The sequence below is a fragment of the Hyperolius riggenbachi genome, chromosome 3 (genome assembly GCF_040937935.1).
Source record: "Hyperolius riggenbachi isolate aHypRig1 chromosome 3, aHypRig1.pri, whole genome shotgun sequence".
NCBI classification, from domain to species: Eukaryota; Metazoa; Chordata; class Amphibia; order Anura; family Hyperoliidae; genus Hyperolius; species Hyperolius riggenbachi.
The window spans coordinates 194,148,078-194,405,393 of NC_090648.1; the positions used below are offsets into that span (position 1 = coordinate 194,148,078).

A 257,316-nucleotide genomic window follows, 5' to 3' on the forward strand; every position below is an offset into this window, starting at 1 on the left:
ACCCCTACCGGTAACCTAATTTATTCCTCTGGTGTTTTCAGCGAACTTGCCCCCAGCGCCGCTATAGCCATAATAACATGACAGTTTATGGCAGTGCCTAAAGCAACGCAACAAGGCACAAGCAGGAGCCAAGAAGACCTGACACGCACTTGGTGGCGCAGGTATTAAGAAGACCTGTCTCGTGGCCAGGCATGGTGCAGCACTCCACCAATGATTTCTGCTGGCCAGAAGAGGAGGCAGTAAGTATTCTTCACCCCATCCTCCATAAATAGCAGCCACACAGCTGCTACCGTACCCGCCCAGAGCACCCAATTGCCTTGCAGCACTCAACCATCTTGCAACGCTTACCCATCCTGCAGACCTACCCACCCAGCCACCCTGTTGTTCTCAGACATACCATTCCCGCCTGCAGCACTCAGCCACCCAGCAGTTCACTCTCACCTGCAGCACCACGTCACCATGCATCTCCCAACCACTTTGTGTCAACAGGCCACACTGTAACACCTACTGATGGTGGGGCATACGACCCACCTACCCATTGTAGCACCTACTGACTGTGGGGCACCCTGCAGCTTCCACCCACCCAGAGCACCTAGCCACCCTGCTGCTCCCACCCATGCACAATGCCTAGCACACAGCTTGCAGCTCTAGCTCACCCAGAGCACCCACCCTGCAAATCCCATACAGCCACCCTGCAGCTTCCACTTACCCAACAACAGCACTCAGCCACCTTTCAGCTCCCACCCACTGCGGAGCACCCAGGCACCATGCAGCATCCAAGTAATCTGCATCTCCAAGCCAACCAGTAGCACCCTCCCACCCAGAGCATCCAGCCACCTTGCAGCTCCCTACCTACCTGGAGCACCCAGCCACCCTGAAGTTCCGAACCATCATTCAGCTCCCACCCAGGGCATTCAGCTACCCTTCAGCTCCCACCCACCCATAACATCCAGCCCTGCAGCTCCTACCAAGAGTATCCTGCCACTGTGCAGCTCCAACCCACAGCCCCAGCCACCTTGCAGCTCCCACACTCCCATAGCCCCCAGCCACTCACATGCTCCTATCCACCAAAAGCCCCCAGTCATCCGGCAATCAGCCAGCAGCTCATACCCATCCAGAGCATGGAGCCTACAGACCCAATTTACCTACGCACCCAGAGCATCCAAGCTAATTTCTCCCACCCGTGTAACAGCTTTATAGAGTATGCAGTACTGCAACTGCCCCTTAGTGGAGCTCACAATTGAATCATGATCATAAGCAATAATACCTTCTATAATGTCAGTGACTCACAAACTTATCCCCACCATAGATATAGTGTTATATTCGACCATTTTATTATTATGTGTGTATATATATATATATATATATATATATATATATATATATATATATATATCTGATGTCTTTTGCAGCACTTTACTGAGTACATAACCATGTCACTAACTGTCCAAGAATTATAGAATTATCATTTAATTAATTCTATAGTCTAATATCCTACTAGATTATGCAGGTGACTCTGACAGCCACTACGGAGCTAGCAGTGGTGCAGTTGATATTAGTGATTCACCAGATAAATGATCACTATAAGTTAGATATTGCTCAATTTTCTTAAAGTGTATGCCTTGCTTAATAGTCTAAGCCAGGGCTTTTCAACCTTTTCACTAATTGTACCACTTTTGTTGCCTGAAAAATGTAAAGTACCACCAGTGTGCCTCCTATGTAGATCTGACCCGATCAGGCTCGGCTGTTTGCGCCAGAGCCCGAGTGGAGAGCCGCTACTGCACATGCAGTGCACTGACGAGGAAGGGGTAAGCCTCTTTAGGATCCAGAGGCTTCCCCCTCCCAATGTTAGTACCCCCAGGCCCGGCAGGGGCTCATTTTTTCTTACAGGTACACGTTAAGAAAAGGGGAGGGGGGGGGGGGAATGTGGCAGCTGGCAGGGGAATAGCAGGAGGCATTGGTAGGAAAAAGGATTAAAATTAGATTGCTAGCCTACAGACTGCCAATATTGGCAATCTGTAGGTAGATTGCCAATATAGGTAGCCTTTCCAGCCCCTACCTCCCCTGCTTCAATATAGGTAGCGGTGCAGGCAGTGACTCATCACAAAGTTGAACCAAACTTTGTCTGGCTGTTTCGTTACTGTGGCACTTCAGCACATCGAGGAATGAGCAAGGGGGAACCACCCCTTGCTCATTCCTCGATGTGCTGGAGTGCCACAGTAACGAGACAGCCAGGCAAAAGGTGCACATTGATGGCATGTATACTTCAAATACAGAGAGAAAGCAGTGATGTCACTTCCTGTATTTGAAGCATACCTGTCATCACTGTGCACCATTAGCCTGGCTGTCTTTTCAGCACTGATCTGAGGTCTGAATTATGCCACGGGGCAGCACAGGGGGGAGCAAGTGAACTGTGTGGAGGCAGAACGAGACCAGGACAAGAGGCAGGCGGGCAAGTAAGTGGAAGGCAAACTTGGAGTGTACCACCTGGCCAACAGCAAAGTACCACCAGTGGTACACGTACCACAGGTTGAAAAGCCCTGGTCTAAGCCACTTTACAGGGAACCACTCAAGTTACTAGTATGTCTTTGAGTTGTGGTGGGAAACTTGCATGCTCAAGTGTAAGAAGTGCACTCTTAATATTATTCTATAAAAATCATAGACTTATCTATTAGTTTTTCTTCTGAGTTGTGACAAGAGTAGCTTCCATTAGACAATTATTTTGCTTGAATGGTATCTTCATTAACACATGCATATAGGTAAGACTTTAATTAAAATGGTAAATGCCTACTACAGGTGATAAAATAGAAGCTACCTATTATTTTGAAAAGTGCCAATATGGTAGTTTCTATAGTGGGATCCTGATTATTATAGAAACAATGAAGATTACTGGATACTGTTTGGCACAAGGGTGCTTGAGGCAAGAAATATAGCACCTTTCTTTTACGCCAGAGACAGCAAACAAGCTTGGAGTGCCTTAATGGCCTATAGCAGGTTCCAGGCAGATAACACTAGCAGAGATATGTAATTGGCGAGAAGGCACTGAAACAGAAAAGCTTTCAACAAAATCTTCTGGTCTGGCCTTCAAAACAATAGGAAGCAGAGTAAAACATGGCTATCATCACTGCTAACCAACTTGTCTACAAATAGGAAAAAAATAATCCATACTTATTCAGCAAGATTGCAGAGTGCAATAACAATGTGCAAAAGTTAGTTTACAAAAAAAAAAAAAGATCAGCAAACCATAAAAGTCTTCATTAAGCACCATGGGTTATTGCAGTATGTAGACCACCAGCACACTTCCCACTGCCTAAGTATTTTTGGTGTGAATCCTTTTAGACATGGACTTCAATGTACTTTTCAGCTTTGGTTCATTTACGGCTACTAACCATAATGTTCTTTACCTAACTTCAACTGTCCTTGAAAGCACCCAACCCTGATTTTCACTTTACCCCAGCCCTCTTTCTCCTAATACTGGGAATACACCATACAATTTTCCATCAGATAGATGGGTCGATAGATAATGTCTGACAGGTCCGATCTGATTTCCGATTTTTGTTTATCAATATCGTTTTTTTAAATGGATTTGTATAGAAGTGATCAGAAAAGCAATCAGAAAAACAATCAAAATCAGATTGGATCTGTCGGAAATACCTATCGACCCATCTGATGGGAAATTGCAGGGCGTATTACCTAATCCTACCTAATCCTAACCCTCCTTTACAGTAGGAAACCATTATTGTCGAATAACTCTTCTTATTATCACCTAAGTTTTAAATCCTCATTTTCAGCATCTTACGCTAATATAAAAATTCTTGCTGTACACACTTCCCATACACCATCCACTAAATCTCCTAAAGGTAGCCACACATACAATGTTTTACATTTCTTTTCAATTCAAGGATTAAATCACGTTTTGACTGATTGTAACTTTTGAAAAATGTACATCAATGTAAGCCAATGGAATGATCACTGGATCAGGAGCCGATTGCCATCTGCTATCATACCGACAGCAGGGCGAGTGACCTGCGCGAGGGCAGAACGGTGATCGGCGGGAGCGATGGGACTGCATGGCGGCAATGTTGAAATTGACATCCTGTCAGAAACAAGCAGCCAAAAACAGGATGTAGATTTTAACTAGCGTGGTCCAGAAATGGTTAAACCTACAGAACATAAACAGGCCTTTCCCCATAACTTAAATTGCTCTTCACTTGATAATTTTAATTGTTTTTTAACAATAATGTAACATGTAAAAATAAAAAATTATGGACCCTGTGCCAAAATAATGTTTTGTGTCAAAAGTGTGCCAAAGCCTGCGCCAAAAAGACCTGCTTCATCTCAAACAGAATAGCATTGTGTTTCAAGACATCAATAATCCGAAAAAATGAGTGGAAACAGACAAATCAAAAGCCTAATTGACTTACTTTACCAATCCATAAATATATATTATTGTTTCTCTTTCCCTCTGTCTGGCATAGTTACCATTCATAAACCAGTCAGGACACTTTTATTTAAGAAAACTTTTATTTGAACTGTGCAATTCACTGATATTTTGACTGTTATCACAGGAGAAACATAAACATTTGGCGTTTCAATAACTATACTTTTTGGCAAGACTTATGGAGCATTTGATTACTCCTATAAAATGAAAACATAATAAAAAAAATCTCAATAAACTAAAACCATTCTCTATATAAAAAGTAAAAGAAAAAAAAACACAATATTTATACCATATTACTTGAAAGCAAGAAATCTTGAGTTACATTCATAATTCAAGGAGAGCAAGTGCAGCACAACAGATTGACAAAGCTGATCCCCTGAGTAGTACAGTAGAAAACTAAATCAGCCTTATCCTCTACAGTAATACCACTGCCTCCTTTACATGAAAAGAAAGGAATAAAGAAGAAAATAATTACACTCACTTTCACCCTCTACAGAGGAGAATAAATGCGGTGCAGAATATAGACATTCATACTGAGGACACATTCCAAGTTATGCATGATTCTAAATGATTTGCAGCTTGTATATAATGTATATAAACAATGTCACATTATTTCTACATGCAAATGTTGCCGTTTAATGTACTAATGCATCTGATGGCTTGAGAGGTTTCAAACTGTTAAAACTGATTTTAAGATTTGTTTTATGGTGACTATACAATAATTCTGAGATGATCATTGTGAGAAGTTCTGCTTGTTCTAGTGTAGCAGAGAAATGCACACCTCTGCCAGTTAGAGGCAATGTACTCTCTCCTTTAGCACAAGCTTTTAGCCAACAGGCAATTAGCATATTTTTAAATGGACATAGGCCTCAATTCACTAAGGTTCACTCCTGTCTTTAATAACTCTTCAGAGCTGTTTTATGCTGGATACACACGGTGCGTTCGCGCACTCGATTTTCCCGTCGATTCGTTTATTTCCAACATGTCCGATTTGGATTTCGATGGATCGTTAGGTCGATTCGGCATACTTTGCATGCGAATCGACCTAACGATCCATCGAAATCTAAATCGGACATGTTGGAAATAAACGAATCGACGGGAATCGACGGGAAAATCGAGTGCGCGAACGCACCGTGTGTATCCAGCATTACAGTTATCACAATTATATCACCATGGTGATAACTGTAAAACAGCTCAGAAGAGTTATTAAAGACAGGAGTTCACCTTAGTGAATTGAGGCCATAGTCTCATATAAACTGCCTCTTTTATGATTATCACCTACAGAGAAGCCAGCTGATGGGATTTTAACAGGTAACATTCAGGCAAAGCTGGTCAAATTGCCACTTTTTGCTAAGATAAGTAATGATCATTATCAATGACCTTAAGCTCAGGCTGGGCACTAGGGACTTGATCTCATATACATGGACTGTATATGTTTATTTTTACCTACATTGGGCATGATTCACAAAGGTTTTTCACCTTATCTATGTTACTTTTGTAAGCCGCCAAGGAGCAAAAATATAATATAATTAAGGTAAGAAAAGTAATATTGAAATGAAGTTAATCAGGAACAACTTACTTTGAGTGATTATTTTGATGGTAAATGTGTTGAAATGTTATTTTTATGAAATAGGTGATAAGTCAATTAAGAGAAGTTTTGTGAATAGAGCCCATTGACTTAATTTAATTGCAGCGTTACAGACAGAAGTAACTGGTGAGAAAGTCCTAGTATGTTTGTAATCTACTACTTTACACACTAAGCATGGGGAGAGGTTCCCTAATCCTATCACCAATATTGTGTGATTGAGTGACTAGATTAGTGGCAAGCAGTCTAGTGGCACTTGGACTATAGGAGTAGCTTGGTGAGGAAATAAGTGTTGGGCACAATTCAACTCAGACTAGAGTCTCTGTCCATGAACAGGTGGACACAGTTTCACTTTTACATGCTGGTATAACACTGCTTTAAAGTGAATCTCTATGTATGTTGTACAACATATATATTGACATGTGCATAACGTCATTTAGCAGGTGGGGCAAACAGCGGCACGAAGGAATCGGCCATCGCTCGGTCAGGTTGATTTGCCTGGCAGATCGTTTGCAGGGTGGTGGTCAGGGGCTACTGTACACACATTTGGTCATTATCAGCCACCTCTGGTGACTTAAATCAAGTGTGTACTGGGTCACTATTTGCACAGGTTTTAGGCACCTACATGATAATACCTGGAGCTTCCAATTGGTTGCGCTGCTCTGTGATGTGAGTGTAGGTGTGTGGCTAAGCTCTCATATCAGAAGGAATTTGCAATAATTCAGGTTGGAGTGAACATATGATGTCTCGAATGAATCATCACTGCTGAATATTCAAATTATCCCTTGCTCTCTCTGTAAGCTAACCACACCTCCAGAACCACTGGAATGCAATGATTTGTCAGCTTGTTAATTGTACAGAGCCACAACAATCCAACATGCATACAGAATGTTTCGGATTGGTTGATCATCGGTGCATGGCCTGGATTGATGTGGCTCTATGGAGTAGGACTTGAAACACCCAGAGTTACAGACTACCCACCATGAGCTTGCTGGGTAGTCTGTAACATAACTTAAGTTAAGTTATGTTACAGACTACCCAGTAAGCTCATGGTGGGTAGTCTGTAACTGGAAGCAAAATAACCCTCAAGCTTGTGGCACATGGCCATACTTTGCCCAGGAACATTAGCAATAACTCTGACCAATGCCAACATAATGCATAAAGTACAGTAAACAGGATGTAAAACATTATCATCGCAAATTTCCCTTCTCTATGGCACAAATTCAATATGTCCATAAGCATTTGAGAAACATTACTTGTGCACTTAGGCCTACAAAATTACAGTTATGTACATTTTTCACAAATCCTTCTACAGACATGTATACTGAATTCAGGAAAATACAACAGTTATAAAAATATCTGTACAAGTATTACGCACATGTACAAACTTAATACTTTATGTTTATTAACAGACATTGCTTAACTATAAATTCAGCCTTAGTGACAAGTAGAATGCTCTATGTGACAGTAAGGAACTTTAAATGTAATCTGCATTTGGTCCAAAGATTTATAATTCCATAAAAACGTACAATAAATGAAAGTGTGTGAAACTGGCAGTCCTTCTTGTGGAACGCAGTGAAGGCCTGGTAACAATTCACAAGAGCTTCAAGGACTGGGCGAGGTTATATATAAACAGAAAATGAAGGCTTGATTGACTTTGTTAAGAGGATATATTTGTGACTGAACTGGAATTTCATAAAGATCTAGTTTCTTACTGGTTTTAGGTGAGAAGAATCTAGACATGAGGTGTTTAGATAACAATTTCGGTACATTTCTCTGTAGACACTGAGAAAGCCATGTAATGTAACATTACATGTAATCAATATACATTCTTTTGGGGGTCCTTGTATGTTTGGTAGTACCACTTAATGGCAAGGTTGCCTGTGAAAGCATAATATTATACATACATCAGGTGGTACAACATACAAGTAGTGCAGTATCTTTGCTCTGAATAACTACTTTCATTTGGGCCAGGTAGACTTGAGTCAACATAGACATAAGTGACCAACACATGAATCAAAACAAAGATGGAATTCCAGAATAACGGAGTGTTATATGCAAGAATAATCCTTTATATCTCATGAAGTACCTGTTCAAGGTATGGTGCAATGTCAATATTATCTGACCTTTCCAGCCTCTAGAGGTCAATGGCATGTGATAGCTTGTGTACATCCAGCCACTGAATACAGTTAGCTGGCTAAGGACCTGAGCCCACTGACGCAGTTGTATCCGCTTCTGTCCGCATTTCAGCATCTCTAACATTGATGTGTAACTGAAAAGCGGACACAACTGCATCAGTGGGCTCAGGCCCTAAAGGTGTGTACATTTTACTGAAGTAAGTTTATTTGTATGTACAAACTATTTATGCATTGGCCTTGACGTATCAGAGTACAAGACACACTACATGGAAAATGAATACTTTCCTAAGACCTACACCTTCATACGATGCACAGTACTGTAGCTTTATATGATACCACTGTAATAAGGCATCATGCTACGAGCAATGAGCAAAGATGGCCATTTGCACTTTGCCCACATTTTGTATTTCTAATTGATGAAGATGTTAATGAAAGCATATTGCATTTCTGTGTAAAAGTGTTAATGTCCATGGTCAGGAACTGAACGTTTGCAAAAAATGGCTATTAGTAAGACAATATGTTGTACAAGGTATAAGGAACTACTGCCAACCTATACGCAGCATAATTACCATTTTGTGAAGTCAGTTTAAGCACTGCCAGCGTAATGTTACCAGACCTTTTTTACGTTCCTCGGTTACAAAAGATAAATGGCTTCTGTTTAAAGGAGACCTTTGTGAAATGTCACTGAATTACATACTGATAGGAAATTGTTATCTATAAGCTGAGCTGTCCAGCTACTACTATCTGCATTAGTATTTCTACAGAAACAAAAGGATTGAATAACAGCGGCAAAGAAAACAGCATCATCTTTAAGTTAAGTAGTTTCTGCCAGAAAATGCCCAGCCATTATGTCATTTTTGGCGCTGTTCATCAATCACACTCTCTTCTCACTTAAATAACATTGGACTGTTTGGGCCTGAGCACACTGCACTTTTCTCAGCAATGCCGGTGGCCTGTGTCATACACAAACACCTGGTACCTGTGTTGCTCTCCACTGAAGCGCTGCCTGGTTGGGACAGCTCTGCATTGTACTCAAATCGCATGCAAGCAGTGCATTGTCAGAACACACAGCTAAGCACAGCATCAGCGTGCCTATCAGACAGTGCGGTGTATTGCATGCTCAGCCACGTTGCTGAATTCTGATCAGCAATGCAGCAGTATGCTCAGGCCCTTAGCTGGGAACAGAGAGTTTGAGAAATAAAACCTTTACTGCTTTTTGCAGAAATACATTCTTTGAAAAAGTAAAAATGACAAACTTATTTTTATAATTCAGTGCAAATTCCAAGGGCTTTACTTTAAAGAGATGCAGAGACTTTGAGCACTGATATATATATATATATATATATATATATATATATATATATATATATCACACTACATATTTTAGGAAGCATGAGTACTTGTGTGTTTAACTAGCCAATCCAGCTGTGGCATCATTTCACTACGGCCCCAAGTCCCGCAGTGACTAGACTAGTGACACAACTTTCCCAAGCAGAAAGGAGAACATTCACTAATGGGGGTAAACTACTAATGCCATAGACAAGGACAGTTTCTGGTAACAGAGATTGAAGGAATACTAGAAATAACAGTGCTCATTACATATATACATCTATAAAACAAGCTTATTGTTGTTTACATCTAACATTCAGGAAAAACAATGCACAGCAGTAAATCTAATGCCATATGGACAAGGCATATACACAATACTTGGTTTACACTGTAGTGTTAGAAGCTATAGCAGTGCTGTACAATATATACCTGCACTTTGCCCACTACTTGCAAGCTTACTTAATAAGAAAGTGCAAAGAGAAATAATTACATGCAAGTAAAACCAACCAGCTTCCAGTAAACACTAATCATTTCATTCATGTGCAGTACATGGAACACTGCGCAGTACTGTGTTGAGTGAAGCATTGATATGGAATACATTTCTGGCCATTTAAACAGTAAAGTTGCTTACTCCCTGCTGCTTTCACAATTCCTCAAGGGCCCTCCACAGCCCGTTACTCCTCCAGCAAGCCCCTCAGTGTGATGTCATACATGCGGGATGCTAGGCTGTAAGATTGTGGGCAGTTCTGTTAGTAGGGAAGGGTTGGAGTGAAATCATGTGGAGGGGATGGGATGGACTAGGAGTGTTACCATGTAGTCAGATGGAGCAGGGCTAATGCAGTACTTGAGCTTGCCTGAAATGATTACTCATGATCATTTCAGATGACTATGTAGCATACAAAGGGGGTCTACCAACACTGACGGTCTCCTCTCTTGGAAGTTGCCATCTTGGCAAATTCCTGGCTGGCTGATACTGTGTTTGCTGCTACAGATTACAAATGGACTTCCCCTGCTCTTCCTTCCTCCAACCTCTCTATGGGGCAGGACTGCAGATACTAGAGAGTCAAGCAGTATGTTTGTACAGGAATCATGAGTAAAAATGTCACCTGAAACAACCAGGAATGGTTATTTTGGCCAACAAAGATTTTAAAATGTGTACATAGCTTTACTGACTCAGTAATCTAAAGAAACTGTCAGTCACAAAAGTCATTTGTTATCAGTTCTTTGCAGAAGATAGCTTAGAGAACATTCTTTGAGAACAGGTTGGAACTACTGTAAATAGAAAATACTTATAACTGCTGGTTAGCTATTCACTTCTGCATATGTATTCACTCTATTGTCTTGATTTGTTTCACAGAGAGGTTTTTACAACCATAATGCAAAACATAACAGCCATGCAAATGAGCAAATAGATTTTATCCAGTTCTTGTATTTGGCTGGAATTTACATAACAGCCAAATACAGGGAAAGGCATGCTAAGTAAATTGACTGATTCTTGGTTGATATACTGACTTTAATAAAATTGCACTTCCTTATTAAATAAAGAGGAAACAGACATCCAAACATCTAAGCACAGCTTGCTATAAGAAGTAACACAACAATGCAGTACTACTGTATAACAGCATTGACTACTCAATATATAGCTTCTCATTGCTTAGAATTGTGGTTTTTTTTAAAGCTTAAAGCAAACTTGTCACTAGGATTAAAAGGAACCTGCAGTAAGAATACGGAGTTCGTCATATTGCTATCACATTTTTAAATTGTCATTGTCCTGGCTGCAATGTCATCTTTTGGCTCCTGGCTATTCTGAGTTACACACTTGCAACAAGTAGGCAGTGATTAGAGGCAGTTAGACAACCTGTTCTACATTCTTGTTTTGGATCTGTGATTCAGAAGGTATTAGAAGCAAGGAATTGGCACAGCAGTCAGGCAAATAGCAAAAATAATGCAGCAATGACACCATGCACCTATCCTTTAAACTAGTAGAAAGGCTGTAAAAGTTAAAATACATAGAAAGCTTCCTTAGCCACTATTATAAACTAAAAGGGTACCTGAAGTGATATGTGAAATGGAGATATATTACCTAAATATTGGTAAAGTTTATGTGTGTTACATACGTTACGTAGTTTTCCTAAGTCACAATTATACACACAACAGGTATGTTACTTATGTAACACGCGTTATGCAAACAGCGTAATGTGCATTATACAAGTGGCATTCCCACCGTGTGTATTACACAGGCTATGCAAACTGTGCAACGTACATTATAAACTAGTTAAATGTGGGCATCAGGTAGGATGAAAAGTGTGGCAACCTTTTTAACTTTTACAGCCCTGTCACTAGTTTAAAGTATCTTAAACTAGTGACAGGCATTATTTAAACACTGAAAAGACACATCTGTGCTAAAAATCAAAACTGCTGCGAACACACAAAGGAAAAACAGGAAAAAGAGCATTTCAATTAAATGGTCGGATGCAAAAATAAACAGTACATTTGGACAAAACATCAACAAGAAAAACATTATTTTTAAAGTCTTATCAACTATTTAATATGCCAGGGCAACTATAAATATCTTTGGTATGAATTGCTAGCCAAGATAAGGAAGATTTGGGTCACGTTTAAATGAAGGGATCGGTAGTTATATCTTACCTATACTCACAAATAACATTACAAGTACATCCAGGTCATGGGGAAGCTGGATGAGGATATAACTATAAATGGACCAAATAGAAAAGGACAGACAGCTACAGAGAGGCCATATGTCTCACTCAAGTATTGGTCAACAGCTACTGACTGCCAGCAACATGAACAACCTTCCTACTACTGCCGTATGCTCTGTTTAGGGACTTTACATTGGACTGATCGACTGCTAACGTTGAGTTGGTATAAATCATTGAACCAATAGCGCTTAAACTTTCCATATGATATCCCAGGAGTAGACTTTCTACAGTACAACATAGGTATCCATTTTTTAACATTTTCTGGAAAAGGCTTATAAATAAGTCTTTTTTTAAAGGTCAAGGAATGATAAAATGCAAAACACATTTATAACCGTCTCATTTGAACCTTTTAGGGACATAAATAGCTCACTACTTGACTGTACCTGATTACACAGCACTAAAAATTCAGAATTCATAGCAAAAACATACCATGCTAGAGTTTGTACAAACAGTGCCCCATATATTCATATCTAGAGCTGGACTGCCAACAGAACATATTACCTTTCAATGTAACCCAGCCATAAACATTAGATGACTAAAAATGTCCATGCTGAATAACAAATTCTCAGCTCCAGCAGACAACACTGGCCACTCTGGGGAAGGGCAGCTGGACAACTAAGACCGTATGACATTACTACCTTCTATAAACAAAGTGTTAAAGAGACTCTGTAACAAAAATTTCATCCTGTTTTCTACCATTCTACAAGTTCCAAAACCTATCCTAATATGCTCTGGCTTACTGCAGCACTTTCTACTATCACCATCTCTGTAATAAATCAGCTTATCTTTCCCCTGTCGGACTTGTCACCCTGTGTCTGGAAGGCTGCCAAGTTCTTCAGTGTTGTCGTTCTGTGATGCATCTCCCCCCTCCTGGCCCCTCTATGCACACTGCCTGTGTGTTATTTAAATTAGGGCAGCTTCTCTCTGCTCTCTTATCTTTTACAAGCTGGATAAATCATCCTCTGAGCTGGCTGGGCTTTCACATACTGAGGAATTACATACAGGCACAGCTGTCTGCACTCTGCAGGAAGAAACAGCCTGTCACTTCAGTGGATGAAAGCTGCAGGGGGAAAGAAACACACAAATGATCTCTTGAGATTCAAAAAGAAGGCTGTATACAGCCTGATTGTGTATGGATGTATTTTCTATGTGTGGACATACTGTACATCAACCTACTTCCTGTTTTGGTGGCCATTTTGTTTGTTTATAAACAAACTTTCGAAAACTGTTTTTAACCACTTTTAATGTGGCGGGGAGCAGCGAAATTGTGACAGAGGGTAATAGGAGATGTCCCCTAACACACTGGTATGTTTACTTTTGTGCGATTTTAACAATACAGATTCTCTTTAAGAGATGTCCTCCCTAGACTCTGGTCTCATTTCCTAACGTGAGCAGCGGCTGAACTCAAACTGTCCAGCTATTTGTGTAGAAAGTAGACAGTTGTTGCCTGATTCACTTTTTTTATGGCTGGAACAGGCAATGGTTATATGTATGTATGGGCATCACCAACCCTTCAGAACTGGCACTGCTCAGAAGCAAGGATTGGATTTTGTCAGCTGAACCCTACAAGTAGGAAGTTTCCTACTGCTGTTCCTCTTCCCTCCTCCATAGGAAATGATGTACTCAGCTTGGCAAAAGCATGTACTAAACATTCAGAAAGATTGGATTGAGATCATGCCTTGAATGGTCATTATAACCTATCTTTACCACAATTCTTTTCAGTACTGATCCTCAGACACCAATCAAAACATAAAGCTCTAAGCAAAAATTAGAGCCGAGCATGAAAATTCTTATTCAAGCATGCTGACAGGAGAAAAAATGAAAACCTTTTGCAAAAGGAAAATAACATGGTTTTGTTTAGTAAAGGAAGGACAGTTGTACACAGCTGTAAATGTGACATGATGAAGGCATGCTGTGCTTACAGGTCAGATGCATTTTATACACATTTCAGCTTGTAACTTCCTTTATCCTTTGAAAGGGCACTAGAAAAAAAAAATCCGAGCCCAACCCAGGATTTATAACCTAATGTGTACATACATCCCATTAACATTCCTATCTGAAAGGATAACAAAGTAAGGTTTTAGTTGCACTGGCATATTAATTGCTTAGCATGAAAACACGTTCATACAAGAACTGAACCATAAAAAACTCACTTAAACAATTAGCAAGACAAGACTAAAAAATAAATCTTTGGTTAAATTTTTCTTCCGTAGCATATAAAGCAATTTGTTCAAAAATAGGTAATCTAATACTGCTATAATAAAGAGCTAAACACTAAAATTGTAACTTGGAAGTTTCTGGACACGACTACTTAAAGTCAAAGGTAGTTTGAAATGCAGATTGTATCATCCTTACTGATCTAGAACTCACTATTACCACTAATCAGCAGTTAAGAAGGAAACAAAATAGTACAATCATTCTTCTTTTGGAAAAATATGTCACCCCTTACAATGTAAAGGACAATCTTTGGTATGATAATTTAAATATCTGAAATCGGTGTTAAAAAAGTAACTGTGTCACATTTTAGTGGAAGCAGCCATCAGCGGGGACCTGCTGTTCACTATCGCATCACTGCTAATTCAATCTAGACTGGCATACATAGCTTAAGCACAGTCTCAACACAAAAAAATGGCTGTTTATGTGACAAGTACTCTTTAATAATGTGTCTAATCAACGCATTGACCTACTTGATCTTTTTTGAAATCTAATAAAAAATGAGCATGATACCCTGTCACATTTGCCCCATATATTAATGAGGTACAGACACACAAAACACTATTCCCTGAGTCCAGGAAATACACATGAACAACAATTTAAAAAAGAGGTAGTATCAATCAGGAATTGTAAATGCAACACACAGCATTCGCCATTGGGAAAACAGCTTTGCTAAGGCTCTTTTGACATTCAACCTGCACTGAATACGTTGGCTGACTGGCATGTAAACTCACTCTTAATCCCTGAGAGCAGTTCAGTGTGCATGTGACAAAGTACAACCGGCAGTATCATATATAGTGCAGAATTCAATAGAAGAAGCACCGGTACCAGCAGCAATGTAGTCTGCTAACATCTACATCTGTGCTCCGTATATATTCTGCAAATGGCATGGCAGTTACAATGTGATGTGGATACTATAAGAGCAGTGGGCTTACCATAGCTTTTGTTCTGAAGGAATCCAACATGTTACTTCTGTTACTAGACAGAAACATAAGTAGGTAGGTAAGTAATGCTCTCTGTTGATGTCTTGGGGTTTAAGGCCTCTCTTTTTATACTCCTGAGTAATGACCTGATTACCATATAAGCAAGGCAGTTCTGAAATAGTGGAAGGCACAGCTGTCTTAAGATAGAAACAGTAACTAAATGCCTAAGGAAAACAGAAACCATAGGTTGGTTGTAGAGGTAGTAGTTCATTCAGGTAGGGGGTCATGCCATCATCAGCCATGTTACAGAGTTCAGGCTATTTTTTCTTAAAGCAAACCTGGGCAATATAGAGAACATTCAGTTAGCGTATGATAAAAATTGCACAATCAGAGATTACTTCAACTGAAAACTGCATGTCACAGTGGTCAGTGAAACAAGATGCCCAACAACCAAGCGAAACTTAGTTATCAGTTGTTTCTGATTGGTCTGTAGCAGCATTCACTTCCGATTCGCAGACAATCCAATAAATGAACCTGATCTCTGTTTGGATGGGAAGTGAATATCGGCTTATGTGTATTTGGCTTAAAGCAGATATAAGAATCCACAACATTCCTAGACGTAGTTTGTCTGATCTTTGCTCAAAGCCATGCAATGGAAATTGTGAGTCATAGAAAATTATATTTAGATTTGTTTACGTTATCTTTTTTATGCCGTATTTACCTTAGAAAAATAAAGGAAACAGCTGTAGAAAAAACAGTTACAGTGATAGTTTCCAGTCACTTGTACAGACTATGGCACTGATGCACAAAACTTTTTCTATGATGTCACCATATTTATAAAATAACTGTTAGGCACCTAGCATGTAAAAAAGGCACTCAAAAGAAGTTATTCGTGACGAACTTAAAGAGGAACTACAGTGAAAATAATGTAATAAAAAAGTGCTTCATTTTTACAATAATTATGTATAAATGATTTAGTCAGTGTAAAATATTTTAAATCCCTGATTTATATTCTGACATTTATCACATGGTGACATTTTTACTGCTGGCAAGTGATGTAGCTGCTGCTTGCTGTTTTGGCAGTTGGAAACAGCTGTAAACAGCCATTTCCCACAATGCAACAGGGATCACAGACAGGAAACTGCCAAGAGTACGTACTCAGAATTTCTTTGTGGGAGGGGTTTTACCACAATATCAGCCATACAGTGCCCCCTGATGGTCTGTTTGTGAAATGGAATAGATTTCTCATGTAAAAGGGGGTATCAGCTACTGATTGGGATAAAGTTCAATTCTTGGTCGGAGTTTCTCTTTAAGCTCAAAATAACTTTTCTCATTTAATGTTAGTATTTTTTGCTTGCTAGGTGGTGAACTGATGTTATATAGATACTGTAAGTAAAGGTAACCCAGGAGATAGGTTCAATGCATCAGGCCCTATATGTGTGCAAAATGCTTTCCTATTAGCTATTAGGGGTTTAACCATTAGTGCTGCTATATTTCTTCATGTTGGGCACCAATTTCTGCTTTGTAACTTTTGATCATGTTTTTTTTTTAGGAAAATATGCTCAGGTCTATTTGCCTAGGTTTGCTTTAAATAATCAGAGCTTAACAAAGACTGTTTACCTGTTTTGCTCTTACAACTCCTTAAGTAAAACATTCATCTCACAACAAAATAAAAAATAAAAAAATAATAATAGGAAGTATTTCTCATGAAGGGTAGGGGGAGACATACAAACATCAATATAGGTAAAGCAGCGAAATGGAGTTCATCATGTGACCAGCTGAGGTAGACATAAATCAAAGGGACTGCTTGACCTCCCTTTAAAACAAAGATAAATGGAATAAAACAGAAAAGTTTATAATCTGTTCTGTTTCCAGCGAGCCAACCTTCACAGTCAATAGAACATCTCCATGGAACATCCTGCAGGAGAATTGTGAATTATGGGGATGAGGGAAACCAGATTCCACATTCATTTGTTTTGGCTCCGTTCATTGTCCTTCGAACAGACACTAATGTCGGACGCATCTGGTCTTAAAGGAATCGTTTCTTGAAAATGTTATGGGATGTGGTCAGGTACCAGAAAAGAATGTTCCTGAGCAGAAGACGCTGAGTCGGCTTCAGTGTTTGCTTAAGGCTTGCTCCTTCTCACCTTCTTGACTGCTAAATAAGTCAGATGTGGGAGGAGTGGTGCTGACAACAGAGTACAGATTAATCTCATCATTGGATTCGTGAGAGTAGCGCCCAGAATCATTGGTCTCGTGGCTTTCCTCGCTGTTTCCAGAATGCTCAGTGTCTGCTGCTATGCTTCTTCTCATCTGGAATGTGCCCGGGTGACCTGGGGAGGTGGGAGAAGTGCCTTCTCCCAGCAGGACAGTAGTACCAGGTTGATATAAACAGGTAGCCTTTACAATTCTTCTTTTGGACTGTGGAGAAAACAAATTGGATAACTAAGTTGTGTAAATTATACAGAGAATGGGCTGTGCGACCCACAGAATAATATGTAATAACACATCTCTGGAAAACTCTCTAGCATGATTGATGTTAATATTATGAAACGGAGTTGCTACCAACTACTTCACACCAGCAGCTAATTAATACTCCTTAAAGCTGGATTGTTACCGTAAAAATCAAATTTCAACAGCAGTATTAAGTGGTAAAGATGCTAATCCTGCATTCAAAACTTTCAAAACTTTTTCTGCTGTTATGGTTTGGAATTATCACATACCTTAGGAGCACTGGCCCTTTAATAGTCATTGCCAAACAGTTGCATGCTGGGGGTTCTTTTTATCTACAATATATTCCCCCTCTTCCCTTTATTTCCCTGCCTAGCTGCCTAGCTGAAACATGATCCTCTGCTCACGTGTGTTTACAAGCAAGGCGGAGGTGACTCAGCGATTGGAGGAGAAAAGAAAAAAAAGTTAAGGGAAGAAATGACATCAGTATTTAGCCTCAAACTGTGGGCAAAAGACATGGTTCCCACCAGGAACAGAATTCTCTTCATTTACTAGATAAAATTCACTGAAATCAAAACGTGGACAGTACAATACATGTGTTCTGTAAGTAGATCAAGTATTTATCTAATTATATATGTTTTTTTCCCTGGCATAGTATGGCTAATCATCCTACCCATGCACTTATCGATTTTCATGGTCAATTCTCCCTAAATAACTGATTGACATTTAATAGATTTTGACCAATAATCAATCGAAAGTATCCACTGGACAGGACTGCGGTACATTGACAGCCCATAGGGTTGCACTGCATTGAACGGTAGGAATCGATTCCTCTCTGATTGATTCAGCTCAGAGAGGAATCGATTGTTTTGCCACATCAGGTGGCAATCTATAAGTGTATGGCCAGCTTTAGCCCTCCAATGTAAATGCAGTAATGTACTTTTTTTTATTAAAGGACCCCTATCGCGAACATCATACAATTTAACATATATGTAAACACATACAAAGAAGAAGTATGCTTCTACCAGTATGGAGTAAGTATGGAGTAAGAAAAATAATTATGCCCCTCCAATCTATATTTTGTTCAAGCAAACTGCACATTTCCCCAACATTCCTCTTACTACAAAAAAAACCCGTTACAAATATGGGACTAAAATGGAGGGAAAAGAAAATATATATATATATATATATTATTATTTTTTTTCATTTACAGTACTGTATTCATAAGATCTTTCTTTAAAAATGACAGTCCATAAGTCGTGAAATGGAAAAAATGCTTTCATTGTAAAGTGAATGACTATTATAATGCCAACAGATTCATACATATAAAAATAGGTGTCCAATACGTAAGGCAAACACCGCTTTGTTTCTTATTTGAGTTCTGCAACAGCAATATATCTTTTGTAAAAAGTACAGATGTGGAATTTACAAAACTTTTTGCATTGCTATTTAAAGTAAACCTGAGACAAAAGTGTTGAAAACCAGGGTTGCTCTCACGAGTAATAACGAGTGATTACCCGTGATTAAAATGAGGCTTAATTGGCGCAGGTGTGGAGCGGGGATACAAGGGGTTATTTACACATATTACCGCCTTTAGCCCTGCGTTCCAAACAGCTTGCGCACGTCCTGTTCTTTCAAGCCAGAAGAAGGAAGTGTGCCAGAGTGAGGCTTGCAACGCGGCCAATAGGACACATGCGAGCTGTTTTGAACGCAGGGCAGATGATGGAATTATGGGTAAATAACTCCTTGTATCTCAGCTGCACACCTGCGCCAATTAAAGCGGAATATAACCCTGCATTTCAACTTTGCTCTAAAACATTATTTACAGCATATTATATGCAAAAAGCATTTTTTTTTTACTAGACCAGCATTGGAAGGGTTAAACACAGAGGTTTTAAGTTCCGTGCAGACATTTAGATGGTTACATTCTATTTAGTTAGTGTGTAACTGTTTATCAATAGATACATCTCTTTGGCTGTCCTCCAAGCTCCTTCTCAGTGAGAGAGATGAGTCATAATAAACACATATTTGTAAACAAAAAGTATCTAACTCAAGTTCGGATTCGGTTGCAGAAATCTCTAGGGACTTTAAAGCCCTGTGTAACCCTTCCAATGCTGGTCTAGTAAAAAAAAAAATGCTGGTTGCATATAATATACTGTAAATAATGTTTTAGAGCAAAGTTGAAATGCAGGGTTATATTCCGCTTTAAGCCTCATTTTTTTTAACAAGAGAAAATTACGCCTCATTTTAATCACGGGTAATCACTCGTGATTACTCGTGAGAGCAACCCTGTTGAAAAGTTTTATTTATACATACCTGGGACTTCCTCCAGCCCCCACCACACAGATCTCTGCTTCGCCGACGTCCTCTGCCTCCTGGATGCTCCGGTAGATGCCTCGTTATTGTTGGCCAGTCGGGCGTACTGCACATGCGTGGCCTTGCTGCACTCCTGTCGTCGTTAGCATTCGGCGCCTGCGCAATACTCCTGCACAGGCGCAAAACACTCCCAGCCGCAGGAGCGCGACTGAGGAGCGCATGCGGGCGGACTTTGCCTGCTCCCACTGGCCCTGACTGGCCGAAGAGAACGTGGCATCTACTGGAGCATCCAGGAGGTGGAGGACGGCAGCGAGGGAAAAATCTGCATGGAGGGGTTGGAGGAAGCCCCAGGTATGTATAAAACTTTTCAACCCTTTTATCTCAGGTTTACTTTAATGCACATTTGCTATTATATTCATACATACAAAAACAGGAGGCTGACCTAGCATTTTAAGATAACAGCGTGCATCATCAGGGAATGCCTTCATCAGGCAGGTCTTAAAATAGTCTGTAAGTCATTCATGAGAGACGCTCTGTCAGCAGCTGAAAAGGTGTTGTGAATTTTTAATATTATTTAGCATTTATATTTGAATCATTTGATAATGCAAAATGAGACAATTTAGGTGTGGTTAGCTCATAAGTGTTAATTTATGCACATAATTAGGCACAACATGAAAACAAAGCTTTTCTTATAAATGTGTTTCATGTTAGTAAATCATGAGACAAAGTGAAGTTAGCAAAATGGTAAAATGTGAGATAAAGCAGGTACCTGTTTTGAGTTGTCTGTTTTATTGTTCTTGAAAAAGGACCATTTCTTCTCTGTTTTTTCCTTCCCAACTGGCCCATAGCCATTAATGATGAGATCTGAGCCACCCTGAAGTAAAAACAAAATAAAATTTTAGCTCTCAATATTTAAAGAGCCAAATATAGGAGAAATCTCAAAGTGATAGTGTCAAAGGCATTTAAAATCGAAATGAAAGGTTTTTTCTTTAAAAAAAATTGTTTATAACTCACACGCAAAACTTGCATAAGAAAAAATATATTGCTGTAGTTACTGAGTGATGCAACATGACTTTAAGCTTCCAAGTTATTTATTATAAAAAAAATTCACAGTGGCGAGTTGCTGATATAATGAGTAACTTACTTATATGATATGACCATTCTCAACTTGAAACCAGTTTTCTGGTTAAAATTGTTAAAGGATCTCAAGAACATTCATTAACATGAATGCTGTAATTCCTGTAAACACAGGGCTCAAAAACACATTTCTGGTTACCAACTTGGCATTGTGATCAAGTGTATCATTTAGACCCACCGCATATCACAGAGTGCATGGTATGCAAGAACAGCCGTCACTGCAGCAAATACAATGGGGCAGATTTATCAAAACCTATGCAAGGAAAAGTGGACCAAAACAAATACAAAAATAAACTTGACATCCAGATCAAGATTCTGACTAAGCAGCTGCTCCACCTTTCCACCATTTTTGCCTTGGATCTGCCCATTGCCTGACATTTCCACTAATGTACTTCATCACTGCACTGCTTTATTAACCACTTCACTTCCAAGGTTTTTTCCCCTTAGGCACCAGAGCAATAGCGCTCCTTCCATTAATTCGCCTATAACTTTATTACTACTTATCACAACAAAACAATCTATATCTTGTTTTTTCGCCTTTTTTAGCCTTTCTTTGGGGGGTACTTTTTGCTAAGAATTACCGTATTTTAACAGGAAAAATAAGAAAAAATTGAAAAAATTCATTATTTCTCAGTTTTTGTCCATTATAGTTTTAAAATAATACATACTACCGTAATTAAAACCCACACATTGTATTTGCCCATTTGTCCCGGTTATTGTAACGTTTACATTTTTTCCCTAGTACAATGTATGGCGCCAATATTTTGTTTGGAAATAAAGGTGCATTTTTTCAGTGTTGCGCCCATCAATATTTACATGCCCATAGTTGAAAAATTAAGAGTAATATACTCTCTTGACATAGATATTAAAAAAAGTGGACGTAGATATTTGTGCTGGGGAGGTGAAGTGGTTAATAAATGCTGCTAGTACTGCACAGGATAGAACTCAGTGGTGGTACAAGGAGCACATGGCCACTTGTTCTGCAAAGTAGGGTAGGCCTAAGACATACAATTATTTTCTATCACAAATCTACTCAGAATAATGATCCCCAAAACAACTCATGGTCCTTTCAGTCAGATGTAAATTGCATGTATGTGTGTGATGGGACAATGAACTTCTGCACTGAGTTCCAGCAAGTCTGTGTAAAGACTCCTCCTTGGAATACTGGATTTATGCTGCCTAGGAATCCTGCACTGGCACACCTAGGTGCGCAGTTCTCTTCCATATACAAAACAACTTAAAGAGAACCTGTACTGAGTAAAAATATTTAAAATAAACATTGCATAGTTATCTTGCCATCAGTTCCTTTCAGAAGCTCACCATTTTCTTCTGATAATAATCCCTTCCAGTTCTGACAATATTTTGTCAGATCTGAAATATATCAGTTGCTGTCAGTAAAATATCAGTTGCTGTCAGTTACAGCTGAGAGGAAAACTGATGTACCAGGTAATGTCCATATTTCCCTATGGCTCAAGTGGGCGATGTTCCAGTTTAACTGTGTGCTGACCAGAAAGCGGTTATGGGTAATGGCCATTTTCAAAATGGAGGACGGAAAATTCCCTTGATCACAGTGAACAAACAGGATGCGGGACAGGAGAAAGACACTGAGAAGTAGACTACATGGAAGGTAAGTATGACTTGTGTATGCTTATTTTGACTTTTAATGTTCAGTTCAGGTTTTCTTTAAGCCCAAGCTACATGATATGATTCTTTATGCGATTCGATTACGATTCTATTTACGATCCGATTAAATCCAACATGTCCGATCGGGATTCGATTCGATTCAATTCGGCATTGCAAAACAATGGCAAATCGAACTGGATCGAATCCTGATCGGACATGTCGGATTTAATCGAATTGTAAATAGAATCGTAATCGAATCGCATAAAGAATCGTATCGTGTAGATTGGGCTTTAGAGACAGCAGCTGAGCTTGGAAATTTTGATGCCCAGCTATATTTTGGCTCTCGTTTACATTGTACTCTCCTCCTTCTCTCTTCTGCTTTCCTTTGTTCTTTCTTTATTCCCATGTTAGGTTGTAAGATATAGGAAGAAAATAGCAGACTGCTAATATATACAGAAACTATGAAGTTAACATTTTGTGTATATAGATAACATAATAGGTCTCACAGAATTGTATATAATGTAGTGGATTTGGCTGAGAAATACTACTGTAAATATCGCTTGGTTATGCTGTATTTTTTAGTGCATATTTTACAGTTTGTATAGACATGCATGCATTTGTGAATATCCATCTGCAAAACAACATCTGTCTTACTTTTGCATCAATGAAGTGATCCACTGCAACAGAAGTGATTAAGGGATCTTCATTGCCTTGACTTTTCCTCTGCTGGCTATCATGAGAAATAAATGCCGCTGATTGAGGTATTCTGTTATTTTCTTGTTGAGCGATTTTTGCAACTGATGCTCTCCTCCTGCACATAGAAAGAATATCATTATATTATTAGTTATATTAGATTTATATGTTTCACTCTATACAGTAAGGAAATTGCATATGCAATTTACAGCATATAATAGGTCTGCTAAAATAAGATGGCTATAGTAAATATCATTGCTCCGGTTCTACCATGTTCTTGAGGCCTATGCTACATGGGTGTTTCTTCACTAGACAGCAATCACATGAGCATTCCATAAGCCTGCATCAGCAACACAGCAATGAGCTGCTGCTGCTTCTTCATCTCCAGCAGCTGAATGTCACCAGCATTACAACTAGAAACAAAGCAACACATCACACTGCTGCTTGGCTAAAGCCAAATAACTAGGCTTTATCAGCATTTCACAATTAGTGGCCTCTTTTCTCTGATAAATACTCAATTACACATACCATAAAAAAGGATTTTTGTGCACCCACCACTTATTCTGTTCAGTTCAACATACAGCATTACCACTGGGGTACAGCTCTGGCATAGGAGGTTGGCCCCTTACAGGACTACACCTGTGCTATACCCCTCTTGACTCAGGCACTAAGCTCCAGTGTGTAGTAAGTAGTGTCTGCTTGTACAAAGCGGTAGCGTCAGTAACAACATAACATCTATCTCATTTTCACTTTGAAAGTACCCTATGTAGTTACTTGACTAGACTATGAGTATTGTTGAAAGTGCTAGAACACTTCACTTCAACCAGGCTATGAATTAGAATAACTACCAAAAAAGCACTGGAAATGAAATCAGAAGTTACCAAACAGAACTTCTACATCCTATTGTAGGAAAGAGCAATACAGATAGATACAACTCTACAGGTGGCTTCCTGCCAGATCTACTAAAGTGTGATGCCATTAATTAAACAACTGTTGCGACCAGGGCTGGTTTTAGGTAAAAGGGGGCTTTAGGCAAAAATGAATTTGGAGCCCCTTTCATTTTCATACAGTACTGTGGCCTCTACTGTCCTCAACTTCTGGGGACCCAAGGAACTTCGGGCCTAGGGCAATTGCTCAGTTTTATCCTATAGAAGAATGCAATACAATACATGCAGTGCATTACGCTGTACTCATCGTGTGGTAAGACTTTACTCATGTAATGCTGCAGCTATTGCATACACCCCATAGTTACTTATGTAAAGCTTCTTACTTGCTCATATATAGCCTCAGCTCCAACATAAGCTGTAAAATTCTGCAAGAGGAACAGAAGCTTGTGTTGCTATACACAGCAGAGGAACCAGCACAAGCTCTACAAATGTAATTATATGACCATGAATGGTTACCAATCTCTTAAAGGCCTCACCACAAACCTGGATGTGACACCACATTGTCCTAAAGGCCACCTCTGATCTTTCCTGGGTACAATACAATAACTGTAGGGATTGCTATCCAGGTAAGCTATCAAAGGTTGTCACAAACATCACTTTTTGCAAAACGGACCACATACCACCTTAACAGTGTTCTACCACAGCCATTTAACACTAGCAGTATTAAAATAGATTTTTCATAATTTGATACATGTGAATGATGAACCATAGTATACATGCAGGCTTTGATTTAGCTAGCACAACGTAAGAAACATCAGAGCATCATGTTCAAAACACATTATCCAACATGCACAGTTCAATAAAACGTTACATCCATCTGTGATACCTACCTGGCTCTGCTGCGATAAATCAAAATAAGCACACAAATTAAGATACAAGTTAGCGCAATACACACTCCAACGACAATGCCAGTCATTGACTTCTGATCCAGATGGTAAAAGCTGGAATAATCTGCAATAAAGAAACTATTTTTGAAAATGTGGCAATGGCAATGCTAAATAATTGATCCTTCTTTTAGGGAGAAAAAAAAAAGCAAACAATAAGTAAGTAAATAGTTTAATCGATGTAACCAACATCCTGATATGGAATGAGTTCATGTCATCTCTGGGCATAGGCATTGAATGTCAGTCCTGTAACTTAGCCATATACATAACATCAGATACCACCTAGTTGTACATTTCCTAGTGAGAAGATACTGCACAGACATGTCTGATTACTATTTTTTACCTAAAAGGCATTTACCAGAAGGTGTCTGATCATACTTCTTTCTTATCCTGACATACAATGATATAGGATCAATCATGATATAGGATCAATCATGATGAGTGAATGTGGTCATGGAGGATCTTCAGAGTAAATAAATCATCCCCTTGACTTATATGCCTTGGTGTAGAAAAAAAGATCTATTTTAGACTCACAGTGGTAATGGCGTTGCAGTTTCTAGAGAAAGTTCATGGTTGACAGGTGCACAAGATTTAATAATGGTCATTTTAAGAGCTAGTTCAAAGTGCTTAGCTATTGCAGAATAATTCTGCATGTCAGCTCACTGCCTATACAATTCTATGGGGCTGTTCACAATACTGCATTGTAACGTATTGTGTTATCCTAATTCGCTGCATGCAGGCTTTGCATAAAAAGTCTATGTCCAGTCTCCATTGCAGTTAAACTAGTTATAATGTGTACATTATGCAAATGACCACAGTGAACCCAGCATAAACGGTAATAGTGGGTGAAATTTAAGTGCAGTAATTTAACACAGATGGAACATATAGAACAGTTTTATTAAAATAAAGTAGCAAGTTTTGCATGTTGGAGAAGTGATAGAGGTAAGAATTAAAGCTGTCAAGGGGTACTTGAAGTACTTTCGGCTATGGAGACCCTGAAGTTTACGTTGTATAGAAGACCCTCAGAAGGTTCTAAAGTTTACTCTGTATGGATCCCAAAAAATCCTAATGGCTTCTGATGGTGGCTCTGATAACAAGACCATTCATCTGAGCAACTTCTAAAATCTATTGGACCTGTTATTTATTGCAATAAAAATATTTAGATTTTTCATCTTCCAACGGGAGTGGTAGAAATGATAGATTAGCTGCACAATAGTGAGTCATAGTAGAAAATGCATATTTATTCTCTACTACATTGATGCCTGTTTGGTAGTCGCATTATTAATAGGATGCAACCGTCATGCTGATTGTCTAGAAAACCCATACTTGTTTTAGTAGTTACGACAACTTCTGTTATACTAGAAACAGTGTAGAGATGAGTGGAAACAGTTTTCTGCTTCAAGTCTGTAGTAAGACTGGCGGTCTGAGAAGTGTTATAGTTTCTGATGACGACTGGAGAGCAGAGAGCAGAATGGTGTGATAAGAGTCTGTGAGGATCAGAGGAGTCTAGGAGAGCTTGCAGGAAGTGTGCACTGACCAGGGTCCCCTCATTACCTATTCCATGCAGCTCTCTTCATATGACAGAAGTATTTGTTTTATAGTTAGTAAGGACAAGGATATTCCACGAAATTAAAATGTACAGTAGAATAACAGTATAAAGCGATACAGAATTTGCTATTGCTGATTTGGAGCTTTTTCCTAAGAACTGCACCGGACTGCATTTTCCATGATTTATGATTTGGAAACACACTTTATGTAATGATGTATGGTAATAAACCACTGTCATGCGTGTGTTTACTTTACATTCATTACAGTCTCACTGTATCAACCTCATATAGTTATTCACACCTGTAAATATTTATGCATGTTACAGGGTCATTTGTTTCCGAAGTGCAAACTTCTGCAGGTTGCAGCCAAAAGCAGATCTGGAAAGAGGGTGTTTTACAAAAAATGACATTCTTTTATTTTGTTTACTGTACTTCTAAACTGACCTTGACCATTGTCAGAAATGAAATGCTTTGACTTCACACCATTGAGAAATGTCTCCTTGAGATGAACAACTAACTCCACTGGATCAGAGAAAGGTCCCTCTCCGACTTCATTGGAAGCTGCAATCTTGACTAAGTAGACATTTCCAGGTAGCAGGTTTTCCAGTAAAGCCATTGTTATTGCCCCTGTAATTCAAAACTCATGGTAAAGCACAACTGTGTCAACAAGACAAATATCCCGTACATCAAAAGCTTACTGATTTAAATGCAAAATTAGGACTGATTTACCATACTAAGGTTGTAGAATATTGTCAAACAGTGGAGATTGTAAAACACAAGTGATGCTGCCATCTTGGCATAGATTTATTAAAACAGTCTGCTTTAAGTGTGTAAATCGGGGAAAGGTGGGCCCAGGACAGCATGTATGAAGGATTACACAGAGTATTGTAATTCATTCTGTTCATTATGTTGTGTTGAGCCAAATGTGAGTTTTGATGTTCAGGTTTTGCATATTATTTGCTGATAGAAGCAGTAATCCTAATACCATCACAAATGGCAATAGTGGGGATGCAGCTCTTACCCTGGCTCTTAGACAGTTCTATTCAGTTATGAGTTTAATTGAGATTGAATTAACAGTGTTATATTTGGGAGTTAGACACTAATTAATTAGCTTCTTAGAAAGCAGAAGACATCTGACAAAAGTCAGTTATTAGCATGCCCTCAGGCCTTTTCCTGATTTGGAAATGTTATGTTTGCTTAATCATGAGAATGTAGAATTATATTATTTTACAGGGCAGAGACTTCAAACTGCCGTTCATAAAATGTCTGTACTTATGTAAATATTTGAAGAAGCTTATTAATTGTCAGCACTCATAACAGATTGTACGCACCTCAGAGGTGAATCTCCAGCATGAAGGGACAGGTAAAATAAAGTATACGTATTAAAGCTTTATTTGACAAAAAAAAAATATTACAGGGAGCTTGGTTTTGATATCTTGTGCCTTGGATTCACTAGAAAAAGGTCTACAGCTACAACTGCATAGCCACTACAGGTAGACCCCGACTTACGAAAGCCCGATGTACGAACGACCTGCCGATACGAACGGCATAGATACTGTGTTTCCATGGGAACAAGTAAAAAAAAAAACTTTTCAAATTGAACTTGTAGTTTTTGAGAAAATCAATAAAAAAAAAATCTAAGAAAATATGGCTCTTAAACTTGTATAAACAGGTACAAAGGGCAAAAGAGGGAAGAATTCCGCTACACCAAGGCTGGGTAAAAGCTTTTTCTTCAACTTTATTGAAGAAATAGCTATGGCTATGATTAATCAGCCTTCCAGAGCTCCGATACGCGTCAGCCTTATATGTGCTTACTGATGTGTCAATAAAGTTGAAGAAAAAGCTTTTACCCAGCCTTGGTGTAGCGGAATTCTTCCCTCTTTTGCCTATGTTCCTGGAGACCCATGATTCCTGCTCCCATGGTTTAATGGCGATGGTTGAAGCGGTCCTTTTCCCTGCTACCAGGTACAAAGGGCAGAGGCAGAGGTGACACAGAGGGGGTCACTGGAGGCACAGGGGGGCACATAGGAGGTACAGGGGACACCGATGGCACAATGTTCTAACTTAAGAACAGATTCAGGTTAAGAACGAACCTACAGCCCCTATCTCATTAGTTAACCGGAGACTACCTGTACTCTACTAAGCTTTTAGCAACACACACACAGGAATATATAGGAGGGAGGTTAGTGAGGCATATATGGGGGAAGGCTAGTGTTAGCAGTAGGTGGGGGGAGGTTAGTGTTAGGCATATATAGACGGAAGGCTAGAGTTAGGAGTAGGTGGTGGGAGGTTAGTATTAAGATTATATACGCGAAAGGTTAGTGTTAAGCATTTAAAGGGGGAAGGTTAGAGTTCGGAGTAGGTGGGGAAGGTTAGTATTAGGCATATATAGGATAAAGGTTAGTGTTAGGCATTTAAAGGGCGAACGTTAATGTTAGGAGGAGGTGGGGGGAAGTTAGTGTTAGGCATATATAGGAGGAAGGTTATTGTTCAATACATAGAGGGAAGGTTAGTGTTAGAAGTAAGTGAGGGGAGGTTAGTGTTAGGAGTATTTGGGGGGAGGTTAGTGTAAGGAGTAAATAGGAGAGGGTTTATGTGAGAATTAGGGTACAGCAAAGGATAGTAGAATATCAGTATAAATACCCTTATTCTACTATCAGGGATCGGAGATAATAGAATATTGGTAAAATTACTATGGCTTATTTAATGGCATTTCCTGGTGCCCATTTTTCTAGCTGCAAATTAAAATACCGGGTATTTCCAGCACGCTTTTTACCAATTGATATTTTTTACACATAAGCACGTCAAATATCCAGTCCTTTGCACCTTTGAGGCACAGACTAACCAGCAAGCTCATGGTGACCCTCTCGGATTTACAAGCCCTACTCCATAGAGCCAAATTAATCCATGCCATGCACTGATGAGGATCAAACAATCCGAAACAGTCTGTATGCATGTTGGATTATTATGGCTCTGTACAATTTAACAAGCTGACACATCATTGCAATCCAGCGGTTCTGGAGGTGTGTTTAGCTTCTAAGGGTACAACGGTTAATTTGCATATATTCAGCAGTGTTGCACTGGGAGACATCTCAAGCTCACTCCAACCTGAATTATCGCAAATTCTTTCTGTTTTAGGAAAGCAAACTTTTGTTTTTCTTTGCACCTTTGAAGAGGAGATTTTTTTTTTTGGGGGGGGGGGGGGGGGGAGTATTTAGTTGTTTTGGGTTTTTTCACCCTTAATAAGCACAGCAAATTGTCACTTATCCTCCGTGCAGATGGTCTACAGTAACCATACCCCATAGTCTACCACATTCTCTTCAAGCGCTTATGACGGAAGGTAGTGGGGAAAGGAGTCTTTGTTGCAAAGCAGAGCCAATCAACACTGTGTCTTTGACCTTCCTATGCTCATATCGATGAAGTGCATCATATTTTCTGCCTTTATAACGTCTTTATTATATTAGAGAACAAATGCAGTATACAACACGAAGCTCTCGGCTTAGAATTCTGAGATTTTTCAAATTATATGAAGCAATCTTACAATTCAATAGCCTTATTCAACAGGTACAATACACAGGCTTTTAAACTGCGACCTGTAAAGTCACTCTTTTGTGCATCAGAACAATAAAAGAAACTTTTTCGAGTGGGAACTTTGTGGAATGGGAACTATGCAGAGTACTGGTCAGATTATGTTATGAAGTGTTAGGTGAATGCAGCACTCCCAGCAGCAGCTGTGTCTTGTCCTTTGTGACACAATCTTCTGCTATAAAGTGCCTGAGCATTATAAAGCTGTCATGGGGTCTGGATACTTCACAGACCTAAGCATATAAAACACTGATCAAACTGCCAGCATAGTGACTGCAAGTCTGAATGACTTCCAGGGGGAAGTCAGATCTATGGCATAACTCTAATTTAAAAATAAACATATGCTTAAGCCCCCAGGGTGATTCAATCACCACTAGTCCATTAATTCATTTATAAATTCAACCCTCCAACATAATGGCTTGTAGCTGGATTATTTCTCAGTGATTTAATGAAGGTGAATGAGGTTCAAATATAAAAAGGTCTAAATATTTATCAATCTGTGGCTTAAAATTTCTTTGTAATGGGACATCTTGGGAACTCAGTAATTATTAATATAAAAACAATGAAAAAAAGAAAAGCACAAATGACACACTTTTTGTACTGCTTCTGCACTGAACTTCTTGGATAAAACCATTTTCAAAAAAGATATTTGCTAAAGTTTTTTACTCTCCTAAAACATGTATTTGAGTTTTGTAGCACAGAAACATTGGCAAGAATGGAAAATGTCAAACAAACACAAATACCACATAACAGTATAAAATCATTTGAAAAATATTATGTAAACAAGTGCACTGCGGCAAAAGTCACAATCTTGTGGTTAATCAGAAGTGGATTGGTCTGCTACACAGAATATGCATATTTGCAGTGCGTTATATATACATTGGATAGTGCCTGACTTTGTATAAAGTTACATGCATGCTTGGTTTTTCTTTCTTTGAGGTATGAAGGAGGTTGGGGGTGTTCAAAGTATGACATTTGCAACACTGTTTATTGCTTACACATTACAACAGGGATTTAGGGCCTGTACACACTGCTGCGCTTTTAAAATCGCATGCATTTTTTAATAGCAAAGTCTTTAGAAAACTCATGAAAATCATGAAGACCTGTACACACTGGTGTTATGCGTTTTTTTCTATTTTCTTGAAGGCTTTGCGATTTTAAAAGCACAGCAGTGTGTACAGGCCCTTATTTGTTATGCACAATAGAAACTTCTATTTTATATATTACTCTAGTGTGAGAAACCATTTCTAATTTTACTAATTATAACTGATCATATTGGAAAGTTTTAATCCTGTTGATTATGCATTTGTAGTTAGTTATACATACACGGTGAAAACACAGATTTTGTTACTAATTTACTTCCAAAACATCTCTTAAAATCTATACACTTTGGATAACAGCTTTGAAAACAACTACTGGTAACAAGCTAAAAAGTCAAATTTTGCCAAAAGACATAAAAAACAAGAATGTTTGTAAATTACCATCCCGATGCATAGTGTGCCAGTCACCAGTGGTGCAGTCTTTCTTTGTGTATAATATTGTGTATCGGGTGACAGTTGAATCCATATCCTCTGGGGTTTTCCAGGAGACCAAAGCTGTGGTTTCTTCAATCAAGGTCACCTTGACACCTGTTGGTGGACCATCAGGAGCTGCATGAAAATAGTAAATGAGAGAAATTAGAGACAGCAGTAAGAATTTTACAGATTTCCTCTTAACCATTCTATAGGAACAAAGTTATATTTAGGGGGGCACTAAAGCGAAAAATTGTAAAATGTACAATATGTGCAAACAGACAAATACGTAGTATTTTTTTTCCAGAGTAAAATGAGACATAAATTACTTTTTTCCTACGTTGCTGTCAATTAGGTAAGTAGTAGAAATCTGACAGAAGCAACATGTTTTGGACTAGCCCATCTCTTCACAGGGGATTCTCAGCAAGGATTTTATTCTTTATAAAGATATTCCCTAAAAAGCATTTAAACAATGATGCTGGCCAGCTTCCCTGTCCGCTACACAGTTTTTTGGCAGTTGGACAGAGCAACTGCCATTCACTAAGTGCTTTTGAAAAAAAATAAATCCCTGAGAATCCCCCGTGAAGAGATGGACTAGTTCAAAACCTGTCACTTCTGTCAGATTTCTACTACTTACTGTAAGTGACAGCAACATAGGAGAAAAGTAATTTATGGCTCATTTTACTCTGGAAAAAAACGTACTTCTTATTTGTTTATGTTTGCACATATTTTACATTTTAAAATGTTTCGCCATAGTACTCCTTTTATGCTGGTTCTATCCAAAGAGATTTACCCACTTCCCGTCAGGATGTGGCATGAAGTAAAGTCTCCTGGATGGGAAGACAGCCATAAAACCTAAACAACTGTTCTAAACCTCTTCCATGCTACCTAAAACTAAAGTAGAAATACATTCTAGAGTTTGAATTTTAAGAATAAAGCATTGAAAGGCTGTGGTCTACTTGCAGAATGTATCACTATCACTATTACTGTATCACTAAGCCTTAGTTATATTAGGGGAGAAAATGGCAAATTGACATGGTTTGTGCCATTTAAAATCTGCACATTCTTTTTACCACAGTTGAAGATTAACCTTTATTTAAACAATGGCAAAGCTGATGAAAAGCTGTAATAGTAGAGAGGATCTGTAAAATGTGTTTTTATCGCTTTTGCGGGTTTTTTTTCTTCCAGTTTTTCAATGGTTTTCAACTGAGCCTTTTTATTCCATTTCAGAGTATTTATGGTAGTTCTCTTTTCCACTTATCCAACCTGTCGCCACATTTAAAAATAACTGCAGCATCCCATGGTCTGCCCACCACTTAACTCATCCCTACTGCCTCTTTACTCATTAGGGCACATGAGTGAGACAGGATGGAGCCGCACAGGTGAGGAGTGGGGCAAGACAGAGCAGTTAAGCAGCGGGCGGACAGAGGGATGCTGCAGAAATTCAGACCAGCTGACTACACATGATCAGTACAATACTGTCTTTCATCTTACACGAATTGAACCTATACGTAACTATGGTGATATGGTGCTTGACCCATAAGTGTTACAAAAACAAAAACAACACCACAAATTGTTATTCTCCACATATAAATGTGCTCATGAACTGTGTGGCAGTGTACTATCCGTACTAGGCCGCAATAAGCATTGATCAGTAACAGCACTGCCATACCTGTACACTGTAACAGACAATTCAAGATAGCTTGTAGGAGAACTCAAGCTATAAGCGGCTGCTGATGAACCAGCATAATAGTCAGAGCAGGATGACCGCTTTGAACTGTAGTGTGCCGTCAGCTGTTGGGAGGAGAAATTGGACCACTTGGTCCAATGTGTTATAAGAATTCAAAAATAAGATTGCTGAAATATTTCATTTCCACACTGCAACAAGAGTTCAGCTGCAGGAGATTGTGTGTGGTCTGTTACAACCTACAGGGTTCACCAATATTGTTAGCCAATATGGATAGAACATTAACATACAGTTCTGAATTTTATTTACCTCTGATGAATAACATTTTTTATTGCTGTCTTCTCTTTCATCTGTTTAAAGGTGCAATCATCAAATGCATTTGCCACTGTATTAACTGCAGCATTCATAATCAGGCATGTCTGCTTGCCTGTATATAACTGGATCACTACAGATCCACAGACCAGGTTATTATACTTAAATGTCTTATGTTATAATCTTTAGCATTATGTAAACTTATTTTATTTGTTATGCAAATCATTTTTCACATTTTTTGGTTCCTTTTGGCCTGTACAGATATCCTATTGGTTCTAGTCAATAAGCTGTAAAAGAATAAGGCTTTGATAATTCTTACCTTCGGGGAGGGTAGAATGGTAAACAACAGGGCTCCAAGGACTTGACAATTGGTCTACATGCAGCCGTACAGCAATTTCATATTTTGTATTCTTTTCAAGGTCCTGAATGAAGATATGAGGTTCTGTCCTGCAGTGATGGACAAAACAAAATGTGGATTTTATTATGAGGAATTGCAATATTACCATAATAATGTCAGCCTGAGTGAACTTAGACATAACATAGCATTGCAACTACTGACAATAAGTCATTATTCACAGGGTAGGATATAGACTACAGAGGACCTCTATGCATTACAACACATTCAGTTGCACTTTAATTTCTCTCTCTTACACACTATCCTGATACAATACATTAGATATAAAAGAAGCAAGGTAAGCTGATGAAGCATTTATGCTAGTGTTTTAGTGCGTCCTTTGGACAGCTCCCTATTTTTTTTTTATGCTGTCTTCATAATCCCATCCACTGCCAATTTTCCACCAAAAAGGAGGAAGAGCCATTCTGGATCAGACTCTGATAGTGAACATGCTGACATAAGCCTTTGATATCCTGGCTTTACCTCATGCACCAGCGCCATCTTGTGTCTCTGTTTTGTTACAGCACACTTTCTCTGCCACATCCTGCAGTTTTCGGTACTATATCTGGTCATTGCAATGGCAGTGCTGGAATGCCTACTTCCTCTGGTATCAGATGAGCAACAGTATCTCTAGACTGGAGGCCCTTTCATTTTAAGGATTATGCTTTAGGAACTCATGACCACGGTGTCTTTACAACCCTGTAGCTTGCACATGCTCCACGCCCTTTATCTAATGAACAGTCCAGAATAATATAAGGGGTAGTCAATTTATGTGTGTTTCATTTGTGTCTTTGAAAGAACGTCATGGTCCAAATAGGCTGCTTGTATGATTTATATTCAGCTTCAGAAAAGAACACTGATTCCCCAGAACGCAATTACAAATGACTAATGTTTAATTCATATGCAATTTGATTAACTCCGTTCCTTCTTAGAATTCAATAAAACTAAAAAGTCCTCAATGGCTGGTGTTTTACAAATAAATATTGATAACAATAGTTATACTGGAACATGCAACTCACTGTATCTCAGAGATACGTTTATTTTGCAACAAATAACGAATAAATAAGGACATCGTTTTGATTAGTATGTAAAACAAACACCCGACACCTATTCTGCTAACTGTAGCACTGGATCATATTCCTAGTGGGTTGCTAGATACACACTCTAGCATATGTAGCACTTGTCTTTCCTGCCGGCTTTCCATATTGAGCACTTGCCAATCACATGATGTCTAATTGTGGACTCCACTTCCATGTACCAATTCCAATTTTAGATGTTTCAACTGACTAGTGTAAAAAGATTTATACTCCTCAGTTTAAATACGATGCAGGGTCTGTAATAGACATATACATATAAAACTAGATACAATTTGCCCTCTTATTCAAATTCCCCACAAAAACATAAGGTTTATTTACAGGAGCAATTTTTAGTAGCTTATGCTTAATACCATCCAAACTGATCAAAATTATTAAGATCAAAAAGGAGGAGGAAAAAGATATGTACAGTAATATGGTTCTTGCAAGTAAATAACTTGAATGTCAGATAAAATTGGGGTTTACATAGGGTCCAGTTACAAATGGTGCAGGGTGAAAAATGGTGCCCTATAATAAATGCATCATAAAACGCTATGTACTGTTTTAATGTACGTACATTAAAGCAGTAAATAGCATTTTATGATACATTTATCGGCGGAACGGTGCGCCATTAAAAAAATGCAGGGGGGGTAGTGTTAGGCAGTGGGGGTGGGGGGAGAGGCAGTTGGATAGGCAGCGGGGTGGAGGGAGTAGGATTAGGTGGAGGGGTGCATAGGCATACATTACCTTGTCCCGGTCGGCGATCGCGCCTTCACTCCAATCACCATGCGGGGACTGAAGCCACACATCCTTCCTCCACCGAATCCTATTCCCTCCACCCCGCTATTTAGCGTTATAAGTGTAAGGCACCCTGCATGCGCCATTTTTTAACGCTTATAACACTAAATAGTGTTATATAATTTAAGTATATGTGGCATCATTTCCAATCCCCCGATGCTGTGCGCCATTTTTATCTGTCCCGTTTACATGTCTGAGGGAGAATTTGCAACATGGCTATATACCCTATTAATACTGTAATATGTCACAAAACATTGAAATAATCAATAGAACTGAAAAGAAGCATGCAAGTTCCTGTAAGGTGTAAGAACATATCCAAACTCTGGTGGTGGTAATGGACTGATGTAGTTAAATAGCTCAGGGAGCCTGCCCAATTTTTTTCCCTATTCTTCCTTTTTGTTCGGGCTGAATACTGTACTTACGTTTGGAGGTAGAGTACTAAGGATGCATTTTGTAGGCCCACAGGATTGCAGCGCACGGTGTAGTTAATGACCTGCCCAGAAGAGAATGCTGGCCGTCCCCAGTAAAGGTAAATAGAAGAAGAACTATTGGCTTTAGCATAGAGATGGTGAGGTGGTGGGGGTGGAGGCACTATGTGATCAGGGACAGCTGTATTAAAACAAAAGAGAATATTTATTTCCATTTTTTACCTTGTTTTGTTTTTAAAACCTTCGCTAAGGCTTTCATACTTTATAACAACATAAATAATCAATCACTTTTATATGCAGGTTCACATATAAATCATTATGGACTAAAAGTTTGGGTTAAAACAAATTGTCGCTCCATATAGTAAGACACAGGTCGACAGTCACTGGTATCTGATTGGACATATAAATAACATGAGACCGATCTTGCTAACTACCGCCCAGTGTCACTTCTCCCATTTGCATCTAAATTACTTGAACGCCACATTCATGCTGAACTAAGTCAGTATTTATCTACAAATTCCTTGCTTGATCAGTTCCACTTTGGCTTCCGAGCAAACCACTCCACAGAAACAGCCCTCACCAAAGTAGCCAACGATCTCCTCACAGCTAAATCCAAAGGCTATTATTCCATACTCATCCTTCTAGATCGGTCATCAGCATTTGACACGGTCGACCACATTCTACTCCTACAAATCCTTTCTTCTATAGGAATAAAGGACCTCGCTCTCTCCTGAATATCTTCCTACCTCTCTAGAAGGTCTTTCACTGTCTCTTATTCAGATCAGGCCTCCTCTTCACATCCTCTGTCTGTAGGGGTACCTCAAGGCTCTGTCCTCGGTCCCCTTCTCTTTTCCATCTACATGCACGGTCTTGGTAACTTGATCAACTCATTTGGTTTTCAATACCACCTATATGCTGATGATACACAACTGTACCTCTCGGCCCCAGACCTTAACTCCCTCCTCACACGGGTTCCTGACTGCCTGTCCGCCATATCCTCTTTCATGTCCTCTCGCTTCTTAAAACTTAATATGAATACAACTGAACTAATAGTCTTTTCCACCCTCCCTGTCTACCTCTTTGCCTGATATTACAATAAATGTTAACAACATGTCTATAACATCAGTTCCCAAAGCACGGTGCTTGGGGGTAATATTTGATTCTTCTCTCTCATTTATTCCTCACATTAACTCCCTAACCAGCTCCTGCCATCTCCAACTCAAAAACATAGCACGCATCCGACCTTTTCTCTCTCATGACACAACCAAAATGTTAGTACATGCTCTTATTAGATCTCGAGTGGACTATTGCAATATACTGCTTGGTGGACTTCCAACTAAGCGACTAGCACCGCTCAATTCTGTACTGAACTCTGCTGCTCGACTCATTCATCTCTCCTCTCGCTCTTCCTCTGCTGACCCTCTCTGTCAAGCTCTTCACTGGCTACCAATTAACCAGAGGATTCAGTTCAAACTCCTAACCCTAACCTACAAAGCTCTCCACAATCGCTCTCCCCTGTAAATCTCCTCACAAGTCTCCAGATATTAACCCAACCGCAATCTCAGATCTGCACACGAGCTTTTATCCTCTTCTACAATTACTTCCTCACATTCACGTGTACAAGACTTCTCACGTGCCTCACCCCTCCTATGGAATGCCCTTCCACAGCACATCCGCCACTCTCCCACCTTTGAAATCTTTAAACGCTCCCTCAAAACCCACCTTTTACGACACGCATACTCTCTAGCTTAGGCCATGCAACCACTAAATAACCTAATTACGCACTGCCTGTACATATACTGTATAGTTCCTGCACCTCTTGTTTTCACCTCATTCCTTTAGATTGTAAGCTCGCAAGGGCAGGGCTCTTACCCATTTGTGTCATGGAATGTTATTAATTTAATTGCTTGCACTCTGTTAGACATTTATACATTTTAGTCATCATGGCAAATTTGCTGTTGTAATCAGCAGTTCTGTATTTTGTATCAGTGTGCATATCTGATGTATATCATTGTCTGTATCATTATGTATCCCTTGTTTGTTTTCTTACATTGTACAGCGCCACGGAATATGTTGGCGCTTTATAAATAATAATAATAATAATAATAATAATAGACTACTTGAATTAATGTGGCAGGCGTATAGACTTTGAAGATGTTTACATATCTGCAGGATTTAAGACATACGACCTATATGCAATTAAGTTTTTTCTCCTGAGTTTTCTCCTAGAAGATGATACTGTATTTTCACACCTTGTCCTAAAATGCTTTTTAAACCAACAGCAAGCAAGAAAATACTCAAAGTAATATTGAAAGAACTTTTTCACCAACTTTAACCTTCTGGGGACCACTGATAGTAAATCCTACACCGCACTTGTGGCTGTCTAAGCTTGATGCGGCGTAGGATTTACGATACCTGCTACTTCTGCTCCCGATGCAGTTGTGCACAACCAAGAGGGCAGATTAATCTGTCATATGACAACTGACATTTCCCCTCAGTGATCAGGAGTCATCGGGATTGGCTCCTGATCACTACGATCAACGGCTGATCTTAGTGATCACTATTGTGCAGCGGTGGTAGAAGAGGAAGGAGAAGACGAGACTCGCCTTCCTAACATTCCCCCAGGGGTCGTCACATGTCTCCACTCTGCCCGGCATCTCTGCTGACTCTGACTTAAGGGTCGGGTCCCAGCTTGATGACGTCATCAAGTCGCGACCCGGAACTTAGAGTCAGCACAAGAAGGGATGCCATCCAGAGCGGAAGGGGCTAGAGCTGCTCATCGCAGGACCCAGGAAGGTGAGTAAAGGCTGCTGGCAATACTGGGGACACCTTACTATACTAGGGACACTAATGCTTAGCTAACTATACTGTGTATCCGGCTGCCTGACCCCCCCAAACGCGGCCCCCCACAGGTAAAATGCACTGGTCCATAAGGGGGATTAGGCAGACGGTCCCCGGAAGGTTAAGGTATTTTTTTCAATTGTAAAATGCTTAAAAGTTATTTTAAAGAGAACATGAAAATTAACTCCTAGTAGAAAACTCAGGAGAAAATGTTTATTGCATATAGGCCCTAGTCAATAAAATGTCTTTATTATACTACTAGCAATCAAGAAAATACTCAAAATAATTTTGATAATACTTTTTCATCAACTTTTTGGTCCTTTTTTGTTGCTATATATATATATATATATATATATATATATATATGTATATATATATATATATATATATATATATATATTTTAAAAAAAAAAGTTGAAAAACTATCTCCTAGGACAAGGGTGTCTAAACTTCTTAGTCTGCTAGCGATATCCCCATTCTTGTGGGTGCTACAGGGACAAACTACTGAAATTAAACATAATGCTTGCCGACTGCAGTGAAAATTTGTCAAGTAAAACATTCCCACAGAAAATAACCCATAAACTATGTGCAGATGGCACGATGGCAGGCTGGCAGCTGCTAATCAGTTGCCGTCACTGCTGCTGACATAGTCTCAGTTGCTAATCAGTGGCTGCTACCATGCCCAGATTTACATCACAAGAGCCTTTAGGCACAGATGTCCTGACACCCTAGATTTTGCCCTCCATGAACCTACAAACACCTGCAAATCCACATCACAAGTGTGCTGGCTGTCCCAGCTGTCACTTCTCCCTTACTTCCCCTGTTCATCATAGATAGCTACAGGTGCCCCTTAGTATTAGGTAGCCAGAGGTACCCTCGGTATTAAGTTGTCCCGACTGAAAGGAGATATGGTCAGTGGAATGCCGAGACCCGGGTGAGTAACCTCTCATTTACCTTCTGCTTAGGACTCTGGATAGAAAAAGACGAGAGGGAGGCACTTGGGGAGGGAAGCGAGCCGCCTTTCTACCATCAGGCGTCTGTAGGTACATGCATACAGTGCCTTATGGTAAATCCAGCCCTGGCTGCTACTGATACAGTGGTGGCTGATAACCTACAGGTGAGCAAAGGGGGAGGCAAAGCGTCAACAGAAGGTGGACCCTACATGCATCTCTGCAGCTACAGCCTGCGCACCACATAGAATTAACAACTGTAGAGAGCTTAGGGGGCCACCAGAATAGGCTAGGCAGTCTGTATTTAGGCCCCCAGACCAGAATTTAGACATGCTTGTCCTAGGTGAAAACTCAGGTGAAAAGGTTATTTGAATAAGGACCACTGACTACTGTATAATCATCCCACCTACTGGCAGATTACTAGAAAGTAGCTACCTGTAGTATTTCCACCAATAGTGTCTAGGCTAAAGGTTGTTTCTCAATCCAGTTTAATGGATCAAATTACAAAATGATTGTATACCTGTGGACACCCTCTTGAAGGTAAGTGTGTCCTCTTACTTTCTAATCTCCTCATCCATATGTATAAAACACATATGATTGAAGGTTAAAGAATTGATTGACAAAGCACTACAGAGGTCCATTAGTGTAATGTTCATATAGTAAATCTTTTGGCTAAAGAAGCAAATAGACAAGTACTGTTGTTAATCTTTTTTGTTGTAGCTTCACTTATGACACTGTAACAAGTTTTCCCTGACAATAATTTGAGCTGTTTGTCATATGATTTTTATGTTTTTCAAATTGAGTCAATAAAAAGATTTGTAAAAACCAAAAACACATATGATTGGCAAATCTGAGCATGCATGTACAAACATATCTTTTGTGAAAACATCTCCCTGCAACTGTGCCTGCATAGTAGTGACACAAAATAGTATCTACAGTATATGAATTTCATTTTTGCTAAGGTAAAGACTAACCAGCACTCTCATGGTGAACCAGAACGCTAATTCTGATTCTTTATATTAAACCAGCGTATTAAAACTGCGTACTCATGCAATATCAGAAACCTACTGAACTGATAGGCAATAAATCTCTATGTGAACTTGTTCTTAAAGGAAATCTGAAGTGAAAATAAACTTAAGATATAATGATTTGTATGTGTAGTACAGCTAAGAAATAAAACTCTATCAGCAGAGATATTCAGCGCTGCGTAATATGTTGGCGCTTTATAAATACAATAAATAAATAAAGATATGAGTCTAATATTGTTTCCAGTACAGGAAGAGTTAAGAAACTCCAGTTATCTATGCAAAAAAGCTTCACTGATCTCTCCAGTCGCAGAGAGCTCTGTCTTCTGAAGCTTATTATCTTAAGTGTCTGTCTCCGTATTTTGTTTTTTCTGCAGAGGAAAGTTCAAAAGGTCATTAGCCTGCTCTGTGAAATCATTTAGAATGCTGAGTGTAGTGTGTAAACAGCAAATATTAGAGAATGATGCAATGTTGTAAAAAAAAAAAGCTAGATAACGGAATATAAAAATATGAGACTGTTTCTTTGCTATTAATGCTCTATTAATTATCCATACTACACAACCAATACATTATATATATATATATATATATATATATATATTTGCTTCAGTGTTACTTTAAATTAGATTTAAATACAACATCCAAAATGCATGATTAAAGCAAATACAGAGACAACCATATGTACGAAAATGAATCATATCTAATACTATAGCGCAACTGTTACTTACAGACACAGACAGGAGTGCTAACTGTTTGGTCAGCTTGATAGCCTTCATCCAAATTGTTATAAGCAAGCAATCTCACTTGGTACTTTCTTCTGGGGTCTGGCAAAAGAACAAACCATAAACGCAGATGAATGAAGAGGTGATACAGGGATGCACAATACTTTACCATGCTGAAGCAGCAGGATAAGCTAGAGAATGACTTGTACAAAGAAACTGTAAAACTGTAAAAAAGTTCCATGAAATTGTCAAGGTCAAACCATTATCACAATTAACCAGCATACATCCACTCATGTCTATTCAAAACAACTTGACTTTCAATTTTCAATTGCATTTTCATCTTAAAACGCTTTATGATTACCTCCCTGGTCCTTTATTTATTTATTATTTTCTCAAATCTATACACAAATCACCTCAAGTCCCCAGTTCTCAGTATAATCAGTGTGTCACAGTCATAAATGCACACAGCATGGGCACGTTGTTCAGAGCCACTTGACCAACCAGCTGCAGGTGGAAACTGAGAGCACCAACAGGAAATGCACATAGACTCAATGGAGTTGATATTCCTGTTGGGCGCTAAGTACTCATATGTACATGTGGCAGAGGACACCCAACATTACTGATTGATTTCATGTCTATGGATGCTGTGCAGACACTGCTGGAATAACAATGCCGGAGGTTTGAGAAGGCTATTGAGTCATGCATTTCTCCTATGAATAAGCCTTCACAGTGGTAAGCTCTCAAGGCACTCCATTTCTGCAATACTCGCCATTCTAGGAGTCTAGAATATTCTAAAAATAAAAGGATTTTAGTATATACTATATTACCTGGAAAGTACTAGAGGCCTATCTGCACTTACTGTAGCAGCTGACATTTTGTATGCTATTTTTGCCAAGCTCTCCAGCTGCTCCTTCTGGCTGTCAGGAGTTCTTGAAAATGATTTTGTATACATGAAGCCAGAGGCGTAGCAATAGCGGGTGCAGAGGTAGCGACCGCACCGGGGCCCTCCTTCATCCATCTTATTAGCTTTTCATTGGTGCTATGCTGGCAACTAACACCTCCATACATACATTGCACAGTGCTAAACCTTAACACACTGTTTTCTTATTCTAAATACATGTCTCTGACACTATAGCTGTCCTTGGTGGGTTTTGAGGCTCCAAATCAATAGAGTGCATGGGGCCCCATGTAAAACTCACACCGGGGGCCACAAGCTACTTACTTATGCCACTCCATGATTCAGGTGGATCCACTGCCCTGCCATAACATTTTGCCTTAGGTGTATATGTATAAGATTCACGTATTTTTTTAAAGTAGGGTTAGGGTAGGCATAAGTGTTTGGTTAGGCACTGAGAATGTTCATAGTTATGCATCAAGAGAATTGTTAGGCATTAGGATTAGGAATTGAAGAGATAGTTAGGCTTAGGGCCCATACACACGTCAGATTTTTTTAAATGACGGGTCGTTTGGACGTCCCGTCGTTCAGTCGTCCGGACGTCAAATCGGGCGTGTGTACAGTCCGTCGTTCAGGTGATAAGACTGGTCTTGAGCGATCCACCAGTCTTATCACCTGAACGACGGACTGTACACACGCCCGATTTGACGTCCGGACGATTGAACGACGGGACGTCCAAAAAAAATCTGACGTGTGTATGGGCCTTTAGACATGAAGGAAAAGATCTTATGCAGCAAAGTGGAAGGTTAAGCATTCAGGGAGACAATTAACATTTGAGATGGAGAGGCCATTCATGTTAGGTCCAGGTTGGATGGCAGTTAGGTATAGAAGTAGCTTGGTGTTCAGGCATGGTGTCAGGGTAACGTGAGGGAAGACATTTTAAAGCCTGGGCTCTGCACTGCCCAAGCCTGCCAACTGGCCGTTCAGAAATGAACAGAGCAGGGCTGTCAGTACTGACATAACACCTATGCTATGCACGCTATCTATTCATCCTAATGATAATGCTGCAGGAAAAGTTGCTAGAGCACTTGTAAACAAAGCACAGTAAAGGCCTCATGTCCTTGGAGGAACATCTGCTAAGCTGCTGCCAAATGATGGGAAACATTACAAGGGGGTGAGGCACAGTAGCTGATACAGGGCAGTTCAAGGCTAGTGTCAGAAAAGGCTAAACTCTGCACACTGCTCTAATTCTTAAATCTATGCATCTGACACCACTGCTCTATGTATGGTTCTATCTCATCTGTGTTAATGCCTTTATTCAATATAGTGCTGTTGGCAGGCTGTCACATTATCTGATCGTACGGTATGCAGTATCTTTTTTCTGTTACTTGCCAATATGTGTGTACATATACCGGTATATATTATAAAGCATACTTAGATAATATCTTCTGTACAAGCCACTTGTGACAAATAATAACAATAATCTGCATGATAAATTAAAATACAAGTACAATTAAAAGATAATGACATACCAGTCTTTTTCTATAAAGTATGTCAGTCATTATTTGGTGAAAATGCTGACATGAAAAATAAAAAATACATGACACTAAAATCAGTTCCTGTATTTTTTATGGTGCTTTTGTTATCCAATAAAAAGGGAAAAAAAACCTTAGTAACATGCATGTGTCATGGACTTCCTGTAAATGATGATGATTTGACATGGCTGTTGGTTTGCTATGTTTCTGTGACCACAAGGTATATTCAGTGGAAGAACAGAGAGTCCAGGAACCTGAAAATATTAGATGTGCACAAAACAATGCAGTGTTAGATAGGTAGTTCTGCTCCAACGTCTACACCATGTTGCACATTAATAGACCTTGGTGCTCTCTCACAGAGCAGAGAGAGTAATTCCTTGCTGAGAGTTCCAGTTGAGCGGACCATCATTACTAGAGGTTTAGTCATGCCATCTCTGAGACGTAGCAATAACGAGGGTCCTACTAATCTGAAGCCCTCTGCTTATACATCATTGATAGAAAGCTGGAAATGGTTCACTGCATCATTTCTGGACTCTACTCTCAACAACAGCTTACGTCAAATTGAAGATGACAGCTGAAGATAATTAGACAGAATACCAAATGTCACAATTTTTGTTTTGCAATTCCCTTGGGTGAGTAACAGTCACAATAGTCAGAGCAGGGCAGAAATGAACCACCATGATTACTATTTCCAATGCTCCAGCTTAAAATGCCTCATTATGCTCTATTCAAGTGTATAAACTCTGCAAAAGACAACTTCAAGACACAACATCATAAAAATAACAAACTATAATACATGAAACATAGTAATACAGCCATGCACTGAAACGACCGCTATCTTTCATTGTGCATTTTCCAGTTTATTAACAGCAAATGCATAAGTGGGTCAGTGTGCAGATGCCTAAGGGCCTGTACTCACAACCCTGCAATTCTGCCAGAAGTCATTACAATGCACTTTCATGCCACAGTTTGTAAAGCTTTCCAACACAGAAGATGTTTTTTTCCGGTGAAGAAGTGACTGGCATTGTTAACATAAAGTAAGTACACAACTTAGATTTTCTTTGCATGAAACAATCATTCCTGATCATACTGAGTTAAAATCTAGTGTTTTCACTTACATCATCAGTGATTTGTTATCCTGGGTCATCAAAATGCTATTGCTCTTCCCTTGTTGTACTTGCAGTAGGTGCCTCTGGCTTGCCTTCGCCTACCCCCACTCAATGGAACAGAACAGACTGCTTGTCAGAGAGATACAGCCCAGCCTCTGTTGCTATCCCAAACCCCCCTAAGGTCTCCCTGCACTCTGCAATCCCTCATAAATCACAGCCACGCTGCTGACAAACATCTTGTCAGAGCTGGCTGTGTTTATCTCTATAGTGTCAGTCTGCTGCTCACCCGCCTCCTGCAGAACTCCAGTCTCCGCCTGCATCCCCTCCCTTCCTGCTGATTGGAGGGAAAGGACAAGGGCAGGGACCGGAGCTATGCAGGAGGCGGGGGAGCAGCTGAGACTGACACTACAGATGTAAACACAGCCTCACAGCACGGCTGTGATTTATGAGGGATTGCAGAGTGCAGGGGGACCTTAGTGGGGTTTGGGATAGCAACAGAGGCTGGGCTGTATAGGCAGATCCAGCCTCTGTATGCAGATAACATTCTTTAAACACACCTCGGGTTCTCTTTAAGAATACCACATGTACTACACCAGCAATTCAGTTAAAGTCACACAGTTTTCTGTGCCTTCATCTAGTCAAGAGGAGTTCTGAATGTGCTACATCACCGTTCACACTAAGCCACCGCCCACAGGTGCGTGTGTGCATGCTTAAGTATGTACAGACACACCTGCAGCTGTGTGCACAAACCACAACCCTCTCGCTAAGGCACCGTTCAGACTCAGCAGCCACACTAAGGGGTCGCTCACAGTAAGTTACCGCCCACACTAAGCTAGGATGCTGACTGGCCCAAGTTGAATGGATCTCAGACTAAGAGAGCTTTCTTTTTTATAACTATTATTATTAATGATGATTTATATAGCTTTTTTCTGGTACATTCGTCAGACTAAGCAAACAAATATATACCAGTGCGGGAGACCAGTGATAATAGCAATAAAGACATCCAACAGGTTGTGGAGTTTTTTTCCAACAACTAATTCATCTCAACTGAGAAGTTATAAATGAAGATAACCAAAGGCGGCCATACATAAGGCGACTTGGCGTGGGTGCAGGTGACTTCATGGGGCGAGTGTATAGGAGGAAGAGTGTGGAGATGCAGCCAGTGGTGGACACCGACAGTCACTAGTCACACAAAATGTAATCCTTAAAGGGATACTTAAGCCTTCAATAAAAAAAAATCAGTCTTACTCACCTGGGGCTTCTACCAGCCCCTGCAGCCATCCCATGCCCTCGCAGTCACTCGAGGATCCTCCTGTCCCAAGCCACCAGCTAGTTTCGTTTTCAGCCGACAGGCTCATTGCACCTGCACAGGCCTGGCCACGCGTCTCCTTCTCTACGTTCTTGTCTTCAATAGCGCCCTGCGCAGGCGGAAAAACGCAACTAGCTGGCGGTTGGGACAGTAGGATCTGCGAATCACTGCGAGGGCACAGGACAGCTGCAGGGGGCTGGCAGAAGCCCCAGGTGAGTAAAATCAATTTTTTATTGAAGGCTTAAGTATCCCTTTAAATCGATCAGGAATCAGCCTGAGGTGTACAGGAAGCTGACAAATCTCTTGAATCTGTCCATCATCGCTAGATGTATGGCTACCTTAAGTGTAAAGACTTCAATACAGAATCATCCAAGTGTCTAATCATATATGAGACCAGGCGAAACTTTGGAACTAGACTTAAATTGCAGTTGTTACATTTAACCAGCAGAGGGGGTGGAGAGGAATAACAGAAACTAATGGGAAGTGTGACTAAATATTTGAAAGGTAAATCTTTTTTTTTTTATTTGTTGTAGGTCTATAGTCCTTGTAGCCCCCATTTCCAATTATGTAGGACAGATATAACTTTACTAATAAAGTAAAACATTCTTTTTTTTCTTTCAGATGCACAAATGATGCTATTTTGAAGCCTCTCTGGCTTGCACAGCATTTCTAGCTCAAGCCATTTTATGCTGTAAAGAACCTGACGTAATTATTATCAGGATTCTTTGTAAAAAGTGAAATCTCCCACTATGAAGGAAATACATGGAAGTTTGTGTTGTGCTGTGTTTCCTTCTGTATCTCCAAAGGAAGAGTTTCCCCTTCCCTTCAAAGAGCTGGTTATCAGACGGTATTCCAGCAAGGCACAGCAGAAAGAATAGAAGGAAACCAGCACATAATCTTAAACACCCTCAGGCAAGTCCCTGCCACCAGATGTCACTGCTCACTAGCAGTTCAAACAGCCTCTGAATCTTATGCCTTCCACAGTATTTGATAACGAGTGAAGTCTAATAATTAATAACAGGAAAGAGGCACTTAACCTTGTAGAAACTAGAAGATAATCTCAATACAGTATGCCAATAAATCTTTCATATTAAGGTATTGAGTGTATTTTGATAAGACATGTATTTCGAGCCAGCCTTTTGTAACACAGCAATAGAATGCAGTTATTAGTGTTTATAGTGTTTATACCATATAGCCCAGCAATTTGTAGCACTGTGGCTCTCTGCTGCTTCATCTTGGGAAAAGCAAGAGGTTGCTCTATCTGGACATTGGCAGCCTTTGATTAGACCTAGATCATTTTTCATTTACAAAGCAAGGAGCTTTCAAACAGGGAAGGAATGTAAACACTTAATATGGCTTTACTGTTCTAAAACCTACAGAGCCTTGGGATAAATGAGTGCAGATTCATAAATAATTATACAGCCTATCCATAATTCATACTTTTCTTTACAGCCTTCCATGTTCCTCGGAAAAGGCAGAATCTTTAAAGGAACAATCCATAGCAAGATACATTTCCAACCAGATTGATATCACTGCAGTTTTTCTTTTATCCCCCTACACATGGTTTGGGTCACCCCGAGCTGCTTGGTTACTCTCTTTTACTGAGAAAATTCAATATACTGTACATATATAAAAAACAAGAAAGCATACAATAAAGCAGGTTATGAAATGGTCTGGTAATGAATCTCCCTTCAGCCGAGCTTCTTTGCCTTGAAATCTAAGCTAGTCTATGAGCAAGCATTTTCTATCAACTTCCCACATAGCTGCTAAAGCTATTATTTTGCCTGGAGCGTAGAAGGAATTGGGCATGTTATAAGGAGTTGCTTACAGCTGTTAACACAAATGGAAACAGGGTCACTGATCTCGATGATAAGCAGTGAATGTGAAGAAGTGCACAAAATAATGCCACTTGCTATAGCCACTTTGCAATAGCAAGTCATGCAGATCGAGATATTAGCAGACATAATATACACCAAATACAACTTTAACTCTTTCTTCCAACACACCACTGTGAAATCATTATTAACTAACAAGCACTGAACCAATAGAGGGGGTTTCCAAAAAGGTTTTTCTAACATTCCACAGAGGGGGGGGGGGGGGGGGGAATATAGTCAGTCTGTAAAAGAAATACAAAGTAATGCGCATACACTGAGTACTAAAAAGTGACCTCTACTCTTTCCAGTAAAACCAGAGTTGAAGAGTTGAATTGAGGTGTGAAGGTTTAACGTATGGTGTGGTCAAATGGACATTTTTTACAAGCTCTTTTGTGTTGCGAGGTTTTGTATACCCTACTAAACTATTGTTCTGCAAGAGTCCGGCTGGGAAGCTCATTGGTCCCGATTTCTAGGGTGAGTGCACTGCCCTCAAGACCAACCCCTCAGCACAATACAGTCTGCATCATCATTCAAGCAAAGGGCCAGCGGTATGGACCAAAGTGACATCTGGGTCAAGACCTTTGCCATAAAATCTGAGGTTGACCAAAGTGTGCTTAAAACAGTTGATGTGTGGGGGAAGTGGTCAGGGGGGAAGGGTGGGAAAAATAATGCACACAAGAAAAATCTCTGCTTCAAAATGTAAATTATATTAAAAAAGACTGTAACAGGACTTAACCTGGAAAGTTAGATGAAGAAAAGGCTTATTGAAATAGAACAACCATTTTAAAAAAGAAGTAAGATCATGGCCCCTTTTCTCTTCTCTGTTTTGTTACTGCTTTGAGCTTTTGACTTTATAACTTGTACTACAACAATTTCTACTACTATTGCTAATAATAATAATCATATGAATCTTGCTGCATGTTCTATACCATGTACTAATACTGCATAAAATGAGCTGGAAGTCCTAGAAATGTATATAAAATAACATTTGCTTGCACATTGGAAAAAGCTACAGTAACAAATTGTGCTCTGGTCAGGAATAATCAAATTGATTCAAATCGAATCGAATCCCGATCGGACACGTTGGATTTAATCTGATCGTAAATAGAATCGTAATCGAAACGCACAAAGAATCGTATCCTGTAGATTGGGCTTAGACTCCTTTAAAACTACATGCAGCCATAAAGATAATCCTTTCATTCCAGTACCTGTCGATCATTTGCAGAGCAGGCAATTATCACATTTTTCATTGCTATTGATGAAAGATCTTCTTGAGAGTGACCTGGGTGCAAGTACAAAGCTCAATATAACTATTCTGTGGTTTCAGCAAGGGTCAGTAATCGCACCTCCCTCTCCCACATTTAACCTCTCTAGTGCCAGAGGGGTAAAGCAACACATGACAGATCAATATACTCCTAGGCTCCCTCTTGCAAGAAGAAAGTGTTGTGTCCTTAGAGGCTGATCTAATAAATTGTGGATGCCTCAAGCACTATAAAGAACAAATACAAAGAACCTCAATGTGTTGTTTCCCTGATTTAGTGACATAATCCAGCTCCCTGTTCACAATCAATTCACTACCAACATTTCTGTGAGGTCAAATGGTGGATAAAGAACTGTGTGTGTGTTTTTTAAACCACACTAATATGCCATGTTTTTAACCCTGTCATAGATTTGTTCTAAACATTTCAGCCCACACAAAATAAGTAACATAAAAACTGGATTGTAAAACTGCTTGATTAAACATGAAATATTTCTATCTACTTGAGATTTTACTTTACAGAATATTGCATTATCCCTGTATCTTATCAAACTATAAGGGCTGGTGCACACCAGAGCGGTTCGTGAGCGTTTTTAAAAACACTAGCGGTTTGGAAACTGCTTGGGTAATGTATTTCAATGGGCTGGTGCACACCAGAGCGGTTAGTTTTTTCCAGAAACGCAAACTCGGGGGCTGCAGCATTTTTTAGATTTCCAAGGCGTTTCTGCCTCAATGTTAAAGTATAGGAAAGTGGAAAACCACTCTGAAAAACGCTAGATCAGAGCGGTTTTTTGTCACAGAAGCTGTTCAGTAACAGCTTTACTGTAACAATATATGAAATGCTAGGCATGTTTAGAAAATCTCTCTAAACATGCCTAGAATTGCTCTGAAAATCTGCTTCAAAAACCTCTAGCGTTTTGTGGATCTGCTAGAGGTTTTTGGTGTGCACTGGCCCTTTCAGAGCGATTCCAGCCATGTTTAGAGAAATTTTCTAAACATGCCTAGAGTTTTTTGGAGCGTTTTTGCGTAGCAGATTTCATATATTGTTAAAACGCTCCAGAACTGCTCTGGTGTGCACCAGCCCGAAATCTGCTTCAAAAACCTCTAACGTTATGCGTATCTGCTAGGGGTTTTTGATGTGCACTGGCCCTAATGCATACTTTAATGAACGTTGCTGCATATTATGTTAGTGCTTTATATATTCATAATAATAATAATTATTGATTTATATAGTGCTAGCATCCTCCGTGGCGCTGTACAACAGCATACAGGGTAAAACGATACAAAATAAACAATACAACAGTTAATACAAGACAAGGGAAGGGTGGATTACCTCTGATTCAGTGAAGAAATCAACTACATATTTTTACACAGGGATGGGAAGTATGCAAACACATTACACAGCATTGTGAGGCAAAAGGGAAAGAGAGCCCTACCCAAAAGGCCTTGCTACAGGCTAATAATAAATACAGTGGTACACAAATGTTTGGTAAACTGTGGCCACATATTCTATTGATTTTCTAAGTGAAAAGAAGTAAAGCAGTGTGTTACAAATAATATTTGCAAAAGCTAATACACAGTTTTCACTTCATGAAGTTTAAAACATAAGAACAAATCAAATAGTAAAAGTAACATTTGTAAAATCGTCTACTTAAAACCCTAATTACTTTATTAGGCTTTAGTGGTGTTTTTTTCACAGAAAATGTTTTCTCAGCTTATTTACACAATATATCTTCCTTCCCCTAGGGCTCTTTCACATCTGCGCAAACTTTGAGCGTTTTGACGCAACGCTAAAGTTTGCGTTAACTAAGGTAAAATAAAAGTCTATAGACTTTCATTTTACCTTTCACACCCGACGCTGCGTTTCGGTACGTTGCGGTTCTGACGCACCCGGGCGCAGTTTTTCGTCCGACGCACCCGGGAGCCGGCGTTTTCCGTCGGGTTCATTAATAGCTACCGCCGCTGATTGCGTCACACCGCAAATACCCGACGACACGCCGCAGGCTATCAACGCGTGCAGGAGAACGGCTCCTGCACGCGTTGTCTGATGTGAAGGAGCCCTTAGCAAGTGAAAATGTACTAAACAGTAGTTAAGAAGGGTAGTACTACACTAAATTACATTTGAGACTACAGGCCATATGCAATTCACTTTTTCTCCTGAGTTTTCTCCTAGGTGATAATTTTAAATGTATCAATAAAATGCCTTTTAAACCACCAACAAGCAAGAAAATACTCAATATAATATTTATTGCATTTGTTCACCTACTTTTTGGTACTTTTTCAATTGCAAAATGATGGGAAGTTATTTTAAATGGAAGATACAAAATTATCTCCTAGGAGAAAACTCATGAGAAAAAGTTAATTGCATACGGGCCAACCTGTTTTGGGGATATTGGCCCTGATGTGCTAAATTGCAGTAAGATTACCATGCTCTAAGGCTTACCATGCTCTAAGGCTAGAGTCTAAGAAGTCAGCTAAGAAGCTGAAAAGTGGATGGCAACAAAAAATAATCTGCAACATACTACAAACTCCCTCCTAAACTACTTGAAGAAAAGCAAAGTGAGGGTTTTGGATTCACCCTCACAGCCCCTCACTAAAACACCACTGAAATTCTATGGGCTTATTTTAAACAATCTGTGCCTACATAATGGTCCATAAAAATGTCAGAGTTAAAATGATCTCTGAGGAAGAGTGGCCAAAAGTTCCTGAGACTCAAAGCTGGAGACAGAAAATATTTACAAGCTGGAATATATACCAAATGATTTGATACTAATTACGGAGTTCCCAAGGTGTCAAAAAGTTGGTACATGCAACAACTGCTTCTTGCTAACTGCTGCTTTGTTTTAAGCCACACCTTAAAATGTACCAGAGATCAAAAAGTATAAATAATCAATACTTACCCGGGGCTTCCTCCCGCCCCATAAACACGAAAGTCCCTCGCCGTCCTACTGCGGTCTGCCGTTCAGCCGCGATCAGCCCTGGTAACTCACTCAGTTGCGTCCAGTCTGGGTCTGACGTCACAGAGAAAGTTACCAGGGCTGATTGCGGCTGAACAGCAGACCGCGGGAGGACGGCATAGACTCACATGTTTATGGTGCAGGAGGAATCCCCGGGTAAGTATTGATTCTTTACTTTAGTTGATCTCTGGTTTCCTTTGAGAGGAATATGGAGGCTGACCTATTTATTTCCTTTTAAACAATGCATATTGCCTGGTTGTCCTGCTGATCCTCTGCCTCTCATACTTTAAGCCACAGACCCCGAACCAGCATGCAGATCAGATGTTCTGACCCAAGTAGCTGTAAGCTGTATGCTTGTTTTCAGGTGTATGATTTAGCCACTACTGCATTCAAAGGGATCAACAGGATGCCAGGCAACAGGTATTGTTTAAAAGGAAATACCTTTAACAGCCACCATACACTTTTCACTTCAGGTTAGTTAAGTTTACTGAACACAAAATAAAAGGCACAATGCAACTGTGCATTAATGATTGCAAATACATTTTAATATACTGCTCCATGGAGTATTTTCTACTTTTCAATAAAGAAAATTAGCTAAGAATTGAATATGGTAACAGGTGTCCAAACATTTTTTTTCTTACTATAGGAAAGTTAGGCTCCTTGTTTATATTAACCTATTATTTGGGCCAGGACTAGCAATACCAAGGCAATTCAGTAGTTAGATCTGTCGGTTTGCAGCCATGAGCTAAGCAAGGGCCAAACAATATTCTATCCTTGCTTTTTTTGGGTCTGTTTTTGTCAATTTACAATCAAAGAAGATACTCTTTTGTATACTCTTAACTGACTTCTGACCACTGTGAGCATGCAGCATGCAACTCCATAACTGTAACTGAATTTTTTTGTGTAATCTCTTGAGCAAATAATTTTTCTATGCTGTGTATGTGTGTAGAGATCAGATCTCAGTTTTAGATAATAACAGGAGATAAATGTGCGCAGGCATGAAGAGGTAGCACGGAACCTGCTCAACTACCGCCTCCAGACCATCAGCATCACCACCCGCGCCGATCCCACCATGGCACCGCAGCTCGTGCTCCAAGACTGCTCCCAGCAGAGAGGCCCCCGACCTCCACACATTCCAGCCACAAAGGACGAAACCATGCAGGCCTCCAACCACCCTGCGGGTCCAGGGCGCCCGGTTTCACATACTGGCTGCGGGCCGACAGCTGATCAGCTGTTCGGGTCCTCGTGCTCACGGCACCTTCATCACTGCCTGACTCTTGCCTCGAACCAGCCCCTCTAACCACCGCACAAGGGGAGCCATCTCCATCGCTGCTGGCTGCCACATCGCCTTTAGACCGCCACAATAGGAGGGACAGAGACCAGCAGGATCCCACGTGGTGCAGCCACAACTCTGCTGCCGGGGCAACCAGACGCCGCCTAGGAAATGCAGCTGTTCTGCGATGATCCGAAGACCCGGAGACTGCCTGCCCCACACTGCTGCAGCTACAACACCACTGCCAGGGTAAAAAAGACGTCGCCAGGGACATGTGGCTGCCAGGACACGATCTGAGGCCACTGTAACAAGCCAGGCCCTGCTCCCCACCACCAAGCCTTGCAGTCACCAGTAGCACAGTGCAGCTCTGGAGTCTCCTCTGCTCTCAACCACCAGGCCACTCAGACCAGCCTACACAGCAGCCCTGGATCCCTGTAAGCTCTGGAAGGCCTAGTTTTCCCCCACCAGACCTGGCTTTGTGTACTTTTGCTCCCAGGAGCACCGGGTCCCCTCTGCCTTCAACCACCATTAATGGATTCTGGTCCTGACCAACTCAGATTGGGCAGCAATCCAGGGCTTTGCTTAAGCGTGGTTTCGGACTGATTGTCGGACTGTACCCAGGGGTGTTTCAATCTGCAGCCCTAAAGGGACTCTCTGCCTCGGTCTCTCTCCTCTTGCTTTGGTTCTCTCTCTTTCTTTCCTCATTCTCTCTTTAGCTATCCCTTCTCTATCTCTCTCTCTCTCTCTATCCAGGACACACTGCGGGGGATCTGGAACCGCTGCAGAGCAGAGCGAGCGCCGCCGGTAGATGTGACTGCTCCCCTCATATAGCACTCCAGACTTCCCCATGCGTCCTTCCCTATAGTTATGTGCCATATGTATATATAGGTATATACACAGCACCACTGCAGACCATATGTATCAATCAAAAAATATATTTTTATTACAAGCTTTGCAAACACATATCAATGATACACAAACATTTAAAAACATCTAAAAACAGCATAATATTGTATTTCCAGCCATATTCAACATAATGGGCCTGCTAGATATAATAATCTATTATGTTCAGTCTCAGTAGATGTATAACCTGTAACCACTGGGGGCTCAGAGAATGAGCCCCCTCGTGGATGAACCCGGGTTCAGTAAGAATTATAAAGTGCAAAAAATTGGAACCATGAAAGTGCATATAGTGCTACACAAAAACAATCATTCAACATATGCAATAACTGTGCAACCTATCAGACTAAAAGTGCAGTTTAAATACAGTCAGAGTCACTAATGACCAAGTGGAAGCAGCCTATTAGGATCTGCAAAGAAGTGAATAAGTAAAAGATACTTAGCCGGGTATGAAAAGAAAGGCAGGCAGACTGGCATGGAAAGACGGAAGTATCCCCTCAGGACATAGCCCACATGCTCCGCGGTCGTCACTCCGCTTTGAAAGGTGAGGTAGATAGTCACGGCTATCTACCTCACCTTTCAAAGCGGAGTGACGACCGCGGAGCATGTGGGCTATGTCCTGAGGGGATACTTCCGTCTTTCCATGCCAGTCTGCCTGCCTTTCTTTTCATACCCGGCTAAGTATCTTTTACTTATTCACTTCTTTGCAGATCCTAATAGGCTGCTTCCACTTGGTCATTAGTGACTCTGACTGTATTTAAACTGCACTTTTAGTCTGATAGGTTGCACAGTTATTGCATATGTTGAATGATTGTTTTTGTGTAGCACTATATGCACTTTCATGGTTCCAATTTTTTGCACTTTATAATTCTTACTGAACCCGGGTTCATCCACGAGGGGGCTCATTCTCTGAGCCCCCAGTGGTTACAGGTTATACATCTACTGAGACTGAACATAATAGATTATTATATCTAGCAGGCCCATTATGTTGAATATGGCTGGAAATACAATATTATGCTGTTTTTAGATGTTTTTAAATGTTTGTGTATCATTGATATGTGTTTGCAAAGCTTGTAATAAAAATATATTTTTTTTGATTGATACATATGGTCTGCAGTGGTGCTGTGTATAGGGGGATCTTTTCTCTTTAGTACTATGTATACATGCTCTACCCCAGCACACGCAGTCATTATTACTTGGGGTGCTGACAAACTCTTTTGTGTATATATAGGTATATGCTTGCTTTGTACTATACTGTATCTGATTGTATGTGTTGAACGATCGCATGTATGTGTTTGTACCATCACTGACCCTGTATGAGCCAAAAACAATTCCGGGTACAACTCCCGTTGTACTTGGCGAAATAAAGGATTCTGATTCTGAAATTATGCACTGATAGGATACATCAATTTGTCTATTAATATTGCTGATGTTACATGATATATAATGGCTGACAAGCTCTACCCAAAGCTAGTCCAGAGAATAACTAGGCTTGAGATATGTTGTGGGGTTGATAGGCAGTATGTTCCCTTGATAATGTGGTCTGCAAAAATCACTGTGGATTTGACTGTGACATAAAGTGAATTAAAGAATGATACTACCAATGCCCACTGACAATCATAGATGCACTACTAGTACATTGAGCAGAGCTTTTATGTAATAAATGTAACTGAACTATAGTATACATGCACAGAACAATCTTATTAATAAATGCAATACATGTACATAATGTAGTTAGGATGCCTTTTCACAGTCCAGCAGCTGCAAGCAATAAGAGATATGAGCCTTGCTTGTAATAAAAGGAATGGACCATTTACTGTTAATGAGCCCTTCTGAGCAGTGTAAGTGCTTGTTATCACACGCACACTGTCATTTACTAAAGGAGATCTGCAGGGAAAAATAAAGATTCACTGTCAACAACTTAAACATCCAATCATGTACTGAACAAATGTTGTGAGTTTTAAAAATTCCTCTGCATAAGACTGGATACATTGATATTAATAAGTTGAAATTTTATTGGAGACTCTCTTAGCAAATCACCCCTACAGATTTTCTTGAAGTGGATCCGAGGTGAACTTTTACTCATTGCATAATTGTGTTCCTTTCCTATTGTTTATAGGGCATTCCTCAAGCCAAATACTTTTTTGTTTTTGTTTTAATACTCTAATACCCTATAAACTAAATAAACCACGCCCACAGGTTTTCAGAGAGCATTGACAGTAGCAAGGGCTCATGGGAGCTCAGTCTGGGCCGGAGGAGGAGGAGGTGTTACTAGGCATTGATTTCAGAGGCAGAGGGGAGGAGGGAGGAGAAGGGGGGATTAGGTTTTTTTCACAGGCTTAGTGATCAAGATACAGATAAGCCTGCCTCTGTGTAATGTTTACAAACAACATGGCTGCTGTCATTGTATCACAGGAAGACAATCATTTTCTATTAAAGCTGTTTGCAGCTAGATTTGCTGTGTGAATTATCTAAACTTTAGATAAGATATATAGACAAGGTACTTGTTATAGTTAGTTTTTCATCTCGGATCTGCTTTATGGAGAAAGGGTAGTAAACACAGCTACTACACATTATTAGATACTGGAGAAAACTTAACAGCTCCTAATAAGACAGGCCATGCTCCACAATAGCTAGCTCTTCAGACAGCTATGGTTAACCTCAGGAAGCATAGTAACATCTCCAGATAATCTCTAATTGATGTTAATTGTGTATTGTCCTAAATACCAGACCTGTGAGCAGCCTTTGAAGTCTAGTTCTGTATTGCAGGTCTGCACTGCCAATCTCCTAGCAGGACACCAATAAATGTGTCTACAGAATTCCACACAATTAGAAAACAGATCATTGCTTTACTGATATGCAGTATACAGACCTTGAGATTATATCATAATAAATGTGTCACAAGTAAATTCACAAAGAGGAAGAATGCATATTGAGCTAAGAAAGCACATTTTTATTTTGGACAGACTAAATTGCCAATTTAATAATGGCTGTAATTACACGTATGTGGGTACTATTTGTCCCTTCTATTTCACTAAAACAGTTGATCGGTAACTTTATTTCCTAGGAAAATAGCAATCTTTCACTGCTCTTTACATTTTTATTTAGTAAATTGACATCCTGCTTGTGGACTGGGGGGCAGTATGCTTTAACAGAGTTACAAGTAAATAGTAATATACTGTATCTGTGTTACAATGTGCTCAACATACTTTTACAATGAACATATAAACCTAGCTACCAGCTTATGTGAAAGCTCCACATCCTCTTGCAATGTATTATAAATAAAGAGTGTAGTCTGACATATTGACAAAGGAAATGCATTTTTTTTAAATTGTGTTTATTTTAACACAAATATCGTATGGAAAAAAAAACTTTTTTTTTCTATTAAGCTAGGAAAGACCCCTGATGACTTGGGCATATGCTGTCCAGAGTTCTATAGACCCCTTTACTATTTAAACTGATTGTTTGACAATAAATCCCCTTGTGGAGCTTATGTAGTGCCCCATAAGTCATGCAAATAAGATATTGTTGAATATGGACTTCAAAGCTTTTATTTATTTTAGTGCTCTGGGATAACCGCAATTGTGGAAATAAAAGGCTCGACAGCCCTGGGATTTCGATTTGTTTCCATTCTCATCACTTCCTGTTTTTTTTTTTCACATTGTAATTCTCTGGTTGCAAAATAAACCAGCCTGAATGTCTACAAACAACTGTTGAGCAGATCTCACAGAAGTAGAGGTACTGGGTTTTGGCAAACCAGTGAAAATGTATAATAATTCCGTGATTTTCTGTGGTTTCTTAAAACAAGAGCCTTTTTCTTTGAGGGCATGACATTACGGAGACAAATGCCACAGCAATTAGTTAATATTATAATTCTACAGCAGCCTAAGTACATTCTCATCATCATTATGTTAATCTCCAGTTTGTTCTCCATCGTTCCCATGTAACTCAAAGAATCGGGTCTTCTAAGACTCTTTTTCAGAATATGTTTTTCTTTCTAGCATCTCAATGGAGAGGCAGATGCTGCCATTACAGCAGCTTACACAGGTACAATCAGCAGCTGCCACTGCATTTTTAATGAACTGACCTTCCTGTGAGTATGTGGGAGAGCAATTGATCTCTCATCCCTTAGTGGTACACGCTGACGTGTGAAGCAATTGTCCTCCTCTGCTTTAAGTGTGTCAATATTTTGTGTGTTATAATAAAGCCACATATGGACAAGATTTGGTAACAGTCAGGACTCTGTGGCTCAGTTCAAATTAAACTGATATATGTAGACAGAATGTGTAGAATCAAGCTATCTGTTAATAATAAATTTTAATCTGTATAATGCACAAGACTCTGCATAGTTCACCTATAATAGTGTTCTTATACGTATGATAGGATGCACTTTTACAACTCATCTGCAGACTTGTTCCTTATATATTTTTTTTTACCTTTGAAGATGACGACAATTTCTTGCCAACCATCTAAAGATCGCCACACGTTCTTAGCAGGATAAATTAATTTTGTAAATAATTTAATGAAATTATTAATCCTGCAAAAAGCTAATTAATCTATTTTCCTGACAAAGTACTCTAATTAATAATAAGCCATCGGGAAAATTTCTACCAAATTAAGAGGGAGCAATGATTTTGCGTCACAAATGGCAAAAAATGATTGCAAGTAAATAAACGTGTAGATTATTCATGTTACAGTAAAACCACCACACCTAAAATGTGATCTTTCCATCACATCAGTGTTTACTTAGTTGATCAATAATTCCAACATACAGAACTTAATCAAGACATCTTAAATAGGCTGTAAGTTTACATTACTTATATTTGTGCTCTGCCTGTGGATACTGAGATAGCTTGAAACTGTAACGTTCTAGAAAAAAAAGATTAGATGCAAATAACATGCAAATGAACCCAAATCCTCTTTACTCCCAACTTGCTATCCTCCAGACAGTGGATACTTTTCACACGGACTTCTCTGCACCTGTGTGATCTAGCTTCACATCCACACCAAATTTAAATGGTAAATCCATCAGAAAGACAAACATGGAATCATGAGAAAATAGAGGATCAAGCAACAAAGTACTGCTTTACATTCAGCCACCGTGTCAGTGCTCAGAAATGTAAGCTCTGGAGCCGCTTACTGCCAAATCTGATGTGTGATTTATTAGGTACAAACATGGTGTTAATGGCTGGGGGTTATGGTTGTGGACAGAGTTGTGAGCACATTTTAAAAAATGCCAGGCCAAATATTAAAACATCCTTAGTCTTGCTTTACTGAGTCCTCCATAGACTTTGCGTACAAACGTTACATTGTAGTACCTGTCCTAATGCAAGAAACACCTCAGAATAGATATTTGCATTACATATTGGTTAAACACAGCTTGTCTTTAGCTCTTAAAGGCCCCCTGAGTAAAGCATGTGGGTATGCATTTAAACATACCCACAAATACTTGGTAATAATCTTTCACTTTCCGGCCTGTTTTCTAAAGACTTCTCCCCCCGGTCTGACTTGTGTAAATTGCATTGGGCCGGCGACTCCCAGCAAAGTTGCGCTGTGTTCCCGGAAGCTCCTCTCATGCACAGAGCACAATGACATGCTGCTCGTGCACAGATAGGCTGAGAGGAGGATGACGGGAGAATAGTCTTCCGCTTCCTGGGTCACAGCGAGGACTTTGCTGAGCGTCGGCGGCCCAATGCAATTTATACCAGCCGGACCGGGGGGAGAAAGCTTTATAAAACAGGCTGATAAGTGAGAGATTATTACCAAGCATTCATGGGTATGCTTAAATGCATTCCCACATGCTCTGCTTGGGGTCCCTTTAACCCCCTGGCCATCTGATTCTTTCCAGATTTTAGGGTCTAAAAGTGGTGCAAATTTTTGCAGACCCTAAAACTGGAAAAAAATGACACCGCAGAGAGATCTGCAGCAGCCCCAGCACTCACTCACCTCCTTGGGATCCAGCGATGCAGTTCTCCCTCCGTCCTCCGGGTGGCGTTGTAACCCTGCAGTGAGTTTGCTGTATGTTGTCATGACGTCAAACGGGGATCTCACTCGTGGAATGCAGAGCCTCTGAGGACAGGAAGAAGAATGGCTGCTGGCGTTTGGGTCCCCTGGGAGGTTAGTTAAAACGTCCGCTGCGCGCTGTGCTCTGCACAGTTCTGCTGATGGCTACCACGAGTCACACTCGGGGTTACCGCTCCTGGCTTGTTTTTCTACCCCGAGCCTGACTCATGATAACCCGCCAAGGAGGTTAATGTGGGATATGATTCAAAACATACATTTTCTATGGGAAAGAAAGATTTTTACCACTTTCTTTGCTCCTACTGAAAAGAATGCCCTCAATCCCTGTGCAAAGCCTTTCCTAAAATATAAAAAATATATATTTCCTTTACATAATAGCATAAAAAAAGATTAACTGTTTGTTGTTTATGTTTGTCTAAGACAGTTCTCATCACTTCTGTTACATTACAACATTAGAACTAAAATGTGAACTGAATTTTACTTCTATATGCTACATATTTCTGTTGGTAAATGTATTTATATAAAGGGTACACAATAGGTACAGAAAAAGCAAGAGCAAAAGTGTTGCAGTTGTCCAGAGCAACTAGTCAAATCCATACTTCATGTGTACCTAACCTGAACTGACTTGAGAAATAATGAGATAAACATGGGTACATATAGTGCTAAGACTATTTAGAACTTACCCGTGTTTTCACTTTGTCATTGCAAGAGTTAATAGACCAGACATATTTGGGAAAGCAGTGCCCGGTCATTTGGCTGCTGGAGAACTATACAGAGAACTATTGCCAATAGTTAGAATATTGGTGATGTAACCAATCTTCTATTGGCTTCCCTAGTTTAGGTTTACTTTAAAGTGGACCTAAACTCTTGCACAAGAGACAAGGAAAATGCAGAGAAATCCACCCTGTGTGTGTTTACAGAGAACAGCCTGTCTAAGACTCAGTTTCCATCCGCCTTCGGACCACGGACAGCCAGCGGGAGTGTAGTGTCCGCTCCAATGTTCTGCTGTGGTCCAGCTGGAGCCTGGGGCAGATGCATTACCTCCAAAGGCTATATGGGGAGCGCATCCGCCTACCTGGGATTATTGTGGATGGTGCGGCTCGCTTAGGGAACGTTTCCATTACACGCAGTGCGATGCGGTCTACATAGACGCATTGCACCACAACTGTAATGTAACCAATGCACAGCAATGGAACAGTTTCCATTGCGTGCTGATTTTGCGGAGCGGTGCGATCCAAGAATCTACAGCATGCTGCAGATTCTTGCATGCCCACATTCGCTCGTCTCCTCAAATACACTTCCACATTGGGAGATACGGAAGTGATGCGAATGGGAGCGGAAGTGATGCATAGCCACATCGGCTCAGATTCGCAAGTGGAAACGGGACCTTGTTGCAACGGATGTAATTAAAACCGTTGCAGGCTGACAAGTGTGAATGGCTCCGATATATAAAATAGGAGCTGTTCACTGTCAGTTTTGTGGTGAGTGGAGAACAGACAAAAGATGTTCATTCTCTGCTCAAGTGGGGACACAGCCTTATTCTCACTTATCTGCAAGTAATAAGCAAGTGTAAATCAAGGCTCTCAACTCTGTTTCAACTGTACTGACTGTGCCAAAGTTCTGTGCTAATATGTAAACACAGGAGGTTAACCTTTTCTGTGGTTCCAGGAAACCAGGAGGTAAACACTGCTGGATCTCTGTTGGTGTTCTATAAATTGTAACAAAGAATTGTTTTTATTCAAAGATTGTTGTGCTGTTGCTTATCTTTTAGAGCAGCAAGGAAGTTCTGAGTTTAGATCCTCTAAGTTTGAATGACTGTTCTGGGCAGCTGCTCCAATGTGTTGGGCGTTTGACGCAAATTTTTTTTTGCTATTCCTGACGCTTGGGTTGGCGGTGCGTTTTTGTTAAAAGTGCTTTTCTAAGCACTTTTCCAGAGCGTTTTTTTTTAATTCACTTCCTGACGCCAGTCAGGAAGTGAACTCTTTGACCCGTAAAAGAATAAATACAATGTATTTATTCTTAAAAACGCGAACGCAATTTCTGCACAAAGTGATTTTGTGAGCGTTTTACGTTTTTCCTTTACCTTCCATTGAGGTGGAATCGCCTCAAAAAAGGTACAGGCATTGCTTTGCTGAGCGGATCAGAAACAAACCGCTCAGATGTGAACTCTCTCGTAGGGAGATTCAGGTGATTTTCAAAATTGCCCTAAAAACGCTTGTGCAATGGCACAAGTGTTTTTAGGGCGATTTTGAAAATCGTCTGCGCTTGAAGAAAGGGCAAAAACACCCTAGGTGTGAACGAGCCCTTAGTGCTGGTAGTGGAGAAGCAGAGCTCACCTAGTAGTTTAGTCATTAGATGGCCAGATCTGTTCATCACAACCTCATCAATTAAAAACAGTTGCATTAATAATGACTGTTTTAAAGTAGGGCTGCCACCTAAATCCATAGTTTCAACATTCCCTTGTCAAAAATAAGTATGACATGACTATATACTCTGTTTTGTGCAGCAGAAGATGTCAAGCGCTATAAAAATACTAAATAAATAATGATATTTCACTAGCAAAAAGCTTCCCGAAAACAGTGGTACCTAGACAAAAATATTAAGGTTGGCATTGCACAAGTGGCATGTAAATTAGGCATGCAAGTGCTAGTCTAAATCATACCAGAAACAATTACAGTATATGGCTGCTGCTGTTAAGGAGGAGACATGGAATTCATCAGTTTATGATTTTAGTTTATTGTTTTTTGCAGGTTTCTTCAAGTGTTATTTTATCTTTAATTTGAACCTGAACCCCCTCCCCCCCAAACACACGCACACACATACCTCTGATTGGAAGCAATGGGAGACGTGGTAAATGGCACACAGACCATGCGTCCTACCAGGCCAGACTGCTGGGATGACATGGAAAACTGCCTCCAGGAGCCAAAAGGAATGGAAGCTTCATTGTGACATCATAGCTTGAGCTTTGCGGACCTTGCGGGATACGGGGGGAGGGGGGGAGGGGGGCTGGCGGAAGCCCCAGGTAAGTTCAGATTTAATTCTTATAGTCTGATCAGTGTCCCTTTAAAACAGAAGGTATTTGCAAATATTCAGGTTGGAGTGAGCATACAGAGTCATACTAATAGGATTAGTATGGCTCTGTATAGTTAACAAGCTGACTCATCATTTCATTCCAGCAGTTCTGTAGGTGTGTTTAGCTTTCAGGGACAATAAAGGGATGATTTGCATATTCAGCAATGATGCATTGTGGGACAATTCATATGGTTACTCAGGCCTGAATAATCGCAAATACCTTCTGTTTTAAGGAGGAAAGCGTATGTTTTAAGTAGCTAACTGACAAAATGTCTCTCATCACTCCATTAAAACTCATCTCAAGTGGACAACACTGTCAGCACTCAGTGGAAGATATCTGATTGGTGGTTTTACTAGATTAGGAATACAATTTTTTTTCTCAAGCTTTTCTGCTGTCCACTCTCCCTTCTTTCATGTGATAATAGTTGTGTTTTTTCAGGTCCTACCCTTTGACATTTCATGACCTAATAAAGGCCCCACACATCTAAATGACAGCTTCCATTCACAGTGAACAATTGATTAAGGGCCAAGGTCTGGCATGCAGTATGATTAATGGTGAATGGTGATTTCAATTTCTGCTGGGAAGTTTTGTTTAAATACCTTAGCAGCAATGTCTAGAGTTGCAATTCATTTTTCTCAGGTTTTCACAACCCATGTTGCAGAAAAGTGAAGATATGGTTACTGAAATTTGGAGAGCTGTGTGTCTGTGTGCGCGCGCTGTGTGTGTGTGTGTGTGTGTGTGTGTGTGTGTGTGTGTGTGTGTGTGTGTGTGTGTGTGTGCGGTGTGCGTGCGTGTGTGTGTGTGTGTGTGTGCGTGCATGATATGTGTGTGCGTGCATGATATGTGTGTGTGCGTGTATGATATGTGTGTGTGCGTGTATGATATATGTGTGTGGTGTGTGTGTGTGGTGTGTGTGTTTGTGTCTGTGTGCGTGTGCGTGAGCGGCCTAGTTTCATTCCTAGCCCCTACATGTGTAAGAAGTTATTCTATCTCCTTCTAAATGCATATTTGAAGCTAAAAGGAGCAGCAGTTTAGTGAGCTGATATTACAATTAAGTACAAAGTTGTGTAAACGCAGAAATGAATTGCTGCAGAAGTTTATTTTACTGCAATACTAGTAAATTACTGAATAATAATCTGAATTCATTTTAAAGCAAATAAAAACAGAAAAAATTCTGGAGTTTTCGAAAACATTTTAAATCTGTTTATACACCTAAACACATACAGTACATAAAGATGCAGGCTTATGGCGTTAAAAGGAAACAATCAACCCCATCTATTTATCCTACATCAATGGATTTAAAAACCTGTAAGAATCACCTACATTTCACTTTCTACCTTGCTATGATGCACTGCACTAAGATACTGTATGTTACAGCCCCTTCCACCTACTTGGCTATCAGCAGTCTGCAGCTTGTCTCTAAGGTGATGGAGAAGAGCAATAACCTGAACATGCACTAATTAAAATCATAACAAGTTTATTAAGTAAAACAGCAAATTAAAATGTGCACTGTACAGCAACTCATGGTAATTTAGGCAAGTTTTGGGGGAGTCAATTAACCTATCTGTACGTTTTTGAGATGCTGGAGGAAACACACACAAACAGGGGGAGAACATATACACTCTGTGCAGATAGTGTCTTGGCCCAGATTTGAACTCGGAATCCTGGTGCTGCAAGGCAAGAGGGCCATCCACTATACCACCGTGCTTCATATATTTGATACTCAGTAATGTGCCCTGTTTAGGTTTTATTTAATTCATTTTATTTAAGTATTTATATAGCGCCAACATATTATGCAGAGTATATTATCTTGTCACTAACTGTCCCTCAGAGGAGCTCACAATCTAGTCTCTACCATAGTCATATGTCTATGTATGTATCGTGTAGGGCATATATCATTATCTAGGGCCAATTTAGGGGGAAGCTAATTAACGTATCTGTATGTTTTTCGGATGTGGGAGGAAACTGGAGTGTCCGGAGGAAACCCATGCAGACACAGGGAGAACATACAAACTCCTTGCAGATGTTGCCCTGGCTGGGATTCAAACCAGGGACCCAGCGCTGCAAGGCAAGAGCGCTAACCACTACGCGACCGCGCTGCTCTTCACCATCCTGCTTAGGTGCATTGATTGAATTTGAATCACTCAATTCAATTGAATTGAATTGAGTGATGTTGCTGAAGTTGATACTGGCATAATAAATCTGAGTGGCTATTCGATCCAATAAGCCAGGAAACACTAACATTTGTTACGATGACATTGTACACCAGACTTATTCCTTCACTGAAAATGAGAAAAATAGATTCACAAAGCTAATTTACAGTAATACATGCAACAGGAATACACTCATTCAATTTCACTGACTTATGATGCTCAGGTCAGGTTGAAGGATAGCAACATAATGAATGTCAAGTATTCAAACTACCGCAAGGCAAGACACTCCATATTATGCCACAGAAATCATGACCTTGCATTTCATTCCAAGAAGCCTGGAGCGATACTCAATTTTTTTTTATTAGAAATGTTTGTCATGTTTTATCACGTGCAACTTGCTAATCAATAAAAATACAGATATGTTGCCTGTGGAAATGCTGGGGTGCTTGAGATTGTTAAGCCCACTAAACCTTATTATCTGCATTACCAGGTTATTGGAAAGATCCAGTGTTGTAATTTAAAAATTGAGCAAGCTCCTACACTCTGATTAATCCTATCCATTAAGTAAGCGTTAAATTTAAGCAATGCTAACTTTACAGAAATTTTATATTTTGTTCACCATTCTAATATCTTATGCTATAACTGCTGCTGAATTACCATTCAAGACAAGATTTTATTCTAAGAAAATTAAAATATCAAATGTGCTTTGTTTCTTCTTTGCATAATGAGTTTAATCAAATATGGAGATCAATTGGATGTTTGATGACTTGCAGAGATTGAACAGTGACCTTTTTAGCTGTCATATATAGATGCTAAACTGTTACAGATTGCAAAGCAGAAACAATAAGGTAAAGGAAAAATATGATTATAGGTACTGTATATACTCGAGTATAAGTCTAGAAATGTAGGTCTGATTCTCTTCATAAAAGGATAGAAGTCGACTTATATGTGAGCCATGGGCAGCAATGTGCACACTGAGTTATGTGTGTACTAATAGTGACATTGCCATTTGCAGGAATTTACCCAGTGCTAAGTGAAACTTTGAGGAAAGGAAATGCCAAGAAAGCACAGGTCTGAAAGTCCTGATCACAAAAATTAACAAGGAAAAGGGTAGAGGGGAAATACCGGGCTGGAGAAAGTGGGGTGAATAATTGCTGCACTTGGGGGCCTGGAGGAGTTATTGGCTGCACTTAAATGACAGGAGGGGTTAAATGGCTGCAATACTGTATGCAGTGCAGTCATCAACCTTCTGAGCCTCAAGTGCGCCCATTAATCACTTCAGGATTCGGCGTACGCTTAACTACGCCCCTGAATCCTGAAGTGGATTGCATGGAAACGGCAGCTCGTATGAGCGGCCGTTCCATGTCAGTTCACGGAGGGTGTCTCCGTGAACACCCTGCGAGCCGCCGATCGTGGCTCGCAGGGTAAATGTAAACACACGGGGAAGATCTTCCCCGGTGTTTACATGTATACGGCGCTGCTGCGCAGCAGCGCCGTGGCAGAGATCGGCGATCCCCGGCCTCTGATTGGCCGGGGACCGCCGGCACCTGATAGGCTGAAGCCTATCCTATCCGGCGCAGGACGGAATTCCGTCCTGCGCCGCTCACAGGGGGAGGGAGAGGGAGGGAAGGGGAAGGAGGCCAGGAAGCGCTGCGGAGGGGGGCTTTGAAGAGAGCCCCCCCGCAAGCGCAAGCAGCCGGCGGCGATCAGACCCCCCCAGCAGGACATCCCCCTAGTGGGGAAAAAAGGGGGGGAAGTCTGATCGCCCTGGCTGCCAGCTGATCGGTCCTGCGGGCTGGAGAGCCCACGCAGCACCGATCAGCAAAATACCCCCCTGGCACAGAAGTGGTTAAGATTGCTGGGTAGACTTATACTTGAGTCAATAAAAAATTCCAGCTTAAAGTGGATCCGAGATGAACTTTTACTCATTGCATAATTGTGTTTCTTTCCTACTGTTAATAGGGCATTCCTCAAGCCAAATACTTTTTTGTTTTTGTCTTAATACTCTAATTCCCTATAAACTACACAAGCCTCGCCCACAGGTTTTCAGAGAGCCAAGACACTTTGACAGTAGCAAGGGCTCATGGGAGCTCAGTCTGGGCAGGAGCAAGGGGAGGTATTACTAGCCAGAGATTTCAGAGGCAGAGGGGAGGAGGGAGGAGGAGGGGGGATTAGGTTTTTTTGATCAAGATGCAGATAAGCCTGCCTCTAATGTTTACAAACAACATGGCTGCTGTCATCGTATCACAGCAATAATCAATAATATTCTATTAAAGCTGTTTGCAGCTAGATTTGCTGTGTAAACTATCTAAACTTTAGATAAGATATATAGACAAGTTACTTGTTATAGTTAGTTTTTCATCTCGGATCCGCTTTAAGAGGGTTGAATATTGGAGTCGACTTATACACGAGGACGACTTGTATTTGAGTATATAGGGTATGTCTACATGCAGGAAACAAAAGTAAATAAAGGGGTAACAAAGATTCCCATATAAACAAAGATCATACACAGGTTGATCAATAGAAGTTTGTCTTCTTAAAACAGAAGGTATTTGCGATTATTCAGGTTGGAGTGAGCTCTGAGGTGCCACACAGTGCATCATTGCTGAATATGCAAATCATATCTTTGTGAGATAAAGCAAACTTCTGTTTTTCATAGCATAGGAAGATTTTTGGTCTCTTTCAGCCCCTTACACACTCCTAGAAGTTCTGGTTCATCATGAGCTTGCTGGGCAACCTGTAACTCAGGTTGATCAATGTGTCAGTTAAGTCATTTAAACTTTAAAGATAACTTTCAGACAGAAGTACAATTATCCTGATGTCCCCAGCGTTCTCTTTAATTCTAAATGTAAAATCTCACCCCATTCCCTTTATATACAGAATGGTCTGGAGCGACTTAGTTTTACACAGCTTCTTTTGTAAACTGGGAGTGACACCATTGATTATACGACAGTAGAGTGCTGCTGTGTGACATATGGCCATTCACATATAACAGGAACATGGAGAACAGCAGCCTTTGAAATTGATTCGAGCTCCATGGGATGCCAGCAAAACTGTACTTATGCTTGTAGGAATAGATATCATTTAAATGGCTTGTAAAAATAAATAAACAACCAGTGGGGTTCCATGACATTATCCACATGTCAAGTATCCTTTCCAGCATCCAAACCATTGCTGCAGGGGTACCCAACACACTTTTAGCATCAGATCATGGTGCTCAAGTGATATCTGACTATATGTCTGTCTTGGCAGTCGGGACGTTTAACCAAGGTGACCAACTTTCCATTTGAGCAGCTGTAATAGGTCACCCAACAGGCCAATTACATGTTTCAGCACCTAACCATCTAAAACAGGGCAGCAAATTCACTTAACATCCATTCCAATAATCTATATTCACACCTTTTCCAGAGACCAGAATAAACAAAATATATATTTACATATTCATTGAGGGGTCCAGCTGTTTTCCAGTTTATCACTGATGGCTGCAATGCAATCATCCTAGCAGCAGATGGAGGTAAGTGATCAACTGTTCTAGTTTTACTTGTCCTATAACACTACCTATAGTAATGCAAAGGCTACTGTGCATGCAGCATGACCTGTCTATCTTTGTGGCATGTTGTTTGTTAGAATCTCCACAATGAGACATGTTCGGTTTGACTGAGCACTCTTGTTTGTGTTATGCAGGTGGGCGGGGCAGCTAAGGGACCATAAACAGAACTTGCAAGTATTGATTACTGGGGGAACCCTGATATGATCAGGCAAAGTTTACCAACCTCACAATCTCTTTTCACCAACTGCGCTCAGCAGGTGAAGTCTACAGGTAGAGTACAGATAAGGATTGTTATTCAACCCAGCAGTGAATATAATTTCATATCTGACTAACTACCTTTAGGCTGGTCAGTGTGGAGCCGATTTTTTACAGTTATGATGGCTTAGGAGACTCGTACAGATGACACACTAGCTATTACCGTATCCTTATAAAGTTAGGAGTGTGCAGAAATGTCTCCACAAGTAATTATGATCATTATTCATTCTGGTGCGGCCCAGTAGTCACAAGCCATGCTTGAATTGGTTACACCGCTTGCTTTAATAAGGTCACATATGGTTACTCTAGGGGGGCAAAGACAACCCCCACAACTGATCAATATCCAATGGAATTTGCAAGGAGCTAGGTAACAGATGTGCTTCCACAATGGCTGCATCTGTCAGTGTATGCAAAGATCAGATGATAGCTTCTACTACTTAGATGTTAGAGAGGTTTTCTAAAAAATGTTCAGATTTATCAATTCAATAAGTCCACAGTCGTAGTCTGGTTAATATATATGTTCTATCAAATCATCACCTGAAATTGAAACCCTTTCTATGCTTTGATTGCAACCAATGCACAAAGCTTTATCTGAGGCATACCCTTCATTAAAGGTAACAGAAATTTCTCCGTTAATTTGGCAACATACAATAGGTTCACAAGCTGCTACTCTTGTACCCTAAGGACTACTTCTGACAGGCTCAGTGAATATTTCTGCTTGTTAAAATGAATTCTGCATAAAAGTATAGGGATTTGGAGAACTATAAATCATACATAAAAAGATCAAAGTATGTAATTGTAGTTCTTTTAAGCACAGCTGAATATGTTAACACATTTAGACATATATGAGGGTGATTCGTATTAACTAAACATATGTTAAGGGGCACTTGATATATGAGGTCTCTCAATAAGGGGTGCTTTTTAAGCAGTGGTTTTCTAATGAAGTACATAGCTTAAAGTGTAAATGTCGGGCATAAAATCAAAAATCAATTCTTTATTTGTATCTGGTAAACAAGTAATAAGGATGCTAACCAGGCAATCCAAAAGTTAAAAATCACTATTACTTTTCTTGTTGATAAATGATCATTCCCCAGTTTACCTGACCATTATTTGGTAAATTGCAGGGCATGCTGAGTTGTCTTTTTTGCTTCTTTACTTTCCCTCAGACTTAACAAATGCAGCCTGATTGTCTGAAGCCTATGTTCCTCCTGTTTTCCCCGCCCACACCTCTGTTTCTCTTTGATTGGCCAATATTGCTCATGCTGAGACAATGCACTTTCTATTGCAGAGCTGGGTGGGGGTGCCTGAAGACTGGGAGGAGGGCGGGCAATGCATAAACAATCAGGCAGAGGAGAAGAAGGGAGGAAATGACATCAGGATTGGCTTCAAGATAGACACAGTTAAAATGGTTAAAATGGAGAATCCTAAGAAGTATTTTCTCTTTTTTTACTATAGTAAAATCACTAAAATCAAAACGTGGACAGTGCAATACATACGTTATGTAAGTAGACCAAATATTTAGCTACTTCTATATGTGGTTTTTTTTCCTAAGATAGTATGGCTGACAGCTTCTCTTTAACCTCCTTGCCGGTCTAATTCTCGCCGGCAAGGAGGCAGCGCAGCACTTTTTTTTTTTTTTTTAAATCATGTAGGCAGGGCTCGCTACATGATAGCCGCTGAGCGGCGGCATCCCCCCGCCCACTCCGATCGCCTTCGGCGATCAGAGTAAGCAGGAAATCCCGTTCAGAACAGGATCTCCTGCAGGGCTTCCCTGGTCGCCATGGCGACCGGGCGGGATGACGTCACCGACGTCATGGACGTCGTGACGTCAGAGGGAATCCCGACTCGCCCCTCAGCGCTGCCTCCTGGCACTGATTGGCCAGGCTGCGCAGGGGTCTGGGGCGGGGGGCTCGGCGAATCGGCGGCGATCGCGTACTACACGCAGCTAGCAAAGTGCTAGCTGCGTGTAGGAAAAAAAATTATGCAAATCGGCCCAGCGGGGCCTGAGAAATCCTCCTGCGCAGGTTACCCCGAACTGAGTTCGGGATAACCGGCAAGGAGGTTAATAATGCCAAAAAGCAAGGTTCTAAATTTGTATGGCTACCATACACAGAACAGTTTGACTTAACACACATGTGAAATGAAGTTCACACCAGTGGCGTAGCTAAGGAGCTATGGGCCCCGATGCAAGTTTTACAATGGGGCCCCCCCCAAGCACTCTACACATAACAATTGATACGGCGCACCAAAACCTGCCAATGGCAGCTACAGTGTCAGAGGTGCAAGAAACGGATGGGGAACAGCTTGTTAATGATCACCACTATTCAAAGTATCTATAGAAGTGATTATTATGAGCACAGGACCCATAGAGAGCTAATACCGTAATTGAGGCAGGGCTCTTCGGGGCCCCTCTGGCCCAAGGGCCCCGATGCGGTCGCTACCTCTGCAACCCCTATTGCTACGCCCCTGGTTCACACATATTCACAATGAGACGGATTAATGAAGACTAATGCAAAAAAAAAACCCATCAAAAAACAGAACAAAAGTGGACCCTTGTCCAGAGCAAATGGATATCAGGTGTTACATGACATGGAAATTCTGATTGGTGGCCCTGAGCAACAGTCGGCCCAAGTTTTCTTTACATACTATTGAGCTATCACAAGACTGCATGCAGGCACTCACTTAATACGTTTTGCCAGAATAGCAGCTAAGACTTTAAAAAATACTTTGGTAAACAAGGTCATGAGTTTTCTTACGGACTTGAAAATGAATCCAGTCTTCCACTACACCAGATTAAAACATTGATGAGACACTGCTTTATTGTGATTAATCTATAACACATGAAAGTGCAAAATGTCACACTCCATGTTGAAGCCGAGAGATTAATTCAATCATTACTCTCTTTTGAGTTCCCTAAATGTCAAACAGTCCCACACTACTGGTTCAGGAAAATATACAACTCAGATCTGTACTTTTACTGTTGAGACATGTTTCATGTATGATTGCTTTCAAGTTTTCTTTCGATATATATATATATATATATATATATATATATATATATATATATATAATTTTTTTTTTTTTTAATGGACTTAAAAGCCAAAGAGAAAAGATTAAGCTAACTACTCAAACATTACAAGAAATAAAATCTTGGGATGTTAAACTCAAGACATGTCTGCACAGTGCTATCTCCCGGTAGGATCTCCCTTATCATTGTGGGAGTATGGTTTTCTCAGCAGCAAATATCGTCACTCATTCAGAGATCAGGAGGTCACCCAGAGAGATGATAAAAAGCACACTTTTAAACAAATCAATCTTCATCTGGGGAATGTGCATGCAGGAAGAAAGGAGAAAAACGAAAAGTTCTTTTCTGCAGGTTACTTAGTCCCCCATCCCACCCAGTTATACTAACTACATGTGATACATACATAAGAGGACTGTCACCCACAGCGATCAGGACTCAATCCCCCTCATAGTTCAGGGCAATGTGCTGTACAGACACTTCACTGTCCTGCAACCTAGTGATGCAATTGTTCTTGTGGTGGGACAACAGCACAGCACAGAGTAGAAGGAGTACAATGGTCTCCTCCTGTGCTCGAATGAGATGATCCAGCAGCCCAGATCTCTCAGCAACATTTCAGTAGGGATGGCCCTGATTAGGAGAACTAATGCTGGGAATACACGGTTCGTTTCTGCCATGCGTTTCTGCTCTCGAGCGTTTTAGGCGCTCGATTTCAGCTCTCGGATTCAGCTCTCGATTCTTATCTTCCTCTCGTTTTCCTTATCTTTTTACATTCAGTTCTTTCAGAAATCGAGCAGCAAAAAAATCCTGCATCCCTTCTGTCCAAGCTGCCTACAAAAGTGGAATTTCTTATGGACTGATATTGTAGCTTCACCTGGAACTTGCTTTCTGCTGCTTCATCAATTGGCTTCAGCCTAGTTAAAGCTGGCAATGTACAATAGTTTTACACAAATTAGATATTAGATTCAATAAAAAGATTGAATCTAATTTGATAAAAGTATCAACTGAATATTGAAGTGTTCATTCTTTAAGGTGTGTACACACGTGATGGATGTTGCCCGTTGGGGATCGGGACCTGATCCCTTGGGCGACATCGCTGGGCCAGGCTCAAAAGAATCGAAGTGTCAGCTCTATAGCTGACGACACGTTCTACTGCTATGCGGGGAGGCGGAAGGACGATGGAGCAGCATGTGTGGGTGGGGGAGCACCGCGAACAAAAGAATCCACCGGATCCCTTGTAGGTCAGCGGTCTGGGGCTTCTGTACACACACCTGATTATTGGCCGAGCTGGTCATTATCGGTGGCCTCGGTCAACTTTAATCAAGCATGTATACAAGGCTTTAGAACTGAGAAGTAGCCAGGGGTGTGTGTGTGTAGTGAACCTAAGTGAATCCACTTTGAGCAGTTTAAATGTTGTTTCCCATTGGCAGAGTTTGTGTTTGACCATCAATTTCAATAGAAATCCCACCATGGATCACCTCCAGGACAAAAAAATATTTTGAACTAGTAGTGAAAGGATTGTAACCTCGGATGGTTATTGCTGGTGGCCTTCCCATCTATGGGAGATTCATTCACTTCCTAAACTAACAGTAATTGAGCATATCTCTCCAACAGGGCCAGAGACAGCAAAAATGACATGTAAGTAGCGTGGGAATACGGTAAGTTAGGGTCCCCATCAAATAGTTATCATTGCCCCCCCTTTCCTGTCAAACTACATTTATCAATAAACAGACATTTTATGAAGAGTCTGCTCGAGCACTGAATGTTAATGACATGTCTCCACTAATATATTTCACAGTAAAGAGTAACATATGGCTGTGGTAGGTCCCCTCATAAATGCAATAAAGGAAAACCAAGGCAGAATATTTAGTTAGATGGAATCTAAGCAGGCATGGCTTAGATGGCAAAGGCATGTGAAAGGTGACATTGCTGCTTGTGCTTTGTATAAAATCTTTGTATCTTTATTTTACACTCATAGCATTGTTATATGTCATTGTTGTAAACAAAGGCCCATAAGCTTTGCTTGCAACTGAAAAGGCATTTATTTTCTGCTCTGCTCTTCTCTTCAGCACAATCACTTTCCGGTGCAAGGCTAAAGGGCAGAAGTCGGTCTTGAAAATGCAAATGTGCTATGGGAGACAAGCAAGACAATACTATGCAGTTAACAGGTAACTAGGAGACTAATGGGTAATCCACATAATGCTTGAAGGGGGTTAGAATATATTTGCATAATGACAATCATAAATGATAACTGCTGAGCTATTACTGTATATCTGCCCAGATTGAATGGAAGTCATGCGGCTATTGTGCTGTCATCTCACTGGCAGACAGTGAAAATGACCAGGCTGCATCTACTAAACACATACAAATTTCACAGATTTGGTAACTATGCAAAGATATTTTCACGACTGCTAACTCAGACACATCTCAGAAAGGCCAAGGACTCTAGGCTTCACATTCTGTATAGCAGAGATTGTCTGCCATTATCTAAGGGTCAATAAGCTTTTGAATTCCAGCTGTCTACCTATAAATCATTCTCTTGGGATGTGTTTTGTCTTTTAGGGTTTTCCTTTTCCTGCAGTGCCAAAACACCCTTTATCTGTCTGGATTCTGCTACTTTCAAGAACGGTTCTGAATGCAATTGTGCAAAAGTTCAGATAATATGCCCAAAATTTCGTAAGAGAAACGTATGGGACCTTTGTGTCCATGAATGGAATGATGTTCTTCCGCCTAAATGGACACTGGAGTTTACTGAACATTTTAAATATTAATGAAAAAGTGCTCAGCTTACTGTAAATAATCTTTTCAGCATGTATATTATTCTTTAGAAGCTTCCCTTTTATGTGCTGTTTGTAATTAAATGCATACATATGATCAGCCTATTTCCTCCTTGGTATGCAATGGCTGTGCATTATTGTCCATCTCTCTCAGTGCATTTCCGACATACATATATATACTGTATATGGTACACATATGTGAGGATTGACACCAAGCAGGGGACTCAATTACTCAGGTGACAGTTCAGGGCTAAGTTCAGTACAGATGTGACAGTAGCTTGCAGGCTAGCAACGCATTCTGTTACTATGGAGGAGAGAGAGAGGGTCGGTGGGCACACAACAGTGCAACATGGAGTGGACGAGGTGAGTAGGAGAATAATGCCCTCAGCCAAGACTATCCACCATGCTAATTGCTTGAAGATGCACCAAGGGAGATCTGTGGGAGTGGTACACATGCTACATAATCAGCAGAGCCAGCCCCAACCGTACACCTTGACTGTACACCATCTAGCTTGTGTACAAGGCTTTACTTTACAATCCATGCACTCTATGGGGTTGATGCATGAGGCAGCAGTAATAATGCTCTGCGCAGATAGCACACAGCAATTTTACAGTTACTGCCGCCAGGAGTGCACGAGATGCACTATTAGCGCGACCCGCAGTACTTGAGTAATGTGAGCATCGTTACTAATGAGCTATATCGCATCAATGCTGTGAGGTTGACCTGAAGAAGTGGTTAGGACCTCTTGAAATGTGTTATATTTAGCGCTTGAACAATATTTTTTTTCCAGTAAACGCTGGACTGAAATGTAGTTCTTCAGGAGAAGTAAGACCTGTACTACCTCTCCTTTTTAACCTCTAAAACTATTTTAATATATATTATACACAGGCGCCCCTATAAGTTCTTTGTTGTTTAAACTATACATACCTTAGTGAGAGGTTGTATTCTTTTTAGCTGACCCTACAGAGACCTGTAAGGAGTGTGACCATCCAGTTTCTGTCCTAAAGTACCTGAAAACACCAAGTAGGGGAGGTCTTCTCCCTGCAGGCTCTGACGGTAGTTGCAAGTATTTGTAACCCACCTTTAGGAGTATAATATTTATAGAATCACTATATACTATTGTCTAGAGATACTGCATTTGGCTCCTGGTCTTCTGTTTTAAAGGGTCCTGTGATTCTTGGAATACCAGGAAACCCTTTACTCAATTTGTAAAGGTAAGTACGGCTTTTATAACCTATGTACCTCCACAATCACAAAAATGAGAAAACCAATATGTTAACGACTTAGCTCGGACTGTCCTTTTTATTAAAGAGATCCCCTCCCAGTAGTCTGGCATTCAAATTTTAACTTTGAAAAATCTCCCTAAATACCTAAATTCTAATTCAGAAGCACTGGTAAGGTGACTGCTTCATTATTTTGCTGGGGCTCTCCTTGGCAGACTTGAACAACTACCCTGTCCACAGCACATCCCTTCCCGCTGACATCATCATCCCCTTCACTGATTTTACGGTAGGGTTGTTGAATGACAGGGTTACCAAGCCAAGCCCTCTCGTGACCTCATATGTAGGGGTTGTGAGTGGCTGCTCAATTCATGCCTCCCCTCCACCAAAATTGAGAAAAGAAAACATGTACTATTCTAGATGCAACCCTAAACAAATGTGTGTTTCTGTTAATTTTCTCATGTCTCAAAAACCCAAGACATGTTCTGACCCCATCTTTCTTTCACCCTACCTTTTTCCTCCGCATTCTCCTTGTGCCACTACACGTTTTTTTTCACCTAATTCACCTAATTTTTTTTTTTTTTTTTTTTTTTATCATGTAGCTAGCCTAGCGCTAGCTACATGATTCCCCCCTCCCTGCTCCCTCCCTCCCACCCTTCCAATCGCCGCCTGCGATCAAACCCATCAGGAAATCCCATTCTGAACGGGATTTCCTGTAGGGCTTCCCCCGTCGCCATGGCGACGAACGGAATGACGTCATCGACGTTGTGACTTCAGAGGGAGTCCCTATCCACCCCATAGGGCAGCCTGGCGGTGATTGGCCAGGCTCCGCAAGGGGTCTGCGGGGGGGCTCTTTCGCGGCGGGTAGCGGCGGATCGGCGGCGATCGGGTAAGACATGCAGCTAGCAAAGTGCTAGCTGCGTGTTTAAAATAATTATTCAAATCGGCCCACCAGGGCCTGAGCAATCCAGCGCAGCGTTACTGGACGAGCTGAGCTCGTTCGTAACGCCCAGGAGGTTAACCTGATATCATTACACAATAATATTAGCTTTAAATATTGTCAGCTGGGTAGGAACACTTTTCTAAAAGACATTATTTCTTATGGATGTATTTTAAATGTTGCAATAAAGAAAATGTTTTAGGTAAAAGTGAGTAGAGTGAGGCAAACTGAGGCCTCGAACACGCGTATGAGAACTAACATTTGGGGGATCATAACTCGATCCCCCAGGCATCATTATGGAGCTGATGCTGTACAAATGTGTCACTAGCCTCCAGGCTCCCAACATGTTCTGCTGCTATGTGGGTGGGAAGGAGGGCCAATGGGGCAGTGCCTGCGCAGTACAGTCCGGATGAAGTCAGAGCGACTACGTGGGCAGCATGTTGGAGCGCACGTAGGCCTCTTTTACCGGAGGGGACCCTGGATCACTGGCGAGGAGCAGAGCTGCGGCGAGGGCACAGGACGGCTGCAAGAGGCTGGAGGAAGCCCCAGGTAAGTAAAAAAATTTTTTATTCTTCTAGGACGTTTCCTTTAAGGTGCGTGCTTGAACCTAAGGATCTTGCATCATTTAATGATATAGAAAAGTAGGTGGTTGGCACTGTAGATATAAGATTCAAAAAACTTTGTATCTTTGTATGAAGCTGCACAATTCTGAATATCTGGGATTACAAATGTGCAGCTTGAAATAAAGGTTTTTTTGAACCTTGCATCTGGAGTACCCTGTGCCTACTTTTCTTGCAGAAATTAAGTGTGTGTGTATGTTTGAAAGTAGCTGGATTGTTGGCCAAAAGCCATGGCCAGGGAATTGTCAAATCAACCACTCTACTTAAACTAAAGAGTAAGGGTCTAATTCTACTAGAACAAATTTTAATACAATCATTACATGGGAAACTGATGCGCGGTGCAGAAATCTGAAGCATGCAATCCATATTTTTTCTGAATAGTAATGCATGCAAACATTCACATTCCATGCATTGGTTTCATTTTAATGCAAAAATTTGCATTGTGAATCTGTACATAGTGGAAATGGGTCCTAAAGACATACAAGCTATTTATGTATAAGATATTATATGGCATATAAACTAAACTGTGCTTTTAAGAAAATGTGCATGCTCTCTAAATGATGTTGTTTGAGATTGTAATCTGTGACAGAGGAAAGACTGAGTTAAACCTGATCACTTCCAGCCCAGGAAGAAAAATGACACTTTTTGTGCTGCCTCTCTATCACCTTTCACCTACTGGCCTCTTCAATCCCAAGAGATTCTATCCTTCTTTAAAGAAAATGTCATTAAACTATGTGCTGAATATTTGGTCCTGCCCTGAAGGACTGGGGAGGGGAGACTTTTTAGACCCCTTTGTAAAAGCAAGAGCACAGCAGCGTGAGAGCCATACCACCATACTTGTATGAATCGTCCAGGGCAAAAACAGGATTATACCCCACTGCTAATAGCAACTTCATTATTCTTTTTAGTTTTCAACACCACCATATAAATAGGTAAAACATTTCATATCATGAGCAGGAAGAAGGAGAATTGTTGATTTAATTGCATCCAAGTTTTCTTTGGTCTACTAAATAAACATATATGGGCTAACTAATCTAATGTCATCTGTTGAATGCAAATAAATCCGGGAGTCTTCTCGTATGTGCATAATTAAGGCAGGCAGATACTATATAATAATAATAATTAAAAAAAAAACATTTTCAAAGCCCCTCCAGAGAAAAAAAAAAAGGTACAAAAGACTAAAAAAGTCCTTGCCCACTACATGCGATTTCAATTTTTGTATACGGTCTGATTTTTTTATTCCAATTAAAAAAAGTACTGCAAGCTGCTACATTTTTTTAATTGGAATAAAAAATCAGATCGTATAAAAAAATCGGAATCGCATGTAGTGTGCGAGAGGGCTTAGTATGTCGCACACCAAGCACTGTGCACCTGTATGCTATGTAAATGCTTATTACAGGCTAAAGATCAGGCACCTTAACCACTAGACTAGAGGACCACAGTGGTAAACCCCCCTAAAGACCAGGCACATTTTAACTAAAATGACCACTGCAGCTTTAAGGCCAAGCTGCAGGGCCGCACAACACTGCACACGAGTGATCCCTCTCCCCCATTTCCCCCCACCAACAGAGCTCTCTGTTAGTGGGGTCTGATCGCCCCCCAAGTTGTTTATTTTTTTTAAAATAAATATTTATATCTTTATTTTTAGATTACTTTTTAACTACTTTTTTTTTTTTTTTTCAAATTCCTCCTTTCCCCCAGCCGGTCAATCCTGGCGATCGGCTGTCATAGGCTTCTGCCTATGAGAGCCGATCGCTCTCCAGAGCCCCAGGGGGACAGCCGTGTCACACGGCTGTCCCCAGTACAGCGCTGTGCTAACAGAAAAGACGGCGGTTTCGCGGTCTAACAGTCTCCCAAGTGAGACTGAAGGCGGAGCAGAGCTCCGCCCCCCCAAGCAGGAGATGCGTGTGCAGCCTGCGCGCGATCTCCTGCAGTAGCCGGGCTCCAGGAACTGACGCCAATTGGCGTTAGGCGGTCCTGGGGCTGGCGCCACGTTCACGCCCATTGGCGTGATGCGGTCGTTAGGTAGTTAAAGAGACTCTAAAGTGGATAAAATTTTTTATTTTTACCTGGTAGTTAACTTCAGGAGTATGAGAAGAGTTAAACCCCCGCATCAACGCGGCAAAATAAGGGGTTTATACCCCCCAAATCCCGGGGCAAACATCCACGACTTTCAAAGTGGATTTTGCTGCCCGGGGAGGCAGAGCTTAGCACTGTAGCTCTGCCTCTAATGAAGACAATCTCCGTGCAGATCGCTGCCTCTCCCCCGCCCCTCTCTGTAAAGGAAGACTGAGCGGGGCAGGAAAAGGCGGTGATCAGTGGCAATTGACTTCAGTAGAGGCAGAGCTACAGCAGAAAGCTCTGCCTCTTTCAGGAAGTGCGCTCAGGATTTTCCCCCGGGGATTTGGGGGGGTCTAAAGCCCTCGTTTTGCCGCGGGGATGCAGCGGTTTCACTCTCCTCATACTCCTGAAGCTAACTAACAGGTAAAAATAACATTTTTTATTCGCTTCAGTCTCTCTTTAAAGGATACCTGAAGTGCCATAGGGGTCTATTCACAAAACATTGTACAATTTATGTGCACACAGAGTGCATATAAAGTTTACTGAGCTTTATGCAATATACTTTATGTGTTCTCTGTGCGCACAGGAGTTTGGTATTGTATTGTGAATATACTCCATGCTAAAACAAACATTTGTATGCATCATTCCAATCCTACCTAGAACTGTCATGAGTTTATTTTTTTTCGCTATTATGGTGCATAGTCACGCTATACTAAACTTGACCAAGGTAACCATCCAAGACCCCCTCAAACGAGAAACTCATGTGTACAAGTGAAACCTGTACTTGTTTAAATGTGAGATAGATTTAAATAATCTTTGGTTGTAGGGATCAAATACTTTTTTTTACTAAGGATATGTAGTGTTCTCCCCAGGCTCTTTTAGCCCTGTGTTCCACCCGGCTAGTTTTGGTGAGCACCCGGCTGTTATCATCTCACCTCCTCTTCTGCTTCAAGCAGAGTTGTGCAGAAAACCACCGGCCCTGCATTCTCTCATCTCACCCCACCCGACTACTTTTTCAAGCCACCCGGCTACTTTTTCCTGCCACCCGGTTGGAAAAAAATTCTAGGGGACGGCTTAGTGTGGGTGGTGCAGTTGTGGGCAGTGGCTTAGTATGTGCAGTTGCTTAGTGAGGCGGTTGTGGTATACGCACACAGCTGCAGGTGCGTTTGTGCACACTTAAGTATGCACAGACTCACCTCTTGGCGGTGACTTAGTGTGGGTGGCGGCTTAGCGTGGGGCGACTTTGTTGGGGTGGCGGCTTAGTACGGTGGTTGTAGTGCACGCGCGGTATGTGATTCTTTTGACAATCAGAGGTTTCCTGGTGCGTCAGAAGCAGGAAAAGCTGGCAAGTGCAGGGATCTGAGCAGTTTTCTCAAGGGTCATATTATGGGGGTTAGAATAGGTCAGAGCATCTCCAGAACAGCAGGGCTTGTGGGGCACTTCTGGTATGCAGCAGTTAATGCCTACCAGACGAAAGTGGTCTGAGGAAGGACAAATGCTGAATTGACGATAGGGCCATGGACAATCGAGGTTTACGGAAGTGTGGGGAGCAAAGCTAACCCATCTGATTTGCTCCTACTGCCGAAGCACATACTGCTGATAAAGCATAATGCCTGCCGTAAGAAACAAGCACAAAGAGCATCACCGTTTTGGAACGATGGAGCAACGCAAGAAGGTGGACTGGTCTGATGTAGATGCACATGGAAAATTTGCTGTGCATAGGCAGCACACAGCAATTTTACCGATATTAACGTAAAGTGTGCAGCGCCTGTTACACTTTTAGCACCATGCACGTTGCTATGGTAATGTGAGTGTTGCTATGCGAATGGGCTCAGGCTCTTTAACACTTACTGCCTACCTAAAGATTACTGCATAAAATGTATATAATTCCTGGCAACAGTATTCCTTGATGGAAGAAGACTAAGATGTAGATAGATACGAACGATAGATAGATAGATAGATAGATAGATAGATAGATAGATAGATAGATAGATAGATAGATAGATAGAGAGAAACACACACGGGGCATTATAAAGATTTCAAGTAATGCAGGAACTAAGAGGTTCTTCAAAATTTTAATCAGTGGAAAAAGGGAGGGTTTTTTCCCTTGCTAATCCTTGTCAAGTGGCACTTGAAATACAATGCATTTTTAAAAGGCAATTCCCTGTGATTCATTATTAGTGCAGACCTTCTCTGGTCACCGGCTCCCCCTCTTTCCTCTGCCTTCTTTTAGTTGTGCCCCATGACCTCTATGTTCAGAATCCCACCTGACACTGAGAGGTTTGCATAAATTCTCTGACAACAAAAGCTCTCCTGAACGCCATGTAAATGGCCACATAATTCATTTTCCTCCAAAGCATTTAATGAAATCCGGACAACTTGATCTTCAAAGTGCTGGCCACAAAGAAACCCATTAAAACGCTGACACATTCAAATTAAAATGGGAGAATGAGAAACACAACTTCCGAAATGATCGGAATGGGTCTTTGGTTTCCCAAACAGACACTTCACATCACACCTTCCACCAAGAAGTTTGTGTTTGTAGTGCTGTCTTAGTCACCACCATCCATCTGCTTCATATCAGGCCCAGTAGGACTCACTGGATATTCAGCCCATACAGAATACATTAGGTGTTTTGGTATCTGGGTATATAAATATGGAGAACTGTAAACTTAAGAGACATTACTAACAATTAAAGATTAAATCATCAGAATATAATGGCAGATGTTCAGGTCCATATATTAGAACATAATACATAGCAGTGTGTGTGTACTTGTGTTTAAGATAATTCAGGTTGGAGTGAGCTCGAGATGTCTCCCAGGCACCACTGCTGAATATATGCAAATTAACCATTGTACAATGGTTAATTTGCATATATTCAGCAGTGGTGCCTGGGAGACATCTCGAGCTCACTCCAACCTGAATTATCGCAAATTCTTTCTGTTTTAGGAAAGCAAACTTTTGTTTTTCTTAACATCTTAGTAAGGGGGCTTTTAGGACCATTGTAGTCCCTTACACACCCCAATGAGTTCTGGGTCACCATGAGCTTGCTGGTTAGTCTGTGCCTCTCGGATTTACAAGCCCTTCTCCATAGAGCCAAATTAATCCATGCCATGCACTGATGAGGATCAAACAATCCGAAACAGTCTGTATGCATGTTGGATTATTATGGCTCTGTACAAATTAACAAGCTGACACATCATTGCATTCCAGCGGTTCTGGAGGTGTGTTTAGCTTCAATGGTTAATTTGCATATATTCAGCAGTGGTGCCTGGGAGACATCTCGAGCTCACTCCAACCTGAATTATCGCAAATTCTTTCTGTTTTAGGAAAGCAAACTTTTGTTTTACTTGTGTTTAAGGAAGAAACAAAAGCACATACTGTATACAGGTAATGTATACAGTACATTCATAAAAGTACTATAATTGTGTCAGTTGCTATAAAAGATTGGAAACTATCTGGTATACATGACAGTGAAGGCTTCAAGCTCAGCTGTAGGCTCCATCAATGTCCTGCTAACTATTGGATGGATGTTCAATATTGCTGGGAAAAGTTATTCCTATTATAAAATATCTGCATTGAGCAGACACATGTCCAGTAACAGTTCACATGGAAAATGTAACAATTAACACCACTAACTATCCCTTTGCAGCAGGGGATTAACTAGAGAGTAAGAGCCCCTGCGATCACAGGGGGGCCCAGATCTGTGGGTGGCCCCCAAATGCTAACCTTCCCTTCCTCCGAAACAGGGGACTATACTTCAGATCAGGTGTTTTTGAGGCTACACTTGTTGTGGGTGTGAAGATCATGATGGCCACACTTATTTTCTGACCCTTGCGATATGGGCCCGGAGGCCTTGATGGGCACCAAGGGGAGGCAAGGGAAGGGGTGCGGACATGGGGGGAGGACATTAAAGTTTTGCTGGAGGGGGGCCCATGAATTGTAGTTATGCCACTGCTTTGCAGAAGATCAAAATCTATTTATTGCCCCACTACATTCTACTACCGAGTATTTAACAGAAGTCGGTTGACCTACCTGTTTCTGGGATGTGGGAAGAACTCAGAGGACACCCATGCAAACATGGACAGAACATATAAACATACAAACTCCATGCATGTAAATGTTCTGACCAGGTTCCAATCTTAGAATGCTAGCACTGTAGAACATGAGTGCCAATCACTTAGCTACTGTGTCACCCCAAGTTTTATGTTTTTATCACCATTTGTGTCAACAAAAGGGAGGTTTTTCATTTCCTAAACCCACTAGAAAGAATTTTACTGCTGTCTATATTCATGATGGTTAGATATACCGCTCCTGTTCGGGTAAATCTAACTGAAGTTAAAATATGTCAGCAACAAGGACACAGACAACAATGAACAAATCTTGCAGAGAGTCTCCTTTATATCCAGAACTTATACTCGGCGTGTAAAACATGTTTTCAAAGGGATACAAAAGAAAACAGAACCTGTTTCACCTTTATGGGATAATGGATTTGTGTCAGAAATATAATAGCAGCAAATATCAAGTATAATCCAAGCCATAATAAGTGGAAATAAGGTCACAACTGTGCAGTCACCACATTACAGACAGTCATAGGAGGAGAGGGGACTTAGGGCTGATAAGAGAGGAACATGGAGCTGAATGGTACTGTAGACCTTCAGAATAATTGCTGAAATACAGCGCCAAGTGAACATACCCCCTGGTGGTGCCTAACCTTTCAACCTCCCTGAAGATTGCTAACCTTAACCACTCTGAGACCGCCTAAAGCAGGATGGCGGCTGAAGAGTGGCTCTCTTGTTCCTCAGCCATGCCATATGGCGTGATCTCGCGAGGAGTGAAATTAGACGGGAGCTTGTGCTCGCACAGGCTCCCGTAATTATAAAAAAACGGCAGCAGCGATTACCAGCTTGCCAGCGGCTGCTTAGCTCTGACAGGCTGTGTTTTCAGTTTATTCATTTTACAAATATTTATATAGCTCTGAAATCTTGTGCAGCGCTACACAGAGTATATTGTCTTGTCACTAACTGTCCCACTGATGGGCTCACAATCTAATCTCTGCCAGAGCCATTGTAAGTATCGAGTGTAGGGCCAATTTAGCGGGGAAGGGGAAAATAATAATAATAATAATCCGAACATTTGTATAGCGCTTTTCTCCTGTCGGACTCAAAGCGCTCAAGAGCTGCAGCCACTGGGACGCGCTCAAGAGGCCACCCTGCAGTGTTAGGGAGTCTTGCCTTGAACTCCTTACTGAATTTTGAGTACTTGACCTAGCCAGGATTCGAACCCTGGTCTCCCATGTCAAAGGCAGAGCCCTTAACCAGTACTCTATTCAGCCACTGCAATAAAAACTTGTAAAAATTTTAATTGTTTTTAATTAATTAAAAAAAAAAAAAAAAAAAAAATCGCACTAGCTTTCATATACCACCAAAAAAACCTCCATTAGTGGGAAGAAAAGGAGGTCAGATTCATTTGGGTGCCAAGCTATTTTACAGAGCAATAAATCATTAAAGTTGTGAAGTGCGGAATTGTAAAAAATGGCCTGGTCACTGGGGGGTATAAACCTCTGGTCCTCAAGTGGTTAAGGAACCACTTCCCCGCACTGTAATACTGAAAATACACAATGGGCTCGATTTACAAAACGGTGCTAACTTTAGCACTGGCCCTTAGCACGTCTAAACTCAGTTTAAATGTGAGAAGTAGTAATCTTGCGCAAAGTACCGCGCGCAAAGTTTTGCGCGCGCACTGCACAGAGCGCAGGGCGCTCCGCGCGAAGTGCCACTTAAGCCTATGGGACTTAGCACGCGCATAGGACTTTGCGTGCGCAAAACTTTGCGCGCGGTTCTTAGTGCGCGATCTGATTGAGAAAACCGGTGCTAACCTACTTAGCACCCTGGTTAGCACGCCTAAAGACTTTAGACGTGCTAAGTAGGTTAGCACCACATAGTAAATCAAGCCCAATGTGTTTTGTTGGCAGATTTACTTTCTGATCGCTTGTCCAATCGTTTTTGCAATCGTTTTTCTGATCGATTTCCATTCACTTCTATAAGAAAAACGATCAGAAAAACTACTGAAATCAGATCGGACCCGTTGGAAATTATCTATTGAGTCATCTATCTGCCAAAAAAACTCATGGTGTATTCCCAGCATAACCCTAAAACCCCCCTGGTGGTACCTAACTCTTAAACTCCACTGGTGGTGCCTAACCCTAAGGAGCCCCCTGCCTAAGCCTAAAGACCTTCCCCATTGCCCATCTGATATTTCCGGGGCTGCCATAGGCAGCAATGTTAATAGCCACAATTAGTGCCCACACCCGATTTTTATAGCTTTGCGCCTGCTATTTATAGCTGCAATTTGCATGGCAGGTGACCCTGGCATCGGCTATTTGATTGTGTGCCCCCAGCACTCGAATTACAGGTAATACCCTCTAATTGCAGCTATTAGCATTGGCGCCTATTTTGGAGCCATTTTTAACTTTTTACCTGCTTCATTTCTCTGCACCCTTTCCAATTCCAGAAAATATTTTTTTGTTAATAAGTGCCCAAAACTGAACTACCTATTTAAAGTATGGTCTTATTAGTGATTTGCAAAAGGAGAACATCATACCACTCTTCCTTATATCTACAGTATGTCTGTATAATCCAAAGAAGAATGTGACACTTCATATTGCTGTTGGGTCTACAACATGTGGACACCCAGACCATTTTGTAAGTTCTGTTCATACTATATGCTTCCTGGGGTCCCCTTTCAGCCACATGATCTTATTTATGGAGAGCGGGTATGGACCAGCAAGGAAAAAATACCATCTGGCTGCATTTTGACACAATGAACAAGCAACCCCCATTCACTCATATGAGGTGAGTCTGCATTGCTCCATTTTCCACTATAGCTAACAGCAGATTCCCCTGATGTATAGACAGCATGAAAAATATACGTTTATTAGTTTTTTAAGTTTTTAATACATTTGCCTTCTCCTTGTCCCGAGTAACCAACTTAGCTTTGACATTTTGTGGGCATGTACGCCAACCTTTTTGCTGTTACTATTTAAAATATCTCCAGCAGCTGTTCTTTTAAGGCTGTCAACCTGATTTCCCTTTTACCTACTAAAAATAAAGCTTGCTACTTGTTGATGTGTCCTAAATTCCAATAAATATGTGTATATGTTGTGCTTATTCAAAAATTGTTTATCTCCACATGTGTGTTACATTTCTACATGATCCCCTCTCCTACCACTCATTACATATAGTCAGTTCAATCGCAATATGCAAATGAGATTTACATTATTAATATGGAAAAGATGGGGAAATGCCTTTGATGATACCATGTCAGCTGGCTATTCATATACAGCACAGTCAATAAAACATGGGCTTCATGGGCTTTGAACTAGAGCAATTATGGAGGATTGACAGAACCACCTGCATCTTAAAGGGATATGACGTCTACTTTGTATAATATAAATCTATGCAACATTCCTCAAAAGAGGCAGAATTCTGACACATCACTCCCACAGAAAACATAGATTGAAAAAAAAACCAAATACATTTAGATACTTTAACAGTGTAATTCTGTACATCATTCCAAATGTTTCACTGTTATTTAAAGGACAACTGTAACAAGAAGAATATGGAGGCTGCCATATTTATTTCTTTTTAAACAATACCAGCTACCTGGCTGTCCTTCTAATCCTCTGAATCTAATACTTTTAGCCATAGACCCCGAACAAGCATGAAGCAGATAAGGTGTTTCTGCATGCTTGTTTCTGGTGTGTTTCAGACACTACTGCAGCCAAACAGACCAGCAGGGCTGCCAGGCAATGGGCATTGTATAAATACGGTAGCCTCCATATACCTCTAACTTCAGTTGTCCTTTAAATCCATAATCATTGGAGATGGTTTCCATGATTTGTAGCATCCAGAGACTTCCTTCTTTAGTGGTAAGTATCTATTTTTTTTTGTACACTACAGGTTTGCTTTAAGCCTCTTACAAACATATGAGGTCTGTCATCTACAGGGATCAGGCCTTGATTCCTCAGGTGAGTTTAGGGATGAGTTCTATACAAATGTTGTGTTGTTATGGAGAGGGGAGGAGGGCTGATGGAGCGTCACAGAGCTGCCGTGGTGAGCAGGAGACTGATAGGGTCAGCCTTCCTCAGCTGGGAGGAGCCTCAGCCGAGAACCAACTAGCCTGGGTACAAGGCTTGGGTAGTAAGTTGAAATGCAAGATAATATCATTGCATGTCAATTTACAAGTGGTAATATCACAAGCAAGATGGCAGCTTTCATACACAAAACAGACTGTAGATGTAATCTATGCCATACACACTTGTGGAAGCATAACTGTTCTAAGCATGTCTGTACAGATGTACATAGTAATGCAGCTGTTAGAAGCCAGGAATATTTTAAGTTCTGGTTTACTTTAGTGATGTAAATGCCACTATAGTAACAAATGTGATGTGTCCAATGGCCTAACATGTCATATGGCCAAGCATTTAATAAGCTAAAAGGGATTTTTCTTTTTTCAAATAAAACATGTTGAGGGACTTGCGGCTCTAAAAATGAACTACACACTCCTCCATTTAATGAAGTTTGGATAGTAAACTCTGAGGCAGCTGTAGGGGAGCCTTGCTGATTAATCACCTTCACAGAGATTCTGTGATCGTAATTCATCAAGCTCTACACTGTGTTAACTCAGCCATTTTACCCCTAATTTCCATTGACTGGGCTGGCAACAGCCCCATTAGCCTTAAATAGGGATTTGTGATTGGTGCTCTCTCTGTCTCATTACTCAGGAGAATTTTTCTTCACAGCTCTGGTCTGCAGTTATGAAACTACTAAGCACGGCTAAATATTTTATATGAATGGGGATGTGGCAATTAAGTGCTCAATCTATTGGGAATGATTACAGGAAACTTTTTACTATCCTCCGGTGCAATTACCTATCTCGGTAAAATTAGCTATTTGAAAATGTCCAAGCTTGGGTTGTGGCACTGATTATAGTAATTCTACAATAATGCAGAATAGTATACCATACATGAATGAGTGGTAAAAGACACATAAATAGACCAATGTTATTTCCACAAATAACCTATAGTATCTTCCTGGAATGATTATACGTCTTCCGGCTTCACTTATGTCTTTGCTTTATTTAATGGAATTATGACTGACAAAATAAACAATTTTAACAAGTCATGGCACCAATGAATATGTATACCGTGGAAGCAAAAATCATAATGTATTGCCTCTTATGTAATCCTTTGCACAAGCAAGGATAAATTATCAAGCAGCAGATAACCTAAGGCTGGATGACTGCCCTCTCCCAATTTCCGTGCCATTCACATCTCTTCCTAGATTGCATTGTCTGGTTGTGGCCTCCCTGTTATCAGTAATACTTCACTGCAAAGTACAGTATTGCCATCTAGTCCAAAAAGCAGCAATCATGGTAAATCACTTGAGAGCAGTGAAACACAGGCAAAGCTATGCATATTATTCTTTTATGCAAGGATGCATTTTGTAAACTAGGCATACTTTATAGTGCATGGATAGCCAATTAAAGTGGACCTGAACTCAGAACTTCCTCTCTGCTCTAAAAAAAAAACCACAACAGCATAATACCCTTTAAAGAAAAACATTTCTTTGTTACAGCTGTTACAAGTTCTGCAATAAATCTGCATTGTATCTACTTCCTGCTTTCATGGAAGCAGACATATTGTTAACATCCTATGTTTACCAATTAGCTTCTCTGTCGTGGCAGTCAGCTGACACAGGTGAGAGATCAAAATACAAATTGTAATTATAACTATATACTGTAAAACATAATTTTATTGGAAACAGTATATCCATAATTGAAAACTTGTAAGCAATTGTATTATCAGATTATCTCCTACCTGTAACCTAAAAACTGATCTTTTCTTTTCAATAAAAACATATGAAACTAAAATACAATTTGTGATTAGTCACAGTCTGAGGTGGGATCAGACAGGCTAAAATATCTAAATACATACAGGGTACATTGCTTTGTTATCCTTCAGCCCTGTGCAAGAGTTCAGGTCCACTTTCATTTTATAGAGCCATATAATCCAACTTGCAGACATCTATACCGGACTTCAATGCAATATATGGAATAGATATGGCTCCACGCATAGGGTTTGTGAGAGTAGGCATAAAGTGACCTAAAATCCCTGTATTAAAAACAACACTGCAAAGGATAGTATCAACTTCCTAAAAAGGAAAGTACTATCACTTCCATGTCAGTAAATGAGCTGGCCCAAAGTCTTATGCTGGATACACACGTTGCGTTTCCACGTTCGATGCGGCGTTCGATTCACGTCGATTCGATTTTTTCCGAGCATTTCCGAGCGCATTTCGATTATTTTTAGGTCGAATGCCATGTAAAGTATGGCAAATCGACCTAACGATCCATCGACCTGCGAATCGGACATGTTGGAAATAATCGAATCGACGCGAATCAAACGCCGCATCGACGCGGAAACGCAACGTGTGTATCCAGCATTACTTAAAGGTGTGGGATACTGTGTTAGCAATAACTTTAGGACCTCTGTTAAGAAAACACAAAGAATGCAACCATATTTTAATAAACGTATGTATACTGTACTACCCAACCTCTTTAGCATGCTGACACTAATAACACTGTAAAAAAAGAAGATCATTGCACTCTCATAAACAATAGTGACACGATGGCCGAATCATCTCAAGGAGATGGTATTTGTTGGTCTTTTTCTTGTCAACAAGGTAAGCCAGTTCACATGAGTTTGTCAAAAAGTTAAACCAGTTCACATGAGCTTGTCAAAAAGTTAGACAAGTTCACATGAGCTTGATGCATTACTGCACATTTATTCTACAGCATGTTTGTTGTGTCAAGTTCTAGGATGCTTTATGATATAATGGTATAAGAATTAGCGTGGCACTCACCTAGTCCTCCTATGTTGTAATCAAAATCTTTGACATCCAGCAAGATAGGTCCACTCTCCTTCTGCCCTTCCTCCTTATAGTACAGCTTGTACCCCTGTATAGTGGCGGTATCCTCTGGATCCTGCTGCCATCTCACTGCTATTGTTGTGCAATTTAAGGGATCCAGGCGCAACTCTGGTGATCTTGGTGCTAAACATAGTAAACATATATTATTAAACAATTTATGTCAATAAATTATCGTTATTAATGGCCAACTTCCATTTCAGTATATTTCCTTTGGCCCTTACTTGTAAAGTTTGCTTATCCTATTGCAATTTGATAATTACAATTTAGGGATGGACAATGAGGTGCAAATTATACAGAGCTGATGCAGAATTAATCATTTTTTAAAAATCTATGCAGCTTGAAAATGGCCTATTAAATCCCCACCTCGGCTTGATTTGAATGGAGCATAATTCTGTATCAACTCTGAACTATTTGCGTCCCATTGATCATCCCTTGTAACATTTTTAGAATATTAAAGTAGAAATATTAAGGCAAGCTTCTGTTTTTTTTCCAAACTACTAACCTTACTAGTTAGTATCAACTGTGTCAATTCTATACAGTATACAACACTTCTCGCTTAAACTAAAAAAAAAAAAAAAAGCATGAAGAGCCAATTGATTTTTGAAATTTGTAATTTATAGCTTCCCCTTTTCTAGTATTTTAGGGCTTGTCAGCTGTAAAAGTTGCTAAAAATGTAATTGTGTTGTCAGCTTTTGGACCAGGGTTACAAGAATTAGACTGGCTTCTTAAGGTGTTTGATTAGCTCTGAACAAAATATATAATAATAATAATAATAATAATAATAGTAATAATAATAATAGTGATAAGATCCATCCACAAAATGTGCTTGTGGTCTTCACCACAGGTAGGAGGCAGAGAGGAGAAGGTTGCACTGCATGATGCAGGTCGGTTGGGCACCGCGCAGCATGGTAATTTTGGGCGCCGACAAACTGCAATTTAAGTGGCAACCAGTGTGTACTTTGGGTGCCAGACTTATAGTGAGTAGCAGATTATGTTAAAGAAGGGATAGGTAGTTTAGGTGTAGGGAAGCAGGAGGATTTGTTTTAGGAGTAGCTAGGGGAATGGTTAGTGTTAGGAGTAGGTACAGGAAGGCCTTGTTTGAGAGGTAGGTATTGAAAAGCGTATTGCCGATATTCTACTAGGTGCTTCACCTGGCGCCAACATTTCCCAGAGGCCTTTTCCCATGTTTGCTGCACTACAGAACACTGAGAAACTAGAAAACAAGGAAAGCATGAAACAAAAGAATAAAAGACTGTGTTAATGAGGTTTATAGGAAGGCTATAAGCAATGGGAAGAATGTATTACAAATATTGTTGCAATAACTGATTTTCCTCTGAAGACCCTCGAGTCTTTCACTGAGAGACTTTTCAGCAGCCATAAGTGGCAAAGCTGCTTAGATCTCTAAACATATGTCTGGACATATAACTTAACTAAACATAACTAAAATGGACATATACACAGTTCAATCAATAAATATTTGGACAGTAACACAAATTCTGTAATTTTGTAAGATGCCACCCTGGATTTTAAATGATCAAAAATAATTTAAAATTAGCATGTGGAATGCATGTCAGATTGGACTGTAGTCATGTGACTGACTAACCACTGCAAAAATATTGGACTTCAAATCTCTCAAGTTGTTTTCACAGTATTCTCTGGATCATTTGTGTGGTAAAGAATCATCCTACCGGTATTACAGCATCTGACTGAATCTGAACAGATGGCATAGCCCTGTATTCTTCAGAATTGATCCTGTTGCTTCTGTCATCAGTAATGTCATCAATAAACACCACTGACCCAGTTCCTCTTACAGCCATATTTGCCTCTCTCAGTTGCATTTTTCTCTTCATATAACCCTAAACAGACTCAATGATGTTGAGATCAGGGCTCTATGTGGGCACTACTATTTGCTCCAGGATTACTTGTGAAGCATGTTGGCAATAAAAGGTGGCCACACACCATACAATTTTTAAAATATCTTTTCAATTCAAGAATTGCAGTTCATTTTTCTGACTGTAACATTTAAAAAATCTGATCAATGTACTACACACCTGTGTTCAAATTTCACCCAATTATTATTATTATTATTGATTTATAAAGCGCCAACATTTTCCGTGGCGCTGTACAACGTAAGAAACGAACATGGGGTACATAATAGAAATAAGTGTACACCAATATACAAGATACATAATTAGAGACAAAATACAAAAATTAAACAAACATTATGAAAAAGATGATTGAAAATGCTTCAGAAAATTGCATGGAAGTATATACAGTATAAGGAAACTGACAATCTACTCTACACCATTTAATTTTCATAAAACATAAAAATACAGCACTCCCGATAGACTTTTATCGAATAAAAACTGGAAATCTGATCAGAATTCTTGCTTGAATGAAAAAAAAAAAAAAAAAAGCTTTCGATGTTTTGGAAAATCCGATTGTTTTTATCAAATTCCCGTAAAATCAGATAATTTTATTGTATCGTGTGTGGCCAACTATAGTGTGATGCAGAGCAAGGCCAGATGACACATCTCCAGGCTAGAGGTGCATTCTGTTGCTATGTGGGGAGAGGTGGGCTGATGGAGCAGTGCTGAAGAGTGTCATACAGCGGGCGTGGTGAATGAGAAGAACAATGCTTTTGGCATTCGATGGGCTGATCACTGGTCGAGACAAGAATTGCTGTTCTTTCGCTAAATTCTCAGCAGAGGCAGTCATTATCAGCCACCTATGCTGATTTTAATCTAGCATGTGTACAAGAATTTCGTTTTTTATTATTAGGTATTTTCCCAAAAAATGTTACTTTTTCTGAAATTCCATTGGGCTTATAATACCAGATAAACGATGATTAAATCGCAAGATGTGTTTTGAATAAACTGGTTTGTTGAGTTCAGCCATTGCTAGGCTCCTCTGTTGACCCAGAACAAGAAATACACAAGAACAGTGAATGCCTGTCATGTTTGTCTCTGTCTGTCACAAAAGAGTGGCCTCTGTGACCCTTACATAGCTTTCAGGTTACCTGACTTAAATCTTATTTATAAGTCAGCGCTGTGGAAGACCTTTTTTCACTGAAAGCTGTGTAGCCCTATCAGCTAGATCTTACTCCTCCAATGGAATTCCACAACACAATTGTATTCACATGAAAGTAAAGGACCTAATTTTGTACCAGCACTGGAATGTAAGTTAATTAAACTGTTGGGAGAATACACCTTCGCAAGAAAAGAAAAAAAAATCCTTGATTTCTCAGAGGTTAAATTATTGGAAGAATTAAAAAACGTTTTTTTTTTTAAATTCGACTACGATCCAATTTATAGGTACAACTAATGTTATGTAAAAACAAATGTCTTATACCTTCACTAAAGTTTCATACCAGTCTGAAGATTTTGTTTGCAAATTGAGCCAACAAATGATCAGTTTGTGCGACATCTCCGCACATCGTTTAGTGAAAATGTGTTAAATGATGGCAAAAGACATCCAACTTCCCATGACGATCGTTCTTAATGAACAGCTGTCATGTTGGATCACTGAATGAGCAATCGTTCAGATGCCCATTGACTTCCATGGTAGTGTTCCAGATTGTTTGAACGCTCATTTGTGCCGATCGTTAGTTTTCGCATTGTGCCGATGTCTACAGACGGATGGGGGGGAACGATCGTTCGGCGCTGTACATCACCGCTTCTCCCTGATTCATCTGAGCATAAGAACCTAGCTTTACAGATGCAGCACAACAATGTGCAGCTAATTATTCCAGGCCAGGTACTCAAACACTATCAGATGCAGATAAATGCACCACATAGAGAAACCTATGCATGACAGAGGTGATCGTGCTAAGTGCTATATTAGTAACAATTACTGTGGCGCAGAAGGTTCACGCTTAGGTTTCCCCTTAGACTACAGTACAGATGTAGAGAGTATGAGGCTGGTTCTAAAGTAATGTAGGACCCATGCAATCAGTGGACACAAAATAACCATGTAACTTAACTAAATGGAAGTCTACAACATACTGGATGAGCACAACTGCAACAGTAACATTGTGTTAAAAGCAATGGTAAGTGCTATTAATTACATTATCACTGGAGCTGGGTAGTGTAGTGGTTAAGGACTCTGCTTCTGACACAGGAGACCAGGGTTTGAATCTTGGCTCTTCCTGTTCAGTAAGCCAGCACCTATTCAGTGAGGAGCTTGAGCAAGACTCCCTAACGCTACTGCCTATTGAGCACACCTAGTGGCTGCAGCTCAAGCGATTTGAGTCCACCAGGAGAAAAGCAAAATATAAATGTAATGTGTCTTGTCTTGTCTTGTCTGGAGCTGAGCTCTCAGTGTAGCTAAAAAAGAAATGCCTGCTACTTTGGGACTCAACCAACCTTTATCTTCAGTGTAAGCTAATGTGTCACAAATGGTAAAAATAATATACAAAAATATCTATGAAATTATAGTAAAACTAAAAAATTAAGATTTTAGCTATGGTGCAGCTTGGTAGCTCACTTACCTCTTATACTGGTAGCTTTGGGTGTCTGGTGGGATGTCCAGGCAGATGATTCTCCCCATCCCACCCTTGTTGCTGCTGCTATACGAACAAGGTAGACATTGTCTGGCTTCAGCCCCTCCAAGAAATAATCATGAGTGGTCCCAGGGAGCTCCAGAACTTGGACAGAGCTTTCAGTGCTCATTCGAAACAATAGCCTGTAAAGTATGATCTTCCCCCTACAAAATTTTGGTGGAATGGGGAGCCATGAGATCAGAACATCTGTAGGGCTGCGGCTTGTCAGACTGAGTTCTGGAGCTCTTAGTGGAACTGCAATATAAAATCACACTGTAAGGTATCTTAAAATTAATGCAGTGGTCTTTTAGCACTTTGAAGCGGTCACCAAGCATATGGCTTGTATCAGAATCAGAATCAGAATCAACTTTATTCGCCAAGTGCGACAGGAGCCGCACCTGGAATTTTTTGTGGACACAACGGCAATTGGCTTAACAACAACTTGGTGAAAAGAAGATAAACAGATGATATCTACATACACACTACAACAGTTTGACGATCAATAGCAGCAGTTGGCAAACAGCACATGGTACAGATCTTAGCTACAGAGACACCCTGACGTCAATTTAACAGGCAGCAGCAGTTCATAGATCAGATGGGCAGGACTATCTTATGTACAACATACAACATACATTTGTACGGTGGCATGTGGTGCAGCGTGGCCAGCTGGAGATAGTTCCTTCCGTGCTCGTATTCCGCACGGGGGTGGCAGAGGGAGATTAGGGGATGTCGGTTGGGAGAGTGCATGAATTAAGTAGGGCAACCGCTTGGGGAAAGAAGGTGTTTTTATGCCTCGTGGTTTTAGTGAGGATGGACCTATAACGGCGACCTAGAGGAAGGGGGTCGAAGAAGCAACTGCCCGGGTGGGAGGGGTCTTGAGTGATCTTGTTTGCCCTGGACCTCATTCTTGATGATTGAAGGATGTCCAGGGGTGGCAGGGGTGACCCGATGATCCTCTCAGCAGCACTGATTACCCTTTGGAGTTTGTGCTTGTCCCTTGCATTAGCCCCGGAGTACCAGACAATGATGGAGGAGCAAAGGACAGACTCGATGGTGGCAGAGTAGAAGCTGATCATTAGCTCCTGTGACATCCCGAACTTCTTCAGCTGCCTGAGAAAGAACAGTCTCTGCTGGGCTTTCCTTTGAATTACGGAGGTGTTTACATCCCACTTCAGATTGTCCGTGATGGTGGTACCAAGGAACCGAGCGCTGTGTACTCTCGAGACCTCGGTACCATCAATGGAGACCGGATTGGGAGCCGGAGCGTTTCTTCTGAAGTCTACAATTAGTTCCACAGTTTTTGCTGTATTTAATACGAGTTTGTTTTCCTTACACCACCCGAGGATTCGCTCAATCTCCTTGCGATAATCGTGCTCACCGTTTTCATCTATGAGGCCTATTATGGTGGTGTCATCCGCAAACTTGATGACCTTGACAGAGTCAGCGGATGAGGTACAGCTGTTTGTGTACAGTGAAAAGAGAATCGGGGACAGCACACATCCTTGCGGGGCACCGGTGTTGGTGATTCTGGCACTGGAAGAGCAGCCGCCGATCCTGACTAACTGTGACCTGTTCGTAAGGAAATCCTTGATCCAGGCGCACAGATTAGGGTCAACGCCAAGTCGTGCTAGGTTGTCATACAGGATGGTCGGACAGATGGTGTTAAAAGCAGAGCTGAAATCCAGAAGCAGGATCCTGGCGTAGGAGTTGGGTTTATCCAGATGTTTCATGACGTGTGCTAGACTGATGTTGATGGCGTCCTCCACGGACCGGTTTGGCCTGTATGCAAATTGCAGGGGATCTGTTTTGGTGGCGGTGTACCCCTTCAGATAGGGGAGGACCAGTCTTTCAAAGGTTTTCATGATGATCGGAGTTAAGGCAACCGGTCTGTAATTGTTTAGATCCGTAACACCTGGCTTCTTGGGGACCGGAATGATATTCGCTTTCTTGAAGCAGGAAGGGACCTCGCTCACTGTCAGGGATCTGCTGAAGATAGAGGTTAGGATCGGGGCCAGCTGGCTTGCACAGATTTTCAGGCAGGTTGGGGATATGCCGTCCGGGCCTGGAGCCTTCCTGGTGTTGAGCTTCTGTAGGTACATTAGTACGTCAGCCTCCTGGACAATTACCGGTGCTTGGAGGTCAGTGGCAGCTTGGGGGGGTGTGTCAGGAGGCTCCTCGGGAGGGGATGAGATTGCTAGGTCCTCGGAGTGGGTGGGTAGGTGCTCGAACCTGCAGTAGAATTTGTTGAGCTCCTCGGCTAGCGCAGTGCTAGGAAGTGTGTGTTGGGGAGGGGGCTTGAAGTTTGTTGCTGCCCTGAGGCCTTTCCAAACTTCCCGTGTGTTGTTGGACTGAAGGTCCTGTCTTAGTTTGTTTGAGTAGTCCCGCTTGGCCACCTTCAGTTCTCGGTTCAAGGAGTTCCTGGCTTCCCTAAACTCCTCTGGGGTGCCGGTTTTGTGTGCTTCCTCTTTGATTTTCCGTAGGTGGCGTAACCTGCCATTGAACCAAGGTTTATTGTTTGGGAAGACTTTGATGTTTGTTGTTGGGATGCATGCCTCCTCGCAGAAGCGGATATAGGAGGTGACATTCTCCGTCCATTCATCTAGGCAGGGAGCCTCCAGGACCGACCAGTCCGTGCTGTCGAAGCAGGCTTGTAGTTGACCCTTGGCTTCCTCAGTCCACTTTTTAACAGTCCTGACCGTCGGCTTGGTAGTTTGAAGAAGCCTTCTGTAGGTGGGGATCAGGTGGATTAGGCAGTGGTCGGAGTTGCCTAGGGCAGCCCGGCGAGTAGCCTTGTACGCATCTTTAAGGACCGTGTAGCAGTGGTCCAAGGTGTTTTGGTTCCTGGTGGGGCAGGTGATGTGTTGCTTGTACCGAGGCAGCTCCTGGCGAAGGTTTGCTCTGTTAAAGTCTCCTAGGATGATGAAGAGGGAGTCCGGGAGGGAGGTCTCCCAAGCTGATATGGTGTCGCTGAGTGTACGCAGGGCGATCTTGGTGTCCGCATCCGGGGGGATGTAGACGCCTGCCAGGACATAGGAGGTGAACTCTCTTGGTGAATACTGGGGCCTGCAGTTGATAAGAAGGATCTCTGCATCTGGAGAGCAGCTTCTGTGCAGGATGGTTGTGTTTGAGCACCAAGCGCCGTTGATGTAAAAGCAGATTCCGCCACCCTTACTTTTCCCTGAGAGAGCGGGGACACGGTCTGCTCGGAAGAGATTGAAGCCCGGTAGGTCGAGGCAGTTGTCTGGGATCATGTCGCTTAGCCAGGTCTCTGTGAAGCAGAGAACCGGGGAGTTGCCTTCGATCGAGGGTTTGCTTCCAAGTAATAGGAGCAGTTCGTCCAGCTTATTCTGGAGGGAGCGGACATTAGCTAATAGAATGGCAGGGATGGGGGACCGCAGGCCCTTCCTTTTTAGTCTGACCTGAGCACCCGCCCTCCTACCCCTAGGCCTAAATCTGCTGGTCTTGAACCATTTGTCGATCTGGGACCGACAATATACCCACTAACCCACTAACAAATGTCTTACCATCTTCAAGTGTGCTTTGTGTGATATGCTCTGACATCTGGCTGGCACCCATTGGCATATATGCAACAATGTAAAATGTGTAGTTGCTTGCAGGATCCAAGTCATCAATGATATGATGATCTGTGTCATTTCCAATAACCACTTGGTATTCCTCATTGTTCAACCCTAAATAATATCAATAGTAAAAATATGACACCATTTCACAAATTCCAGTAAACACACACACTTAAATATTAATGTAGTATGATTGTAAATCAAACATTATAAGAACCAAGCAAAACACATCAGCTATACACCTATTGATGTATACGAACAAAACTCGTCTTTATGTCTTTTAAGTACCTAAGTAAAGGTGAAGTATTAGGCATACATTTTCCTGGACATCCAGGATATAGGTTTTGAGTAATGCTGGGTAAACTCTCATCTCACTAATCAGCAGATGTAAGCGTTGACTGGCTCATGTTCTTTCTCTTCCTTGGTCAGTTGAAATTTGCATGTTTGGAGCATTTTTTGCACATCACTAATATATTTACTTATAATTGCAAAAGAGGGAGAAGTAAGGATATTATAGTCCCCTTCTATTTACGCAATCCATTCTCATTTACACTGAAAAGGGACTTTTATCTATACTTGGGACTTTACTCATTTCATATCAATTCTTAATATTTTAATAATTAAGAATTGTTCTCACCAATATAGTACTGCAAAAACAAATTGTAATCAAGCAACGTTATCCTTAAAAGAAAAGGATGTAATTGAGTATTTTTTTAAATAAACTTTTCCTTTAAACCCTCCTATCTAATCAGGATGAAATAAAGTCTAATATGAATGTTCAGTTAGGAATAACATGGTTGAAGAACTTTGATCAAACACAAGTGAAAATGACAATATATTTCACTATGTTTTTGTTTTGTTTTCTAAAGCGTTTGTTTCAATGTATTTATCAGTTTCTGTTATGCTGGCTATTGGGAGCCTTGCTCAAAAAGGAACAGCAATTAGGATACTGCTGTGTGTGTCAGTGTATTGTGTTGTCCTGTATGAAATCTATTATTATAATAAACACTGGAGCTCATTAAAAGTCACAATCAACACGTGTTCCACAATCACTCAAAACAAGTTTTGGTAAACTGCTTCAATGAAAAAAACAAACAAACCTGTTAATGGATTTACTATTTAACCACTTAGAATTCCTTATCTTAAATCCATGTCATTAGGTGTTAGGGAAAAACAAACTCCGTTTTATAAGTCGTAACGTTCAACAACAAGCCGTTTTACTAGAAACAACAACTGCACAAAAAGCTATATAGTAAAAGAAGTGATTATATAGTTGAAATCTATTACAGCTGTTGGGACAGATAAAAGAGGGGTCAAAGAAAGACAATGTGCTCTAAAAATGTGTTGTGTCTTAATGAGCTTAGGAAAATTTCGGCAATTCACACTGAAATATGCAAAGGGTTGCATTACTGTGGTGGCCTTTGTTGTTCCCTAATGCCTATACACAGGAACTGGTAGGCGGAATAAGGTTGTTGAAGGCTGTTGTGGTTCAAGACCATTTCACACCAAAATGCATGTCAACTTAATCAAAACTCCCCCACCACCCATTGCCATTAAATTCATAAACAAAACCCTGGACCAAATTCCACTATTGAGCTTTCCCACATATCTGAATCGACTAAAAAGCATTTTAATTAGACAAGATTACGGGCATCTCACAACAGAGCCGTTGATGGTTTGTTAATTAGGAATGTCGTGGCACGATTTTTGACCTGCTAAACAAGATCCTTAAGCTCAAATTAAAAGGCCTTGTTCTTGGAGTGAATGCGCCACTGGGCCTCATGCGGAGGTCTGATAAAATGGTCATAATAGGGGGTGAGACCAGCCTACAAACAGAATCACTACACCCTTTGTAGAGCTTCCAAATTGCTAACAAGGAATTAATACACTCATGTACTCTCATCAGACCTTTTCGCTTGCCTAGCACACTAACCCGCTCATTTAAATGCAAGTTCAGTCCCTTTTTAAAGAACACCTGTTGGCTTTCATTGAACAGCATCGCTTTTATATCACACGCTAACTTTTATATGTGTTGAGTAAAGAAAATATAATTATGACTAATAGTGATTTATTTGAAGTATAAGAACATGAATGAAGAAAAACGACCTTCAAAAAATGTGTATGAGTAAGTTGTTAACACTTGCGCAATAAACAAAAATAGTAAAATTGTAACAGTAGAAAGTACTTTCCAAATGTAATACAAAATGATAGCTAAACAGTATGCATGCTTTGTGACGCTTATTTACGTTTTAATATGGATTTAACTGCAATAATTGTAACTGTAAGTTGTTTAATTCAACACTTAGTGTATACGAAGCAAAAGATAAATGCATGACTCAGTTACAATGAGCCATTTGATGTTGTAACAGAATTTGTAGATGCTCATTGAATATTCTTGAATCAAAACTGGGGTAGCCACGGGAAGGGGAATCCTATAAAAGGGACAAAGGCTCCTGCAGCTGTCAGAAATCTATAGGCTTTTTTCTAAACACACATTGCAATTGACTTAATCTTACCTTCCGCCTTCATGTAATGCACAGAATAAGCAATGACTTTTTCCGAGTTGTACAGCGGCCTTTCCCACGACAGTATAATGGCTGAACTGGACATTGTCTCAGCTCGAAGGTGGCGAGGAGCACTGGGTCTGTCTTCAGGCATCACCACTGTAAGTCTTGCCCGGGAAAGGATAGAACCACAACTGTTCTCTGCCATACATTGATACACTGCATCATCTTCAGGACTAATCTGAGTAATGCTAAGTTTTCTAAGGTAAAGAACAGACAAATAGGATTCTTATAAACTGAAGTATTTTCTTTGAGGAAAATGAATATTTACAATGTATAGCATTTAATTAAAATATTTTTCTAATCACAGATACTAGTCAAAACACCATTTTCATACCCATTGTTTATTTTGGTTCTCCCATAAGAATAGATCTTTATTCCATTTTTTAGCCAGGATATCTTTGGAGTTGGTATTCCTTCCACTTGACATACAAAACGCGCTGTTCCTGCACGAGGTCTTGTTAAACTCTCCGGTCGTTCCACAAACGCAGGGGGTGCTACATTAATATATAAGGAAAACATATCAATCCTGTTAGATTCATCAGTATAAAGTAAGTTCAGTGCTTTCGCATCTACCACATATCAGAGCAAAAACTAGCATAAGACATCAATCATTTCATATTCTACCCAAAATTACTTTAACCTGATTGCCCGATCCAATTCACTTACCTCCTAAGTTTTCTCCTAGGTGATATTTTTAACTTATTAAAATGCCTCTTGATCCACTAGCAAGAAAGAAAATACTCAGAATAGTTTTGACAGTACTTTTTCAGTTTCAAAATGCTGAAAAGTTATTTTATGCAGTAGGTGAAAAATGATTAGGCCCTAAGGTCCTTATTCAAATCACTGGCCCATGTGCAATTAACTTTTTCTTCTGAGTTTTCTTCTAGGAGATAATTTTTTAATCTTCTCTTTAGATAACTTTTCACAATTTCACAAATGTAAAAAAAGTATCAGAATTATTTTGAGTATTTCTTGGTTGCTGGTGGTTTAAAGAGACTCTGAAGCGAGAATAAATCTCGCTTCAGAGCTCATAGTTAGCAGGGGCACGTGTGCCCCTGCTAAACCGCCGCTATCCCGCGGCTAAACGGGGGTCCCTTCACCCCCAAACCCAACCCTGCAAAACTTAGTCGTAAACTTGGTCGTAGATTTCTTTCTTCCTGGAGGCAGGGCTAACGGCTGCAGCCCTATCGCCGCCTCTCCCCCGCCCCTCTCAGTAAAGGAAGACTGAGAGGGGCGGGGGAGAGGCGAAGGTTCGGGTCTGATAGACGCGAATGAGGCAGGGCTGCGGCGGTTAGCCCTGCCCCAATGCGAAAGCGCTCCCCGGCTGCACGGAGGGGATTTGAGGGTGAAGGGACCCCCGTTAAGCCGCGTGATAGCAGCGTTTTAGCAGGGGCACGCATGCCCCTGCTAACTATGAGGTCTGAAGCGAGATTTATTCTCGCTTCAGACTCTCTTTAAAAGGAATTTTATTGACAAAATATGAACATATCACCTAGGAGAAAACTTAGGAAAAAAAGTGAATTGCATATGGACCACATGCCCTTATTCAATTCCCCTTTTCCCCTTCATTTTCTCTTAAGATAAGATAATAAGATAATTATTCATTTTCTGTTTAAAGTAACTTTAAACAGAGGATTTCAGGAAAACCAAGTGTAAAGGTATTTAGCTTGTTTTTTTTTTACTTAAATTAGTCTATAAAGTAGCAACAAAGTAGAACTGAAATTCTTGCCCAGTTCATATTGCAGTACTACAAAGGTTTCTAAACCGTTTCATCACTAATTCACTCCCACCTTTAGCAACACTCACTAATATCTGATATAACCCAGGAAAAACAGCAAATATTTGACATCTAATAGACAATTTTTAATCTATCCAGGACATGACTGCAGTGTGTATTTCTAGTAGCAATGGAACGATCTATTATTGAACACATATTTTACTTTTCTGGAATAGACCTCTAAAACAATTTAAAGCAAATGTTTAGCGAAAAGAAACATATGAGATAATGAATTGTATGTTTAGTACAGATAATAAATAGAACATTAGTAGCAAAGAAAATAGTCTAATATGTTTACTTTCAGTTTTACAGTATATATAGCTTTATTTATAACACTGTATTAGACTTTCACAGATGCAGTTTAGAATCCACACTCAGTATTTTAAACTCTAAAACAGAGCAGAGCTAATGGCCATTTGAACTTTCCTCCAGTAAAACCTTATTTAAAGCTGTCTCTCACCGCTTCTTGGCAGTTTAAGCTCTTCAGAAAACATGACTGAGTTTGACCAAGTTAGGCTACGTTTCCACTGCGCTGGCATGCATTTGCAAGAAGCGATGCCAACTCTTGCTGAGATGCGAGATCGCATCCGAATCCCTCTAGTCTTGCCATGCACAGTTTTGGTACTCGGATATGTGACGCAATATTATGCTGCAGTGGAAAGTTAACGTAGCCTAAGTGGACTAGTTCAGAGAAGCTTTTTAACTGGAAAACAATATAAGACTCTTTTCTTTGCTACTAATGCTCTATTTATTATCTGTACTACACATACAATTCATTACCTCATAAGTTTGTCACTTCAGATTGGCTTTAAAGGCAGATTACACATCTCTAAAACATAGCATTAAAGAGTAACTGTTAGCCCCCAAATTGAAATTTAAATCTGTATTGCAATGTTTTATTTAGTATTTCAGTGAACCAAAAAGCCAATGCAGAACTTTAAAATCAATCTAATTTTTTTACAATGTAACCTTTTTCCCCGCTCCGGACGCAAAGCCGCATATCTGATACTGCTTAGCATGCAGAGCATGCCTATGTCTGCCCGACCCCCCTCTCCCCACCAGGACCAGGTGCCAATATATTCTCCCCACCAAACAGCTGACCGCTCTGACACGGAGAGAGAGCGGCAGCACTTCCAGCGCCGTCACCGCAGAGCAGCCGCCGCCGTGCATCTCTCACATGTGATTCTCTCACATGTGACTCGGCGGCGGCTGCTCTGTGGTGACGGCGCTGGAGGTGCTGCCGCTCTCTCTCCGTGTCAGAGCGGTCAGCTGTTTGGTGGGGAGAATATATTGGCACCTGGTCCTGGTGGGGAGAGGGGGGTCGGGCAGACATAGGCATGCTCTGCATGCTAAGCAGTATCAGATATGCGGCTTTGCGTCCGGAGCGGGGAAAAAGGTTACATTGTAAAAAAATTAGATTGATTTTAAAGTTCTGCATTGGCTTTTTGGTTCACTGAAATACTAAATAAAACATTGCAATACAGATTTAAATTTCAATTTGGGGGCTAACAGTTACTCTTTAAAACAATAACAATAAACAGGACTTTGTGTTTCACCTCTAAATGGATATGTGGGCACAATCTGAATGGATCTAAGCTTAGCCTAGATCTGTTGACATGCCTGTTTGTCTACTATCCTCAATTCCCTGAATGTGATAATTTTAGATCGCAGTGTGAACTCAACCTTAGTTTAAAATATACAGTACAAACCAAAAGTTTGGACACACCTTCTCATTCAAAGAGTTTTCTTTATGTGCATGACTATGAACATTGTAGATTCACACTGAAGGCATCCACACTATGAATTAACACATGTGGAAGTATAGTACATAACCAAAAAGTGGTTATCCTCCAGGCTGTGTAAGGGCTATTTGACCAGGAAGGAGAGTGATGAGGTGATGCGCCAGATTACCTGGCCTCCACAGTCACCAGGCCTGAACCCAATCGAGATGGTTTGGGGTGAGCTGGACCGCAGAGTGAAGGCAAAAGGGCCAACAAGTGCTAAGCATCTCTGGGATCTCCTTCAAGACTGTTGGAAGACCATTTCAGGTGACTACCTCTTGAAGCTCATCAAGAGAATGCCAAGAGTGTGCAAAGCAGCAATCAAAGCAAAAGGTGGCTACTTTGAAGAACCTAGAATATGACATATTTTCAGTTGTTTCACCATTTTTGGTTATGTACTATACTACCACATGTGTTAATTCATAGTTTGGATACCTTCAGTGTAAATCTACAATGTTCATAGTCATGAAAATAAAGAAAACTCTTTGAATGAGAAGGTGTGTCCAAACTTTTGGTCTGTACTGTATATATGTGTATATATATATATATATACTATATATATATATATACTATATATATATATATACATATATATATATATATATATATATATATATATATATATATACTATAACTAATTAGTCCAAAATATAATTATGCTTTTGTGAGAATCCGCTTAGCTGCCTGTGCAGGCAGGCAGCCTTTTGACCATTGTTTGGGTTTGCATGCTGCAGGACTCTGGAAAGAAGAGCTTCTGTCAGTTTTGCAGCTTGTGCTTGCAGAGGAATTTGCATACGTTGTCATGCAATTTGCCTGGCCACATTCATTGGAGGCGTGTACTATAAGTACTATGTCTTTCCCACAATGCTTGGCAGGTCATAAGGAGTCTTCCTGTGAAACACTCTGGAGAGTGTCAGCCATGCTCTTTGTTTGAAGATCAGCTTAGAGTAATTCCTGGAAACTGTGCTAGGCAGATTCCCTAATGCAGTTAGGATTGTTTATCTGTTTGTTTGTTCTGTTGCTGTTGTCCTGTCTCAGCGGTGGTCGACAGGAAATGGTTCTGATCTCTGTTCTTGGAGTATAGCTGGTGCAACAGTTGCTACCAGCTATCTCTTCTGTTCTGTCTCCTGGGATCGCGCTAGCCACTTTTCGCTAGCGCTGTGGATCCTTCTGTTCTGTCTCCTGGGATCGCGCTAGCCACTTTTCGCTAGCGCTGTGGATCCTTCTGTTCTCTCTCCTGGGATCGCGCTAGCCACTTTTCGCTAGCGCTGTGGATCCTTCTGTTCTGTCTCCTGGGATCGCGCTAGCCACTTTTCGCTAGTGCTGTGGATCCTTCTGTTCTGCTACTCTGTACCTGGATCGCGCTAGCCACTTTCGCTAGTGCTGTGGATACTATCTCTCGCTTGTCCCTGTTTTCGTGTGTCTGTCTTGTCTGCTACGGATGCTTGCTGGAGGCTCGGTGAGGTAACCATTAAGCAAGCGCTCGCGTCCTCTGTTACATGTTTGTCTTGTTTTGGTTAGTTAGGCGTGCTTGTCTCTATTGTGCTTATCACGTGGAGACCGCGCACGAACGCGTGCACTGTTGCGAATGAGTGCGGTGTTCGCGTTCAGTTAACGTTTGTTATTTTCCTTGTTATTCTCATTGTATTATTTGCTGTGCCTTTGCTAACCTCGTATTCTGTTCTGATCTGCCTTGTGTCACTTCTGGTGATCGCACCTCTCGCGTTCCTATTTCATATCTGCTGTTGTGTGTGCACTGTTGCGGGGTGGCGACTAGGTTGGCGCACACACATACAACCTGTCCCTTTGCTCGTTCTCATTCGCAATTGCCTCTCTTGCGATTGCGTTCTGCGCTTCGTACAATTCCTGTCTGGCATTTGTGGAGGTACAGAGGATTGGTTCCTTTGCACTCCCCAGCGCCATCTGCCGACAGGAATTTCCCTCTACAGGTGCGTAGCATCTTTTGCTGGGTGCCTGCAAATATACGCGTGTGGAGGATTTCCGCCATGTCAGCGCACGCTTTGTGCGCTGATTATGGAGAAAGTTCCACAATCGTTACAGTATGAACAGCCCAACCCAAAACCCCAGTGTAGACGGAATTTCCGATTTGTACGATTTTGTCGAATATGGCTCTTGTACCTTTAAGAGATTTAAAAATCTTGAACCTGAATCAGCAGACGAGTTTTTGTCTGAGTGCACTAAACTGTTAGCGAACCCTGAATTCCAATGCACCCCAGTGTCTACCTGGGACTCCCAAATGGTCTACATTCTGTTGGGGGGCGAAATGTCAATGTGGGCTTATGATGTGTTAGATCATACCACCCTGAGTCAAAGACCGGTGGAATTCTTGGCCTTTTTAATTCACAATTGGCTGAGGTTACCTCAATTACCATACCCCCTTAATGAGTTGTTGTCAGCAGCTCAATCAGCTGTTCCATCTACTCTTTCATCCAAAAAGCAGCCATCCAGAGCTGCTAAGTCTAAACGTAAAAGATCTAGGAAGACTTCCCAGCGGAAAAATCCGTTGCCCATAGCAACTACAAATAAATTAGTTCTGTAAACTCTGAAGTAGGGGAAGCACTTGAATGTGATGATTTCAGAGAGACTTCTCAGTCTCAGGTTTCGTTGCCCCAATCCAAAGCTTATGTGGATCCTATTATAGGTAGGATCGCACACTATATTAAAGCAGTTAAAAAATCTGTTCTTGTTCCTGAACTCCACCCCTATGGAGATTATCTGGATACTGGCCTGTTTGAACCCCCATTTGCTTCCTGGGATGTTGGGGCCTTGCTGGAAGAATTCGATTTTGATTGGAAAGCCTTTTGCGATTTTTACATCGCAAAAAGCGAAAATGTCTTCAATGCTTGTCTCGATTCAATGTACCTTCTGATTGATTTCGATGAATGTGACAAGGATGATGTGGATCTGGTGATTTATGTGTGGCAGACGATTTTGGATGAGTTGCACACACACCAACCAATTGATTCCAATAAAGAGACATCGTTGTCGGATGATTGTTCCTGCCTTTCTGGGGAAAAGCATGTGAGTCTTGACTTTGTGCAATCTGAAATGAATGAGTGTGCCGCTGTGGTTGATTCCTGTGCGAATCCTGAAGGATTCGCTCCTGACAGTGTGCAGTTTTAATCTGTGCGATCTGATGCCTGTTTCTCGGATGTTCCTGCAGATTGTGATCGGCATGAGTCTGCCGGTTTCCTCAAGGATGTGTGGGATCCTTTTTCATTTAGAAACAGATCTTTGAGATCTTCCGTCTGTGACCCTGCTATGGGGAAAATTTCTCGACTATGCAGCGTCAAAATGTAAAATTAATATGCTTAATAAAGTTTATCCTGTTGATGTCACTATTTCTTCTGCAAATGAGTCTCTGTCTCACCCTGTTCACACCTGTAAGGACCCATTGCCTGATGACAGTTACCCCAGTGTTTCGGTCCTAGATGCCTTGCAGTCTGCTCCGCAGATCGCGGAGGTTTGCGCTATGGAAGCATCAGTTTCACAACCTAAAGTGAATTTTGATTCGCAGGTTTTGCGTTCTGATTCCTCGGATTCGACATTGTTAGCCGAATCTAAGAGTGAGACAGCGCTTCGGTTTTGCGAATCTGATGTTAAACCTTCTTTGCCTTATTCAGAGACTTTTTCTCTGAACCTGCCCTGTACCATGAATGAAAACATGTTTTCCTTTCACACTGACGTTTGTGAGCCCCTTTCTTGCTTTGAGGGAAGTGCTGATTCTGCACCCTGTACTCTGGATGAGTCAATGTGGCCTTGTTTAGAATCCCCTGCAGTGTTTCTAGAGGCTCGTCTAGGTATTGCCACTATACTCACCTGTTTTTCTGCAGTTTTGGAGTTACAAGCTAGTTTGACTGCCACACAGGATTCTGGGTACAGTGAGAATGAAGTTAGGGAGTCAGTGTGTGTTCCAGTAAATATTCCTGTACATCCCGCCAATTATGATGAAGTTCAGTCTGACTCCCTAACTTCATTCTTACTGTGGATCCTTCTGTTCTGCTACTCTGTACCTGGATCGCGCTAGCCACTTTCGCTAGTGCTGTGGATCCTATCTCTCGCTTGTCCCTGTTTTCGTGTGTCTGTCTTGTCTGCTACGGACGCTTGCTGGAGGCTCGGTGAGGTAACCATTAAGCAAGCGCTCGCGTCCTCTGTTACATGTTTGTCTTGTTTTGGTTAGTTAGGCGTGCTTGTCTCTATTGTGCTTATCACGTGGAGACCGCGCACGAACGCGTGCACTGTTGCGAATGAGTGCGGTGTTCGCGTTCAGTTAACGTTTGTTATTTTCCTTGTTATTCTCATTGTATTATTTGCTGTGCCTTTGCTAACCTCGTATTCTGTTCTGATCTGCCTTGTGTCACTTCTGGCGATCGCACCTCTCGCGATCGCGTTCCTATTTCATATCTGCTGTTGTGGGTGCACTGTCGCGGGGTGGCGACTAGGTTGGCGCACACACATACAACCTGTCCCTTTGCTCGTTCTCAATCGCAATCGCCTCTCTTGCGATTGCGTTCTGCGCTCTGTACAATTCCTGTCTGGCATTTGTGGAGGTACAGAGGATTGGTTCCTCTGCACTCCCCAGCGCCATCTGCCGACAGGAATTTCCCTCTACAGGTGCGTAGCATCTTTTGCTGGGTGCCTGCAAATATACGCTTGTGGAGGATTTCCGCCGTGTCAGCGCACGCGTTGTGCGCTGATCACGGAGAAAGTTCCACAATCGTTACAGCTTTATAACAAAGTAATAACAGTAATAATAATAATAATAAAAATACACAACAAATCAATACAACCATAATCTTACCCAGAACAACAAGGTTAGCCATTGCCACTGTGAAGTTCCGTGTTCCTGGTGTTGTTGCTCGACAGTTATATACACCCGCATGTTGTACCTTCACATTGGATATAACAAGGTTGCCATTTCCCAAAACTCTTGTGTTGAAGACATCAATAGGTTTTTGGTCTGGAAAATAATCCGTTTTTATATTTATGCCTTTATAAAACTGCATAAATTAACACATTCTACTGTGTGCAGAAAATAAAGTCCTTACCAAGCCTACTCCATGACACTATAGGTTTGGGGTTTCCTGTAGCCACACACTCCAATGTAACGGTCTGGTGCATGGAGACTGTCGTGTTGTGAGGTGGGGCTATGATAACTGGCCGCTGGAAGGACTGTGCCAGTGCTGCTAAGGAAGAAAAACAACTGCTGATTTACCAAGCATTTTCCATACTGCTATATTTAATAGACTGATTACTGGTACTTCAGAGAAAAAAAATGAAACAAAAATAAAATAAAATAAACCAACAACTGTAAAGCCGGAGCAATGTCATTTTCTCCTGTCCATCATGTTTTCCTACCGCGTCATCATGTTTCTGTGGTGTGCATGCGCAGTTCTATTTAAAGCCAAATGCACAGGTATCAACAGCCTCCATCACACAGCGCTGCGGAATATGTTGGCACTTTATAAATACAATAAATAAATAAAATCACCCCCTAGGTGTCCAAACTGCACATGCTTCATATTGTGTTTCTGCTGTTTCTCCGTCCACAGTATTTAGTACACCCTCATGCCCACATAGCCTGTGTCTCTGCCCTCATAGCCTCTGTCTCTGCCTTTACTCTGCCTCCACTGCTATCGGGCATATTCAAATGGACTGAATGCACAACAAAAACTTGAAGCATAGTAAGTGGGCAGGTTAAAGACTGCTGTGGGCAGAGTAACTATTTATGTCTTCCCCAAAAAGCAGCACAAAGTGACTAGAAGAAGCCGTGTATGCCCACCCTCATTATGGGAACATCTTTACATTTATGGCACAGCACTGCTCTATTACCTAGGGCAGCAGTAAAGCAGAAAATATGACATTGCACCTCCAATAGAATATTCAAATCAACTGAAGTCTTTCCTGACAAATGTTTCAACAGGCGATGTGTCCTCCCTGTTGAGGAATTTCGTTTGCATGGTTTCTGTGAGGTACATACCAGGTACAACTGTCAGCATGGCTTCAGCACTCTTTCTCCTGGTTGATATAGAGGTAGCTACACATCTGTAATTTCCAGCATCCTTCTTTGTGACGCCGTAGATCTGAAGAACTCCTTTTGATAGGACCGTTATTCTTAAAATGAACACAAACAGTATTATTTCTACTACACAGTAAATAAAGACTTTTTTTCAGCACAGGAAACCAATAAACCGATACATATACATTATTTAAAAAGACAATATAACGTAATATGGAGGCCGTCATTGCCCACTCTTCTAAAAAAAATAAATGAAATAAAAAAGCTTTACTTTTTGAGGCAGGGATCTAGAACAAGCATTCAGAATGGAATCCGACCCTGATTTGTGTAGTTGCTCCAGGTCACTGACCCAGATAGGATTAGCGTAACTACTAAGCAACTAGCATTTTCAGATGGAGGTCTCCCATGGCAGTCTGCATGCTGCTTATAGCACAGACTTCACTTACAGAGAATGTGCAGTTTTTTTTTCTCAACTTACTTGAAATTATTGTAAACATTTTGCACAAGATTCTCCTATTGAATGTTGCTAGTTTTAATACTATTATATTATTATATTAATATATTTGTATTTTTTTTTTACAGAATAGAACCTCTTATCAATGACAACCATTATGCCCACATACTATTTAGGCTGAATGAAAAAGGAACTTTTCTGCTAGGTTCGGGGAGTTCTCAGTTCAGCCCAGGGTTCTGCTGTACAAACATCCATACAAATAAAACGTAATAATTTAAACAACGTATTCCCACTGAAATGAATGGAAGTGTCTGTAGTCATGTTCCACAAGCAAGTGAATAATGAGACCTGCTTGTGTCTAATATTAGGCATACACTATTACATTAGTTGAAGCTGAGGTATTATCTACTATCTTGCAGAATTAGATATAAGAAGAGATTTTAGCAGATATCTTGTCTACATCAATACACCGCCGCAGTCACTAACTTTGTACTACCAGATGAATTACAAAGCTATACAAACATCACTCGTTCACTGCTGCCACCTATACCCCCACCACCACCAGAATTGATCGGGTAAACAATAGGCATGTCTAATTAGCATTTGATCAATAAATTGCATCATAATATCAATCATTAGGCCATATTTGTAATAGTTTAGCTGTTAGCTTCTATGTAAAAACACTAAACCAATCATCTAACAAGTAATCTTTAAAAAAAGATGTTTATGCATATTAACACTAAATTATTTTCACCCTTGTATTTGCTATCTATTCGACGTCCAACCAAACTTTCTATGATCCCCAACATTAAGGCTGCTTTCACAGTGGGACGTTACAGGCGCACGTTAGAGCAGCCTGTAAAGCAGCCCAACTCACAGTAATGAAAAATCCATGGGCTGTTCACAGTGCCCACGTTGCGTTACATTGTAACGCTGCGCGTTCTAAAGTGCAGCATGCTGTACGTTATACGCGGTTTTAGCCGCGTTAGACTGTTTTCACATGCTCAGTAATGTTTTTATTGTTTTTTGTGTGCAGGAGAGGAGGAGGGGAGAGTCCGTTATTTTACCTAGCCACATGGCTAATTAATATTCACTGCACTGCAATGCCAGTTCTATTCCTGCTAGCAATGCTTCATATGAATCATTCTCGGTTCTCTGCCTGCTAACAATAATTCATATGAATCATTGCCGGTTCTATTGAACGAAAACGGAGCACCAAGAGCCGCATAACGCGGCTTGATGTAGCGTCCACCTTTAGCACCACCATGCGTTGCATTAGGGGAACGTTATGCGACCTTAACGTCCCCTGCAACCCAACGTCCCACTGTGTAAGAGCCCTAACTGTTTACTGCTATGGGCCCACTTTCTTGGGGACATGTCATAGAGCAACTGAGACCTGGTTGAGCAGGGTTGCTGATGGATAATGTGCAGAGATCCAGTAGGACAATGCTGAATCCCATTGGTTCATGTCAGCCTGTATTTGTGCTAGCCATTATGTGACAAGGGAAGCGAATCTCTGTGGCTAGTTCCTGTTCTCAGCCCAACACAGGAAATGTGACCATTCAAACCAGCAAGCAATGTGCCAGAAAGAAACAATGTAATATTTTGTATTTTCCTCATTTAAATTACTGTAGCATGTTAAAACATCTAAATTATGGTACTAAATATTATAGAAAAACAAAAACAGGAAGGCATTACAAAAAAAAAAAAATCACATTTAAGGTAAAGTAAATGGGAATTGCTACAAAAAAAAAATAAAAAATGAAGCAGATACTTACCTAAGGAGAGGGAAGGCTCTTGTTCCATTAAGGCTCCATTAAGTGCTCACTTCCCTTTGAATCCCCCACCGCAGGGGACTTTGGAAGTCTTTGGGAGCAGAGTCCTCCCAAAAACAGGCAGCTCCATACCTCACATGCGCAAGTGCACGAGAGAGGGTGCTCAAGCGGGCACAGTATGGAGCTCTCAGGGCCCCCAAAGACTTTCAAGCCTCCTCTGGCTGCAGCGAGAGCAGTATTTGACCAAATTGGTTGAATACTGCTACTGGGAAGACACCGCTGGACGGGGACTGAGAGAGGAGCAGAAAGGCTCTATAGGACCCAGAGCCTTCCCTCTCCTTAGGTAAGTATCAGCTTAATTTTTTTTAGCAGTTCCCCTTGACTTAAAGGACACTGAGATCCACTTATTTCCTTAGAGTTTATCTGTTTTGAGTTCTGTGTTATTATCAGAGCAACTCCTAGCTAACATTGATTACCTTTTTGGTATGACAGCTGCCATGTTGTAATACATTATGGTTACTCTCAAAACTGCACACTTACCTGTCCAGGGCAAGAGGAAGAGCAGTACGATTTACTTCCCATGTAATAACAGCTGGAGGATTTGCAGTTATCTTACAAGAAAATCGAGCCACCCCTCCTTCTCGGACTCGTATTGAAGCTGGTTGCTCTTCAAAGGCAGACATACCTATTATAGAAAATTACAGCTTATTTATAATACACTTATTTATTAAAATAATAATTTTATTGTCTTATTATGCACTTGATATCAATATATATTGTACAATTATATAGCATAATACAGGGTGGTGCAAAAAAGTGTGTACGGCTGCCTAATCATGGGTATCCAGATTGTCTCTGTGCGCCGCCATTTTGGATTAATTGACCGCTGCACCTGCATTTTCTGCTGTAAGGCTCAAATAACTGTAAATGCAGATAGGCTCACGGGGAGTGGCCGACCAGCGCCAGCCCCTACACTCGTGCTTGTGGCAGGAAGCTGGGACGGTCTTTTGGGCACCACCGAGTAACAATAGACCTAATTTACTTTGAAATCAATCAAGCTAGCTTTTCTGCCCTTCAGTTATGAAATGTTCATGTGCATGTTCAGTTATAAACAGTGCAAAATATGATTACGGGATAGCCATGTCACACGATTCCATTTATACAGTGGGCCCCGACTTTCACCATTTAAGTGTAATTTTCCTCACTTAGAGGTAGCTTATGCTTTCAACTGGACAGAAGAAGGCCTTTAGCAAAAATATAATCTTGAATCAAAAACAAACTGAGCGTGTCAAATTAAGAAACCACAGACTTTATATAATTTATTTGGAAGTAGAATGCTAAAAACAAAAACAAAAAAACTGTTGGATACCCGTCCCTCATCTGACCATTTAAAAAAAACAGGTCCTTTCAAGTTTGAGCGAAAGTCAAGGGAGACACATTACAGTCTTGCACACAAAACTCATGGCCAGTAAAAAACAGGGTAATATGTACACCTGAAGCCAGCCTAATGTGAGAAATAAGTAATAATAATGCAGCAAGAGATTTAATACAAATCTGTCTGTTCAAAGAGTCCATGTATAATGCATTGTTTCTTGTATGATTGAAATGTGCCTTCAAGCAATTCATATGGTAATTGCCATGTGTCCTTTATACTTGCTTTCTAAGCATAACATATCAGATAATTATCAGGCGGATAATTACTGCATGCTGATTAATACAAGCTGATATAGTTAAAATGTAGAATATTGTGGCAATCCTTTTTGAAATTAGTGTCTTTCTTCTTTCAGATGTTTTAGCTTCCGAGCTCATTGTACTGAGTGGTGTACTTAGTGAAAATGTAATCTGAAGAATAACTGTATCTTTTGTCACAGAACAATCTGCTACGCCACCTTCTGAGTCAGTGCTGACATTAATGTAAAACCCAGACTGTAAAAGCAATGTTATGATGAGGAGAGCAAACTATAAAAAGGCCTAGATCAAAGTCATTCACTGTGTTATGTTGTTCCTGAAAACAATCCCCTTCACAACACCATAAATGTAATTGCTTTTTTATTAGGAGTTTAACCCTTACTTTTAGTACGGAGGTAGTTCTCGAGTTTACAACCTGGAGAAAACAACACCAGCTATTGTGTTGAATGTCCCACCCCAAGGCTTCTGAAACCACATTCATGCCACCTGTGCTTCCTACATGCCTTACAGATGTGTACAGATTAGCTAGTATTGCAAGTGGAAATGGGCAAACAAGATGTGCTTGAAGATGGCATCAGGATTCTGTGTTCCAATTACTTTATGCCTGACCAAATGATATACAGTATAATGTCAATGATAAAACGTACAGGGAATGAAAAAGAGACAAGCCACTCATCAATTTTACTTTCAATTATGCAAAGTCAGATTTACAACAGCTTAAGTGCAACACCTCCTGCACTTTTTTTTTTACTATGGTTTTACGAGAGAGAGAAAAGCGTACTAACAGTTTCCCAGTTTTCTCTATCTCTGTTCCCCTCTTTATATTATAGAGTAAACATGATAAATGTGACAGTATAAAATGGTACAAGATAGCACAAGCAGAATATCTGCAAATTTACAGAATTTGTACTACGTCATTCATACAGAAAAATATCGGTAATATTTACAGATATTTTACTCTGACCTAACTTCTCCCTATTCTCACACAGAACCCTTCCATGGTGGGCACCTAACCTTAACCCTCCTGCTGGTGGGTGCCTAACCTTAACCCAACCTGGTGGGCAACTAACCTTAACCCACCTCCTAGTAAGTGCCTAACCTTAACCCTTCCTGGTGGGCAACTAACCTTAACCCCCTGCTGGTGGATGCCTAACCTTAACCCCCCTGGTGAGCAACTAACCTTAATCCCCCCTTCCCCAGCAGGCAACTAACCTTTACCCTACCCTGCACCTAACCATAACACCCCCCTTACCCCCCATGGGCACCTAACCTTAACCCCTGGCATTAAGACGTATCCTGTTTTATGCAAACTGTGGCTACAAATAGCGGGCACTAATATTTATAGCCGCAGTTCTGACAGCGGGGGACCCTGGCACCCTCTATTATAGTGGTCACATTTTTAAGCAGGACACACCTTGCACCCTTTTAAACTGCTCCTTATAAATAGCGCTCACAAGATAAAGGTTATAAATACTATTTCTTGTCACTTAAAATAACCATTTCATAATGCCTCCAAAACTCAGTACAGCTCAATTAAACTGCAACTGGAAGTTTTTGAATTCTCTCCAAAACCCCACACCAATTTACAAAGCCCTATTGTAAAATTGTAATATACTGAAGAGTTATGATTTTTTTTCTGCTACTGAAGTGTTTCCCCCTTTCTTGTTGGTCTCTCTTCATTCCTTACCATTACTATGCAGATCTTTTCAGCACTTCAGAAAACACTGAATACAAAGGAAGAACTTGTCAAGAGCCCATTCTAATAGCAATTTCCATAAGGTTGACCATCTTGCATCTTACAGCAAGCCTTAAATCAATAATGGAAGAATACAGTATAGAATTTCTAATCAGGGACTCATTTTAATTAAAGAGGATCTGTACTGTCCGATTTGTACAATAAAAAAACATACCAATCGAGTCACTCCGATCTCCTGGGTCCCTCTTTGCCTTTTACGCCGCTCCCCGCCACGATCCTGGCTTTTAGGCAGTGTTTACAAACAAAAAACATTACAGCTAACCAGGAAGTGATGTATGCGTAAATATATAGATATACAGACACACACACACACGTAAACTAGTGTGTGTGTGTGTGTATATATGTGTATGTGTATGTGTATGTATGTATGTATGTATGTATGTATGCATGTATGTATGTATGTATGTATGTATGTATGTGTATATATATATATATATATATATATATATATATATATATATATACATATATATATATATATATATATATATATATATATATATATATATATATATCTCATGTTACAGTATACTACCAGTTTATGCACTTCAGTCTGGGATTAGTAACAGTTTCTCAGCATGTGACAGGCAGCTCCCTTCCCCCTCAGCCTCACAAACTGCATCACAGACAAGGTGAAACTGAGAGCAGGGACGCTGTATGTGAGGAATAAACAAAGCACACAGAGCCTGGAGGGGGCGGGCATAACTTGTCCCTATTACAACAGAGACAGCCCATTCCTCCCTGGGTCGACAAAGCTTGACAAAGAAAAGAAGATTAGTTATATTAAAAGGCTGCAGTAATCCAGACCACATTAGAACATGTATAGGAACTTATAGGATAGAAGAAATAAGGCTGAAAATTTTGTTACAGAGTCTCTTTATTGTTTACAAACTTACCATGCAGGTGAATATTGATCGGTCTTGCACATGTAACAACAACCATATGCGACTTAATACTAAGTTCTAACTTACAAATGGCAAGTAGATAATGGTATATTTTAACATTAGGGTAACCCTCCTTCCATCAACATGCTAATCCACTTTGTAGTTTACAAATCAAAACAGCTTAAACGCAGTTGTTACTTCCCAAATCTGTCAGACTGTATTACTTGCCAATGCATTCCAAAGTTGTTGTTTTCTCATCCATTACTGCTTGCAAGGCCTTGGGGAATGAGTCCAACAAGAAAGCATATCAGATTTCACATTCAACTTGAGTGAGTCTGATAATGGATACTCACTTCCAACTCAGTGCAGGAAACAGATTAATCCTATGCCTGCATAATGATGGTCATACTGCCCAGAGCAAAAGTGGCATACGGAAACTGCCAAGACCCACCACAATCCATTATATAACTTAAACAACACTGTGAAACTAGCTTGTGCAGGTAAAGTATACCTATAGTAACAAACAATAGACAAACTATCTCCAGAGCAAACATTTACTCTTTTCTCCCTTTTGTTTGTGATTCCAATTCTAGTTACATGAGTGATACTTAGGTTATGGGGGACAGAGTTAACCCTGTAAAAAAATATATAATTACATGCTGCCACTGGGGCAAAAAGAGAGGGCAAATCTTATGAACTGTAACAGCAAAAACAGAAAACCTGCCAGAGGTTTTAACCCTTCCCCACCCTGTACAAAAGTAAAAGTAATTTTGTTTTTACTTTAAAGCAGGATTGTCACTATAAAAATCAAATTTCAACAGCAACTGGTCTGAGTGTATTAACTGCTTGCCGACCGCGTCCCGCCGATGGGCGTGGCCGCAGTAGTAGCCCCAGGATCGCCTAACGCCGATTGACGTAAAGTCCTGGGGCAGCAGTTTGCAGGAGATCGCGCGCAGATCTCCTGCTTCAGTCTCCAAGCGAGACTGTTAGACGGCATAACCACCGTCTATTTACATGTACAGCACTGCGATCTACAGCAGCACTGTGCTGGGGACAGCCGTGTGACACGGCTGTTCCTTTGTGTCCCGATCGCTGTGATAGGCTGGCCAGGGGAGAGAGGGTGGGTGGTAAAAAAAATAAAAAATACGTATATTTATTAATTAAAAAAAACAATAAATATTTATTTTAAAAAATAAAACAAACCTGGGGGATCATATGGTTTGGAGTTATCACATGCCTTAGGAGCACTGGCCCTTTAATTGCCATTACCAACCAATTGCATGCTCTGGGTTCTTTTTATCTATAAAATATTCCTCCTCTTCCCTTTATTTCCCTGCATAGCTGCCTAGCTGAAACATGATCCTCTGCTGACTTGTGTTTACAAGCAAGGCTGAGGTAACTTAACGATTGGAGGAGAAAAGAAAAAAAAAAGTTAAGGGAAGAAATGACATCAGTATTTAGCCTCAAACTGTGAGCAAAAGACATGGTTCCTACCAGGAACAGAATTTTCTTAATTTACTATATAAATTCACTGAATTCAAAACGTGGATAGTACAATACATGTGTTATGTAAGTAGATCAAGTATTTATCTACTTATAGATGTGTTTTTCCCCCCTGGCATAGTACGGCTAATCCTACCACTTTAACAATTCCTTCTCTTCTCTGTAAGGCCCAGTTCACACGGGCGTTAAATGCGCAGTTGCTTAAATGGTCAGCGCATTTTAAATGTTGGTACTGTCTTTTCCTGTCATTTCCGCGATTTATGGGAACCAAAAAAGGACCGACCAAATGAAGGGAACCGAAGCCAAATGCTTCTCTGCTCACTCGCAGAGAAGTGTTTAGCATCAGCTAAAAACAAAGCCGCAGAGAGCCTACCTGGACCGGACCTAAAGAAAGGGGAATGATATGTTTTTGCTAAACAAAACTAGACAATAACTAGTGCTTTCAAAGGTCTAAAAGTTCTCAGTGATAATTGTCCATTGACCCCCTTAAAAAATGTCAGTGGTTTTGACTGTCTATCACTCCATTGAATACCGGTAATAAACTAAAAGTATTGTGTGAAAATGCACTTAAAAAACACAATACAGCAAAACTGTATTATGAAAATATGCAAAATGAGCTAAATTTTGACAGTATATACAAGAGGGCTTGATGTGGTAACGACTGAAAGCATTCAATGAATCCCCCATATAAACCATATAAACACCTCTACTTAGTCTAGATGAGAGCAGTATGAGTGCATGCAGCAAATGTCAAGATGCTCACAGGCAATCAGGAACAATCATGCTGGAGTGAGCATCAGAATCTGATCACCCACTGTAACATATCTATTTCACACCAGCAGCAGCAATTCCTCACACTTCAGTTTAATTCTCTAGCCAGCAAAACTGAAGACTAGATGGAATGTCGTCAGTGCATAGTTACATAGTTATTTTGGTTGAAAAAAGACATACGTCCATCGAGTTCAACCAGTATAAAAGTACAACACCAGCCTGCTCCCTCACATATCCCTGTTGATCCAGAGGAAGGTGAAAAAACCCTTATAAGGTACGGTCCAATTAGCCCCAAAAGGGAAAAAATTCCTTCCCGACTCCAGATGGCAATCAGATAAAATCCCTGGATCAACATCATTAGGCATAACCTAGTAATTGTAGCCATGGATGTCTTTCAACGCACGGAAAGCATCTAAGCCCCTTTTAAATGCAGGTATAGAGTTTGCCATAACGACTTCCTGTGGCAATGCATTCCACATCTTAATCACTCTTACTGTAAAGAACCCTTTCCTAAATAAATGGCTAAAACGTTTTTCCTCCATGCGCAGATCATGTCCTCTAGTCCTTTGAGAAGGCCTAGGGACAAAAAGCTCATCCGCCAAGCTATTATATTGCCCTCTGACGTATTTATGCATGTTAATTAGATCCCCTCTAAGGCGTCTTTTCTTTAGACTAAATAAACCCAGTTTATCTAACCTTTCTTGGTAAGTGAAACCTTCCATCCCACGTATCAATTTTGTTGCTCGTCTCTGCACTTGCTCTAAAACTGCAATATCTTTTTTGTAATGTGGTGCACAGAACGGAATTCCATATTCCAGATTTGGCCTTACTAGAGAGTTAAACAGGGGCAATATTATGCTAGCATCTCGAGTTTTTATTTCCCTTTTAATGCATCCGAAAATTTTGTTAGCTTTAGCTGCAGCGGCTTGGCATTGAGTATGATTATTTAACTTATTGTCGATGAGTACACCTAAGTCCTTCAAGTTTGATGTCCCCAACTGTATCCCATTTATTTTGTATGATGCTAGACCATTGGTACGAACAAAATGCATGACTTTACATTTTTCAATGTATTTTTGTATTTTTCAATATGCCATGTATGTGCCCATATAGCCATCCTATCTAGATCCTGTTGCAATATGACACTATCTTCCTGAGAGTTGATGATTCTGCACAATTTTGTATCATCTGCAAAAATAGCAACATTGCTCACTACTGCATCTACTAGGTCATTAATAAATAAATTGAAGAGCACTGGACCCAGAACAGACCCCTGTGGTACCCCACTGCTAACAATCTCCCATTTTGAGTATGATCCATTGACCACAACTCTTTGTTTTCTGTCCATTAGCCAGTTCCCTATCCATGCACACAGACTCTTCCCCAGTCCTTGCATCCTCAACTTTTGCACCAGACTTTTGTGGGGAACAGTGTCGAAGGCCTTTGCAGAGTCCAAGTATATCACATCTACAGCATTCCCAATATCCATATTAGCATTCTCTACCTCATAAAAGCTGAGCATGTTAGTCAAACAGGACCTGTCTTTAGTAAACCCATGTTGATGCTGAGAAATAAGATTATTTTCTACTATGAAGTCATGTATAGTATCTCTTAGTAACCCCTCAAATAGTTTGCATACAACTGATGTTAAGCTTACAGGTCTACAATTTCCTGGATCTGATTTTTTGCCCTTCCTAAATAATGGGAAAACGTGGGCTGTACGCCAATCCACTGGGACTCTGCCAGTTGAAAGAGAGTCACAAAAGATAAGATAAATTTGCAATTGCTACTGAGCTGGATGAGTTACATTTGACAAACTGCTTACAGTAACTCTACATGTCACTACAGCCATTAAACTAATAAGCAAATACTTGTTAACATTTAACAGGCATAATGAACTTGTATTGCGCTGAACTCTGCATATTTCATTCAAGGACAAGTCATTCGATAATGGATGCCAAGAAACACAAACATAACAATGACAAAGAAAAATAGCACATAAAGTGTAAGAATATGATGATACCTGGACTAGCACCATACTTAATGAATATACTGTGTATCAGAAGTTGTAAACACTTTCAAAGTTCAGATATATTCTGGTGACATATTCTACACGTTCCATATTGGTTTTACATAAATTAAGGGGGGGGGGGGGGAGTATTTAATCCCCTGCTGATTTTACTCGGTTGCCCTCTGACCAATAAATGAGAATCAGTCTATAATAGTAATGGTAGGTTTATTGCAGCTGTGAGAGACAAAAGAACCCTCAAAAGCCCAGTGCACCAAAGTCAGAGCTTGATGTGCATTTTGATGTGTGAAATAAATATTTGATCCCCTATTAACCAGCAAGATTACAGGTTCCCGGGTGTCTTCACTGTATGCAGGTAATGAGCTGAGATAAGGTAGTATATATATATATATATATATATATATATATATATATATATATATATATATTTATATATATATATTATACTTATGATCTGTCAGTCATCTACTCTTACTGTGCCCAGGGCCAGGCTAGTTTTCATGGGAAGACCCATCCAAGAGCTTTGTGTTCTGCTCTGAGGCTGGGCTCATTTTTTAGGAAGATCCTCTTCCAAGGCCTTCTCCTTACAACTATGAAGAAAATCACCTCTTTGCCCACTGCCAATGTTGTAATACGCTTTTTGGAGAGAACAAACCAATGTATGACTAATACATTTTACTAAACCAATACCATATATATTGGGAGACAAAAGCCTTAACGTGACTGAGATCAGACATGTGGTGGGCTTTACATACCATTTTGCTACATTTGTCTGCTGTAGTTTTCTTCCACAGGCCAGAACACACTACTAGATATTTGTTTTCTCATGGACTTCAGTAGTAATTTGATCTGTTTGCCTGGCCTATTCTCTATCCCCATGACGGGGCATTTGTGAACAACATTACCCATAAACTAATAGCACTGGTCAACTAACAGAGCCAACACAAGTAAGTGTAGATTAGTATTGGTGCCTTTTCTGATAGGACCAGCCGAGCATATCCATGTTAATTGGTTGTTGGTGTTTGCATTCACTTAACTTTAGAGAGCTATAATAAAGCCCCTACTGCCAGATGAATTGGGGAACGCTCAGTGACGTGGCCTGACGAATGAGTGTTCCCCGATCCATCTTCGTACCCATGGAAACACCAGATGGCATGTGATGGGCGTGAACAAGAGTTCAGAGGATCCCGGCACTTTGCGCAGGAGTTGCAGGGGATCTTAAAGACCCGATCTGCCATGATAGTAGTTCTTGCCACGTGTCTCAAAGCCTGGGCGTGGCCTCAGGCGGAACAGCAGTGGAGACGCAGATGTGCTGAGAGCGGAGGAGGACGTCCTATATTGATATGCGCATAAACTTTCTACAATTGTGAGTGCACTTTTATATGTTTTAATCTTTTAATAAACGGGATTATGCTATGGAACCTTTCTCTCTGAGTTCTTAAGGATACAGCTGGTCCAACCTCAGATCCTTTGACACGGGAGACTACAAACGCATTTGCTGGTCTGTAGCCGGTCAGCCAACCTATCCGGTGAGCGTTTTATGTACTAGTGGTGTGGGGTGCATGGTGATTGCACACACACGGAAGGTGCTGAAGTTGAGCTAAAACCTCACTGGTGGTGGGAGCTGTTTGGAAGTTGCTTTGAAGCAGGATCACGCTATGTCTTTTCCCTTGTTTGTGTAGGACATTTACAGGGGGAAGTTGCTGAGGACCTATGCTGAGTGAATTGTAATGAAACGTGTCTGCTGATATCTATATATGTCAGCCCTTGGACATTGGTGAGAGTATAATATTGTACACCAACCATGCTTATGTTGATGGAAGTAGAGTGAAGTGCTGACACCACTGATAGGTCATTTTTTGGACTGTATAGAAGAAATCTGTGTACTATAGTCCATCTAAGGAGGACATTGAAATTTAGGACATTTTATTATACATGGTATCAGGAGGGAACGCCTACCTGCTACAGTTTATACATTATATCAGGTCTGTGCCGCATAGTGGGAGCGCTGTACGCATACAATAAAGTTATCCAATTAGGGAGGTGATACCCCCAGCGTACATAGCGATCCACTAGGGCGGAGTGGTGATAATCATTTGTGTAAAACCTCAGAGTCAGTCAGGTAAGAGGAGCGCCCATATCACAAAAGTAACAAATTGTAGACCTACTCACACACCCTTGTTTCGAGATCACAGAAATGATCGATTGTTGCACAAAATGTTTTAAAAAAAAATAGCTTAAGAGTCCTGACTGTGTAATAACTTCAGTAAATACAGTATGTTAAATGTATAGTTTGACATAAGAATAGGACAGTATGGACTACAGGCACCAGAACATACTTTACAGAATATTTAAAGCACAACCGAGGTGACATGTGACATGATGAGATAGACATGTGTATGTACAGTGCCAAGCACACAAATAACTAGGCTGGTTTCCTTTTTGTCTTTCTCTGCCTGAAAGTGTTAAACATCAGGTATGCAAGTGACAGTTTCTGCCCGGGTTGGGACTGGGTTGGACTGGGTAAGACTATAGCATAGCCCTCAATTATAAGTAGGTACAGCCATAAAACCCTTTCCTGTCAGTAAATGGCTTCTGAGAGCAGGAAAGAGATAAAAAGGGTCAATAATTCATAGATTTGAGCTCTGGAATACTTCAATGAAGGTGTCATTAAGCAGAGACAGTGAAACAGTAAAAACTTAAAAGCTAGACTTAAATATAAAATAAAACTGCAGGATATCTAAAAAAAAAGTCATTTTTAGGAGAAGGAGGACAGATAATTGTTTTTCTCATCAGTTTATTTTCACCTCGGGTGTCCATTAACTAAGATACAAAACTGATTGCATATTGTACATAAAAAAAATCAGCTGAATATCCCAGTACATGCTATGATGGTAAACTCCACATTGATGCAGGACTGTCAACAATCATGATATACTCACCATATACCATCTTTCTGTTTACTAAATACATTTCCTTTCCAAGCTTCAATGACCTCAATTTTCAGGATCAGTTATGCATTGCCCATCAAGTGTTCAATGCAAATAAAAGCACACTTCTCTTGCAAATTATGAAAGCTCAGATATAAGACTCCTGATGTTCAAATACCGGGGTCTTGAGTTTCATTAATAATAAATGCTATGTGCATAAGATGTGTGTTTTCTCTAAAATTAAATGGACGTCCTCTAGAAGCTCACACGGTAAGCATTCAAATAACCTCTGACAAGCTTAACCTTAATTAAAGGGTTTATACTTCCATGCCTGTGGCAGAACTGTTAGATCTGAAACCCTTTGAGACCTGGAATTAATAGAAAAATGAATAAACAAGCAAATAGATAAAAATCACCTGCCCTTTAATAGCTGTGAAATTGCAATGTATTATTTTATTGCATAAATGTGAGTGGCGGAAGGTTTTAAATAAAGAACACTGACTGCTGAAGCTAACATACTCTAGAGACAGGAACAAGGATAACGTGTACCTGAGCCTTTGAAAAGTCTATAATCAGCATGTTTTAGGGGCCTGCATTAGGATATGCTGTTTCAAAGCATTATTTCTGTCAGCCTTATACGCATTTGGTGTGTCAGTCACCAAACTCTTTTTAAGTCCAGGAAGTTGGGAAAAACCCGCCAGCCACTACAAGAGAAAAACATTTCAAATGATCATCTTAGCACCCCTGTCCACATGGCAATAATTAAAAGGTCAAAGAGCAAAGAGGAAAACGTTGAGAAAAATATTAACTGAAAACAAGCAGCTAATAACTCCCCAGCTCTATACAGCACTACAAAACTTTTATGTAGCTTGCATCACTTTTCTAAGCAGCACAAAAAATGGCATATTGTGGATTTTATTTACAAGAGAAATGTTGTCCCAACTAGGCAAGGGGCGTGCTTACAAATGCAGTATTCAGTTCCTTTTTTTTTTCTTTAAACAAAAAGAATATTTGGCAAAACAAGACTTGTCCAATCTCTAAAAATGTCTCCTTCAGAATTGTTGCTTGAAATATGGATCATAGCAGTAACAGCCTTCTGCCTTATTTTAAGTCAAAAAGCTTCATATCCGGGAATCAGAAGCTTAGCCAAGAATAGAGCTGAGAGTGTGCTGTTAAAACTGCATCATTTCCTCTCAAAAGCCTGATTGCTAAAATTGTGCAAGAAAATGATGATGTCATCAGGACATTCCAAACTATTCGTGTCTGCAGTATTTCAAGCCTCATATAGACACTTATTTAATGTGGCCCTTGGTGACCACTGATCAATCAGAAGGGCAACAATAGGAAGAATGAACACTGTACAGACACACTGCTTGGCTATAGCTGAGCAGCATGTACTGTTCAATGGAGAGAGGAGCAGAGCCAACAGTTGGCAAATGAGCAAGGGGTATCCTGAGGCATAGGGAACAAAAGAACAGAATGGCCTCAATTCACAAAGCATTATCGCATGCAGTAAAGCTAAAAACAACTGATTTGATCAAACATTTCATTAAATGTCAATTAGCAAAGGTTCATGTTAAACTCCAGTATAATGACAGATTTTTGAGGTAACTAATCAACTCACAAGGTAAATACTTCAATAAATGTTAATTCACAAAGAATAGAACACGCTGTAAGACAAGTGAGATGTTTGCCTGGAGCTGTCCGTAAGATAACAAATAGCCATTTGGAAGTTACAGAAGGACGGAAACGGTGCAGAGAAAAGATGAAAACTAATTGAATTTTTTAGGAAAATACAGTTATTGAAAATATCTTTTCATATTTTACTTGTATTGTAAAACACAACTCCATAATGTAATTGAGTACAATAGTAATTAAAATAAGTTAATAAGATGCTAGTAGTTTTGAGGCAATACACATTTAATGCAGCTTGGAATTCACTTTAATTCACTTTACTTGGCAGTAAAATCTGTATCTGGCTTCCATTTTCCATGCACTGCAATAATCCATTAAACTCTGAATGAAAAGTCACAAAAAATCTTTGAGAATGGTCGTGCAGTTTTTTGGTAATTTACTGAACGGTTACCACGTGTAACTGAACTGTTACCACATATTTATTCACCATATCTTCCTGAATAATAAAATGTTACTGCATAAGGTAAATTACCGAACATGAAATTTTGACTGAACAGATCTTAGTGAATTGATTCATTCATTATGTATCCATCCACTGTAATTCATCAATAAATGACGCCATGGGGCAGCAGTAGGGACGCCAGACCAGAGCTACCATCTTGGCTGAGTTTTCTCTACAGTGTATTTGGCTTTAAAAGTTTAAAGGGGATCTCAGGCAAATGTAATGATGTTGTATAGGGAGACAGATTAATGGTGAAGTAAACAAAGATCAGCAATTGTATTCATATAAAACTAATCATCTAAAACCATCAGGTAAAATGTACTGGGGAAAAGTTTATGTAATATAAATTATAGTAACTCTGTCACTTGCTGAATTAAGTTAAAAAAGTGACAGAGACACGTTAAAGCGGACCTGAACTCAGAACTTCCTCTCTGCTCTGAAAGATAAGCAACAGCATAATACTCTTTAGAGAAAAAAACATTTCTTTGTTACAGCTTACAGGACTCCTGCAAAAATTCTGCAGATTGTCTACTTCCTGCTTTCGTGAAAGCAGGCAAAAGAATAATATCCTGTGTTTACATATTAGCTGTGTCTGCCGAGGAATACCAAATGTATGTGCTGACACAGCTGAGAGATCAAATTACACTTGTGTTTACTTACAGATGAGGGGGAATTAGATAGGCTCTTCTCTCTAAAAACACACACGTGCATTTCTCTCTGTTTTCCTTGTGTCCTGTGCAAGAGTTCAAGTCCACTTTAACCTCCTGAGCGATAATCCCGAGCTAAGCTCGGGGTATATCGCGCAGGAGGATTTCCTGAGGCACTGGTGGGCCGATTTGCATAATTATTTTTTTTTGTTACACGCAGCTAGCACTTTGCTAGCTGCGTGTAACTTCCGATCGCCGCCGGTCGCCGTGCCGCGCAGCCCCCCCCCCTCCCCGACCCCTTGCGCAGCCTGGCCAATCAGTGCCAGGCAGCGCTGAGGGGTGGATCGGGACTCCCTCTGACGTCACGACGTCCATGGCGTCGGTGACGTCATCCCGCCCCGTCGCCATGGCGACCGGGGAAGCCCAGCAGGAAATCCCGTTCTGAACGGGATTTCCTGCTTACTCTGATCGCCGAAGGCGATCGGAGTGGGTGGGGGGATGCCACTGCGCTGCGGCTATCATGTAGCGAGCCCTGGGCTCGCTACATGATTTAAAAAATAAAAAATTTTAAAAAAATAGTGCTGCGCCACCTCCTGGGCGATATAATTGTATCGCCCAGAGGGTTAACTACTGTATTACAACACACAATGAGAGCTAGGTATTTAGGCTAATTTCACACCAGGACGTTGCGTTAGAGGGGGCGTTAAGGTCGCATAACGTCCCCCTAACGGAACGCCTGGTGGTGCTGGATCTGGACGTCAGAGTGAGCCGCGTTGTGCAGCTCACTCTGGCGTCAGTGATGCCGTGATGCGCACTCTTGTGCGCATGCGGCATCACGTGGTCTTGCCGGCCAATCGCCGCAGAGAGCGGCTGCTCCAGGAAGTAAACACTGCACGTCATAACGTGCAGTGCATATTAATTAGCCATGTGCCTGGCCGCTCTCCCCCAACATTACTGAGCATGTGCAAGCAGTCTAACGCGGCTCAGCCGCGTCCAAAGTACTGCATGCAGTACGTTGCCTTGTGACGCAGCGTTACAATGTAACGCAACGTCCGCACTGTGAACAGCCCCATTGATTTTTCATTACTGTGCGGTGGGCTGCGTTACAGGCTGCTCTAACGTGCGCCTGTAACGTCCCACTGTGAAACCAGCCTAAATGATAATTATGATTTCAGGAGGCCTTTCAAAATAAATAAATTAATAGCATGTACAAGATCATAATAAGGCGATTTGAAATTGTGTTTGCAGTTCAACACTTGCTTTCTGCTCACACAAGGTGGACATAATAAAGATGAATGCTATCATGCCATAGTTGCTTGCGTTGACTTGGAAAAGTCATTATTCCTTGAAAAATGTGCCTTCCGAGGTATTACATGATATTCATTTAGTTTGGTTCATGTGCCAGCTGCCGCTTCACTGTAAGTGTGATTCCCACTGTAATTTGTTTGCATCAGGTTATACACGGCCTCATGAGTATGTGTTTAATCTATATGGTCAAGTGAGACATTACTGTGTAATGACCTACCAAATAGACTTTCTTCACAGTTGGTGTTCAGTATTGCTTTCTCTAAAAGAAATAGGGTGTATTAACAGCACCAGCAGGAGACGAGCACGTGCAATTATTGAAATAAGCCAACACGGCCAATTATGGTGTTTAATGTGGGAACAGAACTAATCTCTATTCTGAGATTCGTATTTAGTATTCTGAAACTCAGATTTAATACCATCAAAATACCTGGTGGACCCTGAAATGGCTTATACCACCATCAACAGCATGCTTTATTACTAAGTTTCCATAAAACTCAGCAGTTACTGAGAAGCCCTAATAAAATAATGAAGGAGAAATACGTTACTTAGAATGCACCTACAGGAGGAAGTAGATTAAAACAACTACTACTAATGTTTATAATTTTCTTACAATAATTCTAAAGGCCCTGTCTTCACTAAGTTGCATTTATTTGCCAAGGTGTGCCACTTGGGCATAGGTGGAATATCATGAAACTGAGCAGACAGTTTATGAGAAGTGAGAGAAAAGATTAGGGGTAAAGACAAGTAAGAGCTAGAGAGACAGCTGGCAATGGGAAAGGACATGAGAGACAGAGTGGAGAAACAGAATTGCTGGGTGGAGACAGAATTCATGATTGCGGTAAAATTTAGAAGATCAGAATTTTACAGAAGACCGTATATCTAAAACAAAACTGAAAGAAGAGTTCCTCCAAAGAGTGTCATGACCTTATATGCAAATATAAAGTGCTGCTGAGAATATCTGTTTATTACTGATTATCTCTATTAATTGTTAACATGTTATAGAGATATAGAGGATGGCCACAATAAAGCAATAGTATTTGTGTCATTATGTTTGAAATTTAATCTTAAAGAGAACCTGTGCTCTAAAATTCTTACAATAAAAAGCATATCATTCTATTCATTATGTTCTCCTGTGCCCCTCTGTGCTGTTTCTGCCACTCCCTGCTGCAATCCGGGCTTGTAATTGCCAGTTTTAGGCAGTGTTTACAAACAAAAGACATGGCTGCTAACCAGCTTGTGATAGGCTGAGAGGAGCTCAGTCTGTGACCCACACAGAGCCTGCAGGGGGCCTGGAGAGGGTGTGTATAGCTTCTATCACAAGCAAAGCAGCACATTCCAGCCTGAGTGCCTGAGCCCGACAAAGCCATCAGAGGAAAGAAGATTAGATTATATAACAGAGATAATACAGCTACTGTGCAACTAGGAAAGGCTGCAGTAAGACAGACCACATTAGAACAGGTATAGGAACTTATAGGATAGAAGAAATAAGGCTGAAAATGTTGTTACAGAGTCTCTTTAAGTGTTCAACAAAATCAATATACTGTATTTCTAGGTGTAATTAAACATGATATTGTATTGTTGAGGTCTGTCAATTCAGTCAAATAATGCTAAAAATAAAACCGTGTTGTGGTACAGAAAAAAATAGTTGGTGGTTGGAAAGAGTTACAGAGTTGAGTGAGAGAGAAGGCAGGAGGGGAAGAGAAAATAGGAGGAGCACCTTGCAACCTTTCCATCACAGCAATGCTCCCCACTGTCATTAATGGGGCTTTACCTGAGCTCCTGCAAATCCCTAAAGTCAGCATATGACTGCTAAGGGTGGAAGGGGGCATGACTTGCCAAGACATCCAACCATGGTCAAGATAGTCGTTGGGGTTGAAGAAAATCCTGTCAGTGACAGTACTTATGTGGTAACAGAACAGCGCCAGTTTGATTTACAGCGATTCCCCTAAAAGAGCATTTTAATGCACCATGGAGTTTCTCCTGAATGGCCAAGGGTTTGCACACCAGCCAAGCTAGCAGCAAAAAATGGCATGTTCTCTATTCCTCTTAATGGCATTTTCTACATTTTTTAAGTGGCAATGTGACCAACAAAGTATCTTCTGTGTGACTTGTAAACACATGGAGAAAAATAATGTATAGCCTATAATATTTTGCCCTCTTTATGTTGATTACAGCTATATTGTAACTAACTGTTTATCTGTTAATGTGAACCTACATTACTAACATTACAAATTTGTTTGTAGAAATATTCTTTTATATTACATAACAGGCTAACAATATTCTGTTGTGAAGAAAAAGAAAACCGGTCCTCAGGCCTCCCCAACAGTTCATGTCATGTTTTATAGAGCTCCACACAAGAATTATGGGAAATCTACTTAAACCTCCCTGGCGTTAAGCCCAAGTAGCTTGGGCTAGCCGCCGGGAACTCTATGCAGAGTATAGTGCGCAGCGGGCATTTTTACTCACCTCCTGGGGGATCCAGACATCGGTAGCTGTTCTTCCTGTCCTCTGAGGCTCTGAATCACTCTGGTTAGCTCGCTGTCAGCGATCTCACTACAGACTTGCAGCACCACCCGGAGGACGGAGGAAAAATTGCAGCGCTGGAGCCTAGGGAGTGCTTGGGTTGCTGCTGGCTTTCTGGCAGCATGATTTTTTCCTGATTTTAGGGTCTGAAACATGCTGAAAAGACCCTAAAATCCTGAAATAATCATACCGCCAGGGAGCTTAATTAGTAATTTCAGTGATTAAGTCACATGTATGCTGGAGAGGAAATGCCTGCTCTAGGCAACCTATACTTTAAACTGAACTCACTTTTCTCCATTGCACTTCAAAATGTGTGTGAGTGAAACATGAAAAAAGGGTGCAGGAACCCATACGGAAAAGGGCACCGCCATAGGCGCCCATTGTAAAAGCCGTGATTTGCTGCAATGCAGGGAACTTTGGGTGCACAGAGGCGCCCAATCATAGGCACCAAGGCATGCCGATATGGAAATTGTGGCATTACATAACAGGTGTGCTATGCAATGCTGCAATTTTCAAATTCGAATTCCTCGGCACCTGCAATTTTATCGGGTGCCTCCGCAAGCATAAGTTTACTTCCTTTGCCGCAAATTCCGGCTTTGCAGCGGTACATCTAGGCGCCCAAATTTACATTCTTTGCTGCGGATGTAGAGGCATGCCGATATGCAAATTGCAGCATTACCTAGCAGGCACCCAGAGGCTTTGCAGCAGCGCCTTCGGGCACCCCAAATGGGGCTACATTAGGAGGGAGGTTAAGTATTAGGCACCAAGGGGGGGGGGGGTTAAAGTGTTAGGCGCCATCTGGTTGGCTAAACATAGGTAGAGAGAGGTCTTAGAGTTAGGCATTGGTAGAGGGAGATCTTAGGGTTAGGCATTGGTAGAGGGAGGTCTTAGGGTTAGGCATTGGTAGAGGGTGGTCTTAGGGTTAGGCATAGGAAGAGGGTTGTCTTAGGGTTAGGCATAGGAAGAGGGAGGTCTTAGGGTTAGGTATTGGTAGAGAGAAGTCTTAGGGCTAGGCATCAGTAGAGGGAGGTCTTAGGGTTGAGGGATCAGTATGGGAGGTCTCAGAGTTAGACATCGATAGAGGGAGATCTTAAGGTAAGGCATCAGTAGAGGGAGGTCTTAGGGTTAGGCATTTGTAAAGGGAGGGTTCTGTGTGAGAGTAGGAATAGGTTAAGACTTACTAAAATATCAGTAAAGATTACAGATATTTTACTATTGGAAGTAAGTAGTAGACTATCAGTAATTTTTTTTAAAAGATATTCTACTAGCAGCAATCCCCGGCGCCTTCTTTTTACATGAATGTGTGTAGGGGGTTGTGCATTTGGGTCAATGAAAGATTTGTAATTTCTGCAGCAGAATGATGAGATCATCACCTCTACTGCATCACCGAAGGAGCTTACAGGAGGCTAAGGGACTGTTTCCACAGGCAAAGGGGATTCAAAGGGATGTGATGTGGCTACGCATTACTGTACTTCCGCTCCCATTCGCATTGGGAGAAGCAGCCGCCCATCCGAAGAGCCGGGACGCGGATGTGGCTGTGCGATTCTCAGATTGCTCCGCATAACCGTAATGGAAACTGTTCAATTGCCGTGCATTGGTTTTCATTTTGTTGCGGTTCAATGCGGTGTGGTAGCTGCATTGCTCCGCACGGCCCTAATACAAACCAAGGTCTATAGTAACGGCACTTAAAATATATTAATACATATACTACAAGCCACCTAGTGTTAGTCTACGGCAGCTAAGACCAGCAGTAGTAAAAGCAGTGATGTGGTCCTGAGCACCAGAAATTATGTGCTGCACAAGGGTGTGTTCCGCTCACCACAACAGAGACAGCAGATTAATTCACGAATGACATGTATGAAGAGATCCTATCCTTCGTAAAAGATCCATCAACATGGACATTGATCTGCTACTCTATGCAGCGGTAATTGAACGCAGTGTGAACCAGGCCTTGATCCCTGCAGTTTCTGTTCTACATACGTAGGTAGAAGGAGAATTAAACGTATCCTCTGCTGCAATACTGGTATAAGTGCATATGAAATCATATGAAACCGTTAAATGTTCAGTGCGTACAAAACATTTTTGGATCTACATTGTACATGGTGTACAAGCTGCAAGGCTGACTTCTTACAAAAATAAAGCAAATAAACAGGTGCTGTTGATCATGGCAACTGTTTATTAATTTTCTTCAGAATGCAAATTACAGATTGAATGGCAAAAATGGATTGGCTGCCGTAGCCAACTGTAATTTATCAACACTGCTTAATTTACTTTACCCTTCTCTATCCCCTGCACACAACCACAGATAGTGTTTGAGCTAAGAGGGATGCCCATAAATAACACATATATCCATATATGTTACAAGCGGTATATTACATTACATTAATAAGTTAATGCTGACAGGTAAAGGGTTAAATTTCAGCTCTAATTAACAATCCACTGAAAGTAAATGTCTTAAGAGAACCCAAGCATCATGTATCCTATCACTTATTTCAAGTACTGTTGACAGAATGTATTTGATTTGGCTAGCTTAGCTTGTGTGATTTGATCTTCTCACTTTTAAAGCATCCCAGATGGGTTTCCCCTTCTCGGATTAACTGTCATCCCCGTAGCAATGTGTGGCTAAAGAAATGCACAATAAATGCTAATGCACTTATCAAGTAGCTACTCCTGGCCCCTTCCAGCCTTCAGCAAAGTAGGAAGTAGAACAGGGAAGACAAGCAGCAAGGCACATTAAACAGCTTCAAAGCTGTTCATCTTGTGTGGCCACCATGCATTTAGAGGCTAAAGGGCACAAAGATTCCCCTTTGCCAGGGGTGCTTTTTTTTGAGAACTTTGCCAAGTGATTGGCCTCTTACATTGACACTTAAACCTACATACCTTTTCCCATGACTTGCTACCATTCCATACAGAATTAACTCAAGTAAGAAGCTAAACAGTCACATGAAAACTCACACAGAATTCTTCAGTTCTAAGTACACTTCACAAGCAATTAAACTGCCAGTCATTAGGGAAATGAATAAAGTATGCAAAATTAATTTCTTTCTCCCAGATAACCGTAATCGGCTTATAAGTGACAAGTGGGAAAAAGAAAGATAACCTTGAAGGGTTCTGTTTCCCTCTGTTTCTGCAAATAACAGAAATGTTTCTAACCAATTAATGCTGTTTATTTTATACTGTATAACTACTGGTTAAAGCTATTTAAACGTGGAGGTCACAATGCGTGGACCCAATTTCAAAACAAAGTCTCTAGCTACAGCTTTATCATAAGTCAGTATTTCAGAAAGAAAGAAGGAGAAAAATGATCTATCTTTTACATTTCTTGAAGAATGAGTCCCCCCCCCCCCCCTTTTTTATATATTATTTTGCACACCCAGCATTCCTACAGGTATTTCTTCCTTGTCACATGAAATGTAATTACTAAAGCGCTGCATACTTAATTTCAAAATCTTGATCAGTTGGTAAATCTAAGTCATATTATCACCATCCATTCTGTCTTCTAAAGTTGTACGATGGCCCTAGCATGTTATAAGGATTCAGCTTAAAAGTAGAAAAAAAATGTTATTTTCTGGCATAAATAATATTTATCTTAAATACCGCCCTTTCACTGAGACTATTAATGTTCAATTCAATCAAAGAGGGGAAGTAGAGGAACTTTTTGTGAGCTCCATACATTTTGATGTAAAATGTGGTCATGGTAAGTAGGAGAGCTATCCTTTAGAGATAGAGATTTATTGATTCTGCATTTTAGATGAATAACTTGGACACACAGACACAAACCCTGGGAAGAGCCTGGGGATGTCTCATTTATGTAACATATGCTAAGGTTTCTAACATCTAAAACCATACAGAGAATTTCTAGAAATCAGTATGGCTCTGAACCCATACAGAGAATTTCTAGAAATCAGTATGGCTCTGAACCCATACAGAGAATTTCTAGAAATCAGTATGGCTCTGAACCAATACAGAGAATTTCTAGAAATCAGTATGGCTCTGAACCCATACAGAGAATTTCTAGAAATCAGTATGGCTCTGAACCCATACAGAGAATTTCTAGAAATCAGTATGGCTCTGAACCAATACAGAGAATTTCTAGAAATCAGTATGGCTCTGAACCCATACGGAGAATTTCTATAAATCAGTATGGCTCTGAACCCATACAGAGAATTTCTAGAAATCAGTATGGCTCTGAACCCATACGGAGAATTTCTAGAAATCAGTATGGCTCTGAACCCATACGGAGAATTTCTAGAAATCAGTAGGGCTCTCTTCATGTGAAAGAGAGAGCAAAAAAGGCAGAAATTATTTTTAATATGTATTATGGATAATGTTTCCCCACAAATGAAAAATGTGCACATCGACTCTAGATTTGCTTTAAGTATGGGATAAAATTTGGGTGGATTTGGGATTTGCAAAACCTAATCCAACAGCCATGACATTAGCTCACATCAAGCATATGCAACTTAGCTTGGCCTAGTGTGCCTGCTCATCTATGTGGAGAGGAGAAGGAGTCAGACGACTGACAAGGTAGTACACAAATCTATCAATGGAGAAAGTCCAACTTTTTATTTCCTAAAAACAGGGTCAGTCCAAAATGACACCAGAAGTTCATACAGACATAGTACCATTAGCCAATCTCACATTTAATAGTCAGATAAAGCAACAATTGTTTCGTAGCTTTAGGGTTACAGCCAAACACCACACATTTCTAAGCATTCTTTACAGATCAACACTTGAAATCTTATAACTGGATTTTAATGTGTGTGCGCACTTTAAACGTTATCAAGTGGCACAGCCCCAGACTAGAAATGAAACCTTAAACTCTACATACTTCAAAGGGCCATGTCTATGTTTTTCTTTCAGCTGAGTCTAGCAGAGAGAGCAGAGAGTCTTGTCATGAATCAGGACTTCCTGACACATGTCCAGACAAAACTTTTCCCAACAAGAGTTCATCAAGGTGACATTCATGTAGACCTCTGCACACTCACCATGTGGATGATGGCAACGAAGGAATGCTGCTGCTAAATCATTTAACAGACAATCCTTGGCACTGAAAAATCAAATGAACATATGGCCTTATTTAATACCTGGTGGAACAATGGTGTGCAGTAAGTAACCACCCTACAGAAAGCCAGGAACATTTCCTCCAAAGAAATCAAGCAGAATCCACTTCTTCTGTGATATAGATATACTTTATAATAAGCGTTGCATATGCTAACACCACAAATACATTTTATCATGTGCTCGTCTTAAAATAAAGTGTCTATATCAGGGAAGTGCAGATTCTGGCTTAAAGGAATCATCTGCCCCCTGTGAGCTGCTGAAAGAAATTCTGACTAGCATGGGTTACTAGGTTAACTTTTTCACCCTCTTCGGGCCATGTCTCTATTACTGATACTGTAATGGGACTATAACAGCTACAAAGCTCTCCTGTTATATAGTATTAGCAAGCTTCACACAAGAAAATAAGCACCCATAATGCACCACTTCATGACAGTTATGGCTATTTGTATTGGCTATTTGTAAGTGGAGAAGGCAATGGGCCAGTAAAAGTTTTGTCTGTTAGGTGCGTTTACAGAAGATGACTAAGAAAAGCTTAATTCATCAGCTACATCATTTGTCCAACATCGGCATCTTAAACCTCACAAGATAAAACACATAGCGTCAAAAAATATAACTGGTATCAGAGAAAAACATATTATGGCAGCTTAGATTCTGTCATTTTCTAATACAATCATGGATACATGAATAAATAAACACCAGCTGATGAAGGCCAGTTATACTCTTAAATAATAAATTACACAGTGACTAAACCCATGTTTACACAATATTCTTTGCTAAGTCTGTATACACATGTAATACTGAACTCATCTGAAGAGGCTGTTCCTAGCCACCCCAGCCAAGAATTGAGCATGTGTACAGGTGTTTCCCCAAACTCGTTTACGTATCTGGACTGCTGGGTCTTTAACCACGTCACCACTGAGGGGTTTTACCTATTGAACACCAGAGCAATTTTCACCTTTCAGCGCTCCTTCCATTTATTCGTCTATAACTTTATTATTACTTATCACAATAAAATGAACTATATCTTGTTTTTTTCGCCACGAATTAGGCTTTCTTTAGGTGGGACATTATGCCAAGAATTATTTTATTCTAAATGTGTTTTAATGGGAAAATAGGAAAAAAAATGTAGGAAAAAATTATTATTTTTCAGTTTTCGGCCATTATAGTTTTTAAATAATGCATGCTACTGTAACTAAAACCCATGAAATGTATTTGCCCATTTGTCCCGGTTATAAAACCGTTTGAATTATGTCCCTATCACAATGTTTGGCGCCAATATTTTATTTGGAAAAAAAGGTGCATTTTTTTCAGTTTTGCATCCATCCCTAATTACAAACCCGTAGTTTATAATGTAACAGTGTTATACCCTCTTGACATAAATATTTAAAAAGTTCAGTCCCTAAGGTAACTATTTATGTTTTTTTTTATTGTATTTTTTTTTTTAATTACAAAAAAAAAAATTGGGGAGTGTGGGAGGTAATGAGTTAATTTATTGTGTAAAACTAATGTATTTGTATATGTAAAATGCTTTAGGGTGTAGTTTTACTATTTGGCCACAAGATGCTGGGAAAATCACGATCGTGCTGTTTCTAATAGAAGTAGCAGATCGTTGCGGGGGCTTAGATCAACGATTGGGAATAGTTTTTCCATTCATCGATCTCCGGGCGAGCGGGCGGAGGCGTGCACGAGCGGCGGGAGCGCGCGCACAAGTGGCGGGAGTGCGGACAGCGGCGGTAGCGCGGAAGGTACAGATTTCTCCGTCCCTTGGTTTTTTAGGGGGGGGGGGGGGAAAGAGAAAAAAAGGGACTGAGAAATTCATACCGCGGGGGGGGGGGGGGGGGTAAAGTGGTTAATCAACAGTGACTCTCGAGAGGATTATTTTCCTCCTTGCTCTTCTGCCCGAAAGCCACTCTGTAGTGCACTGTGCTATTGTCCCGCCTCTCTTTCCTATAGAAACAGTACAGAGTGAGGCAACTCTACAGCACTTGGCTCCAAGCATCAAATTCAAAAATCATTGTGTGTGTGTACGGCGCACCTTAAAGCTGGCCATACATGGGACACTTATGGGCCAATATGCCAAACTGACCGATTTCTATCAAATTTGAATTTCGTTCTTATAGTGATCGATTCCTAATCTGCATTGTGGGTAACCACAAATGTTCACTTATAGCTGAATTATTGCAAGATTCCTTCTGGTTTAAGAAGGCAAATCACACCAAGCATTACACAGAGAATATCTAAACTAATGTGTATTAGTAGAAGGTGGTAGAAAGCAAAAACCACTAAACAGGTGTACATGTTTCAACACCTTTGTTACTACCTGGGTTAAACAAATATGGTTGCTTCCATTCTGATTTTGCCCTAGTTTCATGAGGAGTGTAAGGTCTGTAGTATTCCGACGCCATCAGGGCGCCGAGACTCGACCTGCAGCCTGAACTTCCGGGTTTTGGTGAATCCAGAAGGTGAGGCAAAAAGTGGCTCTGAGGCTCTATTGGATAAGCGGAGGACGCGTTCCCAATACGTGCTCTGCAGATGTAAACAGTAGTGCACGTGTAACTGCGTGTCAGCTGATATGCTGACATGCTGGATGATTATTGGTTGCTTTCAAGTCTGCTTTGTTTTGATTGGTTAGTCCATGTATTTAAACCCAGTGAGCGCCCTCAGTCATCGCCCGTGATAGCATTAGCTGTGGCTTGTTGCTGGGTATGCGCTCTCTTCCTGATTGATTCCTGTTGCCGATTACTGCTTGTATCCTGACGTTGACAACCTGTAATTGATTCCTGTTGCCGACTCCTGCTTTGTATCCTGACCACGCTACCTCTGATTGATTCCCTGTTGCCGACTACTGCCTGATACTTGATTACGCTTGAACGCTGCCTGGACCGACTTTGGCTTACCTCACCTACGATATCTCTAGAAAGTATATCTGGCCCTGTCATACTGGGACTCTGTCTCTACAGTCACCTGGTTCATTCATCTGGACTGAATCATCTTCTAGGCCGCTGGTGACTATATATATCTATATCTATATGTCTCTATGTGTCTATCTATCTATCTATCTATCTATCTATCTATCTATCTATCTATATATATATACTTGTGAATACTGTGCCCATTGCATTTCTAGTTTACAGGTTCTGTCGGTGGATTACTATCAGTCAGTCTGTATACTACATCTACCTGCAGGGTGTATTGTGATATTGTGTTAGGTAGGAGTTTTCGCAGTTGTTACCGGCTGGGCTATAAGTCAGTCAAATGGGCATACAGCCTGACCTATAGTCATTGACCAGACAAGCCTGACAATGAGTGTGATTGAAACGATGGGCCTAATGTAGTAAACTACAGTAAAGTTGCCATTCGCATGGCAATTTTACTGTTACCATCATCGGGGGAGCATGGCCTGTTAATTCTTAGAGCCACATGTTTTACCGGGTTTAAGCGCGCACTGCTATGGTAACACGCAGATCTGCCTCAATCAGTTCAAGGCAGAATCACCCGTCATCGATTTTTAAAAATCACCAGAGAAATGTTGGACAGATTGAATGTTGGTGGATGGGAAAAGATGCATCAAGCTGCACCAGATTGGGACTTCTAAAGTTTACATACAGTATCATTAAAAAGATCTCAAAGTTTTGACTGGCAACATTTTTTGAACAAATACAGTGGCAGACATTTTATAGGCAAATCCTTTCAAGTGTGCAACACGTGATTATAAATGCAGCAACTGTTATAAAGACTTTATTCAACAATAGGAAGAAAAGTGGATCCAGATGTTGGTGACTTTTTTGATAAAGGAGTAAATGTGGGGGCAAATACGGTAATGATAGTGACTATGCTTGGCAAATACGGCATTCAAGCTCTACATGTGTACAAACACAATAAATTGTAAATGCTGTACTTCTGATGAAAGGCAGTTTGGTACTCATGTTGCCAAGTACCAGCTATATACTAATAAAGTTCCCATAGCAAGAAATGTGGCAAGATTCCAGCATATCAACAAAATTCAGTGCTGCCACTATGGGAAGGTCAAGAGCAGGGGCGCCTCTAGCCATTTTGTCACTCCAGGCGAGATAATCTGTTGCGCCCCCCACCCCCCTCCCACCCCCATGGCGCCCTTCCATAAAAATAACCGTAGTGCAGCAGTGTTTCACCAGGAAATAATCATAATGCGGCAGCAGGTTTTATCAGAAAATTCGCAATGCGTGCAGTGTTTCGCCAGAAAATACACGTAATCCAAGGCTGCAGAAGTGAGCTTAAGGGCTGCAGGCCAGTGGGGACACATCTGGTGGGGGGGGGGAGGTGTGACCACTGTCCCCCCTGCACAGCACTCATGACCGTCTGGTCGGCCTGGCACCCTCTACAATGGGTCAGAAGGAGGCACAAAGGGAGACAGAAGGAGTCACAGGGGGACTAAAGGAGGCACACGGGGACAGAAGGAGGCACAGGGGGACAGAGGAAGGCGCAGGGGACAGAGGTGGCACAGGGGGACTGAGGAGGCACATGGAGACAGGAGGCACAAAGGGATAAAGAAGGAGGCACAGGAGGACAGGAGGAGGCAGAGTGGGGCTAAAGGAGGAACAGGAGGGCAGAGGTAGCACAAGGGGACAAATAAAGGCAAAGCAGACATAAGAAGGCACAGGGGGACAGAAGGAGGCACAAAGGGCACAGAAGGAGGCAGAGATGGCACAAAGGATCAAAAAAGGATGCACAAGGCACAGAAGTGTCAGCTGCCTGCAACTTACGCTATGTAGATTCAGCAGAAGCAAGTAATAGAACACCCACAGGGGTGTGGCTTAATTTGGGGGTGGGGCTTAATACAGCAACATGGCGCCCCTCAGGACCAATGGCACTCCAGGCAATGGCCTGTACTGCCTATGCCTAGAGGCGCCCCTGGTCAAGAGGCCGGGATAGCATTATCCTCCCTTATTCCTCACAATCATACACATGTATAGAAAAGCATCCTATTCTTTCATATTGGAAAGATTAATCTATTTTAACAGCTTCAGATAAGCTTTTACTGCAGGGAAGTTCAAAGGGTCATTGGCTCTGCTCTGTTTCATAGTGTAAAATACAGAATGTGGTTGGTAATTGCAAATATGCTAGAGTGATGCAATGTTATAAAAAAAAAAGCTTTGCAACTGAAAATTAAAATGCAAGGCTTGTTTTTTTGCTACTAATGTTCTATCAACCATCCGTACTACACGTGCAATTTATTATATCATTCTTTTTTTTTTCAGTGCCCCTTAAAAGCTGGAATATATAAAGTATTTCAGCAGTAGAAGCAAATGCAGGGAAAGCCTTCCTGTATGAGTGAGACCTAAGCGTAATCTTACTCCAAATGCTTTTCCCCAGCCAATCTGAGCTCTAACCTAAAATAATATTCACTAGGAGTTGAGCTGTTTTTCCACAAGCCACAAATTGTCTTTCTCTATTAGTACACCCGGGTACTCATTATGGTCACTGAACTGGAAGTGTATCCAAGAAAAAGCAGTAAGTCTGGCTCAGTCACACATAAGAACCAAACTGTGACTTTCTGGCTCAAAGCCAGCTGGAAATCCACCATAATTCTTTGAATAAGCCATATCAAAACAATTCATGGTTTATACGAGTGGAGTAAAAAAAATGTAGGTCACATTTCATCTCTTGGAAGGCTGACACGCACGCTCTAACACTAGCAGGAGGTTAATTTGAAGGATCTGCAGTGTAAAGAATATTATTTCTAGCACAGAGCGTCTACCGTCTCTCAACACTGCATAATGACCACTCAATATCAAGTATGAATTAAAACACTGTACATGCGTCTTTTCAAAGATAAGTTTAATTGAAAACAAGCAGTCATCAAATATTCACCAGTCATAGCAAGAACAGCGTTACTTAATCTTTGTGTGAATGTTGTTTGAGCCAAGAAGCAAGGTGAGTGGAGTTAGGAAAAATAAAACAAAAATGAATAATAATTAGAATCATAATTCTAGAAATGTGTAACTAAAATACACATTTTAAACCAAAATAAAAAATGACATGCAACAATCAATATCAATCAATCAAAAACTATCTTCCAACAGTTTATTTATTTATTTTAGTATTTATATAGCGCCGACATTTTACGTAGGGCTGTACAGAGTATATTGTCTTGTCACTAACTGTCCCTCAGAGGGGCTCACAATCTAGTCCCCACCATAGTCATATGTCTATGTATGTATTTGTTTCGTGTATATATTATAGTCTAGTGCCAATTTAGGGGGAAGCCAATTATCTTGTCTGTATGTTTTGGGGATGTGGGAGGAAACCGGAGTACCCGGAGGAATCCCATGCAGACATGGGGAGAACATTGCAGATGCTGAACTGGCTGGGATTCGAACTGGGGACCCAGCGCTGCAAGGCGAGAGTGCTAACCACTACGCCTCCGTGCTGCCCAGTTCAGTGTAAACAATGACAACCGATTTCTGATTGGCTGCATTTATGTTTACTCAAGTTTTATTGAAATTTCAAAATAAACAGACATTGAATAACAAATCACATAACGTTCATAATAAAACTAATAAAGCAAGATCTATAAAAAATACATACCAAAATGACCAGTAAGTCAAAAGAGTGCAGAAAGGACAAATGACACATCAAGAAGGCAAAAATACTGCTTAATTACTAAATAATAACTTGGGTAATACAACTAAAAACTAAACTAAACTTAAACAAAAATACTACTACTGCGGAGTCATCTAGTTAGCGAGAAACGAAATACCAACCCGAGGGGCTCATACCCCAATCCTCCCTCCATGCACTTAAGTAGATAAGGAAGCTAGATGGGCAAGGTTAAACTGGCCATACACTGGCCCGATTTGCCGCCGATTCGACAGCAGATTCGATCACTGGGATCGAATCTGCTGCCAATCGTTCGCGCTAAACGTACCCGCCGATCCAATTTCCCCCCGAAATCGGATCGGTCCGTCGATCGCGCCGTGCGGGTTACTTCCGTCGATCGCCCGCGGGTAGGGAGCGCGTCGCTAGCGGCGGTCGATCCGATAAAGTTATACATTACCTGACGCTGGTTCCGGGGCATTTTCTCCGTGTCTTCTCCGCATCTTCTCCGCGCTGCACCGCTCTTGCTTCCATCCCAGCGTACATTAACTTCCTGTGTCACTCCAGTGACCAGGAAGTTCAAATAGAGGGCGCTCTATTTGAACTTCCTGGTCACGGAGTGACACAGTGTACGCTGGGATGCGGTGCGGGGTGCAGCGCGGAGAAGAGGACCCGGAGCCAGCTTCAGGTAATGTATACGGGGAGGGGGGGGGGGGGGGGGGACAGGCGGCAGCGGCGGCTCCACAGATTGTGATCGCTTTCAGGCTGAAATCGATTCACAATCTGTTTGCAGTAAAGGCAGCCATACGATCCCTCTCTGATCAGATTCGATCAGATAGGGATCTGTCAGCTGGTCGATCTAATGGCAAATCGACCAGTGTATGGCTACCTTTAATTTCCCCACTACGGTATACCAGCCACACTTCCTGTTTGTTGAAAAAGAGAGAATTGCCTTGCAATATAAAGGCTAATTTAATTGATTGCATTTATTTGCAGCAAACTGAGGGACCTATTTCTGTCTTGTGGGCCAGCAGAGCAATCAGAGTCACCAGCACCCACACCAGCAATTGTCTGTTTTAAAAATCATGCACTTCATTCATGAGCTAAACATGCATACATGTAGTATTAATTCTACTTCAAACCTAAGTAGACAGTGTGCTATGAAATAAGTGCAGAAAGCCCCATTGAGAATTATTTGATCTTTTATATGCATGCATGTTACTATGTCATTTGTTAAGGGATGCACTTAGAACTTGCCTGTGTTCCATTTTCTTCTGTCAAGGCCTGCAAACCCTTGCAACTTAGGTTGCCCACGCCCAAGCCTTCCAAGGTTGTATAGGAGTATTTGGACACCTGACCATTCTAAATCATGATGATAAACTGTGCTCCATCACTGCTGTTACTGTATATTAAACTAAAGGTGTTGACAGCTCCCTTCTTCTTGTCCTCCCAATTCCCCTCTTCACAGAACACAACACACTTCAGCATGTCTCTATGGTTGGAGGCCTTCTGAACATTTCAGCTGAGCTTTCTTGCATTTGTATACGAATCTTAAGGGTTATGACGTGTCACAAAAATTGTGTGTGGATGAGACAAAATGTTCAATAGGTTATCATTACTCTGTATGAGAACCAAACAGAAATAACATGCTGCAGCTGATAGAAGCAAGACAGATCAACCTTCACAGTTAAAGCTACATACACTTTCAGATTTTCTTCAGCTGAAATGATTGTTTCTGATCATTTAAAGTGTAAACAGGAATACCCTGACAATGTTCGCCTCTTCTTCAGGGACTTTGCAAGACAAATTGCTGTCCCCTGACCGATATTGTTCCCACAGGAACTTCCTGTGTAGTTCCCCCAGCAGGGTGGTGCCTGCTTGTCCTCCCCCTTCACTCTCCATAGTGTCTGTGCAGCACAAACTCAAAATGATCAGAAACAATCATTTCATGTGACAAATCATCAAAGCCTGAATAAAGCTTTAGAAAAAGGAACTTTTGCTACATTACACTTTAATATCCTAATATCTATAATAAAATTGTAAGCTAGAAAAAAGCATGGTGTTATGGAAAAAAAATGTGGTAAAAAAACTGGACTACTATCTAAGCCAAGTATTATTTTGTTACGTTGAAAAACATAAGATTTGATTGGTTGCTCTTAAAAACACTTTAAGCATCCTGCTGCTTTGCTGTTGTTACACAGAAGATATATTTTGCCAAAATATTTTACCATCTTCAGCACTACCTACAATTATTGTATGAGCATTAAGATACACTAGCTGAAATTAAAAATAAACACATAAAACTGAAGTAGCTGGGGAAATAATCAAGCGCTGAGCCTTTAACTATTAACATAATATTACATGACCTCAAAAAGGCAGTAGAATGACCGCAGATGTGGTGTGGAATGGATAGAAGCAGAGGAATCCTCCTAAAGTTACTGTGTGTTTGGGTTTACTACATTAGGTCCTGAGGGAGCTAAACTGCCTTTGTTTTGCCTAGTTTTTGGGGGGTTTTTTTCGTGATGTCTAATGTGGAAATAAGTTACATTTTAGCACAGTACACATTTATGCAGACACAGAGATTACTGTAATTTAAAAAAATTAAAGTGTTATCACTACTGCATAGATGTTTTGTAAGGAAACACTTCTAAAGGGGCCCATACACCTAACGATTTTCCCGCCAATATACAGCCAATCCGATCACAGTGATCGAATCGGCTGTGAAATCGCCGCGCACACCGCTGACAGAACGATCGATTTCCGTCCAAAATCGATAGTTCCTGTCGATTCCCGTTGATCCGTCCGTGAGGAAGATTTTTCTCAATCGCCGGCGGGTCGGGAGTGCGACGATAGCGGCGTTCAAATGCCCGATGACCGACAATACAGCAGGTGTACATTACCTGCTCCGGCCGGTGCGAGTCCCCTGGACCGGTCCTGCAGCTACACAGAACTTCCTGTCCCGGCAGGAAGTTTAAACAGTAGAGCGCCCTCACCTGTTTAAACTTTGCCTGGACAGGAAGTTCAGTAGCTGCAGGAACAGACTGGAGCGGAGAAGAAGACAGCGGACCAGGGGACTCGCGCCGGCCGGAGCAGGTAATGTATGCAGGGGGGCATGCTTGTGTATGCATGTATTTTCTATGTGTGGACATACTGTACATCAACCTACTTCCGGTTTTGGTGGCCATTTTGTTTGTTTATAAACAAACTTTTAAAAACAGTTTTTGACTACTTTTAATGCGCCAGGGAGCAGCGAAATTGTGACAGAGGGGAATAGGAGATGTCCCCTAACGCACTGCTATGTTTACTTTTGTGCGATTTTAAGGCCCATACTCACACTAGAATAAAGTCGGCTATTGACTAAGAAATCTTGTACTGCAAACTTGAATAGATCAGATATGTGTTGCTTTATGACGAATGTAAAAAATTCCTGGATAATTCCTTTATATCCCTGGTTCACCCTTCTAGGTTTTTCATTGTAAGTAAGGCTAGGTTCACAATAGGACATTGCGGTGCTGCATTATAAAGTCTTTTAAGGCAGCTTACCGCACTGCAATAAGAAGTCTATGCGACGTTCACAGCGCAACAGTACCATCACATTGTAACGTGTTGCGTTACGGTAACACGCTGCTGCAGTACGTTACCTCTAAACGCACAAGTTACCAGGTACAGGAAAGCATACTTTTCATTGCCTGTATGCTTCACTGTGCTTATAAAAGTGTACCAGAGCTGAAAAATTAAAAAGATTTTATACATACCTGGGGCTTCCTCCAGCCCCGTCCGCTCCGATCGCTCCCACACCGCCGTCCTCTGCTGCCTCCAGCTACGGGAACCAGATCCCCGCACTTCCGTCAGTTGGAGCCAGTCTAACGTAAGAGAAGTGCGCTGTTTGCGTATCTCTTTAGCAGCCGCTGGAGAGATACGTAGAGGACGCACTTCTCCTGCGTAGCTGGCTGCAACTGACATCAGTGACAGGACCCGGTTCCCGAAGCTATGGGCAGCGGAAAACGGCGGCGTGGGAGCGATCAGAGCAGATGGGGCTGGAGTAAGCCCCAAGTATGTATAAAAGCTTTTTAATTTTTCAGCTCTGAGTCCCTTTAATGTGATGGTAATGCATCGATAATGTGAACATTTTTTTGTTGCATTGCAGTGTACCGTTATGTTGCATTGCGACTTTAAAGAGACTCTGTAACAATATTTTGTGCCTTATTTCTTCTGTCCTATAAGTTCCTATACCGGTTCTAATGTGGTCTGTCTTACTGCAGCCTTTCCTACTTGCACTGTCTCTGTAATAAATCTTATCTCCTTTCCTCTGTCTTGTCTGTCCGGCTAAGGCTGGAATGTGTGGAATGTGCAGCACTGCTTGTCATTGGCAGAAGCTTTACACACACCCCTCCAAGCTCTGCATGAGTCACACCAGATAGTTGTTCACAGCCTATGATACTGTGGTTAGCAGCCATGTCATTTGTTTGTAAACACTTCCTAAAACTGTTAATTACAAACCAGGATTGCAGCAGGGAGTGGCAGAAAAAGCACAGAGGGGCACAGGAGAAAATAAGGAATAGAATGGTATGCTTTTTATTGTAAGAATATTAGAGTACAGATTCTCTTTAACGTTGCATCACTCGGCAAGTATCTCTATTCACTGCAGTAGGTGAAACCTTTAATATTGAAAACTGAGTCACCCTACATATTATTTAGAGCTATTTCAAAAAGAAGAAAACTACAAACTTATATATGTTACGGCCAAAACCAGAAATCGGCCAATTCTAGAATTGGCCGGCCGTTTCTAGAACTGGATGATTTGACGCCGGCCAAAGCCCAAAATGTTGGGAATTTCTGACATTGGCCGGCCAGTTCTAGAAACGGCCAAAGTCAGTCGGCCAAAGTCCAAAACGCACAAATCCCAGAACATCCCGGGTCCTGTCCAGCACCATGAATTGCACTCGGAACTTCCTCTCTGCTCTGAAAGATACACAATAGCATTTTGTCACAGCTAATACACAATCCTGCAACAAATCAGCAGCATGTCTACTTCCTGATTTCACGGAAGCAGACACGTGTTTACATCCTGCACTTTAAAGTTAGCTGCTCTACCGTGGCAGTCGAGTGACACAGGGGAGAGAACAAATTACAGTGGTGATTAGTCACAGATTAGGGGGGATGCATGGCTAGGGGCGCTTCTCTGGACGCTTTGCATGGCTCAGGGGCTTTTCTGGGTGGTTTGCATGGCTGGGGGGGGGGGGGGCGCTTCGCTGGGCACTTTGCATTGCTGGGTTGCTTCGCTGGGCGCTTTGCATGGCTGCGGGGAGGGGGGCTTCGCTAGCCACTTTGCATTGCTGGGTTGCTTCGCCGGGTGCTTTGCATGGCTGGGGGGGGGGGGGGGAGCTGCACACTTTGCATGGCTGGGGTGCTTCACTAGGCGCTTTGCATAGCTGGGGGGGTTTCGTTGGGCACTTTGCATTGCTGGGGGTGCTTTGCATGGCTGGGGAGGAGGGGGGGGCTTTTCTGTGTGCTTTACATGGCTGGGTAGGTTCTTTCCTGTGGCCGGGGTGGGGGGGGGGAGGGGGGTTGCCTGCGCTACTCACAGACCTCAGATCAGGGCGACCGAAGAGGCGGGGAGAAGCGGAGAGAGGCAGAGCAGCGCGCACGCTACCCGCCCGGACCTGTACACTTCACATGTGGAAGTGCCAAATGACTGGCGCTTCCGCACTGAAGTGTTCACGTCCTGCGGGTCACTTGTGCGCTTTGCCTCTCTCCGCCTCTCCAAGTCCGGTCACCTTGATCTGAGGTTTGAGTAGCGCAGTGCAGGCGGGGGAGAGCAGAGGGAGCGCAGACTTCGGGACTTGGCCGGCCGCATACAGTCACAGCGCGTTCTGGCCGGCCAAAGTCCGAAATGATACCACATTTCTCACACTGGCCGCATCAGCCGGCCACTTCTCGTTTTGACCGGCCAGAACCCGAAGTGGCCAGACTTCGGGTTCTGGCCGTAACATATAAAAAACCAAAAAGAGCTGCTAAGATTCTGAGGTCTCACAGAGGATAGCTCTATTTGCCATACTTCTCTCTGGCCTCAATAGTCACATTTTACGCCTTTAGTGTCAGTTGTTCACAGTAAGCTCAACTTGGTAAGGAAAATCCCCTGGGTCTGTGGGAAGGGAGAAATAAATGTTTATCCACTACAAGAGGAGCTCACCATCAGCTTACTGCCTACAAATGGTTGTGCTAAGTAGTTCTAACAGATGCATGTGTGTATCCTCAAAAATAGAAATAAAACCACCGTACATCTCCTGAGGTGTGTATTTACAAGGTCACTTTTCTTGAATACAACAATTTACATTTTCAATATCTGCCAAAATAAAACGCATTGTGCACAGGAGGGTATAACTGACAACACTGCCAAAGAATCCCCCACAAACACATTCCACCACCAGGACATAGTTTCATATGCCAACAAAATCCCTAGTAGTCTGCTTTATAATTGCTGGATCACTCATACCAAAACCACGCACATAGCAATATTCAGGGTGGCGTGTGATATATTCCTGATCACAATTTAGATAAACAAACTAATGTCAATGAAAACTACCGAATGGCTAGCTGCTTCAGCTGATAACAGTATAATCCCCCTTTCATGGATTGCAGCATTCCAGACAATATTTCCATAAATGGCTTCATGAAATCTTGTGATGGATACCAGGGCTGTGGAGTCGGTACAAAAATCCACCGAGTCTGACTCCTCAGGTTAGGATTCCACCAACTCCGACTCCTCTAATTTGCATACTACAATTTTTTTTGATTGAATGTAACTTGAAATGCATCTCTAAACTGCCAACGCTTAGGAATTTTAAAATACAACTGATTGTAAGCCTTTGGGCAGGGCCCTCCTCCTTTTGCGTCCTACCTGATCATGCACCTCCATTACTGTGCACCCATGCTTTGCATTTGAGTGAACCAAACTTGTCTAATCTCCATGCTCCATCCAGTGACTGACTAAGCATTACCTTGTACTCATAGGGTTCGATTCACAAAGCGGTGCTAACCCAGTTAGAGACTTTAGGCGTGATAACCATTGCACCACGCTGGTGAAAAGCCAGTTTAGGCATGCTAAGTTTAGGCATGATAAGTTTAGGCGTGATAAGTTTAGGCATGATAAGTTTAGGCATGATAAGTTTAGGCATGATAAGTTTAGATAAGTTTAGATCGCGCGTGAAGTCCCACACGCAAAGCAGCGCCATTAAACTCTATGCGAAGTGCACCAGACTTTGCTAGCGCAAAACTTTTGATCAGCTGTGCACTGCGGTGCTAACCCAGTTGGTGATTAAACTTATCACGCCTAAACTTATCACACTTAAACTTATCATGCCTAAACTTATCACACCTAAACTTATCACACCTAAACTTATCACACCTAAACTTATCATGCCTAAACTGAGTTTAGGCGTGATAAAGGGCTTTTCACCAGCATGCTAACTGTTAGCGCCACTTTGTGAATCAGGCCCATACTGTGCTGTGTGATCTGGTTTTTCTTATATTCCTGTATTGTCATATTGCTGTATGTCACCCCTAAATATTGTCTGTAACCAACTAATGTCCAGCGCTGCGTAATATGTTGGCGCTTTATAAATACAATAAATAAATAAATAAAATACAACTGACCTGAGAGGGATATGGAGGCTGCCATATTTATTCCCTTTTAAACAATACTAGTTACCTGGCTAGCCGACTGATCTCCTGCCTCTAATTCTTTTAGTCATAGACTAAAACTAGTCCTTGGTAAGAGTACTTGTAGAAAGACAGGAACAAAGAACATCTATCAGGCCCTAGACAATGTGACTGTGGGTACATGTAAGAATGATGTGCAGGTACTCTGCAGGAGAATGAGGCGATTCTTCCTCTATTACACATTTTTCATGCACAATCTGAACCAAGTTTATGGGTGATAGACAACACCTCTGTGTTCAATGTGCACAACATTCTCAGTGGATTCCCTGCAGCTCTGTGGGGAGAGCATATGTAGAGTATAGTACTACTGTGTAACAAAGTAAACCTGAGAGATGAAATTAAAGTTTTATACATACATGGGGCTTCCTCCAGCCCCCTTCAGGCTAATCAGTCCCTCGTTGTCCTCCTCCACCACATGGATCTTGTGCTATGGGTCCAGGTACTTGAGCCAGTCAGGTTTAGTGCGCAGGCACACACTCCGCCACTGGGAGTGTACTACACCTGCGCAGCACTATTGCGCAGGTGCAAAATGTTCCTGGCTGTGGGAGCGGCACTCAGCCGGACTGCGCTGACTGGCTGAATTACCGAGACCGGACTGCGCTGACTGGCTGAAATACCGGGACTCATAGCAGAAGATCCAGGTGGAGGAGGAGGGCAGCGACTGGATTAGCCTGAAGGGGGTTGGAAGAAGCCCCAGGTATATGTAAAACTCTTCTTTTCATCCATCTCAGGTACCCTTTAATTCGTAGTCACCAAACCAAATTTTAACAACATATCAAGTTATTTGCTTTCATGAGCAAAGGGAGTGCATACATTTGCATAAACCAGCATCAGCGCAGAATTATTTCCATCTCATTGACCATCTCTATTATTGACACAGCTACCCATCAGGCTTTATTCTTACAGCATAGATGTTATTTATATATATATATATATATAAAAAATATTCCTGTGTACACATATATACTGTACAGTCACAATCAGATATGTATGTCTGACTTTAAAAATACGGGGACTATTTATTGAAGCAGCACAAGTAACAATTTTTTTATTGGTTTATTTCATTTTTGTGGCCTAAGCACAGCTATTACTATATATATATATATATATATATATATATATATATATATATACATACACATATACACACATACTATTTATGATGACTTATCTGACAAATACAACATTTTCTATTTTAATTACGGAGTCGGTGCATTTTCTCCCTACTCCGACTCCAGGTACCCAAAAATTGCCCCGACTCCGACTCTGACTTCACAGCCCTGCTTCATACTCCTGGACAAGTTCCTGCCACTATAGGTAATCTGCTATTTGTCTCAGCCCGATTGGGATGTGTCATGATCAACAGTGGCACATTTGTGGCTGGTCAAGCACACCACGATGAATGTGGGATTGGACTGCACCAATGCATTTTGCTACTTTCTGGCGAGCTTCATCAAGCTGTGAACATCTCTCTTCATACACGTCATACCTATAGGAACAGTTGCTAAGCAACATGACACTATTCAGTGTCACAGCATCCAAACAACTCAAGAGTCCATTGCAATGATCCAGAAATGACAGGTACAGAGATATCAGGCTGAATGTATTCATCATAACGCCGGCTCCCAGGTATCAACAGGGCAGGCTCCATCCTAAATATCAACATCTTAATGGACATTTAACATTTTAATTTGCTATGTAGGTCAAAAGGATATAACGCTAATATTATATAATCTAAAGATCTACCAGCTTGCCTTCTGTATTTAAAGATATCGGAATCCGCTCTTCCTCGGAAAAATACTGGATAAGTAGATTTATGGAGAGTTATATTAGTACCAGATCTGAAATGTGTAGGGAAAAAAGAACCTGAATTTGAGGCAATGCTAAAATGTTGCTACATATAGATCACATTTCAGGTTTCAAATCAAATTGTACTACAGTCAATGTTCTGCAGTAGACTGTAAAAAAAAAAAAAATCACAAGCTTTGCAGCAGAAAAGTCAACATATTGCATCACTGCAAGCTAAAAAAAAAAAAAAAAGAAAAAAGTTAGATTGGGGGGAACAAAAAAGAACATTTTAAAGTGTAATAGAAGCCCAGAGATCACTTGAGAATGATGAAAGTGATGACACAAGCAATGTAAGTGCTGCATGTATAAGTTATGCAATTTGTGTAACACTACGTAAATCCCAGCAACCGTAACTGTCTGCACACATTAAATGTACCCTGTGAATATAGACCTTTGCCCTTTGCCCAGAATAGCCTGCTCTAACTCTAGGGTCTGTGGGCAAGAGAAGCTGCCCAGTGCTAAACTGTCTCCACAGACTCATGTGCATCCACACTGTTCATTGCAGTGTGGATGCCATACATTTAATCAAATGGCAACGCATCCACTGTCCAAAAAATCTGCACATAACAGTGCATTGAGTATTAAAAGCACCCACGTCGCGACTTTTTGCTCGATTTTTCCGATGACTGCCTATTTTTTGCATGATGAGCAATCGTTTGTCATGAAGTAGGTACACATGCACGATTATCCAAATGGTGTTTTGTAATTTGCAGCGATTATGACCATCAAGGCTGGTCATGTATTGCCGCGTGACATTGCGTGTTCCCGATAGTAAGAAGATGGATCAGGAAACGATCATTCGTCAGGAGGCGTCGCTGTGAGGGTCCCCGGACCCTGATCCATCTTCAGGTGAGTATTCAAATTAAAACTGTGAATGTAAGAACGACTCCATTTAAAACAATGGTAATGTTCTACCCAGAGCCGGGACAAGGTCCTCCAGCACCCAAGGCTGTGACACCAAAGTGCACCCCCCCCCATCCCTCCCACCCCAGCCGTCACACACTGATTGCTATTAGACTAAGAGGTGCCCCAGGGCCCCCAACCCTCCTAACAATTAATCTCTAGTTATCTGGCTTGCAGTCACTACCATGTATCCCCTTTTCTTATTTCTCTCTGCTTCAAACAGAATAGGGGAATGATAGCTGAGTGAGTTGTGCGCCCCCTCCTGCACTGCGCCCTCAGGCTGGAGCCTCTCCCGCCTCTGCCTCGGCCCGGCCCTGGTTCTACCCTATCCTCTGGTATGGACAACATGATGAATAGCACACTTCAATAGATACAGTGCATCTATCAGTATAGATACCATACCTCTTTGGCATTGTATGAGCCCAACCTGACGCTTTCCCACTCTAATGAAAAGTGTTCTTGCTGTCATGTTGGGAAGCTCTCCATGTACTTTCTGTTTTGAATACAACTGCAGCTTGAAATGAATAACTGTGACTGTTCTACAGTCAGAAATAAAACAGAGACAAACACTCAACACAGGACCTTATCTTTCCCTATACTGTCTAAATGTTTTAAGGTTTTAATTGGAGTTTCACTTTAAGTGTTTCCTGTGAGATCAACATGATCAGTGTACTCAAGAATACGTTGCAAAAAAGTATAACTTGCAATTCTGTGCATAAAATGATATTCTATATATGTGCTATGTGAGTCTCACTGGATGTACCACATGATGTAACCATACACATGTTAGAGGCTTCCTATAGTAATACACAGAGGATAATTTTCAGCGCCAAAAAAATTGTCTTTCTTCTATTCTTGTGTTCAAATCTGCCTGTATTACCTTAATGATTTAATAGCTAATGGAATGTCTGTAAAGTATGACCAGGATGTAATGCTTTTTGCAGCATTTGCCCATATTAGAAATAAACCACACCATTGCTGCCTTTTGCTGACTGCCTCATTTTGGCCCTAGACTAGACAGTGAGCTATAAAGTAAGTCATTGTCCTAAGATAGAGCTACAATCCCTTCTTGGACAAACATTTTTTAGTTTTTGGATAAATCCCTCTTTGATGACTAGCCAAATTGAAACACATATTCTCCTGACCCAAAAGTAATCCACTCAATCATTTAGAGCATCTCACCCATTTTAAGGAAATGAATGGCTTTCCATAGAGCCGGTTTTGTCCCTTGACAAGCTCTTGTCAGAAGAATGTGAAACTGGATGGTTACACAAATCGATCTCCAGCTGCTAGTCTGTGACCTAGATGGTTAGCAGAAATGCCTGTCAAGGTTCACTGACCAGTGGTCAGGCCCTTGCAAAGCTGGAGCTCTTCTGAATAGCCCAGTTCTGTCACCCTGGGGTCAATGAAGATGCCCCTACAAAGGTCTTCACATTCACCCTTCTCAGATGTTCTCCAGCCTGGACTATAGAGGGGGTTCCCTGCATTTCCTTCTTTTGTCCTAGTACTTACACGGTCCCAAACAAACCTTAATTACTTCACAGGAAAGAATGTAGCTTGAGCTTTCAAAAAGCATTAATGGATCTAAATCCTTCATAAACAGGATGGATACAAACAATGGCGGAACCAGGTAATTAGTTGTAGCCTTCATTAATTAGCTAATCGTGCTAAAATGCCTGCAAACAACCTAACAGAATCATTGCAGATGAAATAGTCCAGTGCATGTACTAAGATCACAAAACTAGCTTGCAAGTAAAAATATTTCTGACAATTAGAAGGCCACTAAGGCCATTTACTAATGTTTCTCCTGAGCTAAAGACCTCTGGACAGCATCACTAATTCTGCAAACGTGGCTAATATTTATTAAGTATTATTAATCAAAAGGACCCAAATGTTTGCAAACCCAGGTCATATCAAAGCACAACTGGGATTGTAGAAAAATGTGCGCATTAGTGTTTGCTTTTCAAATTAAATTCAAGCATGTAACTATCGGTGTAACACAGAGAGGGTCTGATTACCGGTGATCTGCAGTATCACCGAGAATGCAGAATATACCCGATTATTGATGATCTGCAGTATCACCGATAATCAGATATATCTCTAACCTCTGGACACCAGAAAAGCTGAGAGTGTTTGGTGTAACAGTAATACTTTGAGGACTGAACCTCAGGAATAGGTACAGAAGCAGTAGGGAATACTGCACAGGAGGATGTTCCTTCCATTAGCCTAGATTCTCCCGGGGGAGGAGCTAGGCAGGATGTGGGAAGGACAGAGCGTGAGTGACACCAGAGAGAAGGTGTCACTAACAGGTCTGGGAACTGCCTCTAACAGTAAAGCTGGCCATACACTGGCCCGATTTGCCGCCGTTTCGACAGCAGATTCGATCACTGGAATCGAATCTGCTGCCAATCGTTCACGCTACACGCCGAATTTCGATCCATTCCTTCCGATCCCGTCGATCGCGACGTGCGGAAAATAACCGTCGATCGCCCGCGGGTAAAGAGCGCATCGCTAGCGGCGTTCGAGTGCCCGACGACCGACGCAATAGAGCCGCATACATTACCTGCTCCGCCGGCGCGACTCCCGTGTCTCCGCTCTTCTTCTCCGTCTCCGCTCATGGTCTGGTCTCCGGCATGCTTCCTTTCTTCCTGTCCCGGCAGGAAGTTTAAACAGTAGAGGGCGCTCTACTGTTTAAACTTCCCCCAGACAGGAAGAAGGGAAGCATGCCGGAGACCAGAGCAGACCAGAGCGGAGAAGAAGAGCGGAGACCCGGGAGTCGTGCCGGCGGAGCAGGTAATGTATGCGGGATGGGGGGGGAAGCGGCGGCAGCACCACCACCACAACAGATTGTGAACGGTTTCAGGCTGAAATCGGTTCACAATCTGTTTGCAGTAAAGGTAGCCATACGATCCCTCTCTGATCAGATTCGATCAGATAGGGATCTGTCTGTTGGTCGAATCTGATGGCAAATCAACCAGTGTATGGCTACCTTTAGGGCTGTTCTCGAGGTCGGGCAAGCCAGGTCGTAACCACACAGACAGATAAGGTACAGATTCAGAAGACAGATGCAGAGTCCAGGAACGAGCAGAATTTGGCAACAGGATATCAGAAATAGCAAGGTACAGAATCAGAGTTCAGAGGAATAGTCAGGCAGGCAGAAGGTCATAACAAATAATACAGTTCAATTCCTAATGCTAAGGTGTGAGCTCCGTGATCATCAACACCTTAGGAAACTACGCTAGAACACAGATACTGACAAGGTCTGAGTGCTACCACGTAGTGATCGCAACGCCAGACACCAGAGTATATATACTACAGCGCTCTCAGCGCCACCCCTAAGTGCTGGACCAATGGAAGGTGGTGAAAATGTCAGCTGACCAGCTTGGTCAGCTGACTCTTCTCTGGCTGTCATATAAGCTCTGCCTCTCAACGCGTGCGCACGTCCTTCTGAACCTGTGTGGACTAGCAGTCCCAGCCACACCAGACATGTTTTGCAATGTGTCCGCTGATTCTAGCGTGGGAGCCGCCGCACCGCTCTCCAAGCAAGCGGCGGCTTCCCCGCGTCCAACCACAGAGTCAGTAGTATTGCTATGCGCGCAATCCGCCGCATCCAACGCGGACTCCGCCGCTCTGCCCATGCGGCGGTTTCTTCGCGTTGTGCCGCCATGTTGGACGCGGAAACAGCCGCCTCACTCTGAGCACTTGCGGCGGCTTTTCCGCGTTTCTTCACAAAGCAGTATAAATATACTCATTGCGCATTTGCATAGGACTAAAATATTTTGCAACGCATTTACATAGTGTACAGTCAAGTCATCTCTGATGACATTGGTCACTGTGTGACCAATGTGACGTCACCTTTCATTTCCTGCTCTCATTGCTGCAGCTAACCATTCAGCCTCTGACCCCGAGGGAATCCTGAATGCATTCAGCACTGCAGGCAAAGTAACCTTTTGGACTGGTTGGTCCACAGTCAAGTCACTAACTGTTCCTCAGTCAATCATTGCCTGTTATATTCTATGGCATTTTTTTTTGGGGGGGGGGGGGGGCAATTTACCTCCCTGAATGTTTGGGGGATGTGGGAGTACACAGAGGACAACCACACAAACCGTCAATTTGAACCAGGAATCTCAGCCCTGAGAGTGCTATCCACTGTGTGACCATTGTAGCACAAACATTTAGAAACTACACTTTTAGCAAACCTTTGCCATTGTGCAATAAGTTCTAGGGGAAGATTTGCTGAATATATCCAGGCAATATTTGTGGGATCACTTATTTTCCAGTATTCTCTTTTTTTCCAGCTGACACGAAACTCAGTAAATCAGACTTTGGTGGCAAGTTTGGTTCGCTTACACAGCACACAGCATTTTTTCAAGACCACAAAAAAGGCAGCCAACCACTTCTACAGTAAGTAACCCCTGACTTTCCAAAAACATCTTTAAAGCCAGAGTTCAGGATAAAATGTTTTAACTAACCCCTCCATCCCCCATCAAACCACCACTGTACCAGCCCCCAATACTCAGGTATGGGAGTCTTCAACTGCAAAGTCACATGCTCTCACTGTGCAACTGTAAAAGCCACTGTCCCTAGAGCAACTACAACTTCATTGACTCTATCCTCTCTGTCAGTTCTATGCTCTACATACCAGAAGCCCTTGAGCCATTCCCACATAAACACCTCCCCTCCCCATTGACACATGCTGGTGACCCACCCAAATCACCCAATGCCCTGGGGAGAAAGAGATCCTTACTTCTAGTTGGGGACTTGGTGACTTTGTAAGACTAATGCCTCTCCACTAGGCGACAATGTGTTTGTTCACCAATAAACAACCGCAAGGGCTAGTTGTACAAATGCTGTACAAATTCTTGATTGAAATGAACAATGGTATTGGCCCAAAGATCATCTAGTGTGTGTATATGACATAAGGCAAGGCACATGTACAGAAATCTCACCATGTACAGCAGCGACTGAGTATCTTTACCAATAAAAAAACTACTGAATATCTTTAGGCATCTTTATAAATGGATAATATGTGTGAGAACAGAAAGCCACATAACTCTAAGAATGCCAGGGATGCCATGTTTTATATTATTGCTCTATCAGAAACTCGCTGGAATAGCCTGTCTCAATATTCACAGATTGGAAGCATATCAGAATGTTTCATGCAATTGTCAGTATGCATGCCATGTATTTAACTGACCTGGATATGATCAGTTCATTTTTTTTTTTCAATAAAGCTGGAGTTTCACTTCTAAGCATTTGCAGTAAAAGCACAAAATGGATTTTTTTTATTAGGTGTCGGATTATGAAACTCACATAGGAAGGAGAGAGGGAAAAGAAAAAAAGAACATTTCATGTTAGAGAAATCCAATCATTTACACTGGCTTGCATGGCATTTATTTACATTTCCATGACATACAATGATTGGGAAAAGTAAATATCACTGGCTATTGAGTAGCTTTAGGCAGATTACCATGAAATGAATGAAGATAAAAGTCACCATATGTCCCAGGCACAAAGAAGATGCCCATTCCCTATTCCATGTGAATCCGTGCCTGTGACTCTGTAGTATGATGCATGCAGCAATGCAATTTGCCTTCGGTCTCAGGAGCAATGAAGCTGAACACAAACCATGGGAACCTAGTGACTGTAACCCGAAAGCTGGTCCTCAAATAAAATATTTAATATATGAATTGATTCTTCCTTCCCATCTCACAAAGATATGTAAAATGATCAGTCTTTCAAATTCTGCTGGCCACAGCGAATTCACATATTGAGCTAATAGAATTAAATGTTGTCAAACACATAACAGGACACTGATAGGCAATGTGGCTAAACATGCCACAGTCTACCTTCTGTAACATGTATATATGGCTTTATTGGGACTTATGCCTGGTACACACGATGAGATTTTCTGGCAGATTATTTCCAACATGTCTGATATGATTTGCAATCAAATTTCTGATCAATTTTCCATAGAAGTAATCAGAAATCAGATCGGGCGTGTTGGAAATAATCGATCTGGCAGTAAATCTGCCAGAAAATCTCATTGTGTATACCAGGAATTAGTCTATGTAAGTTTAGGATTTGGTGGTTGATTTATAGTATAAACATTTTTTTCAAGTATACTCTCCCCGCCCTTCCCTAACAGACTCCAACACGAACTAAATATGTCTATGTCCAATATGAGGGTGAGGTTCGGGATAGATTAGATAGACAGTCTAGGAAAGGGATGATGATCTCAAAGGACCCCAAAGACTAAGAATCAGCAGAAATCTCTAATGCCAATACCCAGCAACAAATTAATGTTCTTGAGACATTTTTCCTTTACTTCTTGTTACATAACAGGAAACATGAGGAAATCTCCACATAGGAAAGTGAAGCAACGCTAGGCAGATATGTTTTGGCAGTAGCTGTCCCCACTGAAATTTTGTACTCAAAGCCAGTTTCATGGCCAACAACTAGAGATCATCAGTGCTAATGCTAAAAATTCAAGTGTGCATACAAATTTAATGGAAATTGTAAGCAGACTGGAATTGGGCTAAAATTGGCAAGAATTGCATTTGATTTGATTCCAAGCTGTCTTCTATTTGCATGAAATGTGCATTCACAATAGAATAATTTGCATCTAATTAACCATCTCAACCAACTCCAGCTTATTCTCTATCTCCTAGGTTCTCAATGTGTGGTACGCGTACCCCAGGGGGTTCTTCTGATGGTTCCAGGGGGTACTCGGGCTTGATATACTTAACCAAGAATAACAAATTTAGAGATTTAGAAAATGATCAATCTTATTTAAACAACACCAAGTTAACATTCTAGCTAGTTAAAAGCAATAGTAAATGCTTGGAAATTGTTTAGAACCAATTATCATGTACTACAATCAAATATATATTTGTCAAGGGGTACGTGTGATAATTTTTACTATGCTAGGGGGTACTTGGTGATTACTGGGTTTTAAAAAGGGTACATACCAAGAAAATGTTGAGAAACACTGCTCTATCTCACTGCCAGCCGTCGCAGAGACATGTAGAGATAAAACTTTTATTTTACTTAGTCTCTAAACCGGGGTGTGTTGCCACTCTCTAACCACCCACTGTAAAGCTATGGGCCTGTACACAGATTAGGAGGCAGGGGGTTGAGAGTGGTTAAAAAGCCACATGTTGCAGAGTTTCAGTTGTGGCAATAGCCCTCAACCACATATAGGTTTTTGTTGAAAATGCTGTATACAATATTTCTAACAGCTAATAAAGCTTTGTAAACACTGATCCTCTGTGATGATCTGCTCGGCTGCCTGTGCAGGCAGGCAGCTTTTTGACCATTGTTTGGGTTTGCATGCTGCAGGACTCTGGAAAGAAGAGCTTCTGTCAGTTTTGCAGCTTGTGCTTGCAGAGGAATTTGCATACGTTGTCATGCAAATTGCCTGGCCACATTCATTGGAGGCGTGTACTATAAGTACTATGTCTTTCCCACAATGCTTCGCTGGTCATAAGGATTTCGTCCTATGTAACACTCCTGGTGGGGTGTCAGCCTGACTCTCTGTTTGAAGATCAGCTTAGAGTAATTCCTGAATCTGCGCTAGGCAGGTTTTCCCTAGTGCAGTCAGGATTGTTTATCTGTTTGTTTGTTCTGTTGCCATTGTCCTGTCCCAACGGTGGTCAACAGGAAATGGTTCTGATCTCTGTTCTTGGAGTATAGCTGGTGCAGCGGTTGCTACCAGCTATCTCTTCTGTTCTGTCTCCTGGGATCGCGCTAGCCACTTTCCGCTAGCGCTGTGGATCCTTCTGTTCTGTCTCCTTGGTTCGCGCTAGCCACTTTTCGCTAGCGCTGTGGATCCTTCTGTTATGTCTCCTGGGATCGCGCTAGCCACTTTCCGCTAGTGCTGTGGATCCTTCTGTTCTGCTACTCTGTACCTGGATCGCGCTAGCCACTTTCGCTAGTGCTGTGGATCCTATCTCTCGCTTGTCCCTGTTTTCGTGTGTCTGTCTTGTCTGCTACGCTTGCTGGAGGCTCGCGTCCTCTGTTTCAGGTTTGTCTGTTAATGGTTAGTTAGGCGTGCTTGTCTCTATTGTGCTTATCACGTCGAGACCGCACATAACCGCGTGCACTGTTGCGAATGAGTGCGGTGTTCGCGGTTAGCTAGCGTTTGTTGTTTTCCGTATCTCCTCATTGTGTTATTTGCTGTGCCTTTGCTAACCTCATATTCTGTCCTGATCTGCCTTGTGTCACGTCTGGCGATCGCACCTCTCGCGATCGCGTTCCTGTTTCATATCTGCTGTTGTGTGTGCACTGTCGCGGGGTGGTGACTAGGTTGGCGCACACACATACAACCTGTCCCTCGTCTCATTCGCAATCGCCTCTCTTGCGATTGCGTTCTGCGCTTCGTACAATTCCTGTCTGGCATTTGTGGAGGTACAGAGGATTGGTTCCTCTGCACTCCCCAGGGCCATCTGCCGACAGGAATTTTCCCTCTACGGGTGCGTAGCACCTTTTGCTGGGTGCCTGCAAATATACGCTTGTGGAGGATTTCCGCCGTGTCAGCGCACGCGTTGTGCGCTGATCACGGAGAAAGTTCCGCAATCGTTACATCCTCCCATTCAGATTTGATTTGCCCACAATGGTGTGTACGGGCTTGTAAAGCCTCCTACAGACACTAAACTGAACTCGGCAAAGGTATCATTTCAGGCCATCTCTTCTGGGAATTTAGTGTGCATCAAGCTTACCCAAATATTGATAGATCTGGCCCATGAGTATTAAAACGACAGAGACTAACAATGTTTTTTCCCCTCCTTAAGCCAGCTTTGTACTATACTGGCACCACGATTGACCTGTGATCAACTGCCATCACCAAGAGGGGTGCCAATAGAAAACACAATTTTTGTCCAATTAGACATTTTTTGTCTAATTAGACTTTTTTTGTCTAATCAAATCTAATAAAAACTCCTCCTTCAGGAAGCTGCTCCATCATGCACTATGCAATTTTCTTTCCTACCCTCCTTGCACAGCAACAGTATGTGTCGCTTGCCTCTAGTCTATAAGTGCTTCTGCACAGCACTTGATCCCAAACTGTCGCCTAAAAGATTGAGCTCCATTGCCTATGGGCATCATTCATTTTCCATGCGTACACACCTTAAGACACCGAACAGATAAAAATTTACATTAAGGCCAAGTTCACAGTGGCCGTTGCGTTGCATTCCTTCTTTCACAGGGAATGCAACAGATGGGGATAGTGGTGTTGGCCATATTGTGTATACTCACATTGCGTCACAGTACAGTGAAGCATACAATCATTGAAAAGTATGCTTCATCACTACTGTTAACACGCGCATTAAAGGGAAGGTCCAAGCAAAATAAAAAAATGAGTTTAACTTACCTGGGGCTTCTACCAGCCCCATGCAGCCATCCTGCGCCCTCGTAGTCACTCACTGCTGCTCCAGTCCCCCGCTGGCAGCTTGCTGACCTCTGAGGTCGGCGGGCCGCATTGCGTACATTTTTACGCATTCCCGCTAGTGCAGGAACATTAACATATACATTTTTACGCGTTAGTGGTTCAATGCGTAAAAATATACGCATTGAACCACTAACGCGTAAAAATGTATGTGTTAATGTTCCTGCACTATCGGGAATGCGTAAAAATGTACGCAATGCGGCCCGCCGACCTCCGAGGTCGGCAAGCTGCCAGTGAGGGACTGGAGCAGCAGTAAGTGACTACGAGGGCGCAGGATGGCTGCATGGGGCTGGTAGAAGCCCCAGGTAAGTGAAACTCATTTTTTTATTTTGCTTGGACCTTCCCTTTAACCAGTAACAGTGCGGTGTGTTACCATACTGCAACCCGTTATAGGTGCAACACCTATGTTCACAGCACGGCAGGTGCAGTATAACGGGTTGTACTGCACCTACCGCGCTGTGAACGTAGGTGATGCATTCCAGTGCTGTAAACCGTGTTACAAAGTGGCTGTTACACTGCTCCATTGTGAATGTGGCCTTATAGGAATATTATTATGAGGATATTATTGATTGTGGTTACTTATAATATTCTTAAGAATCCTATACAATAAAACCTAACTGTCCCTGCATGATCCACTTTCCCTGTCTGTCCGTCTGTGGTTTTTATTGCACTGCACATGTGCTCAGTACAGACAGCCGTTGGGACGGGAGGTCGGGCCAGGGAGCAGGGCTGGCGGGTGCACGCTTGCAGCGGGCGCGTGCGCGCACACTGACTGCCGGCGGTAATTTCACTACCTAGAGCCCGTTTTTAAACGGCTTAGGTAGACTAGTTTTACATACATGTAACTGTCAGGTTAGCTGCTCCCAGCCCCTCCTCCTGAGTTTCCTGTTTGCATGATAAGTAGTAGCAGATTTGCATATGATTTGCATCTGAGTTGAATGCGAAGTGTGCAGAAAATGTATTTAGGTGCTGCACACTGAGCTGGTGGTCATTTCAGATGCAGCCTTAGTGGTATGCGCTGGCGTTCTCCTCGCTAGTTTTACATATCACCTATGCAGTAAACACATTACATAGATCTGTACAACCTGCTTTTGAGAAGCTTGTGTTTTTGTCACTTGATTTAGTGGTTATGTGATTACTAAATTGTTACAGGTCACCTTTTCTGATAGGAGAAAATCGCCTACTGTCTGTTTAAAAATGAAGCGAGAGCTCCAGGGTCAAACAAGAAGAGTCAGATATGTGCTCATGGTTATTATTAGATGAATGTATACTGCGAGATTCTTGTTCTGGCAGGTGCTTTTCAGTTGGAGTGTACCATTCTGTGCTCTGACCCTGTACAAATAGGTGCAGTGAAGAAACTGAAAATACTGTTGTTCTCCCTCTGAAACACTGTTGTTAAATACATGTGCTCTACATAAACAATGAAAATATGTACCGTAAAACACACACACACATACACACTTGTTGCTATTTTGATTAAGTGATGTACTGTAAAGTACAGTACTGCCTTTTTTTGAACCGGAGGTAATTCCATGTGGTCACTTCACCTTGTCCTCAATGCATCACTTTAAGACAGTGGGCAGAAGGAAACTTTTTAGCAAGATCAAAAGTGTGCATCTCAGCACTAGATCATATTTATCTACACCTTTCAAGGTATAGGCATAGGTGTAACTACTAAGGAAGCAGCTCCCACAGCCGCAGGTGGCCTGGCATGTGGTGGGGCTCACTGCTCCCTGACTGCTTCACTCCCTACCTCTACTAGGGCCCCTCCTGTGCTTCCCTATAGCTGCCTTTTTAATCATTGCCCTCCCCCCAACGTGTGGTGAAGTGCAATGGTGCTGCTAGATTTTTAGCTACTCCAGTTTGCTTTCGCCGCAGTCACTCGCTTTAAACCTCTGACTTGGTCTTCTGCATGAATGTTATGCGAGGTCACATGACATAATGGAAGACTCGGGACCAGGATGGAGAGAGTGAGTAGAATGACTGCAGTGAAGGAGAACAGACTTTTTCATCAGGACTGTTGTACTTGACTTTAATTTGTGTACATTGTAATTAAAAGTAATTGTAATACTATTGCATGGCCGTTTAACTACCTGCGGACCGCCGCAGTACAAATCTACGGCGGGCAGGGGGCGCTGCGGTTCTGACCGGACGTAAACTCTACGTCCCATTGACCGCGCGCCCCCACCCGTCCCCTCCGCAATGTGGTGCCCTGCCGCCTCTATGACGGCAGAGCACTGTGAGCGGGGCAGGAGCCGTTTTCATGGGCTCCTGGCCCTGTCAATCATGTAAGCCGTTCCCATTGGCTTACATGGAGTGACAGGGTCAGGAGCCAATGAAAACTGCTCCTGACCGGCACACAGCGCTCTGCCGTCATAGCGACGGCAGAGAGAGCAGCCTGCGGCGGGGACAGAGCGACGTGACCGTCGGGAGCGGCGGATTTTAGCGGCGGTTTACTGGACCAGCACCCTCTGGTCCTTAAGAGGGCAGAGGGTGCTGGTCCTCAAGTGGTTAAACCATCACCTTCTGTTTTGTTTCTTCTTTAAATATACTGCTTAGTTGAAGGGGTGGCCAACAGATACTGTCAGCTTGCTATACATAATATGATTCCTCTGCATTGCAATTGACTTGCATTAAATGTGAACAGGGGTGGACTGACCATTCGGGCATGGACCGAGGGCCTGTGGTCAGTTGGGGCCCGCCCTGTGTTGCCAGCCTATTGGGCATGTGAGCAGGAGGGGTGGCAGCGCAGTGAAGGGGGAGCAGCGGGCACAGCAGCGGGGAAGGGGGGCATCTCCCCCCCCTTCCCTCACTTTTGGGCTCCCCCTTCCTCGCTCCAACCTCCAGAATTTAGTATTGTGGACGGTTGGTAGCGGGTGGGGACTTCCCTCTTTCTTGTTCCAGGCACGGGAGGGAGCTCTGCGTGCCGCTAGTCTGGACCAGACTAGCAGCACGCAGAGCTCCCTACCGCGCCTGGAAGAGAAGAGGTAAGTCCCTGTCCACTGCCAGCCGCCCACAATACTAAATTCTGGAGGGGGAGCAAGGGAGGGGTAACCCCAAGGTGAGGGAAGGGTTGGGAGATGGCCCCCTTCCCCGCCTCTGTGCCCGCTGCTCCCCCTTCACTGTGCTGCTACCACTCCTGCTGGAGACACCTATAGACCTAGCTAGCTATTCTGGGGAAACCTATAGATCTTGCTACCTATTCTGGGGACACCTACATACCTGGCTACCTATTGTGAGGACACCTATAGACCTGGCTATCTAAACTGGGGACACCTATAGACCTGGCTACTTATACTGAGGACACCTATAGCCTGGCTACCTATTCTGGGGACACCTATAGACCTGGCTACTTATACTGGGGACACCTATAGACCTGGCTATCTAAACTGGGAACACCTATAGACCTGGATACTTATACTGGGGACACCTATAGACTTGGCTATCTAAACCGGGGACACCTATAGACCTGGCTACTTATACTGGGGACACCTATAGACCTGGCTACCCATTCTGGGGACACCTATAGACTGGGCTACTTATTCTGGGGACACCTATAGACCTGGCTACTTATACTGGGGACACCTATAGACCTGGTTACTTCCACTGGGGATATCTATAGACCTGGTTACCTATACTGGGGGTACCTATTTTGGGGGGAAACTGCTGCCAAATTAACTGTATTTTTGGGGAACCGCAGCTGCCAGATTAAGTGTATTTTGGGGAGCAGCTGCCAGATTATGCGTATGCTGGGGAACCACAGTTCGCAACTGCTGCCAGATTGTGTATGTTGGGGGAACCACTGCTTCCAGATTATGTGTATTTTGGGGAAAATACTGCTGCCAGATTACATGTATTTTGGGTGATACATGTAGTTTGGGTGATCCACTGCCAGATTATGTGTATGTTGGGGGAACCATTGCTGCCAGATTATGTTTATTTTTGGGGAACACTGCCATATTATCTGTATTTTGGAGAAACCTATGCCAAATTAGGTGTATTTTTGGTGAAATGCTGTCAGATTACAAGTATTTTGGGGGGAAACACTATGGCAGAGTTCAAACTTCCCCAGCTGACCTTTTACACCACTGCTAAGGTCATGTATATTTGGCCCCACCCATGACCACACCCACATTCTGTTGCAAGACCATACCCGGTTTTGTCAGTAAATTTGTATCTTTGTCAGTAAAAAAATAATGTGAAAGGTTGGCAACACTGGTACGGGGCCCCATAATCTCCTATTGCCCGGGGGCCCCATGAGTTGTCAGTCCGCCCCTGAACATGAATCACTTATCACACACAAAACAAAGCAGACCTAAAGCACAATTGTAAAATGCAGAAAAATCTCAAGATCCACAAAAAAAGAAAAACACATAAAAATGCTAGGACATCGAAATACATTAGATGTGCAATGAATGTGAACTCACACATGATTCCTACACGTGACTTCTAATAAGCATCAACAGAGCCTTAATGTTATTATACTACAATGTTGTCACACTACGTGTAAGTGAAGAGAGACACTCTCGGGATATGTAAGCTGTACATTTTGCTTTCAGCAGGTGCGAGTTCTTCAAAAGTTTTGCTCCTCAGGCAAAATGTCATGTACAGACTCCCCTAAAATATTCTCATCATTAATTTGCCGGATGTCAAGGACAAGGTTTCTGAAGCCATGATAAATATCTGTCAGGAGCTGCACAAAGCATATGTACTACAGTAATGGAGGCATATACACAGCATGATTTAGTATGACTCCAGGCAGCTAGGATAGTAATTAAGGTACTTCTAGAAAGATGACTTCACAAAATGGAACAATTTAACAATTTATATTTTATTTGGACATTCCAAAGGAAACACACTTCAGAACAAATGTAAGATGTATAAGCCTACATACAAACAATGCCAATAATAACCATAGACGGTTAGTATTGAAACTAAATTCAATCCCTAAACCATATTCATTAAGAAGGGTAACATACTTGTATGTCTTTCCACAATCACTGTTCATAGATTATATATATGTGTGTGTGTGTGTGTGTGTGTGTGTGTGTGTGTGTGTGTGTGTGTGTGTGTGTGTGTGTGTGTGTGTGTGTGTGTGTGTGTGTGTGTGTGTGTGTGTGTGTGTGTGTGTGTGTGTGTGTGTGTGTGTGTGTGTGTGTGTGTGTGTGTGTGTGTGTGTGTGTGTGTGTATATATATATACATACACACACATACATACATATATATACACGCACACATATATATATATGTCACACGCAGTGAAAGGTAAAGAGAGTTGGCACTGGATGCTGGACTCAGCAGTTGCCTGGGGAAAGGTGGTGACTCACTCTGCCTCTGGACCAAACATCATAACTTGACCAACCAGAGAGAAGAAAGTTTTCGGGCACCAGATGAGTTGCAAACAGCATAACACTATTTTATTTCTTCCCAGGACAAAATAATGATATAGACAAAGTGATTGCCAGTCTGACAGCCGTTTTTCAAGTGCTGGTCTCTGAGGAAGCGAGCAGCTTCCTAGGAAGAAATAAAATGGTGTTATTCTGATTGCAACTCATCTGGTGCCCGGAAACTTTCTTCCCTCTGATTGTTTTCCTATGTATAACTGGAAAACGTGACATTTGCATTTGGCCACCCAGGACAATGGACACAGTTGAATTATTCTAAGGGTACCCATACATTACTTGATATTGAGACCCAATTGACCTTCCAAGTGTGCTAAAGCTAGGTATACAGTACATTATGGGAAGCTAATCGATTCTTCCTCAGTGTGCATTTGATTGGTTAGTGATCAATTTCTAAACCACAGGGCAAATTCAATTTTGACAAATTTCAGCCCTGATCCATCAAGCATCAACAGCGTTCTACTACGTTCTCTTTGTCGGGCTTAAACAGTAGTGACATAAATAAGCTTGCATGCTAATGATTTCCTCATAGTGGCCTCAATGACATCATCCTTTGAGTCTCTTTATTAGATTAAATTACTTAAGATTAATTTGGACATGTGTAGTAAAATAAAGTAAAAGAAGTGAAAATTGAACAAGACATTAAACACTGGCAGTTGGTGCCATTGCTTCTTGGATCTTCTAAACGCTGCAATACTAAACCTACCTAATTCAATACAGCTTATCTTGACTCATATTCTTCTGTAGATGGTTCCAAGACTGAAGGATCATTGACTTGCCCTCTGCTGTCACATTTAAATCCTTGGATAAAGAAGCACTCTTGTCTCTTTGAGTCACTTCTATTGCGTTTGGCAACAAAATGTCAGCATTCTTTTTTAGAAGAGAAAGGCAAATCAAACCACTTGTAAAAGAAAATCACAGGTTCTCAAGACAAAGCTTAAAGCAATGATAAAGCTATTCATGTCATTCAAGCCTTTGTGCTCCTCAGTCATGGCACCATGAGAATTACCATTTCCTGAACTCAACCTATTCAATATAGTGAAAATGTAAATGTACGCCATGAAATATAAAACAGGACCTAAGTATACATAGTAACGCTAACCTTCATGTCAAGTCACATCATAAAAGAGTAAAAAATATTAAACTTGAAGGAAACAAGCCACAAATAGAAGTATACAAGACACCGAATATTCGCTGTGAACTGATAAATCATCATTACTAACTGCAGGCTTATTCATAAAAATATTTTAATTTATGTTAATGAATGGTACTTATGTGCTCCTAAACTACGTACACACTTTGGATTTACAGATATTGGAAATCTATAGTGTGTACAAGGGCCCTCTGCTCTGACGTAGCTGGCCCTTCTAGTAGTGATCTGTTAGGTTGTATCACTGATCACTGTCCCAATGCCTCATAATGCCTGCAGGAATTTCAGATGAAGATGCTGCAGGGCGAAGCTCCTCACATATCTCCCTAGGACCGGTGCCTCCATATGGTCAAACTGGGCAACTGCCCATCCCACGTTCCTTAGGGGCCCCACAAGTTAAGGACTGTAAAAGTCATGTTTACTATGAGTACAGTATGGAAATTAAATTGGCCTTAAATAAATGTTTGTCCAGGACCCCCTCTGTCTGTCTGTCTGTCTGTCTCCCTCTGTCCTCTTTATTGAGCAGTGTATGCTGTAGAGCTTGTTTGTACAGCAATCAGTCCCAAACATCTGCCCAAAACAATGTCTAATGCCTAGTGTTCACCATGCAATTTCCCATCAGATAGAAGGGTCGATAGATAATTTCCGACAGATTCAATTGTTTTTCTGATCGATTTTCTGATCCCTTCTATGCAAATCGAACAGAAAAAACGATCGGAAATCAGATTGGAACTTTTGAAAATTATCTATTTGACCCATCTATCTGATGAGAAATTGCATGGTGTGTACCAGGATCGTTTCTGTAGACAGATTGTTAATGTGTGTACTTCTCTATCCTCATGATGCTGACAACTGCAGTAAGACAAGTGTTGAGCTGTCAATGGTCTGAATTCTTCTCGCTACAATAAAAATTTATTCAGGAAAGGGCTACAGTGATAGCCAGAAAGTGACTGGAGAGTTTTTATTAAACAGGGGGTATGTTTATTAAACCTTTCTGCAGGGTCAAATAAATAGTATATTGGTATGTATTAATTGTCTCTCTAGTAAGTAGTGTGTCTACCACAAGGAAGGTAGTCAGATCTCCTGACTGATAAGTGACAGCTTCAAAACAGCAGATTCAGTAGGTATATTCTCTGCTTGAACAGAAAGGGAACACAATAGAATACCGTAAGTATGTTCTGCCTTGAAGAAATTGCTTATCGCTGTTGATAAAGTTGTGGGAGATATATAAGCCTGCTATAAGCCATGCATTTACATGCATGCCATGACTGTGTCTGCAAAGGAAGAAGTTGTTTTACACCCCATTCACAATGCATTATGAGCGACTGCATGATGTCCTGCAACACGTTGCCAAATGCTTTGCTATTAATTGTGAACCTGGCCTCAATCAATTATATTGAAAAAGGCAGTGTGCCACATTACAACAAACAGCACTAATATGGCCATCAAACACTGCTTTTGATTCAAAGTCCAATATCCTTGCGTACTGCACACTATGTGCTTTGCCTTGCAACGTGTGACAATGGGCCCTTAGCAATCTTGCTAAGAAAATGATGAAGGGTGATAGAGGTAATTAATGACTAAACGCAAACACGGATATATCTTGAATGGCATTTTCATATAATACATGATGAGACTGTGCTGGGAGCAAATGAAATAAGGGAAAATCACTATAAGCTCCGAACTGCTGAGACACAAAGTTCAGCTTCAAATGTAAGGTACAAGGTTCTGTCATTACACTCTCCTATGCTCAGGAGACGAGAAACAGTAGACCTGATCCAACTCACTTTGGGCCATATGCAATTCACCTCATCTCCTGGAAGATCATTTTCATACTCTCTTTAAAATAACTTGTGAGTATTTTACAATTGAAAAAGCAAACCAAAAGTTAGCAAAAAATGAGAATTAAAATTACTTTGAGCATTTTCTTGCATGTCAGTGGTTTAGAAGCCATTTAATTGACAAGCTGTGATATATACTGTATATATCTCCTAGGAGAAAACGCGGGAGAAAAAGTGAATTGCATAAGGCCCCTTATCTCCCAAGTTTTCTCCTGGGAGATTATTTTTTATCTTTTCTCCTAGGAGATAATTTTTGTTTAAAATTATTTTTCAGCGCTCTGCAATTAAAAAAAAAAAAGTACAAAAAGCAGATAAAAAAAAGTAGTGTCAAAATTATTCTGAGTATTATATTGCTTGCTGGTAGCTTAGAAGGCATTTTACTGATAAAATGTGGAAAGATCACCTGGGAGAAAACTTGAATTGGATTGGGTCCAGCATCTCTTAAAAAAAAAAAAAAAAAAAAGTTCAGTCAGCAATAATGGCAGCATTGCCAGCTGTGTGGAATTCACAGGGGACTCTTCTTGAAAGTAATCAAAGCTAAATTGGGTTTTTTTTGGGGGGGGAGGGGGGGCTGGGTAAGAGAGCACAGTTATAACCATTTAACAAACAAATAACATTTACCGGTAAGTCATGTATAACCTTACTGGTTCTCTTTTGTGGAAGTAACCTATTCAGAGAAGCATTTACATTGTGCAGAACAGTGATTCAGCACTATTATTCACTACAGTCACTCAGCATTCTACATACCTGATATCTTCAACGTAATGTATTTATTTATATCCTTCTATGACATTCAAAGATAGCATAGTATTCAGTATTAACAAAAACGTCAGAATATTCAGTAACATCATTGACGTTGGCTGAAATGCAATAAATATTTCTGCCAAAGTGGTTCATTACAATGGGAATACAGAGAAAATTAAAGGGAAAAAAGGTATGCATTCAATGGAAAGCACCACACTCATGGCTATAAATTATTCTGCTTTCAGAACAATAGACACAGCTGCTGAATAGGAGGATATGACAATAGACTTCTGGCCAAGCAATTGTTTAGAGCTAGAAACCATTCTTCAACAAAATCAGTGGGGGCTGGAAAACGAAACCAGCAAAATACTTCAATCAGCAAATTATTGTCAGCCAAAGGAAATGGCCTACTCAGTATTGCCAAACAGATAGAGGGATCCAGTACACATCTGTACAGTGTGATAACTTCTACTGGTATGCAGAAAACTGCAAATTACATGTACAGTATATACATAGCACCTTTATATTTAGTAGGCCCTTAGCAAAAATATCTGAGCCCTTTGCACAAATATTAAGTGGCTTATAGCTTTTCCCAGCCACATACTCTATGTAAACAGACACAAAATGCCAGTAATACAATTTTACCTTCTTAAAACAGAAAGCATTTCTGGTAATTCAGCTTTTAAGGGTACCTGTAATAAGGGCCGGTTCAAGTAACAATTGGGCCCTAGGGCAAAATTAGCCTGGGGGCCCCCCAACAGACCCCCCCCCCCCCCCCGACCAAAAAGTGTCAGAGGCCCTTTGTTGCAACTAAATTTCCCTTCTGGGCCCCTGAGCTGACCCTCCCCTATTCACCTCCCAATTTAACAGACTCTGCAGAGTCCCTGGGGAGCAACAGTTAAGATGGGGGAGGGACAACTTGGGGGACCCTACAGGTTCGGGGGCCCTGGGACAATTGCCCATTTTTTCCTATGGTAGCTCCGGCCCTGCCTGTAATCAGGATAGGGAAAAAAGTTAGATATGTACTTACCTCAGTATGGGAAAGCCTCTGGATGGTTACAAGGTGTCCTTTGTCTTCCTTAGCCTCTTTTATGATCGGACCCCCTAAAGAATCCTCGACTTTAAAGTCGAGTACTGCTCGTAGCCATGCTCCCCTCAGTGCAGCTGCAATACGCAGACCTATGAACTGCGAAACCAGCACAGACCTGCAAGGGCACAGCCATCCATGCACCTGCGTAGTGTGGCAGCACTCGTACACATGGGGAGCACGGACGTGAAGAGGAAGAGGATCTTGGCCAGCAGCGGAGGGATTGTGGACATCTGCAAAGCCTCTGGAGCATCCTTATGAGGTAAGTATCTAACGTTTTCTTTTAAAGTGAACCCGAGGTAAAAATAAACTGATAAGATAAACAATTATATTTATCCTCCAAGTGCTAAAAATGACTAAGTATTTCAGTTTTTTTTTTTTTTATTTAACTACTTTAAGACCATGTCACACCAAGTGGCGTGATCGCAGCGGCAGCCCCAGCACCGCCTAACACCAATTAGTGTAAAGTCCTGGGGCCGGCTTTTGCAGGAGTCATCTTCGTTGGTAGGCGGAGCAGAGCCTTCAGTCTCCCATCGGCAATCGCCGCTCTGAGACTGTTAGACAGCGATACCGCCGTCTAATTTCCCTGTACAGCGCTGAAGCCTGACAGCCGATCACAGTGATTGGCTGGCAATAATAAACACTGGGGGGGGGATCATCAGACCCCCCCCTTTTCTCCCCACCAACAGATCTTTCTGTTGGTGGGGAGAAGGGGGAATACTTGTGTGCTGAGTTGTGAAGGCCCTGCAGCGAGGCCTTAAAGCTGCAGTGGCCTTTTTCAAGAAAAATGGCCTGGTCTTTAGAGTGGTTTAACACTGCGGTCCTCAAGTGGTTACACATTTAAAAAGTAGGTTGAATGTTTTACTGTGTATAATCAGTGGCAGCCTACTAAAGGTGCCCATACACTCGTCAGATTGGCAGCAGATAGATAAGAAATGCATCTGATGATCTATCTGATGCGTTTTTAGAACATTTTTTACCAGGATAGAATTCCAAGAGATTTCAGTTTGCCATCAGATTTCCATTAAGGCCAATGCAAACTGATAAGCAATCTCATCAGATCGACCTAAATTTTCCACCCTGCCAGTTCGATGGAAATCCATCGAAATCGGCCATCGATCGGTCGATTGGCCAACCGATTTGCAAACGATCAATCGATCGATCGGGATCGATCGGTCGGCCAGAAACTCGGCGGAGTGTATGGGCCCCTTTAGTGGCCCAGCATTAGAAAAAGGTCAATCGTTCATGTATTTTATCTCTCCCTGCCTTCAGAAGTTGTATTAAGCCAGGAAAACTTTTATTGCTGTAATTAGCTTATCAGTGATGTTTACTATATTCCCAAACAGGTACTGACAAGACAGAAGCTGTCACTTCCATGCTTAGACAATAACTCTCAGGCAGCATAATAAATCAAGTAAAACAGCCTGGTTATTAATATATTTTGTACTGTACATACACATGTTTATCTCATCATGTCACATGTCGCCTCGGGTACACTTTAACCTAACAGGTGTACTTTAAGTGAGTAACTTTCATTTCCCATGATGCATCCCTTCTGAATATGCAAATCATTCCTTTATGCCCCAAAAGCCATGCACATAACCAAAACAACCTCATCTCAGAAATCAAACTGATATTATTATTTTGTATTTATATTATATAGCACTGACATCTTGCACAGCGCATCACACAGTATAAAGTTATGTCACTACCTCTTCCTCAGAAGTACTCACAATCTAATTACCATAGTCATGTGTCCACCATAATCTAGGGCCGATTTAGGGGAAGTCAATTAACTTACAGTATCTGAATGTTTTTAGGATAGGGAGGAAACTGGAGTGCCTGGGGGGAAACCCACACAGACACAGGGAAAACATACGAACTCCTTGCAGATAGGGACTACACTACACCACCGTGCTGCCCATATATCCAGTATCCCGATATGTCCAGTATCAGTAAAATGCAGCTGTAAACAGATTTTGGCATTTATCTCTCCATGACTTCCTTGGAGTAGTGTGTTACAGCCTGGGTTAATACTGCATGACTGCACACATTAGCTTCAGCACAGACTGGGAGGAATCTTGGCCTCTGTGGACCTTCTGGGAGCAGGAGATAAGGTTCTAAGGCAGGGTCAGGACAGCATAGAAAAAAAAATATAAAGGTCTGCTCACTTTTCAATCTGCATTCCTAAAGAACAAACCCTGGCAATCACTCTTTGCAAAGGAGAGACATGAAAGATTTGGTCAAAGAATCAGGGTCATCTGCTCTTTATCACAGGGGTAAGCCTCGCCCAGGCCAATTTCTAACCTTTTAACCCTATGAAGACTTCATTTGCACTGGGATAATGACATTCCTGGGTGGAGTGCAACCTTCAGCTTCCACTTCTTAAACTTCAGAAAGGTAGCCTCCAACTTCTTGTGTGTTCATTCTCTAACACCAGGGCCTAAGCTAAAGCTGAGCCCATCTCCAATAGCAAAACTCTGCGTTGTGACCCTAAAGCTAATGGTAATCTCACTTGTCAAAGCTCTGGCCAGCCACAGAAAAAAGAACATCCTTGCCCCCCTGCTGCTGCCAATGACTGAGATAGCAATTGCTCTTTTACTAGAAAGAATGCCTATTTAATGCCGAATCTCCACAAGATTAATATGTATAGGTCCCTTTAGCTATACTAGTAAGTGATCTGGGCTTCCAGGGATAGAAATAAAAACAAAACAAGCAAGCTGAGGCTAAATCTTTGTATTCTTTTCTAAATATCTGAACCCTGTCTACACCATTAATTCTATTGCACAATGTTTGCAGAAAAAAGCGAGTTCTTTAGGAATTAGCGCTTTTGGTTTAACTTCCCTGGTTACAGTGGAACAGGCGAATCTGCATACATTAACCTAATACAGCTTTGTCCCAGGCACCGATTCACCATGCAAAAATTAAGCTGGTAAGTAGATGAATTTCAGTAAAAAAAAGACACATGCTGATAAAGCAATCACTGCCATTTGCCCATTTTTTTATACGCTTTTGTGCCAGGACAAATCTGACCTCCCAACACTGATTTCCATAGTCGTGTGTATTTATCCTGAAGATGTTCATTTAAGACATTCAACTCTTTTGCCGTTGTCTCTAAGAGACTCGGAAGAAAGGTTTACATGGGGCAAACAAAATGAAAAATGCCTTAAGGCTGAGTACACATGGCCCCTTTTCTCCTATTTACCATTTCATCCCATGTGAAAAAGGCTTTAGGATATTCTCAGAGCTACCCACTGATGTCTCTATTAGAGGAAGTGATTAAGCATGGATTTGATATTCAAAGTAGTGTGCCATTTCCATACAGGGCACTCTTATCGTCCTTAATGCTAATTTATTGATCTACGTGCCCACACAGTGCCACGTTATACCCTGCACTGAACATACATTGTGTGACTGGCTGGCATCATAAAGCCATCAGATTTGTCTGAAAATGAAGACACTGTTTTCTTGGATTGGTTAATATCTCACTGTTTTACCTGCTTCAAGTAACATTTATACTGACAGTGTTTAAAGGGATACTGTAGGGGGGTCGGGGGAAAATGAGCTGAACTTACCCGGGGCTTCTAATGGTCCCCCGCAGACATCCTGTGTTGGCGCAGACACTCCCCAGTGCTCCGGCCCCGCCTCCGGTTCACTTCTGGAATTTCTGACTTTAAAGTCAGAAAACCACTGCGCCTGCGTTGCCGTGTCCTCGCTCCCGCTGATGTCACCAGGAGTGTACTGCGCAGACACAGACCATACTGGGCCTGCGCTGTGCGCTCTTGATGACATCAGCGGGATCGAGGACACTGCAACGCAGGCGCAGTGGTTTTCTGACTTTAAAGTCAGAAATTCCAGAAGTGAACCGGAGGCGGGGCCGGAGCATCGGTGAGCGGCTGCGCGGGCACAGGATGTCTGCGGGGGACTATTAGAAGCCCCGGGTAAGTTCAGCTCATTTTCCCCCGACCCCCCCTACAGTATCCCTTTAAGTAAAATGTATACATTGTAAGGAGCAATGGCAAATAGTATTCCAACAAGCCTATTTTGTTTTTATGTATATCTAACACACATTGCTGACAGAAATGGGGAGATGGGAATGTCAAGGTTTGCTGCCCCAGTGGTGAAAATGAGTGACAAAACAACTTTGTCCTCTGTGGCTAATTATTCCTGTAACAAGGGGGGAGTTTTTGAACAGATTCAAATGAAAAAAATATTTGTAATAACATCAAAATCCCAAAAAGCATGCAGATATATTTAAGATAATTTTATGACTGCAGACTTTCCCTTTAAAGACACTCCCAGGATTTGCTCAGTAGAGTGAATCTGATCGGGCTTGGCTATTTCCACCGCAGCCCAATGGGGAAGATGGTACTGCACCTGCGCTGGATCAAATGGTACATATCATTGTCTGCTGCTGTCCGGGGCCCCAGCACTGGATTCATGCAGTCTCATTAGGATCCAGAGGCTCTCCCTCCCGAGGTAAGTATCCCCCAGGGGCTCTTTAGGTGACTTTCTGGTGCTTTATTACACACGGTAGCTTCTCACCCAAGGCGGTCCATATCAGCCACTGCAGCCAAGTTAAATCTAGTGCATGTACATAGCTTTAAGCCTCGTACACACATATGAGGCATGTCGCCCAGCGGGGACAGGGACCTGATTCCTCATGAAACATTGCAGTGCCGGTGCTGTACAGTGCCTTCTGTTGCTATGCAGGGGGTGGAGGACCGATGGAGTGGTGCGCTAGTGATGTCAAGCTGCAACCAGGGTGAGTGGGGAGAACAATGTTCTCGGCCAAATCAATCCACCAGCCGGTCACTGGACCAGGTGTCCGAGGGCATCGGTGGGCCTCTGCACTCATGGATTCTCGGCAGAAGCGGTCGTTATTAGCTTCTTCAACCGATTTTCATTTAGCATGTGTATGAGGCTTCAGAGGGAGCCAGGCTGTAGAAGCCAACATGACACAGACTTTTTACCTTACAAACACAGTTAGCCCCATACCAGGCCTGCCAATTCATCCTTTCAGTGACTGGTATATGACACACAAGCACCATGACTATTTGTAGTCAGTGCTTTACCTGTACTTAATCAGTCAGAGAACCTGCAGTTTCCCAGCAGAATTCATCATCAAAGGAATGCATTACCATTTCAGTGGCTTTAAAGTAAACGGAGTGTCATAATGCAGAGTATGCACAATAGCTGCCCATATCTCAGTTAGGAACAATAAAAGGCTAGGGATATTAGGGACTCTTTATTGTTGATCCAGCACAGACAGAGGTCTACAAGCAGAGAACATTGACTGAAGAAAATATTTTAAAAGACAGATCTTAAAAAATAAAAAGTGTATATGAGCCAAGCATGTCTTTTCATAATGCGGCCGGCCAAAGCAATGTCTGAGGCAGGGAACACACTTGACTGTTTTCATACGTGTTTTCTGCACAGAAAAACTGAGAGCTCATGCTAATCAATGGACTAGTTCACACTTAATGTGTTTTGCGCGCGCAGAAAAAAAGCCTGACATTCTGCATCACGGTTCTGCACACTTTGTCAGTTTTCTGTGTCAATTCCATCAGCTGCTGTGAAAAAATGCGCGCATTTTTCTGCATAGAAACACACTTGGTGTGCAGAAAACGTATGCAGAAAATTGCACACAGAAAACTGAAAGTCAAGTGTGTTTCCTGCCTCAAAGATGCCTGCATGCCAGACTGTCCTCTGCTGTCTATAAGCAGCTGAATCCATAGGTGTCAATATTAACAGGATAAGCTGGTATTCCTCACCTGCCAGCAGATTGATAAGATTTTCTGCTGAGATCATTGGTGGAACCACAATTAAGGTGGCCATATACTTAGAGGTTGCGATGATTCTGTGCTTTGCTCATTGTCAAACTCCAATAAGTGTGGCGCAATAGCTGACTCTCAGAGACTAATGCAGTAACTAAGGCATACTGTATAACATGCTTTTTTCAAATGATGATGCAGAAGAAGAGGTACTATGCAGACATACATTTCAAAAATGGTGCAGGTAAATTTGGGCGCAGGGTGAACCCGAGAGATGGCTCACTCTGATCTAGCTATTCTACTGCCTATTTACAAATCTATTCCCCTACTAACTACCCAATTATTCATCTGGCCATATAAGTCGGGCTCCGGCTATTGCCGGCCACCGAAATTAACCCCACTTTTATCGTAATTTGGGCTTTCGCTACTGCTGGTGCAGTAGTCAGTGAGCGCTGCTATTGTCATGATTCACATTACGGCCTATGGCGGTGCCCAAATCCCAGCCACTGTGCTGCGCTGAATGAGCTATTTTGCTATTCAGACCATAACAATTTACATACTGGGCCACTAGTTGCAAAACATAAATACCGTAATGAAAATCAGAATAAAAACAAGACGCAGCAGAACAATAGCGTATTGCAAGTTTTAGGATTCCAAATCGTCAAGGTCATGCGACGCCCCTGAACTACAGTAGTGTATTGTAGAACAGTAACTCACATGTTGTGATTTCGCTCCTTTTGTGTAAGTGGAAGTGGGAGTTGCCCAATGCTCATCTGAACAGCCAATCACTGAGTCTGGCCGAGCCATAGAGTAATGCGTCTCATCAGAATGAAAACTGCAGCTGCTTTCCTTACCAGGAAGACAGCAACTATTTACTAACTATGAAGACATGAAGTTCCTGTATGACTTGAGTGTATGTTTCAGGTATCCACCTCCAAGCAGTTATTGTTTTTATAGTAAAACCCCGACCTACATCTCTGATCTGGTCCACAGGCACATACCAGCCCGCCCCCTCCGATCCTCCAATGACCTGCGCCTAGTCGCACCACGCATAACTCAGTCACATGCACGATTGCAGGACTTCCCTAGGGCTGCCCCTACTCTCTGGAACTCGCTCCCACCAGCCCCCACCTTTAATACCTTCAAACAAGCTCTCAAGACTCACCTCTTCATGCTCGCATACCCCCCTACACCAGCACCATGTTCTGTTAGACACCCTCTCAAAAGTTGCACCTATTGTCTCCACCCCCACCCTTAGATTGTAAGCCTCTGGCAGGGCCCTCCTCCCTAGTGTTTCCAGCTTGATTATGCAATCTTACTGACAATCACCCCTCTTGTTGACTAGAACAGTCTCTATTTTGACCTATGACACTGTATTGTTATCAAATCATTTGCATGATCTTGTTTTGTTGTGAGTTTCCGTATGTTCTACGTTGTATGTTAACCCATTTATTTATTGTGCAGTGCTGCGTAATATGTTGGCGCTTTATAAATACAATAAATAATAATAAAACTGTGGGCAGCTCAATGGCTAAGTGGCTTGCATTCTCTTTGTAATATCTTACAAATACTGCACAACCAGATTGTAAAGTGTGTCAGACTAGGATTTGTTGTGTCAAGCCTGACATCTCTGGGTGATTAAAGCCTTTGTCTACTCTCAGGTATTTTTTTATTACTTAAAAAGGTGATTAGGGTTCTGTTCCATTACTTGCACAATTTTCATATTTGATGCAGCAGTTTCGGACAATGTCCATTGCACCAGTCAGGCACACAAGTAAAGGATCTGTGCACAAGAGCCATCACATGACTTTGCCCACCTCCTCCCTCTGCTCCCACCTGCTGAACACATGGATAAGTCGGTTGTGGACAGCTCTGTGTTTACAGGAAAATGCTGGATGTTGCCCCTCCCACTTCCTCTGAGTAGTTTTGGGATAGGGAAATCATTTTGGACAGAACACAGACTGCTGTTCAGTATAGTCAAGCAGAATATAACATTAAGACAGGACACTGAAAACTCAGCAAGCCAGATAATTAAAAAAAAAGCAAAACATTGTGCATTGTGAATTAATACAATATGTATTAAAAAAAAAATCAGCTTGAACTAGGCCTTTAACCAGAAGCCCTGAAGATGAGCCTGAATAATACAACCATCCGTATTAGCTAGTACTTGTATAAAAAATAAACAGGCAATCTATAGGTGATTATACACGCTGGATACAAAATACAATGTAAGGCAATAAACTATTGCATGGGAACGGCTAGCCTTCGATTTTGAAATCACACCTTCTGTTTATAGCCAACAATAATAGTGAACGTGGAAAGAGAGATGTTATCAAGAGCAAATATGAAATAGTAGGAAGCAAGCTTGCTTTTGAAACAGGGGCTAATGGAAAAATCAATCAGTTCAGAGCCTTGCTTTTACAGCTGCAGATAAATGTGTAATCCTTAAGGGTACTCTATACACAACATGTCATATGGGAGAAACCCATTACACTTCAGAAAACTGAATGAAAGGGAATCCATGTGGCAGATCACACAAGTTCTGGACTCTAAGGTCAGGCAATCAAAGATAGCAGTATTTAGAACACAATATAACAATCAATATGGCTCTTCTGCCATTTTAACATATCTGTCCGGCGTGCTTTGATATACGTAATACAGCGGAAGAGAGGGCGTAGATCAGAACGTGACAAACAAGGCCCTGGCACATCACAGTCATGTGATCGAACTGAGCTGTGTTATGTGAAGGTATCTGCAGTCACGTCTCTACCCTGTGGACCTGACGTTAATGTAGCCAACGTGCTCTGTTCCTGACTGACAGAGTCTCCATTTAACAGTCAATTGATGGACTCAAGTGTAAAATAAATAAATATATAAAATGTGTCGGTGACTGCTGTGTGTGCTCACACATGTCATTAAACAGTCATCTCTTCCCCTGATGAAATTGAAAAAACTGTTTTGCACACCTGACCTACATCTAATATATTAAAAATGCATTTGCTGTGTCGTTTAATTTTCTCATCCTTGGTTTCAACCGTCATATGCTTTCAATGAGTGGATTTAAAAATGTCCGCCATGATCAAAGGCTTAGGATGACTGTTGCCCTGGTAACATGCTCTCCTGCAGTTTGATTTATTAATTTACAACACACTTGTAAATATTCTGGAGCCAGCATAAGCCCAATAAGGCGGCTTAGGGAATTTGGTATCAGGCTGTCATAGTTTGTCAAAAATAAATCTACTCCCTATTCACAATTAAGCCTTTCAAGAGAAATTGTTCAGTAATAAGATGGGTAATAAACAAAGATATATGAAGAATAGAGGAAATCATAAGTAACCCAGTAAAGCAGGGCTCGCATTTTTTTAAGTGTCCACTGTCAGGTGTCACAAGTGTATAACCCTCACCTGAGTCATATCAGAACAAAGGGAAGCTGTTGAACAGAGTTTATGTGACTGCGGTTATCAAGATAGATTTTTATTTTTTAATAAACCCAGGCTATCCTGGATAGTTTAAAATGAAGACATTGCTGTGGGTGCAAAAATGTGACTGCACTATCCATGATACACTAACCTTTGAGTGTCCCACACTATATTCTAATATGTCCTAGGCCTAGGCGAAGGTTGTAAACTTATCCCACAGAAACTTCTAGGCCAGGGTTGTTGTCTCTCTTATGTTGCGTGCAGTGCTCTCCACTGTTCATCAGCCTCAGTAAAGCAAGCCCTTGGACTAAAAGCAAATACTGAAACTTACTTGCTAATGAAAGGTGAGCCCTTTGACTTAAGACGGCACCACATTTGTTCATCACCAAGCATTGGTAATATCCTTCATCAGACTGCTCTCCTTTCCTTCCTTCCACCTCTTGGATGTACAAGGAACCATTCTGCAAAGTCAAGATCCGTTGGCTCTCTACAATGTTCACACCATTTTTCATCCATGTCACAGAGATTGGCGGTTCCCCCTGAGCGTGACAGTCTAACATCACCGAATCTTTTCGTGACACCACTGTATCCGAAGGCTCCTTCACAAACAACAGATCGCTGAAACACGAAGAGCCTGTGTAGAGGAAACAACAACACAAAATTACACACACACAAAAGCAAGCAAATGAAAAGGATCATAGCTGAAAATCTTCTCCACTTATAAATGATTCATCCATTAGTAAAGCCCAATTCTAGCAGAAAGAAAAATGTCTTTGGCCTCAATTCACTAAGCTTCTCTCCTGTCTTTAATAACTCTTCTAGAGTTGTTACCATGGTGATAAGGCATGTAGTATTCAGGAAACATTTTACCTCAGGCAAACCTAAAGTTAACTCTTCTGTCTTTAAGTTAACTCTTTAATCCTTAAAATAACTCCAGAGTTAAAGACAGGCTGTTCATTAACTGTGTGTGAAAATAACTAGAGGAGGTAAATTAACTACAGAAGAGGTAACGTAAGGAATGAAGAGATAAGATAACTCTCTTACTGTGTGGAGGTAAGTTTTATCTTGCCTTATTATCTCCAGCATGATCTTAGTGAATTGAGGCCATTGGCCTCAATTCACTAAACTTATCTCCTGTCTTTAATAACTCTTCTAGAGTTGTTACCATGGTGATAAAGCATGTAGTATTCAGGAAACATTTTACCTCAGGCAAACCTAAAGTTAACTCTTCTGTCTTTAAGTTAACTCTTCAATCCTTAAAATAACTCCAGAGTTAAAGACAGGCTGTTTATTAACTGCATGTGAAAATAACTACAGAGGAGGTAAATTAACTACAGAGGAGGTAAAATAACTACAGAGGAGGTAACTTAAGGAATGAAGAGATAAGATAACTTTCTCTTATGTGGAGGTAAGTTTTCTCTTGCTTTATTATCTCCAGCATGATCTTAGTGAATTGAGGCCATTGTGTTTTAAATAGTGTGATAAGGGGAAGAGCCCTTAGTTTTAACTTCTGTTCTGTATCCAGGCAGGACACAGAAAATCTCTTCAAGAAACAAAAAAAAATAAAATGTTTTTCTTTTGTTTAAATGCTAACAAACACAAGAGGCCCAAACATAATAAAGCTGACAGCACTCAAGTACGCTCTATCTAACTCAGGGGTCTCAAACTCAATTTATCTGGGGGCCGCAGGAGGCAAAGTCAGGATGAGGCTGGGTCGCATAAGGAATTTCACAATCGCGGCGCATCGCCGCCTCTGCCCGCCCCTCTCACTCTTTCTTCACAGAGAGGGGCGGGGAGAGGCGGCGATCCGTGCGGCGGTTGACATCAGGAGGGGCAGAGCTGAAGCTGAAAGCTCTGCCCCTTCCAGGAAATGCCGGCGGATTGCCCCCCGGGCGATTTGGGGGCTCTGCAGCCCTCGTTTAGCGGCGGGGATGCAGTGGATTACTTGGGAGCACTGAAGCGAACTATAAGGAAGCTTTTGCCAGTGAGGGCCACAAAATATTGTATCGAGGGCCGCAAATGGCCCGCGAGTTTGAGACCCCTGATCTAACTACTTATAGATTGATCAATTCTTCCAGAATAAATAATCCTGCAATAATAATTCACAAACAAATGACTCATTTATTAGGTAATTGAGGAGTACTTTTTTGACTGGCTGGGCACATGATCATGTTCAGCCAATCTGAGAAGTACAAATTGGTCATATGATAAATCAGTGATGTGCTTCTCCATAAATTTCACTTGCAGGAGAAATTCTGCCAGGAGACGTGATTATCTCTATCAGCGTATGGTAATGTTTACATTGGTGGTTACATATCTGTATCTCTATGAGTGGCTGATTATTTCATGGTAAAGTCACCAATGCTGTATAACTTGCAACATGTGTCACGGTATTATTTTGCAAGTAAAGAGAATGAACAGTGAGTGTTTTCTTTTTGTTCATTTATAAAAATTTACTAGCCGACCCGCGGCGTAGCATACGCCGCATAAGAGGGCAGGAAGGGGGTATTGGGCACAGCGGCGGGGAGGGGGGTTGGAACCACCCCTCACCTGGGTCCCCCATGTGCGCTCCCCCTCCTGCTTAAGCTCAGCAGGAACCCCCCCCCTGGGTCCCCCATGTGCGCTCCCCCTCCTGCTTAAGCACAGTAGCAGCCGCCACTATTAGTAAGAGGCAGCGGGCGGGGATGACTCACCTCTTCCGTGTTCCATCGTGCGTTCCACTGTCGTCACTTCCTGCAATGCCGCACACTGTATTGGTGTAATTTGCCTTTTTAAAACAGAAGGAAATCTGCAATAATTCAGCTATAAGTGAACATTTGTGGTTACCCACAATGCACGGCTACTAAATATGCAAATTACCCCTTTTCCCCCTTGGTAAGCCAAGCAAGCATCCAGAGCCGCTGGTGTATAGGAAGCATATAGCTTTAAATGTTACACAGTTATATCAAATCCACATGTAGACAGCCTGTTTCAGACTTTTGGTCCTCATCAGTACATGGCAGGGATTGATAGGGCTGTATGAGATAGGGTTTGGACAAGCACAACAGAGTAACCAAGCAGCTCAGGGTGACCCAAACCACTCGGAATGTATAGGGGGATAAAAGAGACCAAAAAGACCTACTAAAAAAAGCAAAGCTTGGTGTAATTTGCCTTCCTAAAACAGAAGGAAATATGCAATAATTCAGCTATAAGTGAACATCTGTGGTTACCCACAATGTACTGCTACTAAATATGCAAATAATTCCTTTTCACCCTTAGTAAGCCAAGCAAACATCCAGAACCACTGGTGTATAGCAAGCATATAGCTTTAAATTTTACACAGCCATATCAAACCCACATGTGACAGCCTGTTTCAGACTTTTAGTCCTCATCTGTACATGGCAAGGATTGATATGGCTGTATGAGATAGGACTTGGACCAGTACAACAGAGTAACCAAGCAGCTCAGGGTGACCCAAACCACTCGGAATGTATAGGTGGATAAAAGGGACCAAAAAGACCTTCTACTAAAAAAAAATCAAAGCTTGGTGTAATTTGCCTTCTTATGCTGGGAATACACGGTTCGTTTTTGCCTTCGTTTAAACCTTCGTTTTGATTGTGCCTTTTGTCCTTTTCGATCCCGAAATAATCGGTCATACGGTTAATATCACCACCCACGGTTTCGTTTTTTTTTTCGATTCTGATGGTTTCGTTTTTCCAATGATCGAAGGCTGCAAAGAAACGAAACGAAAATCCCTTTTTACAGGGACGGACTAACATAAACGAATATATAATCGATCTGAACAGCCATCAAGCCTACCAATGGCTCGATTAGATGGATAAAGAGAGATAATATCAAACATGTTCGATCACTAGTCGTTCGTTTTTGGGGTCTATTAATCGAAACTATAATGAGATTATGACTATTTTCACATACGTTTTCAACACTCGATTCGTTTACCGAACGAATCGAAGGTTTAAACGAAGGCCAAAACGAACCGTGTATTCCCAGCATTAAACCAGGGCTGTGGAGTCGGTACAAAAATCCACCGACTCCGACTCCTCAGTTTAGGATTCCACCGACTCTGACTCCTCTAATTTGCATATTACAATCTTGTTGATTGAAAGAATGTAACATGAAATTTGTCTCTTAACTACCAACGCTTACAAATTTTAAGACAACTGAAGTGAGAAGGATATGGAGACTGCCTTATTTATTCCCTTTAGTCATAGACTAAAACTAGTACTTGGTAAGAGCACTTGTAAAAGGTACAGGCCAGAACAAAGAACATCTATCAGGCCCTGGGCAATGTAACAGTGGGTACATGTAAGAGTGATGTGCAGGTACTCTGCAGGGGAATAAGGAAATTCTTCCTCTATTACACATTCTTCATGCACAATCTGAACCAGGTTTATGGGTGATAGACAACACCTCTGTGTTCAATGTGCACAACATTCTCAGTGGATTCTCTGCAGCTCTGTGGGGAGAGCATATGTAGAGTATAGTACTACTGTGTAACAAAGTAAACCTGAGACAGATGAAATTAAAGTTTTATACATACCTGGGGCTTCCTCCAGCCCCCTTCCGGCTAATCAGTCCCTCGCTGTCCTCCTACGCCACCTGGATCTTCTGCTATGAGTCCAGGTACTTGAGCCAGTCTGGCGTAGTGCGCAAGCACACACTCCGCCGCCAGGAGCGTACTACACCTGCGCAGCACTGTTGTGCAGGTGCAGAATGCTCCTGGTTGTGAAAGTGGCATGCGGCCGGACTGCTCTGACTGGCTGAATTACCAGGACTCATAGCAGAAAATCCAGGCGGCGGCGGAGGACAGCGAGGGACTGATTGGCCTGAAGGGGGCTGGAAGAAGCCTCAGGTATGTATAAAACTTTTCTTTTCATCCTCCTCAGGTACCATTTAATTCGTAGTCACCAAACCAAATTTTAACAACATATCAAATTATTTGATTTCATGAGCAAAGAGTGCATACATTTGCATAAATCAGAATCAACACAGAATTATTTCCATCTCATTGACCATCTCTATTAGTGACACAGCTACACATCAGGCTTTATACTTACAGCATAGATGTTTAGTATATATAAGAGATTCCTGTGTACGCATCATATATACAGTCACAATCAGATGTGTATATCTGACTTTAAAAATACGGGGACTGCTTTATTGAAGCAGCTCAAGTAACTAATTTTGATTGGTTTATTTTATTTTTGTGAACTAAGTATAGCTGTTACTGTATGTATAAATTATTTATGATGACTATTATCTGAGAAATAGAAAATTTTATCATATTTTCTATTTTAATTACAGTTTAAATTCATTAGGAGTCGGAGTCAGTGCATTTTTTCCCGACTCCGACTCCAGGCACCCAAAATTGCCCTGACTCTGACTCCACGACTCCGACTCCACAGCCCTGCTTAAAACAGAAGAAAATCTGCACTAATTCAGCTATAAGTGAACATTCGTGATTACCCACAATGCACCGCTACAAAATATGCAAATTATTCCTTTTCACCATTGGCAAGTCAAGCAAGCCTATAGCTTTAAGTTTTACACAGTCATATCAAACCCACATGTGACAGCCTATTTCAGACATTTGGTCCTCATCAGTACACATAGCAGGGATTGATAAAGCTGTATGAGATAGGGCTGTAATATGTACGAACAGAGGCGCTAAGCAGAGTAAATCAATGTTCTAAAAATGATAAAAAGAGGGAAGTCGAGGTGGACTTACCTCCCTCTGGTAGTGGACATATACTCAAATGCAGAGTAAAAATATATATACAATTTATTCACCACTCCATAAAATCGCAACGCGTTTCGCGGTCAACAGTCCCGCTTCATCAGGCAGTATAGGAGCATAAAAAACTGGTTCAGGTCCATAAAGCGTGTGAGGCGCTCGACTTCCCTCTTTTTATCATTTTTAGAACATTGTTTTACTCTGCTTGGCGCCTCTGTTCGTACATATTACAGCACTATTAAGTCCACCCCTGGTGGAGGGGTTCTTTCCCCATTTTTCTATCTACAGAGAGCGACTTTTATACCTGAGTGGGGTCAGGTACTAATACTCCCCACCTGCCTGTCAAGTGGTTGCCTGATGGTAACCCACCTTTGTGAGTATAAGAACCTTTGACATTATTTTATATATTAAGCTTACCAGACAATATTGCACTATTGGGCTCTCGGTGTCCTCTGTTTTGTTTTTACAAACTGTATGAGATAGGGCTTGGACCAGTACAACAGAGTAACCAAGCAGCTCAGGGTGACCCAAACTACTAAGAATGTATAGTAGGATAAAATAGACCAAAAAGCCCTCCTACTAAAAAAAAGCAAAGCTTGGTGTCATTTTCCTTCTTAAAACAGAAGCAAATCTGCAATAATTCAGCTATAAGTGAACATTTGTGGTTACCCACAATGCACTGCTACTGAATATGCAAATTATCCCTCTTTGCCCTTGGTTTGATATGACACTACTTCTTCTTCTTGCTTGGACCAGCCCCTTCTTCTTGCTTGGACCGGCCCTGGGGGCAGGGCGCTACTTCTTCTTGCTTGAGGCTTCTTGCACACAGGGACGTTACAGGCGCGCGTTAGTGCAGCCTGTAATGCTCCCCCAACGCACAGCAATGTAACACAAGTGGGCTGTTCACACTGCCCACGTTGCGTTACATTGTAGCGCAGCAAAGTGCTGCATGCTGTGCGTTCTACAAGGCTAAGCCGCGTTAGACTGTTTGCACGTGCTAAGTCATGTTGGGGAGGAGGGGAGAGCGGCCGAGCACATGGCTAATTAATATTCACTGCACTCAGTAACGTGCAGTGTTTACTTCCTGGAGCGGCCGCTCTGTGCGGCAATTGGCCGGGCGGGACCACGTGATGCCGCATGCGTCCAAGAGTATGCATCACGGACGCCAAAGTGAGCTGCACAACGCGGCTCACTCCGACGTCCACATCAGAGAGCACCAGGCGTTGCGTTAGGTGCACGTTATGTCCCCTAAACGCAACGTCCTGGTGTGTAATTAGCCTGAAGGTTGAGGCACTTACTCTATTATATACAGTGGGTTGCAAAAGTATTCGGCCCCCTTGAAGTTTTCCACATTTTGTCATATTACTGCCACAAACATGAATCAATTTTATTGGAATTCCACATGAAAGACCAACACAAAGTGGTGTACACATGAGAAGTGGAACGAAAATCATACATGATTCCAAACATTTTTTACAAATAAATAACTGCAAAGTGGTGTGTGCATAATTATTGGGCCCCCTTTGATCTGAGTGCAGTCAGTTGCCTATAGACATTGCCTGATGAGTACTAATGACTAAATAGAGTGCACCTGTGTGTAATCTAATGTCAGTACAAATACAGCTGCTCTGTGAGGGCCTCAGAGGTTGTCTAAGAGAATATTGGGAGCAACAACACCGTGAAGTCCAAAGAACACACAGGACAGGTCAGGGATCAAGTTATTGAGACATCTACAGCAGGCTTAGGCTACAAAAAGATTTCCAAAGCCTTGAACATCCCACGGAGCACTGTTCAAGCGATCATTCAGAAATGGAAGGAGTATGGCACAACTGTAAACCTACCAAGACAAGGCCATCCACCTAAACTCACAGGCCGAACAAGGAGAGCGCTGATCAGAAATGCAGTCAAGAGGCCCATGGTGACTCTGGACGAGCTGCAGAGATCTACAGCTCAGGTGGGAGACTCTGTCCATAGGACAGCTATTAGTTATGCACTGTACAAAGTTGGCCTTTATGGAGGAGTGGCAAGAAGAAAGGCATTGTTAACAGAAAGCATAAGAAGTCCCGTTTGCATTTTGCCACAAGCCATGTTGGGGACACAGCAACCATGTGATAGAAGGTGCTCTGGTCAGATGAGACCAAAATGGAACTTTTTGGCCAAAATACAAAACGCTATGTGTGGCGGAAAACTAACACTGCACATCACTCTGAACACACCCTCCCCACTGTCAAATATGGTGGTGGCAGCATCATGCTCGGGGATGCATCTCTTCAGCAGGGACAGGGAAGGTGGTCAGAGTTGATGGGAAGATGGATGGAGCCAAATACAGGGCAAACTTGGAAGAAAACCTCTTGGAGACTGCAAAAGACTTGAGACTGTGGCGGGGGCTCGCCTTCCAGCAGGACAATGACCCTAAACATAAAGCCATGGCAACAATGGAATGGTTTAAAACAAAACATATCTATGTGTTAGAATGGTCCAGTCAAAGTCCAGATCTAAATCCATTCGAGAATCTGTGGCAAGATCTGAAAACTGCTGTTCACAAACGCTGTCCATCTAATCTGACTGAGCTGGAGCTGTTTTGCAAAGAAGAATGGGCAAGGATTTCAGTCTCTAGATGTACAAAGCTGGTAGAGACATACCCTAAAAGATTGGCAGCTGTAATTGCAGCAAAAGGTGGTTCTACAAAGTATTGACTCAGGGGGCCGAATAATTATGCACACCCCACTTTGCAGTTATTGATTTGTAAAAATGTTTGGAATCATGTACAGTTTTCGTTCCACTTCTCACATGTACACCACTTTGTATTGGTCTTTCACGTGGAATTCCAATAAAATTGATGCATGTTTGTGGCAGTAATGTGACAAAATGTGGAAAACTTCAAGGGGGCCGAATACTTTTGCAACCCACTGTATATAGATTCTAAAAAGACTTCTAAAAATATGTTTTTTTCACCAGGAAAACATAAATGCAAATGTGATCTTTGGCTGAGTATAGACTATATAAATGAGGTAACTGATCAATATTGCCCAGATGTTGATCATTTACCACCATGATGCACTGATACACTACACATAACATATCTCAATATCCCTCTCGAACCACAGCTGCAGACTTTGTACTAAGCTTTGGAGTCATGCATGATTGGCTGTAGTGGAACCACATGACTTGGCTGTTAAAGTGGACCTGAACTCAGAACTCCTCTCTGCTCTAAAAGATACACAACAGCATAATAACCTTTAAACAAAAAAACCATGTATTTGTTATAGCTGATACAAATCCTAAAATAAGTTTGCACAGTTTCTACTTCCTGATTCATGGAAGCATGAAGTAGACATATTGTCACATTTCAAATGGGCTTATCTGCTTATCTGCCATAGGCAGTCATGTGACACAGGGGAGGATCAAATTACAACTTTTGATTAGACACAAATGAGGGGGGATTAAACAGGCTAAACTATCTAAATACATTCAGGGTGCATTTCTCTATGTTTTCCCTCTGTCCTGTGCAAGAGTTCAGGTCCACATTAAAGTGGACCTGAACTCTTGCACAGGACAGAAGGAAAACAGAGAGATCCACCCTGTATGTATTTAGAGAGTTTAGCTGTCTAGTTCCCCCTCATCTGTGACAAATCATGTGTAATTTGATCTCTCAGCTGCATCAGCTGAGGAATCTCTGCAACCTTGGCAAAGTAGCTAATTTGTTAACACAGGGTGTTAACCCTATGCCTGCTTCCATGAAAGCAGGAAGTAGACACACTGCAGATTTATTGCAGGATATCTATCAGCTGCAATAAATAATTTTTTTCTTTAAAAGTTATTATGCTGTTGCTTATATTTTAGAGCAGAGTGGAAATTTTGAGTTCAGGTCCTCTTTAGGCAACCAGTAAGTAAGAAAATACTCAGAGTGATTTTGGCAGTGCATTTTTACCTACTTTTTGGTACATTTTCAATTGCAGAGTTCTGAAAAGTTATATTAAACAGAAAATAAAACACACATATCTGATGGGAGGACAGGAACATTCAGAGGAGGGTCAGAAAGAATTAGGTGTTGGAGGGGTTGGAGAGGTCCCTAGGTGAACTAATTAACATATCAGGTTATGTAAATGTGGTTCTCTAAACCAGTTTTTCTCAGTAAAGGATATATGCATTCTAGGGGGGGCCCTTCAACCTAGTCATAAGTTCACTGTACAGAGTGATATTATGCAGGAGAACAGAGGCGCCAAGAGGATAAAAAGGAAGCTAAATGAGCTTAAAAACCAAATTCTTGGTAAATAGAGGAAGTAGTGGTGGACTTACCTCTTTCAAGTAGACACACAACGACTGTAGTAAAGACAGTCAATATATTTTATTTATTAACTCTTTACTACAGTTGTTGTGTGTCTACTTGGAGGAGGTAAGTCCACCACTACCTCCTCTATTTACCAAGAATTTGGTTTTTAAGCTCATTTAGCTTCCTTTTATTCTCTCTTCTCCTGCATAATATTGAGTCCACCCTGGGTGGAGGGTTGAACCCCCTTTTTCTCATCTACAGAGAGCGACTTCTTATTCCTGAGTGGGGTCAGGAAAATCTCCCCACCTGCCTTTACAGTGGTTGCCTAATGGTAACCCTGGTTTGTGAGTATTAATATTTACTCTATCTAGTAAGCAGGGCTGTGGAGTCGGTCCAAAAATCCACCGACTCCGACTCCTCAGTTTAGGATTCCACCGACTCCGACTCCTCTAATTTGCATATTACAATTTTGTTGATTAAAAGTATGTAACATGAAATTCGTCTCTTAACTGCCAACGCTTAGGAATTTTACAAGACAACTAAAGTGAGAAGGATATGTAGACTACTATATTTATTCCCTTTAGACTAAAACTAGTCCTTGGTAAGAGTACTTGTAAAAGGTACAAACCGGAACAAAGAACATCTATTAGGCCCTAGGCAATGTAAGTGTGGGTACATGTAAGAATGATGTGCAGGTACTCTGCAGGGGAATGAGGAGATTCTTCCTCTATTACACATTCTTCATGCACAATCTGTACGTGGATCAGGCCCGAGGCAATGTAAGTGTGGGTACATGTAAGAGTGGTGTGCAGGTACTCTGCAGGGGAATGAGGAGATTGTAAACAGACAACACCTCTGTGTTCAATGTGCACAGCATTCTCAGTAGATTCCCTGCAGCTCTGTGGAGAGTGCATATGTAGAGTATAGTACTACTGTGTAACAAAGTAAACCTGAGACAGATAAAATTAAAGTTTTATACATACCTGGGGCTTCCTCCAGCCGCCTTCAGGATAATCAGTCCCTCGTTGTCCTCCTCCACCACCTGGATCTGCTGCTATGAGTCCAGGTACTTGAGCCAGTCAGGCGTAGTGCGCATGCACACACTCCGTCGCCAGGAGCATACTACACCTGTGCAGCACTATTGCGCAGGTGCAGAATGTTCCTGGCTGTGGGAGCGGCATGTGGCCGGACAGCGCTGACTGGCTGAATTACCAGGACTCATAGCAGAAGATCCGGGTGGTGGAAGACAGTGAGGGACTGATTAGCCTGAAGAAGGCTGGAGGAAGCCCCAGGTATGTATAAAACTTTACTTTTCATCCGTCTCAGTTTCTCTTTAATTTGTAGTCACCAAACCAAATTTTAATAACATATCAAATTATTTGATTTCATCAGCAAAGGGAGTGCATACATTTGCATAAATCAGCATCAATGCAGAATTATTTCCATCTCGTTGACCATCTCTATTAGTGACATGGCTACACATCAGGCTTTATACTTACAGCATAGATGTTATTTAGTGTATATAAGAGATTTCTGTGTACACATCATATATACAGTCACAATCAGATATGTATATCTGACCTTAAAAATACGAGGACTGCTTTATTAAAGCAGCACAAGTAACTAATTTTGATTGGTTTATTTCATTTTTGTAGACTAAGCACAGCTATTACTGTATATATACTGTATATATACACATTATTTTTAATGACTTTTATCTGAGAAATAGAACATTTTATCATATTTTCTATTTTAATTACAGTTACAAATTCATTAGGAGTCGGAGTCGGTGCATTTTTTCCCGACTCCGACTCCAGGCACCAAAAATTGCCCGACTCCACGACTCCGACTCCACAGCCCTGCTAGTAAGTAGTTGGTGTTCCTTGTATTTAACTGTACAGAGTGAGACATTTTATAGGAAATGTCAGCCAAATAATGCTGCCCCGTGATCTACTTTCCTGGGGCTTCCTTCAGCCCCTTGCAGCCGACATATCCCACCCCACAGCTCTACTCCCAGCCGCCGGCCCAGGGTCCCCGCCGGTGCAGAGGCCAACCTCAAGGTCGTCCTCTACGGTGCCTGCTCGAGCACCGCTGTCAAGCAAGTCCACGTTGTCTGGAGTGTACTACGCAGGCGTGGACAACGAACAACGTGGACTTAATTGACAGCGGCGCTCGTACAGGCACAGTAGAGGACGACATTGAGGTCAGCCTCAGCACTGGCGGGGACCCAGGGCTGGCGGCCAGAAGCGGAGTTGCGACGTGGGACATGTCGGCTGCCCCGGGTAAGTAGATCATGGGGTAGCATTATTTGGCTGACATTTCCTTTAAGTAAGACATTATTTATAAATATGTTAAAGTGATCTGTGTAAACTCATTTGAGCTGCTTATAATATGTAGGATTAGCTGCAAAACAAGTATTTACCTTTAGGGCAGGCATGTCAAACTGGTGTTCTCTGGTCCACATACAGCCTTTAATACCTTTAATATGGCCCTCTGCCAGTTCAACAGTTTATACTGAATTAGTCCCTAGACTGGTTTACTAGTCAGTAAGACATTTGCTCATGTACTTTTAAACTTTAAGAGTACTGTACTCACAATGTAATGTCCTCAACATATTGTAAGGCAATGTTTTGATTGAAACTCAAACTATTGGGTTGCAGGGAAAATCACACTGCCTAGAGGAAATCACTGGAAGAACAGACAAACTTCATGCAAATAACAACAATAAGAATAAGAATTCTATAGCGCTTTTCTCGCAAAGGACTCAAAGCGCTTAGGCACTCTCAGATTCAGTAGTTCCTTGTCTGGGATTGGAACCTGAAACTCTTATCCTGCTCAAATGAAGGTTTGTAAACATGTCAGCTGGAAGTTGCTCAGAGCGTACGATGAACTACAGAAGACCGAGTCGTGAGCTACGCGTCTTCAGCAATGGCACCCATACAAACAACATTGTAAACTACCGATGAATGCTCAGATAATTTGCTCTCAAAACTAAAAATTGCACTCTTCTTTCTTTTCACGCAGCCAAACTATGCAAGTGCTTTATTTATCATCTACCGATTCCTGATTTACACTTTAGTAGGAACGATTGTTGGCCAAAACGATCCACTAGGCAGAATGGCTGAAGGGACAGAGAACAGTCATTTATTGTTGTCTTGTTCAGTTGTTAGTTTAAATTTTATATAATCAGTCGATCATTTGTTCCTTTTGAACAACTTCCATCTGACACATGTACAAAGCTTGAGTCTTCTCTTAGGAGTTTGTATGCCTGCATTGGGGGAGGTACCAAGGAGAACTTACACTACCCTGTAAGGGTAATTGGTAATCAGAAACGCTGCTTTTTTGGTTAACATAAATATTACACACAATACACTACTACTTGTAAAGCCTTTTTGTGGCTGAGGGAATCTCACAAAATGTTACTTTGATACAACTAAAGTAACAGAGTACAAAATAAACACAAGTCACATGTTATCAGTCTCCTAAACTTGCTGTCAAATTGTTGGGATTGTTTCTCAAAGTAGCACCTGTAGAGGTAAGATAAAGTTTCTTATTTTCCTACAAACACACAAGGTTATAGCTGTTTACCTAACACTAGTAAAAGTGGCACAGTAAAAAAAAAGATGAGAACTCACAACATGAGGTTTCGCTATCATTAACAGGGAAACAAGGGCAAAAGCTGTTTGCTAATTTTACAAGCTCGTCACCGAGATCCTAAACAAGGAAAGTCATAAAAGGTTTGATTTTACAAGAAATCATTAACATCCCTTCCTCTTTATAAACAGGCAGGTTTTCTAACCTTGGGGAAATATTTTTCTCCCTTACACACCCATCTCCTTTAGCCTAGAAATCATCTCACTGACAAGTGTACATTTAAATAGGTTGTAGTACCTTTTTATGGGTACTTCTGTGCTATGGTTAACAAGCACATAAATATTAGATTGATTAGCTCTCTGTACAATCACTTCCCCAATGCTCATTGGAAACGGTTTTAGTTTGTCTTTCTCTATGCTGTCTGTTAATGGTTCAAGACTTTCTTATGTATCTATTCTTCTTCAGTGCAGCTTTCACTGATGTCACTAAACTTCTCAATTTACTTAATTCTTGCACATTAACAGATAATGTTAAATTTTAACAGATTTAGGGACAAAGCAACTTCCTAACATTTGTGACTCTTGCTGCTGGATCTCAGCAGGAGAGGGATTAAAGAACCTTTATTTCTAGGTTTGTGTATTGCCAACTGTTACAGAAATGCGGAACTAATTGGCTGCTTACTGTCTGATGCAGTGGGGATTACTTAATTACCCAATACACATTTTCTAACCTACAGATCTCTCAAAGAGGTAACATCTTTTTTTTTTTAACCTAAACACAACAGTCCTGGTTTCTTCATCCATCACAGCCTGAGATAAAAAGAAATCAGGTAATTCAAACAGCCCAAGCCTTAGGACAGTCTCTGTTGCCATGCTCTTTATCACTACTCTTCATCTTTGTTTTTTTTTTTTCAGGGTATTAAGGTTTAAGGTGACATATATAAATAGGTTTGGGCTCCCCATCAACTATTGATTTTTTCAGATGAAGATCAATAGTTCAACTCCTGAGAAAGCACTATGTAATCTGAGATATTTTACCCAAGATTCTATACTTTTAAGGTAAACACGTCTTGAGCTCTTCACTGCTAGCTGCAGAAGTGTGAAATCCCTCACAAACAAGCTTTATCTGATCCCTGGGTCTTAATGGCAGCTTCAATCTCATCTGGCTTTTCTCTCTGTATTTTAGCACTTTCTACAGTGGCATGAGTGTTAATTGGTATAATGCAAAACTAATGTGGCAGTCATGGACCAATGACCAAGCTATAAAGGTGTAATCTAGTAAAAAAGAAAAACCATCAGTGATACATAATCTGTGTCATTAATAATATCTATGGCCCAATCTGTGAAATTTGATTTGTAGAGCTGACCAAGTGTGAAGCTTACTAACTCAAATAACTCAAATAAGATGTTAAGGGGTGGTCTGATAGCATGTCTTGTAAACCAGCCCTGACATTCTGAAAAGGTATAACCAGTAAATAACCTCAAAATACATTAGGTAATACTATTAGCAACCAGGAGGTATTCATGTTAGGTCTCCTCCATAAAAACAAAAGGAAATTAATATTCTAACACACTTGCTGACCTGGTAAACAGACCCAAACACTCACAAATATGGGAAACTCTTTAAGTACAATTATGCCTTCCTAAAACAGAAAGCATTTGCATGCATTCTGCTTCCATGCACAAGCAATTATCCCCATAATGCATCACTTTGAGTGAATGTGTAAATCATTCTTGTTCAATCTCTACAAACATCCTGGCAGTTCTGGCTCTCCTTGAATGAACCGAGTCCTCTAACACTGTGTATCTACTATTAAACTGTATTAATTCTCCGCTATTAATGCTTAGTCAGGAATATTCATTTTCAAGCTGGAGAAAGTGAATTTCAAAATAGAAGACACATCATAGGAATACATTACACAAATCCTTATACCTATATAATAAAACAATACAAACACGTCCAGCCTTATAATACCTATTGAAATGAAACTTTGCAATGGCAACACACCATTGGCTACTAGCTCCATGAATAATTTAGTCACAGTAGCTGCTGTAATAAAACTAATATTGACAGTCATACTTATGCCATCTAGCTCATTATGCATGTTTCTGCAAAGCAGGGATTACTAAGGGCAATCAAGCAAAACAAACTGTCACTACAGCAGGCTAAAACATACATAAATGCATCTCAATGATGTATACAGCAGCCCAGCACCAATATATAACAGCCATTCTGTTTGCATGGGATCCACAACAATACACCAAGAAGGACAAAGCCACAAAACAGAAATACAACTGCTAGTACATCTGATTTATTTTAATTAAATCTATTCAAAATGTATTTGATTTGAGACATCAATGGGCAATCAAGCTGCAATACAAACAATATAAAATTATAGAGGTACGAGGGCTATAAAAATCATTATGACTAAAAATGCACATTTAAAACAATTTAATAAGAAAACATCAGCAATGACTCTAGTCGTGGGTTCACCTTAGCATACATGCAGGGGAATACATCAAATGATGCAATGTGCCTGGTATGTAATGTATGATAAGCCAGCAGTGACCATTCCTAGACAGTGTGATGCTATGGGCTGATTGCAGGACTCCCCCTGTGCCACTAGGGAGAGGTTATCTCACCGCAGCGGACAGGCATAGGAAGGCGACATGGCTCACTTTCACCGGCAATACTCCAAAGCAAAACTTTTCCTGCAGAAACCCCCCCTTTGCTCTCACCTGGAAGGCTGAGCATGGCTGCCCAGCACAGCAGCCCCAGGGCCATTCTCCTGCTGCACGCTGCCATTCACCGGGACTCGGCTGACATGCTACAGTCCTCCTCGCACTACTCGCAGCTTTCAGGCTCTCTATGGCTCGCTATAGGCGCCTCGCAGCCCTTCGGGACTTTTTTTTCCTAGAGCTCCTGCGCAGGCACACGAGGCAGAAGGAGGCGGAGGGAGTAGTGCATAGAGGTGGGGGGCGCTGGACAGAGGGACAGGGAAACCTTGTTGGAGTGGCTATAGGACTACATAGTGCATCCTCTTCAGAGAGAGGGGGAGGGGACAGAGCTGAAGGCATGTGCTGTGTATGTGTGTCGCTGGCAGCAGGGCACAAGGTCACGGGACTGGGGTAGCATTCTGTGCCTGGAGCTCTCACTCTCCTCCCCCCACAGAGGACATCAATGAACGCTCCTGGGATGCCCTCAGATGCCCCCTTTGTATGTGAATAGGACTGTCACTGACTGATTATGTGAAAGTCCTGCCTGGATAAGGGTTAACCAGGAACTTTGCAGAAGAGGCACGGGCGCAAGATGGGTCCATCCTGGGGACACGCAGAGCTGCTACTGACACACCTCACGTATGGTGAGCTGTACGGTCCCCTTCTTCAGTCCTAATTAATAATCGATTCATTGCGATCATTGGGGACTCCTGTGCAACACAAATGTAAGCTGTCTAGCAGGATGTGCCTGTTACTTGTAATGCACCCTTCCATAGGATGAATTGTCTGAAGTGGATCATTCTGAACATTTCAATCTGAATTCAGATGAGCACTTGTTTGTTCTTCCTTTTTAAATATGATTGCCACTTTTAATGTGCCCTATTTATAAAAGGATGATCATTGGTCACTGGCTATTTGTTTTTGAAGGCAGGTATTTTTATTAATGAAGGAACTTGACTATATTGTGAGCCCCTCTGAGGGACAGTTAGTGACAAGACAATATACTCTGTATAGCGCTATGTAATATGTCGGCGCTATATAAATACTTTAATAATTAAAACTTGCAATCTGCAGTTCCATTCACTTGAATAGAGATAGGTTACCATTTGAGCAGGACCTCAAACGGCCTGCAGGAGCAAGCAATGTAGTGTCCGCTCCGATGGTCTGCTGCAGTCTGGTTGGTGTCTGAGGCAGATGTGTTTCAACCACAGGCGTAACAATAGGGCCTGCAGCCCCTGCTCCCGCGGGGGGCCCAGGCCCGCTCGGGGCCGTTTTGTGGGGGCTGGAGGGGTGGCAGCATGAGAGGAAAGCCTTGGCCACCGTCGGCGGGGAGAGGGGAAGTTCCTCTCCCTCACCTCGGGGCTCTCCCCTCCAGCTTAAGTTACAGTGTGGGCAGCAGCGGGCAGATACATACCTTCCGTGCGTTCCACCGCATACTCCTCGCTCTAGTGTCTGTTGTCACTTCTGGAAGTGACGTCAGACGCTAGAGCGAGGAATATGCGGTGGAACGCACGGAAGGTATGTATCTGTCCGCCGCTGCCCACACTGTAACTTAAAGCGGAATATAACCCTGCATTTCAACTTTGCTCTAAAACATTATTTACAGTATATTATATGCAACCAGCATTTTTTTTTTTACTAGACCAGCATTGGAAGGGTTACACAGGGCTTTAAAGTCCCTAGAGATTTCTGCAACCGAATCCGAACTTGAGTTAGATACTTTTTGTTTACAAATATGTGTTTATTATGACTCATCTCTCTCACTGAGAAGGAGCTTGGAGGACAGCCAAAGAGATGTATCTATTGATAAACAGTTACACACTAACTAAATAGAATGTAACCATCTGAATGTCTGCACGGAACTTAAAACCTCTGTGTTTAACCCTTCCAATGCTGGTCTAGTAAAAAAAAAATGCTTTTTGCATATAATATGCTGTAAATAATGTTTTAGAGCAAAGTTGAAATGCAGGGTTATATTCCGCTTTAAGCTGGAGGGGAGCGCAGATGGGAGAGCCCCGAGGTAATGGAGAGGGGGGGAACCTCCCCTCCCCCTGCCGACTGTGGCCAAGACTTTCCCCTCATGCTGCCACCCCTCCAGCCCCCACAAAACGGTTCCGAGCGGGCCTCGAGGAGGGGGCACTCTGAAATTCTGCAGGGGGGCCCGGTGGGGCCTAGTTACGCCCCTGGTTTCAACCATAGGCTATATGGGAAAAGCATCCACTCTCCGGGAAAAAATCACAGACTGCACAAGTGCGGTCAACTTACCCCAATGAATCCAGACTGTCAAGTGTGAACAGATCCTATTTATAAGATCCTTTTACTGTCAGTTTTCCGATACAAAAAACATTAAAAACAAGTGAGAACACAACCCAATAAGCCAGAACTGTTACTTCTTGCCAGAAGTAGTAGACAAGACAAGACACACAACATTTATTTTGCATTTTTCTCCTGGCGGACTCAAAGCACAAGAGCTGCAGCGACTAGGGTGTGTTCTATAGGCAGTGGCAGTGTTAGGGAGTCTTGCCCAAGGTCTCCTATTGAATAAGTGCAGGCTTACTGAACAGGAAGAGCCAAGATTCCAACCCCAAACTCCTGGGGTTGGAGCCTTTAACCAGTACGCTATCCATTTTCCAGAGTGGAGACAAGCAGGAAAAAAAGACATGTCAACAGATGCCATGTTATCCATAGGATCTGTTCAGACACATCCCTTTTCGACTTATCAGTAGCAGTAGCAGAATTCTGCAAGTCCTAATTGTTCTGGACTCTACATATGCTGATAAACACAATGAAAGTCTATAGAGATGGACTACATACAATCTCAGTAGTGCTTTCAACAGAAAACTAATATCCACCATCAGACCCCTTGCTGTCTATTGTCAAAACACATGCTACAGATACAGATATGCATGCGTGAACAGATATATGATATGTGATAGGGATCCATGAGATGGTGTCAGCATTACAGTGCCACCTGGTGGTGGAAGAGGAGTGATGGAAGAGTCTCTTCTGTGCTTCCATCATCCCTCTCCCACCACCAGGTGGCGCTGTAACACTAACACAGTCTCCTGGATCCCCATCACATTTCATATCATGTGATCGGGACCCAAAAGATCTGTCGGAAGTTCAGAGCCATGGGTTTAGGAAGAGAAGAAGTTGTCTGGAGCAGGTAACTTCTCTCTGCCGCCCAAGGCAGCCAAATGAGATTTGCCGGCAGAGGTTATGAGTGCACCGCAGTTTACAAACAAAATATTAATTTGAAGCTGCTAATGGGTTAAAGCTACAGCTTTGCTTTAACCATTTCCGGACCAGCAGTCTCTGCCCCCTTAAAGACCAGAGACTACTAGTATGGCAAAGCGGCGGAAAACGACGCTTACCGACGAATCTTCACGCAGTCCTGCCGCTCTCGCCGGTCACCCTGCTCGCTCCCCGCCGCAGGCACTTATCTCTGCCGTCGCTATGACGGCAGAGCACTGTGTGCCAGTCAGGAGCCACTTTCATTGGCCCTTGACCCTGTCAATCAATGTAAGCCAATGGGATTGGCCTACAGTAATGACAGGGCCAGCATAGGCAAACGCAGGGGGGAATTACAGCTGCCCAGAATCCCCCCTTTAGACCAGGGCAGTGCAGTGTCTGGGGACAGGCACAAGGTGAGACACCAGAATATCTGCAGCTCACAGCACTGCCCCCTTTCTTTCCCTGCTACAGTTGACTTGGAGGAGCAGCGTGTGTACTGAGCATGGAGCAGCTCTGGGGAACTTAGAGTCATGTATGAGCACAGCCGTGTGCTCTGCTGAGCGAATGCTTCACTTTCCCATTCATTACAGATGTCGGCTGTCCTCAATATTATCTGCATCCAAACTGCTCCTGATCGATCCCGTTGTCGATCGGGAACTGACGGAACATTTAGGAAATGATCGTCATATCCAGTCAGTCGGACGGGAAATTGCATTATGTGTATCCAGCATGATGTCATACCATATTATTATACTGTATTGTACGTGGCTGAGGGAGACCTTTCAGGAATCCCCCACTTGAAAATCCTGGGTTTGCCCCTGGCCAGGAGCCAATGAAAACGGCTCCTCACCGGCACACAAAGCTCTGCCATCATATAGACGGCAGAGCGAGTGATCTGCGCCAAGGAGAAAGAGGCGGGAGCGGCGAAACCGTGTGACGACGGGTTTTGTAAGTTACATCCTGTCAGATCCGCACTGCCACCTGCAGGACGTAACTTTCAACCGTGTCGGTCCTGTAGTGGTTAAGCTCTGGCAGTTCACCACTTATCTTCGTACCATTTCAAGTTATTAATTTGGACTTGAACTACTTGAATATCAATAAACAATTGGAGTGTTTGAAAACTTTTTTTTTTTGGCTGAGCCTCCGTAGCAAAAAAAAAAAAAAAAAAAAGTCCAAGGTACTTCTTCAGTGCTTTAGAACAACATATAGATCAAAAAACACTTTGGATTGGCACCACCATAAATAAAAAAGTTCTTTTATTTGTGGATTAATTAACCACCCTGGCGTTCTATTAAGATCGCCAGGGCGGCTGCGGGAGGGTTTTTTTTAAATTAAAAAAAAACTATTTCATGCAGCCAACTGAAAGTTGGCTGCATGAAAGCCCACTAGATGGCGCTCCGGAGGCGTTCTTCTGATCGCCTCCGGCGGCCAAAAGTAACACGGAAGGCCGCAATGAGCGGCCTTCCGTGTTTAGCTTACTTCGTCGCCATGGCGACGAGCGGAGTGACGTCATGGACATCAGCCGACGTCCTGACGTCAGCCGCCTCCGATCCAGCCCTTAGCGCTGGCCGGAACTATTTGTTCCGGCTGCGCAGGGCTCAGGCGGCTGGGGGGACTCTCTTTCGCCACTGCTCGCGGCGATCAGGCAGCACACGCGGCTGGCAAAGTGCCGGCTGCGTGTGCTGCACTTTATTTGATCAAAATCGGCCCAGCAGGGCCTGAGCGGCACCCTCTGGCGGTAATGGACGAGCTGAGCTCATCCATACCGCTAAGGTGGTTAAAATGTCATCACAGTAGCAGTTTTGAGCTGCAAGTTTTGTAGCAGTTTTGAGCTGCGAGCTCTTTATCAAGCTGGGTAGCTGGTCATGACTGGTTTCCTTATTTGGAATTACTGATTTCCCTTTGGAAGATGTAAGCCATGCTAAACCTTATATAACTTTATACAAACTGCTATAAGATTTGAGTAATTCAGATACAACTGTGCAGTAGTTTCACCAAATTCGGACATAAACCATCTACTACTACCAGCTATTGGTATAACTATAGGATTGTAAAATCAAGGAATGAATTCCATTCTCTGCTTATTGAGCAGAGATAGACAAGCCGCATGGGTATTCCTGTATGGGAATAATATCTAACAAGTGGCAGCCAGTGACTGTACACATCAGATAAAGAAATTCTTATTTTGCCTGTGATGTATCTATAGATAACTTTAACTATCAATAGCTATCATTTGGGCATCAAAACATGCATCTGTGTTTTAAAATGTAAAATCTGCCAGCTTCAGCACGCCCAGCTCCTCAGTCCATTGATAGGTGCATTTTTCATATACATTTACCCAATAGATACTTGAAATGTTCCTGGAAATACTCCTGCCAACATAGTGGTACATTTCCCTACAGATATGCCAGGAAATGTGATATTCAAAGCTCTGGTGAACGTAATTACCGTATTTTCACCATATAAAAAGCACTTTTTATCCCCCAAAAAGGGGAGAAAAAGTAAAGGCAGGGAATCCCCGACTGACGAACGATGTGAACCGTCGACCCGCCGCTTCGTTGGGGATTTCCAGTGTTGTCCTACCTTATGTCTCCTGTGTGCCCGCTCTGTCCTATACCTCCTTTTCTCTCTCCCATGTCCCCATTACACTTCCCTGTGTCCCCACTAACCTCCCCCGTGTCCTTGCGCCTCAGCTTCCCTCCCTCGTGTCCTCGCTTCCCTCCCCTGTGTCCCCGTTGTGTCTTACCTCTTCAGCAGTACCCGCGGGGATAGCCAACCTCTTCGCCTCCAAACTTCTCCCTCTAGTGAACGTAACGTATGGGGGGGACAGGAGGATACCAATTGGGGGAGAACATCTACAAGACACTCCTGGAACATGGATGCTCCAGGTTTAGTATATATTTTGTGGGAACAGCGAGGAGAACGCCAGCGCATACCACTAAGGCTTGAATAGTTAATCGCTTAGGCATACACTGCCTCTATTAGACTGAAAAATGCATGCCCTGCATCCAAAACAATGCTAACATTTATTACACTAGGAGGAACTTTAGCTTCCAATATGGTTTGCATGCAAAGTATAAAGTACTAGACACTTGTGCCACGGTGAGGCAAACCTCCGGGCAAGTGACCTAACCTAAATTTAAAACCTTGGGAGCAGCTAAGCAAAAAAAAAGTGTAACTTACATTTTGTGGGAACAGCAAGAACGCCAGCGCATACCACTAAGGCTGCATCTGAAATGACAACCAGCTCATGTGTGCAGCACCTAAATAGGCTTTCTGCACACTTCGCATTCAATTCAGATGCAAATCTGCTACTACTTATCATGAAAACAGGAAACTCAGGAGGAGGGGCTGGGAGCAGCTAACCTGATAGTTATATACTTGCAGAGTTATGAAAAAAGTGGGGGGAAGGCTGCGCATCACTAAACACATGTTGCAATTGAATGGTTAATCGCTTAGGCATACACCGCCTCTATTAGACTGAAAAATGCATGCCCTGCATCCAAAACAATGCTAACATTTATTACACTAGGAGGAACTTTAGCTTCCAATATGGTTTGCATGCAATGGATGCAGGGCATGCATTTTTTCAGTCTAATAGAGGCGGTGTATGCCTATGCAATTAACCATTCAATTGTAACATGTGTTTAGGAATTGGGCTGCAATGGAGGCGTAACCTATTCTGGAGGAAGTCCTCATGCCATTGTATGCAGGTAAGAGCTATACTTACTACCAAGAGCTATAGTTACATTCTGGGAGTCCGGATGTCATGGCTATTTTTATTCACTCTTTTTTGTGAATAAATATTCTGCTTTTTAAGAATTGGCAAGTGCTGGTCATCTTTACTTTTTTGCTTGCATCAAGTCTGTATCAGCCACACAGGCTAGACCTGGCACAGCCGTTGAAGCAAGATAGGTGTGCTGTCCAAGAAGTACGAAACGTGTTTAGGGATGCGCAGCCTTCCCCCCACTTTTTTCTTAACTCTGCAAGTATATAACTATCAGGTTAGCTGCTCCCAGCCCCTCCTCCTGAGTTTCCTGTTTGCATGATAAGTAGTAGCAGATTTGCATATGATTTGCATCTGAATTGAATGCAAAGTGTGCAGAAAGCCTATTTAGGTGCTGCACACATGAGCTGGTTGTCATTTCAGATGCAGCCTTAGTGGTATGCGCTGGCGTTCTCCTCACTGTTCCCACAAAATGTAAGTTACACTTTTTTTTTGCTTAGCTGCTCCCAAGGTTTTAAATTTAGGTTAGGTCACTTGCCCAGAGGTTTGCCTCACCGTGGCGCAAGTGTCTAGTACTTTATACTTTGCATGCACACCATATTGGAAGCTAAAGTTCCTCCGAGTTTAATAAATGTTAACATTGTTTTGGATGCAGGGCATGCATTTTTCAGTCTAATAGAGGTGGTGTATGCCTAAGCGATTAACAATTTATTTGCAACATGTGTTTAGGGATGCGCAGCCTTCCCCACACTTTTTTCTTAGTATATTTTTTGTTTCCCCTGGTTCTTGCCCTCTAAACCTAGGTGCTTCTTCCGGTGCATCTTATATGGCGGAAAATATGGTAATGTGTACAAAAAAAAGTCATAGTAGCATTTTTTGGGGAGGCACCAATGCACATCTGATTACAAGTGCCTATCTGCCCATGAAATTGCATAAATACGTACACCAATAATGTACAGAATGTGCAAGCCACAGGATCAACTACATGTAATCAAAACTAATCAATGGACAATAAATCCTGGCAAAAGAGGCTGCACCACCAATGATAATCAATCTCTTTCAATTAATCAAATGCTGCATAAAATCAATAAAAAAAATGTGTGCAAGACATCAAAATAGACTCCCCCATGCATCAACAATACAGGGGGAGAACAAACAAATGCTGCCTCACCGACCCACTAGTGTGGTTCTATGATAGGAGTGGCCATAGTCAGAGGCGTAGCTAGGATTTTCAGCGCCAGTTTTTGCACCCCCTTTGGACAAAATGGGCGTGGTCACACATCAGAATGTGGTCATGGGTGGAGTCAAAAGTTATTTGGATAGCTAAATGAGCCCCCTCACCCCATTCAGATAGCCAGATATGCCCCCTTTTAAATAGCCAAATGTGTGCCCCTTTAGTTAGCCAGATGTGCCCTCCTTCACCCTGTTTAGAAAGCCTTAGATAGCCTTATTCTGCTGCTGTGAATGCTTCTGCAGAGGGAGGGAGAGAAGCAGGGGCATGTCAGGCAGCCAGTGAGCCACCTCTCATGCACGTGGAAGTGCAATGGCCGTGCTCAGCGCCCTCACAGACATATGTCCCCCTTTGCCCACTACTCCTCTGGCCATAGTGCAAGGTATGTGTTAAGAAATTAAGTGCATGCTCATATGCTCATGAACCAACAAGGAACGTTTCAGTGATTGGCAATACATACAGTGGACAAGGTAATGCACAGAGGAAAATTTGTTAAACATACCCCAGGACAAGATTATAAGAGTCAGACTCGACTGCAGTGGCAGATGAGGAAAGAGGGAGGCAAACATGGGTGGGGCCAAATGTGCATGAACTCACTAGTGATGCCAGGCCAGCCCAGCAAAACATTGGATAAATCTCCTCTCCTTTAATAAAAAGTAATGCCCTAGTTACAATTCAAACAGCCATATGAGATGTAATAAAATAGACATTTAACATCCACTTCTCTGAATATAATTAAGCAGGTAAGTCCCCCACATAATAATTGGGCAGCCTGTTTCCCCAAAACAGAGAATTCAGCAGTGTGTGCACCAATTATCACATTTGGCCACTTGTCTCCCATAAAACATAATTAGGTAGAGTTTCAGCTCCAATTAACATAATAAGGGCATGGACACACTATTGCATTGCTCTGTAACATAGGTGGCCATGCATTTTACACAAATGCATGGCACCTACGTTGCTCTCTGTTGCAGAACTGAACCCCTTGTCCTTGTCATACATCATTCAGGATACCCAATTTTACATTACAGTACTGTAATAATCCTGGTTTCAGCATCAGAAACCCTTACTATATCTACATATTGCTGTATATTGGTATGTAACCCCCTACCAATTTAGTTATGCAGCCTTTTCCTCCCAGTGCACTGTCGGAGACCAGGGCCCATATGCATTTAACTTTTTTTCCTGAGTTTTCTCCTAAGTGATATTTCCAAACTTGTCAATACAATATCCTTTAAACCACCAGCAAGCAAAAAAATACTCAAAATAATTTTGATAGTACTTTTTTCACTGGCTTTTTCTATTGCAAAATGCTGAAAAGTTATTCTAAATCGAAGTTGAAAAATTATCTCCTAGGACTAAACTCATGAGAAGAAGTTAATTGCATATGGCCCCAGGTGTTGTTTCTGCTCTCTTCGGAACATACAACAAACATTGTGCAGTGATGCACCTTGCAAGCAGTAAAGATGTTGGAATCTGTAATGCATTTAAGAAATAAGAGAGAGGAAAGATTTTAGAATGGGCAAACATTGACTAAGTTATGTTAAAATGAATAATGTAAGATATAAGCAATTTTAATCATTAGGTTACATTTAGTAAAGTTTATTTTTTAACGTGAATGGGAACCGCATTTAACAAAAATGAAGTAAATACTTACCTAAGGAGAGGGAAGGCTCTGGGTTGTATAGAGCCTTCCGTCTCCTCTCTCAGTGCTCTCTGTCCTGTGCTGGCTCCCCCCCCCCCGTTTCAATCCCCCGCCGAAAAGGTATTTGGAAGTCTTCGGGAGCCGTGTCCTCCCAAAGTCGTGCGGCTCCATACTACACAGGCCTGAGCGTGCAAGAGAGCATGCTTGCGCAGGCGCAGTACAGGGCCGCCCTTCTTCAGGAGCACTCAGGCTCCCTGAAGACTTCTGAAGGAGGGGGCTGCCCTAATGGGTGGAGGTACGGAGTTCCATAGTGTTAGAGCAGCTGTTGAGAAGTCCTGGAGGCGTGCATGGGACTGGGTGATGCGGGGGACAGTCAGGCGAAGTTAATTTGAGGAGCAGAGTGAGCAGCTAGGTGTGTACCTTTGAGTAAGATCGGAAATGTAGGTTGGACAGGTTTTGTGGACAGATTTGTAGGTCAGACACAGTTTCTTGAATCTGATTCTGGACTAGAAAGGAAGCCAGTGGAGGGATTCACAGAGGGGAGCCGCCATGGTGGAGCGATGGGAGGAGTGGATAATTCTGGTTGCTCCATTCATGATGGACTGCAGTGGGGCTATTCGGGTCATAGGGAGACCAGACAGAAGGGCATTGCAGTAGTCAAGGCGAGAAATTATGAGGGCATGGATGAGGAGTTTGGTGGTGGCAGAGGTCAGGAAAGGGCGGATCTTGCAGATGTTACGAAGGTGGAAGTTGCAGGACTTTGTGAGGTTTTGGATGTGGGGAGTGAAGGAGAGTGCGGAGTCCAGGGTGACACCCAGACAGCGGGCTTGAGAGGTAGGGCGAATGGTAGTGTGGTTAACAGTGACATGCACATCTGGGAGGTTCAGGGATGGCCGGGGTGGGAAAATCATAAAATCCATTTTGTCTAGATTTAGTTTCAGGAACCTAGCAGACATCCAGGAGGAGATGGCTGATAGGCAGGAGCAGACCTTGTCCATGGTAGTGGGGGATGTGTCAGGGGTGTGGAGGTAGATCTGGGTGTCATCAGCATACAGATGATATTTGAAACCCATGGAGGAGATAACCTTGCCAATGGAGGATGTGTATAGGTAGAACAGTAGGGGACCAAGGACCGAGCCTCGGGGGACTCCCACCGAGAGGTGGTTGGGGGTGGATGAGGACTCATTGAAGGAGGTTGTGAAGGAGTGGTTGGAGAGGTAGGATGAAAGCCAGGTCAGGGTGAGGTCATGAATGCCCATGGACTGGAGGGACTGGAGGAGTAGGGTATGATCTACTGTGTCAAAAGCTGCTGAAAGTTCAAGGAGGAGGAGAATGGAGTATTTACCTTCAGCTTTATCTAAGGCAAGGTCATTGACCACTTTGGTGAGAGCTGTTTTGGTTGAGTGGGCAGGCCGAAATCCAGATTGCAGTGGGTCTAGCAGTGAGTTGGCATTGAGGTACTGGGTCAGGCGTTTGTGAACCAGACGCTTAAAGGACTTACGAGGCCAAAACCTGTAAAAAAGAACCTGCAGGTACTTTACTTTTTTACAAGTTTTGGGCTCGTAAGTCCTTCAAGGAGTTTTAAGGCAAAAGGGAGGAGGGAGATAGGGCGGTAGTTGGAGGGTGGTGAGGGGTCGAGGGAGGGTTTCTTGAGCAGGAGTAGTACAGTGGCCTGCTTGAAGTCTGAGAGGAAGATGCCTGTGGATAGGGAGAGGTTAAACAGGGTAGTGAGGACTGGGGCCAAATCTGTGAAGTGAGGCTAGAGTAAATCAGAAGGGATGGGATCAAGGGGGGAGGTAGTGATATGGGAAGTCTGTAGTAGGTGGTTGACTTTCTCAGTGGTAGTAGGAGTGAAGGAGGGGAGGATAGGGTGGAGGAGGAGCTGGTTGGGGGTAGGTGGGAGGTTGAAGATTGAATATTTCCTGACGGATGGAGACAATTTTGTTGGTGAAGTGGGTGGATAAATCTGTGGCAGAGAGGGAGGAAAAAGAGGGTGGGGGGGTTAAGCTGGGAGTTGAAAGTGGCAAAAAGACGCCGGGGGTTGGAAGCTTGTGCTCTGATGAGCTTGGTAAATTATTCTTGCTTCGCATCAGCAAGGGCAGTGTGGAACTGCAGCAGGTTAGTCTTGTACTGTAGGAAATTCTCGTTAAGTTGAGTTTTCTTCTATTTCCGATCATAAGGTGGAATTTGCAGTGGAGCTGTGCTTACAGCATTAGGTTAGTCAAGGTAGGAGGGAAGCTATTTCTGGAATTAGGGCTGAAAATTAAGATAACATGCAGCCTCACTATCCACTCTGCCGCATTTGTTTAGAAGAACATAGGTGCAGGAAGGCCTGAAAACTCTTGCATCTGAGTTTCCAGCAATGGTGTAACTGTTGCCACGCTTCCTGGCAATCTGACAATATTACAGTCTCTGTGCTGTGCTGTGCCTGTTTCTAGTCAGGTGGGTGAGTGAGCCTCAGCTACATAGGCCCACATGTCTTACTCAGCCTTTGTCCCAATGTAAAGTCTTGCATTAGGTGGAAAATATTGATGTATGGATGGTTACTTTGGTTGGACATCACTAAACGGAAGCCCAGACCCAGCAGTACCTATCAGGGCTCTCTGTACCCATGATTCTCAAGTTAAGTGCTGCACAGTGTCAGTGAAGTAGTAAGGCTGCATAGCTTGCATTGTTCAAACATAAGCAGCATCAATTTAAAGAATCTAGAGATGGTAGTACGGTCATTTGCTTTGTTAGGTTTTATTATATCTATATAGGCGCCTTCAGATCTAGGCAGATACTGAAGAATGTTAATTTGTAGACAGAAATTAATTAGCCAGTGTTGGCCACTTGCTGCTATCTTAACATAAGTTTGATATTGAGAGTTTTCTGCTCAGATGTACAATGTCCATTTATCAATGACTGAAAACCAAAAAATTGGGGTTTTTTGTCAGTTGAACTATGAAACATCATCCACCCTACATTTCATCATCACATTTGAGTCTGTAAGTAAGAGATGCCCAGAACAGTTTACATTATACTACAAATACTATCTCTTTTCCAAGGAAAAAACACTCAACCCACCTGTGAGGTGCATAAAATTGTCTTTATTTTCAAAAACAGGACATCACAAAAGCTGATTGTTGGGCAACAATCAGCCCTTGGTCATAGATCAAGTTACAATCAATGGGTTTGTGCTTTTAGAGCTGTGTGATGTACGTCCTCCAGGCGTGCCAAATGAACACCTAAAGTGGGACACCACCTCCCATTAAACTGAACAATGTCAGTAAAGTGCAGCAATGCTTTAAGAACACTAAAAACCAGGAAGTTCATCTCAGAAAAAACAGCAAAAAAAGAAGGAACACGATTATAAATCATAAAATAAATTAAGAGCCCCTTTGGTATTCATACCATCATGGGAATGGATTTAGCAACAGAGGAGATGCAACAATGGCAGGCACTATGGCAATGTGCAATAACAAACAGATCCAATCTTACCAATCAGATTCCTTGGGTATAACACTGGACATATTATAGTGTTCTTCAGACTAGAAAATGTAGATCAGCATCCAATAATCCATATGAAAAACGTAAAGTCTGGCACTGCAATCACTTTCCATAAAATGAGCTTTATTGTGTTCGGCTCATGATAGTACAAATGTATCATATAAAGTTGTCTAAAAAAAGGTGCACATACCCATTTGGAGAGTGGGTCAGGTTGTGGGGCATAGTGGTGGCTGCCGACCGCCTAACGGCTGTTTCGCTAGGTTTAGCGTCTTCAGAGGCGTGTGCGGCCGCACATGCCTCTGAAGACGCTAAATCTAGCGAAACAGCCGTTAGGCGGGTGGCAGCCACCACTATGCCCCACAACCTGACCCACTCTCCAAATGGGTATGTGCACCTTTTCTAGAGAACTTTATATGATGAATTTTGTACTATCATGAGCCGAACACATTAAAGCTCATTTTATGGAAAGTGATTGCAGTGCCAGACTTTTCGTTTTTCATATGGATTAAGGGAATGGGTTTCCATTTGGAATTTTCAAAATTATCAGCACCCTGAACAGAGCACTTAAAGAGACTCTGTAACAAATTGTTTATCTTTATTTCTTCTATGCTATAAGTTCCTATGCCTTTTCTAATGTGGTCTGGCTTACTGCAGCTTTTCCTAATTGCACAGTAGCTGTGTTATCTCTGTTATATGATCTAATCTTCTCTCTATAGTCGGCACAGTCAGGCTGAGGCAGTCAGACTGGAATGTGCAGGGCTGCTTGTGATTAGCTAGAAGCTGTACACACCCCCTGCAGGCTCTGTGTGACTAACACACTCTGCTTAGCTGAGCCTATTAGAAGCTGGTTAGTTTGTTTGTAAACACTGCCTAAAACTGGCAATTACAAGCCAGGTTTGCAGCAGAGAATGGCAGAAACAGCACAGAGGGGACCAGGAGCACATAATGAATAGAATGGTATGCTTTTTATTGTAAGAATTTCAGAGTACAGATTCTCTTTAAGGCATTCTACTCCCTGGAAGGTAAACTGTGCGCTGGCTCAGGGCCGTTTCTAGCCTTTTTGTGGCCTCTACTGCCTATGCCTAAAAACGCCCCTGCGCTGGCTGCTAAGACCTGTCTCCCTTCCTGTGTCAATACAGTGGTTGAGCGGTTTATCCTTCTACTTACAAATACTATCTCACTACAGCACTGTGAAAATAAAAATCCAAGCAACTCATGTCACATTTTCTTTATGTGGTAAACATGTGACAAGAAATCATCATATGAGACAGAATTTAATGTAGTACTTGAAGTTCTTTTAGTACTGCTAGATTGTTGCCCCTAACGCTGTAATGTGACAAGGAAGCTTTACTGAAATTAAGAATGTCTTTGTCAAAACAAATTATTTCAGCAGGGCATTTCATCATTTTAAATGTCATGTCATAAAGAAAATGTACAGCATGCTAAGCACTCAAAGTATGTTCATAAGCATTCATTATATTTAATCTATAAACACGGAAAGCACTTCTCTCAGCACAAGTATAAAGGCTTTTTTTATCCCATTCCTTATGCAATTAAATCTTACCCCAATCACCCCAATAAACCATCTCCTAAGTTGCACTGCACATGCTGATAAATTCAATCAATTATTAAATTAAATCCATTCAGCATTCATGACAGTTGGACAGTGCATTCAGTGATGTATAATACATGAAGGTGGAAAATATGTAACAGGTAACACAACAGTAATAACACTAGGGAAAGGAGTATTGGCACAGGGCGATCCAAATGACGGCTCTCCCTGCTGCCGCTAAACTCCCTAGCAGCGTTATATACTATTCCCCCTCCGAGTTTTTGCAACTCAGAGGGAGATGTTATTCGTGGTCTGGCAATCACCAGAGCCCCAAATTACCGTTACGCGGAGTGCTCAGTTCCGGCACTCAGCGCCACACGCCGAAATAACCTACTTCGAAGGAAAGAACCCTGCCCAAGTGGGCTTACAGTATAAGGCACGAGTGGGCAAACGTTTTCAGTTTCGGCCCGCATTCACTACATTCCTCTCCTCCATTCCCTCACTCCCTGCAGAGTTGGAAGTCGTGCAAAAATTACAGGTTATTCACCTAATTTTATTCACCTAATTGCAGCTTCCAGGGTCGATCACTAAGTGACACACTGGCACGTACTGATGGTTCACATGATGCCACTGTGGCCATGAAGATCCCGGCTAGAAGCGGTGATTGGGTTAGACATACTTATCATTCATGAGTGACCCTAAACAGTAACCATTGACCAGTACACTGGGAGGAGGGTCATTGTCTGTAAAGGCCACACCTTCCCTACAATCAGTGACAAAGGCTGGGGGTGTTTGAGGTACTCGGGTGTGTGGTGTGAGTACCACACCCCTTCCAGCCCGGCAATGTCAAAAGGAGGATGGGTCATAGTCATGATGGGAAAGCCCATTTCTTAACGGTACCAGCAGACACCCATCCAGAAACCTATAACAACATCATCACAGGGACTGCAGGTGACCAGATGAGTAAAATGGCATTTGGTGAAAGAGAAGGGTTGTCTAGCTTAGCGTTAGGTTTGAGACACCAAACAGAAAGCGAGAGCATTCTTTTCACCTACAAAAGTTGGTAAGAAACATCTTATTCTGGCAACCATTTTTGTTATAACCATCGGAGGTAAGAACTTGCTATGGGTAGATTTCTCCCCAAATTCCTGAGATAGAAAAAGAAGGAAACCTTTCAGTCTATGCCAAGTATAGCAATAAAAGTATGGCAAATGTCATGTTTGTTCAGGGTATTAGAGGCAGAGGAGCAGGACTGACAGGCAATGTGCATTGTTTAAAAATAAATAAATATGTCTGGCCCGTATGTCTCTCACCTTAGTTTCTCACCTTAGTTACCCTAAGTACAGAAGGTATGTTTTTTTATTTACTCACCCCAATTATTAAACGGGGGGATTTTTTTTAGAAAATAAACTGAATACATTGTTAAATCTATTAATACCTAGTTGATCTTGAAAATAAGGTCTTAGATAAGAGGTATGCTGTGAGTTTAGGTAGAGTTTAAGATTCTGGTGGGGAGAAATTCAATACTTACCAGCCAAGCTGTAAATCAAGTACTAAAACTATGCTATGTTAAATATCCTTATATGATGACAAAATAAGAAATATCATTACAGTATTAGTGCTCAGTTGTGTATGGTATCTCCCGTAACATACAAGTAACATGAAAACAGGATTACAGTTATTTGGATAAATCTATAAGACCTGTAATGCCATCTTATTCTGTCCAATGGTAATAACATTAGTCTCCCATGAGTATTCTGTAGAAAGAGAGCAATGTCTTGTGATCAATTACAAGCGTGCTCAGAGATCTAGTGCTGCTACTCTACTCTATGGACAGGCATCAATCAATATTTATAATAAATACAATGGTGTACGCAAAATACTCTGGTCATAGAAAAGAAAGTTACCTTGGTTGACAAAGAATGGAAGATTTCTCTGCCACTCGATTGTGTATTTTTATGGTAATGCACTGTACTTGGTTGTACTGTACTTGTGGTTGTTCTGTCGTTTATCCTTGTTGACTGTACAATGAAAAAAGGAACTTTCTCCTTCCGTATTATATGTTGTTTTCTTTAAACAGTGCTTTGTCAAAATTTGTTTTGACAAATTTGATCATGTCATTAGCTCCAGAAGTTTTGAAGGGGGTGGAAAAAGCAATTGTTTTAGGGTCATACATGCGAATATGTGAGGCTCTTAAATGATTAGGTCTAATGACCACTGAACTTGGTAGCTGCTGTCTGGGCTGGCCATACATATAATAATTGGCTATCATTGTAGCTAACCCAATCTGCTGAAGAACAAATTACTTACTGACAGAGGTGTAACCACATAATATAGGACCCCCATGCAAACCATAAACCTTTATGAGATCTCCTCAACTTTCAACCCTACTCCTACCCCCAATTGTAACTACCAGTCTGGGCACTCATTTTCCATGGGTCATATAACAGGTTTGCCTACCATGATTCCTCCCATCCTCCCCCACTATGACTCCCTCACCCCAAAACAAGTGTGGCCAAAAAAAAGTATAGTTGTCCTATTGATAAAAATAAAAGTGGAGAACAAAACAATTGCCATTTTTCATGTTGATCACCAGTACTGTAATTCATTTAAAAGGTTTATTCACAGCTCCACTGACTTGAATAGAGTAACAGATTCTCACCTGCAACTGCTACTTTTTTTTGTAGAAAAGGTAGCAACAAGTGGCCTATTACCTTTTACTACCATATTTTTCGGACTATAGGACACATTTTTTTCTCCACCAATAGTGAGGGGGGACAGTCAGTGCTTCTTATAGTTTGAATGTTCAACCCAATTGCAGAGTCCACAGTGGAAGGTAACTTATCCTGATGCGCGAATACCCATCCGTGATCATATTGCAGTACTGCACTCCATCTGCCTACTTCCGACTGCGTGACTTGGTTGTACATGTTCGCCGGGGTCACGCACGACTTGGCTGCGAGTGAGGCCAACCATCCCAGTAGCAGAGAGCTGGTGACCAAGGCAGGGCAGAGAGAGTCCCTGTCTTCAGCCATGATTGTATTGCTTCCGTGTACTCCATCTTTCTTGTGTCCTCCTGACAGGCAGAAATGATGGTTCACGTGCCAGGATGCGCTACGACGTTCACAAAGGCAAGAGGTAGGGAGAGACGCACCTTCCCGTATTATTCGGGTGCGTAACCATGGATACCAAGCAACATCCAAAAAACAGTCCAATGATAGAAGAGATTGGTTAGCACTCCAGCTTCTCAATAAGCAAGAATTCTCTCTTCTACCATTAGTATGCGCTACAAAAGAAGTTCCCTTAGCCGCGTGGACTTCCGGATGCACTGAGCAGGCGAGATCTGCATGAGGCACAACAGCTCCGACTCCCCACCTGGACTGCATATCTCACTGGCAGGGTTTTGTTAAAATAGGCAGTTATATAAAATGGTGATAGGACTGAAAAGTGACCAAACAAACAAAAAAAAAAGTGACAGCTATAATCAACCTGCCAGGACTTAAAAAGGGTGCTGAGTGATGTGGTCAATTAACATATATCAATCCTCTGAACTCCAAACGCATACAACAACCTGGAACAAGGATAGCAATAAAAACAACTGAGTTGTTGAAATAGAGGACCTTAATCCCCCCCCCACACACACACACACACAAAAGATGGCAATTTCTTTTGTACTCAGCCAGCCATTCTTGGTTCCTTCTATACAATCAGTCCCTACTCTAACTACCCCAGTCAGGGCACATGCAAACTGTGAGAAAATGCGGAAAAGCCGCCGCAAGGGCTCAGAGTAAGGTGGCTGTTTCCGCGTCTAACATGGCGGCACAATGCGAAGAAACCGCCGCATGCCGCATGGGCAGAGCGGTGGAGTTCGCGTTGGAGGCGGCGGATTGTACGCATGACATAGCAGCTGACATTGCGGCTGGACGCAGGGAAACCGCCGCTCGTGTAGAGAGCGGGGCGGCGGTTTCCACACTTGACTCAGAGGTCACAGTACAAGACATGTCTGGTGTGGCTGGGACTGCTAGTCCACACAGGTTCAGAAGGACGCGCGCGCTGAGAGGCAGAGCTTATATGACAGCCAGAAAAGGGTCAGCTGACCAGGCGGGTCAGCTGACATTTTCACCACCTGCCATTGGTCCAGCACTTAGGGGAGGCGCTGGGGAGCGCTTTCCTATATGTACTGGGTGCTGGTTATTCTCTGGTTGTCTGCTGTTGCGATCACTACGTGGTAGCACTCAGACCTTGTCTGTATCTGTGTTCTAGCATAGTTTCCAAAGGTGTTGACATCAAGGCGTTCACACCTTAGCAATAGGAATATTGAACTGTATTATTTGTTATGACCTTCTGCCTGTCCGACCACTCCTCTGAACTCTGATTCTGTACCTTGCTATTTCTGTTACCCTGTTGCCAATCTCTGCTTGTTCCTGGACTCTGTATTGGCCTTCTGAATCTGTACCTTATCTGTCTGTGTGTTAACGACCTGGCTTGCCCGACCTCGAGAACTGGCCTTACTGTTAGAGGCAGTTCCCAGACCTGTTAGTGTCACCCCTTCTCTGGGTGTCACTCACGCTCTGTCCTTCCTCCCCTCAGCCTAGCTCCTCCCTCCTGGAGAGTCTAGGCTAGAGGAAGGAACCTACTTCTGGAGAAGTACTCAAAGTATAATGTTGCATCTAAACACTCACTTGTTAACTTGGTGTCCAGAGGTTAGTAGATATATCTGATTATCGGTGATACTGCAGATCACCAATAATCGGGTATATTCTGTATTCTCGGTGATACTGCAGTTCACCGGTAATCAGACCCTCTCTGTGTTACACCGATCGTTATACAAACATTTTATGCTTCAGAACCTGTGTTTGAAGCGGAGTAAATTTTGATCATTTACCTTTAAATAAAGAGTACCAGTGCATGATGCACATAAGTCAGTCTCTTTTTCCAGGAATACAGACTAACCAGCAAGCTTGTGGTGAACAAGAAATCAAAAGGGCTACAATGGTCCAAAAAGCTCCCTTACTAAAATGCAGTGGAAAACAAAAGTTTGCTCTCTGATGATGATCAATCAACCCGAAACAGTCTGTATGCATGTTGGATTATTATTGCCCTTTACAAAAAAACAAATTGACACATCGTTGCATTCCAGCAGATCCGGGGGTGTGTTTAGCTTCCACCGACAACAATAGATAATTTGCATATTTCAGCAGTGATGTACTAGGACACATCTCAGAGCTCACTCCAACCTGAATTATTGCAAATACTTTTTGTTTTAAGAAAGCAAACTTTTGTTTTCTCCAGGAAGTGGCATACTGTACCACTTACTCCATTAAGGACTGCGCTGGCACGGGAGCAAACCAGACCACAATGGCTGCTAAGACATATACCCAAACAAGGGTAGCTATGCTCAACCTGTTGGGACTATATATGTGCAAACATCTGTTTCCTCTCATTAATGTTAAGAACAAGAATTACCTCAAGCTTGAAACTCAGGTTCTGAATCGTGAAGTGCTCACTTGAGTGCTGACTGACATAGGTAGAGTATGGATCAGTTCTAAGAAGAGAACCATAAAGGGGTAAACTTGGCAGTCAGTGTTCCGGCTTGTTAAAGGGCCCGTTTCCACTAGTGTGGAAATCGGGCCAAATCTGCAGAGTTTCCCCGCAGGCAAACTGTGCGGGGAAACTCTGCCATAGGGAATAATGCTGCCACCGTCCGAATCGCTTGCCATATCGATTTGGCCGACACTGCAGTCAGTTTTCGTGCAAGTGGCATCCCATAGCTGTGCATGGCACGGCTTCCAGGATTCGGCTGCGTACTCGCAGAAGAGGAAGTGCCACCTAGCATCTCGTAGGACACACGGCGGCTAGTGGACACGGGGGCGGGGGTTTTGGGGGCTAATGCGTTTTGAATGCAGAGGGTTAATGATTGTTCACTTTTACAAATATGTCGATATGAAAAGTGGTTATTATTGTGATTATTTTATTATTAGTCTCTGATTATTTATTTGAAAGATGGTAGAGATTTCTTGTGGGAAAGCTCCTTTTTAACCTTGTGTGTGAATGGGATTTGCGTGTAGCTTCTGCTGTATTTTGCAAGGGCCTTAGGAGTGTTGTTTTATTTTTCAATGGCATACTATGGCCAATATTAGCTTCCACTTATTGTTGCTTTGGCAAAACAGCACCTTGAGTTTTTGTAGCTAGCATAAAATGTCTTATTCTGCTGTTCAGTCATATCATAGCAGTTTTGCTTCCTTGTAATGAAACTGATAATTCCTGAACGTGTCTCTTAAGCTCAACACACACCATACAATCTTGGTTGTACAGATTTACCAAATCTATGTAGTATAAGGGCCAACAGATTGAAAATACCTTGGATGATTGATTGTATAAGCTTTTATACTACATGAAAGTGGTAAGATTGAACAACCTAGATTGTATAGTGTGTGTGTTGAGCCAAATGGTGGCCATACATGGTACAATTTTTTCATCCAATCTTACCATTTCTATGTAATATAAGGGAACTGCACAAATTATCATTTCAGTATATTCACTTAATTTACCCTTATGCTACATAGAAATGGTAAGATTGTATGAAAAAATTGTACCATGTATGGCCACCATTAGTCTGACATTCATGTACTCTTATCCTAAATGATAAACTGACCTCAATACATTATTTTTCTGTTCATCCAAATAGGAGAAAATAAACACAGATAAATATTCAATAAATATTTGAGAAAACAGTGTTATTACCGTATTCTTTAATCTCCATTTTTCAGTTCTTATGATACGTCGGGTGGCCATATTTAGATTTACACATTACAAAGATTATTATCACAGAGGTTCATGAAAACCTTAGTAAGCCCCCGAAGGGATCCGCTGTCATGTAGAGATACATAACATACGCGGCATATGCAATTAATTCATGCTCCATTGTTAGGGTCGCAGCACATTTCTTGGTATCACACACACATCACAGGCTGCGCAGTCCTCATATCTAACTAATGCACCACAAATGTCAGGTGACATCCATTCAAATCGCTTCACTGGGCGATTCTGAAAGACATGTTTACTACGAAAAGCCTGTGTGGAAATGATAATGTGCTGAGATAACAGGGCAGCTACAGGCCACTCTCAGGTGGTCGCCTGGATCTTGTTGCTCTGAGAAAGATCTTTTTGTTTTTCCGGATATTTTGAATTCCTTCTTGATGGAACAGAAAGTCCTTGAGGAGGCTGGAAGAAAGCCAAGTTCAATCATACCTGTAGAAACGGCATTTACCAAATAGTAAGTCCATTCCAGATTTGCAGAAATAGCTGTTTCTCTGCTTCTCAGCCACAGGCAATTCGTAATCAGTTTGCCTGTGGTGAAGTGAACATTAGCTACATGTATTCATTCTGTTATTGACACTTAGGGAAGCGGCTGTCGCTTTACCAACATGAGGCAAGAATAATACGCAGCAAATACATCACATGCTCCACAAATATATCATAGTCTTTTCATCTATTACCTGCTGCTGGGACATTTTTGGTCTGCCCATGCAGAGAATGACTATCACCATTTTTCTGAAGTCTTTTACATTTTAGGGATTCTTTTTCATTGCAGGTTTCTTCTCATATTCATTTATCTTGAAAACGGCAGTATGATGGACAATCGTATGACATACCACATTATAATGGACAGGAATGCCATATGCCATCAGCAGCACCTCTTGAGTTGTTTAAGTTGTGTGATGATCTCAATTATCATTGGAATGTGTGACAATATCATGTTTCTCCCCAGAGGCCTTTGTCAATTTCACCACGTCCCTCAAGCCACGTTACTCTATTCAAGAACAAATAGGAAAGAAATGCATTTATATGGTGTGCTGTGCTTTGTAAGATTTAATTTCATCCAGTTGCAGCATGTGGTTTAGACACACAACTTACTCTGATACTTTGTGGAATCATCTATTTTGTGGAGACAATAATAATGAGACAGTAGAATTAATGTGGGTTGTCAGCTCCAGAGGCCGTCACAATCAATATGCCCAGAATAAGACATACCAGCTGGGCAACCATGAGACAAAAATCTCCTTGTAATGACGATGCGAAGAAAAAATCAACATCAAAAGAACATAAATCGAGAAAACACATCTATTTGGGGGAGCACTACATACAGGAAGTTGTGTTTTTGTGCATTTATCTCTCTTATGCACAGCACCTGGCACAAGTTAATTGCAAGCAAGCAAGGCTGGCTCTAGACTTTCTGCTGCCTGAGGATAACTTGTGAGGATGCTTCAACCCCCCCCCCCCCCGCTCCCCCCCAAAAAAATTGTAATGATCGCACAGCACCGACAATTTGCACTGTACATTATAGCTGTGGTGAGCCCCCCAAAAAACACCCTCAGTATATAGGTAGGTAGCCAGGTATAGGTGCCTCCAGTGTGGATAGCTAGCTAGGTACAGTTGCCCCCAGTATAGGTTGGCCAGGCACTCTCTTCACTTCCTGTTTGTGCCTGGTGGCGCAGCCCCCAGACTATGCCGCCTGAGGAAGTAGCCTCACTTGGCATCATGGGCGGACCAGGTCTGCAAGGAAGGGGGTACTAGACATTTGGTAGTTTGATACTTCAAGAGGAACTGTAGTGAAAATAACATAATGAATTAAATAATTTTTACAGCATTCATTTTTAGATTATTTAGTCAGTTTTTGCCCATTGTAATATATTTCCTCTCCCTAATTTACATTCTGAAATGCATATCTGGTTGTGACATATTTAGTTCTGCCATGTGATCTGCATGGAATGTTCGTTACTCAGAGTTCTATTCACAGAGGGAGATATTGCTTAATTGGCAGTTGCAAAAAAAGTTATTTATCACAACGCAACAAGTTCACCGACAGCAAATTTTCAGAACCATGTCATGACATCATACTCTGGGAGGAGCTTCACCACAATATCATCCGTAGAGACCCCCGATTGTCTATTTGAGAAAAGTTTAATGTTTCTCATGGGAAAGGGGGTATTAGTTACTGGTTGGAATGAAGTTCCCATGAACTGCGATGACACTTCTCTAATTGTGGGGGTGTCCGGTGTGATGAGGTCTGCGTTTCTCGGGATTCACCCACTTCATCAAGTTAATAATACAGCATCTTCGTGATCACAGTAATTAGCACCTGGTTAATTGCTGTTGTCACCAAGACACTGTTTTATTAAAGAACAACTGTAGTGAAAAGAATATGGAGGCTGCCGTTTTTATTTCTTCTTACTTCCGAGGTGAAAATAAACTGATGAGAAAAACAATTGTATCTGTCCTCCTCCTAAAAATGACTTTTTTTTAGTTATCCCCCCCCCCCCCCCCCGTTTTATTTTATCTTTAAATCTGTTTTTTAAGTTTTTACTGTTTCATTGTCTCTGCTCAATGACACTTTCATTGAACTATGCCAGAGCTCAACTCTTTGAATTATTGATTTTTTTATCTCCTTTCTGCTTTCAAAAGCTATTTACTGGCAGGAAAGTGTTTTATGGCTGTAATTACTTCTCAGTGAGGGTTATGCTATAGTCTGACCAGTCTGACCCGGTCCCAGACAGAAACTGTCACTTGCATACCTGATGTTCAACTATTTCAGGCAGAGAAATAAAAAAAAAGGAACACAGCCTAGTTATTTGTGTGCTTGGCACTGTACATACACATGTCTATATCCTCATGTCACCTCGGTTGTCCTTTGAACAATACCAGCCCTGGTGATCTATTTGGCTGCAGTAGTGTCTGAATAACACTAGAAACAAGCATACAGCTAATCCAGTCAGATCTGACAATGTAAGAAACCCCTAATCTGCTGCATGCTTGTTCAGGGTCTAGGGCTGGAAGTATTAGCAGCAGAGGAGCAGTAGGAGAGCCGGGAAACTGGTATTGCTTATTAGGAAAAAAATATGGCAGCCTCCTTTTACCTCTCACTCCAGTTGTCCTTTAACCTGAACAAGCGAGTGAATCCCGAGAAACGTGTCATTTGTTTTTGGTGTCCAAAGAAACTCTAAAAAAAAAACCAACCTCCTGACGAGGTAGGACTGTCGCTATGCTCCAGCGGTGTGTATAGAGAGCCGCCCGGAGGATTATGGACACCGTGCGGAGGCTGCTACAGGATAGGTAACGTATAATGCACACACGGGGGGCACATTATACATTGGGGGCAGCGGCTGTGCGGACTCATGCTGAAATCCAATGGGAATCGGCGGGCAGAATCAACAAAAGACAAATTTATCTCTAATCAGGTTCAATTAGAGATAAATTTGTCGACTCTCTCAGAGAAAGAGGAATTCTCCTCCTCTGAGAGTTGACTCCTCCTCTATGCAGGGCGGCTCCTTAGGTCCCGCTCCCGCCACTGTGCCTGCATCAGAGCTGAGACTCCTCTCGGAGAGAGCAGACACACTGACTGTTTTTCTGTTCAACTTCTTCTGAATAACTTCTTGCTTCAGGCATTGCCCGCCCGCATGCCATCTGCCACCCGCCATCTGCCTCACCAGACACTGTCTGTGGCTGTGTGCTGTGCCAGTTGCATTGGCAAATCAATCAGATAATTGCATGTGTGCTGTGCCAGTTCAGTTGCCAGTCCAATAGTCAGCCTGGCTGGCAAATCAATCAGATAATTGCCTCATTTAAGGCTGTCAGTCAATCAGTGTCACTGCCAGAGTTTCTTTGTAGCATTTGATGGTTTTTGAGACTGCATTTGGGGACATTTTCAAAGTTTTCCCAATTTTTCCCAATTTTTAGGATGGACTAACCTTCATTTCTTAAAGTAATGATGGCCACTCGTTTTTCTTTACTTAGCTGCTTTTTTCTTGCCATAGTTTACATTCTAACAGTCTATTCAGTAGGACTATCAGCTGTATATCCACTTGACTTCTTCACAACGCAACGGATGGTCCCAACCCCATTTATAAGGCAAGAAATCCCACTTATTAAACCTGACAGGGCACGCTTGTGAAGTGAAAACCATTTCAGGTGACTACCTCTTGAAGCTCATCAAGAGAATGCCAAGAGTGTGCAAAGCAGTAATCAAAGCAAAAGGTGGCTACTGTGCTCCTGTCCTATGACAGCCTGTACTTGTATTACTGGGCCTACCTAACCAGCCCATATTGCATGATCATGTATTTTGTACAATTTGCATGTATAACTTTCTTCTATTTTGTATAACCTTGTTATGTCTGTCATCCTTGTATCATTGTATATATTTATTGTCCAGCTCTGCGTAATATGTTGGCGCTTTATAAATACAATAAATAATAATAATAATAATAATAATACTTTGAAGAACCTAGAATATGACATATTTTCAGTTGTTTCACACTTTTGTGGTTATGTACTATAGTTCCACATGTGTTAATTCATAGTTTGGATGCCTTCAGTGTGAATCTACAATGTTCATAGTCATGAAAATAAAGAAAACTCTTTGAATGAGAAGGTGTGTTCAAACTTTTGGTCTGTACTGTATATTTTTGGGGGATACACTACAACAGAGCTCAAACTTCCCCGGCAGACCTTTAACACCACTGTAAGGTCATGACATATATATTTGGCCCCAGCCATGACCGCGCCCATGGTCTGCTGCATGACCACGCCCATTTTTTGGCACACGGCGCAGGGTTTTTATGCCCCCTGCAAATTTCTGTCTGCCCCCTCATATGTGCCTGTCTAGAACCGGCCCTGGGCGATATTGCTTTTTAAACATGGATTTGTCTAGAAAAATTACTTATAACACATAAGAGCAACACCATACACTATTGCATTCATCTCTAAATATTTTGAACACTTAATTACCCGTGAATGACGAGACACAGTTTATATGCCTATTTTACTGAAGCTTATTTAAATTTTCTGATTGGGATCACAGTTGCGCCATTGATCTGGACCAATAGAAAATTCAAACATGTCAATGCCAGGGTTCCTAGGTTAATGCTGGAATAATGGTAAATCTAGACTGCAGGTCTATTGCTCTTAAAGAGAGAAACCGTGACCAAGAATTGAACTTCATCTCAATCAGTAGCTGATACCCCCTTTTACATGAGGAATCTATTCCATTTCACAAACGGATCATCAGGGGGCGCTGTATGGCTGATATTGTGGTGAAACCCTTCCCACTAGAAACTGAGGACCGTGGTACTCATGGCAGTTTCCTGTCTGTGAACCTTGTTGCATTGTGGGAAATAGCTGTTTACAAAAGCAAGCAGCAGCTACATAACCTGCCAGCAGTAAAGAAGTCACCATGTGATAAATGTCAGAATGTAAATCAGGGATTTAAAAGATTTTACAATGAGTAAACACTGACTAAATCATTTATACATAATTTTTGTAAAAATGAAGCACTTTTTAATTACATTATTTTCACTGGAGTTCCTCTTTAAATTAAGCCAGAAGAACACAGATATAAATGGCTTGATTGACATGCATGTATAACACTGGACAGCATGTGGATGCATGATGCTGGACATCGAGGGACAAAATGTCACAATCTGGAACTTAGATCTCAGTGACCAGAGACTTAACCACTTGATGACCCAGCCTTTACCTCCCCCTTAAGGACCAGCGCTGATTTTGCTGATCTGTGCTGGGTGGGCTCTACAGCCCCCAGCACAGTTTAAACACCAGGCAGAGCGACCAGATCGCCCCCCTTTTTTCCCCACTAGGGGGATGATGTGCTGGGGGGTCTGATCGCTCCTGCCTGCGTGTGGCTGGCGGGGGGGGGGGGCACCTCAAAGCCCCCTCCACCGCAGGATTCCCCCTCTCCCTCTCCTCCCTCCCTTCCCCGGAGATCGGAGGCTGCACAGGAACGGATCTGTCCTGTGCAGCCTCTAACAGGCTCCTGCCTGTCATGTGACAGCGGTCCCCGGCCGCTGATTGGGCGGGGATCGCTGATCTGGTACAACGCTGCTACTGTTAGCAGCGTTGTACAAATGTAAACAAAGCGGATTATTTCCGCTTGTGTTTACATTTAGCCTGCGAGCCGCGATCGGCGGCCCGCAGGCTATTTACGGAGCCCCCCGCCGTGAATTGACAGGAAACAGTCGCTCGCGCGAGCAGCTGCTTCCTGATTAATTAGCCTGCAGCCGGCGACGCAGATCTGCGTCGCTGGTCCTGCAGCTGCCACTTTGCCGATGCGCGTTATGAGTGCACGGTCGGCAAGTGGTTAAGCTACATACACACGGGGGACAATTGTCCCCTATTGCATGCATACACGCGACCAGGGAGCGACAGCTCCCTGCCGGCGACAGCTGTCCACAGGTCTTGCCCGAAAGGCAGAGACGCGGTGGAAGCTGTTTGTGAATGGAGCATTCCCCGGCCGGATGCTCCATTCACTCGCGTAGGTCTCCTGTCGCTAGCCCGCATACACACGTGGGACTAGCGACAGTTGCGGCGACAGCTGTAGCCGGTGATTAAACATGTCAATCGACTGCCGACAGCTCCGACGTGCGACGGTTCGGGACGCGCGCGTCATACACATGGGCGACCTGTCGCCGCAACACGCGCGTACCACGTGGTTGCGGCGACAGCCGTACCTCGTGTGTGTGCACCATAATATGGAGGCTGGTGGAAGATGACCTGCTTGGAATGGATAAATTAAGGTGCAGAGTCTAAATACCTATGAGATGTTTTCTAGAGCCTCTGGTGGTAAGAGGTTACACTACTAACAGATACCTGTGGCCTTCAGTGTATGTCCAAATAGGGTTAGCAAGGTGAAAGAAGTCAAGAAGAGCAGGATTAGAGAGGATGCAACATGTAACATTATCAGAAATCCAAATGTTGATGTACAGTTACAATCCTACTTATAACTAGCCCATGTTTCTCTCTGTGTAACTGCTGAATTCATAAAACTCTTGCATTGCCAAAGGTGCATACACACCTTTGACTCACTTCGCCTGCCGACATCGCTAAGTTGGCCTGTGTAGACATGTTAGCTGAGTAGCTGACAATGCGTTCTGTTGCTGTGTTGGGGGATGGAGAGAAGTTGGTTGTCCCTCAGCCAAGTTGTCCACGTGTATACAACATTGTTAAAATGATATTGCACACACGTGGCCAACTGCACGATATCAGTCCAACAGTCATGTGAGTTGATCCGCAGGATGGATCGGGCAAACCGCTTGTTATCAGTTGCTCATCTAGTCATTTGCCACGCGTACACACTCCTGACTGTTGTCCAACAGACCAAATTCAGAAGACAACTGGATAGTTTGGTCGAGTGTGTGTATGAGCCTTATGGGATTACAGGAAAGTTGTGTTTAGGATTAGGGCTATATAGTTGTTAATCTTATCTGTTAATTTTCCTTGGTCTGTTTGGCATTTTACTGAATAAAAAAAGACTGTATATTTTGCCACCTTTTTGCTACACATGAAAAAAAGAACATCTTCCTTGGTGGCAGACCTGTTTGGGAATATCTTTCCAAAGCTATTCTGCTTGTAGTCCTTATCTGTTGACTTCTGTAGCTTCAGAGAGTGTGTGCTTGTGAAATGAAAGCATTGTAGAATGGTTTCTTCCTGTCTCCAGAGTCCTCCCAGAAAGCTGAGTTTGGTTACAAGCTTTGTGAAGGCCATTTCTCTCTTTTTCAGTGCAGGGTATTGTGAAGAATAGATAATGAATTGTGATCAGACCTCACAAGAAAAGATGTCCTGAGGTGCAGAACAATAAGAATCAGTTTCAAACTCCTGCAGTTCCTTGGTGCCACTAGTCAGCATGAAAACAGCATACAAGCTTTAACAACCAAGTACAAAAATAGAACAGGTCTTTTTTTCTTTAAAGAAAAAATATATTTATTTAGACATACAGCTTGTATACATTATTCAATGGGAAAGATGTGGAACATGAAGAAAGTAAACATCATTACAAGCAACGGGACTTTGTACATGTTACCCTGAAATTTGACCAGTGGACCAGATAGGTACATGAATGCTCTGATATTTTCCCTCTGCTTAATAAAAGAGCACAAAATATCTCTCTATAATAATTAAAGGTACTAACAGGCAGAATTGCTTGCTACCGCATCTTACAATTGCCTTATACATAACCCAGCTCTCTCTTAACCCCCTTGCCGTTCCAATTCTGACGGCAAGGGGGCGGCGCAGCACTTTTTGTAAAAAAAATTTTTTAAATCATGTAGCGAGCCCAGGGCTCGCTACATGATAGCCGCTGACAAGCGGCATCCCCCTACATACATGGATCGCCTCTGGCGATCTTTGCAAGCAGGAAATTTCGTTCAGAACGGAATTTCCTGCTGGGCTTCCCCCGTCGCCATGCCGACGGGGCGGGATGACATCACCGACGTCATGGACATCGAGACGTCAGAGGGAATCCCGATCCACCCCTCAGCGCTGCCTGGCACTGATTGGCCAGGCTGCACAAGGGGTCTGGAGGGAGGTGGGGGGCGGTGCGGCGGGTAGCGGCGAATCGGCGGCGATCGAAATATGCACGCAGCTAGCAAAGTGCTAGCTGCGTGCAATAACAAAAAATTATGCAAATCGGCCCAGCGGGGCCTGAGAAATCCTCCTGTGCAGGTTACCACGAGCTGAGCTCGGGATCACCGGCAAGGAGGTTAAGTATTGTTTTGGCTTGTTATCAGATCAAAAGCTAAAAGAAGTGGTGTATGACCAGATTGTTGAGGTGAAGTGGTAAGATACAGAACATCACCTTTCTCTTACGTTATAATGGTACTGCACTTATTTTTTAATTGGCAAAATACACATAGCAGATAGCCATACAATATTCCAAGCAATAACATTTGCAATCCCATAGGGCTCAGTTGCAGTGTGGACTGTATTACAGAGGAATTACTACAGAGGTTTTAGCCAGGTATTTATAAATGCCAGACCAGATCGTGTTTCAGTTTGGACTTAAAAGAAACCTGAGATGAATTACATTAAAGCATTTATACTTACCTGGGGTTTACTCCAGCCCACCTCAGGCCATGGGCTCCCTTGCCATCTCCCGGGGCTGCTTGAATCGTTCGCTGGCCGGCCTGGAGAATTAGCTCAGTTGTGGTCTATCTATCGCACATGCGCAGCCCGGCCACACATGCGCCTTCCTGTCATGCTAACTGCACCCAGGAGTGTTCTGCACAGTAGTACTGCAAAGTGCAGCACAATCCCAGTCACAGACGTGTGCCAGAGGGAGGGGGGAGCGCGGCCGGGCCATGCATACTTTGACTCTGCACCTTAAAGGGAACCGGAAGCTAGTAAGATTATTTAAAATGAACACATAATGTAGCTGCAAATTAATATTACATACTTACCTCACCATCACCAGTTCCTCTCAGAAGCTAACCATGTTCTTCTTACAGTGATCCCTTCCAGTTCTGACAATATTTTGTCAGAACTGAAATATACCAGTTGCTGTCAGTTATATATCAGCAGCTGTCAGTTAGTTACAACTGAATGTGCAAGGTAATGTCCATGTTTCCCTATGGCTCAAGTGGGTGATATTACAGTTTAACAGTGTGCTGACCAGGTAGCTGTTAAGGGGTAATGGCCATTTTTAAAATGGAGGACGGAGAATTCCAATGATCACAGTGGACAAATAGGATGCAGGAGAGGAGAAAGAGATTGAGGAGTAGACTACACAGGAGGTACGTATGACCTGTGTATGGCTATTGTGACTATTTATTTTCAGTTCAGGTTCTCTTTAAGGCCTCTTTTGCATAAACGGCTGAACTGCTTGTTTGTCAGGCAGTTCAGCCTCCTGGCTGCCGACCACAAGCGCCTTTCAGCTGCATTTGCATGCAGCCGAATGGCAGCGTTTGTTAACACCGCAGCGGCGTGACCAGGTGGCGAAAAACCGCCTCATGCAGCATCTGAGCACAGCATCTGTTGTGCTAGATGCAACTCCATGTGGGGGGCTTCTGTCCACCGCCTGTGCTGAGGGATAGCAAGCGCCAGGTTGGTGGACGAAAGCAGCTGCCAGTTGGTGAATTCACCAACTCCAGCTGCTCATGGAAAAGAGGCCTTAATCAACTCAGTCATAGGTTAGCTAACCAGTTAATGGATTACTAAAAGAACTGGTATTTAGTAAGCCCCAGGAATCAGTCATTTTTGACCTTTGCAGCAGATTTTGTAATGAAGGATACCTGTTGTTTCTATGTGGTGTAGTTGCAGTCTTCATACCAAAAAAAAAGTCAATCAAGTGGTTAGGTTTACAAGATTGAAATGCATCTGGTCAGGATGAATTAAAAAACAGTATTTGAGCTATCACATGGCTTTGTTGGTGATCAAGATGTAATTTTGTTTTCAAATCAAAATTACAGAAAAAAACAGGATGAAGAAGTGTCCCCATTGACTCTTTATTCATTGAAGTGGCTTTCTTATTTTCTTTAAGGTTTCCTTAAAAAACATATTTTAAGCTTCTCACATTGGCGCTAACTGTATTCTTGCCTATAACCTTAACCTTTTGCTTCAGTAAATACTAATCCTGACCTCTTCTCCAGCCCTAGCTTTACGTCTTTGAATAACTCTTAACACTACCCTGTGTCCCAAACTATTGTTAATCCTAATCTAATTTTATACTATTAACTAATGATATGATAACCCCAAAGTAACTGTATCCTGACAGCAGCAGTAACAAGAAGCCTAAGCACTGGTTTACACTATACCACAGTAGCAGAGTACATGGCATAAATGTGCTGTGCACTCAGGAGGCCCATACAGGGCCGGGCCGAGGCAGAGGCTGGAGAGGCTCCAGCCTCAGGGCGCAGTGTAGGAGGGGGCGCACAATTCATTCAGCTCATTCCCAATTGTGTTTGAAGCAGAAAGAAATAAGAAAAGGGGATACATGACAGTGACTGCAAGCGAGATAACTAGAGATTAAGGTGTTGGGGAGGTTGGGGGCCTTGGGGCACCTATTAGTCTAATAGCAATCAGTGTGTGACGGCTGGGGTGGGAGGGATGGGGGGGCGCACTTTGGTGTCTCAGCCTTGGTGCTGAAGGACCTTGTCCCGCCTCTGGGCCCATAATAGCGTCTGCCGTACCCGCTGCACTTAGAAACAGATGTGTACTATTCTATGGCAACACATCCACTATCTGAAGTTGCAAATCATTCTAATTTCATACAGAATTATGCAAGTTTTGTATGCAAATGTATGTAGCTTGAAAAGGGTACAATCAATTCCTGCCAATATAAAATTCAATTGGTCCATTTTCAAGCTAAATAAATTAGTGTACAAAATTTGTAGAATCACTATATTAAGTACTGAAATGCTTGTGCCCAAATGATGAAATGCCAGAACTTCCTGCTTTGATCACTGACAGCCATATTGTTACCCTCTTATCTGTGCACCATATCTGTGAACACCATGCTCTCATTGTCTGCACTCATATCAGTGCACCTGTGTTGTAACAGTAATATCTACATCCTCAATCCTCATATTTATGTGCCTCTTTTCTATTTATGCCAAATTCTATTTCCGTATACACCCGTCTATGCAACCCTTCAATGATAGACATATTGGGCCTGATTCACAAAGCGGTGCAAACTGTTAGCACGCTGGTGAAATGCCCCTTATCACGCCTAAACTCAGTTTAGGCATGATAAGTTTAGGCATGATAAGTTTAGGCGTGATAAATTTAGGCGTGATAAGTTTAGGCATGATAACTGTAGCACTAACTGGGTTAGCACCGCAGTGCACAGCTGATCAAAAAGTTTGCGCTAGCAAAGTCTGGTGTGCGAAACGTCGCATACAGTTAAACCACTTCAGCCCAACTGGACGAAAATTTTTGCCTAGTTAGGCTGCACGCACTCCCGTGGGTCGCGCGGGCTCCCCTGTGCGCGCCACCGCTGCTGGCCGTTAGCCCAGCAATCAATGAAAGGGATTATAAATCCCTTTCACTGATCGGACCCCCCCCCCCCCCCCCCCCCCCCCCCCCCCCCCCCCCCGGAGAAAAGCCGACAACGTCTCTTCAGACACTGCGGCTTTTCTGAGATCAAAAAGTTCCCCGTCTTCATACTTCTTCCTCGGAGCGAGATCGATCGCTCCCAGGACTTTTTGACTGTGGCCATCTTGTGGCCAAATAGCAAACTACACCAAAAAACACTTTGAATTGAGTAAATACATTTTAAAACCTTTAAAATCCCCTGTTTACCTCCCACACCAAAAAATACCCACACACACGTTTTAATAAAAAATAAAATGAAAAATTACAATAATAAAAAAAAACAAAAAAAAAAAATAGTTACCTAAGGGTCTGAACTTTTTAAATATTCATGTCAAATGAGTATACCAATATGATTTATTAAATTATAGGCTTCTAAATAGTGATGGCCGCAAATTGAAAAAATGCACCTTTATTTCCAAATTAAATATCGGCACCATACATTGTGATAGGGACATAATTTAAATGGTGTAATAAGCGGGACAAATTGGTAAATAAAGTACATAGGTTTTAATTATGGTAGCATGTATTAATTTCAAACTATAATGGCCAAAAGCTGAGCAATAATTATTTTTTTTCCATTTCTTCCTTAATATTCCTGTTAAAATGGATTTAGAATAAATGTATTCTCAGCAAAATATATCACCCACAGAAAGCCTAATTGGTGGCGGAAAAAACAAGATATAGATCAATTCATTGTGATGAGTAGTGCTAAAGTTATTGGGATATGAATGGGAGGTGAAAGTTGCTCAGATGTGAAAAAATCTCAACCCTGTAGGCTGAAGTGGTTAATGGCGCTGCTTTGCGCGCGGGACTTTGCGATCTAAACTTATCTAAACTTATCACGCCTAAACTTATCACGCCTAACCTTATCATGCCTAAACTGAGTTTAGGCATGATAAATGGTTATCACGCCTAAAGTCTTTAACTGGGTTATCACCGCTTTGTGAATCAAGCCCATTAGCATGCTCTGTCATTTTTGGTGAATTCCATTTTTATCCTCCACACTCTCAGTGATACCGGTGACAACAGACTGTCTACACTATGGGTTACCAAAGCTTTTTTGGGCAACACTGTAACTAAAGATATTGTTTTCTGCAATAGAGTTATAGGGTCTTATTCTCTGTACTTACATATGTACATCTCTTCAGTAAAAGCCATATTCACACCCTCCATCATTAGATCCATATACAGTGGTGCTGTAAAGCTTATGGGGCGGCCATACTATCCCAGGAAAAAAATTCCCACATATGTAAGTAGATAACGACTTGTTCTACTTACATAACATATGCATTGCACTATCCATGTTTTGATTTCAGTGGGTTTTATATAGTAAATAAAGAGAATTTTGTTCCTGCCATTTGCCATCTTGATTCCCTCTAATTAAAGGCAATCCTGATGTAATTTCCTCCCTTAGGCCTGGTTCATACTTGCGCTGTAGTGGCCAATGGATCAGTGAAAACGGATCTGATTACTGGTCGATCGGATCCGTTTTCACTCCATGCCACACCGTTTCCGCTGCTTACTTTCAGTTTCCCCACATCCCCCCAGACCCCCCACCCCCAAAGTGTATTTTTCTATTTACAAAGGTCCGCTTCTTCACTAGTGTGAAGAAATGTTCCGTTTTGTCATTGCCCCCAATGCAGCGCTTCAACTTCCGTTCCGCTGGGCTCACCGGTCCGGAAAAATTGGTGCTGTAGGAAACTTGCGTTCAGCGTATCGTGTGGAACAGATCAGTTTGAACAGACGATGTGAATGGATCCATAGGTTAACATTGGATCCATTTGCATCCGTTAGAATCCGCTCCATTTCGATCCGCGAACAGAACGTTTTTTAACGCCAATTTTAACTGGGCCTTACATTTTTTTTCTGCCTTCAGCCAATCCTTTAGCCCTGAACTGCCCTCAGCCAATCAGTGAGGAGTAGGAATTTGGGAGGGGTGATGACAAGCTTCCTAATCATTGGCAATGGCAAAAATAGAGCCAGTCTGACTGAGAAAAGTGCTTGCAATGCAGGGTAAGGTTGGAGACTGCATATTAAACACAGTGCAGTGGGTAAATGGAATTTGATTTTGTGAATGACAATCCCTCTTTAAGATTTTCAATATTGTTATATAAATATTAGGTTCAGGAAGTACTTGAACACATCACTTCAATCCAATTATAGAAAAAGTATTTACAGTTAACTAAAAGTGTAAAATACGTTTTAAAAAACGTTCAAAGTACATCTAACACAAAAATGTGTCAAGGGGTACTTGAGATGGTGTAACTCAGAATAGGGGCTACATGGAAACACCATCTTTCAGAAAGGGCTATAATGTTTCAGGAACACTTAAGTAACACAGTAAGCTGATTTCTCCAGGCTTGTTTGGAATAAACAGTAGGAAGCTATGTGTGTTCTTATGATATAATATGACTTTATCCAGCAGATCCTCCAGGATGAACAGCAATGTCCTTGAACGGGTAAAGGACTTGGAGGAAAAAAAGCACCTGCTCAGCAACAGACACAGCTGAGTACATAGCTGCCTGGTGAAAATTCAATTACACGTAACAGGGCTGGTAGGGAATGCCATAAAGATTAATATGCACAGACACACTTACTTTCACAAATGTATACACATGCATAAGCAGAAGGCAATCAGTTCAGTTACCCATTACTCCACAAGTAAAGTCAAACTTTAACTTTGCAAGCATGGTCCGAAGATAATGATTCCCGTATTTATAACCGAGAGACTAAAGCTAACTACAGTGGTTGAACCCAATTACACCTTTGTTTGCAAGTAAGCTGGATGTTTATAGGTAAAGCATATATCATATCAAAAGTGAGGGGGAGGGGGGAGTTTTACTTCATCCATCTTCCACACTCTGAATGCTGATACCACTGCCAGCAGCTGAGATGATGTTATGGATTAGTGCACTGGCCCATGTGGCTGTCCTCCTCTCCATTTTCCTTTGCCTGCCTGATGCCAGTCCTACCTCTCTTATTTATGAACAGGGCATAGCTCCCAACTGTCCCTCTTTGGGACCCCTGTCCCTCTTTCCTCCTCATTTGTCCCTCTTTCAGGACTCGTGTACAGATCTGTGTAAATATATATATTTTTTTCTGAAAAAAAGTGTTTCATTGAGTCTAAACTTGATCCCCATCCTTTAAATTGACAAAGGAAATGATCAGATCAGATTGTCCTGGCTGATTGCTATTATTTTTCACCATGGTGTTGTCACCACTAGAGATTTATTGCTCCCCTCATTTCTATAGGAAGCCAAGTAAGCATGTCGGTTCTACAATTGTTATTTAAAAAGAATGCTGACAGGTGGATTGTGCTTTGTACCATTAACTATTATTGAACAGTTGTAGCTAGCTTAAAGGGACTATTAATAAAGAGTAGCAAATTTGTGCTCATTGGAGCACAATACAGTGTAAGCGAGACATGCTTAGTACAATGTGAAAAATGTATGTATACACAGAATGCCTAGAACACTGACATCTATGAAAGTATGAGATGTAGTACATAGGAATGAGTCATAAGCAGAGAGGGAAAATAAGGCACATAGAGAACTGAGGTACAAGATGACTGAGAACTAATGAGGCATTAAAGAGAGGACTGAGACATATTAAGGTATACAGGACAGCGAATACTAAGTTTTAATATGACACAGTATATGGATGACTGAAATACAGGAAGGAAAAATATATAAGATAAATGAGGTTTAAAGGAGAGAGAGGATTATACACACAAATCGTACAGTGCTTGTATAAGGCATGGTATGCTATTTGTATAATGCAGGTTATACAAGCAACATACCTGATGGACTGGCCCCAAACCTGTTGGTTCTGTCAGATTTTAACTGCCTACTTTTTCGTGATAGTGGTCCTTTAAGCAGTTTGCATTATGCCATCCATGCACATAAGTAGATAAGGTGATAAGTAGATAAGTATGAGAGAAGGCTTATGGAGAAATTTGGAAGCTCTCTGTAATAACAGGACCCCCAGATATTGTTCCCTTCCCAGATAAATACTTAAAATGGGTTATTTATGATTCCCTCCCTACTTACCATAAACAATAAGTAAAAACACACTCTGCAAAAACATTTTCTAACTAAATAAAAAAGTAAATACTTACCAAAAGAAAGGTCCTATGTTGCTGCCCGGGACCCCATTAAATTTGGGCCACTCTCCTCTTCTGGCAAGAGCGCAGCCATATTGTACCCGCACAAGCACGGTCTTGCCTAGGCAGTAGCACAGATCCTGAAGAGGAGCGTGGCCCCGATGTGATTATAAAAAAGCTGCTGCCAGAAATCTTTTGGGGATCCGCGCTCGGTGACAGGGGACCAGAGAATGGCGTGGGGAGCCTCCATGGGATCCAGAAGCTTTCTTCTTCTTAGGTAAGTATTTATTTTTGTATCTGAGGTTTGCCCCGGGTACACTATAAATATGCTGAAATTATTTTGTTTTCATTTTTTTCTTTTCTTTTTTATGTCTCTCATCAAGCTTCCAGCATGCCACCTGCCCTCACTGCATCCCAGATTGAAGGTATGCCATTTGGACATAAGGCTTTCTTGGGGTTAAGCTTCCAGAGGTGCCTTAGTACGTCAACCTCAGGGAATGCTACAGGTGATGGGGAGGAGGAAGATGCCCTAGGAGCGACTGCCTGAACAACACGATGGCTGGATTGGTTCTTAAACCTATAGTAGAGCTCATTGAGTTTTTCAGCTACTTTGATGTTCAGGGACATATGATGGGGGGTTGTTGAGGTTCGTTCCTGGTTTCCTTGAACTCCTCTACAGTGCCAGACTTCTGTGCGTCTTCCAGAGCCGGCATATCTTGCCGTTAATCCAGGGCTCATTATTGGGGAAGACTTTGAAGGTCTTTGTGAGGATGCAGGACTCCTCACAGAAACTGATGTAGGAAGTTATATTCTCTGTGACTTGAACTGTATAGAAAAGAACAATTCATGCTATAGTTCAATTATTTGCTGAGGCATTTACAGTACCTCTAAGCCAAGGAATTGCAATGGGTGATCCCTCGGCTTAGGAAATTCCCCTAATTGCGGTTTCTGCCAGTCAGTCCAAATCTATAAACAATATGAGATAAACAGCTTTTTAAACAATATCTCTGCATTGGTTTTGCCTAACTTTGAATTCTGTTTCCAAATCAACAAAACCCTGTACTTAATTTAAAGTAGCACAAAGACAAAATAATGAAACTGAGAAGTGTTATTTTTTTAATTATTATAATTTTGGATTCATAGGAGTCTAGAATGTATAAATATTGAAAAATACTGTGTATGCTCATTTTGAATTTAATGCCAGAAAAAAAAAATTTAATAGTAGGCAGCAAAGTAACAATATCGTCTGTGACTTCTGGGGCTCAGGGGACCCACCACTCTCCCCATCTGAAGAGTAATGCAGCAGAGCACATAACGGTTTCAGTGCTGGGCACTCTTGTCTCTGCTCTTGGCTGCGCACTCTCGTCTCTGCTCTTGGCTGGGCACTCTTGTCTCTGCTCTTGAATACTGCTGCTCATAGTTCTGCATTCCTCTGCAAGGCTCCCGTTGCATGTCACATGACATCATCAGGAGCCTTATGCTGCGCACACACGATACGTTTTTCTGCTCGATTTTCCACCTGATCGATTTTTCTGCTCATTCTCCGCTCAATTCTGCGCTCGATTCTCGTATCTTCCGCTCGTTTTTCTGATCTTTTTCCGTTCACTTCTATGAGAAATTGAGCACAGAATTGATCGGAAGGAATATTGGACATGTCGGAAATTATCTATCGAATCAATCTATCGAGAGGAAAAACTTATGGGGTGTACCCAGCATTACGGAGGAATGCTGATGCACAATGGATGGCTACTGTGAAGAAGAAAGAAGGGGACCTGACACTGGAGAAGGTATATGTGCTTTGCTATCCTACTCTACATCTATGAATAGGGGTTGTCTTGAGGAAGTGGGGTGGGTGGTGGGGTGTAGTGACATTTGGTGAGAATGAGGGTGCTAAGGGGTTATCCTAGTACACTTATTATGTGCTGCACACACTTCTTAGGCTGGAGGAAGTTAGGAGTATTTTTATACTAGCCATACTTCAGTACTAAGGAAAGGGCGGGGGGGGGGGGGGTGTTACTGGCCATGCTTGCTACAGGGGTGTGGGTAGGTGGTACCACTATAAAGAATCCACTTGCTATTGGGGAGGGGTTTGACGGGCCACTCTTGCTATGGAGGATAATAACATAACCCCTGAGCGTAAGTTAGAGGGAAACCTCTGGATAGTCCAAAGGTTTAAAGGTTTCCCATGTCTTCTTCAACCCCACCAACCTCTAAAGCATTTCCAACAAAAGCTTGTCAGATAGTTCCTCGTAGCTGTGCTCCCTGCCTTGTACAAGTGCGGTCATACAGCGCCTGCATGCCATACTACGACAGAACCTCAGCAGTAAGCTGATGGCGCTCATTCTCGAGCTGCTTCACACTCTTGTGTAGGCGTGGCCATACATGCACTGGCACATTATGGCCGCACTTGTGCACAAAAGAGAGAGCGGCCACAAACTAAAAGAGGGTCGAGGAGGATGAGGGAAGCCTCTGGACTATCCAGAGGCTTCCCTCTCTAAGTAAGTATCCTACTTTTTATATTTTACAGATCAGGTTTGCTTTAACCACTTGATGACCCACCCTTTACCCCCCCTTAAGGACCAGCATGGTTTTTAGTGATCTGTGCTGGGTGGGCTCCACAGCCCCCAGCACAGATCAGGGTGCAGGCAGAGAGATCAGATTGCCCCCCTTTTTCCCCCCCTATGGGGATGATGTGCAGGGGGGTCTGATCTCTTCTGCCTGCGTGTGGCTGGCGGGGGGGGGCACCTCAAAGCCCCCCTCCGCGGCGAAATTCCCCCCTCCCTCTCCTACCTGCTCCCCCCCCCCGGTGATCGAGGCTGCACAGGACGCTATCCGTCCTATGCAGCCAGTGACAGGACGTCCCCTGTCACATGGCGGCGATCCCCGGCCGCTGATTTGCCGGGGATCGCCGATCTGCCTTACGGCGCTGCTGCGCAGCAGCGTCGTACAAATGTAAACAAAGCGGATTATTTCCGCTTGTGTTTACATTTAGCCTGCGAGCCGCCATCGGCGGCCTGCAGGCTATTCACGGAGCCCCCCGCCGTGATTCGACAGGAAGCAGCCGCTCGCGCGAGCGGCTGCTTCCTGATTAATCAGCCTGCAGCTGGCGACGCAGTACTGCGTCGCTGGTCCTGCAGCTGCCACTTTGCCGACGCACGGTATAAGCGTGCGGTCGGCAAGTGGTTAAAGGGAACTTAATGTGTGTGGTATATGGTGGCTGCACATGGTTCCTGCTGAATGACAACAACAACAACAACAACAAATAACATTTGTAAAGCGCTTTTCTCCCGTGGGACTCAAAGCGCATAAGCATGGCTCCGACCATCGTGGTACAGAGGAAGAATTTTATAAATCTGGAAATGCCAGGCTAAACAGGTGGCTTTTCAGTCTGGATTTGAATAGCTCCAGGGATGGTGCTGTCTTTACTGGGTGTGGTAGGGAGTTCCAAAGAGTAGGGGCAGCATGACAGAAGGCTCTGTCTCCAGATTTTTTGAGGTGCACTCTGGGAGTGACCAAGTTTATAGAACTTGCTGATCTGAGGTTGTGAGAGGTGTGGTGCAGCTTCAGCAAGTCCTTCATGTATCCAGGGCCCAGATTGTGCAGGGATTTGAATGTCAGCAGTCCAATCTTTTCTCCATTCTACTGGTAGCCAGTGCAATGAGCGAAGGATCGGTGTAATGTGACAGTGGCGAGGCTGGTTTGTTAGCAATCTGGCAGCAGCATTCTGCACTAATTGCAGGCGACGCAGGTCTTTTTTGGGGAGGCCAGCATAAAGGGCATTGCAGTAGTCCAGCCGTGATGTGATGAAGGCGTGGACTAGGGTTTGAAGATCCTCTGGGGGAATCAGATGTTTAATCTTTGCAATGTTCTTCAGATGAAAGAAGGAAGATTTAACTACAGATGAAATTTGGTTTCTGAAACTCAATTCCCCATCGATTAGTACTCCAAGGCTGCGCACAAGGTTGGAGCTGTTTATGTCTGCATTCCCAATCCTGATTGGTGTTGCTTTAGGATAGAGCTGTTTTGATGGCGAGCACTGGCTTTGGACAAACAGGACCTCAGTTTTGTCAGCATTCAGTTTCAACCAGTTATCATTCATCCATGCCTGAAGCTCAGCTAAGCAAGACAGGTGACAGTCATCCATCCTGACAGATCTCTAGAGAGGAAACCATCAACATAGGGGAACACCTGTTCACCCTATAGATTTTAAGCCAAACCAATCAGGAACCGATTTCACCAAGGAAAGTGTGTGTGCGTGTGTACGTACTATACATACAGTGGTTTGCAAAAATATTCGCCCCCCTTGAAGTTTTCCACATTTTGTCACATAACTGCCACAAACATGAATCAGTTTTATTGGAATTCCACATGAAAGCCCAACACAAAGTGGTGTATACGTGAGAAGTGGAACAGATGATATACAAGATTCCAAACATTTTTTACAAATAAATAACTGCAAAGTGGGGTGTGCGTAAATATTCAGCTCCCTTTGGTCTGAGTGCAGTCAGTTGCCCATAGACATTGCCTGATGAGTGCTAATGACTAAATAGAGTGCACCTGTGTGTAATGTAATGTCAGTACAAATACAGCTGCTCTGTGACGGCCTCAGAGGTTGTCTAAGAGAATATTGGGAGCAACAACACCATTAAGTCCAAAGAACACACCAGACAGGTCAGGGATAAAGTTATTGAGAAATTTAAAGCAGGCTTAGGCTACAAAAAGATTTCCAAAGCCTTGAACATCCCACGGAGCACTGTTCAAGCGATCATTCAGAAATGGAAGGAGTATGGCACAACTGTAAACCTACCAAGACAAGGCCGTGTACCTAAACTCACAGGCCAAACAAGGAGAGCGCTGATAAGAAATGCAGTCAAGAGGCCCATGGTGACTTTGGACGAGATGCAGAGATCTACAGCTCAGGTGGGGGAATCTGTCCATAGGACAATTATTAGTCGTACACTGCACAAAGTTGGCCTTTATGGAAGAGTGGCAAGCCATTGTTAACAGAAAAGCATAAGAAGTCCCGTTTGTAGTTTGCCACAAGCCATGTGGGGGACACAGCAACCATGTGGAAGAAGGTGCTCTGGTCAGATGAGACCAAAATGGAGCTTTGGCCAAAATGCAAAATGCTATGTGTGGCGGAAAACTAACACTGCACATCACTCTGAACACACCATCGCCACTGTCAAATATGGTGGTGGCAGCATCATGCTCTGGGGGTGCTTCTCTTCAGCAGGGACAGGGAAGCTGGTCAGAGTTGATGGGAAGATGGATGGAGCCAAATACAGGGCAATCTTAGAAGAAAACCTCTTGGAGACTGCAAAAGACTTGAGACTGGGGCGGAGGTTCACCTTCTGTTATGGCTGCACTTAGCAGCAGACTGATAGACCACAATTTGCAGCAAAGACTGAGATGGAAACCAATAAGTGTGAAATAAGAAATGGTTTATTGTTAATCGGTGCAACTATATACAAATGAGCAATGGCAATCCCCACAGTGCAACCCACATAAGACACAGCAATCATAACTAACTATCTAACTATACAATAATATACAGATATATATATTTACAGACCAGGCGGAACAGCAGACAAGGGCAAGGCAAATCAGAGTCAGAGTAAAGCAAGGAACATAAACCAGGAGATCAGATCAGAAGAACAGAAAGGAGCTTCTCAGAGCCGGGAGCACAGAACATAGCAACAGGACAGCCAAGCTGAACTGAGGTTCTGGCAAGGTTCTGAGGTGGGTGGAGTCCTTAAATGCAAATCCAAACAGCTGATGTCATGATGAACAACTGTCATGGATTGCTGCACAATGCCACCTGCTGGTGGAGATATATATTAGCACAGTCCAGAAACCTAGTGCCACCAGCAGGTGCAACCACATAGAGCCGGATTCCTAACATAACCCCCCCCCCCCCCCCCCTTTAGGAGCGACCTCAGGACGCTCCACAATGTTCTTACAAGACTTCCGCCAGGATCACAATAAGGAGCGAGCAATAAGATAGGCAGCAAATGCCAAGACTGGGTGGGCAGGGAGGGAAACAATTACAAAATAAATATTACCGGATCTGGATAGGTGACAGGAGTGTTTGAAAACTGGATGGCAGGAAGCTGAAAAGTCTGGACAGCAGGAGGCTGGGGAGTCTTAATAGGAGATGGTTGGAAAGTGCCAGGCAGGACCACAGACAGGAGACTAACAGGTGGGAAATCAAGCCGAGCAGTGAACTGGATACCCTCAGTCTGGGCAGCAGACTGGATCACCCCAGGCTGGGCAGCAGGCTGGATTACCCCAGGCTGGGCAGCAGGCTGGAGGACCTCAGGCTGGGCAGCGGAATGGATCACCCCAGGCTGGGCAGCAGACAGGATCACCTCTGGCTGGGCAGCTGGCAGGATCACCTCAGGCTGGGCAGCAGGCTGGATCACCTTAGTCTGGGGCAGCAGGCTGGATCACCTTAGTCTGGGCAGCAGGCTGGATCACCTCAGGCTGGGCAGCAGACTGGATCATCCCAGGCTGGGCAGTAGGCTGGAGGACCTCAGGCTGGGCAGCGGAATGGATAGCCTCAGGCTGGGTAGCAGGCTGGATCCCCTCAGGCTGGGCAGCAGGCTGGATCCCCTCAGGCTGGGCAGCAGGCTGGATAGCCTCAGGCTGGGCAGCAGGCTGGATTGATTACCTCAGGCTGGGCAGCAGGTTGGATCACCTCAGGCTGGGCAGCGGACTGGATACCCATTAGATTTGGCAGAAGACTGGATACCATCAGGAGGACCAACAGCATGCTGAGGCAACTGGACAACAGCAGAAGTCTGTGACGGCTGGACAGTAGCAAAAGTCTGTGATGGCTGGGCAGCAGCAGAAGTATGTGATGGCTGGGCAGCAGCAGAAGTCTGTGACGGCTGGGCAGCAGCAGAAGTCTGTGACAGCTGGGCAGCAGCAGAAGTCTGTGACAGCTGGGCAGCAGCAGAAGTCTGTGACGGCTGGGCAGCAGCAGAAGTCTGTGATGGCTGGGGGGCAGCAGCAGAAGTCTGTGACGGCTGGGGGGCAGCAGCAGAAGTCTGTGACGGCTGGGGGGCAGCAGCAGAAGTCTGTGACGGCTGGGGGGCAGCAGCAGAAGTCTGTGACGGCTGGGGGGCAGCAGCAGAAGTCTGTGACGGCTGGGCAGCAGCAGAAGTCTGTGACGGCTGGGCAGCAGCAGAAGTCTGTGACGGCTGGGCAGCAGCAGAAGTCTGTGACGGCTGGGCAGCAGAAGAAGTCTGTGATGGCTGGGGAGCAGCAGAAGTGTGTGACGGCTGGGCAGCAACAGAAGTCTGTGACGGCTGGGCAGCAGCAGACTGGAGAGCCTCAGACAGGGTAGCAACAGGCTGGAGAGCTTCAGACAGGGTAGCAACAGGCTGGAGAGCTTCAGACATGGTAGCAACAGGCTGGAGAGCTTCAGACAGGGTAGCAACAGGCTGGAGAGCTTCAGACAGGGTAGCAACAGGCTGGAGAGCTTCAGACAGGGTAGCAACAGGCTGGAGAGCTTCAGACAGGGTAGAGTCCTTAAATGCAAATCCAAACAGCTGATGTCATGATGAACTATTGTCCAGGATGGATTGCATGAGGGCCACCTGCTGGTGAATGATGGAAATACTGCTGTCCAGATGCAGGGAGCCACCAGCAGGTAAACCGGGAAACTGCAGGTAAGAAAATGTCCATGACATGCTGCACAATGCCACCTGCTAGATATAGGGAGATAGATATTAGCACAGTCCAGAAAAGTGTTTTTAAAACTAAAAAAGTCAACCTTCAAATAATTATGTTCAGTTATGCACTCAATATTGGTCGGGAATCCTTTTGCAGAAATGACTGCTTCAATGCGGCGTGGCATGGAGGCAATCAGCCTGTGGCACTGCTCAGGTGTTATGGAGGCCCAGGATGCTTCGATAGCGGCCTTAAGCTAATCCAGAGTGTTGGGTCTTGCATCGCTCAACTTTCTCTTCACAATATCCCACAGATTCTCTATGGGGTTCAAGTCAGGAGAGTTGGCAGGCCAATTGAGCACAGTAATACCATGGTCAGTAAACCATTTACCAGTGGTTTTGGCAGTGTGAGCAGGTGCCAGGTCGTGCTGAAAAATGAAATCTTCATCTCCATAAAGCTTTTCAGCAGATGGAAGCATGAACCCACTTTTGAACCAGAAACAGCGGCAGAAGCGCCTGACCTGGGCTACAGAGAAGCAGCACTGGACTGTTGCTCAGTGGTCCAAAGTACTTTTTTCGGATGAAAGCAACTTTTACATGTCATTCGGAAATCAAGGTGCCAGATTCTGGAGGAAGACTGGGGAGAGGGAAATGCCAAAATGCCTGAAGTCCAGTGTCAAGTACCCACAGTCAGTGATGGTCTGGGGTGCCATGTCAGCTGCTGGTGTTGGTCCACTGTGTTTTATCAAGGGCAGGGTCAATGCAGCTAGCTATCAGGAGATTTTGCAGCACTTCATGCTTCCATCTGCTGAAAAGCTTTATGGAGATGAAGATTTCATTTTTCAGCACGACCTGGAACCTGCTCACAGTGCCAAAACCACTGGTAAATGGTTTCCTGACCATGGTATTACTGTGCTCAATTGGCCTGCCAACTCTCCTGACCTGAACCCCATAAAGAATCTGTGGGATATTGTGAAGAGAAAGTTGAGAGACGCAAGACCCAACACTCTGGATGAGCTTAAGGCCGCTATCGAAGCATCCTGGGCCTCCATAACACCTGAGCAGTGCCACAGGCTGATTGCCTCCATGCCACGCCGCATTGAAGCAGTCATTTCTGCAAAAGGATTCCCGACCAAGTATTGAGTGCATAAATGAACATAATTATTTGAAGGTTGAATTTTTTGTTTTAAAAACACTTTTCTTTTATTGGTCGGATGAAATATGCAAATTTTTTGAGATAGGAAATTTGGGTTTTCATGAGCTGTATGCCAAAATCATCAATATTAAAACAATAAAAGGCTTGAACTACTTCAGTTGTGTGTAATGAATTTAAAATATATGAAAGTCTAATGTTTAACAGTACATTACAGAAAACAATGAACTTTATCACAATAAAGTTCAGCGCTGCGTAATATGTTGGCGCTTTATAAATACAATAAATAATAATAATAATAATAATAAGCAAATTTTTTGAGAAGATCCTATATATATATATATATATATATATATATATATATATATATATATATATATATATATATATATATATATATATATACAGTATATTATAGAATTTTAGTTAACTTTGATAGTTGTCCTTTAATAATCTCAGACAACTCTGCTGAAACTATCGTATTTACCTCTGATGACTTTTGCTTAAACTGTACATTCTCAGGTCCCTCATTTGCCTTTTTCATTTACAGCTGCTGCGGATGTAATTAAGTCCTTCGAGGAGGATTTCTGCTGTAAAGCTTGGGTAGAATTTTTAATTTACCATCTGTTGTAATAGAGGATCAAGCACCTGGAGGATAATATGATTTGGAAAGTTTAGTTCCAGCTTAAGTTTATTGATATTGTAGAAAAAAAGCACAAAAATGTAATAAAATAAATAAATGGCAATATTGCATGCAACCAGCAAAGGCCGATCACTAACAAACAGGTATTTTCCTGCAACATTAGCCAGGATACTTTCCTTGGTTATTTTCCCCAGTGGTCAATTGAGTAATGAGAATTTCTTTAACTAGTATGAGTCTGAGCGGAACAGAGGTGGAAAGCATTGATCCAATGCACACCCAAGTGATTTCCTGGCTATAGTGTCTGCTTTACATCACCTGTGTGTCGATATTACTTTATTTTTCTAGATTGGTTTCTACAGAACAAGAGAAGCCTTGGTGCCCTCTGATAGCAGATGTTGCTGTAACATAAAGACAATTTCACACAGGTGTCTCATTCACAGGAATATGGATTTTAAATTGTAACAATTACCAATGTACTTGCTTATTTATAATGAAGAGTTAGAGATCCAGGTTGTGATTTGGTGGAGTAGGAATTCAGAATTCCTACTTTGTGATGTATTTTTTTTCTTGAACATACAGTAAGTACTTGACAAAATAGTTTAGGGCAGGAGAGAAGTTGGATGGCAAATTGGGACAGCTCTGGCCACAGGTCAAGCCTGCGCACCCAGTAGTTCAAGGGTTCCTCATCGCTGTTCACAGCAGTGTCTACATCCACACTTAAGGCCAGGTAGTCGGCTACCTGCCGTTCCAGGCGTTGGTGGAGGGTGGATCCGGAAGGGCTACGGCGAGGCGTTGGACTAAAGAACGTCCGCATGTCCGACATCACCATGAGATCGCTGGAGCGTCCTGTCTTTGACTGCGTGGACACGGGAGGAGGATTAGTGGCAGTGGTACCTTGCTGGCGTTGTGCCGTCACATCACCCTTAAAGGCATTGTAAAGCATAGTTGACAGCTGGTTCTGCATGTGCTGCATCCTTTCCACCTTCCGGTGAGTTGGTAACAGGTCCGCCACTTTGTGCCTGTACCGAGGGTCTAGTAGTGTGGCCACCCAGTACAGCTCATTCCCCTTGAGGTTTTTTATACGGGGGTCCCTCAACAGGCAGGACAGCATAAAAGACGACATCTGCACAAAGTCGGATCCAGTACCCTCCATCTCCTCTTGCTCTTCCTCAGTGACGTCAGGTAAGTCAACCTCCTCCCCCCAGCCGCGAACAATACCACGGGAAGGTTGAGCAGCACAAGCCCCTTGCGATGCCTGCTGAGGTTGTTCTCCTGCCGCTGTCCCCTCCTCCTCCTCCTCCTCCTCCCCCAAAGAAACACCTTGCTCATCATCCTCTGAGTCTGATTCGTCTTCTGCACACGACTTCTCTTCTTCCTCCTCCTCCCCCCTCTGTGCTGCCGCAGGTGTTGAGGAAACAGCTGGGTCTGATGAAAATTGGTCCCATGCCTGTTCCTGCCGTAACGGTTCCTGGTCACGCTCATTCACAGCTTCATCCGCCACTCTACGCACAGCACGCTCCAAGAAGTAAGCGTAGGGAATTAAGTCGCTGATGGTGCCCTCACTGCGGCTCACCAGGTTGGTCACCTCCTCAAACGGCCGCATGAGCCTGCATGCATTCTCCATCAGTGTCCAGTTGTCGGGCCAGAACATCCCCATCTTCCCAGACTGTTTCATTCTACTGTAGTTGTAGAGGTAGTGGGTCACGGCTTTCTTCTGTTCTAGCAGGCGGGAGAACATGAGCAGGGTCGAGTTCCAGCGAGTCGGGCTATCGCAAATGAGGCGTCTCACCGGCATGTTGTTTTTGCGCTGAATTTCCGCAAAGCGTGCCATGGCTGTGTAAGACCGCCTCAAATGCCCACAGAACTTCCTGGCCTGCTTCAGGACATTCGCTAAGCCAGGGTACTTTGCCACAAATCTTTGAACCACTAGATTCATGACATGTGCCATGCAGGGTATGTGTGTCAGCTTCCCCATATGCAAAGCGGCAAGCAGATTGCTGCCGTTGTCGCACACCACGTTGCCTATCTCCAGGTGGTGCGGGGTCAGCCACTCATCCACCTGTTTCTTAAGAGCAGCCAGGAGAGCTGCTCCAGTGTGACTCTCCGCTTTGAGACAAGCCATGTCTAAGATGGCGTGACACCGTCGTACCTGGCATGCAGCATAGGCCCTGCGGAGCTGGGGCTGTGTAGCTGGAGAGGAGAACTGCCACTCAGCCAAGGAGGAGGAGGACAGCGAAGAGCATGTAGCAGGAGGAGAGGAGGTGGCAGGAGGCCTGCCTGCAAGCCGTGGAGGTGTCACAATTTGGTCCGCTGCGCCCTGCTTGCCATCGTTCACCACCAGGTTCACCCAATGGGCTGTGTAGGTAATGTAGCGGCCCTGCCCGTGCTTGGCAGACCAGGCATCCGTGGTCAGGTGTACCCTTGACCCAACGCTCTTCGCAAGAGATGACACCACTTGCCTCTCAACTTCACGGTGCAGTTGGGGTATGGCCTTTCTCGAAAAATAAGTGCGGCCTGGCATCTTCCACTGCGGTGTTCCGATGGCCACAAATTTACGGAAGGCCTCAGAGTCCACCAGCCGGTATGGTAACAGCTGCCGAGCTAACAGTTCCGCCACGCCAGCTGTCAGACGCCGGGCAAGGGGGTGACTGGCCGAAATTGGCTTCTTCCGCTCAAACATTTCCTTCACGGACACCTGACTGCTGCTGTGGGCAGAGGAGCAGGAACCGCTCAAGGGCAGAGGCGGAGTGGAGGAGGGTGCCTGTGAAGGTGGAAGGGAGAAAGCGGCAGAAGCAGATAATGCACCTGATGGAGGAGGAAGAGGAGAAGGAGGGTGGCTTTGCTTTTGTGTGCTGCTGCTGCTTTTGCTCAGGTGGCCATCCCATTGCTGTTTGTGCCTTTTCTCCAGGTGCCTTCGTAAGGCACTTGTCCCTACGTGAGTGTTGGCCTTTCCACGGCTCAATTTTTGTTGGCAGAGCGAACAGATGGCTTTGCTCCGATCTGAGGCACACACATGAAAAAATTTCCACACCGCTGAGCCACCCTGGGATGTGGGCACTATGGGGACCTCAGCAGCTGATGCTGAAGGGCAAGTTGGCTGGCTGTACATAGGTGGCAATACATGGTGCCGGACACTGCCACCAGCTGTTTCTGACGAAGAGCTGCCCCAGCTTCTTTCAGCAACTTCTCTCCTCCTCCTACTCTCTGACTCCCCCTCTGAACTGTCCCCCTCTTCATCTCCTCTATTGGGTACATACAGAGGATCCCTATCATCGTCATCATCGTAATCATCCTGCCCAGCTTCGCTTGCCTCAGACAAATCCAAACATGCACCAACATCAGTAGGTCCTTCATCCTCCTTACACGTTACATCCATAATGTTGCCGCGTAACTCAGACATATGAGCTGGTGAAAATTCATCTGGCTGTAACAACAATGGCTGTGCATCAGTGATTTCACCACTAAATAATTCTTGCGAAGTGTCAAATGCAGCGGAAGTGGTGCTAGTAGTAGCACTGGTGGCTGAGCAAGATGAGGTGTTCTGTGTCGCTAAATACTCAACCACGTCCTGACAATCTTGGGAGGTGATGGGACGTGCCTTCTTCCGAGCACTGTACTGTGGGCCAGGTCCACACGAAATTACATTTACACGACCTCGCGCAGACCTGCCGGGTGGCCTTCCTCTGGCTCTGCCACTACCTCTTCCTCTACCTGTTTTGTCCATATCGGGTATGCACGGAGTGGTATATCACACTGCGTGCACTCACGTAGGTAGGTGGGTTCACTTAACTGCACAGGTATGCACACTGATGCGGTGGGTTCACTGAACAGAACAGGTATACAGTGGCGGGTTCACAGAACAGGTATGCAGTGGCGGGTCCACTGAACAGAACAGGTATGCAGTGGTGGGTTCACTAAACAGAACAGGTATGCAGTGGCGGGTCCACTGAACAGAACAGGTATGCAGTGGCGGGTTCACTAAACAGAACAGGTATACAGTGGCGGTTCACTAAACAGAACAGGTATGCAGTGGCGGGTCCACTGAACAGAACAGGTATGCAGTGGCGGGTTCACTAAACAGAACAGGTATGCAGTGGCGGGTCCACTGAACAGAACAGGTATGCAGTGGTGGGTTCACTAAACAGAACAGGTATGCAGTGGCGGGTCCACTGAACAGAACAGGTATGCAGTGGCGGGTTCACTAAACAGAACAGGTATACAGTGGCGGTTCACTAAACAGAACAGGTATGCAGTGGCGGGTCCACTGAACAGAACAGGTATGCAGTGGCGGGTTCACTTAACTGCACAGGTATGCGCACTGATGCGATGGGTCCACTGAACAGAACAGGTATGCAGTGGCGGGTTCACTAAACAGAACAGGTATACAGTGGCGGTTCACTAAACAGAACAGGTATGCAGTGGCGGGTCCACTGAACAGAACAGGTATGCAGTGGCGGTTCACTAAACAGAACAGGTATGCAGTGGCGGGTCCACTGAACAGAACAGGTATGCAGTGGTGGGTTCACAGCACAGGTATGCAGTGGTGGGTTCACAGCACAGGTATGCAGTGGTGGGTTCACAGCACAGGTATGCAGTGGTGGGTTCAATGAACAGGTATACAGTGGCGGGTCCACTGAACAGAACAGGTATGCAGTGGTGGGTTCACAGCACAGGTATGCAGTGGTGGGTTCACAGCACAGGTATGCAGTGGTGGGTTCACAGAACAGGTATGCAGCCAGACAGGAACAAGCTAAGCCTAACTAATCTTTCCCTGAGAGACAGTCTGCAGCAACTCGCCCTACTCTGACTAATGCAGGCACACGAGTGGCCGTAATGGCCGCCGCTGCCTGCCTTATATAAGGGGGGGTGGGGCTCCAGGGGCTAGTGTAGCCTAATTGGCTACACTGGGCCTGCTGACTGTGATGTAGAGGGTCAAAGTTGACCCTCCATGTGCATTATGGGGCGAACCGAACTTCCGCAAAGGTTCGCCTGCGGGACGCGAACGCGAACCACTGAAGTTCGCATGGAACCGTTCGCAGGCGAACCGTTCGGCCCAACTCTAAATTAGGACTGAATTGAAGCCATGATGATAAAAAAAATCAAGCAGTCAGATATCTGGATTACAGGCTACTATTTACAGCTAGATGCTCCAATTACACGTGACAAAGCCCACGTTTCTGGACAATGGTGAAAGCACAATGTCAACTGTCAGTAGTACAAAGGCTAAGCACTGAAATAGATGTTAGTGCCACTCCCCTGAACCATTGCCCTCCCTCCCCAAGTTGTAGCACTAAGATTTAGCACTGAAATAGAGGTTAGTGCCACTACCCTGAACCATCACCATCCCTTCCTAAGCTTGCGGGCACATGAACGCACACACTCTTTCTCCCTGTTTAGTCTAAGTGCTTAGTCAGCGTTATACTATCTATCCTAGTTTGGCAGTGATCTCTGTCTCACATGTACAGTACATGCTATATCTAGTGCCATTTAGTTGGAGAAACTTAAATCTAGCATCCAGCTTTGAAATGTAAGTACAGTAACACTAAGAGTAGTACTGCGCAGGTGCAGAATGCTCCTGCCTACAGGAGCACGACGGGACGCATGCAACTGACAAATACACCAAGATGGACAGCAAACAATCAGAGCGGCCTGGGGAGACAGTGAGGGAGCGCACGGGCTGAAGGGGGCTAGAGGAAGGCCAAGGTAAGTATAAATACTTTCATTCTTCTCAGGTTTCCTTTTACAAAAATCTTCAAAACAATAGGGCAATATAGTTGTAGAATGGTACTTGTGTTTTTTTTTCTACTTTTTGAAGCAGGCTAATAATACAGAAGGAGTAGAGGTAGCTGCAATAAATATTTGATTGTGCCTGGAACTCCTCTTTACCGATCCAGGACATTACGCTTTCAGATTCACATTTTATAATTTAATTATAATGTTTTAGTGTCAACCCTCAGGAGAGTATCTGAGTAATATAGAGCCTATGGCAAACACTGAAATTCTCTCCCCCCCCCCCCCCCCCAGTCAGAGTCCCCTTCCCCTCTAAAAACAGCATCCTTTCTCATGTACATGCAGTATGGTTGCCTGTGATTTTTGGCTCAGGATATTGCTGAAGTTACTTTTTTGGAAAGTCACGTACGCTCTATATACATACATTAAGTAGCTGTGTTCCCCAGATTACAGAATTAATCAGATTTGCGGTCTGAGTGACGGGGAGACATGGGGCAGCCATGGCAGTGCAGCACAGGGGCTGGCATGGCACAGCAGCAAAGGAGTAACCATGTTGTCCATGGTGCTGTGGCGCCAATGGCATGAGCCATGCCTGCACCCCCTAGATATGCCTCTGTTAAATATATATACAGTGGGTTGCAAAAGTATTCGGGCCCCCTTGAAGTTTTCCACATTTTGTCATATTACTGCCACAAACATGAATCAATTTTATTGGAATTCCACATAAAAGACCAGCACAAAGTGGTGTACACGTGAGAAGTGGAACGAAAATCATACATGTTTCCAAACATTTTTTACAAATATATAACTGCAAAGTGGTGTGTGCATAATTATTCAGCCCCCTTTGATCTGAGTGCAGTCAGTTGCCTATAGACATTGCCTGATGAGTGCTAATGACTAAATAGAGTGCACCTTTGTGTAATCTAATGTCAGTACAAATACAGCTGCTCTGTGAGGGCCTCAGAGGTTGTCTAAGAAAATATTGGGAGCAACAACACCGTCAAGTCCAAAGAACACACAAGACAAGTCAGGGATCAAGTTATTGAGAAATTTAAAGCAGGCTTAGGCTACAAAAAGATGTCCAAAGCCTTGAATATCCCACGGAGCACAGTTCAAGCGATCATTCAGAAATGGAAGGAGTATGGCACAACTGTAAACCTACCAAGACAAGGCCATCCACCTAAACTCACAGGCCGAACAAGGAGAGCGCTGATCAAAAATGCAGTCAAGAGGCCCATGGTGACTCTGGACGAGCTGCAGAGAGCTACAGCTCAGGTGGAAGACTCTGTCCATAGGACAACTATTAGTCATGTACTGTACAAAGTTGGCCTTTATGGAAGAGTGGCAAGAAGAAAGGCATTGTTAACAGAAAGCAAAAGAAGTCCCATTTGCAGTTTGCCACAAGCCATCTGGGGGACACAGCAACCATGTGGAAGAAGGTGCTCTGGTCAGATGAGACCAAAATGGAACTTTTTGGCCAAAATGCAAAACGCTATATGTGGCGGAAAACTAACACTGCACATCACTCTGACCACACCATCCCCACTGTCAAATATGGTGGTGGCAGCGTCATGCTCGGGGGGTGCATCTCTTCAGCAGGGACAGGGAAGCTGGTCATAGTTGATAGGAAGATGGATGGAGCCAAATACAGGGCAAACTTGGAAGAAAACCTCTTGGAGACTGCAAAAGACTTGAGACTGGGGCGGAGGTTCACCTTCCAGCAGAACAATGACCCTAAACATAAAGCCAGGGCAACAATTGAATGGTTTAAAACAAAACATATCTATGTGTTAGAATGGCCCAGTCAAAGTCCAGATCTAAATCCAATCGAGAATCTGTGGCAAGATCTGAAAACTGCTGTTCACAAACGTTGTCCATCTAATCTGACTGAGCTGGAGCTGTTTTGCAAAGAATAATGGGCAAGGATTTCAGTCTCTAGACGTGCAAAGCTGGTAGAGACATACCCTAAAAGACTGGCAGCTGTAAGGCCCGGTTCACATTAGCGGTTGTTTGCCAAACGGACCGGATGACCTGACCGGATCCGGACCGGATCCGGATCGGAACCGTACGGTTCTGATCCGGATCCGATCCGGATCCGGTCAGGTTGCATCAGGTGGTAATCAGGATGCGATCCGGATCCGTTTGGCAAAAGATAGTAGAAATAGAATGAAAATGTTGGGGTCTGGGAGGTCAGCAGAAGGGGGACCTGTGGAATCAGGCCCTCTGCTGTTTAGCACTCACCTCCACCTCCGACATGCTGCCAACATCCTGCCAACACCTCCAGCTCGTGCTGCTCCACTCCAAAATGCTTGCCCATGTGTCCCCAGCCAATATCGCCGCAAAAATCCGCATAGGAAGTGGGGTAGAACATCCGGATTTCTCAGCCAGTGTGTTGTGCGGCCTCCGGTTCCCATTTGTTTGTATTGGCCGGATGGTGCAGTCCGGCTCCGCCCCGGATACGGCTGCCGGAGGGGCCGGATGAAAAAATAGCGCATGTTGGAACGGAGGCCGGAGTCCGGATCCAGCCCGGATCCGGTCCGGCTCCGGTTCTGCAGAACGGACCCATGTGAACGGACGCATAGGCTTTAATTGCTATGCCGTGCGTCCGTTCCATCCGTTCTGCAGGCGGTGCGGCTCCGGCACGGCGATTCCGGAGGGCCACCGCAAGTGTGAACCGGGCCTAATTGAAGCAAAAGGTGGTTCTACAAAGTATTGACTCAGGGGGCCGAATAATTACGCACACCCCACTTTGCAGTTTTTTATTTGTAAAAAAATGTTTGGAATGATGTATGATTTTCGATCCACTTCTCACATGTACACCACTTTGTATTGGTCTTTCACGTGGAATTCCAATAAAATTGATGCATGTTTGTGGCCGAATACTTTTGCAACCCACTGTACGTGTGTGTGTGTGTGTGTGTGTGTGTGTGTGTGTGTGTGTGTGTGTGTGTGTGTGTGTGTGTGTGTGTGTGTGTGTGTATATATATACAAAGGAGGGTAGAGGATGGAAGAATTTCTACTGACTGGAATTGGAAAAACAATAGCTCTCAGCTAAAATGTTACGGTGCAGCTGCAGTTCCTCAAGTGAGGTCTGCTCTTGGTGCTACATATTATATCCTACCCCAACACATACCGGTAGTTCAGAGAACTTAGGGGTGTAGCACTAAACATGAAATATATATGATACGTGGCACTCTTGAGGTTTTCATTCTCTGCAACTTTTACAGAGAGAGAGAGAGAGAAAGAGTTTTCCATGGATTATTTTTTCCTGTATGATATTGTTGGGAGGAGGGACTTTGTAGGTCTCTATTAAGGGAGAGCTGGACAGATATGTTGTCAAGGAAACTGAGAGATTGGAGGTTAGTTTGATTAAAAAGACTTCCAGAATGTCATTCTTATTCAAGGCCAGATAAATACTTGAGTCATCAATGCATGGACAGCATTTAACCCTTGGGGCGACAAGATCACCAGAGCCAGATCATCCACCGGGCAATTCTAAGCAGTTGCCTAGGGCCTGAAAAGAGTCTAGGGCCCTGGTGGATGCTACTCCCCACCAAAGCTTACTAAAAAAAGCTAGATGACCATCAACGGTGGGCAAAAACTGCTATCATGTCTAGGGCTCCATTACATCTTAATTCATTTCTGAAGATCACGGTTCAAATGTTTGAATGAAAAAGATAGAGAGAGAGAGGATGTGTGAAAATATTGAATATCACAGGTAAGTGAGCAACACGTATTGAAAGGCAAGGCAGTTTAGTGGGAGCTAGTCTACTTTAGGGGACCCACCGCAAATCCCCATAGACACTTTCAGCTGGTCTGCAGAAACGGAACAAATGTCCGCTTTCACCTTGTTTAAACCCCCACAAGCCTTATACCCACGGATAGGTAAGCATATCCTGTAACGAACTGTGAGGTTTTCGGTCAAAAAAAAGTTGAAATGGGCTGTGTAGGAGCCGCCGAACGGCCTTCATCTCGGTTCCGTCGGCCATCTTCATTCTGCTGTGCAGGTCCTTTCTTTCTCCTCATTGGAGGGTTCGTTAGCTGCCGACAGAAGCTGGCACGCCCGCACCTAACAATCCCTCCAATGAGGAGGAAGAAACGACCTGCAGAGCAGAACAAAGATGGCTAACGGACCCGAAATTGCGGCCGTTCGGCGGCTCCTGTACAGTCAGTTCCAACTTTTTTTTTGACCGAAACCGCAAAATTC

The 257,316-nt window shown here is 42.3% G+C and overlaps 1 protein-coding gene across 1 annotated transcript; it reads right to left on the reverse strand.

The window, feature by feature from the left end:
* Positions 1 to 17,421: 17,421 nt before the first annotated feature.
* Positions 17,422 to 200,159, reverse strand: PRTG (protogenin). The gene is made up of 20 exons (XM_068272524.1): positions 200,073 to 200,159; positions 184,065 to 184,367; positions 115,121 to 115,265; positions 112,313 to 112,446; positions 111,381 to 111,518; positions 111,134 to 111,292; positions 103,088 to 103,247; positions 102,703 to 102,950; positions 100,133 to 100,297; positions 96,558 to 96,863; positions 92,003 to 92,191; positions 42,281 to 42,376; positions 36,731 to 36,917; positions 34,363 to 34,490; positions 32,015 to 32,182; positions 27,393 to 27,575; positions 25,348 to 25,468; positions 23,532 to 23,688; positions 20,887 to 20,991; positions 17,422 to 17,771 (listed from the first exon to the last, which is right to left on the reverse strand). Exons 1-20 carry the CDS (start codon positions 200,086 to 200,088, stop codon positions 17,466 to 17,468), a joined length of 3,414 nt encoding a protein of 1,137 aa, XP_068128625.1. The 5' UTR covers positions 200,089 to 200,159; the 3' UTR covers positions 17,422 to 17,465.
* Positions 200,160 to 257,316: the final 57,157 nt, after the last annotated feature.

Bases quoted from the DNA above. Each gene is read 5' to 3' on its own strand.
- PRTG (XM_068272524.1), bottom strand. The intron at 32,183-34,362 runs GTAAGAATTATC...ATTTTCATGCAG, and splicing joins CCATTCTACCCTCCCCGAAG to CTCCTGATGGTCCACCAACA. The intron at 17,772-20,886 runs GTACCTGCTTTA...TTTTCTCCACAG, and splicing joins AAACAGACAACTCAAAACAG to TCCAAAAGAAGAATTGTAAA.